General features: G+C 38.4%; 3 protein-coding genes, 1 long non-coding RNA gene and 1 pseudogene across 6 annotated transcripts; 4 read left to right on the forward strand and 1 right to left on the reverse strand.

Moving 5' to 3' along the window:
- The first annotated feature begins 54,879 nt into the window (after positions 1-54,879).
- On the forward strand, positions 54,880-90,569 carry LOC141571534 (uncharacterized). Its single transcript, XR_012496327.2, has 4 exons — positions 54,880-55,073; positions 85,455-88,302; positions 89,080-89,183; positions 90,481-90,569. It is a non-coding gene; the product is annotated as an uncharacterized LOC141571534 (long non-coding RNA).
- LOC141571530 (small nuclear ribonucleoprotein E pseudogene) lies at positions 76,468-78,200 on the forward strand (annotated as a pseudogene).
- A 10,647-nt stretch (positions 90,570-101,216) lies between the features above and the next one.
- Positions 101,217-138,605, forward strand: CCDC80 (coiled-coil domain containing 80). Its single transcript, XM_019734879.3, has 8 exons — positions 101,217-101,999; positions 102,412-104,315; positions 111,378-111,534; positions 120,420-120,556; positions 122,100-122,248; positions 128,055-128,158; positions 136,966-137,046; positions 138,094-138,605. The coding sequence occupies exons 2-8, from the start codon at positions 102,423-102,425 to the stop codon at positions 138,438-138,440; spliced, it is 2,868 nt and encodes a 955-aa protein (XP_019590438.3). The 5' UTR covers positions 101,217-101,999; positions 102,412-102,422; the 3' UTR covers positions 138,441-138,605.
- A 10,529-nt stretch (positions 138,606-149,134) lies between these two features.
- Positions 149,135-168,587, reverse strand: SLC35A5 (solute carrier family 35 member A5). 3 transcript variants are annotated; one of them, XM_074331941.2, is made up of 7 exons: positions 168,354-168,587; positions 167,441-167,589; positions 162,981-163,079; positions 161,511-161,641; positions 158,899-158,966; positions 152,018-152,798; positions 149,135-150,615 (listed from the first exon to the last, which is right to left on the reverse strand). In XM_074331941.2, exons 2-7 carry the CDS (start codon positions 167,568-167,570, stop codon positions 150,547-150,549), a joined length of 1,278 nt encoding a protein of 425 aa, XP_074188042.1. In that variant the 5' UTR covers positions 167,571-167,589; positions 168,354-168,587; the 3' UTR covers positions 149,135-150,546. The 3 variants fall into 3 exon arrangements, with proteins under 3 accessions (XP_074188042.1, XP_019590391.1, XP_074188044.1); XM_019734832.3 differs by having other exon boundaries at positions 161,511-161,644; XM_074331943.1 differs by lacking the exon at positions 168,354-168,587 and adding an exon at positions 168,141-168,305 and having other exon boundaries at positions 161,511-161,644.
- Positions 168,588-168,688: 101 nt separating this feature from the next.
- Positions 168,689-196,871, forward strand: ATG3 (autophagy related 3). The gene is made up of 12 exons (XM_019734833.3): positions 168,689-169,185; positions 171,849-171,890; positions 175,613-175,662; positions 178,370-178,440; positions 179,768-179,875; positions 183,980-184,029; positions 186,426-186,507; positions 189,941-189,975; positions 190,229-190,384; positions 191,815-191,942; positions 194,949-195,017; positions 196,637-196,871. The coding sequence occupies exons 1-12, from the start codon at positions 169,114-169,116 to the stop codon at positions 196,716-196,718; spliced, it is 945 nt and encodes a 314-aa protein (XP_019590392.1). The 5' UTR covers positions 168,689-169,113; the 3' UTR covers positions 196,719-196,871.
- The last annotated feature ends 34,141 nt before the right edge of the window (positions 196,872-231,012 follow it).

Genomic DNA, 231,012 nt, shown 5'->3' on the forward strand with positions numbered 1-231,012 from the left:
TTTTAATAATGTCTGGGCACTCTGAGGTAATGGTCTCATGACCTCAACTAGTGCTTTTAAAGAAAAAAGAAACATGAATAAGTAGAACATTTTTATTTCTTTTTTTCAAAGTTTAGAAATAACTAGAAAATGGACTATTCAAACAACAAATTAGAATGCATGTTGCCATTAACCTCAGGAAAGTGATTTGAATGAAAATATTTAGTTACAGGGCAAATTTGAAAATGGCAGCCATCTGGGAGAAAGTAAGAGCAAGAAAGGGAATCAGAATCCTAGACTGGTGATGTATATAAATCACGATGACATTATACATGAGTGTTTATTGCATGCCAGACACTTTGCATGCAGTAACTAATGCCATTCCACTAAAACTCCACTGAGGTAGGTTTGTCTTATTAGTTCCATTTTACAGATGAGAAAATGGAGGCTAGAAAGTGGCAAGGTTAGAACTCAAACCCAAATCTGTCTGTCTTGAAAGTCAGTGCTCCCGTCCCTCTGGCTCCCAGCATGGAATCCACTCCAGTGAATTTCTGACTGTTGTTGAAGAGGGGCGCAGAATGTAAATTTGGGACAGTGTGATGTTCTTCCAGAATGAGATGTTATGAGTTATCTTTATTGTTTCATCTGAGATGTAAGTGCTCAGGAGCTCAGGCACAGGATGGTCAAAAGAAGGCAATGTGTTCCAAAGATTATGAGCAGGTCTTTGCTTTGATCATTTGAAGGGGATTATTTAAAATCTGTGACCCCCAGTTGCTGTGTCTCAAAGCTGCCATTGTCCTGAGCTTTCCTTATAGATTAAATGAGATCATGCCTGTATGATACGTGTGCATACTAAGCATTCAATTAATGTTGGTTACCATTACATGGTCATAATGAAACACGCATCCATTTGAAAAAAGTGCTTTAAAATGCTATGACTTCTCAATGGAAACATACTTCCCCCCCGCCCCTCCCCACCCATTTTAGAGGCGCTTGTTGCACATTAAGAATTTTTCTGAAAAAAGGTACAGTTCTGTGAAAGGAACTGAAAATGACCTCCTCTTTCTCAGCTCCCCAAATGGAACTGTTGGTCTTGTTGGGAAACCCAGGTACACAAGAACAGAGTTTATTAGGCTGGGCCTTGAAGGCCAATAGAACCTGAAAATATAACATGTTCATATTGAGATGATAGAAAGGTAGCCCATGTTGCCCCTGGCAGAACATTTTGTTTGGCCACAATGTTTTTCAAAGCTACAGAACACTCTAGTTGTTCTGTTGTATACAATGTGCTTATTCTTTGGCTTTGCCCAGCTTTGTATCAAAGCTTATTTGTCTGCCTCATAGACACCTCTAACACACACACCCACTATACACACTAATGCTTAAATTAAGCTAACAGCTCACAAACAGAAAGCAACTCTTTGTAAAATAATCAAGAGACTTGTTTAGACTTCCCTTTTCAACCGTGATCTATTGGTGTCTGCCAGAGGCAGATAATTTGTTTCGAATGTCATAAATACCTGTCTGGTTTTCCTCACAGGATGTCAGCATCTCTTAATGTTAGGAAGTTTCAGTCATCTTCAAGCATCTCTCTTAAAATAACAAATAGACCTGAAGGTTTTGGTGAAATATATATTCCAAAGGCCGCAAACAGGTAAAGACAATCAGAAACCTTCATTTGCAATCCTGGAGTGTACAATTTACTAGCTGTGGGACTTGAATGAGTCACTTAATCCCTCTGAACCTCAGTTTACCTCTCGTGTAAAGTAAGGCTGCTAAACAGAAATAAGAAGCCAGACTTCTTATTTCTGACTTTTAAGTCTACCATTCTCAAAAGGATAACGGAGGTGGGGGGTTGGGGGGGGTGATTCGGCAGAACCCCTTTGAAGTCACAGGTCAGAATGCAAGTCTCACAGGCACCACGGCAGTGGAGCAAGCTATCTGCTTCTGAAGGTCAGCTCCCAGGTCACCGGGGCCTAGCGGGAGACAGCAGGAGCGCCTTGACCTCATTTTCCCTATTCCCTGCTGTCTGTAAACAAGTGGTGTGAAGGAAGTGTGAGGTCTGCTCAGTGCCAGGGGTCCTGCTGCTTCCTCCTGACACAGAAGCTCTTTTTTTGCTGTTTTCAAAGGCAGCTGCTTCTGGCAAGAGTCAGGTAGGGCAGGGCCTGCCTTTGGCTAACTAACCAGAATTATTGCTGACATTCTTCTGGAGGGCAGAGGCTGGGGCAGGAAAATATCTTTCTAAATGTTTACTTTGCAGAGATGATTCAGGACTGTGTCCTCACAGGCATGTCTCCTTTCCCAAGGGGTGACTCCAGCAACAACATCCCTAAACGCAGGATTTTCTCAAGTGCGCTGTGCTTCAGACTCTGGAGAGGGACCCCTGTCCAGACCTGAGCGGTGCTAGAAGATCCATTTTAAAAGTCCATTCCTTGAGGTGAAAATACGACTACTTCCGGAATATCATGTTAAACACATGTTTGACTATTGTGTTGAAACATAAATTTGTGGGCTGTTTTCGTGGTGTGTTTTCCTCTCCCTCTCCCAGGAAGGTAGCTTTGCCCTCTGAGCCTCTGCTTTGCCACCAGGTAGGTTTGTGTTGTGAGTGAAGGAAGCAAACATGACTATATAGACAGTGGCTCTTCCTGGCTTTAATAGCCCCAAGGACCGATTGATTTCCTTGAGAGGATTACACTAGGGAAATGGGAGAGAAGTGAGTGTCCTTTGAGAAGGGAGACTGGCCAACACTGGAGGGAATGGAACTCTGAGTGGAGAATCCGGCCCCATGAAAGAGACCCTGGTTGGAGGCAGGACTCAGGAAAGCGGCACCGAAGGAGGCTGGACACTAGCACAAGCCTCCTGCCTTCGCTACAATTTCTCACCTACACACAGTAGAGGAAAGAAACACTGGAATCACCAGCCTTTAGAGAGTAACACAACCTGCTACTCAGCAGGTCAGGATGGGCTGAAGGCCAGGGACCTTTCCTCTATTTCCAGGACCCACATCAGGCTCCTGGCTTATCATTGGCACCTAAAAAGGAGAAGATGTCTCCCCACCAATGCCAATAATGACAGAAGTTGAGTTTTTCTACAATTTCACGAAGGAAGAGGTTCAAACTTGGATTCAATTCAAAGGAAGGAAAGAAATGGTACACCTTTCTCGCACTCAAATTTGTGGGGTAAGGTTCATATAGGCTATGAATGCAAATGATCCAGGCAGCTAAAATATGTAAAATACATTCACTTATTAGCAGTTATTAACAATTGTGGGCAGATTTGTTCATCAGCAAAAAATCACATTCGAGCTTGTTCCCTAAAAGTGGGACAGATGAGAGAAACATTTTGAAAGGGTTGAAAGAGATTGCAAAGGACAATATTCGTTGCCAGCAGTTGCTAAAGCATTGGTCCATTTTTATGGGATGCTGATATATGAGCTTTTTTGTACATCCATAGCCCAAATTTCCTACAAGTTTCTTCTCTTTCAAAACTAAACTGCTGTTAGCATCTGGGAAAACAAACACTAATGGGTGCTTAGGGATTCCTCTGTGTGACTGTTTTTTCTCTCAAATTTTAGGGAACAGTATGTATAAAACTCTTTTTTTAAAATGAGCTATCCATGACTGAGTAATATCTTAGGGTAATTTTTTTTTCAGGTTTTTTTCACTTTTCAAAAAAATATTTTGTCTCTACTACATCTTTACCAACATGTGTGTGACCTATGAGGTGTGATCAAACAATATAGTGAATGTTTAAATTCAAAAAATGTATTACAGTAAAAGACACATAGCCATTAATCCCCCTCAAAATATGCCCCTTTGCTTCAAACACACTTATCCCATCATTCTTGCCACTTTCTGAAGCAGTTCTGGAAGTCCTCTTTCATGAGTGTCTTTAGTTGCGCTGTTGTGGCTGCCTCAGTGTCCTGAATCACTTTGACTTTGGGGAAGAGCCAGAAGTCGCTTGGTGCCAGACCCAGTGAAGAAGGTGGTTGAGGACACACTGTAATGTTTTTATTTGACAGAAATTGCCGAATACCAGAAGTGATGTGTGACAAAGAGTGTTGTCATGATGGAGGATGACTTACAGCACACTTTAAAACACACCTTCTTTCAACTGTAGCTCACACTTGACTGACTGTACTTTGAACAAGTTGAAACTTGTCACACACTGTTACTAAGGTTCCAATATGCCGCTTCCCATATTGAAGATCCCTGCCTTTCTATTGGATGGCACTCGGCAGCAGCATTCACTGTATTTTGTGATCACAATGGAAAGGCTCCGTGTCACACATCGCTTCTGGTACAGCAATTTCTGTCAAATAAAAACATTGTGGTGTGTCCTCATCCACCTTATTCACTGGACCTGGCACCGTGCGACTTCTGGCTCTTCCCCAAAGTCAAAATGACCATGAAAGGTATACGTTTTGCATTGATTCAGGACATGGAGGCAGCCACGACAGTGCAACTACAGACGCTCAGGAAAGAGGACTCCCAGAACTGCTGCAGAAAGTGGCAAGAAAGATGGGATAAGTGTGTTCGAAGTGAGGGGGACTGTTTTGAGGGGGAGTAATGGCAATGTGTCTTTTATTGTAATAATTTTTTTTTAAATTTAAACATTCACCATAGTTTTAGATCACACTTTGTAGATATCTGCTGGTCCTATATATAGTCTCTTTTTCATCCCCTTGCTAACCTCAATATCTCTATATTTCTCTAAACTGGTAGCAACACGAGAACTATTGAGCAATGTATTATTTACCAAAATTCTGGTAAGGAAGACAGGAGATACAGTTTTTCTTATACACTGAATAGCAAACTCTTATTTTTATTTTAAATTAAATTTATTGGGGTGACAATCGTTAGTAAAACTACATAGGTTTCAAGTGTACAATTCCATAATACATCATCTATATATCACACTGTGTGTTCACCACCCAGAGTCAGTTCTCCTTCCATCACCATATATTTGACCGTCTTTACCCTCTTCTACCACCCCCTGTCCCTCCTTACCCTCTGGTAACCACTAGACTGTTGTCTGTGTCTATGAGTTTTTATTTCTTTGTTCGTCTTGTTCCTTTGTTGCTTTCAATTTTGTATCCCACATATGAGTGAAGTCATATGGTTCTCGATTTTTTCTAACTTATTTTGCTTAGCATAATAATCTCAAGATCCATCCATGTTGTCACAAATGATACTATTTCATCTTTTCTTATGGCAGAGTAGTAGTCCACTGTGTATATATACATCTTCTTTATCCAATCATCTATCAAAGGACACTTTGGTTGTTTCCATGTCTTGGCCACTGTAAATAATGCTGCAATGAATATTGGAGTACATATATATTTACAGATAATTGTTTTCAGATTTTTTGGTAGATACCCAGGCGAGGGAATGCTAGGTCATATGGCAATTCTATTCTTAATTTTTTGAGGAACCCTTACACTGCCTTCCATAGCAGCTGCACCAGTCTGCATTCCCACCAACAGTGTATGAGGGTTTCTTTTCTCCACAGTTTCTCCAACACTTGTTATTATTTGTCTTGTTGATGACAGCCATTCTAACATGTTCAAGGTGATATCTCATTGTGGTTTTGATTTACATTTCCCTGATAGCTAGTGAAGTTGAACAGTTTTTCATATATCTGTTGGCCATTTGTATGTCTAGTTGGGAGAAGTTTCTGTTCATGTTCTCTGTCCATTTTGTAATTGGATTGTTTGTCTTTTTGTTGTTGAGTTGTATGGGTTCTTTATATATTTTGGATATTAGCCCCTTATCAGAGATGTTGTTTGCAAATATCTTCTCCCATTTGGTTGGTTACCTGTTTGTTTTGTTGATGGTTTCATTTGCTGTGCAGAAACTTTTTAGTTTAATATAGTCCCATTCATTCATTTTAGCTTTTACTTCCCTTGCCTTTGAGGTCAAATTCATAAAATCCTCTTTGAATCCAACCAAGGTCCATAAATTTAGTACCTATGCTTTCTTCTATGTGGTTTATTGTTTCAGATCTTATGTTTAGGTCTTTGATCCATTTTGAGTTAATTTTGGCATATGGTGACAGATAACAGTCTGGTTTCATTTTTTTGCACTTGGCTTTTCAATTTTCCCAGCACCATTTATTGAAGAGGCTTTCTGTCCTCCGTTGCATGTTTTTGACTCCTTTGTTAAAAATTATTTGTACATATTTATGTTGGTTTATTTCTGGGTTTTCAATTCTATTCCATTGGTCTGTGTGTCTGTTTTACTGCCAATACCATGCTGTTTTGATTATTGCTGCCCTGTAGTACAAGTTGAAGTCAGGGAGTGTGATACCTCCAGCCTTATTCTTTTTTCTTAAGATTGCTTTGGCTATTCGGGGTCTTTTGTGATTCCACACAAATCTGATGATTCTTTTTGTTCTACTTCTTTGAAAAATACCATTGGGATTTTGACGGGGATAATAGCAAACTCTTTCACAACATTGTTAAATATCTCTGTTCTCCAAAGTTTTCATTTTGGCTACCAGGCAAACAAGTTTTTCTTCTTTACACTTTTTCCAAACATGATCCAGTTTCTTCTATTTTCCTGAGCAACTCAATTCTTTTCCTAAACTTGCAATCCTTACTCAGTTAGGTGCTCAACAAATCAAAAGAGTCTACAGTGAATAGGATCCCTCCTTCTTAGATGGAAGTTTAGCAACTATTTATTGTTTGAACATGGACTTGAATGTCTCACTCTGCCCTACTCTCATCTCGTCCCCATTACGTAGCTGATCAAAGTGTATTTTCCCAAACATATAGAGCAATCTCTTAGAAAAGTTCTCATAAATATAATTTTCTCTGCTTGATTACATATTGTGACTGCTTGTCAGGGCCATTAACTGTTAGGAAATTCTAAGAACACCAGGGTGTTAGAAAGCTCCAAGTAAAGTGTCTGAGAAAAGATGCTCTTTTCCTGAAGGTATCTAGAAACTTCTGATTTTCTTAGATTCTAAAATAGGCTGATAATGAGAAGTAAAAATAATTCTGAAGTAAAGCATTCTGGCTACTACTGCGTAACAAATTACCTCCCACACAACTATTTTATCTTGTTCATTATTTTTCTGCGTCAGGAATTTGGAAAAAGCTTGGTGGGATGGCTCTGGCTTGGGGTCTCTCAAGCAGTTGGAATAAGCTATCAATGAGTCTGCTACCATCGGAAGGCTAGATCAGGTTGGATATTTAAGATGACTCACTCACAAAGCTGACAGTGGATAGTGACTGTTTACTGGGAGCGCCACTAGGGCTGTTGAATACAGAACCTGCTTGTGGCTTTTCCTCGTGATTTGGCTCCCTGATCATGATATCATGGTAGTTGGACTTCTTACATGGGAGTTCCAGGCCCCAAGTGTAAGTATTCTAGTGAAGGAGACAAAAGCTACATTATCTTTTATGACCCAGTCTTGGAAATCACGCAGCATCACTTCTGCCATACATGACTAGTAAAAGCAACCACAAGCCCTGCCCAGATTCAAACCAAGAAGAATTAGACTCTCCTTTTGATGGGAAGATTGCCAAGGTCACACAGCAAAAGAGCAGGAAGGATAGGGAATATTGTTGCAGCCATTTTGGAAACTGTAATCTCTCCAATTATGTGCAGGTCACAGCCGGAGTCTTAACCATGCTGATTTTATAGACACCTGTGATGAACACAAATGCAGTGTAGAATGAGATTATCAATGTCCTTTCAGAAGAGTCAATTCTACAACCCTCTTCCATTGCTACCGTCTTTTACTAAATTACTCATCATTGCACATCGGAAATTCACCTGAGGAGATATAGCTTGATTTCTTATGTCTGTCGGTAGACAGATAGAGTGTAGACATTTGAGAATATACAATAGATGTCCTCCTTGGTATTTAATTTTACAGAAATGGGAATAATTTTGTTTTGGTTAAAGTGGTTGGTTAGATATAGTTATGTCAGGATATGGGCCTTCTACTCCACTATTTTCACCTACTTAGGACCAAGGCACAATTATATCTTTAATCTATGGAAACCTGCATGGTACAGATGTGTTCTTCTATCTGTAGTATCATTCTCGTGCTACTCTGTTACCAAGCCTGCAAAATACCATATGCTCAGATTAGGCTGAACTAATTGTATATCAGAAGAATTGTTTAGACTTGATTCTACACAACTTTCTACCAGGTTTGTCCCTTGCTATGAACAAGTAGACACTGTCCTGAGTAGTTTGTCCACTGAAAGACTCTTCAGGCATTATTGATTACCAAGTGGACTCCATGTCAGGGATACAGACAATGGTAAAACTTGTGTGTGTGTGTGTGTGTGTGTGTGTGTGTGTGTGTGTGTATGCGTGCGCGCGTGCGCTTTGGATGTGTAGTGCCTTATTTTTCCACTGAAGAAATTTTAGAATTTCCTCTTTTATCATATCCAGATTTCTGAGTTATGGGGGTCAACACTACTTAGTATTTGAACATTATTTTTTCCTAAATGAAAATATAACTCCAAATCACAGTGAGAGGTCTGTTTATATTTCTGCATAACTGAAGAGTTCAACTTTATTTAATGGGATCTTTGAGCTCAGCATAGTGGGAAAAACAGGATACTGTATCTGGCAGAGCTATGTGGCAGTCTTGCAAAATAAACTCCCAATAAGGCTGTAATCCCTTTGTCGGCTTAACCATGATTAGATTTGAGACTCTGGAAAAGTCCACAAAGGACTTTCATGTAACATGGATAATACATTTATTACACATGTATTCATAAGGGCACCAGAGGGAGAGATGTTGGGCCCTTTGCTAAACACATGATTTCAGCAAACCTTTTAAGTCAAGTTGGCTGTATCTCTAATTCTGAGAAGTTTGATGTCCTTGTCATACTTCCTATTCCTCAAAGAGTCAGATGCATGTGGTTGGCATAGCAATAAGGGAATAGGTAGTTTATCTTGTAGGTCAACCTGAATTATGGGACAGAAGGTGTACTCTCATGATTGGTTACAAGTTTAAGTTCAGTTTGACTGAAATTGTGTCCAGAAAGCAAATAGCAGATCCTTGGCCCACTCATCCTACTCACTGGTTGGTTGGAAGATGGAGAGGCTTTGATACTTTTTGAAATTTTGATTCAAATCGGTGAGGTATTGTATTGCTGGAAAGTGCAGCACGCTAGGGTAGACTTCCATCCTCAAGCTCCAGTCATCATTTAAAGAAGTGATTTTCAGAATCCTAAAGGATCCCACGTGGCCAAGACTATATTCACTGGCGTGCTATCTAATCCTGCCCCATGAATCCTCTGGTCTGCAGGCAGCAGGTCTGGACTTCAGATGTGGCATGGTATGGCGGTGGAAAAGCATTCTACAGCACTCTCTCAGTCTCGTCTACAACTAGAAAAGCCTGGGAGGAGTTTTAAAATTCTGATTCTAGGCTTATCTAACTTAGTTAAATCAGAAACGATGGGGGCTGGAGCCCAGGCCTCAGTAGTTTTTAAAGTTCTCAAGGGATTCTAATACGCAAGTCAAGTCGAGAACCACTGTTCTCAAGTTCTACATTTAATGTTAGTGAACCATCGCTGTTGATCTCCTAACCTGTGGCATGTGGCACTTTGTGGGAGGTCTGAACAAGGTTTGGGGAAATGTATTATAGTAGGCGTTTGGGATTTTAGGATAGGGCTGATCTTCTTTGTAGAGTCAACACAGCTGGAATCAACTGAACTCACAAACTCCATCAATAGCAGTCAGTTCACATGCATTAAAAAATAACAGAAAAGCCAGCCCCCCACCCCTGAGTGTTGTCATTCTCTCTCTCTCTGTTTCTCAGTTGTGTTCGGCATGCTTCCTCTCACCACCTCAGCCCCAGACTACTGTCTGGCCATGCTCTTATTTTTAACTAAGAAAAATAAAATTTTGTGCCATCTATTCCCTGCTTCCTCTGATAAGGCAGTTAGCAGCTGTGTTCACAAAGATGTGGAAGATGGATTTGTTCCAATAATCAATCAAGGAAAATTATGCTTGGGTCATTGAGTAATGGTGATAAAGTCCATTGTATTTCCTTTTTGATACTGGATGAAAGGATGTGAAAAAGGGAGCAAAGATTCTTTAGAAAGTGACATACTCGTACATAGTTTTGTTGCTACTTGTCTCCTAACTTAAAGATAAAGAACTTGGACAACAAGGGCCTCTAGGACTGAAAGCTCTTTAGCATCCTCTCAGACTAATTCCTTGAGGCTGGCCTCCCGATAAGCTCACTAATGGGAACATTAGGTCCTGGAACACTTGTAGCTCCCTTTATCCATTATTTTCACATCTACTTCACTGGGGAAATCATCTGTCTCACTTACAGATGGAGAAATAAACAGCTTAAAATCCAAAAAACCATGAAGGTTTAAAATCCTTTGTGAAGCAGACGAGGCAGAAGTTTCAAGTGGAAGTAATTGCTCATATTCTTGCCTCTATTTGGAAGCCTGGAAAGGATATTCTGATTTTAAACTTCTCCCAGTGCTAATGCTAAAAGCATGAAAACTGTGATCCTGCTTTTGGAACACACACACACACACACACACACACACACACACACAACTGTTTTTCTACATGGTTGGGGCATAGGCTTCTCGGATTAAAGATAGAGTGTTATGTCTGTTTAGGATACAATTTCTTGAGTTATGCTTAGCTTTACAATTGTTTGCTCAAATTAATTTTTTTTGTTTGTTTATTTGTTGAGGAATACAGTTTCTTGAGCTAAATGATTCCAAGAAGTTGCTGGAAACGGATTGGTATATGAGTATATATTGCAAGTATGAATTTTACAAAAGAAAGCAATGTATGTTCATTAAAGAAAAAAAGAAGACACAAAGCATTTTTGTTTTAACTTTCTTTTTTTTACTAAATTTTTATTTAATTACAGTTGACATACAATATTATATTAGTTCCAGGTGTACAACATAGTATTAGACATGTATATAATTTATGAAATGATTTCTTAGAGGAGATATTAAAGAAGACAAGTTCAAGATTTTTTTATTCTTTTGTTACTGTAACATCCTCTAATCTATGTGATGCAGCATGGATAGTGAAATAAATAGCCAGCTACCAAGTCTGCAAGTTACAGTCTTTGCTTATCATTTACTGTCCAGGTGACTTTGAGCAGGTTACTCAGCTTTTTCAAGTTCCAATTGCCACACCTATAAATAGGGTTTAAAAATGGTATCTACCTCATAGGGTGGATGCAAAGATTAAACCCTATCATAAAAGTAAAGTTAGTATTGCTAGAATATTTCAAAGCTCTCACTTAAGTTTAATGCAGAAACTACTTATTACTTTTAGAAGAAAATTTTATCTCCATTATAGAGACTAGTTTCTGGTAGTGCTAACTGAACTCAGATCTTTATTGAGAAGTAAAGACATTAAAATTCACAACTGATTTTGAAAATTAGGACACATTTTTTTATTTCTTTATGAGAACTAAAAAAAAATCCGACATATCTTCCTTAATAAATGTTCAGCCTTATCAACTATAATATAACCCAATTAATAAATTTGGGTTTTTTCTGTTTTGCCTTAGATCTTAGAATCATGGAATGTTAGTGCTAAATAGAACCTTAAAAAGCATCTTTCCAGGTGAAGTTGCTAAGAGTCTGACATATTCAAGCCATCAAAAGGAGGGAGTCCCATGAAGACCTCTCTTGTTCCCCTCCACCACCACCCCCTTCTCTGTCTTTGTCTCCCTTTCCTCTGACAACCCCACTCTCCCAAGATAGGAGAGTCTGCCACTCTCATCACCACCACCCAGACTCTTCTTGCATCCCGCGTGCTCTAGGTGCCTCACTTATGGACGGGTGCTGTTGGAGACTCCTTGACTCAGGTGTTGCTGACTATAGAGGGGAAGGATTTGCATTCTAGTCAATGAGAGAAAGCAAAAGTGGTGGCTCAATTTCATTTTGGTCGACTTATCACCTAGAATTCTGGTTTATTTTCTTGCTGATTTGTCCAGGATGAGCATTCACTTTTTGGGGAGATAACACAATCTAATTGCATAGGATGAAAAGTTATCCCTTTTGATAACAAGACTTTGACCCTGCAGCTCATGAAAACACTACATTTAAAACCTTAATAACATACTCTTTTGGCCCTAAATGGCTCTTTTTGCCCTTTTGGAGAGTCAGATGCAGCTCCAGGAGGACAGAGAGCAAGGACTTTTTTGCTTTGTTAATTGCCATATCCCTTACACATAAGACAAGGGCTAAGCATAAAGTCTAACTCAATGTCTATTGGCTGAAATAATGAATTTATCTTCCAAAATTTGCATCTGCTCTCCAAACATAAGAAGGATATATATATATATATATATATATATATATATATATATATATACACATAAATATATATATGTATATATATATTTAACACAAATATATATATTTATATTTGTGCTAACTATTATATATTAATCAGCAGATTTCTTTGTATTTTTTGAGTGTAATTGTATAATTCCTATGTAACTTTCATTTAGTGCAAATTTGTTTTGAATTCAGACAGCTAAATTCCCTGATTATACTTTATGATACTACTCTGAGTACTTTTGGCATAGAACTGATAGAAAAAAAATAATATTTTGGTTCATAGAGTGTTTATTTTATCTTCATTATCTTGACTCTTCTGTGTTATTTTTATGATGGGGAATCTAGGCTGTGAATGAGTGAATATAAGATATGACAATGAATTAAACAATACTTTGAGAAATTTGGTTTGAATATTAAAAAATTAATAATAAGAAGGAACTTTTTAATTCATCCTGCAATACATATGTGCATGTGCGTGTGCATGGGGGCATGCACATGTGTGCACACGCACACACACACGCACACACGCACACGCACAGTTTGTATCTTTCTTTCTTTGCAGGGATAACAGTCCAGAGGTTCTTAGGCCCAGGCTGTTTTTGATTGTTGGAGACCTTTGGTTGGATGCAGAGCGGTGTATCATTTGTTTTATGGTCAAAGGTGAGCATATCCAAGGAAACAATGGGAAGTATGTTATCAATTTTAAGGGATTGGGCAGAGCGGGTGCATCAGGGTACAGAGTCATTGGAATGAAGCAAGTTGGAGATCAAATAAGAAAGAATGTTCTCAGTATAGTGTGGGAGAGTCAAATTTTGGAACAATCCTCAGACCCCAGGCAAGGAGCTGCAGTGGTTTTTATAGGGTAATTGTAGCCTTGGTATGAGCAAGGAGAGAGCAAAGATAACAACTCGGTGTGGCTATATATGTATATTAAAAAGGAGGGTGCACTTCACTAAAATATACCAGTCATAAGATAAAGAACCTTTTATTATTTTTTAAGATTTGAATCAATTCAGAAAGTGATTTGTGTCAAGTAATGGAAAACCCAACTACGATACTGTATCAGTCAAAATCCAGTCAGGAAAGCCCAGTCTATGCCAGGCAATCCAATATTTAATACAAGGAACAGTAATTTACAGAATACAGTAATTTAATACAGGGAACTAATTACAAAGGGGCTGGAAAAGGAGAAAAGCCAAATAAGGCATCTCAAAGAGTAGCAGCTCAAAGGTTAGTAATAGCAGAAAGCCACTACCACTCACAGGGCTACAGAGACAAAAGAAGGAAATGTATTTACTAGAGCTTAGGAGTCATTGCCACTTGGACCTGGATCTACAAGATGGCTGCCTGGTGGAAGATGGGACAATGGAAGAAGGACAGTCTGCAGGAGTTGAGATTATGAGGAGATATGGCCAGTGCTGGACACACTGCCTGAAGCAGAGGAAAAAAGAAGAAATGCCCTGGCTTCTCCTTTCGTCTCATTCTTCAATCACCTGCTACTGCATCCAATGGATTATAACTAGTAGGATGCCAGCTGGCAAAGGAGTTTGGAAATATCATTTTCAGAGAAGGATGTGAAATAAATCTTTGAACAAATAGGTAAATAACCAGTAAAATGGATTAAATAAAGAAGATGTATTTCCTATTCAATAAGGGATCCTGAGGTAGACACTTGTTAGTAGCATTGGTTCACTGTCTATGAAATCAAGGCTGGTGAATCTGAAACTCCCTTGACTTTTCTCTCAGGCACTTGAGTTGGCCTGTGAACCCCCAGTTCTCATGCCTTATGTTCAAGGCAGGAAGAAGAGGGAAGGATCATACCAATCATTTATGTCTCTACTTATAAGAAAAACTAATTTTTCCCTCCCAGGATATGACTGGTTGACTTTCACTTAGTTCTCACTGGTCTAGACTGAAAAACTCAGAAAAGAATGGTAATAATCGGCTTAGATCAATTATGGTTCCCTATCTGAAGTTGTTCATAATGTCATTATATACAAAATAGGTCTTCAGATGTCAATTAAGAGTGGGTAGGTAGCTAACTGTCTGACAGAGCCAACGGTCTTCTGGATTCCAACTCATTGCTGATTTGGTCCTGGCTTCAGAGCTTCAGAGCAGCTTGTAATCCCAGGTCTCACTGAATTTCAACCCTTGGTCCACCTCACATATATCACTACTTACTTGTATTCAGTTTGAATCACTTACTTACTTTTAACATGCTGACCTTTCCTACTTGGTGTGCGGTCTTCTGGTTCTATTTACATAGGACTCACTGAACACATTCAACATACATTTATTCAGCATCTACTATGTACCAGGCACTGTTCTAGGGAGTTGAGATATATCAGTGAACAAAACTGGCAAAAATCCTTAACCCTTGTAGAGCTTCCACTTTGGTGAAGAGAGACAGCCAATAAAAAAAATTAAACATAGTCTCTTAGAAGGAGGAAGTGCTATAAAAAAACAAACAAACAAACAAATAAGAACAAAGTGAAGGGGTTTGGAAGTTCCACGACTAGGGCATTTGTCATTTTATATTGGACGTCCAGGGGAGGGCTCTTTTATGCTGTAGCTTCATCTAACTTTTATTAACATGCTTCCATTTCTTCTAGAAAAAGTCAGGCTGGCTTTTCTCGTAGTTATGGACTCTCACATTTCCCCTGGATCTAGATAAAAGCCATAGAATTTTTTGATTTAGAGTTTCTCTATGTTTCAGTGAGTAGTAATTCTGTTCTTTGAAGCTACAATTTACATGTTATTTTGTTCCAGATGGCTGAAGAGAGCATATTATACAGCTAAATCATTCAGGATTTTAAAAAACACATCTGCTTTCACCAGCAGTTTTAGAGTTTGATTAGTTTCCATCAACATAGCCCTTATCTAAATATTGCTGAATCAGTTTTTAAAAATAGGTAAGTTACTGTGAAATAGAGATACACCTTAAGGATTTCCAACCATTGACTTTGTGCTAATTTTATGCTTCCCCACATAATTCCTCTGATTTAAAATTTTGATCTTCTGAGTACACTCTTTTCCCAAGAAGGTTGTACTACATAAAGATTACTTGGTTGCAAGGCTAAGTGTTGCAGCCATTTTGCATAGATATTCATCCCTTACCTGTTATATTCCACCTCCTTTCACCAACTCCAACTGGGCCACCCCTCATCTGGAATCCTATTTCTATGCTGCCCAGTAATCGAATAAGTCCAAAGGTAGATTCCTAGACCCACCCTACCTACTCTATCCAGATTAAGTAACCAGCTGCTCATACTGAATCCTCCTAAGCAGAGTAGACTAGACTTTTAGGTAATCCATTCTTCTCTGAGAAGGTCAAGAGCATTTCTCACACATGAGGTCAGACAATTAAGTTCACGAAGTTGTTGCAACGCTGTTGCTAAACATTTTTGATGTCAGAGGGATTATTCATTATGACTTTGTACCAACTGGACAAACAGTTAACCAAGTTTACTATTTGGAAGTTCTGAAAAGGCTGCCTGAAAAAGACGAAATGACCTGAACTTTTTGCCAACAATTCATGGCTCTTGCATCACGACAATGCACTAATTCACACGGCACTGTCTGTGAGGGAGTTTTAAGCCAGTAAACAAATAACTGCATTGGAACACCCTCCCTACTCACCTAACCTGGCCCCCAAAAACTTCTTTCTTTACCCAAAGATAAAGGAAATATTGAAAGGATGACATTCAGGACATCAAGGTCAATACAATGACAGCTCTGAGGGCCATTCCAGAAAAAGAGTTCCAAAGTAGCTTTGAAGGGTGAACTAGGCTCTGGCATTGGTGCATAGCTTCCCAAGGGGAGTACTTCAAAGGTGACCATAGTGATATTCAGCAATGAGGTATGTAGCACTTTTTCCAGGATGAGTTTGTGAACTTAATTATCAGATGTAAATCTAAAGCCATAGTGTTACCCTAATTCACTTTGTCCTTTATTTCCTGCATACCATCTCATTTCTAAAGACACTCTCTTTCTTAGGATTTCTTATTAGGAATATTCTTCCTTCTATAACCCTAGTAATAAGTCAGGACTACTTGTATTTTTTTTAAGTAATTTGGAATTCATGTTTAGAGATAAAAACCAAAGTAATTCAAGTTTTGCTCTATTTTTCTGGTGGTGGATAATTTTTTAAAAATTGGACTGCTCTTCAAGTCTTCAATCATCTGTGTGCTGATGATAGAAAAAAAACATTGCTATTTCAATAGGTCATAGAGAAGACAGTTGAGGAATTCATAGCCAAGCTTTGGGTGTTGTTTTTTTACAGTATTTGTGAAATGTAGGTGAGTCATTTCCAGATGATTGCTACAAGAGTGCAATACTCTCAAAGGATTTTTATATAAGATTTCAAATGAGGTTGAAAAAAGACATTTGAAGAGAGAAACATACATAAATCAATAGAATTTCCACATGTGAGGGGATCCTGATATAACATCAATCCCTCTTGGAATGTACCTAATTTATGGAATGGGGAACATTTTTGTTGGAGCCTGTATATTCATTCTTAACATACCACCATCACCTGGTTGAGACCAGAGTTTGCTCCAGTATTTACTATGGGACCATAACACTATCAATGCAACAATACATTATATGGAATTATTAGAAGAGGAAAGCTAATAGCCAGCCAATACAAAGGCTGAACCCTTGAACAAAGGTTTATTGACAAAATTACTGTGTCCCAAATACTTTCCCAGGCTCTGGGGATATAGACATGAGTAAGCACAGTCCTTACTTTCATGAAACTTACAGTCCAGGCAGAAATTGCCAATATATGGCATGTGTTCCGCTGTTTCATCTGGGACATACATGACACTTTTTCCTTCCAAGCCTAGATGCTCAACGGACACATTCTTCCACACAGCCTTCTAGAAAGGAAGCCATTACCAAACTATTGGTAATACTAATACTATGGAATACATTTTTTTTCTTTTTTTTTAATTTTATTAAATTTATTGGAATGACAATTGTTAGTAAAATTACACAGATTTCAGGTGTACAATTCTGTATTACATCATCTATAAATCCCATTGTGTGTTCATCACCCAGAGTCAGTTCTCCTTCCATCACCATATATTCGATCCCCCTTACCCTCATCTCCCACCCCCCACTCCCCACCCCCCTTACCCTCTGGAATACATTTTTTAAACTCTCATCTGCAGGGACACCGGGTGATATTGGCACTTACATGGGTATAAGTGGTTCACTGGTACCATTCAAGATTTTTTGTCCACTTAGTTCAATATCTTTTTATTAATTCTCAAAATCATTCCTTCTAATTGAATCCTGGAAACCTCAAGATAAGAACAGGACCATCAGAAAGGCTGATCAGATGTGTACTTAGGGCTCATTATAAACCGTACTCCTCACCACTGCCCAAGCACAAGGTTGGAGTGGTGCCTTGTGGACTGAGATTCAGAGGTTACCAGGGCCCAGGGGGAAGGAAGCAATGCTATTTTAACACAGATTGTCTTCTACTGTGTGGTATATCAGGGTGCCAAAGTTCTATGGAAATGAAAGTTCCCTTTAGCAAATATAGCACTTCCCAATTTCTAATGATTATCACATGGCAGTGATAATCAGCCATGTGTGGTGGTATCAAGGCAAAGACAACCTGAAGTAAAAGGAAATCTAGGCTATGATCTTGGTCTCTGCACCTAGAGGCCCGATTTTTCTGAGGGGACTTGTAGAGTCCCGGGGCTCAGGACAACATGGCATGGGGGTAGTCAGAGGAAGACCTGGGGTATCTGTTTCAATGCAATAGAATGTGAAGAGGATGTAAGGAGGATCTAGCCAATAGATGTGAGGAGGATCGGGTTATCCAGCACTATGCTCTTCACCTCTGAGACACTTGCTGTGTCACTTACTTTATGTCTCAGCTTTGGTTAATTGGCTTTGGACATGAATCTTGCTAAACAATCAAGAATAGATGCTCTGTGTACCTACCATAACCCCACCCAATGGAAACAGCTATAGTTGGGATCCATAGGAAAAACAAATGTGAGCTTCTCATCTGCAACTGTGGGTAACACGGTCAGAGTAAGCATGGTTGAGTCTCAAGAATACAAATGATTGCTATTGTACCTTTGAACCTAGAAAATGCAGTTAATCTTTTAAGTCTGTTTCCTTCTGTAGCAGTTGTTCATGGCTGTTGTTTAGATTCTTTACAATAAATAAATAAATAAATAAATAAATAAATAAATAATAAAATAAATAAATAATAAAATAAAATAAAGCTATGTTGAGCATTTACTGCAAATCAGACCCTGGGCCAGGTTTTCTATCACCTGTGTTCTTTCATATACTCCTAATAACTCTGTAAAGATGGTCTGTTTTCTTTATTTTACAAATGGGAGAACATGCCTCCTAGAAGTCAAATAGCTTGTCTAAGTTCATAGAGCTAATGAGAGCACAGCCTAGATGTGAGCTCTAGCCTTCTGATGCTAACTCAACGCATATTTAGGTGTTGGTAAAAATGAAAGAATTTTAGTATGGAAAATAGACTTGTTTCATTAGGAGATAACATAGATAAGTAGCTATTTGCAGATTCTAGATATCATCCCTTCTGGCATCTCCTGGTTAACTGCCCTGAGACAAGATTGATTGGGGAAGCAGAATATGAAATTATTTCCACCCACACGCATGGGGCATACATGGACAACAGTCCTGACCTCTGGGAATGAGGCCAATTTGTGTAGCAGAAGGAGGATAAAGAGGCTCTAACTACAGGACTGGGCGTATTAATGTGTTATCTTGGAATGAGGGCAATACACAGACCCAAATATACAGAAGGCTGGTTTCCTGGAAGCAGTTCAGCAAGAGCAAGTCAGGAAAGGTCTCTGTATAGGAGCAACTTCCATAACAGGCAGGACACTGGGGTGAGGCTCAATATAGAAAGACAGAGATCAGATTCAGTCAGAGCCAAATCCCTTTTAACTTTGTTTGCAAATAAGGTGATGGTCTCAATTGGTATGCCAGAACAGTGCCAATTTATAGCTTTTGAGTCCTCGATTTGGACAATAAGTGAATATGGTCACCCAACTTATAAGACCAGTCATGATGTGTCTCCTACTTACTACTTCAATCACATCTCTTGACCTTCCTCCAGATCATCTGTGGCATATGAGTTACATTCAGTTCCTTGAAACTGTCTTGCTTCCTTTAATCTTTGGGCCATTGAACTTGCTGTTCCTACCTTCAACATCTCTGCCTACCCACATCCACAAGCCCTCTTCTTTGTTGGGTTACTCCTATTTGTCCTTTGCTTCAGGGCGTAGCTATCACTTCCTCTAGGCAGTCATCTGTGTCCCACCTCCCTTCCCCAGTTTGGGTTAGCTGCCCTCCTACATACTTCCATTTCTCCTTCCCAGTATTTATCACAGTTTACTGCGACTTTCTCTTTACTGGACCCTATCTCTCATTAGTCTGTAGTCTCCATGAGGCGAGTCTGGTTCATAGCAGAGGTTCAGTAAATGTTTTAGAGTTAAGGCTTAGGGTCTGTTTTCAGAATTAGTGGTCAAAGTCAGGGACAGACTAGAGGCCACAGTCACTGGGGCGAGGATGCAGATGGCTGGGCATTAAATTTCTTAAATTTAATGGCTTAAATTTCTTCTCTGGGCCTGTCTCTGATGGAGCAAGGCAAACCTTTAGATGGGGACTGAGGGATCTCACTTGGAGGCTGGGATCCAGCAGGACCTGGTTTCAGAAGGCAGAGACAGGGACATTAACCAATATCAATTTCTCACCAAACTGAGGAGACAAAACTTCAGAAAATACATTCCCTCCCCTGGATACAATGAAGACTAGCTTTAGTCCTGCTCTCCATATGTGGGAGGGAGGCATGGGATGGGATGGAATATGCTGTAAAGAGAGAAAACACAGTTAAAAAAAACAAAACAGAACCTCCCTCTCTGGTCTCTAGACCCAGTTCTCAAGCCTCAACCTCTTATTCTCTGTTACTCTTTTCAACCCAACCTCTCCCATCCTTGCACACCTGATCTCTGCCCCTGCCCCCTGCCACCAAACTCTACTCTCTGTATCAGCTTTCAGCAGATGCTCCCTGTTTAATTCTTCCTTGCCTTTGCAACATCAGTCCTTGCCTTTTGAGGGTGCATTGTAAGCATCATTTTTCCTCAGGCTGATCCAGGGCCCACCGTCTAACAACGGACCTCACAGGAACTCGGCCTCTCTCTTGCTAGCCAGCCGATGACTTGGCCTCGGGCCCCTCAGATCCCCATCCTGTCACGCTTCATGCTACCTTGTTTCCCCGAAAATCAGACCTAGCTGGACAATGCGCTCTAATGCGTGTTTTGGAGCAGAAATTAATGTAAGACCCGGTATTATATTATATTATATTATATTATATTATATTATATTATATTATATTATATTATATTATGTTATATAAGACCCGGTCTTATATTATAGTAAATAAGGCCAGGTCTTATATTAATTTTTGCTCCAAAAGACGCATTAGAGCTGGTTGTCCAGGTAGGTCTTATTTTCGGGGAAACATGGTAGTTCTTCAGCTGGTGTTAGACCAGCCCCCAGCTGGGATTTTAATATCATACTCCAATATGTTTTTATTTTAACTAACATGTACCTTATAGTTTCAAGAGAATATGTGGGAAGGTGAGGGTGGTTTCAGCGTGAGTAAGATCTGGAGAACAGAGTGAGGAGCTCTGCCTGCCACTTACTGACTAGTCGCTTTTGCAACAAATATTTATTGAGAACCTACAAGGTGTCAGTTTATTAGTCCATGGAAAAAATTACTTAGAGTAAAAACTAGTAAGAAAGATATAAACAATATTTAAAACTTAATTACTTGTTACCATGCCAATTTAAATATTTTTCTACTATCTTCTCTAGCATCCAAATAATTGACTACCTTAGCAGACATTGCTGAGACCAATGTGAGGGCCTCAAGCCAAACAGTATCACCTAATCATTACTTTCCAAAGCGGAAAACTGTCCATCACCTGGTTCAGAGCTTCTTTCAATCCTACAGGCTATAAACGTGCACACGTCCAAGTATCAATTTCAGTCTCTAATGACTTCAGTGAAATTGGTAGCTGAGGTTTCTTTTCAGAAGGAGAAAGGAAACAGCTCACCAGCGGGTGAGGCAAGGGATGAATTACTTGGTTTCTGCTTTTGAAGTTTAATGAACTCTTGTGAGGGAGACACAGAGGGACAACATTTTACTGACTCGCCTCTCATAAATAGAGGTATTTTGGAGGCTATTGAATTCCAGACCTAGATCCGGGATTACTGGCAGTTAGTAAATGTACTGTTTGGCATCTTTGTGATGATGCAGTTGCCAGGCTGGATTTAAATGACACTCTTAAGCAGACCTCAGAATCTCCCCTGGAGCTATACTCACTACCCCTGGGGAGCCGGAGACACACATCCCCTAAATCTATCAAACATGTATCATATTTTGCCTACAAACATTTCTCAAACATTCAAGTCCCTCAGGGACCCATGCTTAGATGCTCAACACCCTCTGGTACCAGTAGATAGTGGGCCTAGAGCCCAGGGAACGTGTTGATAGTCATGGTCTTTCAGGGGAAACATGGGCTTAATTCAAAAGACTGTATTAAGCAGTGACATTTCTGCTATTATCCAGGCCATGGAGAGATCTTTGAAAACAGGAGAATTCTCTGGGCAAGAGGACTTTCAGCTCCATCAGGTTTCATCGGCAACCTCCAGCAACTCCAGGGCTCTGGGCCACTTTGAACCCCCTCCAGGGTGGTTCTGATGCCCCCTCCCCCCCCAGCCAGGTTGTGAGCCCACTCTTTGATAATCACTATAGGGATTGGGGCTCTGGAGTGCAGAACAGCACAGACTCTTAAATTGGCCACATGTCACAGAGCTGTTTTTCCACACAACTTAGACAGAAGTCTCCCAGACAGATGATGTCAGTGCAACTGGAGAGGAGACTTGTTAAAATCTGTGCTCTCACTGGCTGAGAAAACTTTTCCCAGAACCCCCAGGAATGTAGACTGGGGCAGTCATTCTAGAGAGCAATTAGGCAGTACTTGGTGAAATTAAATGTGCCTCTGCCCTAAGACTGATCCATCCTTCTCTGGAGTCTACACCCCAGAGAAACTCAGGCACAGGTCCATTAAGGGATGTATATGAGGGCATTCAATGGAGCACTGGATGTGGGATGATGATGATGAGGCGGAGGAGGAGGAGGAGGAAGAGGAGGATGTCTAACACTTGCTGGATGTTTATGTGTGCTCAGTACTTCACATGTTCTCATTACTCTACATTACTCTGTTTTAGAAATGAGAACACTGAGGTATGGGGAGGTTAAGAAAATGGGAGGTTAAGAAGCTGAGTGAATTTATCACACAGTTATGAATTGGATTGATGCTTTTCAGTCTGGTTCCTGAGTGTGTAGTCCTAACCATTATGCTTTATGTTCTACTTCTGTTTCAATCACTGGGGAATGAATAGGTGAATGTGGAATGTTGTTCATTGAGCACATGGAGAAATCTTAAAAGCATAAAGCTGAATGGAAAAAGGAGAAAAAGAATAAATTCCATAGTCCACTATTAGTGTGTGTGTGTGTGTGTGTGTGTGTGTGTGTGTGTATGTATAAATATATACAAGGACAATATAACATCAAGACTATAAAGACTATGAAGTGGAAAGGAAAAAAGAAAAAAGAAAAGAAAAGAAAAAAATAAAAATAAAATAAAAATGACATTTCACTGACTGCCTTTAAAAAAAATATTCAAATATACAGGCACATCCAAGTATGTATTAGTATCTGGGATGGAGGCAAGAAGGAGCAGTGAGTAAAGAGAAAATGTGAAAAACAAAATAAAACAAAACAAGAAAAAACCTTTCCTGGAATTGTGATGATTGGGTGCCATGAATTGAAGAGGAGGTTAACTCTGCTCTCTTCTTCTGAGGTTCATATTTCCTCCCCTATAATTCCCTTTGTGAAACAATGCAAACCTCCATCCCACCTTTAGAGACGACCAGAGAGGGCAAGTTCATTCTTATTCTCTTCCTCAGGGCTCCGTCTGGTTAGTAGCTGAGCCCTGCCATATGTATGTGTTCTACCTGGTGTTTTACTTCACCTTAAGATGTAAGTTTATTTCCTCCCATTTTGCAGATGAAAAGAGAAACAGTTCAGAGAGGTAATGACCTTGCAGGTTACCAGCGGAAGTGGCACTTGACCCAGGTTCCCAGTGTGCAGGTTTAGCCCTGTGGTCTATAGCATATCAACTATAACCACGAGTTTCCTCTGCAGAAGCAGCCATGGTTTCCAAGAAATCAGAGGGATTTCCCTGATACTGTTTGATAAAGATCTCCAAGTAAGAACTGTACATTTAGGGATGATAATAAAATTATTTTAATATTTTTTCCCTATGGTAACATAGGAATAGGGCATTAGTGCACGCCTCTTCAGAAAATTATTTACTTACATTTCATGTATCTCTAGCAGTGGCCAATCCTTGGACATGCCCACAATTTCATGAAATGCTTGTCTGTAAATGAGCATCTCCCCATCCATCCTTGCTGGAGCATCTAGAAATGTGAATTCCAGCACTTCTAAATGAGTTAAATATGGGCATAGCTCACATTACTGTATATCATTGTTTCCTATACAGATGGAGAATTAATTCATAGTTAACGTTGTAATCAGAGAGACCTCAGGGAATGATTCAACAAGATGTTATTTGGCAAATGCACAATGACTATAAAATGCAGTTACCTCATTTCTGCTCTTTTAGGAGTGAGGTTGGCATGGGAATTTGGCTTCTTTCAATCCTTGAAGGTTTTATCCTCACGACACCTATTTATAAGTTGCTCACTGTCTAACACTGACAGAGATACAGCTCTAATTGGGGGACAAATTGGCCCTGAAACTGACAGGACAAAGGTCTGGGTGAGGGGCACACATACAGAACTGTGCAGACCAAACTGTGATTGCCAGTTGTAGCAGGGTTCTTCATAAATTATGTACTTGCCCCCCTCCACTTAAATTTTATTTATTTGGGTTGACTATCTTTTTCTTATTGATATGTATGATTTCTTAAATTACTTTTCACCTAAGTTTTTTGTTGGACATATGTGTTGTAAATATCTTTTCCCAGTCTGTGGCTTGTCATTTCATGCGCCTAATGATGTGTTTTAACGAGCAGTTCTTAAATTTAATGAAGCCTAATCAACCTTTTCCTGTAAGAGTTGGTTATTTTTGTAATCTGTTTAAGAAATCTTTTCCTACCTGATACAGTTTAAAGTTAGTAAATTTCATCAACCCATACCTCAGTGCTGGAGACTAAAAACAAAAGAGAACTTACCATACTAACAATTATGGTAAACAATTTGATGAGCTAGACCATTTGTGTTATCCTTTTAAATGGCATAAGTTCTGTGAGTCACGTTCCCTCCCCTTCTACTCCCCCAAACATTACCCAGATGTAAATACTTGCTCTTTGGTCTTTCCGTGTTTGTCCTTCCTATCCTTCTGTCCTTCCGTCTCCACTCCTAGGCTACCTTTGTGTTCTATTTCAAATGTTTATGGGGTTCTTCTTTGTACAAGAATTACTAATATTTATTAAAGCTTACTATATGTCAGGCACAGTGATAAGTGCTTTCCACGCATGTTCTCATTTAATATCATGAAAAACTTGTCAGATACCTACTAGCATATTTTCATATGAAAAAACCAAAGTTTAAGGAGGTCAAGGTCTCTAGCTAGAAAGCTACAAGGCCAAGATTCAAACTGAGGTCTACCTGACCCAAAGTTGGTACCTTGTGTCTTCACATAATACTGCCCCTCCTAACATTTAGACTAGTTTTTTAGCTCTTGTGGGCCTATCTTGGACAGAAAGACCATCTAAAATTGCTTTTTACCTAGGAATAAATTTAACCAAAGAGGTGAAAGACCTGTACTCTGAAAAGTATAAGACATTGAAGAAAGAATTTGAAGGAGATATAAATAAATGGAAGGATATACCATGCTCATGGATTAGAAGGGTTAATATTGTTAAAATGTCCTTACTACCTAAAGCAATATACAGATTCAATGCAATCCCCATTAAAATACCATTGGGGATTAAAATCCCCATTAAAATATTTCTCAGAATTAGAATATCTAATCTTAAAATTTATATGCAACCACAAAAGACTCCAAATAGCCAGAGAAATCTTTAGAAAGAACAGGTGGGAGGTATCGTTCTCTACAATTTCAAACTATACAACAAAGCTATAATAATTAAAACAGCATAGTACTGGCATACATATAGATCAATGGAACAGACTAGAGAGCCCAGAAGAATTGCTTTTTGATTGACCAGTTAATTTCTGAGCAGGAATTTCAATAGCCTCTGGTCTAAAAGAACCCCTGCTTTTCACTTTAGCCCATGGTGGAGGTGACAAGATCCTTCTCTTTGCATGATCATCGTAACTTTAACAAATCTCATTTTCCTCCCTCGTGTCCACTGCCTTCTACCTGTTAGGTCCACTGAAGCTGCTTTCTGCATGGATATTGCTCTCTGCATACTATAGGGTGGGCTGTGAGCAAGTCCAGTGTGTGGCCCCAGGGAAAAGGCAGAAGAGGTCTTCATGAGTTGAACCTTGTGAAGAAATGCAAACACGGCCTCTGAGAGAGCATGGGGAAGGCTCTCTGAGGTGACTTGGAGAACCAGGCTGTGGAATGAGGGGACATTATTTTTAAATGATCCTTCATAACATAAAAGCATTTCTATTGCTGCTGCACTAGGAGAGGTGCAAAACTCCCATCCCTGGTTTCCTGCAATCCAATCCAGACTAAGACATGGATGTAAGTAGGAGGTTCCTGAGAAAACCAATCTCACGTTTGTCCTGCATTTCCCTCTTTTATATGCTTTTATGTCATGGCCTCATTTGATCCTTAGAAAGATCATTGTGAAGTCAAGAAAGCAGGTGCAGAGGGGCCATTTTATAGTTGTACAAGCTGATGTCTAGTTAGGCAAAGTAACTTGCCTAAATTAGTTCAGGTAAATGGCAGCAGGCCCAGGACCAGAATTCTAGTCTCCAGTGTTTTTCTATTGGACCTCAGGACCTATATAACAAGGGTCATGAACATTTAAATCAATGCCTCCTGATAACTCTTTAAGTGCCAAGAATTTTGTTATAAGTCAGGGAGGCATAAAGAGACTATGATTCTCAGTGAAAAGTCTAGTTGAGAAGATAAGACTATTTAAAGCCATTATTGAAATATAACATGTATACATAAAAGCACACAAATCACAAGTATTCAGCTCAATGAACTGTCACAAAGTGAACACACTCATGAAAGCACCACCCAGGTGAAGGAATAGAGCAATATTGGCACCCCAGTAGCCCCATTCATGTTAAGGGTACTATTAATTATATATGGCAAAGCAGACCAACATTAAGGTAAATAGTTGTAGAAATTAAACTTTCAGAGAGCAATGGAAGAAGGTCATTAAAAGAGGTTTTCCAGGTGAGGTGACCTGAACAGCAGCCTAGTGCTGGCAACTCTCACAGGAAAGTGTTGAAGGGTTGGGAGGGAGGGGAATGATGGCAGGAGAAGAGCTGAAAGAACATGCCTTTTCCCTGGGGCCACACAGGGAGGTTGCCTCTTAGCTTTATAGGAAGAGCCTCATAGGAGGCTGGGGAAGGGCTGGGCAGCCCCAGCAGCTGAGGAGACCCAGGGAGTTGCTGCAGCCTCTTACCCACACTTGTCCTGGGTGTGGTGGCAATGTCTCCATGGATGAGTACTTTTCAGTTCCCCTCTACCCCAACACTCTCAACCTCATTTCACACTCTCTCTGTGGGGCTTCCATGTTGACAGGAAAGGTAAGAAAATGTCAGCTGTACCCAAATGAGGGTAGTCGGAACAGATGCTTGTGGCTGTAGCTCAGCTGCTTAGACTACAGCCTTCTAAGGTACTGTCCGAGATTAAACACAGGGTGAAGAAAACTCACACACACACACACACACACACACACACACACATTTTAAAAAGTTTTTGAAATAATATCTACCTATCCCAACTATTTTATTCCTTGATATTTTCTATTTTATTCTATTCTTTCATCTAAAAAATGCTGAACTCCATCCCCCAAACTAATTTTTATAACCCATGGCTTTTCATGAAGTATTACTTTATCTCATCCCAGGAAAGTTATTGATAAGTAAGGTAAATTTTTATTTTGCTTTGCTTTGGTTTTGGATAAGCATAAGGTTTCACCACTGCTTGATCCTTTCACATTTTATCAATGAGCTCCTGAACGCTCTTTCAGCAGCCTGGGTAAAGGAGAGAGGTCCTATGTAGACCCTCAATTCCCTCTCACCTAGGAGGGTGGTCCCCAGGACTCTTGGGTGCTGTCCTGCAAACTGTGAGAGGGACTTTCAGGAGTGGTGGAAGCTTACAGAAGAGCATATAGAAGTCAGACAAGAGGATGCAATGCTTAGGAGATGCAGTAGCTTTTTCAACATTTGAATTCTGAATTACTTTATCGTGTTGACATAATACTTTTAAGTTCTTTGAAACACACCGTCAATATGAGTCATCATAGCTATTTTTATTTTAGTCTTTGTTCACTTCAAGAACAAAAAAGGGTTTGCAGGCTCAAGCTCATGGGTTGCCCACCTTCTTTCTAGATGGAGAGTGAGACATCATTGCTGTGGCTGAGGCTGGTAGACAGAGGTTAAAAGGACAGCTTAAAGGATTAAAGGAGGGCTTCTGGAGGAGGACAGCAAGAAAGGAAGTTATGGCAATAGCTAAAAAGAAGGCTGTAATGGGAGTGCCAAATGAGAAAGCCAGAAATGTGGAGTTCAGCTCATAACAATGAAAAATAAACAAGCCAAAACAAGAACATTAAAGGAAGTTAAACATTGATCCTAAATCAGTGCTGTATATAAAAAAGAAAGGGGGAGTATTCTTCTCTAGTGACTCTGATATGTAAAAATAATCAGGTTTCTTTTTTTGTTGTTGTTCAAATTTTATTTATTGAGCATCTGCTCAAATGAAAGAGGTTTTCCCAAGGTCATACAACTTAAAACTAAAATTAAATCCAGATCTTTCTGATCTCAAATGCCACATTCTTTTCACAAAATTCCCACTGACTCACAAAATGATTTCCAATCTAGTGAGGCTGTAGGTGGATAGTTTATGTGGGCCTTTTTCTTCCCTCATTTTCTATATTTTTTCAATTTTTTGTAGTGATCATGAATTGCTTTTATAATAAAAAGCAAACTCAATATACTCTACCAAAAAAACAAAACAAAACAAAACAAAAAAAACAATACCCACCAGGGAATTATTTCCAGTCTCAGAAGAAAACAACATTCCAACTATCTCAAATTATTTTGCCAGTGCTGGTTTATTCTTACCTCTAAACGTTTTTTAAGGTTTGGAATGCATTTTATATTTGCAAAGTTCCTTACTCTAATAACCACCTTCATTTGGTTGTATTGGAGGCTCAATTTTTAAGGCTCAATTCCATTTTTTCTTCTTCTTCCCATTAGGCAAAATACAGCTGAAGTTTCTGTCTTTTTTTGGATTGACAAAAATTTCCCAGTAGAAAAAAATGACTAGGGTAAAAGACTCTTACTACTGAGGGTAAACAGTGGTCAATACAGCAGTGATAGAAGAGTTCTGATATTTGAAAGCCTGTGTCCATAAGGCGACTTTCTCTTTGTAATAAAAGACACTGTAATAAAGTGAACCCAATACAGTGGGATATAATAAAGTTCAGGAAGAGTCTGAAAAAACAGAGAAGTTGGGCTTGACCTTAAAACTTATCATATATATATATTTAATGGACTCAGTTCTTGGTCATTCTTCTCATTGCTATTGTCTTCATATGTGAATTGAGCAATCATGACTTCATGATATTTGGGTTCAAAGGTCACCCAAGAAGACACTTGCCCAGACTCTCTAAAACTTGCATTCTGAGACAAACTCACTAATGTGAACACACAGGAGGGGGTAAAAAACAACAACAAATGTGCCTTAACCAAACTGGCAAAACTGGCATGTATGAGCACAATAATTTGGTCAAATAAAACTATAAAACTACTATCTTCTTTATTTCTCCAATGTTGTTAGGACTTTATAGCTGGCTTTTTTGTTTGTTTGTTTTATTCTGTCTGTGTTAGTTTGGCCCTCAAGATATAACAGGGAGAGAGGTATTGGCAGCCTATTTCAAACTGTGGCTGTATGATTTTGGGAATCATGACGGGATGGGTAAAGGAAAGCACCCCTTGTGGGTCAAGGCTTACTCATTTCCCCACAGACAAAAGAGACTGAAAGCAAAGATCCCAGATAGGTCTAAGGAACAGATATGTTGTTGACTGAATAATCAAATCTGAGGATGCAAGTCATCTGGAAGGTGTGCCAAGCAAACTAAGCATTTGGGAACATGTATTGCAAAATTTTAGTAAGTGAATATCAAAGCTGCAGCGCTACATGCATAGAAAATGCTTCTGTAGCTTCCAGTATAACGAGGGTGTCTGGAGTGTGCCCTTGAAGGGGAAAGTAGTCAGGGTCTGAGTAAGCCTCCCATATTCTTGTGACCTTGGGGATAAACAATCCTAAGTAAAGAAACCTCCAGGTGACAACTTGGAAGCCTTCTGCAATATGAGAAAAGGCCAAAGAAGAATTACAGGGGAGACTGGGAAGGGCATAAAGAGACTTACTTTGCGGGGAAGAAATGCATTGCTGCAGAAAGAGTAAAAACCACAAGGCAGTTTCCCATCTGGTATAATGCCAAGACTGGAGTTCCCCCAGAGAATCATTCTTAAAGGGTATAATCATCTAGTGAATTCATGGCCTCAGATCAAATACAACCAACCAATTAAGCACGGATGAGGACCAGAGGAATTCTAGTCATGATAAAAACAGGGGAAATCAACCAGGAGGACATTCTCCTCTTGTGTCTGGAAATGCAATTTTAAGTTGGAATTGAATCAAAATCTTTTTTCATGGGCACATCCATCCTGATTCCTTTCTCTGAAACACCTGGCCCTGGCTGGCTATTTTGGCACATTGGCCCTTGAATCAGGCCAGATATTTACCTAATTCAAAAGGTTCTCTTAACTAGGTGAGGATGTGTAGCTTTATGGGAACTGGTCCTTGTTTCTCGGTGTTCCTTAGTTAGCTTTACAGGAAAAAAGAAGTGCTAGTTTTTCTATGGGGCTCATTTATTGAGTCCTGTCTTTGGATTCGTCATTGCCTTTGGGAATTATTTAGGATGTTAATTGCTTGATACACTGAAAGATTTTTTTAAGCTCCACTTTCACTTTAAGAGTGTCTGGCCACAGAAATCAAAGAGAGATGAAATTGGCTAAAGTTCACATTTATATATACCACATGAAAAGATTTTAGTGTCAAGTTTGACATGTCTTAGCTCTGTAATGTTAAGTTCCTGTAATATCATCTCCTACACTTTGAGTCCACACCAAAGGCTAAGGAAATGATGGCATTTCCTTGAAATGTGAGTGGGATTTTAGGAGAGACTTTTGTTGTTGTTGTTAAAATTACTCACATATGCTAAATACGTCTCCAAGAGGATGATGGCATCATGTCTGCTGCTAGACCAATTACCAGTGTCCTGGATCAGTTACTAATGCACCTGTGAATAGATTACAGTTAGGTGGGCAGTGGGATGTCATTTGTTTTTGTGTCAACAGCTCCTAGCTGAATTCTTTTCACATAGCAGAAATTCCACAAGCGTTTTCTTACTTAAATTAATGATGGAATCTGGTATTATACTCAGCTCCAGCATGTAGCAACACCAAGATGACTCAAATCTATCCAAAGGAATAAGACTCAGGAGATCTGTAATGGGGTGAATGGTGCCCCCTCCAAAGATATGTCCATCCCTGGTACCTGTAAATGTGACTTTATTTGTAAAAACAGGTCTTTGCAAATCTAATTAAGTTGAAGATCTTGAGATATCATGGATTATCCAGGTTAGCACCGAGTCCAAGAGTCCAATAACAAGGGTCCTATAAGACACACACAGAGGGCACACATACACAGAGAAGAGGTGACGTGAAGATGGAGGCAGAGGTTAGAGAGATGTGTCTACAAGTCAGAGAACACCAATAATTGCTGACAGCCACCAGAAGCTGGAAGAGAGGCATGGAACTTACCCTTCCTCAGAGACTCCAGAAGGAACCAACACTACTGGCACTTTGATTTCAAACTTCTGGCCTCCAGAACTGTGAGACAATAAACTTGTTTCTTTAAGCCACCAAGTTTGTAGTAATTTTGAATGGCAGCTACAAGAAACTAATGCAGGAGCTACAGAAGGTCCAGAGAAAGCAGACTATTTTCCAAAGGTTGAACATCCTTGTTACTGACAGTTCCTGTTCCATAGTATAGATATAGGTAAAAAGGCCAAAGATGGGCAGGCCACAGTATCTCACCCCGGGCGCCATACTCTACTGAAAAGTTTACTCAACAAGGACTTCCAGCTTCTGAGGTGAACTTTGGCAAGTTACTCTTTCTCCCTGGACTTCAATTTCCTTGTTACAAAATGGAAGTGCCCTGATGCATCCCACACATTTCTCAGAAATGTTTGAGTCAGGGTGGAGGAGTGTGGTGTAGAAAGGGTGTATGTGAAAGAGAATAACTTGAGTGGCACAATTTGAAGCCTGACTAGTAAAGCATGAAAAAGCACAAGACATTTAGATTTAGTAGTAACCTCCTACAACTGGGTTTACGGCTCCTATGTAATTTTGGAGAGGGGGAACTTGCTCTTTTATTTTCCAGACAGTCTCAGACTGAAGCTTATACATCATTACATTTATATGAAGAATTAACCATCTTCAGCTGACAACACAGCTGTGTCAGCTAGAGTGCCGGCAGCTGAGTCAATATAAATTGTAACCAAGAATATTCTAAGCCAGAAAAAGAGCCTACCCTGAAAAACATCAGTCCCAAGAGAGGCCACCTGGGGCCCTAGGGTTTCCCATGGAAGGTTAGAGCTTCCTCCTGGGTCCCATAGACTGAATCATCCTTGCTCTTCCACAGCCACTTTGGGCCCAAGCAGTTGCTGTGTGAAGTGATAAAGATGCTGTGGAGCATCCTATTACTCATCCTAAAGTGTGGGGTCCGAGAGCACCCAGGACAAGTGGACGACCCACAACAGATGATTCGGGGCTCCTGTAAAAGCCCTGGCCCCTCCTTTATTCAGGTGCCAGGCAGTTGTTAGTGAGGATTGAGTAACACTTCCTTGATCACTCAGTGTATGCAGAGTCTGATAACAGAATTTAGTTTTCTGAAGGATCTACTACACAGATCACTGACGGCAAATATACGAAAGTCTGTGAAGCAGGCAAAGCACAGGATCTAGGGTCTGTCTTTACTCACTGTGGGACATTACTTTTCTAAGTCTCAGTTTCCTCATTTGTAAAATAACACTGTCTAACACATGTTGTTGCTGTAAATATGAAATCAGGAAATACAGATGAGTGGCTTAGAACTGGAAGTAAAGGCATGAGGCATAGTAAATACTCAAAAAATGTGAGCTTAAAAAAAGCCTGATTTTTGTGTTTCTGTGTCTTATTTTTTTCTTCCCCCTTTCTCGTGACTTCCTACCAGGGCTCACAGCCCTCACCCTTTCAGCACACACATTTCTGATATCCCCAGACTTATTTTCCCTACCTAACACCATTGCCTACCTCAGACAAAAAAAACAACAACAAACAAAAGACAAAAAAACAGAATACCCTTCCCTTTCTTTTCTTTACTTCCTCTGAAGGAGACATTGTCCAGGCCCTCCCTACATCTCTTTGGCACTCATTCTCCCTCTGCATGCTGACAGCTTCTTACTGCAAAACTATGCTCAATGTGGCCAGAGGGACAAATCAAGAATGTCAGGGAGTTAATGACCCTGAGAATAGCTCTGGGCCACTAAGTGGGAGATAGTGGTAACCTTAATGGTCTAAATGTTCCAGTTAAAAGGCAGAGATGGACAGAATAGATTTCAAAAAGAAAGACTGTATTATATGTTTCCCACAGAGATACACTTAAAAGATAAAGATACAGACAGGTGGAAAGTAAATAGTTAGAAAGAGATCAGCTATGCAGAAGTAAGCAAAAGGAGGCTAGAGTGGCTGTGTTAGTGACAAATAAAGTAGACTCCAAACCAAAGAGTATTACCAATAATGAAAAGGGACATTCCATAATAATCAAAACGTCAGTTCATCAGAAAGATTTAACAATTATAAATGTGCCTTCACCTAATAACAGAGACTTAAAATGCACAAACCAAACATTGAGAGAAAAATATGGAAAAATAGACAATTCAACACATGGCATGAAATTTCAACTCCCCTCCATTCAATTGCTGAAGACACTAAGGGGGAAAAAAAATAAAGACATGGAAGACCATAAGAGCATTATAAGTCTGCGTGACCTAATTGACATTTATGAAGCACTATATATAACTGCAGTATATACATTGTTTTCAAGAACGCATGGTACATTGCTAAGAGAAATGGAAGACCTAAATAAATGGAGAAGTATACTGTATTAATGTGTTAAAAGGTTTAATATCATTATAATTCCATATATCCTGAAATTTGTCAATGAAATACCAATAAAAATTCCAGAAAACTTTTGTGTAGAAAATGAAAAGTGAATTCAAAATTATATATGGAAATGAAAATACCTATATAACCAAAGCAATTTTTAACAAAAGAGGACAAAGTTGAAGGACTTATCTTACTTGATTTCAAAACTTCTCATAAAACTACAGTAATCAAAATAATTTGGTATTGACAAAAAGAACATATATATATATATATATATAAAACGAATGGAATAAAATAGTCTAGAAATAGACCTACACATACAGGATCAATTGATCTAGTACAAAGGTGCCAAGGTGATTTAATGAGAAAAAAGTCTTTAAAAAGTTGATGCTGGATATCAATATAAGAAAACTTAATAAATATCAACCCTTACGTCATTACATACACAAGAATAAACCTGAAATGGATCAAAGGTTCAAATGTAAAATCTAAATTTATAAAACATTAGGAAGAAAGACAGGAGAAAATCGTCATTATCTTGGGATAGGCAAAGATTTCTCAGATAGACTGCAAAGAGCACAAACCGTAAAAGAAAAACATTTATAAAATTGGACAATATCAAAATGCAAACATTTGTTCTTCAAAAGGAAGCTTTAAAAAGGCAAGCCACCAAATCAGAAAAAATGTCTGTAACACATACATTTAACAAAGGACTTGTTTCCAAAATATATAATCTGAGCTTTTTTTACTCACAGTACTCTGACACCAAATGTGTGGGATTTTCCAACTCTTTGTTCTCCAACTCTTTGAACACCAACCGTGTGTCTTACAAGCCAATTCTTATACTAATGACCCAGAGTTAATGTCAGATTCCACAGGTTTAAGGGCTCAGTCCCATAAGATTGTCCTAACTTCAGAAGCCAATTGCAAGTCCCAGATTGCCAACTGTACTTTTGACCAACAGGCTATAAATTGGGGTTTCCCATGACCCTCTCCTCAGGTTTAATAATTTGCTAGAATGGCTCACAGAAGTAAAGGGACAGCACTTTACTTCCTATTACTGATTTATTATTATAAAGGACACAACTCAGAACAGACAAATAGAAGAGATGTTTAGGGTCATCCTCCCAGCACCTCGATGTGTTTACCAACCTAGAAGTTCTCCCAGTCCCATTGCTTGGGGGATTTTATGGAGGTTTCATTACGTAGAAGTGCTTGACTAAATCATTGGCCACAGTGACTAACTCTGTATCCAGCCTCTCTACCTGCCCAGGAGGTTAGGAGGTGTGCTGAAAGTTCTAATCCTCTAATCATACCTTGGTCTTTTTGGTGACTAGCCCCCATTCTAAAGCTCTCTAGGGGTCCCCTACCACCATCTTATTAACATAAAAAAGACAATCTTATCACTCCAGAAATTCCAGGGGTTTTAGGAGCTAAGTGCCCAGGAACCTGGGACAAAGACCAAATATTTATTTTCTCATATATTACATATCAAACCCCTTAAAACTCAATAATAAGACAAGCTTTAGACAGACATTTCACATAAGAAGATATATGAATGGCAAACAAACAGAAAATATGTTCAATGCCATTAGCCATCAGGGAAATGTAAACTAAAACCACAATGAGATACCACTATACACATATTAGAATGGTTGAAATTAAAATAACTGACCAACCAAGTTTTGATGAGGATATGGAGCAACTGAAACTCTCTTAAACTCCTGGTGGGAATGTTAAATGGTACTACTACTTTGAAAAAAAGTTCGGCATTTTCTTAAAAAGCTAAAAATATACCTACCATATGACTCAAACATTCCACTCTTAGAGAATCGAGAATCCATGTCCCCACACAAACTAGTACACAAACGCTCATAGCTGCATTACATTTAGTAACCAAACTTGGAAACAGTCCAAATGTATATCAATAAGTGATAAACAAATTGTGATATATCTATACAGTGGGATACCTCAGCAGTAAGATGAATGAGTTATTGATACAAGAACATGAATAAATCTCAAAATAATTATGCTGAGTGAAAAGAAGCCAAGCAAAAAAGAGTCCATATTTTATGATTTCCTTAATATGAAAGTATAGAAAATGAAAACTAATCTATAGTGACAAAACAGATCAGTGGTTGCATGCGGACAGAGGTGGAGGGAGGGATGAATTACAAAAAGGCAGGAAGGAAACCTTAAAAGGTGATGGTAATGTTTGTTATCTTGATTTTCAGGATGACTTTACAGTCGTGTAATATGTCAAATCTTATCAAATTATACACTTTCAATATGTGAAGTACATTGTACTGCAAGTATATCTCAATAAAGTTGTAAAAGAACTGTAAAAACATAAAAGCAGAGCAAAAGGGAAAAATGAAGAAAGGAATAGAGATAAAGCATACGTTACAAAATTTTGACATGGATGACTGGTTCAGAGGGGTTCATTATATTATGCTATCTACTTTGTGTGTTATAAAATTTTCACAGTATAATTTAAAACGATACAATTAAGATGCCACTTTGGGAAGGGTACCCTGCAGAGTTGGGGTGGTATAAACTGAATCTATAGCCATTGTATGCTTCTGTGTCTCAAAAGTTATAATATGTGGGTCAGGAAACCAAGTGGTGGAAGTAAGAGTGGTTCCTCTCACTATCATGTCCAGTGATTCTCTTGGGATTTTTGTTCCTGTCATCCCAACACATTTAGGATTTGTGGGGGTGAAGGTCCTTGTTTACAGTATCTGGGAATAAGCACTGTAAAGTCCCACTAAACCTAAAGCAGACGTCTAAAACTTTTTAGTTTCAAGACCCTTTTATATTCTTTGAGGATCTCAATGAGTTTTATTTTTGTGGGTTTTCTCTACCACTAATTATCGTATTTGTAATTAAAGCTAAAGAATTTTAAGAGTATTCATTTATTAATTTATTTTAAAATAACAGTAGCACACCTATTGCATATTAAAGTAAATACTGTATTTAGAGAAAAGGAAATATTTCCAAAACAAAAATTTTAATGACAGAATGCCCTTGTTTTATATTTTTGCAAGTCTCTGGTTTAATAGAAGCAGGTGGATTCCCACATCAACTTCAGGGTTCAACCTATTGTGAAGGCTTCTTCTTCTTCTTTTTTTTTTTTTTCTGGTTGAACCATATGAAGAAAATTTCAGGTCCCTCACAGATACATAGTTGGAAATGGTGGCCCTCACAAGGCCCTGGAAATAGTCTTGGGAACTCCCTGTACTCTTCAGTCGTCTCTTTGAGATTCCCTAAACCTAAAGTTATGACTGCCACCTGGTCATTTTGCACTTCTCATGCTGATAAACTACCAGGAAAAGAAGTGTCACTATAGTGGGATGAAGATGGGAGATAGATTATTTATATATAGTGCTAGCAGAGAAGGAAATATCTGGAACCCAGAAAATTCACTGGGGCACTTTTGGTTGATTTCCTATATGGTGATAATCACGAACAGGCAATTCAAGCAGTCTCAGTTTGACGAAAGCTGCTAATCAAGGGCTCATAACCCTCAGGGATGAAGTTCTAGGTTGCCAAACCAGGGAAGCAACCTAAACCAGCCAAACTACTAAACAAGTGGTAAAGGATGGAGATGATAATTATCAGTGGTGACTCTGGGACTGACTGCACCAGGGGTGACTGTATCTCGTGCCATTAACTTTCCTGTTGTCTTTGTTCTTTTTCTCTTTTGAAGTTTCTAGCAAATTATCTCTGTAAAGAATCAGTGACTGAGTCAATGTAAAATAAGGCCCCAGGGGACTGGAGTGATGCAAAAGGTGGATTACTGCAGACACTGTTGGAACCCAATCCATGTCCCCTTAGCAGGCATCAGTCTCTTGCATGCTGATGGCTTTTTTCTTCAAGCCCAAGAGTCAGGTCACTCAGTTCCATACAAGTGGAATGATAAAAATGCCTGGAGGAAATAATGCCCTGGAGCATCTCTCAACCAATGATGAACATCAGTTGGTGAATAAATACCCCAGATCTTACGTCTTGGTTGAGAAAACTGAGATGTGCTATTCACAGTGTCCTAGAGGTTCCCCCTGGGATGCACCCCAATTGCCACAGTAGTAAATTGTTCATTATCACACACTATATTGCTTTTCTCTTTTCCCTATTTCACTTCCCTGTTCCCCTACTCATGATTTATTTGATCTGATGGCAAATAAATTACTATTACTTTATTCGTTGTCTTACCAGTTGATTCTGGGAGCACCCAATTCAAGACAACCTCTTACCCACTGAAACTTTGTCTGACCTGAGTGTCATTTTATCAGTTATTTTCTCTAAGTAATGGTTATATATGTTTTAGTAAGTGTTTACAATTGGTTTATATACTACTCCTTCCACACAAAGGTTTAAAATTACAGCAGTCCTAAACAAAAAAAAAGAAGTGTGATGTGGAAATGGAAGGCAGTGGGTGGCTAAATGGGTGGGGAAGATATTCTAGAACAGGAGGGACTTCCTTACTCTGTTATGAGTACAAGTGACCTTAGGATGTGGACCGGTCACTTCCGGAACTACTTCTCTTTTTCATTTTTAGTCATCTACGAGTTCTAATGTATTAGCACCCTGCTTCTGAATGTATGTTTAGTGATTTTTAGAATTTATTGAAAAAAAATTGTTTTCACTAAAAACCCATGTTTAGCCTCAGAGATCTCTTTCCACTTGTTTATTCTTATAACATTCTCTTTTTAAAATGAAATGTTTGTTTGGACTTTGATTATAATTGTTTGAAGGCAAGAGTAAAACAAACACTGTGTTGTATTGTACCTATTCTTCTGGGTAAAAGAAAAATGTATGCTTGGATTGGTTAAGAAAAAGGGAAAAAAATGAAGATATGGAAAATGGCTTGTAGAATTTTAGTTATAAACCATATTTGAAAGCCCAGAATAACCACTCTATACGCATTTGTAAAGAATTGTTTGTGTGACATTGTTTCATGATGTATAATTGATAGGTTACCTTTTTGCTAGAAAAAGTTAAAGATATTCCTAAAACAGTGGTTTCCATTTTTATCTGATCACATCACTTGGGAAATTGCTTTAAATACAGATTCCTGGGATCCACTCCAGACTTACTGAATCATAATCCCTTAGAGTGAGGCCCAGGAGTCTGCATTTTTAAGTAGTTTGTTCCTGGTGATTCTAACGTAAAGGATTCTTGGGTCAGACTGTGAGAAACACAACCATAGATGAATAGAACTCTTGTTCTGAAATTTATCAAAGCCCTAAGAGGTAAATCCAGAGGGGCAAAAATAGTTGTTGTATCCATTGTCAGTCAACTTAGTGAGATATTGGTATAAATGGAGAAAAACTACCACTGAATTTCCTGATACAGATTCTCACATATGTGAGGTCATAGCTGGAGACAAAAGATTCTCCTCATATTCAGACTGTTTTTCAAGTACTTACCCTATATTTCCATGTCAGTTCCCCTTTTACCCATCCCTTCCACCTTTTCTCAGACAATTCTCCTCATACAGTAAGTCCCATTTTTCTTGTCCACTGTCCCCCAGTTTTAGTACTTTCCGGAGCTCCAATCCTAGACCCTCTCCCCATTGAACCCAATGCCCTATACTATTTACTTTTCTTTCATGCAATAAGCGTCAATAGTTTTGAAATTCAGAGTCCAGATCATTAGCAACTTAACACTGGTTTCTCTTTCCAGTGTAGGAAAGCTTGGTCATTAGACACTTCCAGGGGGAAAGGAGAAATGTTTGTCTTCCTTCCTGGGGGTGGACAGCAATGGGAATGGAAGGAAGGCAGTGACTGGTACCCTTTCTTCTGAAATGAATTGAATCATTCCTTCCGATGCAGAAAAGCAAAGAAAAACAGACAACAGGTAGTGATGTTTCCATATTAAAACAGGTTAGAAATTCATATCCAGTATCTTTATATTTCCAATATATTATACCTTGCTTGTATCTCTGGAATAATTCCTTATAATTAAGGGAGAAAATGATGGTGCCCTGAGAGCTCTGTGGGTCTTGGCTTCCGTTTGCCCTCTGTTTGATGTCCTTTATGTGCGCTGTTGTAATTGAACTGTTTCGGTAATTCCATTATAAATTTCTTTTTTTTTTATTAAGTTGTATGGACCCTGGTCACCAAATCTCCTGTGCAGCCTCAGTTTAAGAGCAGAGCTAATGGTGAAACTTTTTCACCCTGACCAGCTTGGATTTCTTTATAGCGTGAAAATGCAAAATGAATAAGAAGAAGCAGTTGTGCCTTTATTAGAAAAAGCCATAGATTGTGCAAGTCAGGGGGTTGTGGGAATTACTCATAGAAAAAATATGGGTTGCCATCTTTCGAGATGACACCTGAATCTTTAAGGGGTAAAATCTTTACTTGGTTTGCATGGGGCAAAGATTTAGTTTCAGATTGACTTGTCTTTTATTTAGAGGAAAAAAGAACAAATTCTCTCCTTCCCACATTCAACCAGTTCATTTTAGACCACAGAGTTTATTAATATTCAGTAATATGTCTAGCTTGAATGGATAAAAATAGACAAGCCGTTTCATTCAGAAACAGATTTCTGTAAGCTTATTTTCCCCACCACCACAAGTATAACTATCTGTGGAATGAGAATTTTTTCCTAGTAATGATCAGCATGTGGGCCACCATCTTTACTAATTTACTTTGTTTCCTGAAAGGCTGCGTTCATTTGGGCTCTGCCTGTTAGCATCTGTCATGCAGGAGACCCTGCTCGCTGCGTCATTTGTCATGCAGGGTGACAGGCGGGGTCTCTTCTGGAGTCTCTAGTCCTGCTTCCCACATAGGAACATAGGATATGGTGAGGCCAAAAAGGAACACCCACGGAGCCATAGGTAGGGGTGTCATACCACTATATTCTCGCTGGCGGCTGGGTTGGAGACACAGGAAGTAGGAGTCACACAATCCGCTACTTGCTGTATGCTTCTCTGCAATCCGCAACCCGCACTCCGCCATGCTAACTGCAATCCGCTTTTGCTAGCTCAGCTACCATCTCCTTGCTAGCCCCCATTTGCTGCTAGCGTAGCCACAGCAGTTATATTAGTGGCCAATGGCTCACTGGTTACAGCTGACAGCCAACTAGCCACAGCTGATGGCCATGAAATCACAGTTGATGGCCATTTACTACCTAAGCCAGCACCTTTCCACATGAGGCCAAGAGCCTGGAAACTGCAATCCTGGCTCTGTCCCCACAGCATCTTTACCTGTCTGTTTCTCTTTCTACTGTACTTTTACCTCTACCCCACAAAATATTAAAACAGGTTAAATACCTGTTAAATATCTCTTCTATTTATTAAGAAAATATTCTTCTCCAGTAAAATATGTAAAATTCCCTGGTCATCCAGGGAATGTTGCTATGATCTGCGTACTATACAGCCTCATGTGGTTATTTAAATTTAAATTCACTAAAACAAAACAAAACAATTCATTTCCTTAGTTGCACTAGCCATATTTCAAGGGCTCAATGGTTTCCTGTGTCTAGTGACCACCATATTGTACAGAACAGAACATCTTTCCATCTTTTCAGAAAGTTCTATTGGACAACACTGCTATAGAGGCTTAGTTGAATAAAGATCGCTTATAGAAAGCCATTTCAAATTCCAGTTGGCTGTAACTATTATTTTTATGCCAGTTTGGGAATTCTAATTGAGTATAACTGAAAGGATTTTGTCATTGTTTTGTTTTGTTTTTGTTTTCCAAAGAGCTCTTTTTTTAATCTCTGAAAAAAATCTTACATAGACAACTAGAGAGTAATGATCTAAAAGTTAGATAGTCCTGGGTCTGATTCAGATGTCACACTACCAGCTATATGCCCTCCCTTGATCTCTGAGTGTAGATTCTTTCCTATAAAATGGAGACAATTATGTTGCTGCTCTGCTATTTCCCTCATCAATAGGCAGGGATCGTGTCATATTTATCTTTGTAGCCATGAAGCTTATAATAGTGACCAGTACACAACAGGTGCTCAATCAATGTGTGTTGAGTAAAACAGTGAGGTAATTTACATAGATTCCCTTTGCAACTTCAAATTGTTCTTTAATATATCAGAATATAACTAAATGAAGGATTTTATTCACCAAAATTTGAAGGAAGATGGCCCTAGTGATATAAAACCTGGAAAAGATGTCTAAAGAGGGTTTTGAGAAAGTTTTAAGGAAATTACAACAAAGATCTAGTAAATTCTTGAAAGCTTTCTGAGTCAGAGTGATGTGGTTTTGAATGTCTTGCTCCACCTGGTTTCAAAGCAAGAGTAACCAGGCCTCCTTTTATATGGGTTAGAATCATATGAGAGATTAAAAATAGATCATGTAAATTAAATTTTTTTAAGACCTTTAAATTATAATCTTCTTTTCCCCTTTGTTCCTTACAGCTCTCACTACCCTAAGCCTGCATTAAAGTCTGTATTGCAGCTGTAGCTTTGGGAGAGCTGAGAGAAAGTAAAATAACCTCCCACCTTAGACAAGCCGGTTTTCTTTATAGGTGTTATATACTTTTTTATGAGCACTCACAGAGCAAAGTGCTGCAGACCCTGACCAATATACATAACAAGAGTCAGAGTTTTGTTAAACAGCTTCTAAATTAACAAGGAATCAAACCAGCCAGACAGATGCGTGTGCAGTAGAATTCCAACTGCAGGAACACAGAAGTCAGGCTGTGTTGGCAGTTTGGAAGAAGGGTTGGGTTACTCTGGGAGGACTTTCTGGAAAGAAGGACTGAATGTTCAAACCAGATTAGCACCCTGACAGATGGGAATGGGTTTGAGGATCTTTGTGGCCAAAGACTATGGGGATTATATTGTTCCTTGCTTTTCTCTGTAAAGCATGAGTCCAGATGTGCCGAGCTCCAGGGGTGAGCTGGCCAGGCACATGGGCCTGTCTCAACTCTATTTTTACTTCACAGAAGAATGAAAATCTGATCTCTGCATTCCCTAAGCACAGAGGAACCTGGCTTGGTGCATTGCCATTCATTATATACTACTTTTACTCTCACATATATTCATCTTCATTAGGTTGTATATTGCGGGTCTATGTTCATTTGCATGTTTTACAAGAGTTCCATCTGTGACTCAACATCCTGCAGACTGTAATTGAAGTGATAAATGGCCTGGCTGTATCTTTTGCAAGTCTGGCTTCCATATCTTATCTTCTTTTTTTAATTTAATGAGAGTGATCTACATGTGGGGAGGTCTTCCTTTCTTGTCTGATGTTACTTTTATCAGTTATTGCTGATATTCTCAAATTACACTGTAAAGAAGGTGGAAAATATGCTCTCCAAATGTTGATTTGTTGCAGATCCAATTCTGTAAATTCAATTTAAATAACAAATTGTTATAATTCTTAATCCCTTTCCTGTCACTTTCTCTTTTTCTTTTGAGAATAGTGATTGCAGATCTCAGTTCTTTCAAGCTATCAGAAGCTCTTTCTCAGATAGCTGCTTGTATTTTGAGCCTCTTCATTTCTATGCTGGAATATTATATTTCCTTTGGTTCTTTAGGATACACGGAAATCTGAGTCCTTCTGGCCTAATGGTGGCCATGGTCACATAAGTGATTGGTCAATCTCAAAACCTAGGCATTGCCTCACTCTCCTTACCCAAAATACACACAAACACAGATCCACCTGGGAGACTAGATTGTCCAGGCGAAGAACGCTGGAGCAACAGGGAGCCCAGAGGCCTGGATTTGAGGTGCCAGCAACTAGCATGTGTGCCTAGCAAATAACTTCACCTCTGTTTTCCTCAACTGCAAAATGATGGAGCTGGATTAGATAATCACAAAGGTTCTGCTGGCTCTGACACTGCTTAAATCCACAAAGCCTAAAGAATACTAAGGCAAGTAACAGTAGGGAGGGCAGAACTCATAAAGCCATTGCACCTCCTTACTGCAAGTGTAAGAATATTCTAAGCAGCAGACTTTAGACTTCTTGTTTTTGTTTTAATTAAATTTATTGGGGTGACAATTGTTAGTAAAATTACATAGATTTCAGGTGTACAATTCTGTGAGATTTATAGATGATGTAATACAGAATTGTACACCAGACTTCTTAATTGATACTGCTCATCTAGTTTGGAAGGAAGCCAGAAAATAAAAGGTATCATAAGAAAACACTTGCTCACAAGGGCTTCTTTTAATAAATTCCTAAAAAAAAATGTTCTATTGTTTCTCCAGAAATAAGAGATTTAGTCTTTCCCACATTTCCCAATTCCAGGAAGTTTCTAGGTTCTCTATACTGCTGAATATTTGGTAAAGTATTTGACTTATTGTATGAAATTATGACTATTACACAGTTATTTTTAGATACTGTTAATATTGAAAATCTTTAGGCATTCTTAAATATGATTTTTAAATGTTAATCTAGATCTTGTGTGTGTGTGTGTGTGTGTGTGTGTGTGTGTGTGTCCATGTCTTGGATATATCAACAGGAAAATGAATCAATTTCCCAAAAAAGTGAAATTTCAGAAAGTTATGTATTGTGTACCTTAAGTCTACCAGTGTCTCTGTGTCACATTGCTCCTCATCTGGGCATGCCCTTTTTCATCCCTCTGCTCTGTCAATATATGCTCCAGAGTTTAGAGCAGCAGCTCCCAGCCCACTCTCAGGGCCTCTGGTCCTGACAGAATTCCTACAGAACCTTTGGTCTTTATACCATAATCTTTCATTCATTCAGTTAATCCAAAGAATATTTTATATGTCTGAAACTTTGCCAAGCAGTGAAGATGTGGTAGTAAGTAAGAGAGAAGTAGATATTAAACTAACAGGAGCTGATTATTTCGTTACAATTATAATAGTGCTATATAGAAGGAGACAGAGTTCCCTAGGAGGATAGAATGGAGAATCTAACTAGAGGGTGAATGTACAGGAGGAATGTCAAGGAAGGGCTCCCAGAGGAAATGCTATGTCCTTAGACTTTAAGGAGGATACAGAGTTGTTCAGGAGAGGACAAAGTGGGGTGGGCATGAGAGTGAGGAAGAAAGGGAAGCTCACAAAGTCTCATATAAACAGCCAAGTTAGCTTTAAGCCTTCAATTTCTAATCCCCTTTGGCCACACTGCTACAAAATACTCATACGAGTGCCTCAAGACACATTACACTTTTTCAGGCACAGAACTCTCTTAATTCACCTACAGGAAAGATTCCCAAGTTAATAATAATTACCCCAGGGGTTGCTATTATGGATATTAATTTTGTCTTTGTACCTTTGCATATTTTTCACATTTATAATGACCATATGTTACTTTTATAACTTTTTTTTTTTTTTAACAATTTTTTTCTGGAACTTTTTTTTTATGATTCAAATGTTGGTTTGTTTTTTTTTTAGATTTTATTGGGGAAGGGGAATAGGACTTTATTGGGGAACAGTGTGTACTTCCAGGCCTTTTTTCCAAGTCAAGTTGTTGTCCTTTCAATCTTAGTTGTGGAGGGTGCCGTTCAGCTTCAAGTTTTTGTCCTTTCAGTCTTAGTTGCAGGGGGCGCAGCCCACCATCCCCCGCGGGACTCCAGGAATTGAACTGGCAACCTTGTGGTTGAGAGCCCACTGGCCCACGTGGGAATCGAACCGGCAGCCTTCAGAGTTAGGAGCATGGAGCTCTAACCACCTGAGCCACAGGGCCGGCTCCTATAACTTTTAAAATAGTGAATTTTACTTTTAAAGGAAAAAGTCATTGAGACATTGATGTGTACATTGCGTGGCTGATTTAGAATGAAAGGAACTTTCACACAAAAACTAGTTGGCATAATGCCTGGAACAGCCTAGGCTCTTAAATGTTTGTTCCATTTTTTCTTATTTATCTCCTAATCCCCAGTACTGGGCATGGTGCCTAGAATATTGCTCAATAAATATTTGTTAAATGAATCCATAAGCAAAACCTCCAGCTAGAGTTATGGGTATTGACTATGAGACTGCTGATCTGTAAGAAGGAGGCAAAAACTATACATATTTTAGGGACATGAAGCTCTTATTCATCCTGGCTGTGACACGGAATTGAGAAAGGCCAGCTGACCTTCTGTGATCAAAATTTTGACCTCGCCCTTATTAATCTTGGACCTTAAACCACTGAAGTAACTGGACATACCCAGTTGTAATACTTGAACACTTTAACACAATTCAATGCGAAGGATATCATCTTTTATAAAAAGATTCCTGATCACTATGTTTGCATTACAAACTGAAATTCTAACAGAATCATCCCAAGTTAGTTAGTCTATATGGTATAGCTCTCATATTTTTCATAATGGTGGTAGAAAGTCATTAGAAAGTCACAATTTTGGGGTTTTATATCCATTACAATTCAAGGTGAGTTAGTTTTGGCAAAATGTATCATCTTGGCTTTAGAGACTGTGCTATAAAGAAGGGAGCACAAAGGTTGATTAAAGTTTCCTCAATTAAAAAGAAAAATGAGGAATCTATAGGGGAGGACAAATAGAATGACAATACCTTCGAGTAGCAGTTGCTAATTCAAACCATACTAAGGTTGGCAGAACATAAGGGACACACACACGAGAGAAATGGACCTGGAAGTTCAGAGCAAAAGGCTATGATTCTTCCAACCTTTTAACACTTTCATGAATGAATTACATGCCCCACCTTGTTCATGAACTCAACAAGACTAAAGCTAAACTCATTTTTACAGTTGACCCAAGGGGAATATGAGCCCACTTCGACTTGCTAATGGGCCCTTGGGAATCTGCCTTTTCAGGGTCTTCATTTGCCCAAGCTCCCCATATAGTACTAACCACTGTACTCAAGGCAAATTTCCTGGGGGCTCCAGTGTCTTGCCCAGTACCTGACCTGAAGTTGCAGCATGTTCTTTCAAGCATTTTTGCTGAAGAGGTCTCATTTACTTCCCCAGAAGTACACTTCTCTTGATTGATCAGGTCAGTGTTTCCAACTACCTGACCCTTGTAAGGACCAAAAGATTATCTAGAAGTTTGTAACTTCTTCATTGGTTTCTTGTGTTTTCCTATCTTTGAACTTGTGGAAAGCTGACTTTCGATGATCACAAAATCAACCAAATAACTAAAACTACAGTCCCCAACAGGAAATTCTGCACTTCTCTCAAAGCATGTAAAAAAGTATAATTGGGTGGAATGATGGAAAGTTATGGATAACTCACTATAGACTGAACTTTCAAAGGTAAATGTAATGATTTATTTTTGGCCATGACATCTTAAAAGATTTTTAGGAGAGGTAGCTAGGCTACTTAAAGTCTGTGCACTTGCTTTTATTTTTTTCTAACTTACTAAATTCTTGTCAGTTTTGGTCACGTTGGTTAAACCTGTTTCTACTGCCAAGTGTTCAACATTGTTCACTATTAGAAAGACGGTGCTTTTCAGACTGTGCACTATGGAGCCCCACGGGCCTGAGAAGGTATCTCAATGGCTATTGTGGGGTTTGGGGGGAAGGTGCATGAGTCAGGAACCAGACCACGTTGTTTCTGTCACATGGATACTTTTTGCTTTTTTTAGACAATGGAACAATTTATAAAACTTTGTTTGGAGATAAGAGTTCTTTAATTAAAGTGATTTTGAAGATATCTGAGCTGAATATATGTATAGTGGACACCTCCATGCAATCCTAAGTGATACAGTCATAGGAAACAGAATTATGAGGTTATGTTCCTCTTGGTTAAGTTCTGTGTACATTAGAAATAATTCAGTACAGAAGGAAAAACTCTTGCTCATTTAGTCATTCATCCTAATATTTACTGAAATTTTATTTTGTGCCAGACCTTGGAAAAACTATATTATTTTGTGAGATACCATTGTTTTACCTGTAGTCTAGCCTTTAACAAGGACAAATAACACTTATTAATAATTTTTAAATGCTTACCATATTTTTTCACTTATTCTTTTTATCAAGTCTTCAACTTGCAAGGCAAGTATTATCTGCTTGCTTCAGGAAAGGAAAGCATATCTTAGAGATGTTAAGAACATTCTTCATATTTACCAACTCAGTAAATAACCTTTCTACTCTCTCTTGGCCTTCTCTAGCTTCTCATCTCTGACAGGGTACAGTAGCTCTGAATTCAGCAGAATCACATATAAAATGTATAATACGTTATTATATTTTCTTTGCCATCTCATACGGTTGTAAAAATTGAAATGACATAATCTGTGATAGTACTTTTCAAGGTAAAAAAACAAACAAAAATTATACTGATATTAGGTGATGGATTATTTTTATTGACATTTTGCATCCTGAGCATTGCTGATCAGAAGGTCAGAATCAATCATTGCATAATTATGGATCAAGAGCAAGGCACTGGCAATTGGAAAGACCACTGATCAGGACAGTGCTTCTCAAACTATCTACGGTTAAAAACCAGTCAGTTATTTTAAATTCCCAGTCCTTTATGGATAAGTACACAAAATATAAACCTCTTTTTTATGATCAGCTCCAAGAGATTTAAAATTATTGTGACAAACTGCTGAAAAACTTTCTAAATGCTATTCTCAATTTCTGTATAACCTTGTTATGGACTGATAAGCAAAAGTCAATAGCAGTGTGTGAATATACTTTCAGTTGTGCTGGGTTAGGAGAACTGGAATTCGTGGGTGTTAGAATTTTTAAGTTTCTGTACAGAGCTATCCTTAAACCTATAAATATGAGTCAAAGATGAGCACCTGAGGGAAAGAGAGAATGGGAGAGGAAAAAAGGTTCTTCATACTCTATCGTTTCTAGTCTAGAGAAATATAAAGGGAAAATTTTGTTCAATAGTAGTCATCCAGTGCTTTATGTAGCAGAAATGTCCCAATCAAGGAGGCCATAAAACCAATTTTTTTATATAGTAGGTTTTATGTGTATTCATCAGAAATCTCCTCTAAATTTTAGCTGAAATTGAGATGAAGTTGAAAGATGTTTTCTCCTCTGCAGAGTGGGAGGTTATGTTAATGTTCTTTCTTATGTTAATATGTTGTGATTTTGACTTGCAAGCCCACTCTGTACCTAGATAATGTAATGAACCAGAGGAATACCTCTGGTGGAGGTCTGGGCTACATCTTTCTGGCCAGGGCCCTCTCTTCCAATGCTATTCCCTTGTTAAATTCTTCGCAAAAACCCCCATATCTTAGTTCTCTTCTTTTTCTTTTTTTTTTTTAACATATATTCTAATAGGTTTTTTTTAATTAGTTTCCAGTGTACAAAACAATGTAATAGTTAGACACTTACACCCTCATAAAGTGATAGCCCCCCCAATCTACTATCCCTCTGACATCGTATATAGTTGTTACAATTCCATTGATTCTATTCCCTGTTAGTTCTCTTCTTTATTCTGCTATTTAGAATGTCTAATAGAGTCACAAGTGGAGTGTCGTACTTTGTTAGGCAGTGCCCTTGACTAATGTATGCAGGAAATACCCCTGAGTTAGACACTTTAGGTCACATACAATGAGCAGCTGGTCGTTAGCGCTTCAGAAAGTTCAAAGCTATTTACACAAAATGTATATTTTTGGCTCCTGGTAGTCTTCATTGCTGAGCAGAAGGTTGCAGACAACAAGTTTTGAATATATATTTTTGGAAGTTTCTAGAATAATTTGAATGGTTCCAGCAGCAATTCGTTTGTGAGCTGAAGGTTGATGTAGTCTGTAAGGCCTGATTTTTAGAGGCCTTTAAATCATTGTATGATTTTTAGAGGCCTTTCAGATATCAGTTTTTACCAGAAAAGAGTCCCTTTCATACTACACATAACTAGGTAGCAAGAATAATTAACACTACTATTGTTTTTTTGTTTGTTTATTTCCTCCTTGTCACTGCAGCAAGTATTATAACGATTTTACTGCGATAGAAATGTTTTCTGACTGCCCTTCCTTCATATTACATGAAGACACATTTCACAAGTGGGCCAAATAAAGAGAAGAGACTAGAACAGAATCATAGGCTAGTTTTGTACACAGATGCACAGCAGACAGGCTGAGGCTCCGCCAGCACAGATCAGCATAGCCCTTTTGCTTGTTTGCAGCTGGTGTCTTTCTGATTGGCTGGTGCTGTTGCAGGGCTTTAACACCAATGCCAGGTGTACAGTGACCCACTGAAAGCTAAACGGGTGAAATATAGCACATAGATGGATGCAATGAGCTGTCTTCAGATATAACCCAACAGAAACCCATAAATGTGGGCCTGAGAAAGTATAAAAGCACCCAAATTCAAGGTGTAAACAAAAGAACTCAAGCCTGAAATGTGACTAAATCTAAGAAAGCCCACCTAAACAATGTGTCTAAATGGGAATGAGAGAGTGTTGTCCAGGGACCTAGATACAGTCTTACTACAGCCACCTCCCTCTGAAGTTCATGTGGGAAATAGGCATCAAGGACAAGATCAGAACATGTACACTTGCTTCTGAGAACTTTTATCCCAAATTCCAACTGGGTTGGCTGGTGAATGAGGCTGAGGATTTGGAGGCCTCCCTCTGATATGTTTAAGGAAGGCCTATTTTTTCCATTTTCTGCTGGGCTCAGACGAAAGCATCTGTCTTCTTGATTATGCCATGCTGATAGCAAGGAAAAGCAGTACAAAAACCTGCCAAGGAAAAGGGGGAAGGGAGTCAGCTTGCATCTCCTTAAGGGCTATGGGACACTGGTCTATCTAAACTTCCCACCACACACTCTCTCCTGGCAGGGTGAGCCACAGCCAGGAGCTGCTCCTGGTCATCTATTGTACCAGGTGTGTAGCGGCAAGACAGGCTCCCAAGAAAGAAAGCACTGGAAGAAAGAGACCACAGCCTTAGTATGGTGGTTCAATGTCCAGATGCGAGTGCATTCAAGAATGGGAAAGTGGCGGGAAGAAGGGGAATGAAACCGCAGGCCTGGAGCTTTCCCTAGAGGCTAATTGCACTCTACCCTGAGTGAAAAAGAAACTTGTATTAGAAAGCTGGGGAAACCTAAAATAAAAGGGTAAGAGTCATTAGTTTTCTGTCAGCACTATTCAGGAAAGAGAGAGATACTAAATTTGGTGACCAGAGCTGAGTACTTGAAAGGAAGTGCAGGTCCAGAATCCTTTATGAACAGTTCCCAAAAAACTCTGAAAATGGAAGTTGTTTTATGAGTCATTTGGTAACAAAATATGACCTGAGTTGATATGAGGCAAGTTATAGTCTATCTCAGTGTGAATTTAAAAAAAATTTTTTTTATTACAGATATAGTCATGTGTTTAATCGTGAGACGCTACCCCAATCCCCACTAGGGTTGTTGTAAGGTACATATATGAATTGTTTACTTCTCTAAAATCTTAAAGATTATGAAATCTGAAATACATCTGGCCCCAATCAGCTGAGGGACTGTGGACCTATGTATCATAATGCTTGATACTGTGTGGGCCTCAATGCCAGCTCAGCCACTCATATGCCATGTCATGTGACTTTGAAAAAGTGACTTACTGGCTCTACAGTTTTATTTCTTCATTAGTATGGTGAGGATATTACTAGCTAAGATATTAAATGAGGTTATGCACGGTGTTCAGCACAGGGCCTGGCAAATGGTAAACATCTAATAATGTTAGTATTTATTATCATACTTTCTCTGAAAGAGTGCATACTTGATTCATAATCACCAAGGTGTCATCTGCCTACCAGCTACCAGGCACTCTGATACCAGGAAGGTGAAACATTGCAGAATTAATTTTTGAGTTTTTGAGTCACTGATGATCCATTATAATTCAACAATTTGATACTCTAAATCCAAACTCAGTCTTGAATATTAAACAAAAATCAATTAAACAAAACTCAGAGATAGCCTCACTTGTGAGGTACACCTGTCTATATACCTACAACCCTCCTGTTTGCAAGTGGGTTTTAGTAAGACACCCAAGAGCATTTTGAAGTTGGGTAAATTGAGGCAAAGAAACTTAGAGAATAAAATTTTTTTATATGAACATTATAATTTATATGAACATTATAAATCTATTGAGACTTATTTTGTGGCCTAACGTGGTCTATTTTCGAAAATGTTTAATGTGCACTTGAAAAGAATGTATATTCTGCTGCTTTGAGTTGAAATGCTCTAAAAATATCAATTAAATCTATCTGGTCTAGTGTGTCATTTAAGGCCACTGTTTCCTTGTTGATTTTCTGTCTGGAAGATCTGTCCATTGGTGTTAATGGAGTGTTAAAGTCCTCTACTATGATTGTATTACTGTTGATCTCTCCCTTTATGTTGGTCAATTTTTATCTTATATATTTAGGTGCTCGTATGTTGGATGCATAGATGTTTACCAGGGTTATGTCCTCTTATTGGTTTATCCCTTTATCCTTATGTAATGTCCTTCTTTGTCTTTTATTATAGTCTTCATTTTAAAGTCTATTTTGTCTGATGTAAGTATTGCTACCCCAGCTTGTTTTGTTTTGTTTCCATTTGCATGAAATATATTTTCTATCCCTTTACTTTCAGTCTATGTGTGTCTTTCGATCTGAGGCCAGTCTCTCATAGACAGCGTATGTATGGGTCTTGTTTTCTTATCCATTCAGCTAACTTACATCGTTTGATTGGAACATTTAATCCATTTACATTTAAAGTGATTATTGATAGGTACATTGTTATTTGCATTATTATTATTTTGATCTTTTTTATTTGTTTTCCCCCTTCTTCATCTTAAAGAAGTCTCTTTAACATTTTTTTGTAACACTGGCTTGGTGGTAATGAATTCCTTTAGCTTTTTTGTGTCTGGTAGCTCTCTATCTCTCTTTCAATTTTAAATGATAGCCTTGCTGGGTAGAGTAATCTTGGTTGTAGGTCCTTGCTTTTCTCCACTTTGAATATTTTGTGCCAATCTCTTCTTGCTTGCAATGCTTCTGTTGAGAAATCAGCTGACAATCTTACGGGAGCTCCCTTGTAAGTAACTAATTGCCTTTCTCTTGTTGCTTTTAGGATTCTCTCTTAACTTTTGCCATTTTAATTATAATGTGTCTTGGTTTGGGCCTGTTTGGGTTCATATTGTTTTGGGCTCTTGCACTTCTTGGGCAATCTGTAGGTTCAATGCAATCCCTATCAAAATACCAATAACATTTTTCACAGAACTAGAAGAAATAATCTTAAAATTTATATAGAACCACAAATGACCTAGAATAATCATAGCAATCTTGAGAGAGAAGAACAAAATTGAAGGTATCATATTACCTGATATCAAACTATACTATAAGACTATAGCAAGCAAAACAGCATGGTACTGGCATAAAAACAGAAAGATCAACAGAACAGAATAGAGAACCCAGAAATAAACCCACACCTATATGGTCAGTTAATCTACGACAAAGGAGGCAAGCTTATACAGTTGGGGACAGACAGTCTATTCAATAAATTGTGCTGGGAAAACTGGACAAATACTGCAAAAAATGAAACTACGCCAACGTTTTATACTATATCCAAGAATAAACTCAAAATGGATTAAAGACTTAAATGTAAAGCCCAAAACCATAAAAATCCTAGAAGAAAACATAGGCAGTAAACTCTCTGACATTGCTCTTAGTAATATTATTTCTGATCTATCTCCTTCGGCAAGGGAAACAAAAGAAAAAATAAACAAATGGAGCTACATAAAACAAAAGTTTTCGCACAGCAAAGGAAACCATCAACAAAATGAAAAGACATCCTACTGAATGGGAGAAGGTATTCACCAATGACATACCTGATAAGGTGTTAATATCTAAAATTTATAAAGAACTCATACAACTCGACACAAAAAAAACCCCAAACAATCCGATTAAAGAATGGGCAGAGGACTTGAACAGACAGTGCTCCAAAGAGAACATACACGTGGCCAATAGACATATGAAAAGATACTTAATGTCACTAATAATCACAGAAATGCAAATTAAAAGCACAATGAGCTCTCATCTACACCTGTCAGAATGGCTATCATCAATAAATTAACAGAAAACAAGTGTTGGTGAGGATACCAAGAAAAGGGGGCCCTTGTGCACCTTTGTGGGGATTGAAAATGGGTGCCGCCACTATAGAAAATGATTTGGAGTTTCCTCAAAAAATTAAAAATAGAACTACCCTATGACCTAGCGATTCCATTTCTGGGTATTTATCTGAAGAAATCCAAAACACTAATTCGAAAGACAGATGCACGCCTACATTCATTGCAGCACTATTTACAATAGTCAAGATATGGAAGCAACCCAAGTGCCCTTCAGTACACAATTGGATAAAGAAGCTGTGGTACATACAAAATAGTCACGAGATGTAAAGTACAGCATAAAATATATAGTTAATAATGTTGCAACAAGTATATATCGTGCTGGGTGAGACTAATCGGGGGATCACGGCATAAATTACATAAATGTCTAACCACTATGCTGTACACTTGAAAGCAATATAAAATAATATTAAATGTCTACTGTAATTAACTAAATAAATAATTTAAAAACTTAAAAAAACCCATAAAATTATCACTCTCATACAGATATAAAATGAACATTTCAATGATTTTATTTAATTTAATGAAGGAATCAGCAAGATGTTAAAACTAATTCAAAGATGACTGAGGAACAGACATATATATATATATATATATATATATATATATATATATATACATATATATATATATATATATATATATATATATATATATATATAGGTAATCAGCAACACTGAAATAAATGACTAATTGTAGAAAGATACTATCTATAGAGCAAAAAATATACTTAGAAATAATATTTACTACAGGTCAGAAATAATTATATATCTATTAGACACAATTTATTTGTGTTTCTATAGAAAGTTATTTGCATTGCTCTCAGTTTCTCTAATTTATGGTGAGTTGTACAATAGTCTTGTCAAAGACAAGAACACCCATATAGAATCAGATAACCCCCAGAGTGTCCACTAGATAGGTAACAATGAGCATTCCATTGAAAAGATACTGTAGTAAGCAGAATAATGCCCTTCAAGCCCCCAAACTCAGATGTCTATGTCCTAATTCCCAGAATCTATGAATTTGTTATGTTAGGTGGAAAAGGGGAACTAAGGTTGCGGATAGAATTTTGTTTGCTAATCAGGTGACTTTAAGATAAGGAAATTGTCCTGGGTGGATTCAATGTAACTACAAATTCCTTTAAAGTGGAAAAGAGAGACAGAGGAGAGGTCAGAGTCAGAGATTTGAAGATACTACACTGCTGGCTTTGAAGATGGAGGAATAAGACACAAGCCAAGAAATGCAGGTGGCCTCCAGAAGCTGGCAAAGGCAGAGAAACAAGATTCTTTCCTGAGCCTCCAGAGCAATGTAACTCTGCTGCCACTTTGATTTTGACCCGGTAAGACCCATTTGAAACTCTGACATCCAGAAGCATAGATGATAAATTTGTGTCATTTTAATCTACTAGGTTTGTGGTAATTTGTTACAATAGTAAGAGAAAACCAACAGAGACACCTAGTAATCTCTGCCTATTTTAGTCTTTTACAAATTTTCCAAATAAGGGGAAGTAGCAGACTGTTATAGATGAACTTAAAAAACTCCATAAATGCTTCCTTCATTGCTTACACATTATTATGCATAATAGTACATGATAATATAAGCAAAAATATTTAAAATATATGAAAAGTCAGACAATTAAGTTCGCGAACTTTCCACTGTGTAAATGCATGGTGGAAAGTTTGCGAACTTAATTGTCTGACCTTTCATATATCAAGTAGGAAAATGAAAAAGTGCAATACAAGGAACAATAAAAAGTACAATAAAAAGAAACCATTCAAACTATTTGGAGTAGATTGTGAAAAATAAAGTACAATAAAAAGAAATAATTCAAACTATTTGGATTAGATTATGAAAAATCTGGAAGTTTCTTCAGACTTTTAACAGAGATGAAGTTTTATTGCTTTTGTTTAGGATCAATAAACATTGATCATACTATGAACTCCTGCTGAATAGCATTCTGTAGTAGGGGGCTAAGCCAGGCTCTTCGTTTTAGGCTTTGTGCCTAGACCAGGTACCCACACAGTCCTGCTCTGAATTCAATATCCTTTGCCTATTACCTGGTGGGGCTTTTGTTGTAGTGCACGTGTCAGGAGCATGTGTTTTTCACGAAATATTTAACTAGATGTGCACTCTTCAAGGGTTCACATTGCAAATAGATGAAAAGTTGTCCCATCCATTGCTTTCAGGTCTTTCTACCAGCTGGCTTTATAGAAGTTAGGCTTCTGCACTTGAGAATGTAGCAAGGTGATAGTAATGTAGTCGTGAAATGTGCTCCTACCAGTTCAGTTCTCTGCCCCTGGGAGGTTTATTTGGAAATGATTGTTGTGGCTACAAGCTACCCCAAAAATAATCACCCAGAATCCAAACGACTAAGTTAAGGGAAGTCCTTGTAGAACCTGCTTCACCCCCACCCCCTGCCCTGGGAGGAGATACTAACAAACTTCTGCAGAAGGCTGAATAAAGAGTGTTTTGAAACTCAAAATAGTGAGGGGAGATGGTGATAGTGGGGTGTGTGTGTGTTAGTGTGGGGGGGAGAGTTACTAAATAGCTCTTCCTGCAAAAAGCAGTAGATAAAACAATACCACACCTAGGGTGAATTTTGCTAAGCACACTGCTAGAATTGCAGATCTATGTGGAAACAGGGCAGCTCATCTCAAAGAGAGCAAACATTCCCCAACTTGTCACCCCAATTTCCCTCCAACATTGGCAAATTGTGGGACTTTGTAATTTCCTCATGGCTCCAGAAAGCCTTTGATGTTAGTTGGTAGTATACATTTTTTAACCAACTCTAAGAAGTCACCTGGCCAACCAAAGTGACAGAGAGACACCAGGGAATGCTCATTGGCTTCCACCTGGGATAAGAGGCAAAAGTGGCTATGGCTTTCTGAAATGAATTGAAGCCACAAATCTTAGGAAGAAAATGGTTCTCAGAGACCACCCAATTTATACCTGCTAGTCAATGTCAGGGGCTGACCTGGGACCAGACTATGTGAGACTTGAGAAACTGCAGAGAGGTAGTGCAGGACAGATATTGAGGTGGTGAGGAACTCCCCTTTGTTCTCTCCAGGCAGTTGATTCCAAACTGGCTTGGAGAAGAAGAGAAAGAAGATTTGTATACACTGGACTGTTGGTGAGATAATAATTTTGAATTTGACAGGATAAGAGTAACTGTCTGAAAGTGACGGGATTAATTTTCTGCTATCATCACAAATGGGGACTTGGAATCGCAAGATTCGTCTGAAATTATGAAACAAACTATGTTTTTAAACTTCTGAGTTAGGTGGACAATTGTAATGGGGAAACATTGTGTCAGTTTCTACAGGACAAAAAAAGTAATCCAAGACAAGAAGACAGAAGGAGAAATTATCCTAAGTGTTCAAATGAAATTGAGGCCATCATCAAAAAGTTAATATGTAGAGAAAGTGACTCAGAGGATGGGATGATTGCATCTTCTGAAAAAGTAGCAACAATTGACTTTCTCCTCAAACCCACCAACTATTGGCAGCTTTGCTAATATCTTTGGGAATTAATAATACAGGAGCCAAAGAAATCTGGAATGTATTGTTGGAGACTTTGAAGTCCAGACTATAAGATGAAACATTTAGAAGAGAAAAAGGCATTGGGGAAGTGAACCATTGGCCACAGAAATGGTTTTAAAGTGTTTTTTATATTTTTCCCCTTCTCAGTGACCTTGGGTTAGGAGCACGGCACTTCAACCACCTGAGCCATCCAGCCATCCCTGAAAATGTTTTAGACCATGGCTTTTCATGCTAGAACATCTGAGCTTTGGCAAGGGATGAAATACAGCCTATGAGAAAAGGAAAACTGTATTTGACAGAATTCCTAACCTATTTAAAAGGTATTTCACCTGATATATGAATGAGACTGAGGAAAAAAAACAAAAAAACCACAGATAAAGCTCTAAAAGTTTGGTGATTGACTGATAGGACATTGGAGGAACCATAACAAAGTGATTAGTTATTCTAACAAGAAAATATCAGAGAAGAGAATCAACAAGTAAATTTATGGCCCTGTCTCACTATGTATCCCAATGCATAGAGAATGGATGGGGATTCATTCTCATGTATCCATTCTCATACAAACTAATAGAAGAAGGTGGGTAATGCAATTTCATGAACATCATTGTGAAGACAGAGAGATGGGGCTTATGATTGTGATGTGTATTATGGAGTGTGATAACTGAGACTGCTCTAGCTGGAGCAGCCATGAGGGAAAACAAAATAGTACCTCTTAGTCAGATTTACTATATGTTTGTTTAGAACCCAGCAATTTGGATTTGGGGTATACATAGCAGAAAGACTCACACAGGTCCTTAAAGATTTATTGTAGCCGTTTTTGGTGGTGATAGGGAAATGGAGGCACTCAGGTGTTCATCACAGGAAAGTGGATAATCCAAATGATGTGACAGATGAATACCACGGAGCATCATGCAGCTCCGTGTGTGTGTATATCAACCTGTATGGAACTCAAAAATATGGTACTGTGTGAAAAGAAAAAAGAAATAGCATGAGTTACATAATACAATATTAATTATGTACTAAAAAATGCATGCACATGAGTGATGTCAGAAACATGGCGGCATAAGTGGCTCCCCTTGATCTGTCCCCTTGAAGTTGCAACAAGTTGAATAGCTATAAGTCAACAAAGGACTCCCTGTACAACACATAAACACGTCTGAGAGAGCCACTCATCAAAACATGAAGATGGGAGAATCAGGGTGAACAAGGGAGGAGGAAAGGAAGAAGTGCAGAGACAGGGGCCGTGGATACATCCTGGACCTCAATGGGAGAGGGGAGGACTGAGACTGCAGTGCACTCTCTGTAGCACTGAGCATTTATGCCTGAATGATCAGCATATAACACAGCTGAACCGAGCAATCAGGGCAGAAAGCTGGGAGCAAAGACCAAATACAGAAGTGCGATAATGACGGTCTAGCAGCCCTGACTGCCAGGCAGAAAACATGGCATAGAGCCGGCCTCTCTCCACCCTCCCAGAGCTCACCTCCTGTGCACCCTCCCAGGGTCAGCAGAGAGCCCCAGAAGAAACTGTAGCAGTGTCGGGTTAAAGAGCAGAATATCTACAATCCTGAGAACCAGAGGAGCACCTCCTGAGTGGCAGATGCACACTGCGGCTAGTTCCAGTGACAAGGGAGGAGATGTTGGGGTGAGGCAGCTGTGGTCTGGTAGTCACCATTACTCAAAGGAGAACAAAGCCACAAACACACCAGTGGCCTCTTCCTGCCCACCTTGCCACCACCTTGTGTGGCTGATTCCAGCAGGGGCACCGAGGGCTGCTGAGGCATACAGCTCTTTACCAGGCTGCAGGGGTAGCACTGGGATTTCAGGGGCTCAGAACCTCATTGCCCACGACATCCACCCACAAAGGTAGTGCCCTGAAACCACGGTGACCTGGTCACAGAGGAGACATCCATCTCCCCAGTGAATCTTCCACCGTAAAAAGCTGGAGCAGGGCAAGAGAAAATAAAAGGCTCCAGTGCTACCCACTGAAACATAAAAGAAAGACCTGTGCATATCAACCTGCTGTTGAATTCATTCCTGTAGATGCTTAGGAAGAGAAATAATCCAACAATTATCATGAATAACTAAGATAATAAGGCAGCTCAGAAGGAAAATGAAAAATCCCCAGAAAATAAATTTAAAGACATGGAAATAATGTGACTTAAATGACAGAGACTTCAAGATTGCAGTTCTGAAAAAAACCTCAATGAGATACAAGAAAATACAGATAGGCAGTTCAATGAAATCAGAAATAAAATCAATGAACCAAGTGAATATTTTACGAAAGAGATTGAAATTTTTAAAAAGAACCTAATAGAAATTTTAGAGATGAAGAACTCAATAAAAGAACACAAAATCGGGCACTACACACTTGAACAGAACATAAAGGTTAAAGGAGATAAAAACATAAAAAAAGAGAAGAAGGCAATTTGCTACCGCAATTCAGAAATAAACTCAGAATAAATAGGGATAATTTTCAACAACAAAGGGAGAGGGGAAAGTTTGGAGTTTATAAAGAGGAAGGGACATAAGATGAATGCTGAAGAAAAAGGACTACTGTATATATGAAACTCTCTTTTACATAAACTTAAAAAAAAAATCCAGAACTGAGACACATAACATAAAAAAAGAGGAAATAGAGGGAAAAAATCATAGAATACTACCAAACTGTAACAGAAAGAAACACAGGGCAAATAAACAATGGAAACACCAAGCTACTAGAAAATAAAAGATAAAATAGCTATAGAAAATCCCCATATATCAATAATCACTGTAAATGTAAATGACTTGAATCCACCAATAGAAAGGCACAGAGTAGGATTGGATCAAAAAACAATACCCAATCATTTGCTGCCTTCAAGAGACACATCTCAGCCGCAAGGACAAATATAGACTCAAAGTGAAAGGGTGGAAAATGATACTCTCAGCAAATGGCATTCAGAGAAAAGTGGGTGTGGTCATACTTATATCTGACGAAACAGATTTCAGAATAAAAAAGGTAACAAGAGATAAAGATGGACATTTCATGATAAAGGGGACAATACAACAAGAAGACATAACACTTATCAATATATATGCACCCAATCAGAGAGCACCAAAATATATAAAGCAAGTACTAACAGAACTAAAGGGAGAAACTGACAAAAACACAGTTATAGTAGGGGACCTATACCCAATTGACAGTCATGAATAGATCATCCAAACAGAAAATCAATAAGGAAATATCCGCCTTAAACGGCACATTAGACCAAATGAACCTAATTGACATTTACAGTCTTTCATCCTAGAACACCAAACTATACATTATTTTCTAGTGTACATGGAACATTCTCAAGAATAGACCATATGTTGGGAGATAAAACTAGCCTCAACAAATTTAAGGGGATTGAAATCATACCAAACATATTTTCAGACCACAAAGCTTTGAAATTGAAGATCAACTGAAAAAGAACAAAAACAAACAAACAAACAAACAAAAAAAACCCCACAAATATGGGGAAATTAAACAACATGCTGAGAACAACAACTAAAGTCAAGGAAGAAATAAAAAGAGAGATTCAAAGATACATAGAAACAAATGAGAATGAAAATACATCATATCAAAATTGTTAGGATGTAGCAAAAACAATATTAAGAGGGAAATTATATCATTACAGTTTTAGCTCAAGAAACAAGAAAAATCCAAAATAAACAACCTAACATTACATCTTGAAGAACTAGAAAAAGCAGAAACCCAAAGTCAGTAGAAGAAAGGAAATAATAAAAATTAGAGCTGAATTAAATGAAATAGCGAACAAAAAGACAGCAGAAAAAATTAATGCAACAAAGAGCTGGCTCTTTGAAAACATTAATAAAATTGAGAAACCTCTGGCTAGACTCACTAAGGAAAAAAGAGAAAAGACACGAATAAACAAAATCAGAAATGAAAGAGACGTTACAATGGATACCACAGAAATACAAAGGATCATCCAAGAATACTATGAAGGATCATATGCCACCAAATTTAATAACCTAGAAGAATTGAACAAGTTCTTAGAAATGTACAACCTTTCTAGACTAAATCATGAAGAACTGGAAAATCTAAATAGATGGATCAACCCTAAGGAAATTGAAACAATCATCCAGAACCTCCCCGAAAGAAAAGGTCCAGGACCAAATGGATTTATCAGTGAATTCTACGAAACACTGAAAGATGATTTTTTAAAAATTAACTTATTGAGGTGATAAGGGACTAATATCCAAAATATATAAAGAACACATACAACTCAACAACAACAACAAACAAATAATCCAATTTAAAAAACGGGCAAAGGACCTGAACAGACTCTTCTTCCAAGAAGATATATAATGGTCAACAGATATATAAAAAAAAAATTCTCAACTTCACTAGCTATTAGGGAAATGCTAATCAAAACCACAATTAGATACTACTTCACACCTGTTAGAATGGATATTATCAGCAAGACAAATAATAACAAGTGTTGGAAAAGTTGTGGAGAAAAAGAAACCTGTATACACTGCTGGTGGGAATATAAATTGGAACAGCCACTATGGAAAACATATGGAGATTCCTCAAAAAATTAAGAATGGAATTACCATATGACCCAGCAATCCCTCTTCTGGGTATCTACCTAAAAAATCTGAAAACATTTATCCATAAAGATATATGTACCCCTATGTTCATTGGAGCTTTATTCATGGCAGCCAAGACATGGAAACAACCAGAGTCCTTCGATCGATGATTGGATAAAGAAGATGTGGTACATATATATGATGGACTATTATTTTGCCATAAGAAAAGATGAAATACTGCCATTTGTGACAACATGGATGGATCTTGAGATTAATATGCTAAGCAAAATAAGTCAGACAGAAAAAGTAGAGAACCAAATGACTTCACTCATGTAGGATATACAACAGAAAGCAACAAATGAATAAGACAAACAAACTAACAAAAACTCATAGACACAGACATAAATTTAGTGGTTACCATACAGGAAGGGGGGAGGCAGGGTGGTAGAAGAGGGTAAAGGGGGTCAAATGTATGGTGACAGATGGAGAAATGACTCTGGATGGTGACCACACCATGCAATACACAGATGATGTATTATAGAATTGTACACTTGAAACATATAATTTTATTAACCAATGTCATCTGAGTAAATTTAGTAAAAATTTAAAAAATATATATTGTTAAAAAAACACATGCACAGGAAAAAAACCATACATATTTTGAAAGTACATTTACAAACATACACAGAAATCCATTAAACATGTGAGAACAATTGCCCATGTGGGGAGGTTGGGGTATGGTGATTAAAAAAACCCTTAGACTAATAAGATAATATGTAATGAACTATTGAGTTCAAATTATAGGGGAGGAAGAGAGAGTAAGGGAAAATGAGGGAGAGAGAGAGATATAATGGAAGGAGAGTAATAGTATGTGGAACAAAAAGGACTGCTGAATACTTACGGGGGAAATCCATATGTATGTCTTTGCCCATGACTAAGTCCTGTATGACATTTTATGAGTAACCTGAATAAATATGTAAGGGAAGAATGTTCATCAAATTTCTATGACACAAATCTGAAATGAGTTGTTACTCTGCTAGACATTGGAAATCAGGGATAGCATCTTGGGAGCAGCCAGAGAAATAGTGGCACCTAAGCTTAGTGCCATTATCTTCCTCTGATGGCGATGTATAAAATACTTTTGTTGGAGAGAAAGAATCTGGCAGCAGGATGTCAGACTTGTAGGAAAAACAGGACTGCCTCTCTGGGTGTATGGGCCATTATTGACTCAAAAATGTTTGCCTACTGTGATGGGAGATGCTCAGGAAGAGTCCTCCATGTGACCTGAGATGCTCCCACACTCGTAATTTCTTTTTCTTATGGGAAACCTAAGGACTTAACATGGCATCATCATTAGCTATTTTTCTAAAGCAATGTTATTAATAAGCAGAATTTATTGAACTAATTGTGCCCCTAGTATTATTATAAATTCTTTGCATCTATTATTTCTTTTATCTCATAATGACCCTATGAAGTAGATACAGCTGTTAACTCACTTTTAGGTAAGGAAGCTGAAGATAAGTTAAGAAATTTGTCCAAGGTCACACAGCAATAAGAGGTAGAACCCAAATTCATATTGAAACTATCTAACTCCCAAACACATTCTTTTAATAATTACACTGTAGGTGTTTGAGAGTTGGGCTGCATATTATATGAAGGAGAGACAATGTGTAATATTGGCAAATTCCTATTAAAAAGTTATTTGGGCTTATAAACTCTTCTTGCTTGCTTTTTGTATCTCTGAAAGAAGAAAGAGAAACCTGCTCATGGTATTCCAAATTAGATAGGAGAGTAGTGATTGGATGACACCGTGTTACACAAAGCACACCCTCTTTCACAGCCTGCCTCAGGTCAATGAGGAAGCAAGGCCAGGTCTTGGGGACCCAGAGCCTCGGAGAAATGAAGAACCCCACTTTCTGGCAGAGGGCAGGGAGTCATGAGAGTAATTGCTGGACATGGCTTGGCACTACATTTGATGGGTAGTAAAGGCAATGTACGAGTAAAACCTTATGGTTTGCCTCTTTTAGTACCCTGAAATTTCCATTTCATCATACTCCAAAGAATCATATATGATCTTGCTCAGAGAGGGAAAACAGTCTCGTTTTGCCTTAAAACACTGCTTCTTCAGATCTCTTATTTTTGAAAGCTATCCCACATTTCTTCACTTAGTTAAGAAATTTCGATCCTTCAGTATCTTTTTCTCCACCTGTTTTTCCCTCCCCTTCCCTCTTCTCCCCTTCTTTCCCCTCCCCTTTCTTTCCCTTCTCTTTTGAATTTTGTTTAATTGTATACTTGTCTGACATCCTCACTACGTTTCAAATGTATTGAGGAAAGGTTCTGTTTTTCTCACCTTTTTCATCTCTCACATGCCAATCTAGCAGAGTGAGTTAATGTATGTATGCATATATCTGTTTGGCTGTGCTTACTAATTTGTTTCTTACTAAAAACACCTTGGGGAAAGGACTTGCTTCTGGTTATCAGCTGGTATTATTTTATAGTTCTGTGTGACCTTATTGTTCCCTCTCTGGAAAACGTAACTGAAGTGGTCTGCTACGTAAGACTGGAAATGAGTTCTCTTACGGTGGCTTATCCACTGCTCAGAATACCTTACTTTCCCTTTTCCTTCTTTCTCCATTCTTTTTCTTTTTCTTCATTTAGTATACACTTCCAATAGATTTTTTTAGAGAAACAAAAATTTTTCATAAAATGAATAAAACATAATCATTAATTTTAGTAACAATGTAGGCTATCAATAACTTTAATAAGATATAGGCCTTTATATGAATTTATTGAATACATTCTTTTTCTTCAACCCAATGATTTATGCTGGATTTAATTGATTTTTATTGGCACAGGGATGTAATGTGGTCATCTTTAAGTAAGGGCAGAGGTTGGGTTGGGTGGATCTAAGTGTGGTTGGAGAGCCAGCCTTGGCTTCTGAGTTTGGTTTGGTGCCAGTTGGTGGAAACTTGAGAGTTTCTAGTTCTTTTCAATGTGATTACATAGTAAGGAGAAAATGTCCAGACTAGGCATCTGAGAAATAATTTCCCTTAGACCACATAATAAAAAACTCAAGAAGCATTTTGACTTTATTTGGCTGTCATAAAGCAGGGAACATTAAGGAATATTTAGAAGTTTTAATGCACCAATAAAAACCAACTTCAATTTAGATGAAAATGGTACATATTGTTTTCTGTTTAGAGTGGGTATGAACTAACCTGTGTTGCCACACATGAATGCTAGTGTTTCAAGTGGGATTCTAGACAATGTCATTTATTAATCAACTTTGCAACATGTCTTTACATTAAGCCAGAATATTCTTTGAAACTCATAATAGTAAATGAATGGCAATTCCCCCTACCACCTCTCTCTGTTTCTGAAGCTCCAATATTTGTGACATTTATCCAAAGATTCTCCACTTCTCCATCTTAAAAAAATGCATGTCTGTCTTTCTTGCACTCCCGGCCATACATCTTGCAGATGTGCATTTTTATGGAATATAATTAGGGCTGGATAGCCCCATGGAACATTCCCATTATCTCAGCCTCATTGCCGCCCTACCTGGGCTCAACTTTTTCATGGGTCACTACGAAATGTTGATTGCTTTTTGCTGTTATCTGACAAATATATCGGCCTAGGAAATATGACATCTAGTGCTTTATTGCATTAACGTTTTATTCTGGGTTCCCTATATAGGGTGACAAGATCAGCCATAAAAAAATGTGATAATGGTGTGTTTTTCTCCCAAGTATATTGTCTAGAATGCTCTGCAAATCTCTGCACATTTCTCTGAAATGTTCGGTGTGTTTTCTGGGGTCTATACTCCTCAAGCAGATTCCACGTTGCTCATCTGGGCTTATCAGACCTCCTCTTCTTCCTGGGTAAATCTCTGGATTACATTTTCCAGCCTTCTCCCAGTTAGGCGCAGCCATGTACTAAATTCTGGCCAATAGAGTTTGGGCTATATTCTTATAGCCACTTTCTAGCCTGGCCTGTAACACTTTGGAATCACCCTTTAAGCCAGTGTTCTCAAGTCAGGGGATGATTTTTGCCTTCCTATTCCACCCAGGAACATTTGATAATGTGTGGAGCCATTTTGATTGTCACAACTGGGAGAATGCTATTGGCATCTAATGGGGTGGAGGTTAGAGATACTGCTGAACATATTACAATGCACAAGACAGCATACAAAAATATGATCCAACCCAAAATGTCAATATTACTAAAGTTAGGAAACCCTGCCCTAAGCTCTTTCTTACTCTGTCTCCTGCCTAGATTCAGAATGTCCACAATAGGATTCAGAGAACCTAAAATTTGGCCACACCTCCAGATAAGGAGACTGGGGCTCTGAATCACTGTACAATGGCCTGCACTGAATCCGGTTGGCCTGTGACTTGAGAAAGGAATAAAGCTGTCACCATATTATGTCATTGAGATTTGAGGGTTATTTGGTAAAGCCATTAAAAAGAAAGAAAAGAAAAAAAACTTTGACTACTATAAGCTCAAATCTTGGGCAAATTACTTAATCTCTCTTTGTCTTAATTTCCCCGTCTGTTAAATGAAAACAATGGTAGCACCTTCCTCACTGGGCTTCTGTGTGGACTGAATGAGTTTGTATTTGAAAACACTTAGAATAATGCCTGCATAGTTGGTTAACTGTTATATCCATGAAAACCTATTTGTCCTGTGGCCTATTCCTACAAAAGACTACTCACAAGTCTGATAATAGCTGTAGAACTGCCTTTCTCAAAGAACCATTTGTGTAATGAGCTCATTCAGCATTTTAACCAAAGTGGGAGACCAAAGGTAGGGATTTCTCTAGGTTACAAGCCCTCTCTAGGTAGTGCTGCCCAACAGAACTTACTGCAATGGTAGAAATATTCTATGTGCTGTCCAGTGTGGCAGCCGCTAACCACATGCAGTTATTGAAAACTTAAAATATGGCTAATATGACTAAGAAACTGAAGTTTAGATTTGATTTAATTTTAATTAATTAAATTGTAAATGGCCCTTGTGCCAGTTGCTGCTGTGTTAGACGATGAAGCTCTAGAATACAAGTTCCATGACACCAAGGAGTGGTTCTGATTTGTTCATTATTGTATCCTCAGAGCTCAGAACTGTCCTGGGACATAGTAGCTGCTCCATTAATATTTAGTGAGTGACATTCATTCCATGGAGAAGATTATTTTCAGGGGATCCATGTAGCCACCTAATGTAATAAAAGCAAAATTAGTATGCATAGCTGGGTTAAACTGGTAATTTGTTGCTCTGCATTCTCATTGATGAGCTCCTTAATCTCAGATGTGTGCTACTTCACTGCTGTTCTGGATTCCTAGAGTCTCTCGCGGGAGTATCTGCATAGCTAAATAAGACTGTACTAACTTGACTTTATTGCTGCCTCATATGCAAGTTCCATGAACCAGTCCTGAGGTTGGTATCATTGACCTGCTTTCTTCCCCTGTTTTGCCTTGACATTTCTGAGAGAATGAAGGAGGCCTCTTTTAACATTAATGCAAGAAAAACAGGGAGCACATACTGACTGCTTCAGTATGAGCCTTCCTGATTTAGCTTGAGTGGGGTCTCTGAAGTTAGCTAGCCTCATCCAGCATAAATAGAAATTAAGACTGGTCATTTGTCTATAATTGCCTGTGGGTAAGACAGGAATAAAGCAGAGGAGGGAGGAGCTTCCCAGCCTAGAGCCACAGCGTGGTTATATAGAAACCTCAGAGACTTGGATTAATGTGAGAAAGAAATAAAGACCCTGAGAAGACCTTGACATAGCCAGTTCACACCTAGGCTGCCTGGCCAGTTCTGTACGGTAGGGCACCCATATTTTTGTTCTTCACTTGCTGACTTCTCAGCTTGCCATTGAAAATGCCATGGAATAAAGAAGAATGAAATCTTACCATTTGCAACAATATGGATGGACCTAGAGAACATTATGTTAAGTGGAATAAGTCAGACAGAAAAAGACAAATACCATATGCTCTCACTTATATGTGGAATCTAAAGAAAAGAATAAATGAATGAACTAATCAGAAACAGTCTCAGAGACATACAGGAAAAACTGAGGGTTGCTAGATGGGAGGGGGAAGTAGGAAGAAGGGGGAAGGTGAGGGGATTAGAAAGCACAATCGGTAACCACAAGATTGCCACGGGGATATGAAAGTCAGTTTGGGGAATGTAATCAATAATGTTGTAAAGACTTTGTAGGGTATCCGATGGACACTTGTCTCATTAGGGAAACCACCTCAGGGATGATGTAGATGCCTGATCACTGCACTGTACCCCTGAAGCTGAAGCTGAACAATAATGAATGTCAACTACTATATATATATATATATATATATATATATATATATATATATACACACACATATATATATACACATATATACATATATACATACATATATACATATGTGTGTATATATATATATATATACATATATATATATGTATATATACACACATATATATATACAAGAAGTGGAGTACAGCATTAGGAATAGAGACAGTGGAAGTGTAATGGCTCTGTGCGATGTCAGAGGGGTGGCAGATGGGAGGAGGGGGGTTATCACTGTGTGAGGGATATAAATGATAAATCCTAACTATTACATTGTTTTGTACACCTAAAACTAATAAAAAAGAAGAAAGAAAGAAAATGCTATGGAAGATTGTGGTTAGTTGTATTTAAGGACAACTTGCAATGTGTGCTAATTTCCAAATGAAGATGTAAGCTATAAATAGACTTCTTCAGACAGAAGTCCAACACTTCTCATCCAACCGGGGAAATCCAGGCTGTGTAGGCAGGACTCAGCTGCCTGGTTCCATAGAAAGTAGGTGCCTAGGGTAGAAGTGGACCCTCAGAAGAGAAGGTGAATGATAAAGCTGGATCTATGATAAAGCTCTATGTCGGGCTTTTGCCCCCGTATTTCTATTGTTCTTGTGCTTCTCCCTACCATCCTGAGCCTCAGCACCCATCCCATGAGCCCATGTGGGTGTGTCTGCTACACCCAACCATGGCATCATGGTTTCTTTCTCCCTTAAAGACTAAGTTCTTCATGGCAGCAGCTTTTATCTCAACCCCAACCTTCTCTTCCCTGGCAACTCTTCTCAAGGATTCTGAAGTCAATATCTGTGTTCACTTAAGGAAGTGTGGTGGGGGCAGAGAACATCATTTTTACCAAGGAAAACCATTACAAATCATGATACTGGGCCATTTAGACCCTTACTGTGTCTCTAAACACCTGGGGACTTAAAACAACTATAGGCCAGGCTCCAGCCCCACAGATTGGGGTCCACTGGTCTAATGTGCAGCAAGGTTGAGACTGTTGATGTAGACCGTCATTTATAAATATAGACAGACAACCTAGAATCACCCAGCATTTGGGGAAAAATAATTTATAAATATAAACAGAAAACTTAGAATCACCTAGCATTTGAGGGGAGGGGGAAAGCAACAACAGCATGGGGATTTAAAAAACAGGAGAACCAAACACCAAGAAAACAGATAATTTTAGGAAAAGATAAGAAATTTTAAAAATATATTCAGTACATTTGGGAATTTTGAGAGGCCATCACATCCATGAAATAAGCAAGGCTGCTATAAAGAAGAGAAATAATTTGTAGATAGCATCTAAGACTCTTAAATTTTTCCTTCCCTAGGGTAAACACTCTCAATCTTATCAGTGATATTTTTGGTCAGAAAATTCTGTGCATTGTAGGATGTTTAGAAGTATCCTGATTTCTACCCAGTAGATGCCAGTAGCATAGCCCTCTCCCAGTTGTGACAACTAAAAGTGTGTCTAGATATTGTCAACTACCCCTTAGAGGGCAAAATTGCCCCCTTGGTTGAGAACCACTGCTCTACTCTAAGAGAAGGAAAATGGTATTTAAGAGAGAGAATCCCAAAGAGATGAGCCAATTTGCCAGTTCACCAGGAAATCCTGCTTTGGATGAGCTTGCCAACCAAAATCTTAGAGAGGCTGGTTTAGGCTGTGCTCCTAGGTTATATAGTTTTAATATAGGCATAATGACTCTGTAACTGTGATAACAAGAATGAACATTTAATGGTTGTCAGGAACTGACCTAGTATTTTGCCTGGATTATCTCATTTAATACTTAAAACAACAAGCAGACAATAAATTGAATATGATTCCTGTCATTTTACGTAGAGGGAATCAGAGGCACAGAGCTATCAAGAAACTTGTCCAAGGTCAGGTAACTATTAGGTTGGTGCAAAAGAAATTGCAGTTTAAAAGGTTAAAAAGAATTGCAAAAACCACAATGACTTTTTGCATAGTAAGTAATAGAACTCCAATGAAAGACCAGGTGGTTTGACTGCAGACTCCATGCAGACTTCACTACATTCCCTTCTGGAAAGAGTGATTCTAATAGAAGGACTATCTGGCGATGGAACATGCTGGTGGAAGTAGAATTGAGGTTGTTGGTCCTCTTTTTGCCCCTCCAACCACATCAGTGCTCTATTGTCTCCCCAATTCATGATTTGGACAGCCTTTTATGTGAACGGGGAGAACTGTGTAGGGAAAACATGGAGCAGAGCCCATCTTCACACCACCATTGGACCATTTTCCCTTTAAGAAGGGTAGCCAGATGTAGGTCATCAAAAGCCTATCCAGTGGCAGTGGAACCCGTGCTAAGAGCATGGCCTGCAGTCACACAGACATGGATCCAAAGTATAGTGTGGCCAAGGAACTTCCATTTTTGACCTTCAGCTTCTTCATCTGCACATTAGAGACCATGGAGACTAAACCTTGCAGAGCTGTGCTGTGTATAAAGCATCAAGCAGAGTGTGTGGTACATGGTCGGTATTCAATGTAATGGTAGTTGTTCTAGTGGCTAAAAAGGCCTTCCTTGCTAAGTAACCTTGAAATCAGACCGGTGGTCCTCAGTGCGACTGCTTTGGACCTTGGCTTCAGTTTTGACTTCTTTTTGCTGTTTGCTGCTGGTTTCAGCATCTGGTGTATATTTTATGTGTGTAACTTAGTCACTTGCCTCTTTTGCTCAACCCACATTTGGGGCCTTTGTGTCCTGGGTCTTCCTGTTCCCTTGTGATGACAGGAAAGGTGCCTTGCTCTCTGGACTTGTGTCTGATAAGACTGCCTCTGAGCTGGATAAATTAGGATTCAAAGAAGCAGAAAGAGAAGGTGTAAGTCATGCTTGCTAAAGAGCTGAAGAAAGAATAGCTACAAAATTAGAAAGCCACAAAAAGCAGAAGCAGACAAACCACTAATGCACAGCAACAAAGGTTGAACAATGATGTGTGGAAAAAAGGCCAACGCTCTGGCTTCTATGTGATTGTCTGCTCTCAATGCTGATGTCTTAGGGACACCACCATGGGTCAGACACCTTGCACTGAATAAGGAATCTGCACGGAAGGAATGAAGGAACGCTTTGAAGCATGTTGACCTGCTTCTGTGAAAGAATAAACTGCTTGCCTACTGTGGGCAGGAGCCCACAAAGCCTCAGAGACCTGTGTTTGCAAAGCAAATGCTGGCTTTTTGTGGGTTTGAAAGCTGCCAGAAACAAATTCTTTCCTCCTTTTGTACTAGGCCTCTTGCCAATACCAACAAACAATTTTAGTTCTTAAAAACAAAACAAAACACCTATTTCAGGTTGTCCTTGCAATCTTCCACCACCATCTGCAGGACTGAAAACATACTTCCATTCGATACTTCCTCCTCCTCCTTAAAGCTGAAGGCTTTGAAACCCAAGGTCTCCTTTGATGGAACATCCCTGGTAAGAAGAGTTCAGGACACAGTGCATAAAAAAGGTTGACTAGAGTTAAAGGAAATTTTAGTCCCAGGACTAATAGATGATATGTTAGCAATCAACACACTGCCTGACCCCACATAGCTGGGTGCAGACCATTCATTTTATTTATGTAAAACACAAACCTAATCTGTTTAATTTGTGATAAATTTTCACAGAAATGAGAGTCACACATTTTGAGTTTTTCTAATGCTCATAAAGCAGATTACCCCTTCAAGTTCAACAATGTAAGGAAACAGAGCTCCCCAGCCCTCTCTGTTCCCATGATGCCTGTAAGGGCTGGAAACCTTGGAGGTAGAGGGAGAAGGGAATCTGAGAAATAGAGGGTGGAACACAATAAATATCCAATCATAAGTGTGTGCTTACTGACCGTGATCTTTTGCACCCTACCTGGAATGAGTCATAAGACAGTTCCTGGCAAAACTTGAGAGAAGCCTCTATGTTTTATCTTCAGTGGGTTCAACTTGCTAGAACTCCCAGCACAGTCAGCTTCGGAGAAGGAAGCACACATAACTCATATGCCCTGGACTTGGCCCTCACCTCCGTCTCACTCCCATCTTGGTTCCTAGCTGTGACCTTCCCAGAAGTCTGGTCTCTTGCTTGTCTCCTGTTTTCACCCGAGATTTGCTGTCAGCATTAGTTTGACCAGCCCTGCTACCACATCCAACTCCATCTATTCATTATACTCTTTCCCCCTGGTTCTAGAAGTTTCCTTGTGATGGAAAAGGCAGAGTTCGAGGATTAGGGACTAGTGAGTAGATGAAGCAGGAAAAACTTATGACTTTATTCATTCAACAAATATTTATTAAATAGCTACCATGTGCCGGGAGTTAGGACTTCAGTGGTCCATGAAATAGTCACCAGCTGAGCTTTAAGGAACTTACGCACTTGGGTTCCACTTAATACCACATTATAAGTCACACCTACTGAGCCCTTACTACACACCAGGCATTGTGCAAAGAGATTTATCCTACAAAATACCTACAGTAGCCATATAAGGAGTAAATTTATCAGTTCTATTTTGGAACTTGAAACTCAAAAGTTTGAGTAACTTTCCCAGGCTCACAGAGCTAGTAATGGGTAAAAGTAGGATTTTACTGAAACTCTTAACTTCTGCCCCAGTGCCCTTAATTTCTGTGCTGCATTCTGCTAATTTGGAATCACAGATCCTTCCTTGCACATTGCCACATTTAAATGTTTGTGGAATTGACCTGTTTGTTCAGGAAAGTGTTGCAGGTTTAGCCTCATGAGTGAGGAGAAGGTGGTGACATAGGTGATGATAATCTGATAGATTAGACATGGTCTGAAATTCTGCCTTTGAGATTAACTGTGCGAGGTGATTAATTACTCTATTTTTTTCAGTTCTCTTTCTAAGACTGCATAACTCTGGATTATGGATGGAGGTTCACCTTCAGGCCTGAACATCTAAATGAGAATTGGTTTTATCAGTCTTTTTTTTCCCTAGGAGATAATGAGCATTATAGGAAAAGAAGATTTTGGAGAGTGTTTAGAATGCTTTGAGAATCAGTGAGTCTCCTATTGCCATTTGAACCCTAAGCTGGGCCTAGGACCATTAAACAGGTGTTTTACTTGAAACTAACTACTCTTGTGGGACCTTACATTTGGCAAAGCATCTAGCTCAGATTATAGCATAGCCATTACTCAGCATTTCTGGGAAACCATCCATCTGAGTTTGCAATAATCTCCTTGTTTGGCTGAATTGCCAATCAAAACAATATCATCCTCCCTGGTCCAAAACGTTTTCATAGCACAGTGGAGTCAATCACCACTGATGTCACACAGGGGATTTGGAGAACTGCAAGTACAGTCAACCAAGCTTTACTAGAGACAGCAATAGGGAAACTGCTTTCTTTGTGTGTTGGGAATTCTCTACTGTCAAGGGAAAGGCAGGCACATCCCAGTAAAGCAAAGACCTGGGCAATTAGTTTCAAAGACACAGCCATTTGATTATGCAGGTCTGCAAAAGTAAGCATGTCTCTTCTGGGACACTGCCCTTGTAATTCAACTATTGTCTAAACGCCAAAGCCCTAGAAGTTTTATTTGGTTTGTGGCTCAGCAGTGACACAATTGCTGTCAATCTCCAGCCAGACACAGTTCTGGGTGGCAGCACAAAGCCGTCTTCACTGGGAAACATGGGATCGTTTCATTGTTTGAGTCAGTGAAGCTCCATAAGAGAAGGGATATGTTAATTTCAGACCTACAAGTTGATTTCTTTCCTGAGCAGACCCACGGTTGGAAAAGGAGAGGCACTTTATTGAAAGAAACCCCTTGTTTCGAGTCTGAGAACCATTTTCTTTCTTTTTTTCATCCATAAAGAAGCAGGTGGCACAAAGAATTAGATGAAGTCCAGGTGGTAAAAGGATTAAGAATTCTCCAAAGAAATAAATTCTAAGTCTGACAATCTTTCAAACAATCTATCCAAGACATTGTATGTCTTATTAATTGTCCCTTTTGAAGGTTAGCGTAATAAAAACTGGTATTTACATAGTGCTTACTCTGTGGCAGGCACTAGTCTAATGTTTGTTTGTTTTTTAATTGTACCTACATTAAGTCCTTACATTCTCACAACAACTTTTGTGAAGTAGGCTATTTTTATTCCCACTTTAAAAATGAGGCAACTAAGGCACAGAAAGAATCAGTAACTTGCCCAAGTTTTCATAGCAAGTAAAGTCAGAGTCAGAAATTGAATTCAGGCAGTCTAGCTCCAGAGGCTTAAGATACTCCAAACACTATCACTAGAAAAAGAAGAAGAAGGAAGAGGAGGAGGAGGAAAGAAGAAGAATTTAAAGGCAGATAAGGTAACATTAGTCATTTCTTTCCTTTGATCTAGGTGGCCATGCTTCATATTTGAGCGATAAGAATTAATCCACAATGTTCCCACCAGTACAAATATTCTGTGTCTCTGGAATCCAGTTCTTTACCTCTTTGTTCTTATCACTCCCTCCCTGCCTTGGCAGACTTCTCTATGGGCTGGCTGGTATCTGTGTACTGATTGTGTTTGAATGATGCTCGTGAATGTGGCCTGTGTACACTTATAAGAAAAGTTACCATGAAGCAGAGCGCTCCATCAGGGTTTCTGGGTGGGTTGGATCAAGTCACTTGTCTTTCAGATCTGTTATAAGAACCCATGCGTGGACTCCGGTTAGGCAATATTTCATTTTCCAGAACTCAGCATGTGATTGCCAAATTTCTATTCAAAGGTAACATTTTATGAAACACCAGATGTTTTTGAATGTCTGACTGAAGTTAAGTGTAAAAACAGCCATGTATTCATAAGAATACGACGATAATCTCCCCAAGAAAGTTTTCTATCTCTGAGATCACTGAATAATAACTGAGTTGACCGACTGGATGATAGCCTTGCAAGATAATCAGCTGTAATGGAAAGAGATGCTAGTTAGCTGAGCTCATCCAGGTTACAAAATAAATCTTTGTCATTAGTTTGTGTGTGTGTGTGTGTGTGTGTGTGTGTGTTTCACTTTATGACTCAGTTTTTCCTTCTAGTTCAATAGTTTCTGTTTTATATTCGTTATTTGATAATTCACATCATAGATTCATAGTGATTACTTTCAATTCTATAATAAGGTCTCTGAATCTAAGAATTAGAGAAACATTAGGACCATCTAGTCCAATCATTTTGTTTTGTGAATGAAAAGGCTGGGACCCAGTCAGGTTGAGGGGCTTCTCAAGGTTGTGTAGTGAGTAAGATGGAGGGAAATGATGCCTTACAGCTCTCTTGCTTGTTAGAGCTCAGCTTCCTCCAACTGAAATTGGTGATGGGACAGAAACAGCAGAAGGCAGGAGCTATTAACACTGCCTTTTACCCTTCTCAAATTGCTATGGTAGGTTACTCTGTTATGAACACCAGAAGTCACCCTGATGACTCTGGAAGCAAAGGTTGAGGAAGGGTGGCGTATGGGTCTGCTCAGGGTCTGCCCCCAGATGCTGTCTGCCTCTTTGTATCTTGCAGTCCTTAACTTCAGGTTATTTTTTACCTAATGCTTTCAGTCATTGAGATGCCACACTATGTCCTTGTCAAAAACAGGAGATAATTTTGGGCTTTGAATTATAACGCCTTCACAGTCTTGGTCACAGGCACAATAGATTTTTACTTTTTTTATAATAATTTTTGTTAAGAACAGCTTATTTTTACTAAAAGGCAGTTAAGGGGTCTAAATGGCCTCTAGAAGTAGTTATATTCTAAAATTATCTTGTCCTATGTAGGATACAGCCACAAGGTGTGTGTGTGTGTGTGTGTGTGTGTGTGTATCTTTAGTTGTGCTGTTGTGGCTGCCTCGATGTCCTGAATCAATTCAAAATGTTTACCTTTCATGGTCATTTTGACTTTGGGGAAGAGCCAGAAGTCGCGTGGTGCCAGATCTAGTGAATAAGGTGAATGAGGACACACTGTAATGTTTTTATTTGACAGAAATTGCCGTACCAGAAGCAATGTGTAATAGGGAACATTGCCATGATGGAGGATGAAGTAAAGACACTCACGAAGGAGGACTTCCAGAACTGCTTCAGAAAGTGGCAAGAATGATGGGATACGTGTGTCTGAAGCAAGGGGGAGTATTTTGAGGGGTGTTAATGGCAATGTGTCTTTTACTGTAAATATATTTTCTTAAATTTAAACATTCACTGTATTTTTTTATCACACCTCATACACGCACACAAATATATATGTTTATACATATATATTTCTGAATCTAGGGTATCAGTTTCTGAATCTAGGAAGGAAGTAGGGTGAGTTTTATTTTTGTCTCAGAGTTCGAACTAGAACTAGATTGCATTAATTGGTGACCGCAACAGTTGAATTTAGTGATAAACAATAGTCTATATGTAGATGTAGAGATTTGTGTTTCTCTGAAATCCTGTTCCACTTTATACAACTCTTTTGTATGCATAGCGTGTAACAAGATATTAATTCCCCTAACTTGATGTTTCACGTGAAGTTAAACTTTTAAGGAAATATTTCAGTTATGTTCTTGGTTCATTGAGTCAGGGAAATACTATGGGTCAAACACAATTATAATTAAGGCATCCCCCCTCACTTGGTGGCAGCAGCTAAAGGAATACAATAAAAGAAAAATGGGATCTTTTTATTTGTGGCAAATACTACAGGATCCTTAGAAGCTGGATTTAATCCTCCTGTTTCCAAGGAATGAAAACAGAACGTCTAAGAGTTTCTTTCACCTGACCATGGTCATGTGGCATACCAAAGGAGGAACCTGCAGACTATTCAGGGCACCAGTGTGTTCTATTTACCTAGTTTACTTTCCCCTGTATTTGTAGAACTCAGTTTGGTCTCAACTTCACTGGCTTCGATATTTCCTCAGATGAAAACCCCCAAAAGGCTCTGAATCATACTTGCCTCAGAATATTGGCGTGCCTATTCTATGAGTCTGTTCTTTTATCCAACCTCCACACCACTATCTAAGGTCTTCAGAAAATAAGGAAAAAAACACCCTGGAACAGCCTCATGAGTTAGCAGAGGTCAGGAAATCTAGCCCTGTTATGAGGGGAGATTTCATTGAGACATATGAGGGAAGAGAATGGTGTATTATTCTAATTTCAATACAGTCAGTGAGGGGGGTGTTGGCTGGATGCCAGATAAGGAAATGAAACATGTAATGAAAAAGCCCCACCATCAGAAATCCAACTACATTGATCCTAACACTCATTTGAATCTTGTAGAACAGCTCTTTCAAAGTAACCTGATAAGTTTGAACACTACATTCATATTCACCTAGTGCTCCTGTGTGCCTGGGGTCAGGATGCCCTTCAGCTCCACCAACCAGAGGAATAAGGACACTCCAAACTTTCCCCCAGCGAAATGATTTGTAGTCAGAGCCAGGAAGAAACCCAGAGACAAAAGCTGAGCCTGGCCCAGTTCACTGGCTACATTCTGCCTGCGGAGCAAACTTAGCCTCAAAAGAAACTCCAAACAGCTGAGAGTAAAACTTGACAGAAGCCAGAGGCTTATCTCAGCCACCTTAACTTAGACATGGCTTGAAAGATGTACCGAGATCAATAAATTTAAAACGATTGCATTCAGTTTCTTTTTCCGGAAGTAGCTTTCTGAGGTAGCGTGCGGGTTAGTGTGGTCTTTGTCAGCTTCCACCATGGCGTACCATGGCCAGGGCCAAAAAGTGCAGAAGGTGATGGTGCAGCCCATCAACCTCATCTTCAGATACTTGCAAAAATAGATCTTGGATTCAGGTGTGGCTATATGAGCAAGTGAATATGCAGATAGAGGGCTGTATCATTGGTTTTGATGAGTATATGAACCTCATATTAGATGATGCAGAAGAGATTCATTCTAAAACAAAGTCAAGAAAACAGTTGGGGCGGATCATGCTAAAAGGAGATAATATTACTCTGCTTCAAGGTGTCTCCAACTAGAAATGACTAATGAAGTGAGAAATTGTTGAGAAGGCAAAACAGTTTGTATTTTTTAGGTCTCCTTTGTTAGGAGCATAGTTCTTAAACGTTTATTCATATTGCTCCAATTACTCTTATGTTATTACCAGATGACCATAAATGCTGAGGAATTGTTTTTATTAAAAAATAAAATTAAAATTAAAATAAATAAAATGATTGCATTCATACAAAATTTGTTTTCTGACCACAATGGAATGAAATTAGAAATCAATAACAGTAAGAAATTTGAGAAATTCATAAATACATGGAAATTAACATAGTCCTACATAACCAATGGGTCAAAACTGATTCAAGAAGAAATAAAAAACCTGAACCTATCTATAACAAGTAAAGAGATTGAATCAGTAATTAAAAACCTCCCAAACAAAGATGGTTTCACTGGTGAATTCTACAAACTATTTAAAGAAAAATTAGTCTCCTCAAACTCTGTCAATAGAGAAGGAGGGAATACTTCTCAACTCATTCTATATTACCCTTATACCAAAATTTATACCAGTGTATTATATATTTTTTCAAAATTTATCAAATTGCATTTTTTAAATATGTGCAGTTGACTTTCTGTCAATTATACCTCAGAAACAAAATCTGAAAAAAATAGCGGAGAACTATCACTGTAAATTGAATAAAAACCCCTAAATTCAATGATAAGAAAATGAATGCTTTGGTGTTATGGTTCAACTTCCTTATTCCTCTTCATATTTAGTCACAAGAAATGGGTCCACTTGGTGCAATTTTACATGAACTAGGCATAATTTTAAGGACTTTGCATGTATTAGCTTATTTAATATTCACAACACCCCTGTGAGATACATAACCCTATTATAACATTTTATAGTCGAGGAAACTGAGGCACAGATAGACTTAACCAAGGACACTGATTAAATTAGCCAACCCAGAATTTAAATCCAGACTATCTGGCTCTAGCAGGTTCACTCTTGACAACTGCTCTATACACTACCTCTCAGACAAAGCTTTCAAATGGTTGTGAACTGTGCTTACTGGTTTCAAGTAGAAATACTAGGACTAGGAGGGAGACCTTCAGAACACCAGGGAAGAGGACTGAATGAGGTCCAGAAAAAGTCACCTGTGTAGTCCAGATCTGTCTGTACACATGTCCTGCAAAGGCCATGTGTCATAGACCTTAATTATTTTCTCCATTTGTGCAGGTTGACTCTTTCTGCACCAGGATAACCTTGGTGCTCAAGGCCCTTCACCAGCTTTCACAAGAAATTCAACCACACTAAACATACACGGAATTTTGTTTGTAGTTTTCATCAAGTTCTGGGATTAATGGGAAAGGGTCATACCTCCCTGGGCACAGCTTTACCCCATCCCTCCATCTCATCAACTCTTCTTTACGCCTCTCTTCCCTTCTGCAGCCTGTTTCCCATCACTCCTCATATTTTCCTTGAAAGGCTTGGTCCCAGTTGGCCTTTTATTTTCCTTCTCCACTTAACACCTAGACTTTGACTCTCCTTACAAGCCTATCAAAGCCATTTCTCCCTTAGGAAATTCTCACGTCAGCTGATAAGATGATGAGGTTGCCTCCATGTCCTCACAGAAGCCCTCTGCTAGCTTTCTCAAGGCTGACCTGACTGTGTGTTGCTTTGGTACCACATCTAAAAGAAATGCATGGAGAACCTTCCATGCAAGGTTCTTGCATGCAAGGGCCTTCCTCTCAGACAGAACCTTAGCCCTCGGGTATCAAAGCAAAGGCCAAAGCTCAGTTCATCCCTCAGATTCTTCCGAGATTTTCTCAGATTGATACCTGATGTCCCCTGTTGGCTAGTGGGCTCCCCTGCTTCAGTTTGTATGGCTCTGCTAGGGAAGAAATACAAAGGCTTGCACACTTCTCCCCTCCCACAAGCTTTGTACAGCTGCATCGTTTGGGCCTGCATATTTTTAAATGTAAAGGCAGCAGCAGGGACAGAGTGGGTATTTATGACTCAGGATCTCAGGTCTCTAAGGACTGGAAAAACAATTAGGATGACCTCAGCCACTAATCTGGATTGCCCGTGGGAGAGTAAGGGGTGGAAAGGGAGGAAGAATGGCCAATGAGGCCTCTCCCCAACAGTTGGTGCAGTACGAAGTGTGGGAGTAGAATAAACACTGTTAAAGGAAGTGAAATCCTCCGATGAGACAGTCTTTGCTACGCCTCTTCTTTGCTGTGTCGCCCCCTCACTCCAGCAATGACTAAGCTGATTCATTCGTGGCACATCCATTTTCAAATGGAGAGCAGCAGTTAGGACTTGAGAGAGGAGGAAGGTACAGGCCACAGTGACCCTCCTATAAGAGCAGAGACTGTGTGTGGAGGCAGAGGGATCTGTAGACATGTCTTTTGATTAGCAGTCACAATCTTTTACAAAGGCCTGAATTGGTTGTCAGCACATTTGTAAAAAGGGGATTATTTTATATTAAAAAAATCAAAATTCATGGATATACGCTGATCTGGCAACCTCATTTGTATTACTTTAAATAGCTGCTTAGCCGGTCTCCCTGCTTACAATCTGCTTTGAACTCAACAGCCAGAGGGATCCTTTTACATGTAAATCAAATCACTGATCAAAATCTTCCCATGATGTTTCATCTCACTCAGAGTAGAAATCAGATTTCCAGAAATGCTCTGCGAGACCCTACATGAGGAGCACCCTGTTACCTTTGATCTCTTCCTCCTCCTCTCCCCACAGATGACACAGATTCAAATCATGGTTCTATTTTCTATGTTCTGTTGTCACTTCCTCATCTGTAAAATGAAGCTAATACTTATAGCCTGCTCATAAGGTTGTTACAAAGACAAAACAAGTTAATATCATAAAAGCCCTTAAAACAGTGCCCGACACACAGTAAGAACAATCCTGATGACCTCCTTCTCCAGTCAGGGTGGCCTCTTTGATGTGCTTTAGATAAGCCAGGTTTGTATTTGCCTGAGGGTCTTTGCAAGTGCTGCTGTCTCTGCCCGGCTCTGGCTTCCACCATAACCAGGCGATTTGCCCCCTCACTTCCTTCAGGTCTTCCTTACCAGTATTTGGGATGAATCAAAAATTTAAAAATGAAGCGTGAAAGTGGAACAAAACAAAAGCCAGTCAGGAAGAAGTGAAATGAGTATTGATTAAATTCAGGAAGGAGATGGAAGAAAAAGACAAAACTATCTCAAAATGAAGCCTCGATTACAAGGTAGCTAATGGAGAAGAGTATCAAATAAAAATTTAACAAGGAGCATTGAAGAAAGACTGGAAAATAAGAGAATTAAGGCGTATGATAATTTTCTTTCTAGATAGATACGGATCAGCACTGTCTGGTTTAGGATTTACCAAATTATTGTTCTAGATATTTCTGTCTGAGCATCCAAGACCAGCTTGTCACCATCTCTGGCTAGCAGAAAACCTTTTTTGCCAATACTTCCATTCTGCTCCTTCCCCTCATCCGACTGAACTGTCTTCTCCAGCCTGTGACCACCCAGGAAGCAGAGCGCTGTAACTCCTTGTCCTTGCATCTAGGACAGGCTGAGATCACCCATCACCAGGCTCCTTAGACTTTCCAAGCGTCAAATGGTACCACATGCCCAACTCCCCCATGCCCTGTCCATCCTTCTTCTTCCCCTCCAATCTCCAGGTCTTTCTCTGACCTCTGAAAAGTTGTCAAAGTACTAAAAACCTCAGGGTGGGGAAGGGGAACAAAAATATAGAAAGAAAATATCTCGAAATATTTGTGCAGATTTTGTTTGATGTTGCTTGAATGGGAGCTGGAGGAAGAAGCAGGTGGATCGTCATTGGCTTTCCCTTAGCAGACCTTGTTTTAGAGGAGGGAGGAGGACTTATGGAACTCAGATGTCGACTACATTTTTTTCTATTTAGGAAGCTTGTCTGCTGGAGCCTTTCTCTAACCCCTCTCTGCCCCTTCAAATTAGATAATTGTTTTTCTAACAAGCTTTAGGGTGGAAGAGTTCTTTGAATTTGTTCCGGAACAGATAGTGTCAATTTAACTTAAGCTCACACTTTGATTGCAGATTTCCCTCAACCTGAAAAAAAACAAAAAAACACAAAAAAAAACACAACTTCCCCATTCTGTCACATCTCTCTTCTGTTTTCTCCTTTAGTTATAAGCAGGGTTCTGTGACCAGAGTAGGGAAGAGGTAAGCTAGCTCAATGCTCCCACACAAAAGGAACCCTAACAAGCATGGAATGGACCTGTTCAGGATGGTCATTGTCACTGCCCACTGTCTCCGGCTTGTGGTAGAAGGAAGAAGGAATAAGAAACATGGCTCCAAGGAGAAGGATAAATGAAGAAGGCCAAATATAAAGAACATCCATGAATATTTTTTAATTAAAATTGAAGTTTACATACATATGTCAATTCTATAAATACAAATTCTGGAGAAATTCTAAATTTGTACATTTTCATTTCTCAAGGCCATATTAGTATTCAGTTTTGTAGTTCTGCAATATACCACTTCCCCTACTTTTCTGTTCAACCTCTATCCTACTGCAGCCTATAGTTATTTAAGGTTCTTCTACTTGAGTTTTGACTTCTGAAATTAGATATATTTGTAAATGTAAAATACACTGCCTTTTAAAATCCAGAAGTAAATGACTTTCAGCCTGACATCCACATTGAGAATATCAGGGTTTCTGGGCTTTTCTTTGTATGTCCCCATTCCTCTTGGAATTCAGAAAAGAAAGGAAAAATTACACTGATGTATTTTATTATATCTTTTATTTAATAGGGTGACAGGGGCCAACCCAGAAGGTAATCCAGAAACTGCTTCAGTTTCTAGATAAATTGCTTCTTGTTTACCTTTTCTCTGGAAAATCATGCATTCAGGTTGCAGCGGTAAGGAATGCCAAACCTTCTGACGTATGGGCTGTCCTGATTACTGCCCCACTGACTTCCAACTTTCCCCAAAACCCAATGTCATGTTCCAGCAGAGTACTGGAGAGAAGAGAATAAAACATATCAGTTAGGATTAGATTCAGCTGAGAATAACATGAACCACTTCCCCTCTCACACACACAAAGTGCCTTGAAAAATAGAAGTGTCAAGGAATGATGTCAACCATAGAGTCATCAGGGAACCAGTCTTTCTACAAGGTTCTGTTCCAACATACTTGCCGGGGGTGGGGGGGGTGTTTGTCCTTATTCTTATGGTTCAAGATGGCTACTGGTGCCCAACCATCACTTCAACTGAATGGAGGGAAAGCAAAGGGCTTTTTCATCTTTCAAGAGAATTCCTAAAATGTCACACAATACTTCTACTTATGCCATATGAGCCAAAATTAATCACATGGTTAGCGGTAGCAAAAAGAGAGATTGTGCATATATACTTTTTGCTACACTCTAAGCTAAAATGTGGGTTTCTTATTACTAATAGAGGGGAGAATGAATATTGAAAGACAAATATCAGTCTCTGTCATACCTCATTCCTCCCTTTAACTACTTTATATTTTATAAAAATAGAAAAAGACCATCTCATTTATGTAAAGGTAACATTTTTGTACTATGGAATCTAATTACTTTTGTTCCATTTCCCAAAGAATTTTAAGTTATTGGCCTAGAAATCAAACTCTAGAAAGCTAGACTTCCATGACAGTGGGCTATAAATATGACTTGTATTTTTGCTCCAATCCACAGGCCAATGATTCCTTCGATCATTTTGTTTGATTCTACTCCCCCATCTTATTATTAGTAGTCATAGAAACAAGAGAATCTCAAACAGATTCACAACATGTACTCAGAATCCTCAGTGTTGCTACTCAAAGTATGAATTATCATTCTTTTAAAAAGGAATAAAATTATAGGGCCCACATCACCAAATATCTCAATATTTCCAAATCTCTAGATATAAAAGCATTGTGAGATCCCAGCTACTTGGTAATAGACCAATTATTTTTTTATATGGATGTTTTTACCTCATTTGAAAAATAATTTTTTTTCCGGTGAAATTCCAAATTTTGAAAAAAATCATCTTCTTGGTATTTCAGGTTCTTCGGTTAAGTTTTTGTGAGTTACTTAGAATGTCTGCCATCTCTCATTCGATACTTATTAAATTCACTTCTTTATTTCTGCTAACTTTCTAGTATTTTTAGCATTTTCTTAAAGTCATAGGCCTTCTCAAAAATTCTTAAAATTCCTAGAAAAATTCCTGATAATAGAGTCCACCTATGCATGAATAAACATATACCTCCTATTTCCATCCTCATAAAAAAATATCTTTGTGTCAGGATGAGATAGAGAAAGCATGGAGATTTCTAGGAAATCCCAATTCTAGGCTGTATTCAAGTTCTTTCCCTCACTTGTCATTTCTACAATAACATTTCTGATGTGGCCAACTGATCAAAGAAAGGTACAATGCTCTCTGCATGGTCTTTGCAAGATGTTTCCTAAAACGTACATTGTAGTTATTGAAATGGAGGAGTAAAATTAATTTACAATGTTTCCATAAGATTTATTGCTACCTTTCAACTGGTCCTCGTGGCTTTTCTGATATATTCTTTATAATTGAAGGTGTCATTGTTATTCCGTTGGTGTTGTTCTTGTGGTTTTGTCTCTTTTGTTTCATTTATTCTGATTCATACTCTCATATCAGAAGAAGAGCACAAGAAGTAAGAGAGCTGGAGGCACACAGAGAATGAGACAAAATGACAGAGGCTATGCGGAGTACAGACTGTTGTATGACTTTAGTTAGGCAACTAAATCCTTCAAAATAAGTATCTCCATTTACTATATTATGCGCTCACTGGGTATATCTTGCCACCACCTGAAGGGTGAATGTCCTCTGCATCAATCAGCTGGGGTTATTACTATTTAAAGCAGAAAGAAAGCATTAAATATATATTATGGTGGGAATAACATATAGTAGAAGAAGGGGACTAGAGATTTTACAGATGAGAAGTAATGACTGGAAGTGGGCCAGAGATCTACCATGACCAAAATCAGACAACTGAGGTGGAGTGATGTTAAACCTGATTGCAAAGAAATGACAGTTAACACCAAAGTGTGTGACAGTTGAACATCCGAGGGGTTAGGACTAAGGATTACTGTAAAGAAAGGAAATTGTGCTCATCACATGCAGGCAGAGGGGGCAAGTGAGATGGACAGAGCTTTAATGGCATTTATAAGGATCCGTTCTCTTGCCTTGTGGTTCTTAAAGGATGTGGATGTCTTTGGATCTGGGAACTCTACAGAATGCCCTAGAGCCCTGGAGTGTGTGTGGGTACACGGGCCCATCAAAGAAAAGACTACGTCCCTATCTTCAGAAAATAAATCATTACAATTATTTAGAAAACTCTATTTAGAAGATATATTTTAATTTTTGTAGAGTTGGCATTTCAGTGTCCCAAATTCTCCTTGCAGATGTCTCTTTCAAGGTGATTCTGGCTGTAAAAGTGCCTGGCAACAACAAATCTGAAGATTCATGAAGAGACCATGAAGACAGTAGTAGAAAACATGAGATGATATCCTTTAAATAGTCATTTTAAAAACATGGATTCACAGAAATATTTTGCGCTGCAGCAGTAGCCACGGGAACAGAAATTTCTACAAAAGATTCTGTGCGATGTCAGTTTTGGATCACATTTTGAGAGCACAATTGTTCCATCCAAGGATGATTAGATGTTGCTATTCTGCCATGTTTTTAAAAGCTTTCTTTGAATACATATCTCAATGATAGGAACATGCTGGGGCTACCAAGCAGGGCTCATGGGAATGATAACAGAGCAAACAGCTTTGGCCGTAAGGTCTTCTGTTTGGTCTAATACACTGTGGGAATGATTACTTGCCAGTAGTTTAGTAACTAAGGTCTGCACAAAAGCAAAGAAAGACACATTGTGACTAAAGGCACAGTAAATATTGAAGATGCAAGTTAGATAACGGGTAGTAAATGTAGGTTAATGAAGATTTGTAAAATATGAATAAACTGGAGTTCCTCTTAGAAATCATGTGAAACACACTGCCTTTCAAAGGAAGTGCTTTAAGACTTGGCTTCCCAAATGTATGTTGAGAAAGAGAAGTAAAGGAAATTTATTGATCTTGTGACAAAAGGAAAACAAACACATTAAATAATAATAATAATAATGATAATGATAATAATAATATTCAGACACTATTTAACTCTCATTTTTGCATGGTTTATTAACCAAATGCAAATTTTCAAGCCTAATGACTTGACCACAGTATGAAAACACTATGAAAGAAGACTCAAAAATCTACAAATTTCAGGTTTTCCCTTTGACTTTGGATTTAAAAAATATTGTTAAATAGGAAGAAAATCTTTTCCCAAATTTCAGATAAAGAGAAAGCAGAAGATTTATACAATTCAATGATAAATTGTTTGAATGTTAATAGATATCAAAATAAACCCTGCTTAGAAATAAAATCAATAATGTCTTCTCTTGTAAAATAGAGGTGCTAATAATACCTACCTCATCAGGTTAATTCACCTAAATAAAGTCCTGGCATGTGGAAATTGCTCAATATATTTGTTTCCTCTCTTCAAAGACAATGATCAAAATGTAACCGTCAATATTCCTCCTGATCACTTAGGACAAAATACATTGTGATGGGCATTTAATTATTTTTCACTCCTAGATCAAAAGCAGAGAACTGCAGTAAAAATAGAAAAGTCTTTAGAAAATGACTTCTTGCCTTCCATCTATTCAGTGTCATCTACACAATGCCACTATTGGACTTGGCAACAGTGACTAATACCTTAGCCACTATTTCATTGCTTTTATATCTGTAATTAACAGAGTTAAATATTTAAGTGTTAAGGTAACTCTTGAAAATTGCATTCTTTTTACAGAATTACAAAGCAATTAAAGGTAAAGACAACAATAGCAACAAAGGAAAGACAACTTAATGGCACTTCATTGAAAGTTAATAATGTGACATAAAATACATGATATCCTTAATTATGAAATACTAGTTTCAATTCCTGTTACACACATAAGTATTGTGTGCCTTAGAGACTACATTTCCTTGCCTGCAAAATGGACATGATACCTGCTGTGAGATTAAAATAGTGCATCTAGAACATTCAGCTCACTGCTTGTATTGCAGTATTCACTCATGTATTCATCCATTTAGCAAATATTTAGTGAGTTTTTATACTATGTCTGGCAATGTGTTAGGCACTGGAAACAACAATGAAAAAATAGACATTGTTCCTGATCTCCAGCTTAACAATGGCAGAAGAAACAGACATTAAAAATGAGACAAATAATAGTTTGATAAACAGGTAAAAGTTAATTCTGACTAAAAGTTCCCTTTCCCTTCTCCTCATTTGTAATAAAGAGAACACCCGTTCTTTTCACTCTCACTTATGAGAATTAAGTGAATTAGGAATGTGAGTCCACTTTGGAAATTCTAAAGCTCTCTACAAATACCTATTGCTGTATTAGTAACACAGATTTACCAAGCATGGGCTAATTACAAGGTCCTAGGGAAAATACAAAGGTTGACAGGACACAGGTTCTGCCTGCCCCTGCTTGGGGAAAGTAGGACAATTATAGCACTGTGAGCTATAATTCATGGCAGGTGTCTTGAAAGAGGGAGGGGAAGGTAATTGGATACTTGGAGGTGGCAGAGACAGGCTCAGTTGGGAGTGCTTAGAAGACCTCATAGAGCAGGTGAGTTAGAATTGGCTTTGATAGATAGGGGACTTGACAGCGTTTGGACTTGAGATCAGGAAACAATAAGCAAAGTACAGAAGTGGGAGAAAATGGGTAAGAGGAGAGAGGGGCGATAGATGAGAGTAAAAGGGATCAAATATATGGTGATGGAAGGAGAACTGACTCTGGGTGGTGAACACACAATGTGATATATACATGATGTATTACAGAATTGTACACCTGAAATCTATGTAACTTTACCAACAATTGTCACGCCAATAAACTTTAACTTAAAAAAAAAAGGAAAAACAGTCAACAAAGAAACAGTATGTGGTGCATTTTGGTTAAACTGAAAGAGGCATTAATGGCAGCATTTGGCAATAAGAGTTTGGACAAGTAGTTTAACATTGGCTCATAAAGGACTGTGAATGCCAAACTAAAAAGTGTGACCTGTATTTTCTGATAGCTGCAAGCCATTTAAGAAATTTGAGCAAGACAATAACAAAACTGGAGCTGTGAGCCAGGAAGAGCACTCATCCTTCAACAGTGTGTTGGATGGATCGTTATGACTATTGAAACAATTTTGATGAAGGGTATGGAGAGAGAGTTTTTGAAGTTTTATATTTTGGTCATCTTGAAATCCAGGGTCCTAAAGCTGTTAGAGTTGGAGTTGTCCTGGAAATCTGAAGTATTTTTGTATTTGGTGGTATTGAGACATGTAGAAAATAAACTTCTTTCTCTGAATGATATGAAACTCATAATATAGATCCAAAGAACATATATGTTTGGTGAAAATAAAGCACTCTTTGTAACCACATCTTTCATTTGCCTTAGCATGGGGTCACATTATCTATAATCTCTTGTCATAGAACTAGAGAAGAGAGAAATCAGGAGATAAAATCAATTGTTTGAAAAACTAGGCTGCTATGACTCACCATTTTCAACGGTACACACCAGGCCCCTTAGGGCTATAACTAGCATTAAGTAATAGCTGATCAGAGCAGCTTAATGAAATATCCCTGCTTCTGGAACTCCCACGGGCTGTGTGCACCGAACCAGCTGACCCTGACCCTCTCCTTCTACACCCATGAGCCTCTCAGAGCCAAAACAGCTGTGGGAGGTGAGTGGCAGCTGGTCAGCCAATCAACAAGGAGCTAAGAGATGACAGGCTCCATCTGTGACTTTACAGAGGTGGTGGAGGAAGCCAAGTTGCCCTGCCCAGTTGGGTTCAGAAACTCTCAACTGAAAGAATAACAGATGTTCATTAAAAAAAAATAAAAACCCCCAAACATAATTTTACTACATAAATACACGCCAGTGAATATTTGAAGAATAAGAACATTTTTTTTTTTTTTTTTTTTTTTTCCCAGCCCTCACAGGACGTCTGGAAGACAGACACAGAGAAGGGTCTACATACTTCTCATCTCTGTCACATTTCCGTGATGAACTCCAGAGAGTGTGAGACACTGTCTTGGTATGCTCTGCAGAGGAACTCTCAGGGCTTGTGCTGGGTTTGTTTAGAGCCAGAGGCAAATATGGGACTGAGCTCCCTATTCCCAAGGCAAGGAGAACAAATTATTTAGGAGCAAGATAGGTAGCTGAAGACTTTGTCCTATTACTTCATGTAAAAGTCGTCATATTAAATAAACACATTTGACATGAATTTACCATCATAGAGGAAAACGACGCTAAGCCATCCAGACAAGCTTTTAAGGAATTCAAAGGCCAGAATTTAAAATTCTCTTCATCCAAATAAGCAACCAGCAACCAGGGTTGGGCCTTCAGTCATGAATGGATTATGTAATGAAAGGAGGCAGCCAGAGGTTAAACCCTTTCTCCTAATGATGAACAAGTTAGTGAAAAACTCCCATAGAGGAGAATGCTACCTCAGGGCCTGTTCGTCAAAAGCTTCATCTTGCTGCCTTGGCCCAAAGGCCAGCATAATTATGGCCAAGGTGTGACCTGACCTCTGTAAATGGCAAGAAAGGTGCCAGAAAGGTCTTGAAAGACTATATGGGCTCGTCTTTGGGCTCTAGTCTGTACTTGTGGCTCTGTATCTGAAGCTGCCTCCAAAGTCTTCCTAGCTCAACTCTGAGAAAACCTAAACCTCCACCGCAGTACCAGGATTTCCCAACCCACCCAAATCTCTCCTGGGGCATTACTCTGTAATTAGGGAAGGAAAATATTGGCTTCCAGTAAACCTGCCATTGTGCCTGCCCAGGGCAGTCTTTCTTGGTAATTCACTATTAAGATGGAACCTTGAGGTAGAGATAAATTTATGCAGAGATAAATTTATTTTAGGAATCCTGGGTGATACCTATAGGGTTATGGGAGTAGAAATGGACTCCAGCAGGCACTCAGACAGATGTGCTGAACCCAAAAACACTGGAGGGTAGGTCAAGAGGCCAAACCAGTGTTCATAAAATAGAGGTCACAGGCAGAGCTGGGACAGACTTAGGTCAGGAATAAACACCTGAGTCTAGATATGTTGAAGCACCTACAACTATGATCACCTAAATCACCCATAATTACTTTCAGTGACTAACATCCCAGGGATGCTTGCCGCCTAGTATAACTGTTCCAGTATAATTAATTAATGTACTTAGCTTAGATTTCTAAAGATGATTCTTGACACAACAGGCTTAGACTTTTCCCTTTTAGTTGACATACATCTGCTATTTCTGCTGTAGATTTGTGTAGGGTAGGAAAGTTTAAATAATTTTTTAAGAACTGTTAATACAATGACTTTTATTTTACATGTCTGTTTTCAGATTGTTTTAAGGAGTTCCCTTTGAAAATACAAGAGGTCTATTACTCAATAAAAGGGAGAAGTCCACCAAAATTAATCCATTTCAACAGGTACTGAATGTCATGGCAAATAGTTTAAAGTTTGTTTGCAACCTTATCTGAGAGGAGAATGTGAAGTTTAGTATTTTAGATTTAACCGATTGAGTTGTAATTGCAAATATTCACTAAATTCTTAGGAGGATGAACAAGAGACTCAGCTGTTGACTTGGAGGCGAGTAAAATTTTCCCAACAAAATTGCATAACATGACCTAGTACCCATCACTTCGCAGTTGGACTTTTATAGCACAATCCCCAAAAGGATCACATTTTTAAGCTTATTCAATGGCTTAATTAATTTTCTGAAAGACTTATTTTAATCTGTTGATATCCAGATAATTTTCATTTGAAGTACTTTCCCCCCCGAAAATAAGACCTAACCGGAAAATAAGCCCTAGCATGATTTTTCAGGATGACATCCCCTGAACATAAGCCCTAATGCATCTTTTGGAGCAAAAATTAATATAAGACCCGGTGTTATTTTCGGGGAAACATGATACCAATCATTTTTTCATTCTTGTTGATTTTCTTTTCTGCCAATTTACTTTTTAATGTCTTTGCATGTAATTTCAGTAGTTCTTCACCATTTCTTGCTAAAGATGCTAATTGAGGGGCAAGGTTGTTGTACAGAGCAGAATGTCTGGAAACTAATTTTGTCAGTGGACAGTTTATTATTTTTGTGTTATGATGACACATGCTTCCTACCTTGTGTAGGAAGTTGTTATCAGGATAAAAACTCTGATAACAGGTATTTCATGTAAATTTTTCTTTTCTCAAAAGGAAGCCAGGGCAACTATTACATCGATTCATATGTAGTAACTAGAGAAACCATAGATTCCCAGAAACTGCAAGGCTAAACATTTACCTCGGTTAGCCACTCACCCAATGTTTAAATTCTCTGCGAAGGAACTCCTATTTTAACATCTTCTCCAACAGGGAACTTAACTGCCTCCCAGTCTCTCTCTTCATCTTTAAACAGCTCTGATATTTATAACATTTTCTTTACAATAAGCTGAAATGTTGTCTAGTATTTGGGCGTATGACAGTACAGCTATCGGGATGCTGGAAAAACACAGTGAGGAAAAGGGAGGGAAAAAATCAACTGGTTTGTACTTTTTCCCAATGAGGTAAATTGAGTTTGAATAGTTGGGCAAACATTTAATTAGCTCTATTACAATTAAAAACACAGGGAAAAAATTGGTGCTTTTAAATATGTCAGATTGTCTCACTCGGAATATCTGTAGAACAAAGAGTTTCAAATTTCTAAGGACTTGTGACATTTCAATAAACTGAGTGAATATTATTCATTTACACATGGTAAAATATTTGTTTTTCAAAAACCACTAAAAACAACCCCTAGATTTAAAATATTGTTTTATGCTATATTTCTATCTATAATCACTCACTCATATAGAAATCTTGGTAATTTAGGCATACTAGCTCACCATGAATAGGTAGGTGTGTGTGGGTCTTGTTTTAACATCCATCTATTTTGAGACAACATTAAATTAAAAATAAAATTAAAGGCACAATCTTTTAAAAATAAATTATTTCTAAAAACATAATTAAAACCACAATCTTCTTCCTGAATTTATTCTTTTTTTAAAAGTTTTAAGTATAGCCAAGTTAATTTAGGTCCAACATGGTGAAAAAAAATTCTTTCCATCTTATTCCAAGTTTATACTCAGGAAAACTTTTTTATAACCAAGTTGTTAAAAGCCTTAATTAATGGAATCACTGCTCCTCAATTTCTAAATCATGCAATTGTGCTGCTCTTTAATGGGAAGCAGAGGCTCTGGGGCTTTGCATTCCCTTCATATATGGGGATGCTGTCTATTTGATGTACCCTGTGAGATGTGTCTAGGGTGCTTCATTGTTCCAGTGTATCTTGTGCAGCTTGCACTCAAACCATCAAGTGGTTTTCTCCTGAAGACCATGGTCTTGAGACTATGCTTTCATCTTGCTCTTCTAGGGCATCTTCTACATTACACTCATCTCTGTTAGAGTTCAAAATCTTTACAGGAGGAAATCTCAGGGTGCCAAGCTCCACTCAGGTATTATATTGCAGGCATACATTCTCATTACTCCTTTCCCCTGGATCCAACTTCATACTATCACCAGGTTTCCATGGTTACCACTGGGATCGGTGCCTATTTCCCAGCTCACTTCTACGCCAGGGAAGCCTTGCGTTTTCTCTTGGAAGTTCTCTGCTCACTGTTGAGGAATTTGCAGCAGGAATGAAACATTGATGTTTTAGGAAAATTATAGTGACAGCCATTTGGGGAATAGGTTGGAGAGGATGAATCTGTTGGTGAGAAGACCAATTAGAAGATTTTTGCAGCCACAGAGGTGAGAACCAAGAGGAGACACAACGTATAAACACTGTTCTGGCTTTTGATTTCATGACAGATTGGCATGAAATACTTAATAGGTGAATCTCTTTTTAATGTTTAATCATTATCTTTGTGTTTGGCGTTTAGCACCTGTACCTCAGCCTTTAGCTCCTTCCTATGTTGTTTCATTAGCCTCAGGGAAAAAGTCTGAATTTATGACTGCTCTTGTGCAGACACCATTTCCCCTGCCATTAACTGAGTATTAGCTCTGTGGTAGGCACATTTCATACATTAAAAATAACCATTCACAATCCAATTTATAGAAACACAAAGTAGAATAGTAATTACCAGGAATGGAGGAAAGCGGGGAACAGGGAGTTATTGTTTCATAGGTATAGAGTTTCAATTTGGGAAGATGAAAAAATTCTGGAGCAGGACAGTGGTGATGGCTGCACAACAATGTGAATGCACTTATGGCCGCTGAACTATACACTTAAAAATTGTTAAAATGGTAAAGTTATGTTATGTACTTTACCACAATAAAGAAATAAACAAACAGAAGATTAAGAACTTCTAGACAAAATCAATCCAGACACTTGCCCCACTTTGGGATATTTTATTTGCGTGAGCTGACAAATTGCCTGTTGTTTACAGCAGGATTTTCTGTTATTTGAACCAGGAAGCATGCTAATAAAATCATTGTTAGAAAAAGAAATTAACCCTATTATTTATATAAAAAAAAAATTCATATTTTTGTAGATGAAGAAACTGAGGTTCAGGGAAGTTAACAGCTTGCCCAAGTCACACAACTAGTGAGCAACGAACGAACCTGGGATTCCAATCAAAGGTTTGTTTGACTGCAAATTTTGTGCTGTCTTCTTATAGGCAAAACAAATCTTATCCAATAAATGAATGAAATCTCCAAACATGGGACTGTTCTCTAACCAGGAATTCTTTTTTCCAATCTAAGTTGTTTATCTCATTTTGATGCAGTTACTTACTAACATTTATTTGTATGGCCTCTGAATTTTTCCAGTAGTTAATGCCAAGGCTTCTGTCAATTTCCACCATCACAAATTATTTGTAAAAGGTCCACATGCCTTTATTTTCCATGCTTAACTTTTAAATAAAAATAACATTTAAAACTTTGGAATGTTACCTGTTAACATATTCAGAACGAATTCTACTTTGAACTTTTTAACTCACTTTGAAGTCCACATTATATTTGATCTTTATTCTGGAATTTTTGCAACTGACTTCAGTTAAAAGCATTTAAGTTACAACAATATAGTTTTTAAACAGAGCTTTCTGAGATGTGATTACAAACTAATGTGACTGTTATTTTTTAAAAAAAACAGTGGGGTTCAAATTAATATCACTGACCTCAAAGCAGACATTTTGGGGAACTAGATAGCAATGTTTCAATTATTCAAATGCATAATAAATACTTATTCTATGCCAGACACTCAGAGAACTTTGAAGTTCCTTTTCCATATTTCCTCCAAAGCTAGTTAATGAACCATGCAGGAAATATTACTTTGTAGTCATGTATTATTTTGACCTCAGCCAGAATTATACAATTTGATCATCTACCTCACTCAATAGACTCAACTCCTAGAGACTTCAGACTATGATTAAAGCTGAACTCTAACTTCAAAGGTTGAAGAATTGACAAAATTTAAGATATGCCAAATGTTCCTTTACATGTATCACGTAACTACTTTGATAAGGCTAGCCCTTGGGAGTATCTGATCACCCCATCTTAAATAGTGTATTTCTTCCTTCATTTACTACTACTTTTCTTTGCATTGTTTTTCTTCAGTGTACTTATCTCTCCCCAATAGAATGTGAGTTCCATAAGAACACAAACTTCTAATCTATCGCTGTATCCCCAACACTGGAATAATGTCCAATACATACAATGTGCTTCGTAAACAGTTTTTTAATGAATTAATGAATAAAATGAAGATTTATAATTATTTACATAAAATGCTTTGCCTCAGTTTCATAATTCCATAATTCAATGCAATTAGAATGTTTAATTTTGATGATTTATAGTGCTAAGTCTTCTGGTGCTACTATTACCAGGTTTTCCTGAAAATAAGACCTAGCTGGACAATCAGCTCTAATGCGTCTTTTGGAGCAAAAATTAATATAAGACCTGGTCTTATTTTACTATAATATAAGACCCGGTCATATAATATAATATAATATAATATAATATAATATAATATAATATAATAATATAATATAATATAACGTAATACCTGGTCTTATATTAATTTTTGCTCCAAAAGATGCATTGGAGCTGATTGTCCAGCTAGGTCTTATTTTCAGGGAAACACAGTATTATTTAATAAATAGAGATTAAGTAACTCTCTGGTGCTAGTAACTTTAAAGTGATAAGTCAAAGTTAGGTTGCCTTCTGGGGTTTTGTAATCTCTCTTTTTTACTGTATTTGGTTGGTATGGATTTATAATTTTTGCATCTTAACTATATGCAGGGTATCAAGAAGTATTCAAAATAAATGTAAGTTTGTGTTCTCATGGAACTCACGTTCTATTGGTGAGAGATAACTACCCTAAAGAAAAACAATGCAGAGAAAAGTAGTAGTAAATGAAAGAAGAAATACGCTATTTAAGAGGGGGTGACCAGATACTACCAAAGGCTAGCCTTGTCAACGTAGTTGTATGCTACATGTTCTCAGTAGCTTAAAGATCTTGGAGTAACAAGACCCATATTTGAAATACAAAATAATCAGAAGAGTGATGCTCTACAGAATACCTTCCTAGAGAAAGGGGAATGGTTTTGGGAAAACCTTGTGGAAAGAGTACAGAGCCTGGACACTGAGCAATGAACTGAATGTAGACATGTATGGCACGGGCTTATAAAGAAAGGGTCAGAGGTGACATGTAGTTCAAGCTGTGGGTGAGTGAAAACCACCATGGGCTTCTGCCTTTCTTCTACCACAATAGCTGCTCCTCCTCCACATCCTTTATTGTTCTTTTTACCTTCTAAATATTGCATGCCAGGCCGGAGTTTGCTTCATCTTCACCTATACTCGTTCCTTCAGTGATTTCTTCCAGCCTCATGTTTTAAATATTGTTCGAAATTTATAACGCCAACCCCAGTCTTCCTTGAAGTCTAGACTCATGTACCAACTGCCTGCTCAGCCTCTGTATCAGAATGTCTAACAGGATTTTCAAACAAAACATTTGATTGTCTCTGCCCCAAACTACTCATATCAGCTTTATCTTCAAAATATATACCATAGAGGATGACTTTTCTGCACCTCCACTGCTACTGGCACGCAAATTCAAGGTATCACACCTTTCACTTTATTAGTACATTATTTTCCTAACTGATCTTCCCACTGCCTTTTTTGCCCCCATACACTATTCTCCATATGATACCCATAGTGAGCCCTTTAACTCATAGATCAGGTCTTTCTTGCCACATCCTTGTTTAAAATTCTTCAGCATCACTCTTCTGGGACACACTTATCAAGTAATCCCTGCTTCAATGCCTATGTACTTGCTGTTCCCTCTACTTAGAATGTTCTTCCCCTCCCCAATACTTGAGTTACTTGCCTCCTTAGCTTTACTTAGGACCATTATCTTTGACCCCTATCTAAAATGGCCGCCTTCTCTTCATTTTTTTCCCCTCACCTTTTTCTCCTCTCCCTTTTAAAAAATCCCTTCCAAGCACATGTCTAGATATAGTACATTTATTTGTTCATATTCTTATGGCTTGCTTTCTGCCACTGGACTATAAGTTCCATGGGGTTAGGAACTCATTCATTGCTATATCCCCAGTGACTCGAACAATGCCTGCACTGAATAAATATTTGTTGAATGAATAAATTGGTATCCTATTATGTAAGGTGATGTTCTGAGTGATGCAATCAAAACCTGGAGTGAAGGGTCAATACAGCAAAACAAGTGAAAGACATCGCAATCCCAGTAGGGCAAGCACAGAAGACAGAGTCAAAATAGGGACCAGGAAATGAGGATAAAAGGACTGTCAGGCAACCTAGCACATCCTGCCAGACACAATATTTAGAGTCTTATAGACTCTAAAGGACTCTAGAGCCAACAGAACACACCACAAGATTTTCCAGATACCAAACAGTGGCTGCAATGGGAAGCCTCTTTCTGCCTCCAACAAAGAGGCAATGTCTCTGACATGAATGGACTCTGTGCATATTGGCTGCTGCCATTGTCAGCACTGACTTTTTACATGAAGAGAAAGTTGCAGTGCTGCTGCAGAGAGTACAATTGACTAATATTTATTTCTCTTTTCCAATGGACTGTGAGCTTCTAAAGGGAAGAGACTGACTGCCTGGTTCTCTATCATTCCTGGTACAAAGTCTGTACTCTTGGAGAACATATGAGAGAAGGGAGAAATAAATTGGATCATGACTTTCTTCTTGGCTATGTCTAAGAGGATGGAGAGCAGCATAATCAAAATTTTCCCCTTCAAATTTGATTGATATATTTTGTATGCATTAAATGGCCAGTGGTTAAGACCTTGAACCCAGGGCTGTCCACCTCCTCCCAGTCTAGAACGAACTCCCCAAGCTGTAAATTGATATACCTAGAAGTTTACTCACATAGATTGGCAACCCAAAAAATCTGAACTTTAAATCACTATGTCAAAAATTTTAAATGAGCCCTTAGGTCATTTACATACCTTCTTAATACCTTCTGGTAAGAGTCTTCAATTTGCTCTAATTAGGATTTGACATTTTCTTAATTAAACAACTTTCCACCTGGAAAACAATACCTTCACGTTTCCTTCAATTAACTTTAAATAAAAATAAACGAATAAAAAAGAATATTAAAACCATTTTTCCCAATAGTTTTGACCACTATTCTTTCAGGTAATTTTTATTTTTATTTATTTCTTTTAAAATTATACAGATCCTTCAATTTTGGATTAAACATGTGACCTTGTTTACATTTCAGAGACAATTTCAGTGTGTTTGTTTTGGGGATTACCCTTTCTCAGAGCTTCTCCAGCTGCAGAAGCACCCTGAGTTAGCAGTCATTGTGGGCTTTCCCCTTGACCTCGCTGTTTATTTTTTTAGTTTGTCCTACTATGCAAATACTGAGAAACAGAATTTTTTTTTTATTCTGAAGGACATAAGTGTGGCTTAAGACTGAACATTGATTAAAGTTTGCAAGTGGAAAGGAAAAGCTTGTAGCATTTATCCTCAATGTGACTATTTGTGTCTCTGCCACAACAGTGTGAGAAAAGGGCTCTACTATTTTTCCTGTTGGGGGAACAGGTTATCACAGAGCATAAGAGGTGGTTTCCCTCGAAAACCACACTGAAGGGCTTACATTCCCCCCCCCCCATTTTCTTTTTTCCTCATTTCCTCATTATTATTATTATTATTATTATTTTAATTAAATTTACTGGGGTGACAATGGTTAGTAAAATCACATAGGTTTCAAGTGTGCATTTCTATAATACATTATCTATATATCATATTGTGTGCTCACCACCCAGAGCCAGGATATGATTTTTTTCAGCAATAGAACATTTTGAATCCAGTTCAGTAATACCCCCTGAGTGTTACTCTGTGCGAGGGAATCAAATGCATGTGACACAAACCATGGTTTCTCTAGGGTGCTTGGGACGACATAGTTCCCTGACTGTTAGTCCCAGGTTGCTGAATCCAGGTCAGTGGGGGTATGATCAGTTAACACACCCACTTCTGACGCCTCCTTACATATACACTGACTTCCATCAAACAACTACCACCTATTCCAGTGTCTCTAAAGCAATTCTGTTTTGCATATTCTGTTCTTTCTTCCCTCCAAATTACTATGCGACCGATGTCAGGCAGTTTCTTGTCAGTGAATTCCTAAATAGTATTTCTAAAAGCTACTTTTGAATTGTATTTCTTTTACCTTTCTTTGACTCAACATAAATCATTGTCTCTCATATCTCTGGCTCTTCTCTCCTAATTAGTTAATGCTTCTTTTTTAGATTACAAAAAAATTGGAAAGATCTAAGTGAGGGACTTTTTAATACAGGTCTCTTAAATCATGGACTAGATTTGTAATTGAGAATCATTACAAACTATATATCATCATGGGCTTCTCCAGGAAGGGGTGGATGCTAACTTGCTCATTGCTCTTATCAGGTATGTGTTCGCTGGACTGAAAAGACCCCGGGGGGAGGGGACAGGATTCTGAGGTCCCAGGGGAGGCTTTAGGCATTGAGGTTAAAAAATCCTGAGGATCAGGCACAAGAAGCACCACTTTGCCAGTGTGTCCTAGGGGGTGGGGAAGCATTGGGGAGACACGGAGGTGGCAGTATTAGGTCCTCTCCCACATATGTGTTTAGCGCGCCATCTAGTGGCTGGATCTCACAGAAGGGAATAAAGCTTGAGGTCCCCAGGAAGACGGGGTACAGCTCAGGCTAGGCTGGCTTCCCCTTTGGGTCAAATCCAAGTGGCTAAAGTGGCAATATTTCATCCTTACCAGTGCACAGGTGGGGAATGTTGTACACATCGTTGGGAGATTGGTGGAAACCATGTGATATTTTTAAAAAAGGATAAAAGACTCTAAAGATCTACTAAGAAAGGTAGAAAGTACCATTACACAATTACTCCAAAAAGTAGAATTCTGAAAGTATAAATGCTCTGATTAAGCAAACAAATGAGACTCTTTTATGAATATGGGAAACACAAAAAGGAACTAGGAACTAAAGGAAGAGGAAAAAGAGAAGGCATGGAAAGAAAATGAAAGTGGGAGACAGGAATACAATGTTTTGTAGACACTTCTAAACCTGGGTTCAAATGTCAGCACTACCACTTACCATTTGTGTGACAGTAGGCAATTTATTTAAACTATCTAAGCCTCAGTTTGTTCATCTATAAAATGGGAATAATCCTACCTGTCTCTTAGTAATGCTGTGAAGGTCAGCTAAAAGAATATATGGAAGTGCTAAGCCCAGAGCCTCACATGAAAATGTCCCATAAATGGTAGTTGTTATTAGTAAGGAAGAGACAAAAGAAACAGAAAAGAAGGGAGGGAAAGGCCTTGAAAGGGATAACATGGAACACGTTATGATTTGGGAAAGGAAATACCATCTAGGACTGCCCAACAGCATAGGTATTTGATCCACTTAAGGTGAAGCCTATGAAAGGAAAAGCCTTCTCTGAGTCTGGTGGACAGAGGGTCTCTGTCTAAAGCCCACCTTTTTTACTGTAGTTACAAGTATTTGTGAGGGCTCCACAGGAGGATCTTTCCTCTTGGCACTCCTTGGTCATCAAGCTGTGGGTTAAGCCTTACACTCAACACCCTTACAGGTCTTCAATTCAGTGCTGGGAACTTATGTGAAGGAACGGCAAATGACCCATTGGAAATGGGCTGATAAAGGAGTAGCAACTAGGGACCAGATTTTATCCAGTGAGGGTAGCCATGGGCATGGTCTAATTTGCAAGGAGCCTTTTGAGAACTCTGGCTCACCACTGTCTCTGCCAATTAAAACCAATTGAATTCTCTCGGAGAAGTTGGGAGAAATATCTGTATAACCTGAGGCACCTTTCCACCCCCGGAAAAGCTGAAACCCCATGACAGGTCCAGGAGGTAGACACACAGAGATGCCTTAGTCTCATCTTTGGAACTTGATATGGCTATTTCTGAGGATTGCCTAAAGCCCTCCAGATACCTGAAGCTTTTGGAGAGCAAAATACTGCATTACACTCCTCCCTCTACCCCCAAAGAAACTCCAAACACCTCCAAAGAAGGTCTTAGCCTACCATCTCCAGCCAGAGCCCGAACTGGAGATCATAATGCCCTTCCTCTGATGTAATGGCTGACTACAGTCTCAGGGGGACAGCAGCCACTGCCTGCATTTCTAACCTTTTACCAACTTCCTTGTATGCCAAGGAGAAAACTAGGAACAAGAACACAGTAATATGATCTCCAATTAGCATAAAATAAAAACAACCCCGTCATGTTTTCCATGGGCTTTTCCAACCTCAAGCTAAGTGCATGCAGCAGGCAGAAAGAGATAAAAATGTATACATGGAACTATAAATACATATATTGTCTGTATATGTATAGCCAAGCACCCTGACCCAAAGGAATATCTGTCTCTCGGAAAACCAAGCAGCAGATGCAGAAATCTGAGCGTTTTCCTTTTCCAGAGTGCAGTATGAGTATAGACAGGAAGGGAAAGTATCCTGATTACTCGGTATGGAAGGGGTTAAGTCCTCAGCCATCCTATTCTAAAGTGATTTATGATGATAGGTAGTGTTTCAAAACTTTCCCCCACCAAAAGAAAAGCCCTCTCCCTCCTCACCGAGTCCACTCTCAACGTGCTGAAATGGGAAGGAGGCGGTGTTTTGCTGATCTGTTAAATTCTTAGTGAAGTTTCCTTGATTTCCAGTGGCTGCTGTTGTGTGAGTTTGGTTTGGATCAAAACTGAGGTTGTCCTGGCATTCCTGGGACTGAATCCAGGCAAGAGGAAGAAGAAAAAGAAGGAAAAGAGGAGGAAAAAAAAGGTCGGGAGAAATAAAGGGAGGAGAGAGGCATAGAAAAAGAGAGAAAAAAAAAAAAAGCTCTTTTTCAACATCACATTCCTGTGTTTTCCCTCAGCCTGGAAAACATATTAATCCCAGTGCTTTAACACTGGGAAACAAAGGGAATAAGCCAGACTGTGAGGGAAAGGGTGATAAGAAGGTTCCTGGAACTCTAAAGAGAGAAAAGAGTGAGATTTTGAAATAGCTGGGGCTCCACTTTAAGGGGCGTCCTGTCTGTCGGCACAGGGGACTGGCACACACAGACACACCAGACGGAGAAAAACTACAGAAAAATGGAGATGCAAAGACTTAAGATGCAAAGGACAGCTCCTGTCACCTCATCCTACTTGTCAAGAAGGTAAAAAGACACAGCCAGAAAAATAAAAGAAGAAATCAGCTCAGCCCTCAGGTCAGGACAGGCGACTTTGGGAGCTGGAACTGCAGCACACCCCAGCCTCTCAAAGGAGAAAGAGGGTTGGGAGTTAAAGTATTTCATCTAGGAAACTGTCCTGGGACCACACTACAGATTGCTCTTTAAACCATCTGCATTCCATCTCCATGAGCCACAATGTAAGTGTGTAATCCTTTCTGTCTTTGGTGTTTGTTTCTTTGTTGCTTGTTTGAAGAAATGAAATGGGAATGTTGTCATAATTAATATGCTCAGTGTGCATTTTCTCTGGAGCATCAGAGCCAGTTGAAAGGGTGAAAGCATGCTGAATGGGGCACAGAGTTGGGTTCCCTGCTTAATGTAACTGTCTCTGCTAAGCGCTGACAAATTACAGGGGCTTAAAAATTACAAGATCTCATCCTATTTTCCATTCCCTGACCTCTGTCCTTCTTCTTCTCTAACCACCCCTTTCCCCCAAACTTTGGCCAAAATAGAGAAAGAGAAAATGCCCAGTTCTGTTTGCAATTAAACAATTTTCTTTCTGTTTCCCCCTTTCCCACCCCTTTCGTCTTTTGATTTTTCTGCCTCCCAAAGTGGATTGCACAATGACATGGAGAATGGGACCTAGTTTTACCATGCTGCTGGCAATGTGGTTGGTGTGTGGCTCAGAACCCCACCTCCATGCCATGAACAGAGGGAGCCATGGAGGGCGGAAAGCACCTCTGGTTTCTGAAGTCAACAGAAAGCCAGCTCGATTTCTGAGGCACACGGGAAGGTCTCAGGGAATTGAGAGAACCACTCTGGAAGAACCAAACCTTCAGCCTCCCCTAAGAAGGAGCAGTGTGCCGGTGCTGAGAATAGCCCACGAAAAGGCCCCGAGGGCCCCGCTGGGCATCAATGGGGCCCTGCTGAGATCTGAGCGGAGACCCACAGGCCGAAGCTCTCCCCGTGAGATGGTCCGAGATGAGGGGTCTTCAGCTCGTTCAAGAATGTTGCGCTTCCCCTCTGGGTCCAGTTCTCCCAACATCCTTGCCAGCTTTGCAGGGAAGAATCGTGTGTGGGTCATCTCGGCCCCTCATGCCTCGGAAGGCTACTACCGCCTCATGATGAGCCTCCTGAAGGACGATGTGTATTGTGAGCTGGCAGAACGGCACATCCAGCAGATAGTGCTGTTCCACCAGGCCGGCGAGGAAGGGGGCAAAGTGCGGAGGATCACCAGTGAGGGCCGGGTCCTGGAGCAGCCCCTGGACCCCACCCTCATCCCAAAGCTGATGAGCTTCTTAAAGCTGGAGAAGGGGAAGTTCGGCATGGTGCTGCTGAAGAAGACGCTGCAGGTAGAGGAGCGCTATCCTTACCCGGTCAGGCTGGAGGCCATGTACGAGATCATCGACCAGGGCCCCATCCGCAGGATAGAGAAGATCAGGCAGAAGGGTTTTGTCCAAAAATGTAAGGCCTCGGGGGTGGAGGGCCAGGTAGTGGATGAGGGGAACAATGGTGGAGGAGCAGGAAAGCCAAGCCTGAGCAGTGAGAAGAGGAAAGAAGACCTGAGAAGAGCACAAGTTCCACCCACGAGAGAGAGTCGGGTGAAGGTGCTGAGAAAACCTGCCACCACCAAGGCGGCTCCCGGGCCACCTCCTCCGACCCCAAGGGCCACCACCCTGCCTCCTGCTCCAGTCACAACAGTGACTCGGGCCACCTCTCGGGTGGTAACTGTAGCAGCAAGACCTACAACCACCATGGCCTTTCCAACCACCCAGAGGCCCTGGACCCCCCGGGTGCACCCCTCCTCAGATGCCCACAGGCCTCCAGCAACAGCTGAGGTGACCACTGCCAGGGGGTCCGTGGTCTCAGAGAATCTCTACCCTCCATCCAGGAAGGAGCAGCACAGGGAGAGGCCACAGACCACCAGAAGGCCCAGCAAGGCCACCAGCTTCGAGAGTTTCACGGCTGCCCCTCCCACTCCCACGTCGGAGCACAGCACCAGGGTTGTGGCAGGCCGTTTCCGGGACAACCGCACAGACAAGCGGGAGCATGGCCACCGGGACCCAAATGTGGTGCCAGGTCCTCACAAGCCAGCAAAGGGGAAACCTCCCAAAAAGAAGGCCCAGGACAAAATTCTTAGCAATGAGTATGAGGATAAGTATGACCCCAGCCGGCCTACTGCCTCTCAGCTGGAGGAGGAGTTGCACGTGGGGAATATACCGCCCCCCAAAGCAAAGGAGTCTAAAAAGCATGAAAAGCTTGAGAAAGCTGAGAAGGAGAAGAAAAAAAAGGTGAAGACTGAGAAAGCAGACAAGTTACTCAAGAATGAAAAGCAAGTGAAGAAGGACAAGGCTGAGAAAAAGAGCAGGCAGGAGAAAGAAAAGAACAAGAAGAAAAAAGCAGGTAAAACAGAGCAGGATGGTTACCTGAAACCCACCACAAAGCACTTCACTCAGAATCCCAAGAAGTTGGTGACTGACCTGCTGGGCTCCTTTGAAGGCAAACGAAGGCTCCTTGTAAGTAATCTTCTCCTTGGCATTGTTCTGTGGGCTGAGGTAGGGCGTGTTAATATTTGGTTGTTATTTTTCTAAAATCACATGGCTGGATGGCAGAGCGTGTCGGAATCTGTGCCATGTCAAGACGATCAGGAGGTGTGTCAAGAAAGGGCAGCCAGGCCAGTAGCTCCTTTGGATTCAGATGTCCTATGCACTTTTTTTCCACACAGGCTCAGAGTCAATTGTCAAGGGACCTTAGACATGTACCCAGGGAAGCATCTGTAGTCAGCTTCTTCCAAATCCATCAGTACCCATCCTTATTCTTACTTCTCTCTTCCAAGGGATAGTTCTTGATACAGCTCCCTTTTACTTATTCTTCCATTCAAAGAATAAAAGAAGAATGAAGGAGATCCTGAAATGGCATGCATTGACTCACTCTGGTCACAAGTTAAGAAAAGGGTTTTTCTCTTCATGAGCTTAGGAACTACAAGCATGTGTATAGGGGAAATAAGGTTTCTTATGCCCCCTTAATTTGGTCCATATCAACAATGGGAAACCTCACAGAGGAAAGTAAGGCAGCCTGGGTGGAGAGTGGGTACGACTGAGAGTGGAGAAGTTTCCTCCATGATGTGACCCTCACAAATGGTTTTAAAACCAGCTGGCTGAAATCTTCTCCTCTTAAAGGCTGCCTCTTCCATCACTGCCCAACTATCAGTAAAAGGCCAAAATGATGGAGTGTGGGGAACTGGGTTAATTGTTTCAATATCCAATACGCTAGACACATCTGAACTTGGAGTCCAAATATCAGTTTCCCTGAGACTCTATAAAATGAGCCTGAGTATGTGTGTGTATAAAAAAAGAGGCAAGTGCTTTCACTTTGCCTGTTTCTGAGTGCTACTAGTATTGAGCAAGTCACAGGTCCATTTCAGTAGCTCTCTCTTTTGGCCATTACTTGCCACCACCCAAAGAATGATACCAGTTATCTATTCAAACCCCAGGAAGGCTTTAAACAGGAATAAGTCCCATCCTAAATGTAAGGGCAGTTCTCATCAGCAATGTAAGAATGGCTTCTTCTCCTCTCCATGTCTCCTTGCCCATTCTTTTAGTGCCCTTCCAAGATTTTACCCCTAGCTTCTTCATGCTATCATTTTTACTTCAGGCTGTCAAGGAGGAAAAGAATATGATACAATAACTTCAGAGAAAAAGGTTAGTACATTAATGTTGGGGAATATGAGTCAGGAATGACTCTCTCAGATACCTGGGTGTGATGGAGCCATCTTGTGCCACTGAGGACAGCATCTATTCTACTGAAGGCACAAGATGACTCCACACTCTGCATCCCACCCCCACCCCCACCACCAAAGGAGACAAGCATTCTTCTCTCAAGGCATTTCTCAGAAGGTTTTTTAGTTTTTCCAATCTGGCCTAAATTTGGATTAATGATCTGAGCCAGAGCAACTCTGGTGTCCATTTATCTTTAGTGGTTTCGAAAGTTTAAATGTTCATTTGAAATGTTATTCAGAGCAGAGTCCCTTGTGGTATTTATCATGGATGGGGCATATCCCCAAATTCTCTTAGCTATTCCATCAATAGTGTATTTATGCATTAGAACAAAGCCTAAGTTTTGATTGATTCTACAGGTGTGTGTGTGTGTGTGTTATTTTTTTGTGATTCTGCAGGTGTGTGTGTGTGTGTGTGTGTGTGTGTTATTTTTTTGTATGTTGTTACTTGTTTTTAACCAGAACCTTAAAGTAACTATATAAACTTAGGTTAGCAAAGGATATGCTGTCTGTTAGAGTAGTTTAACAGCTACTTAGTTATCCCCAGAGTACATAAATTTAAATGGGAATGTTCCAGTCAGAACCAAAAGAATCACTGATTTCAGAGCAGAACTCTGCTTGGTACTTGAGTATTTGCTAGAGAACCCGTGAGGAAAAACTGCTCTCTTTGGGCTGTGGGACATCATTAGTGGTGTGCTCCATTGCTCTCTTCCTAAGTACCTGGGACTTTGTCCAGCTTGCTAAAGCACATCAGCCGACCCTGGCCATTTAGCCAACAAGCAGGCAAAGTGTTCCTCACAGTCATGTTTTAACCAGGGGAAAAATAATGATGGGTAAAATGTCAGGATTGTAATTGTGCACCTAACTGGTAACTACTTCCATTACCCTAGTGTGTGAGTGAAAAGAAAAGGGTTTTCATACTGTATCCCTGTTATTAGTCATGCCTTTTATTGCTCTCTTTGTCTCCACTCCCTTAGAGGGATTTGAAAGCCCAGCTGGGTCTTTTCTGCTTTTAACAGTATCTCTGATCATAAATTTCTAGCAAATGAAACTCAAATGACAGCTTCTGCTGATGTCATGTGAGGCAAAACAGAAACCAGCTGGGATTGCTCGTGCCAGTGTTGCTCTTGGGGGCTGGTGAGTGAACCAGGTTGGTTATTAAACAGAAAGTACCAACAAGAGGCGTTTCAGTCTTGCAATTCGACATGTGCCTAGCTGATGATCATATCAGATATGTGTTTTCTGAAAAGCTAATGATATCCAAAATAAGAATGGATTAGAAAAAAACAAGATGAAATAAACATGATAACAATATCAAAAGGTGGAGAGAAAAGACAGAAGACTTGTGTTTCTGGGTGAAAGATGTAGTTGGTGCCATTTATCATTTCCCCCTTAAACACGGCTCATGTTATTCAGGAAGTTCAGTGATTCAATTAATATTCATTAAGGCTTAGCACTCTTCAAGCTGTTCCAGTACAGCTGACAACATATACCTCCTACTGGCCTCAGCCTAACCCAGTGCGTTCAAACTGAAATGAGGTTTGCATTCCAAGAAATTGTGTAGGTCTTTTAGCTCTTCTTTCCCATTTTTCAGTAACCTGGTGCCCAACTACAATTCATCATAAGCCCTCTGTTACTTGCATTTATTCATATCATTCTTTAGATGTGAAAACATTACATAACCTCTACTTAACCAGTTACTTAAAGAAACACTGGCAGCAGTGGTATAGGTTGTGGTTGAGTGAACAGCATCTTAAAGCCCTTCAAAGGAGCTGCAGGAGGAGCCAGGTGTCCTGTTCTTAGGACAAAGGTCAATCCTTCAAACCCCCTGCCTCTCAGTCTGTCAGAAGAAAAGAACACATCCTGCCAGGGGCTTTTCCCAACATTGTGTGGTTTAATTTTCACAACAGTCCTATGGAGAAGGACCTACTAACTCCATTTTGTAGACAAGGAAACAGAAGCTTAGAGAGGCTGAGAAGTTTCTCAAGGTGTATAGCTAATACGTGGCAAAGCCAGAATTAGACCTCAGGTCTGTTTGATTTTAAAGCTCGTGCTCAAGCCACTCCCCCATTCTGCCTTCCTGTGGGTGTGAATATGGGGCACATGCCATAAAGCGAAGGAGAAACTGATAAATTATCCTGATAGATAATCAATAAAGACATTTAAAAATTCATTTTCAACCTTGAATTACTCAGATAAATGGTAAGCTACAGCAGTTGTCAATATTTTGTGCTGAGCACTGATGGAGAGATTCTGCTTTCAATACTCAGCTAGTTCCCAGCACCTCAACTCTCTGGCTTTCCCGGCAGTCAGTCAGAAGCAATATCCCAGTGACTGAATCCCAGTGAACCTAATCCCTCAGACTCATTGATGTCAGTCTGGGGTGACAATGGTGAGAATACAGCTAAGCTGTTTATCACTTATACATTGGACTCTCACTAAGCTGACAAGCCCTCATTTTGTGCCCCGAGAGCTAGTCCATACCTACTTGTCAAGAGGCCTCATAGCGCTGAATTGCAGAGATTCGACTTCCAGTTTAAACATTCTTTGGAGACTGAATCTCCTGTAATTCAAGTGGGTTAATACTTTCAACCTTACTTCAAAAATATGGGTATTGGGACAATAATCTACTTATTTTATGGAACTTTAGAAAAGGATATAAAGCTCTGTTTTACTGTGGCAGACTACTAGCTTGAATGTTATTTTTCAGAATCTGTAAAAATCACGCTGTATGTAGAATAATCTGAGACTTAAAATGCTTTCCCCCTAGCATTTCCCATTCCTGTTTGCTCCCTTTATTTATGCAAACTGGCTTCGTAATACTCTTTAGGTGCCTTGTGCCAACACACTGGGAACAGAAACATAAAAAAGAACCACAACACAATTCTAAATTCATGAGACATGCCCTGATTTATTGCTACCAAACTGGGAAGAGATCAAGTAGCAGACAATAATGTTTACTGAGGATTTCCAGGACGCTCTTTTTAGCAAGAGGGGATTGGAAATGGTTACCATTTTAAATACGGTTTGAAATACTGCCAAACTAGAAAATGAATGGGACAGAGATGTCAATCCACAGGGAAAGAGTTCCTGAAATATGTTCAGAGGATCAGCCTCCTCTACTTTCCCTGATGCAAACTTGAGGAGCAGATTAAACCAACAAGTTTGTGGTGGGGGACCATTGTGTTCCTGAGCCCCTCTCCTCTCCTCTGGCTGGAGTGATCCATGTAGCCTGAAGCATGTGGGTAGTGTTTGTTCCCTACCATGTGCACAGCAGTGGGAGGGGCTAGGGCTTCAGTGCTTTGAAGAACTTACACTCTAGTTGGGGAGGTGTGACATAAACATAAAATATAATAGTAAATCAAGGAAATACATAAATTCCAAGTGAGCAGTGCAAACTATAACAACAGTAATTAAAGGGAAGAAGTGATCATTGAGGGCTAGAAAAGACTTTAAGGAAGATGCTGCGTTTGAAGAATGACTCACATTCAGATGCATTGGAGGGGAGGGCAGGGCTTTTGGGGTGGGAGGGGTGACACGAGCGAGCCAAAGCAGAGGAAGGACTGTGGGTGAACTATTCAGAGGTGATAGGCATGTGTGGTACTCAGGGGCACACAGCCTTACACACATCTATTTAGTTATTTGTGCTCAATTCTCACTACTGTATGAGGTTGTCAGAGAAGTTGTTCCATTATAAAGATGAGAAAGCTAAGGTTCATAAGGTTACATGGCCTTGGTAAAGCTACGTGACTACCAGGGGTTGCACAAGGATTAAAATGCCAGGCCCTCTAACTTTGACTATAATCACCCTTTCTCTGTGCCACCATGCCAAGATTCCTTTCATTTCATAATTTAGAATAGTCTGGCTAGAGGGTGAAGAGGTCACATAAGGGAAAGTAGGAGTAAAGATTAGCAAGAAAGACCCTGGGGTCAGATCACTGAATGCCGGTAGCTAAGGAATCAGTCATGCAAAATGAATGTCACCTCATGGTGGGTTAAGGTATCCTTGGGCAAAGCTCTCAAGGTGAAAATAAACATCAGAGCTCTTTATATATTTAAGTGTGATTCCCACTGAGTATCCATAGCCTAAGACTGCCATATTCAGAGGTCTGTGGGAGAAGCTTCCAGGCAAGGGAGAATGAGGTTCTGTATGATTATATATTGTCTGAAATTCTCAATTATGTACAAGGGGAAGAAAAAGATCAGAGGGAGCTCTGAGGACTCTTGAAATCCTGTTATCATGGTCTGTTCATGGACTTTAAGGGTTCACGGCAAAATATGCAATGAAGGAACTAGAGTCTATGTATGGATTTGAAGTTGTAGAGGCAGGTAATTATCAGTCATTTAGCATCTGGGCAGCTGTGCCCTAGAGACACCTCTAAATACATTCTAAGTATGGGTTTATACTTCATTTAGAATAGGGAGTCCAAAATCATTACCAGTAAATCTTAACTGTTTTTGACTACTTTGTGTCCTTATTTAAACATTCATTTTATTTATTTCAAAGTAGTGTGTTTGTAAACAAAGAACAGCCAGAAAGATAAACATAAAACACATCAACTGAAAATAAAACTCCAAGATTTGGGCTACCATAAAAACTGAAAGAAATATTTTCAAATGTCAGACAGCTAATTAAAAACTCACAAACAAACCAAAAATACCATTACCATCTCTTTTTATAGCCACATTAATTTTTTTAAGGCTAAATATGAATCAATGAATAAATTTGAGGAAACTTGATTATTTTTCCTCTTGGGAAATTACATTTCTAAAACAAGCATTTCCTACCCACTTTGTCCATCTGAATAGGCATATAAACACAAATTCAACAATAAATGAAATCATGTCTACTTAAAATAAATAACGATCTGAGAAAAAAAATAACTTCATTCCAGAAAATCTTTGTTAATGTTCTACTCAAAAGCTATTGAACACATCTTGATTTCCATGAGGGATAGTATTTTGTCAAGCATAGAGAATTCTTAGAAGGGAAAGCCTGCAGGAAGCATAAACATATCTCTGACAGAGAAAAATAAACAGCAAGATCAAGTTGGGACCAGATTTATTAACCATTTTGAAAAAGAATTTGGAAGAGGTTACAATATGGTGCCTTCCCCTCCAAAAAAATCCAAGCTAATAGTGACAGGCTTCAGAATTATTTTATAAGATTAGATGGGTAAGTAAAAAGTGGCTGATAAATTTGAATGTAGTCAAATGCTGGCCTCAAACCAATGAGTCAGCAAAGCATGAATAGACAGTGTTCCTTGCAGACATCAGCCATCCAGAGTGCCCAAGGCCTGGCTATGAAACTCTCTCAACCCTGTGAGACATGAAATAATTGTAGTAACCACTCAGTTCATGGATATCTGAGCAGCAAATTAGCGTAATAAAGATCAAAATGAGGGAAAGAAGACAGCATTTATTGAACAGGTTTTACATGCCAAGTATTTATGCAATAACCTTACAAAATAAGTATTCTTGTGTGGAGTTCAGAAATGAGAAAACCACAACACATGACTAGTAAGAAAGGTAAATAATGGAAATGTGTAGAAAAGTATAAGTTGTCTGAAACCATTAAAAAAAAGCCCTATCTAAATGACCCCCTTGTGGCCCTGATTATGCTAACTGTCCAACGAAACTGTCTGGTGTAGTTCAGTTTAGCTTAGCTTAATTTAGTTTAATTTAGTTTAGGTGTCGGTCACTGCAAGCCACCTACCCCCCTTCAAAATCACCCCTTTGTATTTTACTTCAGTGTGAAACTATTACTGTTAATTAACATTTACCTGCCTTCACTCACCTCCAGCTGATCACCACTCCTAAGGTTGAGAACAACATGTATGTGCAACAGCGAGATGAATATCTGGAAAGTTTCTGCAAGATGGCCACCAGGAAAATCTCCGTGATCACCATCTTTGGTCCTGTCAACAACAGCTCCATGAAAATCGACCACTTCCAGCTAGGTTCTCTTAAATATTTTAATGTTATTATTGTTTTCCTCATAGCTAAGGTGGGACAAACTTTATGGGAGAAGTAGGTGGGGAATCAAAAAGAAAATTCAGATATCCAGAGGACTCTTTCCTCATGGTACCAAACATCAGTCTGCTTGCCTATTTACATAACCATTCCAGATGGTTCTGGCTTGTTTTTTGCACTTTAAAATGAAAAATATGCAAGCACTCTATGGTTTGAAAGTCAGTAAGGTAGAGAAAAAAGAGAAGTAATACACTCGGGGGAGAGCCAGAGAGGTATTCAGACACTTCTTTCTGGATTCTGAGTCTTCTTGCCAGTGAGCAACACCATGTGATCTTCCTGCAGCCTTTATGCTACAGGCGACTCACTGATATGTGGGAACCTGCCAGACCCTTGGAAATACTTGACTCTGGCAAGGCTGGGAAGGGAATTCACCAGGGCTGAAAGAAGCTGTTAAGACAAATGAAAAGTCACTGAAAATATGGACTGAACTGTGCCCAAGTCCTTTTGGAGAGCAGAAGAATTTGGCTGAATGCAGAGTTTTCACAATTTTTCATATTAATGATACATGTGAGACTCTTGAGGCATACAGCTCAGCATTGGGCAACTGAGATCTAACTCACTGCAGTTCTCCTGGGAACATTGCAAGACTTTCTGTGAGTAGTTAGGCCTCATAGTCAGAAGCCCCAAATTTGACCCACCCATTTCTTTTATAATTATTACATCTCTAGGGCTTTATATTAAAAACACACACACACACACACAAAACCTTTTTTTCTTACATGAATTCTCTACTTTTTTATTCTAATTTAAACTATAATGAAAATCCTTCATATTCCAACATTTGCATAGTCTGCATATTTTTCATAAATTATATTATATCTGCAAACATCTGAAGAATATAAAATATTTTCGCCATTAGTTAACATTTAACTTCAATACATGTGATACATTATCTCACAGATTTTTCTGTCCTGTGATCTTGGTATAATTGAACACATATGAGTTGTAGTTATGTCATGATAATGTCAATTTGATTTATAATATGGTCTAACTTTCTAAATCATATTTCTTACTGTGGTAAAAACACGAAATATGAGGTCTACCCTCTTAACTAATTTTTAAGCACACAATACAGTATTGTTAACTATAGGTACATATTGTATAGCAGGTCTCTAGAATTTACTCAGGTATGAAGTTTCAGTTATGCATTCTCTACTTTTATTAGCCTGCCTTCCCCTGACATAGCTCCAAAGGAAAATAAATAGCATCTTTTCCAATGTCCCATTATAAATCGTTGTGGAATGGTGATTGGTGTGTGGATATGCTGTGTGTATGTTTGGGAGGGGGGACAACAACAACAAAAGAGTGTCCTTACCTTAACCAAAATAATAATAATACAAACAAAAAACACAAAAGAAGTTCTAGAGAGTCAAATAAACCACTTCAAATCCACAGTCACAACTTATTTGTTGTGTGACCTTGGGCAAATTACTTCCTAAGTCTCAGCTTAGAACACAGTTACATGTATTTCACAGTCTACGGGGAGGATTTAATAAGGTAATGTGTGTAAATACCTGTCACATAATACGTACTATTATTGTGGTCACCATCACCACCATTTGTTCTGGCAAGCTTCTGGAGATCAGTGAGCTGTCACAGGGAGTACAACACCTATAACTGAAAACTACTTGCAATTGCTTTCTGCTAATTATGGAATGTTGACAGTGAACCCTCACAACTGCTCTTCACCATCAGGCTGCATTCCCACTCCTGGTGATAATACTACAAAGCCACATGTTCAGTGGTTAACTGGGATTCAACCATTTGCTTCCTGAATTTTCAAATAGTAGCATGAGCCGTTTCAGTGAGTTCAATTATAATCCAAATGTCTAGCGAGGAAGTAGGTATTGAATCCAGTGTAGAAACGGGTGCTGGCTGGTGATGAAAGCTCTCCTTCACCAGGTGTTCCTGGTGTCAAACGTGTTACCCACCAACTCTCACATAAAGAATTCTCATTCCTTATTTCAGGGAAGTTTGGAAAAATCATTATATCTCCCACCTCAACCTCTATATGGTTCCAACTGTTATAAGCATCTGGTGCTGCCTTGGCAAAATTTTAGCATTAATCCTGCTGTTTTCTAGACATCTGGATTGAATATGAACTGTAGAGGGACTGAGGTCTTTTTTTTCTCTACTAGAAATCAGGTATTGTGATTTGGATGTTTGCCTCTTACTGAATGGCAGCTTGGGCATGGTTTGGGGGGCCTTTTATCTTGTTTCTCATCTAATTCCTGGAAGGCCTTGCTGTCCTTGTGTCATGTCCCAGGTTACCCTTATGGGAAAGGCCGTAGTACTTGCAGCCAAGACTGAGAGTCAGCCATGGGAAAACAGGAATTGGCATTCTCCATGGTCTCAGTAAACCAAACTCCAGCCTTGACCGATTTTCAGCTGGAAATCTATCAGATGGCCTGAATTTCCTTAAAAATAAATCAAGCACTCTTGACTCTTTCAGATTTTACTGGGCCTTAAAAACAGAGGCCCACGTCCAGCTACAGTACGGGCTGTCCTCCCAGCTGGTCCATCTTGTTAAATGTATTTGAACTATAAATGATGAACCTACAAATACCAGGAAACTTACCCAGAGAGTTCAGGCATTGCCCAACAAAAGTTATTCATGCTTGTACAAATTCTAATGCAGAATAATAAGCCCATGTGGTTTTGGCAACCCAGAGTATATATACGGGAGAGTCGAATGACCTAACACATAAAGGCGTTTTTAATTGTTAGTCGTGTTTCAGATGTCAATCTAGGATAAGAATATTGGTGTATATGTCAAGAGGATGGATTACAGACAAAGTTTATCAGGTAGGAAGAAGTTGCTGGCTAAAAGCACTTTTGCAGAATGAAAATAGAAATGAGGAGGAAATGCCGCAAGTGTGGTTTTTTCTTAGCAAAGTAGAGGAGTTTGAGGGTACGTGATAAAAGGGGAGGTGGAAAAGTTGATGGAGGTGGAATGTGGCAAACAGGAGAGAAAGTATTAATGCCCTATTCATATGAGTAAGGAAATCAAAGGTAAATTTCTAAAAAAAATTTTTATAAGTGAATATGATAGAATATAATCAGCCTAAAATACTATCTCTGATCCCGTTGAAGAGAATTGTTTTTTATGGACAAAACCTCACAACTATCAGGATCCATAACAATGCAAAAATGCTGCTTTCCCTCAAAAACACCTGAAAAATTGACCCTTTGCCCCAATCCCTCCTTTCATCAGTGGTGACAATGTGTGGCAGCTGCTGTCTCTAGGCCCTGCATCTCTGTGCTGAGAGGAAGGTTGTGTGAGAGATCAGATTTCCTGACACGGGCTGCAGTGTCCCTGTCTGTTTATTTAGTCTTTGATTATCAATCATTCTATGCACTAGAGGCTAGAGAGCCTGTACCTTAACTTGTTCAGCCATCCCATTCCACTGCCCTCGCTGCCTCTAACAGCAAGCGTATCAGTGTCAAGATCAGCCCATGACAATCCAGGGGTGTAAAGTGCCTGATAGGTCAAATGTACAAAACAAGTATTTAAAGAATGTGTTGGAAGGATAAGCTCTTCCAGTTGCAGTCATCAGAGGAGGTATTGTAAATATCAGAGAATTTTGAAAAGTAAATTTAATGGCTGGAACTTGAAACTGAGTTGATTTTTCTGGTAGGTGATGACTCTATCAAGGTACCTTTTGCTTTTATTTAATTTTTTTTGGAAAAGAAATGATAAATTTTTTGGATTCCAAAGTCAGAGCTGCATGAAAAGGTCACACACAGACAAGTCTTACTCCCATTTCTGGGGCCTTTACCTCGTTACTCTCTGCTCCCATAGGTATTTTTATGATTTCTTGTTAGTGTATTTAGTGCTTCTTTATGAAAATACAAATAACTATAAATACCTATATTCCCCTTCTTTTTATACAAAATATAGTATATTATATATAGCGTGTTGTATATACTACTTGCTTTTTTCACTTAAATATGCTTCCTGGAGATCTTTCCTTATGAGTATATAGAGATCTTTCACATTTTTTATTAAGCCATTGTGAGCTTCTACCATAGTTTATTTAACCAGTCCCCTTGTTGATAAACATTTGGATTGCTGCTAGTATTTTGTTATAAACAATTTCACAGTTAATAACCTTGTACATTTGCCATTCTATGTATGTGGGTGTATCTGTACAGTAGTTTCTTAAAAGTAGGGTTGTTGGACCAAATGGAAAATGTATCTAGTTTTGGTAGCTATCATTAGCTTTCTCTCCATACAAGTTGTATCATTTTGCAGTCCCATCAGCAATGTATAAGTGTCTGTTTCCCCAAAACACTCCAACAGAGTGTGTGATCAAACTTGTGAATGGTTTTAGCCAACATGGTATGTGAAACATGGTAGTGTTGGGTTGCATTTCTCTTTTTATAAGTATGACTGAACACCTTTTCATATAATTAAGGAGCATTTGTATTTTGTTTGTAGTGTTCTTTGCCCATTTTTTTCATTGGGTTGTTCGTCTTTTTAATCTCAATTTATAGGTACTCTTTATAATACGAACAAAAATGCAGACTCCCAGGTCCTCTCCCCACTCCAAGAGACTGACTCAGTTTGGGGATGGAGTCCAGGATTCTCTTTTCAAAAATGTGCAAGTGATTTTGATCTGCAGCCAGATTTGGTCTAGAGCAGAGGGTTGGGTGTAGGCTACAAGGGAAGAGAGGGCTAGAAATGTAGTTTGCCACCACATTTGAAAGGATTTCAAATACCAGGACATAGAATTCAAGCTTTATTTGGTAAACCACGTAAAGTCAACTAGAGATATTGCAATATATTTTTCAAATGAATTTGAAATAATTTTGAAGGTTTGGTAGAGTTCATGGATAGGATAGAAAAGCCCCTGGAAGGACAGTCTTCCTAGATAGGACAAGTTGCTCTTTCTAGTGGGAGCAGCAGCTTTGTGACCAGGATTGTCCAGGTTAGTTCCTCCCTGTCACTGCCACCAGTCACCCATCCCACAATGGCATGGTAGGCAGGCAAACCACCCCCTCAGAGTCAAACAGGAGACAGCAGGTCACCTACAAAATCATTTACATTGATCAGTTTCCAATTAAAAAGAAGTAAATCCCATAGCTGGAGGCCAAGATGATCCTAACTGAAATAACCTACGACAGATTGCTCAGGAATTCAGGGAATATTCTTGAGATAAAAGCAATCAGCCTTCCGGGAGTCTTTGCCTCCAGATTATTCCAAGTACAAAAGAAATGTTTGGCTTGAACTGACTTCTTGAGTAGGATAGTTATATTTTAAATGTCTTATAAATATGTTTTATCTATATTTCATGTTATCCCAGGACAGCGTTTATTAAGTTATGGCGGTGAATGGTGAGCAGAGTGAATGACATTCAAGAGACCAGAATGTAAAAGGGAAATAGAATTTACTCGCAGGTCCCAGAGAGGAAACTGCAGCATGCTCCACAGGGACATAGGGGGCACTGCCACCAGGTTTGGGTCAGGAAGAAGCAAAAATGAGGAGAGAACCCGAGTCATTGTCTCTATTGGGGTTTCCAAGGGAAAGGCAAGGCAGGGCAGGGTGAACAGCTTCCTGTTGGCTAGTTTGAATAATTAAGCAGGCTTTGGGCGGTAGAGATGGTCCCTAGCTGCTTGGTACCTGGCCCTGGGATGATTAAAGCAGAGGAATATTGTCTCCTGGAGTCCATGGGCCAAGGGGCAGGGTTAGGGCTCTAAATTGCTTAGTTTGCATTGCAAAGACCTGCTTCTGGCTGGGCCCTTTGCTATCTCCAAGAATTGGCTAGCCCAGGGAGGAACAGTCTCTCTCCAGCCAGAAAGTTCTTTTTTTGTTTTTGTTTGGTTTTGGTTTTGTTTGTTTGTTTTTTTAAGATGTCAAAATATTATAATATACAGAAAATTAAAAAATATAGATGACTAATTCAATTATAATACCTCATACATGAAAACCCAGATTTTGAAAATAAACATATATGGTATGTTTTCTCAAATTACTCTTAGATTGGCTGTGTTTGGGTGTCACAAGGTAAAAGAAAATATAAGGGTTTGATGGTGAGTTTTCTATGCAGAACAGAATTACTCACCTTCTGTATTCTGTCCCTTATACCCTCTTTTTTTCATGTGCTGTTTCCCTAGGGCAGAGTTTTCATGATCACCATGTCTGTATCAAGTGCCTAGGTGTGTCGGCTACAGGATTTAGAAGCTGACCAACACTCAGTCCCTGTCGTTGAGTCGTTCCTATCTAGTGGGATGATAGATGTGTAAACATTGGTTGCAATGCAAGGTGATAAGCATTATTACAGAAGAATACAAACATTTTATGAGTGCACAGCTGAGATAAAGACAGGTTTCCCAGGTAATTAAGAGTTCCCGTGTGAACAAGGGAAGGGATAGCATGCCAGAAAGGGAAGGCATATTTCTAGAAACTGAAAATAGAGGACTGGAAACATAACGCATGGAAGCAGAGTTAAAAGACAAGCTAATTAGGACAGAGTCCAGGACACAAATGGCCTGTATGCTGTGCCAAGGATATGTATTTTATCTCTGTCCTTACAGAGTATAACAATCACTCAGGAAACTTGTGAAAATGCAGATTCCTGAGGAGCACCCTTTTGGTTGCTAAATGGGGTACTGCCTGATTCATGAATCACTTAATCCAATTAGATTAAGTTGCATTTTGAGTAAGCTAAGGTTTAGGGAAGCTGAATAAGTTTGCCAGGATCATAAAAAATAAACAAAAATAAATAAAATGCAGATTTCTTGGTTCTCACCACTAGTGATTCTGATCTAATTGGTTTGGATCCAAGGATTATAATTTTAATATGAACTCCAGGTGATTGTGATGAAGTTAGACAGTGGATCATACTTGGAAAAAGTGCTAGAGGAGATAGGAAACTACTGAAGCAATGGGAGAAAGTAAAGTGGTCCAGGGACATCGGTGTCATGGCCTGGACTTCGGAATGGAGGGTAGGAGGAGGAGAAACCATGGATATTACGGAGAAGAAACAGTCACAGATGAGAGATTCTGTTACCGGATGTGATGGTATTCCGAGGCTGCTGGTTTCTCAAGGGAAAGAATTCAGGCAAAAGACAGCATTTTGTGCAAATATAGGATTGTAAGAAGTTTATTAGTAAAGGTAGATACACTCCAAGATGAGGAGCGGACCAATCCCCAAAGGAGTAATGGCCTCTCCTTACATTCTATGAAGGCTTTTATTTCTATAGGTAGAATTGCCTCCGCCTTTCCTTTCTCCTTAGCTCTTTCTCTTCTGCTGAGGTGCTCAGTCCTGCCTTTTGGTTCTCAAGCTAGTTTCTGTCAGTTTTCTTTTTATGATTTGTTTGAGAAGCTCACTAAAATGGTCCTGATAAGTAGAATGTATACTCTACTAAGCAGGATGTCTTCCTTCCTTCTCTGGCTTCTAACAACACGTCCCTTTGATTTAGGGGCCTGTGTGAGCCTGGAATCCTGTGGGGCTAGGAAGGCACTGGTGCCCTAAGTGAGGGCAGCTGCAAGGGGTCGTGACCCAAGTAGGAGTTGCAGCAAGGGGCTTTCTAACCGGGTTAGGTCTCTCCTTCTCCTGCTCATTCTATCTATCTACCTCCCTATCACTTCAAACATAATGTATGGCACATGGTTGGAGTTTAACAAGATATAACTGAAGCAGAATTTTTCTGCAGTGTCCTTGCTCTTTATAGTCAGACATGGGAGAGCAAATACATGAAGAAATTTCCTATCCCTTGAATTTGATCACTGACTTTTGGAGTTGGAGTTCTTCTAGGACATGAAATTTGGCAACTGTCTCACATGTAGGGCCAGTCCTTACCCGCACACAGCAGAGTTTATCCTCCCTCCTCAATAATCTTAGGTCTGGGGCAGGCTGTGTGGAATGACCAAATCCCACCAAATGGGCTTGGGTCTGTGAATCATTTCAGCTGGATCAGGACCAGGTAGACAGTTTACAGGGTGCTTGCTGAAGAATGTTTGCTTCTAAGCCCTGCAACCTTTGATGAGGACTACAGAGCTTTGGCAAAACAAGAAGCTGCCAAATTTATGTTGCTTTTCCAGACAACCTTGTTGTGGGGACAGAGCCAGGAGTGCAGTTTCCAGGCTCTCGGCCTCACATGGAAAGGTGCTGGCTCAGGTAGTAAATGGCCATCAACTGTGATTGGATGGCCATCAGCTGTGGCTAGTTGGCCGTCAGCTGTAACCAGTGAGCCACTGGCCACTAATATAACTGCCGTGGCTATGCTAACAAAAAATGGGGGCTAGCAAGAAGATGGTGGCTGGCAAGCGCGGATTGCAGTTAGGATGGCGGGTTGCAGACAGTGTGGCTCCTGCTTCCTGTGTCTCCAACCCAGCCGCCAGCGAGAATATAGTGGTATGACTCCCCTACCTATGGCTCTGTGGGTGTTCCTTTTTGGCCTCACCATATCCTGCGTTCTTATGTGGGGAGCGGGAGCAGAGACCCCGCCTGACATCCTGCGTGACACTTGTGTTCACCCAGCTCTGATTTAGACAGAAGACAGAGCATGGCGGAGATCTGTGGCAAGAGCAGGCAGCTCCTTCCAATTCACTACAACAAGGGTGGGCAAAGATGGGGCTTGATCATCTTTAGAAGACTAACTTTCAAAATCAGTTCATTCATTTGCTTCTATATTTACATATCCACTTTGTTAACTTTTGTTCAAACAAAATGTTAGCCAAATATGTGCAAGTAATGGAAGCCATTCTACTTAACTCAGGATTAAGGCCCAGAGTGCCCAGCCCTTTGCTTCTCACTGATTTCTGTCTTGTCACCCCCATATTTATTCACATTTCATTTCCCTGAAGATAATGAGAAACCCATGCGAGTGGTAGAGGATGAGGACTTGGTCGACCAGCATCTCATCAGTGAGCTGAGGAAAGAGTATGGAATGGCCTATGATGAGTTCTTCATGGTGCTCACAGACGTGGACCTGAGAGTCAAGGTACGGAGTCCTGTTTTCCGTGATGCGTTACCACTCCTTAGCATAGCAGCTCTAAGGTTTTGTTAGTCAGTCAATTAAACGTACAAGTAAGCGCAGATTCTTTCATAAATGGGAAGGTTTTGTAATGGTCTAAATATCCCAAGCTGGCCTATGGAATTTGCATCCAGAAATGTGGTTTCCAGAAAAGACTGGGTGGCATGGCCTCCTATGGCCCAGCTACTTGATTCAGAATAAATTCTTCTGTAATATAAATGTCTTGCATTCATCGGATACTTGTTGAATAGCTATGAAGTGCCAGGACCTGGGGATAAAACGTGAAGACTATTTGGCCTCTGCCTTCAGGAAAACCAGATTTAACATAAGCCTACTTTGGAAAGGCCTGGAAATCTACCTCCTGATCAAACATGGACAAGACAGTAGGATTTTATACCTACTTTCTTCATATAGTTAGGGACAAAGGTTCTGAACTATGAAAAATAAATAATAACAAAAATAACTAACTTTACTGAGTGTTTTCCTTATGCCAGCCAGGCACTAACCTTAGCCCTTTACAATTCTTATCTCAAACCTCTAGGATAAATAATAAGTATTATCTTTGTTTCACAGAGGAACAAACAGAGGCCCAGAGTGGTTAAGTAACTTGCCCAAGTTCACCTTGTTAGCATTGGGCTTCGTACTGAGAATATGCCATGATTATGTGAAAATCATTAGGAAAAAGGCTGCCCGAGCTGTCAGAATAGCTGATCCAACTTGTAGCATTTATTTTTGAATCTGAAAAAGGTCTCTTCAGTAATTCATTCTGCACATGTGCTGCCCCATCTCTAATGGCAGAGCTTAGACTAGATGATCTCTAAGGTTATTGCCTGCTTTCGCATCCTATGGTTTACTGAATTCCCGCTTGGGGCATAGCTCCAAGTTTAAACTTTTTTCTAGTTTACGCTGGTTATGCTCAGTTCCCCAAATCCAGGTTGCTGCTGTAAGTCCAACAGGTATGGTCCAGGAAACTGAATTTCATTATCTTAAGTTGGATCCCAACTCTTTCTGAGAATACATAAGGAAGCGTGAGCTAATTCTAAGTGATGCTCGCTCAAAATAATCTCTGGGAATCAAAGAGTCTATGTAGATTCCTGATGACTACAGAACAGGCATCCTTCCGGTGGAAAATTACCCTTATTACTCAGGTCATATACTCTAACATGTTATTCTATTCCTTCTTACTTTCTCTCCAGTTGTGTAGTGAACAGGAGCCAGCTTAGTCCCATAGGTAGGGCAGTGAACCTAGGATGAGGGTGGTGAGGAAGGCATGGACCCTTTCCAATAAAAAGAATGCAGTTAAGAAGAAATCCTCATTAAAGGTAAGAGGTGTTTCTTTCATGGATCCAGGACCTTAAACATCCGCAAAGGCACTATTGCTGGACAGAGTTTATAAATCACTGAGCCCTCCAGGCTCTGATTTCTCCAGACTCCCCTGAATGTTCCCTGGCACTCTATCCTCCGAGCAGAGGGAAGAAACATGATGTACTTTCTATTCTTTCTTAAACAGCAATACTATGAGGTACCTATAACAATGAAATCTGTGTTCGATTTGATTGACACTTTCCAATCCCGAATCAAAGACATGGAAAAGCAGAAGAAGGAGGGCATTGTTTGCAAGGAAGACAAGAAGCAGTCATTGGAGAACTTCCTATCCAGGTACATCACCTTTGAGTCCCCGAGGAGGCAGGCGGGAATGTGTTCTGGGTGCGTTAATGAAAACGCCAAGGAAACACAGAGCAGACACGTGCAGTGAGGAACCTTCCCTGGTGGAAGGTCTGCCTGCCTCACAGCCCTGGCCACTGGGCATAGTCTTGTCCTGTTGGAAGTGGCTCTTGTCACAAGGCTGGCTGGGGTCATCTCCAAGCTTGAATGTTGATTTGGTAGCTTTGGATAAATCTTTTCTCTCTTTTCTGCTCCCTTTTTGGGCACAGAGTACAGAATTCTGACCTATGAGGGTTTATTTATTTGGTCAGTGAATTTGGAGGGCGTTGTACACAGCATTTTTATTTTACGTATTTATTTAATAGGCCCCTTCTAGTTTCAAACAGGATTTGGAATGCTGTGCTTGATTTTTCTGCTTCCTGCCAACTCTGCAGAGAACCAAAGCCCCACCAGGACCTCAAAGGGAGGAATCCTCTTGCCCCAGCTCCCTGCTTCCCCAGGGAGTATGGTTTACTGCAACTCATGGTAGGGAAACTCTGGTACACACACAGAAAAGAGAGTTTAAAAAACAAAAAAATCACTCCACTTCCTCCATTCTCCATCCAGTCTGTCATGTTGGATGAAAATTCTGCAGCGCCTTTGGGGCCCTAGGAGTTGCAAAGCGGCAATAATTCCACCCACAACAAATAAACTTACAGAGACCTCAGTGCAAACCACCCAAACGATATTGTGTGGCTGAGGGGCTCCTGGAATGGAACAAGATTTTGCTTGGAGGCTCAGTGTTAACTGTGTATCACTCTAGGCAAAACTTCCTTACTTGTCTGTATAAAGCACATTTTCCATAAATGAGCCAGAGAATAAAGGATTCTATGATGAGTAAGTGAATATCTCGAATTCCTCTAGATTCGGGAGAGTTGGGTCTCTTAGGAGATACCCTTACGATATGTAAAGAGCATAGGACTTATCATTCATCAAAGTTTTGGATCTGCAATTTACTAGCTATGTTGCCCCTATGCTTCTTAATTAACCTGCTTTAAAAATCTCTTCCCCACAAATGAGAATAAAGATAATAAGTAGCCCTACCTCCATCCCAGGGTTGCTGTGATCACTTTTTGTATGCTTATCTCTGTGCCAAGCATTTCCTCTTCTTTTCTGGGTTTAATCGTTACCACAATCCCATGATGTAAATACTGCAACTATTGTCATGTTGCAGATGAAACAACTGAAACTAATGGAGATTAACTAACTTTTTCTCATCACTGAGCTGGTGTCAGCTCTAGGACTCAGTAGCTCCAGGATAATCTGGCTCCCAGAGTCCACACTCTTAATTTTAATACTCCTTTTGAAAATATAATGTGAATTATTTTTAGTCTTGGACCAGAGGCCCAGAGTTTGACGTAAAAGAAGGTAATCCTAAAACCACAGGATTTCAGAACTGAAAGAAACCTGAGGTTCTTCCTTCATCCAAATTTTCAGTGCAGTGCAAGTCTCTGGAATGTAGATAGAAGGTGCATGCCTCCATAAGGACTTAAAACTCAACTCAGTCTTCAGGCCACTCTCTTGTCTGAGAAAGAGTTCTAGGACTCCACTGGGCAGACGGCTTCTTGTACAGTCCTGGGACTACTATTGAAGCATCAACTTCTGATCCAAGGTTACCCCTCTAGATGGCAATGACTTAGAAGATGAATGATAAGAGCTTATTGTTGCCCTTGAGGTGTTTTGTTTTTCGTTGTTTATTTTTCCCTTCCCTTCCCTTCCTTCTTTCCTTCCTTCCTTCCTTCCTTCCTTCCTTCCTTCCTTCCTTCCTTCCTTCCTTCCTTCTGGAAAAGATTCTTTAAAAGTTTACTTTTGATTTTAGTTCTTCTTAAACTTTTAAGTTAGACTTTTAAATCTTATTACTCTTTTTATAACAGCAAATTTTAGCTATCATTTTTAAGGAGCTTTGAATAACGTATGATGTTGCTTAAAATCTCAGTAATTAAACAACTTCATGATTTCAAACAACCATTTTACATTTAATATATTTCTTTCAATTGCTTGAAAATAAACAAAGAATCTCTGAGTACTTAAATGATCCATAAGTTTAATAAGTTAATCTTTTAAATACAGTGAATCTAAAGTTCTGTCATATGTTCCAATAACTGTATAAACTTAGTAAGCTTTCAACTTAAAACCATACATTTAAACCAATTACTCAATTGCACACTCTAATTTTGGGTTTCAAGGTAGTCATTTGATTAAGCCAAATTACCTTAAGTTTCACAAGAACATAAATTATAGAAAGAAAACCAGGATCCTTCTTAGAAATATATATTATCACTATGACATTGATTATCTGAAAACTTTTTCTTCTTAATTCTAAATCTTTCAGGACTGAAAGGTACATACCTACTGAACCATTCCAGTAAACTCAGGTTGCCCAACCTTTACAGACAGTTACCACCCAGTTCGCTGATGTTATTTATAACCAAGGATTTGGGCCAGCCATGACACTCAGCCACAAACAGACACCATGAGGAATTCTTCTTACCATCCCTAATCACTGTGTAATAGGGTTTAAACTTGAAAGGGAAAGCTGACATTATCTCAATTTTGTTCACTCACAAAGCTTGCAATGCTCATTCGCATCGATCACTGATTTGAATTTGTCCTATCTTTGATTATTAAGACTTGTAGACACATTTTGCATCTAAATGCTTTTGAATTGGATAGGGACCTATATTATGTAACTGTATTTTCCTTCTAATGTAAGAGCTTATGGGTTCTTACATTCATTACTATTTCAGGAACATACATCTCTTATGGATATTCAGGATGGTATATGATTATAATTTAGATATCCACAGCTATACATGACTTGTGGTCACAACTCATGAAATCACTGTGCTGATAATTATCGTTGATCTTAAACATTAAATTTCAGTAGTGTATTACTTAAAAGCAGTAGTAAGATAGCCCTGAGTTTAATTCCTGTTTTCTCTACATATTAGTTGTGTGATCTTGGGCTGATTACTTAACCTTTCTAGGCTTTAGTTTTCTCATTGGCAAAATGGGGATAATAAGTGTTATCTATTTTTAATATTGTTGTAAAAGGTAAATTCAATACTAAAGGTGGCCCACAATATGGCCCAGAACCTAGCATAAAGTAAGTAATTGATAAATTCTGGCTATTAGCAGTATTAGGGCCAGTTATTCAGTTCTTAGTTAGAGAGCTTTTTGATCAAAGGAGAGGTAAGAGGAGGAAATTTAGTAAACACCTTAGGATTGAAACCCAAGCATAGAGAACTGGAAAAAAAAAATTTTTTTAAATAAAAGTTATATAAATAAATCAGTATCCAAGTGGGAATTTTCCTTCAAATTTGCTGCGTTGTTGGTGGGTCTATACAGCCTGGTTTCAGCTGACCAGACTCTGAAGCCAGTCTAATCTTTAGTGACCCTCATCTGGTTCAAGCTATAATTACCTTTCTCTGACACAGAAGCCCCAAAGAGTGGGCAAATGCACACTAATTTTGGAATGCCAATCAAGAGAAGCAAACATATGCATAGCTCATAGAATTTTTATTTACTGAGAAGCTAAATTGACAAAAAACCAAAAAACTAAAACACCCAAAAACCAAGCTATCCAAAATAAGGATCTGGGTCCCATTCACATCCCTTGTTACATCCTATGGAAGTTACTTCTTTCAGTGTCACAAGTTGGGGGCTTCTATCTTCATGTGAAGGGCTGTCGGAGAAAAAAATTTTTCCTTAGGGGAAATGACCTTCACTTAGTTGTGTCTGCGACAGGGAGTCTCAGATCCCATCCCTTTCCAATCAGGACAGCATTCAGTGGTGCACACAGGTAAACAAGCCAAAATATACCTCACCCAAAATAGCTGCCTGCAGGATACCCTACAGCTCTGTGTGAGGCCAGGAAGGCTGGCCTGGTTTGCATGCTGGCTGAGGAGCTAGGGCTGGTCTGGCATGTCTCCTAAGGAAGCAGGGAAAGTACAGGAGACCATGTTTGTCATCCGACAGTAGTCACTGTTCCCTATCCCAGGAAACCTCAGACAATCTCAGATGCTCCTCTCCCCTCCTCAGTGCCAAACACATTCATCTTGCTATCCTCAGTGGAGATTTTAGTTTTTCTTTCCCTTTAAAGAAAAATAAGCAGAGGAAGCAAATGTAATGTCACAGCAAGCAATTCTTGGCGAGCCTTGCTACAGGCGTCCATTCAGAGATTGTATTTCATCAGACTATCATTTTCTCTCATTCACCCAAACCACTATTCCCCCAAGAGGGCATTTTCTTTGGGTTGAAAACTCTCATGTTCACTCTGAGGCTAGAAGGGGCACTGGGAAAGAGGCCGTGAGTAAAATCATCTGGCTTCCAGCTCAGTGAGTGCACTAATACCCCACCGTTGCCTACACTGAAGGCACAAAGCAAAACCCTGCTCCAGTGAAGGCGGAATTTGAGACTACTCAATACAGTTGCCCCTTGGCGGCATACCCTCGCTCCCTCACACCCTTTTAGGGACCCTGAGAGCACCAGCCAAGCATCAGGATCGCTGAGGGTGGGAGATTAGGGAAACCACTGGCCTGGGAGTCAGAGAAATCTGTGTTTTGCTACAACCTCTTAGATTTACTAATGAGGCAAATTATTTCACTCCTCTAAGCCTCATTTTGTCATCTGTAAAATGGAGACACTAAGCCGTTCCCTCACTGAACTCTAATGAGGAACATATACTGTGTCGATGAAAATAAGCTATAAAATGATACACAAACGTAAGGATTAAATCAGTTGTCATATAGCATCGTGGTAGACAATGTCCAAGGTCTGTTCATGAACAAAGTTCTACGTCGAGAAGCCTGCAGATGTAGACACAATCTATATTCATGCCATCACATGGAAAACTTACATGGATGAGCTTTGGTTTAATTCTTATAACACCACTTTGAAATGGATGCAATCTGTGATTCTAGAGATGATAAGGAAAAACAGAAACTTAGATGAACTGAGGGACATGCTCAAGGAACCCAAGAAGTAGCAGCGATGAAACATGGCCTCAGGTCTCCTGACTATAAGACAGCAGCTCTTTCTACTACCCTCCTGTGTTGGAGCTGTAAGAGCAGAAACAAGTTTACTATGTATTTTAAACTCCTATGGCTCTAGGTTTAGCCCCAGTCTACTTCATAGGGGTACTCTGTGTCGGTTCTTACTAGTGATATAGGGTATATGTTAGAACTTGTATTTGCCTTTGGAAGAATCACAGACACCTGAGGAAGGTAAATGAGTCTTTGTTTTTCTAGGAACTCTCCTGGATCCTTTGAGCCACTTTCCCATTTTCCTTCCTCCTGTCACCATTACCTACTTAAAATGTAGTTATTTTTTCCCTATTCTATTTCCTGTCTATATTCATTTCTTAACCCCTTCCAAACCTTAGGGAACGCTACTAGAACTTGAGTTTTCTTCAGTTCACTCCAATTCCCTATTTCTGTTGCTACACTATAACACAATTTTGGTCAGTCTTCCTTGCATCTGAGAGCTTTGTCTCTTCTTAAATGACTTCATCCGTCATAGTGGCTAGACTCATGCCTGACACATCATGCAAATGCCACACACAGTAAGCAGACTGTGAAATTACAACAGAACCAAGGGCAGGAAATGCAGTATAATGGCCTTGAGGAGCTAGGAGACATTTCTAAGGGTCAGTGTTTTTTATTCTGGGCACAGAAAAACACCGACAGCCTAAGTTCCTCTGCTTTCTTACACTAGCCTCTGTTGTTTGAAGCAGTAATTGTGGCTTCTGCTTCTTTCCCAGGTTCCGATGGAGGCGGCGGCTGCTGGTCATCTCTGCTCCTAGTGATGAAGACTGGGCCTATTCACAGCAGCTCTCGGCCCTCAGTGGTCAGGCCTGCAATTTTGGTGAGTAGGAAGCCTGGTCATCACGGCGTTAGCACAGTACTCTCGTCCTGGTCAGTTCTAAAATGGGACATAGCAGCTTAGATCATCGAAATAGTCCCCGGTCCAGACTGTAGATTCCCAGACACTTATTCAATTATATGGAGTACAAAGTTCCTTTCAGGCTGGAGCTACTTTTTTCAGACTGGGGTCTACTTTTTATTTTCTCAATATTCTCCCTGCTCATATTCTTCATTGAAGTGTTTGAAAAGACTCCTTTACTTTCAGGGATCTATATTATTGTGTGTCTTCTTGTTTTGATGTTTTTAAGTAGTTGTCTCAAATATAAAACTCAGGTATCATCATTTAGTTCAGTAATTCTTAGGTACCAACATTGGGTACTTCTCTACACATTAAATGTCTCTTGTAAAACAGGAATGGCTTTGCGAATTAATATGTTAGGTGAAGCACACTATAATATATTGCCATTCCATTAAAAAGGATTTTGATCTATAATGGGCAGACAGCAAGATCTGTTACAAAGAATCTTATTTTTAAGACAAACGGGTAAAGAGAAACTATTATTATTATTATTATTATTATTATTATTATTATGTTTGTAGTGACTTGCCCAGTGTTTTGAAAATTAACGTATACTTTCTTTTTTTTTTAAATTTATTGGGGTGACAATTGTTAGTAAAATTACATAGATTTCAGGTGTACAATTCTGTATTACATCATCTATAAATCCCATTGTGTGTTCACCACCCAGAGTCAGTTCTCCTTCCATCACCATATATTTGATCCCCCTTACCCTCATCTCCCACCCCCCAACCCCCTTACACTCTGGTAAACACTAAACTATTGTCTGTATCTATGAGTTTTTGTTTCTCATTTGTTTGTCTTGTTCTTTTGTTGTTTTAGGTTTATATACCACATATCAGTGAAATCATATGGTTCTCTGCTTTTTCTGTCTGATGTATTTCGCTTAGCATTATACTCTCAAGATCCATCCATGTTGTCACAAATGTTCGTATATCATCTTTTCTTCCCGCCGAATAGTATTCCATTGTGTATATATACCACAACTTCTTTATCCATTCATCTATCGAAGGACATTTTGGTTGTTTCCATGTCTTGGCCACCGTAAACAAAGCTGCATTGAACATTGGAGCACACATGTTTTTATGCATAAATGTTTTCAGATTTTTTGGGTAGATACCCAGAAGAGGGATTGCTGGGTCATATGGTAATTCTATTCGTAATTTTTTGAGGAATCTCCACACTGCCTTCCATAACGGCTGCACCAGTCTGCATTCCCACCAATAGTGTATGAGGGTTCCTTTTTCTCCACAGCCTCTCCAACACTTGTTACTATTTGTCTTGTTGATGATAGCCATTCTGACTGAGGTGAGGTGACATCTCATTGTGGTTTTTATTTGGATTTCTCTGATGATTAGTGATGTTGAGCATTTTTTCATATGTCTATTTGCCATTTTATGTCCTCTTTGGAGAAATGTCTCTTCAGGTCGTCTGCCCATTTTTCAATTGGGTTGTTTATGTTTTTGTTGTTGAGTTTCATGAGTTCCTTGTATATTTTAGATATTAGTCCCTTATCGGAGGCACTGTTTGCAAAAACTTCTTCCATTCAGTTGGTTGCCTCTTTATTTTGTCGATGGTTTCTTTTGCTGTGCAGAAGCTTTTAAGTTTCATATAGTCCCATTCGTTTATTTTAGCTTTTACTTCCCTTGTCTTTGGAGTCAAATTCATAAAATGCTCTTTGAACCCAAGGTCCATAAGTTTAGTACCTATGTTTTCTTCTATGCAGTTTATTGTGTCAGGTCTTATGCTTAAGTCTTTGATCCATTTTGAATTAACTTTGGTACATGGTGACAAATAGCAGTCCAGTTTCATTATTTTGCACGTGGCTATCCAATTCTCCTAGCACCATTTATTGAAGAGGCTGTCTTTTCTCCATTGTATGTTTTTTGCTTCTTTTTCAAAAATTATCTGTCCATATTTATGTGGTTTTATTTCTGGGTTCTCAATTCTATTCCATTGGTCTATGTGTCTGTTTTTCTGCCAATACCATGCTGTTTTGATTATTGTAGCCCTGTATTACAAGCTAAAGTCAGGGAGTGTGATACCTCCAGTATTGTTCTTTTTTCTTCAGATTGCTTTGGCTATTCAGGGTCTTTTGTGGTTCCAAAGAAATCTGATGACATTTTGTTCTATTTCTTTAAAAAATGCCTTTGGGATTTTGATGGGGAGTGCATTAAATCTGTATATTTCTTTGAGTAATATGGCCATTTTAACTATGTTGATTCTTCTAATCCATGAGCATGGGATGTCTTTCCATTTCTTTGTGTCTTCTTCAATTTCTTTTAAAAATGTCTCACAGTTTTCAGCATATAGGTCTTTCACATCCTTGGTTAAGTTTATTCCTAGGTATTTTATTCTTTTTGCTGCAATTGCAAAAGGAATTGTTTTTTGTATTTCTTTTTCTGAGATTTCATTGTTAGTATATGGAATGCAATGGACTTTTTATGTTGATTTTACTAATAGCTTTTTGGTGGAGTCTTTAGGGTTTTCTATATATAGCATCATGTCATCTGCCAAGAGTGACAATTTAACTTCTTCATTCCCAATTTGGATGCCTTTTATTTCTTTCTCTTGCCTGACTGTTCTGGTGAGGACTTCCAACACTATGTTGAAAAGCAGAGGTGATACGGGACAGCCCTGTCGTGTTCCTGAATGTAGAGCAAAGGGCTTCAGTTTTTCACCATTAATTATGAGATTAGCTGAGGGTTTGTCATATATGGCCTTTATTATGTTAAGGCATTTTCCTTCTATACCTATTTTATTAAGTGTTTTAATCATAAATGGATGTTGTATCTTGTCAAATGCTTTTTCTGCATCAATTGATATAATCATATGATTTTTGTCCTTTATTTTGTTTATGTGATGTATCACATTGATGGATTTGCGGATGTTGAACCATCCTTGTGCCCCGGGGATGAACCCCACTTGGTCGTGATGAATAATCTTTTTAATGCATTGTTGTATTTGATTTGCTAGAATTTTGTTTAGGATTTTTGCACCTCTATTCATCAGAGATATTGGTCTGTAGTTTTCTTTTTTTGTGTTGTCCTTACCAGGTTTTGGTATCAGGGTAATGTTGGCCTCATAAAATGAGTTAGGGAGTACTGTCTCTTCTTCAATTTTTTGGAAGAGTTTGAGCAGGATTGGTATTAGATCCTCTTTGAAGGTTTGGTAGAATTCACTAGTGAAGCCATCTGGTCCAGGACTTTTGCTTTTGGGAAGGTTTTGGATAACTGATTCAATTTTGTTACTGGTGATTGGTCTGTTTAGATTTTCCAATTCTTCATGGTTCAGCCTAGGGAGGCTATATGTTTCTCAGAACTTGTCCATTTCTTCTAGGTTATTGAATTTGGTGGCATATAGTCCTTCAAGTATACTTGGATGATCCTTGGTATTTCTGTGGTGTCCGTGATAATTTCACCTTTTTCATTTCTGATTTTGTTAATTAGTGTCTTTTCTCTTTTTATCTTAGTGAGTCTAGCCAAGGGTTTGTCAATTTTGTTAATCTTTTCAAAGAACCAGCTCTTTGTCACATTAATTTTTTCTATTGTCTTTTTGTTCTCTATTTCATTTAGTTCTGCTTTGATTTTTGTTATTTCCTTTCTTCTGCTGACCTTGGGTTTTATTTGTTCTTCTTTTTCTAGCTCTTTAAGGTGTAACATGAGGTTATTTATTTGGGATTTTTCTTGTTTCTTGAGATAGGCCTGTAATGATATAAATTTCCCTCTTAAAACTGCTTTCACTATATCTCAAATATTTCGTAGGATGTATTTTCATTGTCATTTGTTTCTATGTATCTTTTGATCTCTCCTCTAATTTCTTCTTTGACCTGGTCGTTCTTTGAAAGTATGTTGTTTAATCTCCATGTATTTGTGTTTTTCCCTGCTTTCTTTTTGCAGTTGATATCCAATTTCAAAGCCTTGTGATCAGAGAATATGCTTGGTATGATTTCAGTTTTCTTAAATTTGCTGAGGCTGATTTCATGTCCCAATATATGGTTTATCCTTGAGAATGTTCCATGTACACTAGAAAAAAATGTATGGTCTGATGTTTTAGGATGAAGTGCTCTATAAATGTCAATTATGTCCATTTCATCTAATGTGTCATTTAGGGCTGCTATTTCGTTATTTATTTTCTGTTTGGATGATCCATCCATAGCTGTCAATGATGTATTTAGGTCCCTTAGTATAATTGTGTTTTGGTCAATTTCTCCCTTTAGTTCTGTTAGTAGTTGCTTGGTATATTTCGGTGCTCCCTGATTGGGGGCATAAATATTCATGACTGTTATGTCTTCTTGTTGTATAGTCCCCTTTACCATTATGAAATGTCCATCTTTGTCTCTTGTTACCTTTTTCACCCTGAAGTCTGTTTCATCTGATATCAGTATGGCTACACCTGATTTTCTCTGGATACCATTTGCTTGGAGTGTCAATTTCCACCCTTTCACTTTGAATCTATGCTTGTCCTTGTAGCTGAGATGTGTCTCTTGGAGACAGCATATGTTTGGGTTTGGTTTTTTGATCCAATTTGCTGCTCTGTGCCTTTTTATTGGTAAGTTCAGTCCATTTACATTTAGGGTGATTATTGATATGTGAGGATTTCCTGTCATTCTATCTTTAGTTTTCTGGTAAGGCTGTGTCTCCATTGTTTCTTGGCCTTTTTGTTGTTGTCTATTATTTCTGTGTGGTGGTATTCTATGATTTTTCCCTCTGTTTCTTCTTTTATTACAGCATATATTTCAGTTCTGGATTTTTTTTTGACTGGTTACCCTTAAGTTTATGTAAAAGAAAGTTTGATATTTAGAGTATTCCATTTTCTTCAGCACGCTTATTTTCTCCATTCCCATATTCCAGTTCAGGCTTTTACTCTCCCCCTTTTTATGTTTTGTTTGCCACAAATTGCCCCTTGTTGATGATGGTCGAATAGCCTCCTTTAGTATTTCTTGTAGTGCAAGTCGTGTATTAGAAAATTCCCTCAGCTTCTGTATGTCTGGAAAGGTCTTTATTGCTCCTTTATATCTAAAGGATATCTTTGCTGGATATATTATTCTTGGCTCATGATTTCTCTCTTTCAATAGTTTGAATATTTGGTTCCACTCTCTCCTGGCTTGTAGAGTTTCTGCTGAAAAATCTGATGATAATCTAATGGGCTTTCCTTTGTAGGTTACTGTCTTCTTTTCACTGGCTGCCTTGAGGAGTCTTTCTTTATCGTTCATTTTAGACAGCTTCAATACAATGTGCCTTGGATAAGGCCTGTTAGGATTGAGGTAATTACGTGTTCTATTTGCTTCTGGGATTCAAGGATCCAGTTCTTTCCACAAGTTTGGGAAGTTTTCATCGACAATTTGTTTGAATATATTCTCTGTTCCCTTCTCTCTTTCTTCTCCTTCTGGTATGCCCATTATTCTTATATTGCTGTTTCTGATGGAGTCAGAAAGTTCTTGTAGAGTTCTTTTATTTCTTTTACGTCTCAAGTCTCTTTCTTCTTCCATCCGTGTAATTTCCAGGTTTCTATCTTCGATGTCACTGATTCTTTCCTCCATCTGGTCAACTCTACTACCTAAGCTGGCTATTTCATTCTTAATTTCTTCTATTGAGTTCTTAATCTCCAGAAATTCTATTTGGTTCTTTTTTAAAATTTCAATCTCTTTCGTAAAATGCTCATGTTGTTCTTTGATTGTGTTTCTGAGTTCATTAAACTGCCTTTCTGTGTTTTCTTGCATCTCATTGAGTTTTCTCAGAACTGCAATCTCGAATTCTCTGTCATTGAAGTCACATATTTCCATATCTTTAAGGTCCTTTTCTGGAGACTTTTCACTTTCTTTCTGACCTGTCTTGTTGCTTTGGTTATTCATGGCAATTACTGATTTATTGTTTCTCTTCCTAGACATCTAAAGGGGTGGCTTCTGTAACAGGTTGATAGGAAGAGGTCTTTTTTTTTGTTTTTCAGTACTTGTTAGTAGAATGTTTTATTTTCTCTCCGACTGCAGCCTTTTTTTCTCTCTCACATGGTAGTGCTTTGTTTTCTCTGCACTATTCCAGCTTCTCACACAATGGGGGGATTCCCTGGGAGACGGGCTCTCCTCTGTTAATAGTTCGACTGGATCACAGGGCGCAGTGTCTGTGTGGGTATTCAGAGAGCTTTTGAAGTTCCAAAGCTCTTCCTGCACCAGATTCAGAGCCCCTATGCTTCAGCAGTTCTGTTTACTCCTGCAGGGATCCGCCCAGATAGGTGGGGCCAGGGGCGGGGTGAGTTGTGAGAGGTGGCCCAGAGCAAAGGCAGCGGCCACCACCATGGCCGGTCTTGCTTCCACAGCTCCCTCGCCTTTGCCGGAACAAGTTGGGCTGCGAATCTGTGTCTGCGGTCCACAGTTCTCAGAACAGCAAATATTCTGTTCTTTTGATCCGACACTGCTACTGTTCCGCTTCTAGCACCGGGCAGGTGGGGGTGGGGTGATTTCTGGGAGAGTAAGGAGGGGGCGGCTAGTCTCAGTGCCTAGGGCTCCGTTCTCTGCTCAGCAGTGAGGGCTTAAACCACGGTTTTCAGCCTTCTTCCCTCAGTCTTTGCTCTGAGGTCTCTGCTGTGAGTGTTGGGTTCGGCCATGGTATATGCTGCCCCCTCAGCCTGGTGGGCCTTAAGCGGAGCCCTAGCAGTCTGAGTTCTTCCCTCTCCTGCCGCTGTAGTAGTTCCAGGATGCAGCAAGCTCGGAGCACTGAGCTAGGTCTGCATCCTGCGCCCACGCGGCTCTGTCTCCGCACTTCTCCCTTCCCTCCTTTCCCGCTCACACGAGTCGCCCACCTTTAGGTGAATTCAGTAGTGGGCCTCTTCGTCTTGCCTGTCTGCTGTGCAGGGAGTCCTTTGTGGAGTTATAGTTGTTCAATTAGTTGTAAATTCCAGGGGAGATTTACAGAGGCTCACCACACGCCGCCATTTTGATGACGTCTCACATATGCTTTCTTTACCAAACATTATTATCTTACCGGGCTGATAGAGCTAATATCTTTTTAAATATGGATATACAGAAAGTAAAATGTTATAGCACATACAGAAAGGAAAATGTATAGCACATAGAACAATGATGAACCACGGAGATAATGGCAATTTCAAGAGTGGAAATCACACCTGAAGTCTCATTGAAGATATACCTTTGCAGAGAAAGAATTTTTGAGAATCATGGGTGGTGGGGGGAAGTAGCAGGGACCACAGATTTTAAAAATCTATTATTGGAACATAGATGAATCAGCATTATTTTGATACTTGTATTAGGAAGAAGAATCATTTGTTAGTTATAAACCTGTGCTTGACTTATGTGTGTGTGGGGGGAGAGTTGTTAACAGAGCCTGGGTCCTTGCTAGGTACCTGTACCTGTAAATTATAAACACATTTCAGTTTTAAGATGTGAAATAATAACTCAAAGGAGGCAGAAAACAAGCTCATAACAGTAAGAAAAATTAGAAAACTTGGGAATTTTTATTTATACTCCTATTATCAAGGTTAATAATTTAAGACTTTATATTAACACTTATAAGATTTGATTGTGCCACTATTCTTAAGCCTATTTTAAGTTATTTATAGCCACCGATGGTGCTAGGTAAGACAGAACTTCCTAGAGCTATTAATGACCCTTCACAATAAAAGAATATAAATAAAATCAGGACTTGTTAATTTTCTAAAGATTTCTTTGCTGCAGCTATCAGATGGTGTTCTTAATCTCTGTCCACAGAGCCTAAGTCACATTAGTTGTAAGCAAACTCTTTTGTTTACAATAATCAGGAAATATGAACAAGTCATGTTTCCCAGGAATAATTAAATTCATGATCTTTCCATCTGAAAACATGACCCAACAGCATGTAGAACAGAATGCTTCACTTCTCTGGGAGAAGAGTAAAGAACACAAACATTTTTTGGGGGGAAATATTATTTTGCCTTAAGCTCCTCCTTAAAAAATGCCTCCCATGGTGGCTTTCAATTTTATCTCCTGGACAATAAACACCATCAATATTTATATTATTAGTTTCAAGTTATTATCCTGACTAGGCTGGGATTTTGTCTAAAACCTTGAAATCTTGATAGGGTGACCTGACAGCCCCTCGTCATTCTGAATCCCTTCATGTGCAATTCATCTTCAAAAGAATTCCAACGAGCTGCCAAGGAATGACCTCTGTCCTTTCCTGAAACTTGAGTTGAGGGTGGGAAGCAAACTGTGCTTGCCTAAGTGTGAATCCTCTAAATAAGTGATAAGAACCTGCCCTTTAAGCTGACAAACTTTTGTTCAAGGAAGTCAGAATTATCAATGATAATGAATGGGGTCTGCAGTCTTTTCTCCGAAAGTTATCCAGGTAAGCTTATGTGATGTTAGAAGACTGATCAGTTAGATCATCTCAGATATTTTAATGTTCTGATGACTTAATTTTTGTTTTGTCATTTAATAGAGTGTGAATCACAGTGTAAGAGTAAATTCTTTATTTCAACCTACAAAAAAACCCCACAAAAGAACAAACATCTGACCTTTTGTTAATCCCAAAATCTGTAATTGGTCTTCTTCAAGGTTTTAAAATTATTTAGGCATTTTCTTATGGAAAAAATTGAAAATGGTTTATTCTATTTGATCAGGTTATGTTCCATATTCTTTTTAAACTTACAGATTTTTAATTGTCAGACACTCTTTGGAGGTAAAAGATAACTTAGAGTCCTTTCCCCTAATTCTGTGGCTTTCTTTTTTCTTCCAGGTCTGCGCCACATAACCATTTTGAAGCTCTTAGGCGTCGGAGAGGAAGTTGGGGGAGTTTTAGAATTGTTCCCGATTAATGGTATAGCGTTTTTATTTGCTAATGATTTAAACTACTGTGCAGTTCAGTTAAATTATTAAATTATATGCAAGCAGTGGGTGTACCTCGAAGGTGAACAAAGTTCCGCGAGTCCTCCCCACCTCCTGTTCAGGAGTGTGTGTGTGTGCATATGTGTGCACAGTATGTGTGTAGAGGAAGGGGAAGTGGATTGCAAGCACTAACATTGTTTTAAATATGAAATCACTCATAAGTGACAGTAAAAATATCTACTTCCTTAACTAATGCTTTTCGTCTGCACAGAGCTTTATGGTTTACAAAGCATTTTCATGTACGTTATCTCATTTAATTCTCACAATGGTATTATGAGGCCCATAGATTATATCTTATTGATTCCCTTTCAACAGATAAGGACATATATTAACAGGCTCCAAGAAGCTGAAAGAAAATGACTAATGACTAAAAGTTTCAGAAGGCAAATCCAGTCCTTCCTTCCAAGATCAAGTTCTTTACATTAGATAATGTGTCTAAAATCCTGGCACAATACTGGATAGTGTCAGCTGCCTTCCCCCACCCCCTTTCTTCTTTTCACTAATCGTAGCAGTTCAAATACATTTATCCAGCTCTTATATAACTGGTATTTTCCACCTTTGATGATGAAATAAGCTTTTTGTTATAAAGACAAGAGCACCAAAGGGAAAACTATAATTACAAAGAACTAACTAAGCTAATTGGAAATAAATTTAAAAATATAAACAATATAGTCTTTGTTAGTGACAGATTTTAAACAAACTGATCTTGCCAGGATTAAATTAAGAGACTGGTTTTATATTTTGTAACATTTCTATAAGAGACATTATGTGCCCCAAAGTTTGACACTAATAATGTTGCAGAACCGCAGGGATATTTAATTTCTAGTTGAAAAAAACCAGCAAGATTCTTTGGATTTTGAGCTAAAGAGGCTCATAGGTCCTCTCTCGATTCTCACAGTGATTTTTTTTCTCACTTTGATGTTTTCCTGAGTACTGACTCTTTAATCCACTAACATATTTTTTTCTAATCCTGTTCTAGGGAGCTCTGTTGTTGAGCGAGAAGACGTGCCAGCCCATTTAGTGAAAGATATACGTAACTATTTTCAAGTGAGCCCAGAGTACTTCTCTATGCTTCTAGTTGGAAAAGATGGAAATGTAAAATCCTGGTATCCTTCCCCAATGTGGTCCATGGTAATAGTGTATGATTTAATTGATTCGATGCAACTTCGGAGACAGGAAATGGCCATTCAGCAGTCACTGGGGATGCGCTGCCCAGAAGATGAGTACGCAGGCTACGGTTACCATAGTTACCACCAAGGATACCAAGATGGTTACCAGGATGACTACCGTCATCACGAGAGTTACCACCATGGATACCCTTACTGAACAGAAATATGTAAACCTTAGCCTCAGCCAGTTTCCCCGAAGCTATTAAAGCCACATGTGGCCAGCTATGTAAAGGAGTTCTGCCTACCTTCCACACTGCCTACATTCCTTTCTTTTTCCTTTCAGTGTTCATCCAAGATTAAATAAATAGCAAACTTTTGCGTACTCATGAGTTGTTACTGAAGCCTGAAATCATAAAGATGTTTGAAAGAATTATTTGTTTCTCTAACTGGAGGAGATCGGTGCTGAATAATGGTACTGAAAATGAATTATTTTACTTTTTTCTTACATGATGGACATGATTTGGAATACAAAATTCTATAGGATAAGTATTTATATCTCTCTTTTACCTTTTTTAGCATTAATTGGTAAGTGAAAACTATGCTTGTTAAAGAAAATTAAAGATCACAGCACATGTTTTCAGGAAACATCTGAACAGATGGAACAGACAGAATATAGCTTCTTAACCCTTTTTGAAATGTCAGTCTGAAACTGATTAAGATGATGCCGCTTTATATTGTTAGTTTCTTTCATGAGTATGATACCACAGGAGTCCAGTGATGTTGGCTACCAGGGAAGAAAGAACCTCACCCAGCTTTTCTATCACAGTCACTTCCTGCCCTGCTTCTGTTCTTTAGTGTCTTTTCAGAGCTAGAGCAGGGAAAAGGAATCCCTACATCACCACTAGATTCTGGCCCTGCAGCTGGAGGTGATGCTTCCCAGGGTTCTAGGTACTGTGCACTCCCGGGCATGGAAAACCTTGTACTTACTTGCTAATGGGCCTATTACCATACCGGACCTTGTAAAATAAAATGACAAAAAAGGAGATTATATCCAGGAATTCTTTTGTGTTTTCAAAGGCAAATATTACTAAATCACAGTGGATAACATTGCAGCCGGAGTACAAAATACAATTCTTGTTTTTGAAAAAGAGCATTTATTTTTCACATATGGCATATAAACTACATATCCTCCTTTTCTCCCTCCCTCTTTCCCTTCCTACGTTTCTTTTTTCAGCAAACAACTACCAAGCAATATTACCAACTACTGCCGTGAGCTTTCCCTGAGTCCATCAGTCAGATTGCCAGGCTTTAGCAGACTGACAGTGCCAGCCTCCATCAATAATGGGGATGCTTATTTTTTTACCAGTTATTAATAACTAATTATTCAAATAATCTTTAGACTGGTTATTAACTATGATGAGCACAGATATTACTGCATTCAAGTCAAATGTGACTATTAGCTATTAACGTATCTGTGCCTATTTACACAAATTTGTCTTTACGTTATCTGGACTTTGTTATAAATATAGTAAAAGTGAAGTTTGTGACTCAATAAGCTTGAGAAATCCCTTATTCTCAATGAAGATCATTTATTCTTACCATTTTATAGGCAACTGAGGTCCAGAAAGTTCAAGTGACTTCAGAACATAGTTCTCTTATTTGTACACTATGTTACCACCCTACCCCACCCGTACTCCTGTGGTGGAGAGCTTTCCTCTTCTCTCCTTCTAGAACAGTCTGTACTAGCTGCTTGAGGAGTGCGGGGGGAGAGCCGGGTTGATGTGTATTGGCCTTAAATTTATGGCAAGCTGAAGTACAGCTTAAAATTGCCAATAAAATGGAGTTCTTTACTATTGCTTCTGAAATTATGTAGGGACAATTTCTTAATAAGGGGCCCAAATAGTGTCAGTTTCAGGAAATATATAATGAGGGAGTTTCATCTTCCAAGGAAACTACTTAAATAGAAATAGTAGAAAATTTACTAATAGAATAATATCAGTAAGGTTCTAGCTTCTGCAACCAAAAAAAGACAACACTTTTTCAAAACCTCATATTACTTTTTCAATCATTCTTCTGGTTTCATTGGCAATGAGATAATAATACATCTGAATTCTCCTTTTTCTAATAGAAGAAGTCATGGATCATCATTTGGAGCACTGTAGAATAAGCCATAGCTCAGCAAAAGAACCAAAATACCTTCAGAGGAAGACACTACTAGCGAATGCCCTCAAATCCTATCGTCTGGTAAAATACAAAGTATATTCCAGCAAATGGGAGAACTGGAGAATTAGGTGATCTGAATAGAGATTCAGGGGCCATAGATCATTTAAATAGTTTGTAATCTGGGTGTCATTTTTCTATAAAAGCATTTTCTTCAAAACAACAGCAACAAAAAATGGTAAGGAACAAAGACAATATAGTTTTTGAGAAAGACTGCAGAATTACGGTATTTAAAAAGAAAAGCACCCGCTTCAGTTAGGGAAATCTGGAAGACTCTGAAAAGGACAGGGCCTTGCCAAAGTTGCTGGTTATCACAATCCCCTTCCATGAATTTCCAAGGGTTGTTTTTCACCAGAGAAATCCCTGGGCACTGAGGTGAATATTAATTCAGCAGAGACCATTCCCTGCTACAGAGGCAGCCGGTGCTGAGGCAGGGGAGTAAGTAGGGCCCCGGTGACCTCATTTTCTGAGGATAGTTAATAATGAAGTTCACACCTTCTCAACTTCTTGAGCCTTGAGGATAAAAACAGCTCAAGACCAAGGTAAATGATGGCCTCGCAGGCCCTGATCGATCACCTGATCTCAGGACTCAGTAATGTATGGAGATTACGGGTGGAGAAGCTTCTTGAAAGAGCGTCTGTCCGTTTCTGTGCCACCACTATTTCCCCTTCCCTGCTGATTGCTCTCCTCTCCTCCTTTGTCCTCCTTGGCTCCTCTGTACTTTATGGTTCGTTGTGTGCAGACAGTGGGGTGTGGGTGGTGAGGACTCTTAACTTCATGACAAAGTGAAGCACAGTTAAAAGACTATCCACTTCGCTTCAGTTCTCTCGGAGTTGGTGCAAAGCCCCCAATGGCAAACTTTCTCTTAGCTTTGTACGTGTATTAAAAGCTCAAGAATCACGGTTATGGGGTGGTAGGTGGTGTTGCTGGTTGGTCTCAGCCTATACTAGTGATGCTATCAGCTAGGAATGGCTGAGGCCCTCATTTGGGCCCCTACTACTGTGGCAGGCCCCACAGACCTTTCCCTGACCAGAACCAATGTCGTGGCTGGATCAGCCCTTGTGGTTCTTATTATGATTGCAAGATGCATCTCAGCAACAACCGTCAGTGAACATGGAGAAACACCACGTTTATTATTCACAGGTCCTGGAGGGTACACACAGTGGGGTCATAGGTAGAGAGTGCGCAGACATGTCTTTATTGGGGTTGAAGGGTGTGATGCCTAGGGTTTCGTGGGTTCACTCTTTATTGTAGAATTTAAAACACAAACAGCAGGAATTAAAGTGCAGGAAGGAAAAACAGGGGTGGCTCAAGAGGAACTTCATGGGTGGGCAGTTGGCTCTTTACCTAGTCCTGTAGCTGGCAATATGTTTATTCAAAATGGGTGTCTTTGAAATGGATGACTTGGCAAGCAAAAGTTATTGTCAAGCAATTACATTACAATCAAGAAAGCTAATTGTCAGACACTTACAATATAGGTGGTGAGAGGCAAAGGGCCAGTTGTAAGAGAATTTAGTGGGTGTCCTAAAAAGGCCACTGGACTTGAGAAAACTGCTATTCCTTGCCCTGCCATGTACTTAGCTGTCTGACTCAAGATGAGTCACTTTGCCTCTGGGATTCAGAGTCTCATCTCCAAATGAGAGAGTAAGACTAGAGATATCTAACTTCCTGTCTAACCCAGAAACATTTAGGAATCTTTCTTGGCCTTTAGAGAGTAGAATGCTAAGCTCAGAGGTTTCCTGTGATTGAATTGGTGTTAAATTCTCAGAGAACCCAGACTTCGTAGTTCAGAATTCAGTTCCAGATTTTTATGGGGTGGTGAAAGGTATTAAATAACTTCATTAAATTCTTCCCAGCATAGTGCACTGCTACAGCTGAGACCAATGCGGTCCTCACCTCTAACACACAGAAACCTTCATCACCTCCTCACAGCCAGACTGGAGCTTCCAAGGACCTCCAGGTTGGCAAAGTCTGTGAGTATCCTGAACGTTTAAGGAACCTCTCCAACAAGGCATATGCTTGTTCTTCAACACAATTTCCTAATTTGGTGACCACATGCGTCACCTGATATCCTGACGCTTGGACAAACTGGGCAGTCCCTGGCCGACTACAGGGGCTGTAAATATTAGCACTTTCTTTCCAGCAAGCAAAAGAATGGTCCCCCACCCTCCAATTGCTGGGTTGATATCTGTGCCAAGGAGGCTGGATGAAGGGATGGGGTGATTTTAAATAGATAAAACTGACCCTGAGCAAAATTTTCTTTGGCTTTCCTCCTCCCCCATAAGCACCCTTTTCCTTTCTCCTGGCCTTTTCCCCTTTCCCAGGCCCCTCCCTCATGGTCCATTCTGGCTCACAGATGGCTACAACTGATTAGGTGTAACTGATAGGCTGAAGGTGCCACTCTTTCCAGGGATATCTACAATGCAAAGAGATCCTTGAAGGGGGGAGAGAACAGCTTGGCAAACCATTTCTGGAAGATCGCCAACCCCTGGAAGCAAGCCTCACTTTCCTTCCCAAACACGTTAGAGAAAAAGTAAATTCCTTCTGCACACTTCACCATCATTCCATGTATCTCCTTCAGTCCCCTTTTCCATCTTTGGCTTCCTTCTTGTCACGAACACTTATCAGACAGCAACATCAGAGCAGGGTAGGCAGAGGCAGGAACATGCCTAAATTTGGCAAGACCGAATCAGGAAGAGCTGAAAGCCTTGATATGTGCCAAGAACTATCTGGACATTTTATTTCTTAATCCAAGATACTAACTTGCAGGTTAGACACAAGTTATATGATGATTCAAATATTTATTGTATTTACACTATTTTTTTTCATGTATTCTGCTAGAAACCAGGAATAAAAACTGAAAAAGATGTTTCCCTATACAGACTAGTAAAGAACAGTCACTTACACGGTTAATTCTAAGATAGTTCACATAAATCATTAATGAGTATTTATTGGGGGTGGGGGTGGGAGGAAGGGACCAGGGAGAAATGAATGATGATAGCTCTTCAATCTTTTGGAGGCTAGAATTTTTACATTGCTCTTCCCGTCAGGCTCCATGTGACTTGAGCAAGTGCTCCATATTGACTCCATCGTAACCATGGTCTATGGCTTTTGGATACTCACAGTGCAGGCGCTACTTCTCCTGGGAACTTCTTACCTCCCCCAGATTTAAGATGTCTGGGTGTCCATGGGAAGATGGTGGCAGTAGTATTTATTCATTCATAAACACCACCCCCTCCCTGAAATAAACCAAAATGAATAATAAGTAATGAATTTATAGGAGAAAATTTTATCAAGATTGAAACAAGGGAATATCCTTAATTTTACAGTATAAGCTTTGAGTGATGTGGGCCTATTCACCACCCCAACTTGGGAAAACTGGTCATTAGGAAACTTATAATCTATTGCCCATTCAAGGATCAGCGGTGGTTGAGAGGCCAAAGAGAGATGACATGGCTATACCGTCTTTTTATCCCCCATTTTACCCCACCCAGCTTCCTAATTGAAGGAAGGAGGTTTAGAGATAAGGGTATATATAAAGAGGGGACAGAGTTATTTTACAACTAGACTGAAAAGCTGTCTTTATCTCTGGGGATATGGGGATGTCTAGTTTTAGACTCTTGGCCAAGATAAAGGCAGTGGGATTTATGCTGTGCCACTTAAAAGTCTGACACTATTCTGGGGATCTCCAGGGTCAGTTTTTTTTTTTGTTTTTTTTAATGATGGTTCCCAATTGGCCTAATAGATTAGGTAAGCCTGGTTGATTACATGACCATAGGGGCATAACTATTCTGGGGAATTCTTCTTTGAGCTTTCCCAAACTTAAGATTCTTCATAAAGAACTTGGCAGTTCAAGCTGTAGTGAGTGTAGACAGCGTAGTCTTTGTGTACAAATAAGGACCCTGGGAAGCTCAGGCACGGAATCCGTCTTGGGCCCCCAGTGTCTGCACTCTCCTTTTCTTGCTGCACTCTATCCTTCACCTTTAAATAAAAGTCTTAAAGTCTTATGTGAGTGTGCTCTATGGAATCTGGTGAATCTTTTAAAATATATGAACTTAGGAAATCTTTGCAGGGTGGTGTGTGCAAATGTTACATACAAAAATTTACAAAATATTTAACTATTTTACATATTAAGGATATATAAAATATAGCATATGTAATAGCATACAATATAAACATTCCGGTAGCCAATTTCACAGCTGTAGAAAAAGCTTGTGGGCTACTCTCAAGACACTTCACTGAACCAGACTTCTTACCAAAGCAGGGAACTCAGTGTAAAACAGAGGAACTAAAACTCAAGTGATACTCCCTCCTCAGAAACAGGAGACATATCATCCTATCTTTATGGAACTGGCCCTCAAAGCAGGAATTTCAACCAATATGGAGGAAAAGTACACATCTAGAAAATTCCCTCATTTCAATTTCCTATAGTCCCTGCTTCCCTTCTACCTCTTTGAAGCAGCTTCCAGCCTTTAGTAGAACTTCAATAGTGGCATTTAGGGTCCAAGTAAAAAGCAACTAGGTAAGGGATAGTCTACCTACAGCACTTCATGGCAAATATTGGGCCCAAATGGAATGTTAAACTTTGTTTAAATATGAGTACATAGAAATCTTAAAAGAAAGAACCCATGCAAAAAGCATTTATGCACCTAAGCTTAAAAAACAGCTTACACATACATACAGATACATACATACATATATAATATAGCAGGGAAACGTTTAACTGCTTGGCAACACTAAATGATAAAAAAGAGATTTCTGATGAGAAAAAGGGATGACTTGAGAATCAGTTTCCAGACGTGGTGTCATTTATATTAAATGGCTATAGAAAGTAATAAAAAATGTAGAACCTCTTTGAGCAATATGACTAGAAAAAAACTGACAGTTAGTAGTTATTAGATGCTAAAAACATATGCAAAACCTCGAAAGTGTATCAGCCAAAAACCCCTTCAGAAGAGAAAAATCTATTTTAAGACAGATCCCAGCTGAGAGATGAATTAGCATTAAAAAGTTACGAATGAGGAAGTTATGTCACAAGTTCATTTTAATTAGCTGTGAATATTGGGATGACAAATCAAAAGGCAAACTATTAATTCTTGAAAGAAAAGGTGCATTATAAACAAACCTTTAAAAATGAACTCCTAAATTTCCCCATTTTGTTTCACTACGAAAGCACTGTCAATTAAACATATCACTTTTTTTTATCAATTAGAATTTGTAGTTGTTTAAAGAGGTCTTAAAGACTTTTTATATATCAGGGAGCATTTCCTGATTACATAAAAAGGGAAACTATAAGTTAAATAAATTAATTAAGCTATTTCTAAAACATCCCCCCATTTCGACCCAGAATCTTTGGAATCACTTTTTGACGTAGGGTGCAATGCCTGAGGTTTCCCACACAGGACAGTTCTCTGTGCCATTGAGAGAACTGATGATGGTGCAGCATTTCTTAAGAGAGTTTCTCGGCTGTTGCCATGGGTTTCTTCCAAGCTACTGACAATCATTCTGTAAAATTTGATGCTGCCAGGTTCTTGATCTTACCAGGAGGTATCAACGAAAGATTTCTAGGCAGCAACCAGGACTCTTATCCTCTTCTCAAATGGTCCTGAAGTGGTTTGTTGACTGAAGTGTCGGGAAGCTGTAGTTACCCAGTCAAACCAAATGCCTGCATGTGCAAGCCAAGACAGCTTCATTATTACGGCCATGAGGCAGCGCAGCTATTATAACATGTCATTGCTTAAAACACCCCAGTCTCAGAGCCGGTAACATGAAAACATGTGAGTCTTAGAAGAGGTGAAATACAGTACAGCAGAACAGGATGAAATTCTCAGAGCTTATTAAGAACAACTGTGAGTTGGTAGGAAACACGACATCCTTAGTTCCTCATCTCTGAGTGAAAGAGTCAACGTCTATATTTTCATTTTTGAGGTTGATACATTTGTAAATAAAGTCCTAGGTTTGTTCTTAAAAATGTAAAAGTAACTACCAGTAATAAAACAAACTGGAAACTTAAGTGGAATAAATCTCAAATATTACAAGAAATGTTCAGATTGGTTCAAAACACCAAAGCAACATCAAATTTCTCAAAAAAGTTATTACATAAAGGATGAGCCAAATTACACCTAAGAATAAAAACATGTAAATAACAATAGCAGTACAGATTTCATTTTCTAACCAAGTGTATGAAAACTATAAATGAAGAAAACTATGAATAAAACCCTTGATCACACTACCCTTGACTCAAAACAGAATAGATTGATAATGATAATGCTATATCTTAATGTCATTTGGGATTAGCTTAAGGTGTACTTACTCCAAGGAATTTTTCTACTAATTGTAAACATAGTCATTAAAAGACAAGAAATAAATGCATTTGAAGTAGTTAAGATCAAAAAATGAACAAAACATACATCATTAGAATTTGCTCATTAACATATTTTTTAAAAATACAGAAACCATTCATACAAAAAATTTAAAATGAGGAAGAAATATAGAACTATATTAAAAGAAGATTAAAAGGATTACGAAAATGATTCATAAATTCCTGTACAAATAAATTTGAAAATCTGGATCGCTAATTTTTTAGCAAAATGACCCAGAGTGAACCGAGAGGATGAAGAGGAAATAGAGAATGTTGTGGGGGGGAAATAACAAGTACTCCTCAAAAAAGTGCCAAGCCTAGGCAATTTTATTGGTGAGTTCTTTCAAAACTTTAGTGAACAAATAAAGCTGACATTTTCAAAATCTTTCAGAGCACCAAGGCCAATGGGAGTGGGCAGCTTGAACCACACCACACCTGCATGAGATTGTTAGTGACACGGGTGGATAAACCCCAGCAGGGTAAGTGCATTACAAGCAATGTCAGCAGGTTTGTTATCTTGGCAAACACAGAATGCGGCTTGAAACAAGCGAGGACAGAAATTCTGCAGGTCAGTTCTGGGATTTATTGAGTCTGAGCAAAATATCTCCTCCTCACTAAATTCATATTTGAATGGAAAATTTATTGGTTTTATGGCTTTACTTGTATTTTATTTGTAAATTTGTGGTTCTCAGTTAAAAAAGATTAAATTTATACTTCATATTATGTTTGTATTTAAATAACTGTAAAGTAGAAAAAAGGTCAACATAGATCTGTGAGAATTTTTTCTTTTTCTTTTCAAGGAAGGCTATCTATTACTCAATTTCAGAAAGTCTGCTCTAGGCTTTAGAAAACAGCTCTTTAATCCTTTGAGTTTGACTTTCTGTGCCTCTTCTTCCCCACACTAGAATGGTTAAGTTTGTGGGGGAAAATCAGGTCATAAGTAAAAGTGAAAGATGCCAAGGAGGACGTAGGCTGTGAGTCATTGAGCCTATTGGGCTTGCACAGGAGTAAAGAGGGGCCCTGCAGCCTGCAGGGAACAGGGCCTTCGCAAGGGGTGTCAGAGGCGAAAAGCCTTAGTCATAAACAGAGTATGTAATTCCGCCCTGCGTGTCTCCTCTGCACATGGATCTTGAAAACCAATGGCAGCAGGATGCAGCTGACCAAGGATTTGGGATCCTGGGCCTGAGTCATCTCTCCCTGTCTAACCAACAGCCACATCCTGCTTTCCCTCAGGCTTAGGCACATTGCTGGACAGAATTTTGGTTCTGGGACCAGTGACAGAACTGGAACCATGTCACTGTAGGCCATACTTGTGGTCCAACCAAAGGCTATTCACAAACTATGGAGGGAACAGATTTAGTACGTTAGTTGTAGGTCATAACTACTTAGAAGAGAATCTAAAAATAGGAAAGGACTTTAGAAATCACTTAGTCCAACTTCTATACCAAGGAAGAAATATCTCTTCTAAAACATTGTGATGCTATCATCTCTGCCTCAAAAATTCAGTGATAGAGAACTTACTATTATATTACTCTCTATTACTCTTCAGGAAGGCCTTTTCTGCTGTTGAAATGTATCATTTGTTAGGAATTTTTCTTATAAGAAAAGAATAACCAGTACCCTTTAACTTTCACTGGAGTTTGGTTCTTTAGAATAGGAAAGATGTACTGCTTTTTCCACGTGACAGTCATTCTCTCCAGGTTGTACGCTTGACTGCAAGAGCGTCTCAGATGATAGAATACGGTTCCTAGACCTCTCCGCCTTCTAGTTACTCCCCTTTCAAAACAGTCGTGCCCACAAAGTACTCCAGTGCACACATATCAGAACTTACCATTTTAGCTCCAGAGTGCACTCACGTCCTCTCTCTCTCTCTCATATTAACTGATAAGTGAACACAAGCGAGCCTTACTGTGGGCAACAAATGCTTTCCAAAAAGGAGGATGAAAAAACGTAATTATAAATAGGAAAATCAAGCTCCATGAATTAGTGGAATCTGTTATTTAATGTATTCTGTAGGCAATAACTTTGCAAATAATATCATTTTATCTGTTCCATAAGATAAATATATTTTGTATGCTTTGTTTCCTAAAAGTGAGGTCTTCCCATACCTGATTTTCCTTACCTTTAAAATTGCCATGATAATGTAACCTTCCTGCTTCACAACTCTGATGGAGTGCCTGTGATAAGGTTAACAGTTTTGCTATTCTCCCAAGTCAAGATCTACTGAAAGAGAAAGTTTTTAAAAGTTGCTTGGGTTCTGCCTCCTGCATTTTTTGAAATTAAAAGTACTCCGCATCCCACCTCACAGGACAGAGCGGCGACACAAGATACAGGTTTAATCATTATTTTATTTATCAATTTCCACCAACTCTTGCCAGTCATATTATTCTGCACATCACAGATGGATTATATAACAATTATTATCTTATGTTCCTCTATAGAAAATTAGAGGAAAGAGATGACTCGACTACCCAAGAATCACACATTAAGGCTAACATTTAGTATACAACTCTGTGAACATACGGACCTATTAGCTAACACCAACACTTGCCCTGTCACTATCGAGCGACATGACTTTGGGCAAGTCACTTCTGTTTTCTCATTTTTAAATAATCTATCATTTGACTTCTCTACCTCAGAGGCAATTGGCTGCATGCAAACACTATGCACTTAAAAAGTATGAAATATTATCACTATAAAGTGCTTTATTTACTATTGGTCTTCCTCTTTTTAAAGTGCTACTATTCATATTTCAGTAAAAGTCATTTGTTTGCAAAGTGACCCTTTTAAAAGGAACTCTCAGGCATTACTCTTACTGACAACCTGGTAAGATTCTAAAGCCAGTGTCTCAACTTTTAGGAACAGGATTTAAGATATGTAATTATCGTTAAGTTCTGTTTAATAGCTAATAAAATGAAATGGCTTCTTCTTAGTTCTCCAAAATATAACAGTCCAAGAGTAATGAGGTCAATCTGAGGCAAGAAAAAACCCACCATGGCTTAAGTGATTTTAAATACAAGTGATAACTGTGGTGATCGGGAACCAACTTTTACCTAAACTGAAGCTTATTTGTGTAGAAAAACATTGAAACATAATCACTAAAAATCAAATCCCCTCATGAATTTCTAAAAATTAAAATTCTGAGATTTTGTTTCTGAAAAATTGCTTGTTCGGCAAAACATTTAGCAGAGATTACATTAACTTCAAATCAATGTTGTAGCCAGATAGGACGGTCCTTCAACCAAATTTTTTAGAAAAGTCATGTTGCTTTTTAATTGCAAAATATGTATCTTCAGGGCCTCAAAATTCAAGGGACAACCTAGGTGATATTTATAATGATAAAAAAGGGAAGACTTTGGCACGCAGAGTAGAACTACATAATTATGAATATCTGTCAAACTGATCTGTCTTTGTATATTAATGGAGTACAGCTAACATGATTACTACAAAGTTTTTGGAACCTTGGACGACAAGGAAAATAATCTGTAAATTTATCTTGTTGACTTATCCAGTACCAGGCCATTAATGCAGTCTCCATACTATTACTTCTGTGTGAGTTCCTTAGACCTTTTTAGCCTTTGGGTACACTAAGCCTTCGCTAGAACTGTTTAGGGAGTAGATATATGCAAAGAGTATTATGCTTTGGAAATGTTCTTGGTTTATCAAAGTGAAAAGAGAAATATTACACATGCTGAAAATGTGAAAATAAGGTTGTGAAGCCTTCCAACTATTTGGATACCAATTAGAAAGTATCTTCATCTGACTCAATGGCACTCTTGGGTTTGGTAAGTCTTTCTAGTTCTTCTCCATCCTAAAAGAAAACATGAAATTACTATTAATTAAAATAAAACTAGAAATGTATGCATAGCATTTTTAATGATTACCAAGGAGAAACCTTACTAACAAACCATGGACTTTATTTCATTAAACTATAGATAAAATCCTGTCAAATGAAATTAAATAAATACTTATATTCCTGGAAAGTTAATTTTAGACATTTAATGATGTGAAAAACCAAAATGCCCCTCAGCACTTAAAAATTTCAAAGTTAACAACATGAGCAAAGTAAGGAGCACCCTCTGCTGGTCTTGAAGGGAAATGACTAAAAAGTGGAGAAATACGAACTAGAAGGCCTTGTTACCTAAATTGGTATTCTTTTCCCTAAAAAGTAAGGCAACGGGTGTTATCACCACTGGAAAAGAATACAGGACTTTTGAATCTGTACTCTGGCTGAGATCAGGGCACTTGGGACCCAAGCTTCTAATTTTTTCATCTTAAAAATCTGTTGCGTCACCACTTCAGAAGCATTACCGAGGGAAGCTCCACCATGAACTCTAATAAGAAACAGGTTAATTTTCCCAAAGAATGAAATGTCCATTGCGTAGAATATTTCATATTTTGTGTGTCCATGAAAATTATAAATTTAAAACTAGATGGAGAAGTCTATTGCATCTTTTATTTATAACAAATATCTAACTCCTTATATGAATCTCCAAAAGATCATTATTAATTTGTTAATAACATGACTGACAGACCCTCCTGAAACAATAAACGACTGGCAGAATAATACTCATGCAGAATAACTGCATAAATATTGTTTCCATAAAATATTTTTCTTGTGAGATCCTTTTGAAAACCATCACCTTAGTGAGATAAACAATGCCTGCCCATCTGGCACACTGCGGTTTATGAATAACTATAGGGAAAATTTAAGAAGGAGGCTTTATACTTATATTTAATAAGGCTTACTAACGTTGAAGATCAACTTTTCTCATGAATGAGACTTAACTCCCCAACTATGATGGAGTAGAAAGAGTAATGAACTAGGAGTCAAACCTCATGGGTTTAGTACCAGTTCTTTCACTTACTATCTGGAGACCATCTAGCCTCTGTTTCTTCACTTGTAAAACTAGGGAGCCTGGACAAGAGCACCTGTGAGGCATCTTCCAGTTCTGTGACTCTGTAATGTTCAGATACAACAAGCACGTCACATCGTTGAAACTGTGATTTATACTTTTTCGGGAGCCCCGACAGCATTATCATGAATGCTTGCACACATAAGGAGTCCAATGAATGTTTGTTGAGTAATTTTTAAAAGTCACAGAGATCTGATACATCCTTTGAAAAATTAGCAGTAATCTATTTCTTTTCTTGTATAACCATTCTTTGAATTGGGGAAGAACAAGCAAAAATCAGTATCCCCGCACACTTACCCCACTGGAGCGCTCCCAGAGACGGCCACTTAGATCTCGGATCCTGTCTTGCCTGGGTGCATATTCCAAACCTTGCGGCTTGCTGGCATTATAAATAAATATGGAGAGAAGAACTGATGGGGCTTCTAAGAAAAACTCCCGGGAGGGCCTGAAGTCAAACACCAGGACAGACACCGCTGTGATGATGACCGTGGTGACCTGTGCCATTAAGACGTGGAACATGTTATCCAAGAACTTCAGAATAAAAGCCACCGAGAGGCCCTGCAATGCAGTTACAAAAATAAGGGCTACTGAAAACGCATTGTGGCCATAAAAAAATCCACAGTTCTTAATCTGATCACGGTTACTGCCCTGAAGGCCCAGAGTCAGCCCATTAAAAAGAACGCCAAAGAAATAGAGTTTGCTGTTCTGTATGAAAATGCTTTCAGTAAGCTGGTTCCCTTCCTTCAGTATCTTCTCATTATAGATATTGGCCATTGAAGAAGTAAAACACTGGACTATAATAAGTACATGGCCCAAGCCAAGACGGATGTGACTGAAAACCCTGGCTGTAGTGTTCCATTTAGCGTCAGAAAAAATCCACTCCTTTGCTGTGCAATTGTCTTTTCTGGGGCACTGACTTCTGAAAAGAAGGCAGGAATTAGATGGACTGAATAAGGCGTCGTGATGAAATCCATGTCCTGCCAGATTATACTGTGAAGGTTCGGTCCCAGCAGTGAGGGCCACAATTGACAAAAATAGAATCAGGAGGGAAGCCCACTGTATCCAGTTTAGATGCCTCCTGTTCAAAGATGAAAAACAAGATTTTACTACTGGGTTTTTTCCCCCCTCCCCTATCAACTGTTTCTACTGAAAACTCAGACCCTTGAGTACTTGATTGAATAAACCATGCCGTTTTTGCTAGGATTCCCCATAATTCAGGTTCAAAGGAAACCTGTTGGTGTCTTTGCTTCTTAAACTTGATACTTTTTTTCACTTTTATAACTGCCCCCCTTAAGGCCATTCGGTCATTTCTCCTCACTGTAAGTTTCCTTTTCGTCTATAGGTTTAACTAAGCCTCCTTTCCACCTTGATAGCTGATCTTTAGCCTGTGGAACAATAACTTTTTATCTCACTATAAAGCTATAGTAGAGTTTCTCAACCTGGTTTCCATGAGCCAGAATGTAATAAACCTCAAGTATTTGTGAATCCTTGCAGTGTATGCCAAATATTTACATAGGTGAATTCTCAGACTTCCCTCCATCCCAAGGAAGACTCCTCAAAGCTCTGTCAAATTTCAAACATGATCCAAAAACTATTTAAAGAGGAAACTAGCTCCCAGATCCATGACCTAATCATAAAGCATTTTATATCAAACTACTGTTTGATAAGGCAAGGGAAAAATATTTTAATGTTTCATTTTACACAGTCCTAACAATGCCTCATTTAATTATTTTGCCTAAAAACAAACTTGTGAGATATAGAAGACAAGCATTATTATCATTCCATTTTGTGGAATCATTCAATTCAACAGACATTTAATAAGCAGCTACTGTGCCAAACACCCTGGGAAGATAAAGACTTGATCTCCATCCTCATGGTATTTACACATTAATAGAGAGCCATGAAACTAAACGATGACAACATAATGTGTGACAAGTGATACATGGAATAATTGGGATACCCTGCGGAACACTTGAATCTATAAACAGAGTCAGATACTGCTTCAAAGAAGAAATGACATAAACTGAAAGATGAAAAATAAACTGAAGTTTGCCATGTGAAAAGTGAGTTGGTGCTACATCCTGGCAGAGACAAGAGTCTATGCGAAGGCAGGAAGAATGTACAGTGTTGACTAAGGAAAGAGGAGTAGCTGACTCAGGCTGGGGGAGACAGGAAGGCCTCTGGGGTGGAAACACCTTCAAGTTCGAAGATTAGTCAGATGGATAGAGGGACATCAGAGGGGGAGGACAGATTAATATAAGTGAAGGCACAATTGTAAAGAAACAGGTAAGAACTCAAAGTTACAAGAATTTTGGAGCATTTATTGAGCACCTACTATGGGTCAAGCAATTTCTGTTCTAGGGGAGGAAACAGTGTTTTGAGAGGCTAACTGACTTCCCCAAGGTCACATATTTATGAAAGAGCAAGAAAAGCATCTGAGCCATGGTTTGGTATGTCTTCCTTCAGGACAATGCACCTCTTAAGTATAATAACTTGGAGTTCCCAAGGTGTGTGTGTGTGTGTGTGTGTGTGTGTGTGTGTGTATGATGTGTCTGATTTCACCAATGCTTCCACAGAGCTTCTTGCTATAAAACTGCTAAATACACAGACCAGCCTACATAGCAGGACATCTGTGTACACTATCATGTCTTCTCATGTATATACTCTCAAATAACCAGATCTAGCACTTAGTGACAGGGCTAGCATAGCACAGCCCTATGCCATGAGTCCGGAAACTGTGAATTAGTCACACACATTTCTGAAGGTGCAGCTGGTATAGGTGGAAAGCATATTGAACGGAAACAGAAAACAGATGACAAACGGGTGTCCACTTTATAAAAATCATTATATAACCAGTTATTGTATATCAAGACAAGAGAGGCAATGATCTATAGTTCCTTCAAAAGTTTTGAATTCTGACAGCCATAGATTTTCCACTAATACTGACATGGAAAAGAATCTAAGGAAACAAAGCCTTAAACTAGCTACTGCAAATATTAAACAGTAACTACTGCAAATATTACTCATTCAAGGTAAGGTTCTTGGAAAGGTAAATATGATTAAGGATTAGGCTGGAAACAGATTTTCAGCAAAGAAAATAAAGCTTAATAAATTACCCTGTAAAGTCAGCTGAGGATCTGTGCTTTTACAAATGATGACTGACTGTGCGTGGAAGGATTTGAACTCAGTTTAGTGGATGCCACGGTAGAAAGTCACTTAACTGGTATCATTAAATCATTCAGATTGATGCTCAGAATTGAACACTTGCAGCTAGAAGGCTACTGTACCCGAGGACGTCTGCTCCCAAGTGTATGCTCAGTATGCTCAGTCTCTGTTCCTAAATGTGTTTTTGACAGGTGACCTCATTATTATAATATATTTTAACAATTATGTAAATGTAAATTAGGAGTGAAAGAAAAGGACTGCTGTCTTTATGAAAATTGACTGCTTTAGGAAAATTAGTTAAAGGCAAATCACTCACAAGATAAAAAACTGCCTTCTAATTAGGTATATAGGTGAACTTATTTTACAATTAGGGAATGAATAATAAAAATCTAGAAGAATCTACTTTAAAAGTATTTTTAAGGACTTGTTCTATTTTAAAGAAACTGAAAACCATAAATCACAAATGAAGTGTAACAAATGTAGGTTCAAGCAAGCAAGACGCCAAAGAACTCCAATCAGCAAACCCTACACATACTCAAAGGAAAGGCCTTAGCTTTTCATCAAAAGAATGGATATTTACATATCTTAAGTTAAATGTATCTTACGTATTTTTTTTTTTCATGATTTCCCACTTTGAGTTTTCCCAGTAACTCAACAATTAGGTCCAAATTGTGTCAGATAAGAGCATGTCTACCATATTTGGAGGTAGTAAACCAAGGCAAAGCATGAAAATAATTAAGTGGAAAGACTTACATAACTTTTCAAGAAATGGTACAAAACACATTTCTTAGTAGCACATAGAGCATGATTGGAGCAGATTAATAATGAGAAATTATAAAAAGATTTATCAAATGAATGAATGATTTTGGAGAAATGCTTGTACTACTTAGTGGCACTTCTCATTTTTCTGCTGATTTAGAAAGTTTACCATAATTTCCAAGACACCCATCATGTTTCAAATGTGTTTTTTAATTTTTGTCCCCCAGTTTCGCTTTGAAGAAATCAGAGAATCATATACATTCTTTAGAGGAAAATAAGTGCTGGTCTTACTTATCTTTTACCCCCAAACCTCAATGTTCAGGTTAATATTTTTTCCTAAAACTGAAGCAAACAAGATCACACAACTTTGCAAAGCTTTAAGAGCAAACCAACAGACTTTGAGGCATAACACCTGCCACCAGTTTCCACTTGGAACCAGTGTCAATACTTCAAAGGAACCAGTGTCAATACTTCAAAGGACAAATCTATATATTCACATGGGATTTGTCTGGAAAAGACAATAAGACATTTGGACGGTGATATTTTTCCTTTTCCCACTTTCAAATTCCTCCTAGTAATTCTTGCATTAGTCTCTGCACTTATTTTTTCCTACCTGTGTACCTTTATATTCTTTACCTGTATGGGAAGGATATTTGATGGCTCTGCTAGAGTCAAGTATAAGACAAGAGCTATAATATTGCAAATGAAAAATGAGTTATTTATGGCACATAAATTAAGAATATGTGATAAAACTCAAGCTGCTACTCTTAGGTCAAAATTTTATTGCCGAGTGTGAAAGACTCATAAAAAGTGGATTAAATAGGGAAAAACAGACAACATACACCACCACCAACAAAAAGATAAACAGAACATAGTTGATTTGAAAATGTATTAATAGATAATACTTAAAAGGCATTCTTATAAAAGACAGCATTAGATTTATCATATTTTAGCTCTACTATTTAGACTAGCTTCAGTGCTGATTTGTGAATCAGTGGAATTAAGCTCCACTCTGGGAGATACGTCAGTGCTTGTGGAAATAATAAAAATGGAGTAGTTTTACTGTTCCTTTAATATAAATAACTTCCAAGGAGTCAAAAAGGAGATATTAACCACAAAACAAACATATGTCTAAGAATCAACATTATTGCTCTGAATATTAAGAGGTAAACGTGAAAATTATTTTGAACTTTAGTTCATAACAATGTTAATTATTAAAACCAGTAATAATACAATATTATAATTAATAGTATTAAAAGCAAATGTTTACAATATAGTTTTAGATTTGGTTACACAAAGAATTAACTTTCTTAATACAAATTGTTAAATGCTTAAAAATTTAACAGGGTCACCTTTGCCCCAGGTGGTGGGGCGCTCTGCTGGAAAAGGGGCCGATCATGTCAAGTCAGTCCCTCTGCCCCCAGCTTTGTCCACTGCAGACACTCGTCCTATGTAGCCAAAAGGAGCCACCCAACTGCTGCAAAATGCTCAGTGGTACTGGGCTCCAAGCAGAAGACTCAGCACGGGGCAAATCTATTGACGAATGGGACAATAACTGCATGTGCCTCACGGGTCAATGTGGGATTAAGTCAAAACAAGGCAGAAAGGCCATCAGTGCAACTCTTGGCCCTTAGTGTTTTCTTGTCATTGCCTGGCCGAGAATCTCTCTTTCCTACAGAACAGCTGAATGAGCCCCAGGTAGGGAGGACTCTTCCAAATGCCCCTCCATCTAGGCCTGTGAGCCACGGCTCATGCTCTTGAGTCAAATTACTGGCCAATTTCCAGTCGGGCAATACATACTTTATATCTTCACTCGGGTAAATTCCGTTTGTAAATTGATGTAATTTTGACATAATAATGACATAATATATAATAGATAATGCATTATGTAATAACAAGTATAATACCATGTGTACTCACACATTGCCATTTCTCAGAAAAAAAATTTTCACTTACAAAAAACATGTTTTTGAGACCTTTGCTCCCTTATCAAAATGGTGACCCTTTTATTATGTGTCAGTGCCAACCTTTTTCCTTTATGGTAGTGCATTTCCAACTTTACCATAGGAATCAATATAAAAATATTATTGCTTATATATATTTTCTAAGAAGCCAACTTTTCATACTGCCAAGTAAGTGACTTTCATGTTGATTTTAGACTTCAAGATGTTTTTGGAATAGCATTCTTTAACTTGCTAGCTGAATTATTTTCACAATTCATAAATAAAATGAAAAACATGATTCAAAAGCAAATTTCAGTGTACTGTAACATTTAAACTGATATAACATTTTTTCCCATCTCTTACATCAACCATTAAATTGAATGTTTCCTCAGTGTAAAAGAAAATCTTTCAAGAACTCCATTTAATTTATGTACTGAAGGCATCATGGATTCAACAAATAGTTACTGAGTACCAAGTCATTCATCGTCCTGTACACATAAATTATTAAAGAACACGGTATGACACAGCACATTGAGAAACAAGAAATTAAAAAGAGAACATGAATGTAAAGTTAAAAAATAATAAGAAATATAACAGGAAGTTCATTTTATTCGAATCACCACCATCATCATCAATCATTAAGTAACAAACTGTACTGGAGTTAAGAGCCCAGATCATGTATCGCCTTAGGATATTCTGGCCTTTGCAGAGCAGCACAGCCTATTTACTTACAAATGTTTATTTTATTTACAGGCCTTCCTGGAGATAAGAACGACTGGTGATAGCATTTTAAAAAGTTTAAAAATCTATCATTTTTTTATCAATTGTAATTTTGATCTGCTCCTCACGCAAATCCTCTGCCAGTTAGAGCTTAAATCGTACTCATCCCAAGTAGTTTAATAAAGAATTTGCCACTCTTTATCATCTCCAAACTCCAAATAACAAATGTGTATTCATTTTAGGAACTTCTTGGTTCCCTCTTGGTGTATAGAAATTCTGTGAGAAAAAAACCAGCTCATGAATTCTTTGTTGAAAATCTGGCCCTAAAAATTAAAATACTTATAACCCAGTCAATTATCTTTTTTTCAGATGATAAGAAAAAACATTTGAAGCATGGAATCACAGAGGATTTAGATAGGCTAGCAGTGGAGCTGCTTTCCTGATGGGGTAAGCAACTTGCAATACACAAAGCCAATTAGGAATAAAATCCCGGCCTTGGGATTTGGAGGGTTCAGTGCTCTGGGTATATCATCTGAAACAAGGCTGTGCCGTTTTAAAGTACGATATATGCTTTCACAACAAGTTACTTACTTCAGCACCATCCTGAATAGAAGAGCTGTTGTTATAATGCTAAAATTTGAGAAGATAACAGCCATGGCCTAGAAAGAAAGAGAAGATACAGTTACAATCCAAATAAAGTACTGACCTCAGAAATCTCTCAGCTTGGTGGTTCACCTGACAGAAAAAGCTTTTTGGTCAAAAACCAGAGGTGTTATTAGGGCAGCTATTTCACTAGCATATTAAATTCCATTTTTATTGCTTGTTAAATTTATGCAGATATGATCAAATTATTGTACAGCTTTCAAAATCTGTTGAAATTCAGCAATGCCTGTGTAAATAATCTGTATGTGCAGATTTGGAAAATACTCTTATAAACTCTAAAAGTTTAGGTCTGAAATAACAGTTACCATGCTTACAAAGCATACTTTTTTAAGCTCTCAAAGTACTTCATAGGCTTCTAATACTGTTTCCATGAGTAGAGAGAAGGCAGGTTCTGTTAGGCCCATTTATACATTAAGAGAATTGAGATACAGGTTTTTAAGCATCCTTGCTGTTGTTGGAATTGAAACAATTTTCCTGGTTGAACTGTAGGGACTCAACACCAGTAATTCACTACCAAGGTCATAATTGACAGTCCTTTAGATTTATTATTCACATTGTTCTAAACACTTAGAAATGTTAGCCAGATTTTATAGACATTTGTTTTTGTGAATTCAGTCATATTTCACATATCAAAAGTATTAATCTGAACATTTATACATTTTGGCCTAGAAAGCATGAAATTTCATTATTGCTCTCCATGATTGAATCTGACAATTTTAATAAGTTTTAAAAACAAATTCTATTGATTCAGTTCACCCTGCGTTCCTCCTTGCTGTCACTTCAAGATGATTAAACCCCAGAGTATCAACAGTCTTATATAACCAGCACACATGGCTAATACGTGGCAGAATTAAAGAAATAAGAGTAAGTTCAATAGTAGTTAGCAAAAATTCCAAGAATATGATGTTGTTTTTGTATTGAATTTTATGGGAACCACTGGTTTAAGGTTTTCTCAGTATCTTTCTCTGTAGATGAATGCTTGTGAACCACTAGTTAGGAAAAGAGTAAGAGGACAAGAGGAAAGTAAGTGGCTGGTAAGAGTGGTAATAATGGCAGTGCAATTGCATTTAACCAAGCAGCCTGGCTGGCCTGATGACTTCTGAAAACTCTTTCCATGCACTGGTACAGAATAAACAAAACACCAGAGCTCTTTGCCCCCAAACTTCCATGCATATCTATTTAATTTTTTCCCACTGGACTCAGGCACAGCACATAGAATATGCCATGTGATTTATTTTGTAATATCTGTGGTTGTACACAATCAGGAAGGAAAAGCAAAGCAATAAGTTAGAAGAAAAACGGGAAGTTGCAATCTTGCTTTGGCACTGGGGATGTAGGAAAGGGATATAAATTTAGAGCTACTCCTTTCGATACAAATAAAACACAACAAATATGTACGTATCGAAGGTGCATAATTATGTCACTGGGTATAGGAACTGTCAGATCTAAAAAGCAAAGTGGAAGCAAGAATTTAGAAGGGGACACATTTTAGATGGAACAAACACTTACTAATAACATGAATCACAGAGCTGAAAAGAACTTCGGGTGATCCCCTGGTCCAGGATCCTGCCTTTGAGCTGGTATGCTAACATCATTCTATTTCACAGATGGGCAACTGACTCTTAGAGCAGTTGGGGCTTGTAGTTACATAGCATCTAAATCGTGCAAAAGAATCAAACTCCTGTGTCCTACTGCAGTGCTCTACTGATCCCTCCTTTTTGTCTCACTTGCAAACTGATTTGGCTATAGTTAAGAAAACTAGGGGAAATAAAAATCCTATTTATAATCAAAATGCCTGAATTCTTTAAAAAAAAACCTTAAAATGCATTTTGGCAACAATGGCAATAGAAATTTTCATTTTATAAATTATTAGAGGAAAATATACACGTGACCCAAAGTAAGTAATAGGTAAGAGCGGAAGATGAAATTTTAATTCTGATTGCTAATGGCTCTCTAACACTGGCATGGAGGGTGCCAGGAGAGATGAGATATATTCCTAGTATTATCAGCTATAGGTAGCATTTAGAGGTGGAAGGATACAATCTCTACTCTTAAAAGTGCTTGTTAGTTAAAATGATCGAACTAACAGATAAAGAAAATCATACAAATAGAATCCATATAAACTACATTAAAGCAGGTGTAAGAAAGAGTGGTACACTGAGTGTATAACTTTCTGAGTTAAGTCTGCTTGGTGGTCCTGGATGTTGAGATTAATATTAGAGGCTGGTGACTTTAAGATGGCTCAGAAAACAGGCAGATTAAGGTTATACAAACAGAGATGGCTCCAGATTCGCTGGCCAGGAAGCAACTCCCACAGAACAGTCAGCATAGTTTAATTCACACAGCAATCTTTAACAGTGAGAGAATCTGGCAAGCACATTGGTAAGTCAGTACTGAGATGAATCTGGTTAAACCTCAGGAAGGCCAGTGAAGGCAAGGAGAAATGAACAGTGCCAAGGAAAATGATTTAAAATAAAATGAGCTCTGAAATTCATTTCTTTGAGTTTCCCAATGCTATTTTCTTTGTCATAATTACTTACAGGCTGAAGATAGGAAAGGACGTAGAAGACAATCAAATTATCCAGGAAATAAAGAAAGGCTGGAATGGACCACTTCATGAAATTAGAGAATTCCCTCCAGGAAGCACATTTCAAGTTTCTACTTTGATGGTCTTCTAAAGAAAGAAATACAGCAATGAATAAATGAGCTTGATGAGAATGCCCACATTTTTAGAGACAGCAAATTGTATTTTATTTCTGACATAATTCTTTAAAAGAGGCTTTACGAACTTTCTTTCATAAGTGACCATTAGCCTTAAGAAATCAATGAAGATACAGGATTTCATTATTGTCTTTCTTCGGCCCACCACTGTGCCTAATCACTGACAACCAGCAACACTTTAGGATTACTGATTCTCCTACTTCCTGTTAACTTGAGATAGAAGTATCACTTAAGGCAACTCAGGATACACTTATGGTTTCCCTTAGTATTCTGACAGCATAAAGCCAAGAGAAAGATCAACAAATTAAAATAAGTAGGAAAAAAATCAAGTGTTCATATGGGGATATTTTTCCCTGGGAGAAGGAGGGATCAGGAAAGGGAAATGCCAGGTAAAAATTTATATATAGGGGAGTAGATAAAATTAACTTTAATCCTAGTATGAGTTACTGTTTCATTTCCAGAGTTCCAAAAACTTAAGAAGGTACTATAAAGGAGAGAACATAAAATAAAATGAAAAGAGAGAAAACAATTTAAGCTTAAGCCCTGTGAACAACACATGAATGTCATGAGATTAAGAAATGTAGTCCACTAACTGGCAACTTTGCACACATTGAAACCCTACAGTATGAAAAGACATCTTCTTGGGAAAGGGCTTTAATACTCTAAATTCTATGTTTATCTCATGTGGGAAGGCAGATCAAAGTAGCAGAGAGAGCTAAGGCTCAATAATTAGGAAACTAACATGGAGAATTAATACATATTAAGGGCCACAAAAGGCCAGACACTTTAGATCTGAGGAATGATTAGTATCCTCATTTGATAGCTGATGAAACTGGAGCTCAGGAAAGCTAAAAAAAATCTGCCCCAGAATACAGTCTCTCTGACTCCAACACACTGTGCGGCCTCCCCTGAAGGAAACGGGGACTGCTTTGCAACAGCTACAGAGTAAATTAGGCAGGAGTAATTTTTTAAATCCTGTATTTGAATTAAAACTAACTCGCTGGGTGACCCATCACAGGAGCAAGCCACGAAGTAAGGCAATGGATAGGAAACTAGGAAACGTGGCTTGGAGTCCTCGCTCTGCCCCCTCCCACCCGGCATTGCATAACTTTCTCTTTGAGCTGTTTCTCCACCTGCAAAACATGGATAGTCATACTTATGTTTGTATTTGGCATCCTCAGATACAAAATAAGTGGGCTAGACTAAATGATATAAAACGTTCCTGCCAGTTCTCAAATTTTTTGATTCTGTAATTTTTAACAAGTATATAATTTTATTTCAAGACTCACCTTTCTTTATAACCCAGAATGACACAAGCATACAGAAAACTAGCTTCACCAGTTCTGAGCACACGTTCACAGTAGTAGGAAGATAATCATATTTATTCTCTGAAAAGTAACAGAAATGTTTCCTAATTATCAAGTTTGTTCCACATAATGCTTATATACAGTTTATAAGTTAGAGTTGTTTTTAGACTTAAAAGCTGGATTTTAATACTGGCTGTATTAAACTTCATCCAGTGGGTTTGCTCTTTGGATTTTTTAATCATTTCACCTAATGTATTATCTATCCATACCTCATTTAGCATTTTATTATTCTTGAACTTAATAAATATGCCTCTCACGTTTTCATCTAAGTTGCTAATAAATATGTTAGGCTGGCTAGGGCTATGGGCAATGAAAGCTTTGTGGTATGACATTAGAGACTGCCTTCTAAATTGACCATTAATTAAGACTCAGGGCCTGACCCGTCAAACAGCTATAATTTACCTAGCTGAATTATTGCCCAGCTCAGATCCTCCAGCGTGACTTGTTAGCCTCACTAAAATCAAGGTACACTCTGTGATATTCCTTTAACTCAAGAGTTTTCCTAATATCTGTTTCATATCATGGCACACAGAGACAACAATATTTGTTTGGCACTCTGGTACAAATGGTACATTGGGCTAAAAGAAGGAAGCTATTTGAGGCAAGAGGCAACTGGTCCAGGGCTCTGGCTACCTCTAGGGCTAAGAGAAAATTCTCTGACACATCCAAAAACCCACTGATGAGTTGGGAAGCTATGTCCTAACTTAAAAGTCAATCTAATTAGGAAATGAGGTTTGGTTAGTATGCCTTGGTTTTAGCTGTTACCGTTGACTTTTGAAACATACTTACAAACCATTTGCTCTATTAATTTTGCCAAGCACAAACATAAACTTTATTAGGTCCTATTTTGAGGAACGCATTTCCCCTTTTGAAAACATCTGTTTATTCCCCTTAGTCATGATATTAGAAATCCAAACTGGTCAAGTACAGAGGAAAAACACCTTCTTTCTCCCCAAAGCACCCTTTCTTCCTCTTTTCTGTGGTTTCCCCTTACCTTCTCAACGGAAGTATAGTTCTTTATTCACCTCTGATCCCGTAGCACCACCTATAAACTTCTATAACAGAATTTGCCACATTGTATTATAGTTATTTTGTATGTGTGTCTTACCATTAGAATGTAAACTCCTTATGAGAAAGGGACCACGTTAGTCATCTTTGTGTATCTGGCAGTTAACCATGTTCTGCTCTCAGTAGGTCTTCAACAAATGTTAACCTGCATTTGGTTGTCTATTAAACTTTTCCATCATTCAAAGACCAGTTAAAAGATCTCCTCCACTCTTTCTGAGCTCAAAGCTAGACTGAAATCCACTCTACTCTCCAACAATACTTTGCATTGATCTCTATCTATCATGATACACAAGAATGAACAGGCGCGCACAAGAATGGGGTGGGGATGGAAGCTTGAATCATAATTCTCAAACTCTTGTCACTGCTCTTGCTTTTATTTTGTCTTGTATTTTTCTCATGGTTAATCGCAAACTGGGTCTCAGCATCATGTGGAACCTCATTCCACTCACCTTCTGTCCATACTCACGTACCTTATCTATATTACATCCATCCTTATTGGTTTCCCTTTAGTCCCAAAGAGGCCATGACCCCACTATTCACCCATTCTCCCCTTTAAAATCTTCCCTTTTCTTCAGGGACTTTGCTCTAATAAGTAATTCCTCTGGCTTCAGTAGATCCTTTATCTTTCTATTAACTGGCTTCCTCCCCTTGGCCTATACATATGCTCAAAACTCTACCATCCGTAAAACAAAATACCATATAAGACCCTAACCCTCCAATGACAATACTTGCTCTTTCTCTGCCTAAAACAGTGTCAACATCCATTATTTCCATGTTGCCCACTTTCCATTCAGGTCTTGTCCCCAAACAATCTTGTTTCTGATCCCAGCACTGTACTCAAACTACCTCCTCTCTGAGATTACCTTTTGTCTTCTAATTACTAATCCCAAAGGGCATGTTTTAATCCTTAATATGATATTGCTCTTCCCTCTCAGTCTTCAAACTGTTCTTTCCCTTCTGTGAGTCATGTGCATTTAGTTATCGCTAACAATTCCTTCTTAACATCCTTCTGAGTGTCATCATGCCTGTTAAATGTTGGCGTTTCTCGGAGTTCTGTCCTTAACTATTGCCTCATTCTGCTTACCCTGAATGAGCCCTCTTCTCCTAGGGCTTTAAATGTCAATTTGTTACTAATGTCTCCAGATCTGTACTCTGGAACATTTAATACTCACTAAATACACGCACGTAAGTAACTACCTCCTATTTATTTATTTAATTGGCATTTCCTTCACATGTATGATGTGCTAGACACTGTAGAATATTGCAGTGAACACGTACACAGCTTCTGGCCTCATGGAAGGTGCAGAGCTAAAACTCTGTAATCGCTCTGAACTCTGTCCAACCTGTTCTTCCTCCTAATACTCTCCATCTCGGCTGAGAAGATCATTGATCCATCCACTCAGTACTCCAAACCAGAAAACTTTGAGCTATCCAGTAGTTCATCTCCTTTAACCTCCATATTCAATATATTCTCCAAGTCCTCTCTTTTCTAAGTTTAGAATATTTCTTGAATTTATCTTCTTTTCTGTTCCTACTGTATTTTGCCATATGTAATGTGCTCCCATGTACAACGTGCATCCACATTTTTGGCCCAAACTTTAAAGGAAAAAAATCTTGTTCTGATTTTTTAATTCAAATTTTTGTTTGTTTACATTTAGGTACTTGTTTTTTTGTACTATAAAGGAATTTTAGCATTTACTTTTTAACATATGGTACAAGAAATTTTATGGAACAATTACAAAACACAAGAACAGATACACGTACAAGAAATTTTACGTACCAGTAACAAATTTACGACATTTACGCATCATAGAAGGCCAAGAACTCTTCATCATTGCAAGTTTGCCACCAGTTCAACAAACTGATTATCGTTTTCCAGGGTATTATTTTGCATACGGATATTGTTATTGATTTCTAGTTACACTTTTCACTCATAAGCACAAATAAAAGAATGAAAAACATTTACATAGATACAGAATTAGTACTACTCGTGTATAATGAGCATCCTTATTTTTCCCTCACAAATTTGGACCAAAAAGTGCACATTATACACGGCAAAATACAGTACTTCCAAAGCCGTGGTTTGTCTTCCTCATCTGAGGCTTGAATTTGCAATAACCCCCTAACTGGCTACCCTGCTTCCAGTCTTGTCCCCTTTAGTCCATCCTCCATCCATCTACCATTAATAGTCTTTCTCATTTTACCCTCCTGTTTATAATCCTTCAAGTATTCCTAATCCTCCCTCCAGACTCTGCGGCCTACAGAATAAAGTCCCAGATTCTTAGCAAGTCATATGTAGTCCTTAACTGCTTGACCATTATTTCTCTCTCTGGCCAAGCATTCCTTCCCCCTCGCCTCTCAGTCCTTATGTGCTCAGTAATTCTGAACTACATGTTCTCACAAGCCATCCTGCTTTTTTATGAATCTCTTCATTTTTACAGGCCATTACACTGTTTTGAATACCCCTGACCACCTATATTCTTGTGGATCACCTGTCATCTTACCGGGGAAGTGTTACCTTATCTCTTTAGGTAACACATCATCCTCTCCCAGAGAGAATATACCACTTTCTATTCTAAACTATCTCTGCAACTTTGGTATAGAACTCCATTTGTTATATTGCATTTATATGTATGTCTCTTCCAATAAACTGAGTTCTTGAGAACAAGGTCTATGTCTTATGCACTTTTTATCCTGCTAATGCTTAGCATAGTGACTGGCAGATAAATGTTAACTGAAATAGAGACTTATATACACATCTGACTTCCCAAGCAGATCATTAATGGTCATGATGTCATAATTTTACGTGTCTTTAATAACTAGGGAAAGGTTCTCAATACAGTTTTGTGGAATTTATTTATATACAAATTCTTACATTAAAAATAGTAGATTTCTTGAGCACATATTTATCAAATCTAATAATCTGTACTGTCCCATTGATACAGTAATTAAGATACTACTTCATCACAAATGCCAAATATATCCTCCTGCATGTTTCAAAATAAGTTATAATTATACATATTGCTACAGGCCCAGAAATACCTGTTGATTAAAGCAATAGTTAGATGTTTTGACCTGTTCTGTAAAGAGTTGAGTCCTATACTTGACTGACCCAAATTTCACGTGGCATCAAAAATGTTTCTTGCTAAGGAATGAAAAGTTAAAGAATCAAATTTAAACATTCTTTATCATTCACATGAAACAGAATACTTGAAAGGGTATTATCCTATATCATACACAAGGAAACCAAAGACAGGAGAGATAATGTGTGATTAAACGGAAGTGTTCCATACATACTTCAAGTCTTAACTTACCTTCATTGGTTGAGTACTTTACCAATAGGATGCGACTTGAGCTTAAGGCAATGAATATGGCCCCTAGCAAGAATGCATACATTGTTGACAAGGAGCATAACCTGGGATGACCACAGCACTTGCTTTCCATTCCACTGTTTTCTAATTGCCTTAAAGAGAAGAATAAGCTCATGAGCAACCCTGCTGGCAGATTAAGCCTAATGCAACTACCACTGATTAGTGAAGAACAGTATTTTTTTAGATGCCTGGTTTTGGCTATTACCAAAACCAAGAAAGTTGAGGAGTACAAGAGAAACTACCGAGAAAGGAAATCAAAGAGTCAAAATTTGATAGGAGGGGGAACTGTAGAGACAGAAAAGGCAAGGGCCAGATTGGAAGTGCCGCCAGAGGTAGCAAGTGACACTTTGGGACAGAATTCTTCAGAAAAGCAATTCTTTAATTTTCATTCCTATTAGCAACTTTGCTCTAGAAGAAGAGAATTTCAGGTTTTTCTCTCCTCAGTCCAAGCTCTTCCCTATAAGGAGGGGAAAAACGCTTGCTTGGAAAGATTTCATTACACTATTAATTTATACTGAACTAGTGTTAGAAGAGAACTTACAAATCAATGACTCTAAGACCTTCTTTTGATACTGAGGAGGACACTAAACTCTAGGCCGGGTAAGTAACTTGCCCAAAACTTCCCAGTATAGGGAGAACGCACAGGGCTTCGGGGATTGGCGAGAGGCTTGAAACGCTAACACCGACAACGATATTGGGCGCAATGTAGAGAGACTAAACAGACACCTCTCCACTAGGAGTGCAGGTTCCCCTTTTATCGCCAGGGAAAGCCTTTTTGTCACACATGCGCAATACGGCTCTCAGGCGCGCCCACCCCTCATACGCACGCGCAATTTAGCCCGTGGGGCGCGGTTACCTTAGTCCCTCCGAAGGGCTTCTAGTGGAAGAGCGTACATCCTAGAGCTAAATCAGGAACTGTCTAGTTCCGCAGCAGCAGCAGCAGCTTTTAGGGTTCATAGGCGGGGAAGCTATGGGAGGAAAAGATGGGCGAAACAGCCTTTGCCCGCGAGCCTCCTATTCCGAAACAAAAAGCACAATAAGGACCCGACTGAGAAACAGCGGACCTGGCACCCATTGCGCATGCGCACTCAGTGTTACGCTTCCGGAGGGCGGGGAGAAGCGGCCTGATCCCACCCTAGCGCCCCCATTCTCGCGTCACGTGTTGGGAGAGTCCTGTGTCACGTGAAGCCCAGGTGGCGACGGAGCTACGGCGAGAGAGGGAGAGAAGGAAGGGGAAACCGGAAGGGGTGCGAGTGAAGCAAGCGGGAGAAGACAGCTCGCGAGGGCGAGGGGTGCGCGTGCGCCTGCTCTTACCCTTAACATATCCCGCGGCCCTGCCGCCCTCCCTCACGGCCAGGTGACAGCTGGGCCTGATCCGCCGCGCGCCGCCTGGGGCGCGAGGAGCGCGCTCCCTGCTCTCACGCGCGGCGCCGGCCGCCCCTCCCCCTCGTCCCGTCCGTCCCGTCCCGTCCTGTCCCGTCGCGTCGCGTCCCGTTGGGTGCCGCTGGCGGGTTCCGATGCGAGTTGGCGGCAGCGGGGACACTTTCTGACTCCTGGTCACTGTATCGGCTGCCCTTCCCTTCCCGTCGTGGGGCCGGCCGCTACCCGGCCCCAGGATGCAGAATGTGATTAACACAGTGAAGGGAAAGGCACTGGAAGTGGCCGAGTACCTGACCCCGGTCCTCAAGGTAAGCCGGGCAGGGCTTGCCAGGGGCTGTCAGTCACAGGCTCAACTCTGCAGGGACATAGGACCGGGCGCCGGGGGAGCCACCATGTTCTCCCGCGGGGAAGGGTGAGGGAAGGTAGTAAAGGTGGACCCAGGAAAAGGTGCAGCCCCCACCTGTGGGCTTACCCATCTGTTCTCTAGGGCTTTCCGGCTCTTGGGTAAACTCCGTGTGACGCTCTGTGCGGACTCCTGTCGTCCCTCCAACCCGTGAGAGCGCAGCGTGTGTGGGTACGTCGGGTTGGAAGGTGGTCCGCAGCTAAGTAGATCTGAGAAAGTTAAATCCCAATTTCGGTAGTCTTTTGAACTTTTAAAACAGATGTTGCTTATCTTTAAAAAATGAAATCAGTTTGGTACGAAAATGACATGTCACTTTTTTCTTTCAAATTTCGTAGTAAATCTCTTCTAATTAGGAGTTTGAAATAGTTAAGTTGTGACTGAAATAGGTTGTAACAATCCAACTTGCTAGCTTGCAGAGGAACTGAGGTGAAATTTGCAGCATGATTAGTACCTTTGAACCCAACTAACAGGCAAAACCTCCCTTTCCCATTTTTTTTTAAATAGCTGAAACTAGTTGTTAATCTTGGACTTAGGTGATATATTAAAAAAAAAAAATGGCAATAATGCAGCATTTTTTTTAAGTAGAAATTGTGACACGTTAGTATAGCAGTGACTGATGAGCTTATTTTCAAAGAAATTTCTAAAAGTGCATTAAAGTTTTTATTTTACAGTTTTTTTAGAGTAAGTTTTTTGTTATTGTAACTTTTTCCTTTCTGAAAAGCAAGCAATGATATAGTAAATGAAAAGCAAGTTCTTGTTTACTGGGTGTTTTGTTTTTTAACTTTCAATTAAAATTTTACAAATCTTAGTGCAGGGATGAAATATCCTTAGAAATGTCGGTCCTCTTTATTCAAGAAGTTATTCTGGTATGGTATAAAGAATAGTGGACAGTTTTACTTTGCTCCCTTTCCATGACAAAGAGAAATGTTAGTTCCGTACATTTTATATTTATTTCTAAGACTGATTTTAAAATGAAATCTTGTTGGTCCAACTTTTAAACAAGTCATGAAAGTTTATAAATGAGAATTTCAACTCTTGCTATGCTTCTATTTGTTTACTGTGAAAACCATCTTAAGATTATTCAGTCAACTTTGAAAATAATTTTGACATTTGAATCAAATGATTCTTTTGCATATTATGTTTTCAGAAAACTGTCTGCCTAGGTATATAGCATTTTAATAATACATGGTTGTTACAACTTTTTAATTTCAGGGAAAGAGCAAGAGAAAAAGACCTCCCAAATTAAATATAAAACTGCTATTTTATTGGCCAATTGTATTTTATTGAATTTATAACATAGAATTTTGTCTTGAGAAATCATTTTACTTGTTCACTAAACTGACAAGGAAGCGTTAGCTTGTCAGTATGTATTTTTAGTAATAAGGAAAACAGAATTGATGACCCTGTCTTTACCCCTCCCTATGCAAACTGTTGTTCATAGAGAGAATCCTTATAGTTTCCTACCAGACAAGGGAAGGCAAGGAGGAAAAAACCAAATCCCTGGGAAAGAAATAATGACTTCTCCCAGCAAATAAAAATTAAGAAAAATCATGATTTGGAAGACATAGGTCCAGTAAAAGCCAAAGTCTTTATAATAATATTTAAGTCTTTACTTGATTGGTAGCGGTCCCTATCTCATCTACTGCTCTATCCCTTGCTCACTTTTGCTTAAGCTAGTCTGACCTATTTGTTATTCCATCAGGCACTCTCTTGTTTCAGGTTTTTGCATTTGCCCTTCCCTCTGCATGAAATGCTCTTCCCCCAGACAGCCTGTGGTCGGATCCTACCTTAAGGTCTCTGCTCAATAGTCACCTATCAGTGGAGTCTTTGTTCTCTTACCATCCTATTTTAAATAGCCATCTCCCTCCACCCCTGACCAGTTTTCTCTCTGCTTCATTTTTCTTCATGGTATTCATTACTATTTGGCTTTTCTCCCTCCACTAGGGTTTAAAGTTCTTATGAGGACAAAGATGAGTTTGCTCTATTTTATTCACTCCTACGTCCACATTAACTCAAATAGTGCCTGGCACATAGTAGTTATTCAGTAAATATTTGTTGAATGAATAATGTTGATAAATGAATCTTTGCATTTTTTTCAGACTCTACCACAATCTTAGATACAACTTAAAAATTCAGAAAAATTTGGTAAATGTCATCTTTGCTTTAGAGAAGGGAATATTTTATTAGTATCATGGTGGAGATGAGAATAATAGGAAAGGATCAAATGATTTATGACTTCCAGATTTGTTTTCTAATATTACTCAATTTAAATGAGGTGGCTGAATTGTTAGATGTCTAAACAAGTTTAAGACATTTTTACTGTTCTGTAAAATAAAGATATTTGTTATTTCACAAAATCATTGTATTATAGTTACTTTCATGTCAGTTTCCTCCATTAGACTTATATATTCCTTGAGGTCAGGTACCATAATGTATTATTTATTTATTTATTTATTTTTTAATGTGGTCTATTGCCTAGAAGGGTGCCAGGCAAATAGTTTCCCACAAACATTTTAAAATTGAAAGTGAAACATAGTATAATATTGTTATTCTTTTTGCTCTCTTTAGGAATCAAAGTTTAAGGAAACAGGTGTTATCACCCCAGAAGAGGTAAGTGTTGAAGATATTCTGAAGCTATTATGTTTTACAATTGTATTAAACTAGGTGGCTTTTTTGCTTTGTAAGAAAAAAACCTTTAGTCTTGATTTGAGTAAAAGTAGATTCTGTTGACCATATTAGCAATTTTATAGGGATTTCTACGTACTTCCCATAGAGGCGAAATTGTAACTTCCCTCTCAGTTTGACACTTCTCATATTTCTCTATAGTTCCTCTTTATTAGAATAAAGTGAGGGTATTAGGGGAAATGGAAAAGGTTCCTATGGTCGCTTATCCTTCACTCATATTTGTGTTTTATGTATATATACATATATATATATATATATATATATATATATATATAGAGAGAGAGAGAGAGAGAGAGAGAGAGAGAGAGAGAGAGAGCTGTGCGGTAGGCTCTGGTGTTTGTTGTGTCTTGCCTTTGTCTCACCAAACCTGAGTTTTCATGGCTTTCTATTTGGAAACTTTAGCTCACTGCTTGGATATTAAGTCTTCTCTCAGTCTTTAGGTTAATTATTTTATTTATACATACTGAACACTGATATTTTTTCCTCACCATTCTTTCACTTTTTATACCAACCAAGTAATGTTGAATCTGCTTAATGCAGAAATTAATGGCTATTTTATAGGCCAGTTGAGTTTTATTGAACTTGTAATGTAGAATTATGTTTTAAGGAATAATTTTCCTCACCAAATCTTGCTTACCAAATCTATATAATTAAAGTGTTCTCTTTCCTTTAGGTAGTTTATTTTATTCTTCATGGAGAAATAAATACTGGTCTAAAAATCCTTTTAGATTCCAGTTTTGTGAATAGTTATGGTTGCATCAGATTTACTATTTTGTAGTCTTAATAAATTACAACAAATTTATTAAGCTTCAAATTTATTTTTAACTGTCATTAAAAGTACCACTCATTGGCTATAGAGAATCTTACTCATTGTTTTGAGAGAAACATTTTGAAGTGAATCTTGTTTTATGATCTGATTATTGCTGTAAATTCCAAGACCTCAGTGCAGAGAATGAACTGATCTTTTTCAGTTTTCCATCGTCATGGAATCTCTTCAGTCCCAAGTCATTGTGAGTTCTAAGAATGGTGTGCTGAAGTGGTCTTTTGTCTTAAATTGTCTTTATTTTTAGTGAAGACACATGGTGGTATGCAAAGAACCTAGGAGACCTTCCTTCTAGACCTATTTCTCTAATTTCTTCTATTCGGACTTGGGCAAATCAGCTTTCTTAAACTTTCTAAGCACAGGCCTCATTTTTTCTCATTTATAAAATGAGGGGTTTTGGCTAGATATTCTCTAAAGGACCCATTCTACCTTAGGCATCATGAGTTTAATACCTTGAATGCCAACTAAAACTAAGTTTTGATCTTAAAGGTCTTAATGTTTTATGTCAAACAAAGGTGTAATACAGGCTCTAAAGGTAAGTATCTGAAATCAAGAGCAGGGATGAAAGTATGCTGCTCCTTTTGGGCTCTTTGGCTTTATCTCCTCTACATGAACATGAATAATTAGTAAGTAGATGGAGTTAGAGATCCATATCTGTGGTCATTAGATAGAATTTAGAAGTGAACTGTTTTAAAACGGCTACTAATCCTAGAATGAATAAATGTTACACTTAATTGTATCATGAAGTAGTTAATGAATTTTCCTCTTTTTAAAAAAGATACAAGGCATAACTAGCCCAGCTGGGTCCCAACCACATAATGCTGGATTGGGATAGAGCACAATTACAGGATTGAGTTAGAGTAGAATGAGTCTAGAGGAGGAAAATGAGAAGACATAACTTGCTTTCAAGAAACACTATACTGAGTTTTTTTTGTTTTCTCTTGCTGTTTCTAGGCTTCTGGCTGTCAGCCTCCAGCTATCCTTTTGTTTTCAATGAGAGGTGTGGAAGTACTGTGTTTAAACTGAGGGGCAGGCCTTATCTAATATAGTCTTGTCTGACTAAAAATATTTCAATGTACAACATGTGTATGACTTGATCCAATACTAGTAATAGAGGGTAGCTTGAGGAATAAAGTTGCTCACCAAAATATTAATACCGATTGTATCTTGTTGGAGCTATTCAGTATTATATAGTATTTAACCAATAAGAAAAGCGACTGCAAAAAATATTGAGAACTTAGAAATTTGAGTCTTTGTCTTACATTTTATTTCACTTGAACATATGAACCATGTAATAATTGCGATTGCCAGTGAGGGCAAATGTACACATGTATTAATTATCAGTGCAATTCTGTGTTCTTTTATAGTTTTCCTTCTAGTGTTTTTGTGTTGTTTTTTTTTTTTTAATAGATGCCACCAGAGGGAGTTACCTTACAATAAAATATTAGAGCCTTGTGACCTCAAGCAATAACATTAAAGAATTTTTAAATTTTTCTTTGTTTTGCTTGCATTTTGTTAAATTAGTACTCATTTGATGGTGATGAATTAGTTCCTGATAACCACAGAGATAAAGGTAGCATTTGGTTGCAGTGACCCAAAATGCTTAAAACCTGGGGCAGAGAGTATTTCATTTGGGTTTTTGTCTTAGTCTAACCAGTTTAAATAATACAAAGATTCTTTGAAATAAAAGAACAGAAACATTTGTAAAGATGAAATAAATTAATAGAAACATTTGTTGTTGGGAATACACTGATAAAACTTATTTCGTTAATGGATTCTTTTAAAAGTTACTCAGAATTCTTATTTTATAGTCTTAACTCTCTCAAATGAAAATAGAGTATTATATATTAGATGTACTTTTCTCAGAAAGACTTTAGAAAATTAAAGACATAATTTTTGCTGTGTAATAAACTCGTGAGCAATACATGATATTAATTTAGAGCTGTAGTGAGATAGATGTAATTGGGAAAGTATGTGCGCATATTGCTTGAGTTGGGACACTGCAGTTATGCTTAACAGACTTTCATTTTCTGCTCTTAAAAATAAGCAGGATTTTTGTCTTGTAGTAAAATCAGTTCATGTTCATGTATAATGGGAATTCTCAAAAGATTAAACTTTTTCTTTCTGAGTCTCTTTTTTGACTTCTCAAAAACAAAAACTTGTGCAATGTTTAATTTGCCCAGAAAGTCCAAGGTTTGCTAGAGGATTCAATGTCTTAATTCTCTTGATGTTTTCTGATTCGGTCCAAAAGCTTCTAACTTTTTTTCCCATTGTTTGGCACTACATTTCTCATTCTTGTTAATATTCCTTGAGAGTATGAAAATGTTTTCAAAATTAGCTGTTACCTAAATTAAAAAAAAAAAAGGAAGAAATGTGATGTAATTCCTACATCATAGACATGAATCTATTTAGTAATTTTTTCAAAGATCTTCACTGAGTTTTCAGCTACTAGCAAGAATCTCTAGATTTTATCTGTCCATAAAATGATTTTTGAAGTTTTAAGTCCTGTGGTGTCAACTTTATTGAGTCTTGTAGTGTATGCCTTTGGCATTATTTAATCCAATGATAAAAGTTGAATTAAAAAGTAGCACTCAATGTTTTTTTCTTCCAAAATTAATTGGAATTTTTCTGATGCTAAAAATTTTGCAGTTTTAATAATAATCAAAAATCTTCAAGCTGTTAGAGCAGATTTGGTTCTATTTAAATTGATTATTGGATATCATGGAAACATGGGATGATCACTTTGATATTTTGCCACCTTACATTCTGATGTTCAATTTTTCTTTTTCCCTTTTTTTTCATGCTCTTTCTAAATCCTGAGTAGTTTGTGGCAGCTGGAGATCACTTAGTCCACCACTGTCCAACATGGCAATGGTAAGTAATCTTGAGGGAAGAGGAGAAAATTAGTAAAAGACATGACTTCATCATTATGGCAGCTTGCAAAATATGTTAGGGCATGAAAATCAGAATAACCAGTCTACCCCTCTTCCAGTAGATTTTTTATTAAACAGTTCCCCTGGTGATATTCAAAGTAAAGGAAAAAAAATTAAGTGTATAGCTATTTTATTTTGCTCTTAGCACAAAAGATGGACATTTTTGAGATAAATGCCTTTGCTTCCTTTACTAGTATTCCCTTTACAGTTCTTAGGTCTGATCTTGTTGTGGATCTTAAAAAAGAATGTTCAAGAGTTTATAAATTTGATCAGCTCATTTTTTTAAATTAAAAAGTATTGAATATTTTTCGTGACATTAATAAATGTAGCGATTTGGCTCAGTCTTATGTTCTTTAACCATTAGACCTATTAAAGTTCAGAAGTATACTCCCTTTTTAGGAATTAACTCTAAAGTTTAAAAGGTTATGATATTGATTAAGGTCTTCATTGGAAATTGCTGGTAATAAACTTTAATAATGTTTTATTTTCTTTATTAACTTTTAATTATAAAGGTAATTTAAGCAGGTTAGCTGATCTCATAACATATTTTAAATATTTCAAATAACAACAGAATGTTTTAAAAGCAAATGCAGTTTCATTATTTTCAACTACTTATTGTAAACCCATCTGACAGTTGCTGAAAAAGTGATCCTAATACTGGCAGAATTCTTTAAATTAGGCTAGCATTGTTGTTTAGATAAGTTGTTCAACTTGTTAATGTCCTTTCTTCCTTCTCCTCTCAGTGACACTTTTTACATTATAATTGAAAGCCACAGTTTTGATTTGGGAGAAGGGGTTCTAGAATTAACAAGGTTCTAATTCATAATATTTTCTTTAATATCTAAAGAGCTCAAGTAACTAAACTGTTTTAAACTAGACTTGGAGCTGTCTTTCATCAGTGGCCTATTCTCTTCCCCTTAATTTTTATGTTTAACACATATCTAAAATGGTTGTTACTGCTTATTATCAATTGTTGCTTATCTTTTAGAACATTGTTTCTTACGTACCAAGGCCAAAATGTCAGGTTTATTTATTTTTATGTCCTTGTCTTTACTATATGCATTCTGTTCCATATTTAAAATTGAGTTAATATGATAGAAACTCTCTAATTTAGTAAGAGTGGTTGATTCCCCCCTCAATCCTAAATTGTAAGTTAAAACTATATTTAACTGGGTTTTGATCTATATTTTAAGTCAAATAGGTATGCAAAATTTAAAATAATCTTCATCTTGGAAGCATAACTAATTTAGGATTTTCTTCAATATGATACACATTTTCTTTATTCAGATTTCTTTGTCATAGTCCTAAATTGTCTAGTTTGAACATGTGGTATATGTTATTGTTATAGGGATTTTATATATGGACAGGATCTTTTAGCAGGTGGTAGTTTATTGTTCGACTTTATGAATTGTGGTTGAAATAATTTCATTGTAATTTAGAACTCAGTTATACCCCACTCCAATGTCCACACTTCTGGCTGAACTCCTCGGGCCAAAGGAACAATTCATTTTAAATCAGTGCTTGAAACATGATTTCCATGCTATACTTTCATGTCTACAGGAGCCATGACCTTTACTGTATCTTCTACTCTCAAAACTTCAGGCATTGCCATGACATTGTTGAATTGGACACTTAGGAAAGGTCCAAGGAAGCCTAGAAGGCTACCAAATGATATTCAGGCATTTCTTGGCTTTATTCTGTGTTCAAATAGATTGTTTGAATTTTAGACTAAAGATTTAGAAGGCAGCAGAACTCCAAATTTATGCTCATGTGTTTGTGACAGGCATCATATGCCCCCCAGCTCTGGCCAGTTCCAGTAGGTGACCCACAGAAGAATCTCTGAGCAAATTCGTAATAAGGTATTCCAGAGTAACTCGGAAAACTCAGAACTGTTGTAGGTGACTGTGACCCACAGAGGGAGTGGTGTTTAAGAGCAGGAGCCCTGGAGTTACTTAGCTTGATCCTGGCTCTTCCACCTGCTGGTTTTGTGACCATGGACAATCTTTAAGCTCTTGTTTACTTACCTATAAAATGGGGATATTAATGTTACCCACCTCTTGGGGTTCTGACGATTAAATAACAACAATGCACGTTAGAGTTCTAAGTCCTATACTTATTATGCACTCAATAAAAGTTCTTTTTGTTTGTTTTCAGTTATTCTCAATGTTACCATCTTGTGATTCAAAGCATCTTTTATCTCTTAGTTCCAATTTTAGTAGAGTGGTAGGAACAGAGATCTTGCCAACCACCTACTTTGTTATGTCATGCAGCTATTTTTCTGCCTCTTCTTGGTCTCAAGATGAGCAGTACTTTAAGATTAAAAATCTGAATAAGATTATACTCACTAAGGAACAGCATTTTCTTGTTGTTTAGAGATAAATATAATAGTTGCTCTGTATTCTATATTTTTTGTCTAATACTTAATTCAAATTTATTTGTCTGCATCTTAGTACATTTCACATATAATATTGCTATGTTCTTTGATGCCCTGACATGTATCACTTAATGACATCCTTCCCAAACTAATTTTAAAACCTTTTCCTCAGGATGTGGATTGTGTAGTTTTTGAGATTTACATGTGGTATCTTTGTTCTGTCTTTGCCTTTTAAAATATTTTTTATGTTTTGGTGCTTTCATTCTTTTTAAAGGGCAACAGGGGAAGAATTGAAAGTGAAGGCATACCTGCCAACAGGCAAACAATTTTTGGTCACCAAAAATGGTAAGAATTACGTTACATATACTAGTAAGTTTTGTACAGTGATACGTATGTTTTTTTTAAAAAAAAAAACCTTAGCACTTACTGATGTTAATTTGTGCTTAAAGCTGTACTTAGAGCTGCTCTCAGACAGAAATTTAGAAATTTAATGAAGCTCTGGGTTTTCTATTGCTAAGGTATTTATTTTTCCTTATTTGATTTTTATCTCTTTTTTTTTTTCTGTTCACCAAAAAAGTCTAGTTTTAAGATAGGGAGGAAAAAGGTCCTAAGCAGAGTTGGCCTACTTCTATTTGTACTTTTTTAAAATTGACTTCATAATCATAATCCTTTTAACTATTTGATTCTGATCTTCTTTAGATTTAAAGTTTTCATGGAAAATGAAATTGATGCTACCTTTGACATCTAAAAGCTCAAAGTTCAAGATGTTATTATCCATAATGTCATTGAAAGATTGCCTATAGGTACAAAAAATGTTTTGAAACAGCATCTTATTTATGAAGTTATTTTGAAAACAACATCAAAATATACATTGATTTCTGTTCTAATTTATCCATTATAAGAAAGGGAAAATATGTAGAAAATATCAGTTTCTTCTCTCCTATGGCATGTTTTTTTAATTAGGATTGATCATTTATATCCTGTTTGTTTTAAAAACATCAGGAGATTCATAGTAATTTTTTGACCCTACATCATAATGTTTTTACCTTATAATCTGTTCAATTTTAGGATTGTATGAATAATAATACCTGTTAACTAACGCATTTACTATATGAAAAGCTTGAAACCAATATTGTATGCCAGTAAAATTTAATAGGTTAGTGAATTTTACACTGATTTTTCCATTATGAATAGCTGGAACTTAAATATAAATTATGAAATTTATATTGAAAGTTAACTTTAGCATTGCAAACTGGAGGTCACCTTTACCACCTCTGAGAGTGACAGGTGGTGCCTCCACGTTCTGAGAGTAAAGCCATTAAATAAGATATTATTCATTACCCTCAAGTTAAACAATGTCATCTCTGACTTCAGCTCGCTGTTTTCACAGACAGACCATCAAGGTAAAGAATTCATAGAACACTCCCAGTAGAGCCTTTCTACTTGTGTTCTGACAAAGCTATTTAGAGAAAGATAAATGTGTTCAAATAATTGTGTGTCTCTGGGCTGAATGTTACCCTTTAATCGTTTTTCATTAGAAGAGAACTATAATATTCACTTAATATTTTGGTGGTAGAAATATTATATTTTATGGTATAAGCTTTCTCTTTTTTCTAATGGATTTATAGGAAGCAGATTATGTCTACTCACTGTATTTGCCATTTTTATATAGTGCCATGCTATAAGCGGTGCAAGCAGATGGAATATTCAGATGAATTGGAAGCTATCATTGAAGAAGATGATGGTGATGGAGGATGGGTAGATACTTACCATAACACTGGTAAGAGGAGAATAGAATGACATATATTTGGTTTAAATTGTTTTAAACTCCTTTACAATATTTTATTAACAGCCTTGATTTAAAAAACAAAACACAACAAAACAAAAAAGAATATACATAAGGCACAGTAGAGTTTTACCAGAAAAGAAAGAAGATAAATTAGAAAAAATGCTCTTTGGAGTATATCGGATTGCTGTACTACTGCTATAGCAATCTGATATAGCAGATTGCTACTATAACAATCTTTAGTAGCAATTTGAAAATATCTATATTATTTTCTTTATTTCCACAGAAAGAAAGCCAATTAGAAATACTGAGTATGCAGACTACTTTGCTTTGAATCCCTTATTGACATATCATTCCATTGCTGGATGATTATCTTTAGGACAGGAACCATACTCTACTCATATTCATTTTACTCAGAGACCTGATTGAAAGGTATTAAATAATAATTTTTTAAATCACTATTAAGACAGTGTTAAGGACTCTCAGGTATGTGAAGGTAGAGGTTCATTGTTGAAACCCCCAATATCTATCATAGTATCTGACTTAGCAGTTGTTCAACAAATTTTTGTTAGAGGATTTGGCTACATTTAAGCCTTTCATAAGTATATGTTTGCATTAGTTGTTTAGAACTCTGAGTATGATTTTTTTTTTATTCCATGTCCTAAAAACCTAAGGCCACTATATTTATATTAATTATGTAAATGCATATTATTATATACTGCTCTAGCCAACTACCATTTATGATTTAGTTTTAATCAAGAAAATATGTTCTGAGTTTAAATCTAGGATATTGAAAATAAATTTTCTCCCTCTAAGCCTTAGAGAGTAGGTGGTATATCAAAAGTAGTAATAGAGCAGGGTTTCTCAACTTCAGCACCATTAACGTTTTGGCCTGGGTAATTCTTTGTCATAGCATTTCCTGCACAATGCAGAATGTTTAGCAATATCCCTGGGCCCTGCCCACTAGATGCCAGTAGCATTCTTCCAGTTGTGACAACCAGAAATGCTTACAGGCATTGCCATATATTCCATGAAGGGCAAAACTATTGCCCTTTTTGAAACCCACTGCAATAGACAAAGGCGCTAAGTAATCTACCCAGGAAAATGTACCTTGTTATATCAGTTTCTCTTCTACACTGAAGAAAGGACACTGCCATCTGTTTCTTTATGGTGATAATAGGCACAGATTCAGAACTTGAGCTCCTTGATATGAAACTCACTTGTTTCTTAATGAGTTGAGTGTTGTTATGTCAAGGCCTAAAGAAAATAGCAGATTGATCAACTTTTTAAGCTAATTTCAAAAATCATCGTCTTTTCTTCCACCAAGTAGTGCTGTTAGACTTCTTTATTTTTGATCATTTCCAGAATCATTCAGCTATTCTGCTTTAGTTTTCCTATGACTGGAAGTATGGGCAGCACATCTGTAGGAAATAGTCTGTTCACTGACTAGAGTCATGTTTATAGCACTATGTTTCTGATGTCAAGTTAATGAGTTACTCTGTCGCTGAGTTGTATTTTCTCTCATAATCACTATCCCCAAATCCAGGTGCATGTTTACAAAGTCATTCATTACAGAGATAAGTAGGTATCAGTAGGACTGGATGGACAAAAATCTATTAAAGAAATTCAACAACTAAAAAGAATGGTTGGGGGCCCGCCCAGTGGCTCCGTGCTCCTGACTCCGAGGGCTGCTGGTTCGATTCCCGCGTGGGCCGGTGGGCTCTCGACCACAAGGTTGCCAGTTCGGTTCCTCGAGTCCCGCAAGGGATGGTGGGCAGCACCCCCTACAACTAAGATTGAACACGGCACCTTGAGCTGAGCTGCCGCTGAGCTCCCGGATGGCTCAGTTGGTTGGAGCGCATCCTCTCAACCACAAGGTTGCCAGTTTGATTCCTGACTCCAGCAAGGGATGGTGGGCTGTGCCCTCTGCAACTAGAAAAATGGCAACTTGACCTGGAGCTAGGCTGCGCCCTCCACAACTGAGACTGAAGGGACGGCGGCTTGGAGCTGAACAGCACCCTCCACGGCTGGGATTGAACGGATAACAACTTGGAAAGAGAGGGCCTGAAAGTGCACACTGTTCCCCAGTAAGGTCCTGTTCCCCTTCCCCAATAAAATCTTTAAAAAAAAAAAAAGAATGGTTGCCCTGCTGATAGGGAACAAGTAACATTTTCATATATGCAGTTAATTTGATACACATAATAAATTCTAGCTGATGTTTATGAGAGATACCCTTAGAACTTAGCTTTAAACTATATCCTGATTTGATTAAAGCAGTGCTTCCACTGACTCACAAAGTCAGGTGCCTGGTTCCTTGTTAACTCAGTTCCTTTTGCTTCATCTCTCCTTCACTCTTTTCAGGTTTCTTTGATTTCTCTTAGCCCTTGTATTAGTCATGGTTCTTCAGAGAAACAGAATCAACAAAATGTGAATGTAAATAGTGGTAATAGACTAGATATAGATACAGGTACAAATAGATAAATATAGATGTAGATATAGATATATGTATACATAAATTGAGGAATTGGCTTATGTAATTGTGGGAGCTTTCAACTCTGAAATTTATAGGACAGACTGGCCAGGAGGCTGAAAACCCAGGTAAGGGTTCATTGCTTCAGCTATAGTGTAAAGGCAGTCTAGAGGCAGAATTTCTTCTTCCTGAGGATCTCAAGTCTTTTTCTCTTAAGGCCTCCAAGTATTGGATGAGGCCTACCCACATTGAGGAGGGTAATCTGTTTTACTCAAAGTCTATTGATTGAAATGTTAAAACATCTAAAAAGATAACCTGCACAGCTATATCTAGATTGTGTTTGACCAAATAGCTGGATACAATAGCCTAGCCAAGTTGATGTAAACTTAGCCATCATACTTCAAAGTATTACCCTTGTTACAATCATTTGAGCTTACCCCCCCCCCCCCCCCAGTATGCCCTATTTTTAGGAGAGTTTGGTTTAATGGTATACTTCTACGTTATATTTAGACAAATTGAAGAGGTTTGTTTTCTTTGTTTCTGTGTACTAGATTCAGTGTTTCGTTTTGTACTGCCAATTCATTATGTTAAGATTTGGGTTTTACTGTTATGAAATAATCATGCCTATTATGGAGTAATTTCTAGAAATACTATGAAGTAAAAGCTTTATGCTAGAGCTGTTAATTGTGGCATTTTCCATTTGTGAAAGTGAGTCATTCTTTGGTTTTGATTATTGAACATGTATATCAAGGTTTTAGAAGATTAGCAAAGGAGCAAAGCATATTTTGTATGTAGGATTTTTTTCTTTAGTATTTCTATCCTTGTTGAACTTTCTAATTGAGAACACTGACATATATTTTGAAATAGAAATATTATTTAGCTGACTTGTGGTGCTGCTATATGCATAATGCCCCCTTCCTTGAGACAAGTAGGTTCCAAGGTAGTTGCTTAAACAGGTGTAGTGGACAGAGCATTGAACCAAAAGTCAGAACATGTGGTTTTGAATCCCAGTTTCTCATGTAACTAACTGGCTGTGAGACTCAAGCAAGTTATTTTACTTCTCTGGAGACTTTATTTCTTCATAGGGAGAAATTACTACCCTAACTACTTCACTGGATAGTGTTTGTAAGGATTATATAAAGATGTGGAAACAGTAAAATAGAAACTCGTGTATATGTGATAGGACACCTCTGGGTGTCCTAGATTTCTGAAGCAAATGGCATATTAATATAACTAATACCTTGTTGAGAAAAATTCAATGTACGTTTAAATAAAATGTAAATATGAATCCTGTAGTCTCTTAATCTGTTCATTTCTGAGAATGAATATGTATTTTGACAGAGACTCACACAAGGAAAGTAAATAAAGGAAAGTAAATGAGGAATGATAGAGTAGGATAATTCGTGGTAAAATATTGTTATGCTTTTTGATTATTTTTTTTAATTTGAGATGTCTTTTGGATTATTTATTCCTATTAGAGTTCATTTGTAAAAATGCTGCTAACACTGCCTCTTCATTTCAGAGCAGTTTTGAGAATTCAGGTAATTTTAAGTGTTTTTATATTGCTTGAATAAGAAGGATGTTTACAGTTTAATTTAAGCTATTCTTTTCTGCACAATTTTAAACAGGCATTGGAGGAATAACCGAAGCAGTTAAGGAGATTACATTGGAAAGCAAGGTACTGGTTAATTAGATATATTTCTAAATTCAATCACCTAGTTATTTGCATATATATATATATAAATATTGCTCATCTCATTCTTGTTCAAACTCTGGTTATTTATTATCAAGCTCCTTTAAATTCTAGCTTTTATTTCCCTCTCATTTTTCTATATCAACATACCAACACTCTACCAGTGCTTCTCTTCTTTTCCTTAATCTGCTGTATGGTTAAGAAAAAACGTTTTTTTGAGATTTTAACTGGTAAAAACTACTAATTTTTACTAATTGGGAAGGCTTCTAGGCTAGTTTAAAAGAAATGGCTTTTTATTTTTAAGTATAAGTACCAAATGTTCTGTAAGTGGAGTTTTTTAAAGTGGTTTATCTACTTGCTGATTAGTAGATGGTAACGATAGTTTAAATGTTGTAGTTTAAACATTCTCTTAAGCAAGTTACTCGTTACCGCTGTAGTTTTTTTAATTTACTGCTAATGTGAGGGGCATTTTTTGTTTGTTTTTGAAAATTTAAAGGTAAACTTTAGCATCATGATATTTTGAATCATGAGTGGAAGCTAAATCACTTAGGTTTTATTATTGTACAATTTATTTGTGGGGGAAGGTAAAATACATAAATGGGTGGAATTTTTCTGCTTGAAAGTTTTCAGTTAATGCATACTTCTAATATTAGCTTTTGATTTCTAAAAAAAGAATGATTACAATTGTCTTCAGAATTGTATATAATTGTTTGACATGATATGAAAAAATAATACAAAATGGATTTACCCTTACCTTTTCTTAATTATTAGGTTGGTGCAAAAGTAATTGCAGTTTAAAAGGTTAAAAAAAATTGGAAAAAACGCAGTTACTTTTGCACCAACCTAATATTTTGTTAACAGTCAAGTCTCTTAAAGAATAGAGTATTTAGATAGAATAATTGTATTCCTTTTGTCCTTGTAAAACATTTAACCACAACTTAACTAGTTTAAGATATCCTTTATGTGTTTTTGTCATTTGGATCTTTTGGGATTTGTAACTGAGACTTAACAGAAAGTGTTAGAAACTAAAGCAAATTTTATTTTTTTTTCAGTGTACAATTTTATGCTTGCTAGAAATTCACTTTAATGCTTGATAGGGCGCAGTTCATTGGCCTGAGAATTTATCCTTTTGAAATTTTTTTTGGAGAGTTTGAATGACTAAGGAGAAATTGTGCAAATGGCTTTGTTACTTCAGAAGATATTGTTTACTCCAGCCATTAGTGTATATGCTTCAGATTTGGGGAATAATAAATGGCAGAGTAGTTTGGATAGCATTGTTCTGATAGGTTTATGGGAATTATTTCAAGAATTTTCAATAAATGCAATAGTGGTTAATATGGTGCTTAGTATCCCACTTAACGTCCTTATGTCCTAATAAAGGATGAATACTTAGAATAACTTGTAACTAGAATATATCTTTCCTGTCATTTCCTATTTAAAATAGAATTTACATTATTTTTTATAATTTACTGCTTAGAATGCTTGCCATCTAGACCCAAGTATTAATCTTTGTTGTTGATTTCTACTGTATTCTATATCAAGTATGAACATCCAACATGATTAAAATTTTGCTTAATGATCAGTTTTTCAGATATTGGCTTATCTAACAATTACCCAGATACTGATGATCTTTCCTCTGTGGTTACATATTTTTGGTGTAATAATGACACATATGATCTCAAGTTTCTAGTGGTAAATAAAATCATCCCTAATTAAAATTATTGATTAGGTGAAACTCAGTGTGCAATTTTTTGACTCTCACTACATTGACTTCAGATTATTAGAATATTTTGTGAAAATAATAAATGTTTATTAGGCTTGTCTTTGGTTAGCATTATTCTTTTATTCTAGTGCTAATATAATTAAGAAATTGAACTGAAATCTTATGTGTTACAATAATTGTAATGGCTTAATTCAGCTAGGATATTGTTAACAAATTAGAATATAATAGTGTTTGACTTATAACAATAAATTTAACATGTGAGTATATTGTGATTTATAAATGTATACATTTTTTTGTCCTTTAAATTATATGTGCAAGTTAACATAACTTTGAACTGATTTTCTAATACTAATGAATTGATTAGCTAAAAATGTTGTTTTATTGGAAGTACAACTGGCAACTATTTCTAAATGGTTAGTTTAGATGACTCTTGGTGCTTCTATGATGCCTTTTATATTTTTCAGTCACAGCACTGAGCACATCACTTTTAATGATTGTTTTATGAGTTTGTCATTTCACTGGACTACGAGTTTCTTAAAAATAACTGTCTTGTCACTTATTTTCACGGTGGTTAGTTAGCACTGTGCTGGTATGTGGGTGCTCAGTATTTGAACTAATGAACATATTTAAGTGACTTTAAATATAATTCATTTCAAAGGACAGTATAAAACTCCAAGATTGTTCAGCATTATGTGAGGAGGAGGAAGAAGAAGATGAAGGAGAAGCTGCAGATATGGAAGGTATTTGTGTTCCAGATTTGCTTTAATCGCACTCAAATATTTGACTTTGGAATATTTGTAATTCATGTGGATTAAGAATTCTCTCCCATTCAGTTCTAAATTTTAACATGTAACAGCCTAGAGAGGATTTTGTTGAGTGTAAATTTAATCAGTGCAGAACTTATTTTGATCTTGGACTCTTCTACTTTACTTAGAGCGTAGCCTTGACATCATTATTTTTACTGGGATAAATATTAGTCATAAATCTTGAATACTGGGTACAGCTGTAAGATACAGATTCTTAAGCTAACTCTTAAACTGCTTCAGAGCCATGCAATGTTTGCTCATGCATTATGTATTTTTTCTTTTTGATAACATCTTACTACAAAAACCTTCTGATAGTGATTTTTAATGGGGCCTTTTGAACTACACAGAATCCCCTCATTGTTACCTAAGGTTCTGAAATGCCTTCCTAGTCTTGCTAGCTGAGAATCACTGCATTCATGGATCATTGTCATAGGAGATTGAAAATCACTGCACTAATAGAACAGAGTAATGTAGGTCTAAAAGTATATGGCTATTCAAAGCTTCATATTCCATTAGTGTGATAATCTGTAATGCACGTGAAACCTCAGATATTTAAAAATAGAGGAAAAAATTGCTACACCAGGGCAACCTCTCTGTTAATTTCTATCTGTCTTTATTATACTTTCTTCCTTGCATTATTTGATTGTATTCCCCATTCTCTCCCTTGGTTTTTGACAGTGGGTTTTCCTCCTCCTTCTTTGACTGTTTTTCTAAGTCTTCTGGGGTTCTTTTACTTCTGCCCAGCTGTTAAATGCTACTATTTCTTGGGGTTTTATTTGTTTACTTTTTCCTGCTCACTCCTTACATTCCCAGATAGATTTTTATGTACTCTGTGGCTTCTGTAATGGTAAACCATGGTCTGACATGGAAATTTGTGCAACAGGAAAAATGGTGTATAAATTACATTAGATTCTCTATGAGAGTTTAATATTGATATATATGTGTGTATATAGGGAGAGCAGTTGGAAAAAGGAAGAGAATATGAAAAAAAAATACAGAGGGTAGACATTTTGGAGGCTGTAAGTTATCCCCCGAATTTTATGTATCCCCAAAATACTTAGAATTTATAGTGAGATAGAATGTCTTAAAGCATGCGAAAGTGCTCACTTCGGCAGCACATATACTAAAAAGCATGCGAAAGTAGAAGATGGTGCCAAGTAAAGCTGAAGCACAATAATGGCAAGTGGTGTTTGTTGATGAGATGACAGCATAACCTAATCAACAGAGTAACTTGTCTTAAAAGTACCTTTTAGTTTTGTTTTCTGAGTCCCCATGATACCTAGCTGTATATCTCTTTCTGAATTCTGGGCAGAGTCTTGTCCTTATTCCCATGGTTAACTCTCATTCATTGAGGAAATGTAAGTGAGTTATTGTAACCAAAATTGCTCACAGTAATCTCACATACCATCTCTGTGGGCAAGAGTTCCGTATCTAAACCAACCATCCAGATCTCCTGAATTTCAGATCTACTTGTTTAATTTCATTTCCACCTGAATGTCTCATAATTGTCAGAAACACCATCTTGCACAAATACTCTTTCTGGATTCCATCTGTTTCTGAATGGTATACAATTGTCAAAACTGGGGTTGGGGGGCAGGAAGAACCCTATAAGTAAAGCACTGTTTTCAGAGTACAAGCTGTGGGACTGCCTTAAATATCTGACAGCCTTTTAGTATGTTTGTTACATTTCCCATGGATAGAGTTAAAGAAAGAATTGCTATATATGGAATTTCACTTAAAAAACAGTGTTGATGGTATCTAATATAACAGTTTTCATTATTCAACAAATATTTATTGAGCAGTACAGTATCTGTAGTAGATACTGTTTTTGGTGCTGGAGATAAAGCAATAAACAAACAAAAAAGCAATAGATAAGCAAAACATGTACTGTATTAGTTGTGTTAGGGAGAAAAAAAGGGGGGTAGGGAGTCTTGGGGTGGGATGAGTATTAACAGCTTTTAAATAGGTTGATCAAGAAAAACCTCATTGAGAATATACCTTTTGAATAAAGCCTGGCAGGAAGTGAGTGAACAAGCTATTTGGATATCTGAGGTGGAGTACAAAGGCTCTGAGGTGGGAGCCTGTTGGCTTATTATGAAATACTGTGAGGAGGCTCCTATGTTCAGAGAGAAGTGAGGGGAGAGTAGTAAGGTATTGATTGAGTCAGAGAGATAAACCTGGGCAGATCATGTAGGGCCCTGGCTTTATCTCAAAAGTGAGATGAGAAGCCATTGCAGGGCTTTTCTAAGTAGAGGAGCAACTTAGAATGAGATTTAACATTTTAACGGAATCACTGTGAGTGCAGTGTTGAGAATAGACTGATGGTGAATAGGGCAACAGTAAGGAGGCTGTTTTGATAATCCAGGCAACACACGACAGTGGCTTGGGCTCGAGTGGTAACATTGGAAGTGACGAGAAACAGAATTCTGGATATATTTGAGGGTAGGGTCAAAAGGATTTGCTGGTGGAATGGAACAGAATAGTCACGTGTGACTCCAATGTTTTTGACCTGTGTCTGGAAAGATATTAACTGAGATGGGGAAAATTATAGGACTGAATAGTTTTGGAGGGGGCGTTGGGAGCTCAGTTTTGGACATGTGATATTTGTGATGCCCCTTAGTCATCATTGGAGCCGTAAGTAGACAATTAGGTATCCAGGTCTGCAGTCAGGGAATAAATTTGGGAATCAGCAGCATTTAAAGCCATTGAGACTAGTGAAATCATCAAAGGAGTGAGTATGGATAGAGAAGAGCACAAGTTCCAAAAACTGAGCAGAGTTGTTTTTGTTTTGTTTTGTTTGTTTTTTTGTTTTTTTAATGGTCGAGATGATAAAGATGAATCAGCGTAGGAAATAGTGAAGGCAAAGCTCGTGAGGTGGGCAGGAAGCCCAGAAAATGTAGTATATTAAAATCCAAGGACAGAAAGTGTTCCAAAGAGAAGGGTATAAATCATTCCAGATGCTCCTGAGAGGTCAATTCAAATGAAAACTGGGCGGTTACCACCGGATTCGGCAAAGTGGAAGTCACGGATGACTTTAATGAGCACATTTTATGCAGTTATATAAGTAGCCTTGTGTATGCTATGGAGTCACTGGGGACTCTACGGTATTATTATGCCAATTGGTATTATTAATAGACTATAGCAGAGACCAAGCCTTAATCATGCTGACTTTCTCTGGCTCTCTGACAGATAAAGTATGTGCTGCTTTAGAAATAGGTGTGTAATTAGCTCACTCATATTTATGCAATATCTTCAGTTAGAAACAAAAGCAAAAACCCAGTTTTTCAATGATTCTCTGAAATAATATATAGTTTGGTTTAGGAAATTTTTTTGAAGTTGATTAATCTTTTGTTGCTTTTTATAACAGAATATGAAGAGAGTGGATTGTTGGAAACAGATGAGGTTTGTAAATTGAGTTTTCTTGAGTTAATTTTTGATGAATAAACTTGGGGATTAGTATTTTAATTAATATCTTGATCTTTCAAATAAGTTTTATTTATGTCTACATCTGTTATGCCATATAATATTTTACTTTGAGTTTTAAGTTATATCTGCTTCTGAAAAAGATACATAGAGTGTGGAAAAAATAGATTTTTCTAAAATGTCACATTCATACTGATTTTAATGGTTGTAAATTTTTCTCCATTATTGCCAGGCTACCCTAGACACAAGAAAAATAGTAGAAGCTTGTAAAGCTAAAACTGATGCCGGAGGTGAAGATGCTATTTTGCAAACCAGAACTTATGACCTTTACATCACTTATGATAAATATTACCAGACACCACGACTATGGTTGTTTGGCTATGATGAGGTAAAAATAAAGAAAAACTTATTTTAATGTAAATATTTAATTAATTAATTAATTTATTTACTTATTAAATTTATTGGGGTGACATTGGTTAGTAAAATTATATAGGTTTCAAGTGTGTATTTCTATAATAAATCATCTATATATTACATTGCATGCTCAGTACCCAGAGTCAGTTCTTCCATCACCATATATTTGACCCCCTTCTTGCTCTTCTGTCACCCCCTCTCCCCACTTACCCTCTGGTAACCACCAAACTGTTATCTGTGTCTATGAGTTTTTGTTTGTTTGTCTTGTTCCTTTGTTGCTTTCAGTTTTATATCCCACATATGAGTAAAATACGGTTCCTAACTTTTTCTGACTTACTTCGCTTAGCATGATAATCTCCAGATCCATCCATGTTATTGCAAGTGGTAGTATTTCATCTTATGATAGAATAGTATTCCATTGTGTATATATACCACATTTTCTTTATCCAATCATCTATCAAAGGACACTTTGGTTGTTTCCATGCCTTGAATAATGCTGCAATGAATAATGCAGCAATGAACATCAGGGATCATATATCTTTATGGATAAATGTTTTCAGATTTTTTGGGTAGATACCCAAAAGAGAGATTGCTGGGTCATATGGTAATTCTGTTCTTAATTTTTTGAGGGAATGCTTATACTGTTTTCCATAGTGGCTATATCAATTTTACTGTAAATATTTTAAATTGTTGGGTTTAATTCTTTCATCACTAGGTTTTTAAACTTTAGAAATCATTTGTTTTATAATTTTATGATTAAATTGCACTTGATTCTTATTTTGAAGAAACTGAATTACTCAGTGTGACAGTAACACTACTAAGAATTAAACATTAATAATCTGTTATATATTTATTGCTTGGTCTCTGAGCATAGTCCTTCAAAATGTGAGGGAAATTGAACATGGTTTGTTGTATTAAATTTTGTTTGGGATCACACCTGTTGATATTTAGGCATTTACAGAATAATCACATCACATGTGGTGTTTTTTTTTCCTGAAGATAGAAAACTTTTTTTAACTCGTCCACTTAATTGAATTAAAGGATAGCTAAAATAAAATTAATTTTTATAACCTCTCATTCCAGTGACAATGAGAAACAAGAAAATAAAACAAAATAGACCTAAAGTATGAGTTACAAAGTTATAAAATGTTTAGATGGCCATGCACCTGCCTTTTTATGGTATCTTTAGTGCATTAGATGGTGATGGTTGTCACATACCCTGATGGACAGACTCCCTCCTCCATCCCTTCTTGGTATAAACTTTCCACCAAATAATCTGGTAATTCTAAATAGTCTAGCACTCTGAATTGCAAGCAATGTGGGAGATGGGGATAAATGTAAACATTGAAGTTTAGGCCTAAAAATTTTTAAACAATAATTTCAAAGCATTTTTTATGGTTTCAGCAACGGCAGCCTTTAACAGTTGAGCACATGTATGAAGACATCAGTCAAGATCATGTGAAGAAAACAGTGACCATTGAAAATCACCCTCATCTCCCACCACCTCCTATGTGTTCAGTTCACCCTTGCAGGTCTGTGTTTGGGGGTTGGGGGGAGAGGTACTTCATGAATTTATTACTTAGAGAATCTGTAAATGAGTGCCCCAACAGAAAAAATTTACTTATTAAGCAAGTAAAATTTGTCTTCCTTAGAAATGTTCTTGTGCTTAAGTGCATAAGAAAAAGGAAAAGAAATATTTTACAAAGTTATGTTTAATTAACACGTTGCGTACGGATCACGAGAATCTTCACGAGGGATTTAAACCCTGCCGTACGCAACGTGTTAAGAATTTTTTGTTGTTGTTTGTATGTATTGTGTTACAGTGTAGATCTTTGTGATTTTTACTCCTGTTTTTAGCTCCAAAAATAGTTTGGAAGATCCTTTTTTGATTAAAAAACATTCGTTTAGACATGGTTTACTCTATTGTGATGTATCTTTCTGTGAATGTGGAGTATAAAGTTAACCTTGTGCTTTTTCTAGGTGACTTATTTATTTCCTTTTGCTTAGTGAAGGGAGATATATGTGGAGTTTCTATTCCCCTTTACTCTTCCTTAAAAAAGAAAAAGGTGTTGTTACATGATAATTTCTTTCAGTTAGTTATTTCTAGTGGTTAACTTTCAGAAAATCATTGAGAAATTCTGGTAACAATATTTTTTCAGATGAAAACTCTGATATTTCATTGACTAATTAGATGCAACATTCTAATTTTCAAAACTTTTTTTCCCCCCTTCTTCCGCCTTCCCCCACACTCCAGTTCAAGCCGTTGTTTCTCAGTCTAGTTGTGTAGGACACAGCTCCCTGGCCCATGCTGGTATTATGAGCCTTGCGCTTTGCCCCAGCTGAGGTAGTCGTAGCAGCTCACGGCAGCTCTCACTGGCTGCCAGCCACTCATGCTGACCAACAGACACTCCTGGTAGCCCACGGCAGCTCACAGCAGCTCACGCCAACCTCCAGCTGCTCACTGCAGCCCAGCTCTGGGGAGAGCTGTTGTTCACAATCTTAGCTGTAGAGGGCGCAGTTCACTGGCCCATGTGGGAATCAAACCGGCGACCTCATCGTTAGGAGCACGGCACTCCCAACCACCTGAGCCACCGGACCAGCCCTCAAAAATTCGTTAATATTTTTTTCTCATTTTTTACAACATCTTTATTCTCAAACATTATCCCATAGAAAGTCTAGTTCATTTTTCCAGTTTGTGTCAACTGTTAATGTTGAAAAGTAATTCAAGAGTCATTGGTTTTAGTTTTGAATTATTGTAGCGGGCCAGCCGCCACGAGTCGAACGGTTCCTGACAAGGGGAGTGGGAATGAAAAAAGACACTCACACATATGATGATGGCGATCGCGGACTTCAGTGATCCTGAAGACGCTGAGTTTATTCTGTCCCCAGAATTTATACCTTCTGTGGACGTGCAGTTTAACAAATACAAAAATGCATTACCTAGTTAACAGTGAATCTTTAACTTTAACACAGGAGACACAAAATTTACTGAAACTCCCAAATGTAATTATCTTATCAATTGCCCTGATAGGCATCAGCCTTCTGTTCTGGGAACTGGCCACTCCCACCACATTCCTGAGCAGCATGCAAGCACTCTCCAGATGCAGGCAGAGACAATTGCTTCAGGGGGAGGAAATAGGTTAAGCATAAACCGAGCCATTAAGGCTTTAAAGTTAACTGCAACCATGGCTCCCCACAAATTATCTAATCTAAAAGGTTTTCATTTTTGAGAGTTACATAGTTGATTTAATTTTATGGTTTGAGGTTTTAGGATGGTGCTTATCAAACCAAGCTATGTCTCTTTCCGAGGTGTAAATTTCACTCAGTTGGGAAAAGAGATAAGTAATTTAACCGGAAGTTAATATTAAACATTTTGAATAAATTACTGTATTATAGAATACATAATATATAAATATAGAAAAAAGCAAACAAGCGAAAAATCTAGGGGCCTGTAAAATGAGACTTCAAGGATATTTTAGGCCTTGCCTAAATGGCCTCAGATTATGCCTTCTTATCCTCAGAATTAATACATTTACTTTCTAATCTTCTAAGTTGACTGCCTCTGTCATGAAGGTTATATCCATAAAAATTAAAGCAGCATTTTTAAAGCTAGGGTATATAGAAAATACTATTCATTACTTTGGTACGCTGCCCTTTTCTCAATTTACATGCCCAGGCAATTACTTTGATATCACTCTTTTCTTAGCATAGCAGTGACAGCAGTTGGCTGTAAAAACATTTGTGGATAGGACAAAAACTTCAGATAAATATTTTTCTTTATATAAAGCCAAAATATTTCATAATAGAATCAGATAAATTTTACCAGTATGAATGAAGACAAATAAAAATATACATAAACTTGACTGACCAATTAGCTTTTCTTTAATTCAGCGTTGGCTTATTCTCAGCTAAATATTTAAACAGAAAAAATCACAACATTGTATTAGGTTGGTGCAAAAGTAATTGCGGTTTTGCAATTATTTTTAACTTTCTAAACCGCAATTACATTTGTACCAAGCTAATCTCTCCCTCCCTCCCTCCCTCCCTCCCTCCCTCCCTCCCTCCCTCCCTCCCTCCCTCCCTCCCTCCCTCCCTCTCTCTCTCTCTCTCTCTCTCTCTCTCTCTCTCTCTCTCTCTCTCTCGACCAACTGTTGCCATGTAGCTTTTGAATTTGGCTGGTCTGATTATTTTTTGTTTCTCAGCAGACAGCCCTTGCTCTGCAATTGTGCCTTGGCATGCATGATTTCCCTTTCTCTGTTTTTCTACCCCCATCCCCATTATAGGAAAGCTAAGTACTAGTGCCATTGTATTCATTTTTGACTACCAGAGCTTTTTAAACTTACGCCCTCCTCCAATAAAACTGTCGTCATGACTTAATATGACTTGCTGGGGGTAGGGAGGAGAATATTTTATAATGTTAACTATTAATATATTAAAATTCACTGGTAATAAGGTAGACTTCTTTACAAACAAAAACTTGTTTCTCCTATTTTGATCTAAGTGATCTAAGTTTATAAGATTTGTTCTTTTGCTTTTAGGCATGCAGAGGTGATGAAGAAAATCATTGAGACTGTTGCTGAAGGAGGGGGAGAACTTGGTGTTCATATGTATCCTTACCTGTGTTTGTGATTAGTGGCAAAGTGGCTCCTAGGATTTTTTATTTTCCTTTTTGGGAAATTTAGTGTAACCTTAATGACACAGTACCTATACTTGTTTTAGCCCCTCATATCTGGAAATCTTAGTGAAGTCTTTAATTTATTTACAAAATGTTATATTCTGATTATTCTGCCTTCTTGAGTTGATTAGCAAATGTTCCTGTGTGCACCTGTTAGCTCTGCCTTGTTACAGAGCCTGAAACAAGCTTACTAGATGCTTTTGTTTGCTGAAGAGGCAATGGCTAAGAGTATGTGAATATAAAACCATTGCTGTTGGTGGAAAAGAAACTCAATGGGTTTAATTTATTAATGAAAGATGAGTAACCTACTAATTTAGAAGACAACACCTGAGTATCTTTTCCCTAAGTATATTTCCAGTTTAACAAGTTACAAAAATGTGCTTTCCCCTCAGGTAAAAGCAGAGTTGAGTTGTGGTAGTCTGAGGTATCTCTGAAACAAAAAATTCAACTTAAATAGGTTGATTAAAAAGTAAAGCACATAAAATATGTTACAGGTATTCTTAAAATACAGTATTTTCATTTTTTTCCCGAACCATTTTTCTACAAGAAGAGCACCCTTCTTCTATTTTACTCAGTTCTTTGGGGTTAACAAGATGAATAAATTAAGTAAACCACTGAATCCTGAAATACATGTACCCAAAGCATGGATTCATCAAAAGTAGCTGAAGTCAATGATTTAGATTCCAAATAACTTGAATTAGTTTGGTGCTAGACTGAGTCTAGACTTGGTTCATGCCACTCAGTGTTAGATGTAGATCGAGCAGTCATCACTGTCTTGAAACTACAGAAAACCTAAGCACTGCAAATAAAGTGTGTCCCTCAGAGGCACGTAGGGCTGATTTGATATTGAAACAAACCAAGAACGTTTGGTCCAAAGAAGTTTTCCTCCTGAAATCCTATTATGCATAATCTGAGCATAATCTCTGCATTGGAGGCTGGGTAGCAACTGGGAAGACTCCATAGGTAATTCATAATGGAGTCATCAGTTCCCCCCAATACAAATTAAGCTCTTACTGTTTCCAAGTACAATGGAACATAGAAAAGAAATTAGTAATTTATTAAAGTCTAATATAGTAGATTCTATGGCAAGTACATATATACTAACCTAGAATCAGTCATTATGGAGGGTTTCCACTTAATTGTTTTTTTATCTTTTGCTTCAGTGCTTTTATATTCTTTACCCTGTCTCATTTTCTAACCTACTCAGGCAAATTTATAGGCAGTAAAAGGGCCATTTTCCAGTCATTTAAACATGGACAACCTTGTCTTTATTTTTATATCAAAATAATCGGACTTACATGAACTCATACTCATTAGAAAGGTTCACATTCAAATATTAAATGTGAATGGTTAGGTAGTCTTAAAGTTATAGAGAACCTCATGTGGAAGAGACACAAACTTGTATGAGTGCATTTTTAAAATATACTTGTAAGATTTTGTCTTATGCATTTTTTTCTGAGAAATTATTGCTTAATAAAATGGATAATTATAATGTTAGTTTAAATTATAGAGTTATTGATCAATCTATTTTCCTTAGCTAAAGACCTTTAGGTATCTTCTAATTTTCTTGAAATTTGTACAAGCTGTCATTCCAACAATAGAATATGACTACACAAGACACTTCACAATGTAACGAAGAGAGCATAGAATCTATCCTAATTATTGGTTCTGATTTTTAAAGAATTAACCCATAGATGTGACCATTGACCATATTTACCAATATGTACAATTTCTCTAATAAAGAGACTTATATGTTTATGCATTAAATAAAAAAAGTTCCACTACAGCCTTATTTGTTTAATAAAAGTGAGTGTAAAGAGACCATTTTTCTTGCATCTTATCAAAAGGTGATAATATTATTTTCCTTAAATAACAACTCTTTAAGTGAAGAAGTCTCATACAGAATGATGATAAAAGTATTTTTGGTTCACATTTATGAGGAAGATACTTAAATGTGTGAGTGTGAGGACGTGTGTGTGAGAACTGGGACTAGAAAATACTGCATGGTAGACTTACCTTCCCTTTTTTCTCTTCCACTTTGTTCCTCTTCTCTTACCCTCGCTCCAAGACTCCTGTCTGCTAATAGTTAATGTTTATGAAGCACTTACCATGTATCAGGAAATATGCTAAATGCTATTACTTATCTTGTTTCCTGATTGTTTTATTAAGTTGATGTACCAAAATTACTTTTTGTTAAGGATTCAGGAATGTTTCTCCTATCGTGATTGCCTGGTAGAATATTAGAATTTAAAGGGATCACTTTGTTGTATCACATCAGTTTATAGATCTGGATATAGGAGTTTGGACAGGGTAAGTGTGTTTCTCTGGGATACACATTGAGAGCCAAAGAGCAGAACCCAGACCCTTTGATGATTCCTATTACATTCCCTTTATACTCCTACATTGTCTCTTGTCCCTGTTCTTTTCATTCTGCACATAATGTAGTGGCTAACCCTGCCTCTAAGGAACTTTAGTGGGTTTTTGTTGTTTTTTCTCAGCGTTTAAGAATACTCACCTTACCTTTAATATCCCTTTATTTTTCTCCCTTTTCCAGTTGTCCAATTTCTTATATTGCAAGGATATCACCATAATGAAGACAATGACTTGGTAGAGTTATGGGTTATGGTGGTATTCGATATAGTATATATACTATGGAGATATGAAAATGGGCATCATCTTTCGGTACACTTCAATTATCCTACTTGCTCATGTAGCCAGAAAACTACTCTTCTATCTAAATGAATTTTCCAAACTGATTTTACTGAAAACTTCTACTTTTGAATACCTTTAAATGATATTCAGTTGTAGATATTGTCACAGTGTCAACATTTTTCTCCCAGTTAAACTAATTTATCAAAAGTACAGATTCCTTCAAATCTTTTTAAAAAATTTAAACAGTTTTTTTCAATTACGGTTGACATTCAATATTATATTAGTTTCAGGTGTGTGGTGTAGTGGTTAGACACTTATATACCTTATGAAGTGATCCCCCCACTGATAAGTCTTGCACCCACCTGACACCATACATAGTTATTATAATGTTATTGACAATATTCCCTATGCTTTACATCCCCGTGACTATTTTGTAACTTCCAATTTGTACATCTTAATCCCTTCACTTTTTTTATCCAGCCTCCCAACTCTTGCTTCCATCTGGCAACCATCAGTTCTATGTATCCTTGAGTTTGTTTCTGTTTTGTTTGTTATTTATTTTGTTTTTCAGTTTCCACATGTAAGTGAAATCATACGGTATTTGTCTGTCTCTATCTGACTTACTTCAATTAGTGTAATACCCTCTAGGTCCATCCATGTTGTCACAAATTGTAGATCTCATTCTTTCTTAATGACCAAGTAATATTCCATTGTATATATGAGTAGGTACCACATGTCCTTATCCGTTCCTCTTTTGATTGGAGCATTTAATCCATTTACATTTAAAGTGCTTGATAGGTATGTAGTTATTGCCATTTTATTGTTTTGAAATTGTTTTCGTAGTTCCTTTCTGTTCCTTATTCTTTTGCTCTCTTATATGTGGATGACTTTCTGTAGTATGTTTGAATTCCTTTCCCTTTATTTCTTGTACTTTTCTTGTAGATTTTTGGTTTGTGCTTACCATGTATTTCACACATACCAAGATATGTTTATAGCAGTCTATTTTAAGTTGATGATCGCTTAAGTTTGAACACATTCTAAAATTGTTAACCATTTTTACCCCCTCTACATTTATGTTTTTGCCATCATTTTTTACTTCTTTTGTATGTGTGTGTGTTTGTGTGTAACTCTTAATTTTCTATTGTAATTACTCACACAAGGGACACCCTTGGAGTACCCGGCGTAGGTGACCAGGAAGACTGCACCAGTGGGCCCCACAGGATACCTACTGTATAAGGCCACTATGCCAAGACTGGGAGAAGTAGCAGATCTATCTAATACAGAGAAACAAACACAGGGAAGCAGCTAAAATGAGACAAACAGGTCCCAAATGAAAGAATAGGAGAAGACTCCAGAAAAAGAACTAAAGATAGAGACAAGCAACCTACCAGATGGAGAGTTCAAAACAATGGTTATAAGGATGCTCAAGGAACTTAGCGAGAACTTCAACAAAGTGATAGCAAGCATAAAAAAGGACATAGAAACCATAAAAATGAACCAGTCAGAAATGAAGAATACAATAAGTGAAATGAAGACTAGAAGGAATCACCAGCAGACTAGATGAAGCAGTGGACCGAATCAGCAATTTGGAAGACAAGGTAGCAGAAAACACCCAATTGGAACAGCAAAAAGAAAGAATCCAAAAAAATGAGGATAGTTTTATGAGACTTCTGGGACAACATCAAGCATAACATTCACGTTATAAGGATACCAGAAGGGAGAGAAAGCAAGAGATTGAAAACCTATTTGAAGAAATAGTGACTAAAACTTCCCTAACTTGGTGAAGAAAATAGACATACAAGTCCAGGAAGTGCACAGAGTCCCAAACAAGATGATCCCAAAGAGGTCTATATCAAAACACATAATTAGAATTCCAAAGATTAGAGTCAGAGAGAGAGACTTAAAAGCAGCAAGAGAAAAACGGTTACCTACAAGGGAGTTCCCATAAGACTGTCAGCTGATTTCTCAACAGAATTGGCTCAAAATATTCAAAGTTAATGAAAAGCGAGGACCTACGACCAAGATTATTACTCCATCCAACAAGGCTATCATTGAGAATAAAAGGAGAGACAAAGTGCTTCCCAGACAAGAAAAAGCTAAAGGAGTTCATCCCCACCAAACCAGTATTATAAGAAATGTACAGGGACATCTTTAAGAAGAAGAAATAAATATCAAAATTATGAATAAAAAAATTAACAAAATAATCTCACAAAGGCAAACATAGTAAAAGCAATGGATCAACCAACACTAAAGCTAGTACAAAGTTAGAAGGCAAAAGTAGGAAGTTCATGTGTAATTTTTTTGTCACCAGTCATATTTATCCCAGTGACCACTAGGTGGCATACATTTGTTAGTTAAACGTTTTTAGTTTCAGAAGATATTTTTTCCAATTGAAATCTTTATATGGATCCCTAATATCTAAAACAAAAGTGGATATGTTAATGGTACAAATGTGTTTTTATGAGTTCAGATTTATAGTACTTGAGAACAATGAGTTGTTTGATGAGCAATCAAGTTTTGATGAACTTGAAATTCAGATTATGTATGAGAATCTTGCAAGCTTTTACACTCAGTTTTTCATATTAGCTTCATAGTATTTTTCAATGTCTGGTTTGCATAAGTATTGGCAAATGGTAATTTTATTCACATTCCCCCAGTGTTTCAACTTAATGTCTTTTTTTCTGTTCCAGAGTCCAATCCAGGTTACTACACTGCATTTAGTTATCATGTCTTAGTTTCTTTAAATCTGTGGTAGTCTGTCTTTTTTTTCCATTACCTTGATACTTTTGAAGAGTAGTGGTCAGGAATTTTGTACAATGTCCCTAATTTGGGTGTATCTGGTTTTTTTTTTTGTTTGTTTAGGATTTTTATTAAAACAACTAACATAAAATATTATATTAGTTTCAGGTGTACACCATAGTTATCCAATATTTATATACCTAAAGAAGTGATCACCATAAGTTCAGCAACCATCTGATACCTTTCCATGCAATTGCAATATTATTGACCATATTTTCTATGCTTTATTCTATAGCCCCATGACTATTTTGTAACTACCAATTTGTACTCAATTCCATCACCTTTTTGCCCTGTCCCTGAATCCCCCTCCCATCTGTCACCTTGGTAAATCTAGTACCCATCTGACACCATATTTATTACAATATTATTGGCGATACTCCTTATGCTATAACCTGCATCCCCATGACTACTGTGTAACACCCAATTTATACTTCTTAATTCCTTCCCCCTTTTCACCCAACCCCTCTCCCATCTGGCAACCATCAAAATGTTTTCTGTATCGTGAGTTTGTTTCTGTTGGTTTATTTTGTTCTTTAGATTCCACAAATAAGCAAAATCACATTGCATCTGTCTTTCTCTAATGTACTCCACTCAGCATAATGCACTCCAGGTCCATCCATGCTGCCTCAGAAGACGAGAACCCATTCCCTTCCATGGCCGAGCAATATTCCATTTTATATGTGTACCACCTACTCTTTATCCATTCATCCATTGACGGACAACCAGGCTCACTCCATATCTTGGCCATTGTAAACAATGCTGCCGTGATCCTATGGATGCACATGTCCCCTCAAAGGAGCATTTTGGGCTTCTTTGGATAAATACCCAGGGGTGGGATTAATGGGTCCTTCTTTGTCTCTCACTATAACATTGTTTTAAAGTCTGTTTTGTCTGGTATAAGTATTGCTACTCCAACATTCTTTTTTTTTTTCACTTCCATGTTCATGAAATATCTTTTACTTTCAGTCTGTGTCTTTCGATCTGAAGTGAGTTTCTTGGTAGCGTATGTAAGGGTCTTATTTTCTTATCTATATGGCCACTCTATCTTTTGATTGGAGCATTCAATCCATTTACATTGAAAGTAAATGTAGTTGCTAGATATGTAGTTATTGCTATTACTATTATTATTATTTGTCTTAAAGAAGTCCCTCTAAGATTCCTTGTGATACTGGTTTGGTGGTGATGAACTCCTATAGCTTTTTCTTGTCTGGGAAGCTCTTAATCTGTCCTTTGATTCTAAATGATAGCTTTCCTGGATAGAGTAATCTTGGTTGTAAGTCCTTGCTTTTCATCACTTTGCATATTTTGTGCCAATTCCTTCTGGCCTGCAAAGTTTCTGTTGAGAAATCTGTTGAGAAAGCTGATAGTTTTATGGGCGCTCCCTTGTAGATAACTAACTGCTTTTCTCTGGCTGCTTTGAAGAGTCTCTCTGTCTTTAATCTTTGACATTTTAATTATGATGTGTCTTAAGGGTGTGGGACTCTCTGGATTCATCTTCTTTGGGACTCTGTGCTTTCTGGGCGTGTATGTTTATTTCCTTTGCCAGGTTAGGGAAGTTTTCAGTCATTATTTCTTCAAGTAGGTTTTCAATTCCTTGATCTCTCTCTTCTTCTGGTACTCCTCTGATGCAAGTGTGAAAGTACCTAAGTACTTTTTGGGGGTGCTGTTATAAATTTTTTTTCTTAATTTCGAATTCCATTAGTTTTGCTAGTAATAAGAGTACAGTTGACTTTCATATGCTGACCTTGTATTCCACAACCTTGCTAAATTCATTTTTAACTCTAGTAGCTTATTGTAGATTCTTTGGATTTTCTATAGACAGCCATATCATCTGCAAATACAGACAGTTTTACTTCTTTCTCTCCAATCTGTATGTTTTATATTTTTCTACCTCAGTGAACTGGATAGGACTTCCAGTAGTACAGTGTTGAATAGGAATAATGAGAATGAACATCCTTGGCTGTTCTGATCTTTGGGAGAAAGCACTGAGTTTCTCACCATTAAGTAGGTTGTTAGCTGTGGCTTTTTGTAATTCCCTTCATTAGGTTAAGGAAGCTCTTTTCTAGTCCTAGTTTGCTGAGTTTTTACTGCAAATACTGGATTTTCTCAAATTTATTTTCTGTATCTATTGAAATAATTGTATAATTTTTTTTAAGTTCTGTCTGTTAGTATGGATTACATTGATTATTGAGACACCCTTGCATTCTTCAGATGAACACCATACTATTTTTATGTATTGCTGGATTAAATTTGTTAAATTTTATTTAATAATTTTGCGTCTATATTTATGAGGGATATTGGCAGTGGTTTTCTCAGATGTCTTTGATTTTGGTTTTATGGTAATGTTAGCCTCATAGTATGTGATGGAAAGTGTTTCCTTCTATTTTCTTGAAGATATTGTATATAATTAGAATTTGCTGGTGAAACCTTCCGGGCCTTGAAATTTTTTGGAAACTTTTAAATACAGATTCAATTTCTTTGTTATGTATAGGACTATTTCTTCCTGAGTTTGGTAGTTTCTGTTCATCTTGAAGGAATTTTATTCTATAGTGGAGACGGGGTAAAAATTCTGGTTAAGTTTCTGCCCCTCATGCATGGCTCCTATTCTCCTCCCCCAGGTCTGCACCACAATAGACACTCTTAAGGCTCTTTCTGTTCTTTTCTGTTCTTTTATGCTTTATGCTTATAATTTTCACTTGTCCTACTTCCAAAGATTTAAAGGAACATGTTCTTGTAGTGAAAAATTATTGAGGTAAATCTGTCCTGATTAGAGTATAGAAGTAAGCCAAAATCTCCTGTGAAGTGTAAAATTATAAACTTTCTGGAAGTAAATGTAGGAAAATATCTTGTGATGTAGAATGTAGAAGGGCTTCTTAAATACAATCTTCACCACCCATCATGGACCATAATGCAGGAAAAAAGATTATTTGATTTTTAATATACCAAAATTATGAATTTATTTTCAGAAAAACCCTACAGACAAATTTAATAGACAAATGGTTGTTTGGAAGAAGACATTTATAAAGTCTAAAACTGACAGGGGACTTCTTTTTTGACTTTACAGTGGGGTCCTACAAATCAACAACAGAGGACATCAGGGTATTAATTAATCTGTTGCTGTATAACAAAGTACCTCAAAATGTAGAGGCTTAAAACAACAATGAGCACTTCTTATCTCTCAGTTTCTATAGGTCAGGAATATGGGAGTGGCTTAGCTGTATGTTTCTGGGTCAGGGTCTCATGATGCTGCAGTCAGCATGTCAGCCGTGGTGACATGCTTGAAGGAGCTGTAGGATCCAATTCTAAGATGAGTTACTTGCCAGATGACTGGCAGGTTGGTGCTGGCTGTTTCTCACTTTGTGGATCTCTCCATAAGACTCCTTGAGTATCCTTAGGACATGACATTAGACTTGGCCAAGAGCAAGTCGTCTGAAAGAGCCAAGATAGCTTATGACTTCATCTCAGAATTCACACACTGTGATGTTCTCAATATCGTATTGGTTACACAGTTCAGCCCTGTCCAGTGCGGGAGGGAACTATACAAAGGTGTGAGTGCCATGAGGCAAGGATCACTGTGGGCCATCTTGTAGGCTCACTACCACAGCCAGAAATCCTTAAAAAAAAAAAAAAAAAAAAAAAGATGAAATATGAATAAGCAATTTATAGAAGAAGTCCAAAAGGCTTACACGTGTGTTAAGAAAAATTTATCAGAGATGTTAGTTAAAACACTGAGGTGCTTCTTTATACCTGTTCAGTTGGCAAACATTTGGGTGGTTAATGGTGAACATTCAGAGATGTGAAGCTAGAGGAGCCCTCGGGCACTGCTGATGGAGTGCAGACTGGTACAGCCGTTCTAGAGAGAAGTCAGATTGTACCTTGTCACATTAAGTGTGTCTCACTCCTGAGTATATGCTCCGAAATAGTGGATGCAGAGAACCTTAAAGGAATGCGTTGGAAAAACTCAGTTTGCCATCTGTGTTCCTCTACTACCCACACAGAATGCTTCACTTTTGGGTAGTAAATGTGTGGAGGTTTTCCCCACACCCAGCAATTCTCTGTGACACCAGCTGGGTGTCATATAACTTAATTCTAACACTACCTGGAGATACTGTCAGATCCCAGAGGTTAAGGCCTCAGGCCCACAAGACTGCTCCCACCCCGCTTCAGATGCCAATCACCAGTAGTAAGTAGGACCCCAAGTTACCCACAACTGCTTTCCAATTTGGCTACAGATCAGAGGTTCCCACAACCCCCTACTCAGATTTGATTAATTTGCTAGAGCAGCTCACAGAACCTAGGGAAACACTTCTGTGTACCAGTGTATTAAGCATAAGATGAAGGATACAAATGAACAGCCAGATGACGAGATACATGAGGTCTGGGAGGGTCCAGAGCACATGAGCTTCTGTCCCCGTGAAGTTGGGGTACATCACCTTCCTGTGTGGATGTGTTCACCCACCTGGAAGCTCTCTGAACCCCTTATTATTGGGGTTTTATAGAGCCTTCCATAGATAGGTATCATCAATTAACTTTGTTCCTAGACCCTCTCCCCTCTCCAGAGGCTCTAATCATCGCTTGGTCTTCCTGGTGACCTGGCCCCATCCAAGAGTCCACCCAGATGTGCTTCCATAGAACAGGAGATGCTCCTAGTGTTCATAACACCTAGGAGTTTACAAAGGTGTCAGGGGCCCTGGGTCAGGAGCCAGAGGTAGAAACCAGTATATATATATACATATTATAATTTCACAGGGGACATATTGGAGGATGCTTACTGCTATAACTTGTGGGGACAGGACTTGGAAGCAATCTGGGCATTATTCATTGGTAAGGTTACAAGGTACTGTGCAGCAATTAGAAGCAATAGATTTCTGTGAAACAACATGGATAGATCTTAAACACACGACTAGTTCCAAATCAAAACGTCTCAGTTATCTCCTTTGGAGTTTCCGCCATTTTCCATTTTTATTTGGTTATCTATTTGGCATCACAAACTTATCTAAACCAAAACTCCCAATTTTATATCTACTGCCAGCTAACAACTACCACAACTGAACTACTAACAATAAAACACATTTTCTTCCAGTCCCATCTCTTTTGATGTCACTACTACCCACCCAATTCTAGGAGCCACCTTTGATTTCTTTTTCTCTCCACCCTTACCCTACTAGCTCGTATCACATCTCTCAGCAACAAGTCCTGTCCTCCACGAATACATCCTGGTACCTGGGAATTCTGTGTGCGGAACCAGTAACTCACAGAATTCTAATGCAGGAGATTCACAGTCACACTTTGAGAAACCCTAAGAAACACTCTCTCCTGCTCTTAGTTGAGGAGTGAACTTTTCCTTTGTGATAAATTTGGGCACTTCTTAAGGGAAAAATTAGAGGAAGATGTTTACTTGGGGCTTTTTAGAATAAAAGTCATTTGTGTGATTCCATCGTTAATCAGTTAATCCACACATCTCAGATGGTAATAGCTTTCCAGATTTATGTCCAATACAGCTGACAGCATGAAGTTTATATTTTAGTGAACAGGAAGTAGCTAAGAGCTGGCTCTAGAGCCAATATCTGATTCCCAGATCCCTTAAGTTGTGTGACCTTGGTTGGTTATTTGCCTCTGATCCTTCAGGTTCCTCACCTACCAAGTGAGGATGGTATTTTCTAGACATAGAGTTGTTAGGAGGATTGAATGAGATAATGCACGTAAAGCACTTAGCACAGTGCTTGATCTTTATTTTGCTGCTAGGATGATGATGGCAATGATTACTATTGCTACCCCTCTAGAACTAGCTTTGAGGTCACAATTATCACATACATCCAGCAGAGGGCAGTAGAATAGCACAAGATTAAAGTAATTTAAGCAAGCCGGAGACCGCAAGTTATCAAAAATTCCTTTTCCCACTTTCTCCAGATATTTTTTTTATTGCAGTGGAAGAAGGAGACAGATGATATTAGTAAACATACTTTATGTGTGAGATTCTCACCCCTTCATTTATTAAAGAACAATGATGCATCCAGTTTACCCAGTGTTCGCTTGTAAATATTAGGTTGGTGCAAAAGCAATTATGGTTTTTGCAATTGTTTAACCTTTTAAACTGCAATTACTTTTGCACCAACCTAATATTTGCAGTTTCAGTCTTCTAACATCTTTCCTGCCCTTCATAACTTCTAAAATGAGGGCATGAACTAAATTTGTTTCATTGAGGTATAACTGATCAAATTATAATGTATTTAAAGCATGTAATGTGATGATTTGATACACGAATACAGATGAGTTAACACATCCATCACCTCACATATTTACAGCCCCCGCCCCTTTTTTGATAAGCACGTTTAAGATTTATTTTCTTACCTAAGCTTTTATTATTGCTTTTTCTGGATCTTGTAGGTTTTGATGTGTTGTGTTTTCATTTTTGTTTCTCTCAATGTCATTTTTAAATTTTCTTCTTAATTCCTCTTTGACCCAAAAATTGTTCAAGAATGTGTTGTTTAATTTCATTTTATTTGTGAATTTTCCAGTTTTCTGGCTGTTGATCTAGTGTCTTTCCATGTGGTTGTAAAAGATACTTGCAATGGTTTCAATCTTCTTAAATTTTAAGACTTGCTTTGTGCCTAACATGTGATCTCAACTGGGGAATGTGTTCCATCTGCGTTTGAGAAGAATGCGTATTTTTCTGTTGTGTGGAAAGTTCCACCCCTAAATATTTCCCCAAAATATATAACAACAGTATATCATTAGACTGGTAGACTAAGGAGGACCCAATGTATGTCTCCCCCACAAAAAAGAAAGAAAAACAAATAACTACATCTTGATGAAAATAACTCTGCGAGAGTTCCAGAGTATAATAAATTTGCTGCAGAAATCCTGGAGAGTAGAAAAACCACGGATGGTTGCATAGAGAAGTGTAGGAAGCATACCTGTGTCAATTCATCGCCTAGTTTGGCACAGCTTATTGCCAGTATGGATGAGTGTGACTGCCCCCTATGGGGGAAAAGGAGAACAGAAAGACCTCAACAGCCCTCATCCCTGCCATGGACACTTGCAGCTGTTGCCATCAAGGACCCCCCCCACCCCCCCTCACCCTCCACCCCCACCACACTCACACACACACACACACACACACACACACACACACACACACACAGTTTACATGTATACTGATACCAGATGATGAAGCTGCCTGGAGTTCACACCACTGTGCCTCCCACAGAGAAGGAGCCACTGTTGTCCCCTCCCACCCCCCCAATCCCGCCTCCCACCATGCCCCCAGCTGGGCCCCAATCAGCAGCTGCACCCTCACCCCAAGGGCCAGAGCTATCCAGAACGACTTATATAGACTGTTGGATTCCCCGTCCCCAGTGCCAGAGCTGACACCCCTCTTCTGCAACCATGCACACACCCCAGACCCTATGTCTGCAAGTGCTCCACTTGAACCTGCACCTTGCACACTGGTACCACTCCTGCAGCAAGTGCACATGCACACGGGACCACACCGAGAGGTCTCTTCTGCGTTATGACTTGCTCAAATGAAGTGAAGACACAGTAAACAACAATATAAAAGCATACAAAAGCATAAACCCCACTGGTAAAGGTAAACATATAGATATTAACAGATTAACACAGTAAAGGCGGTGCATAAATTATTTTTATCCCTAATATGAAATTTAATAGATAAAAATTTGTTCATGGATATGCAATATAAAAGGAAACCAACTGTCCACAAGAACACAAAGTGTTATGGTGGGGGAGTTAAAGGACAGTGTTTTGTATGAAATTGAAATTAAATTGCTGTCAAATGAAAATAGGTTATAACTACAAGATATTTTATGCAAGCCTCAGCTAACCAAAAAGAAAACCTGTAACAGATACAGAAAAGATGAAGAGAAAAGAAACAAAGCAAATAACTATAAAAACTCATCAAATAACAAAGGAATAGAGTAAGAGGGACAAAACAACTGAAAAACAAACAGTAAACAGCAAAATGGCAAAGTAAGTCATCACTTATTAATTAGCTTAAAATGTAAATGAATTAAGCTCACCAAAAGACACAGTGGCTGATTTAAAGATACACGTAGGCTGAAAGTGAAGGAATAAAAAAGATATTTCATGTAAGTGGTAACCAAAATAAAGCAGGGGTAGCTGTACTCATCAGACAAAATACACTTTAAAACTGTCTTTAGAGACAAAGAAGGTCATTATGTAATAATAAAGGGGTCAATTCAACTGGAAGATAAAACAATTATAAATACATAAGACAACATCAGAGCACCTAAATATATAAAGCAAATATTGACAGATCTGAAGGCAGAAATTATCATATAATAATAGTAGTGAACTTCAATATTCTGCTTAGAAGACTGGATAGATTATCCACCCAGAAAATCAATACACAGCCGACTTGAACACTATAGATCAAACGTATCTGACATATACAGAACTTTTGTTAAATGCTCTATTTTTCGTCTGTTGAAATTATCATATACTTTTTCTCCTTTATTTTAATTTTTTATGAATTACTTTGATTTTTTTTTACATTCACTTTGAATGCCAAACTAACTTTAGTACACCCTATTTGGTTATAATGTATTATCCATTTTTTATATTGCTGGATTTGATTTGCTAAAAGATACTTTTCATCTATGTTCATGAGGTGCATTGGTCTATAATTTTTCCCTCTCCCTCCTCCCCGTCCTCCTCCTTCTCTCTCTCTCTCTCTCTCTCTCTCTCTCTCTCTCTCTCTCTCTCTCTCTCTCTCTCTCCTCTCTTCTCTCTCTCTTTTCTCTATATTGTGTAATATTTTTGTCAGGTTTTGATATTCTGGGCACACTGACCTCATAAAACTAGTCGGGAAAACATCCTTTCTCTTCTTCTGGGTCTGTAGTCTTCTTTCTGGGAAGATTTTGGTAACAGATATAATTTCTTTAACATATATAGGACTATACAAATTTTCTGTTTCATTTTGTATCTGTTTTAGTTGTACTTTTTCAAAGAATTCATCCAAGATGTCAAATTGGTTTGTATAAAGTTATTCATTATATTTTCTTTATTATCTTTCTAATGTATGTGGGATCTGTGGGGATAACTTTCTTTTCATTTCTTATATTGGAAATTTATGTTCTTTCTAGTTAGAACTTTATCAATTTCATTATCTTTTTAAAGAACTAATGTTTGGCTTTGATAACTTCCCCTGTTGTTTGCTTGCTTTATTTCCTGCATTTCTGCTCTTTATTATTTTCTTTCTTCTACTGCTTTGGGTTTACTTTGCTCTTCTTTTGTTAGTTTTTTGAGCTCTAAACTTCACCCATTAATTTTGACCTCTCTTCTCTAAAATAAGCATTTAAAACTATAAATTTCCCTCTAAGCACTGCTTTAGCTACATCCACAAATTTTGATATGTTATATTTTATCATTTTGTTTAAAATATTTCTGATTTTTCTTATGATTTATTCTTTGACCCATAGTCTATTGAGAAGTCTGTTATTTAATTTCCAAATTGGGGGGGGGGGTATATTTTATTGATTTCTAATTCAATTCAATTACAGTCAAAGTACATACACCATGATTTCAGATATTTTAAATTGATTGAGTCTTGTTGTTTTCCAGCATTTAGTCTGCGTACACTGTGTGCACTTGAAATAAATACATATTCTGCAGTTGCAATATACACTGTTCTATAAAAATCAATTGGTTCACCATGGTTGGTAGTGTTGTTCAGATCTGTCTTTATTAACTGTTGCAAGTAAATAACAACTATGTCACTCACTTCAGAATATGTAATATGTGTGAAAATGAGGGAAAAGAGGGATAAAACACCTTTTGTTGGTGAGTTTGATATTTTAGAACTCTGACTTTATTATAATTTTACATTAAACCTTTCTCTGTATAGTTACTAATTATTAGAGCTAGTGGTTGAGATTATGGTTAATTATCCATGCCTGCTAATAGAAACAATAAAAGGTCCATCTTAAAAATTGCATAAAGGTGAGGGGGTTTTGATGACCTAGTGTGACGGGCCAGCCGCCACGAGTCGATGGGTTCCCGAATGGGGGAGTGGGAATGAATAAAAGACACTCACATATGATGGCGATCGCGGACTTCAGTGATCCTGAAGACACTAAGTTTATTTTACTGCACCCATATAAGCAGTTTGAGCACGTGCAAGTATGTATTAACATAACAAATGTAAATTCTTTAACTTTCACATAGAGGATACAACATTCACCGAAACTCTCACAAGTAATTATCTTATCAATTGCCCTGAGGCATCAGCCTTCTGTGTCCGGAAACTCGGAAACTCGCTCCCACCAAATTCCTCAGCAGCTTACAAGCTCAAGATCCCCTCAGGTGCAGGCAGAGACAATTGCCTCAGGGGGAGGAAACAGGTAGCATAAACCGAGCCATTCTGCAAAGCTCAGAGTTTCCTGCAACCATGGTTCCCCACACCTAGTCAGAGGAAAAACAGTTAAAAGTGGGAGGAATTAGATCAGATTTACTGGAGTTTGAAACATGGTCTGACCTGCTGTTCAGTAACTCTGTTGTGTTTTGGCAAATTTGCTGGACAATCCCTTTTCTAGGGAAGACAAAGAATCAACCATGACTGAGCCTCCGTTATGTGCAAAGTATTGTGTAATGAACTTTACACAGGTAAGTTCATTTTCATTCTTTAAGAAACCCTTCTAGGTGGTTGTAATTATCTCCATTTTTCAAACGAGGAAACTAAAAATGGTTAATTAAATTGCCAGTTTCATGATGTTAGAGAGCATGGCAGAGATGATGCTTTGTATTCGTCAACATTTAGTTTGATGTTTTATCTCCCATGACTTGAAAATTTTATTCCTATCTCCCTTAAATTAAGTGGAGCCATGTGATAGTTCTTATCAATGAGATATGAGATAATACAGTATGAAGGCCCTGCACAAGTCTTCAGTCTCCCCCTCATGCTGAAATGATAAAGCTATGACTCAGAACAGCCTGAATTGTTGTGTCACTTTTGAAGGGGTGTTGCCCTGGATTTCAGGCAGAGTTGAAAAGTAAGGCATAAACGTTGGTTTTGTTAAACCACTTAGATATAGGAGTTATTTCTTATTATATAACAGCCTAATCTATTCTGATTACAATAGAAGGAGCTGGAATTTGAACCCAGATCTGTTAAACTCTGAGAGCCATGGATTTTGTACTACCTCTTCTGTTTCCCGAAAGGCACAGGAGTCTGCGTGGATGTGAGAGTGCATAGACATCTTTCATTAGCCAGAGTGACTGGGATATCTATATATCTACATGTCTATATCTATGTCATCTATACATCGTTCATTATATACCAGGGGTGCCAAAAAATGTATATATATTTTAAGAGATGTTAACACTTTGGTCAGTGTTGCTCAAGCAGTAGTTCGCCGTAATCAGAAGTGTCTGGGCGCTGATGGTAACCACTTTGAGCACCTCTTGTAATTGCAGAAGTCACATATGACATCTTTTGTTATCAGTATGTATTAATACAGTTTTTTCCTTTCTTAAAACGTGTATACATTTTTTTTAGCACCTACTGTATATTTGGGTATATATAGATCTATCTATCTATCTATCTATCTATCTATCTATCTATCTATCTATCTATCATCTATCTATCTGGAACCCAATGAGCATTAGCTATTTTTGAGACTACACAAAATTGGGCTCTTTATCTGCTCTGTATACTTCTAATTACAAACCACACATCAACTTTACACTAAAAAAATAAAAATAATAAAAATCCATTCTTGCATAGGTCTTTGTTTTTAATACAGGTCACCTGACCTGACTGAAAAAAGAAAAACAGAGAAGTGTCAGCCTGGGGTATAGAAGGCTTTGAAGAAAATAATGTAATTGTTGTCCCCCCTATGCTGGTTTGCACAATTTTGAGTGTAAGGGCATTGCACCTTTTTAGGAGCCTAGAAACTATAGCGTTATGGTGTATAATATAGTAGCCACAGGTGACTATTTAAATTTAAATGAATTAAAATTAAACAAATTAAAACTCCAGTTCCTCAGTTGTACTAGCTACATTTCAAGGGTTTAATAGTCCACTTCTGGCTAGTAGCTATGATATTGGATAATGCATATTGTGGGCAATTTCCATCATCTCAGAAAGTTCAGTTGGATAGTGCTGCTATAGAGCTTTAATCAATTTTCAAAGAGTCTGTGACTACAAAAAAGTTTTAAAAAAACACACATTGAATTAGTATGGGTGGTATGTAAAAATAGCTTTATCCCTAAGAGGCAGGCTTTGCCTGTGTTAATGATGATTGCGCTGGGCCTGGGGTATTAAATATAAAGACCCAAAGCATAAGGCTTTCTTCTTGGGGACCCTCAGTCACTTTTTTCTGAAGTGTGCATGAGAGAGATCAGGGAAGGGCATTGTATTAGTGTGCTTGGGCTGCCATAACAAAAAACCACAGACAGGGTGGCTTAAACAACAGAAATTTAGTTTCTCCTAGTCCATGATCAAGATACTGGCAAATTCTGTTTCTGGTAATGACTCTCTCCTTGGCTTGCAGATGGCTGCCTTCTCATTGTCTCCTCACATGGTCTTTCCTCTGTGGTGTACAAGGAGAGCAGAAGAGAGAGAAATCTCTTCCTCTTTCTATAAGGATGCAGCCTTATCAGATTAAAGTCTTGTCCTTTTGACTTCACTTAACATTTATTGCGTTCTTATAGGTTCTATCTCCAAATACAATTACACTGGGGTTAGTACTTCCACCTCTGAATTGGTGGGAGTGGGGCGCAATTCAGTCCAAATAGGCATTTTCGAGAGATGTAAATCACTACTTCTACAGCAAATGAGAGGAAACAGGATAAGTGCTAGGAGGACACTGACTAACGAAAAGCTTAGTGTCAGGCTGAGGTGTGCAAGGCTTTGAAGGAAATAAGTCATTCTCATTTATTTATTTATTTATTTATTTATTTATTTATTTATTTATTTATTTATTTGAGAAAGGGTTATTGGGCACCTACTGTAAGTTTAGCATTATGTTTGTCACTAGGAGTGTGGAAGATGAACAGGATATGATAAATGCCATTGATCCTCTAAAGTTGGCTGAGAGGTGTGGAAATAAGTGTGCAGACACTCACATCCATGCAAGGTGCCTGCTGGTAGACTGGAATCCTGAGCTAGTGAGTCATGAATCCTGTTATGTAAGCTGGGGTCTGCGGTTCACAGTTAATGTTTTTGTTTTAGATTTCCTGTGGTTTTTAGGTGTTGTGATTAGAGATCATTAGAGATTAGCTCAGGATAGTTTTGCAGAAAATCTGACTCCTTGAAGGCCTGCTTTTCCCTGACTAGGCTCAAAACACAGCCGTACACCTCAAAGTATTAGAGTGGAGGGGAAAAGTCTATTAGGAGAAGGAACCAGTTCTCACTTAGGCAAGGAAGTGAGTATGGGCCGAATGTTAATTTAGACAGGCCCTTTTCAGTGTCGGCTAATATGTAAGCACCACAAAGTCTAGACTTCTAAGGCAAAGTTAATTCCCTTACTTTACAAACCCAGAGAAGTTAAAAGCCCAGAGAAGTTGTAAGCCCAGAGAAGTTAAAAGGCTTGCACAGCACAGGGTTACACAGAATACAGAGCCAGGAATAGCATCCTGTTTTGGTGTCAGTTCCTCTTAGCACTACTCAAGTGTGTTGGTGTTTATTTCGGTTTACGAACGTAAATACAGAAACTGAGAGTAAGCTTGCAGGAAGTTTTACAGAAATTTGACATTGCCACAACACCCAAACCCTTAATCATTTTTCTAGTAATTCACTTTTACGGATTTTACAAAAGTATTGATGCCAACAAATTGGAAAGGAAAAAAATCTAGTGTTTCCCCACAATTAGGTTGTGAAGCACTGCTGCGCAGCGTGTGCTCTTTTAAATAGTACCTGGCAGAATGGTTTTGTTGACTTAATCTACACGTGTGGGGCCGCCTAAGCCCTGGGAGACTATGACATATGCAGGAGAACAGCGCTTGTTCTTGGCCCTACTCTCCATCACTTCCTCCTGCCAGGCCAAATTGACAGGTTCTCCCAAGGACCTGTCTTTGATTCCCTTCTTTGCTTTCTCAGGCTCCCTTGACTTCTCATGTTCTTGAACAGGGTTGGGTTTGTAGATCTGTCTCACAGAATTCTACTTCCTGCCCTGGCCCCTCTCCGATCCCAGTCTCTTATTTCCATTGTCCTGCTGTGCCCAGTCACCATTACTTCAAGTTTTTTAAAGCACACATTAGCTCCTCCCCAGTTATCACTCCTGCCCACCACTCAGGCTCAGACCCTCAGTTCTCCTTACCGCCTTCCAGTTTCTCAACTCCCTGCCCAATCATTCACCATCATCATGCGTCAAAACTCCATTTTGACTTGTCCTTAAAAGTATTTCTGGCACCTCTCTCTTCCTCATCATCCTCGCTGCCGCCTTGGCAGTTCAATTCTTTAATGACTGCAAACCCTCCCTGATCTCTCTGCTTCCACCTGCTCTCCCTTTTAACATATTCTTCATGTGTCCTAAAATGCTCTTTTAGTTGGTAGGACTTTCTCCCATTTAAATACCTTCCGTGATAAGATAAATTCCAAACCTTTTGGATAAATTCCAAACCTTTACTCTGATGATAAAGGCCCTGTCTGATTTACTGGTCCCGATCCATCTTTCCATCATCTCTTACTCCTCCCTCACATACCTTCTGCTCCAGACCGTTAGAATTTCCTATTGCATTTCTGCAAGGTGTTCCCCAAACTTTCCCATGTTGCATTACTGTTCAAGCTATTCAAGCCAGTATGTTCTCCCTCTCACCTCTGCCCAGTATACTTTAAAGTCCAGCTCAGATCTTATTCTTCTCTCTCACCATTGTCAGAAGTAATATTTCTGCTTCCTGAACTATACAATTTTGATTATGCCTCCATTGTAGCACTTATTTCATACTATTCTGCATTATAGTTATTTGTACACATGCAAAATCTTTCCTAGGTTATCTGCTCCATGGGGATAGAGTCCATCATATTTTATGCATATAACTGGTATGCTGAATAAACATGATACATGAATTATAATCAAAATATAACTTTACTTATGTCCTCCTATGTAAACTAAGTCAACAAAACCATTCTGCCAGGTACTATTCCTTCAACTTCGTTCAATAGCAGTAATATTCCCTGACTGTGGGTAAAGGTTCCGGCAGGCCCATGGCTGTCCTAATCTATCTCGAGTAATAGATTGTCCTAGAATCATTTTTGCAAACACTGGCATAATTCAGTAATCACTATCCAGTGTAGAAGACAAAATCTTAGAACTGACATTGGTTTCTCTCTTGGCCTTGTTGGGAAGGGTACCTGCTTTCTATTCTCTCCCTGCTCGCTTCTTTCCTCACATTTGGTGGGTTTTTAATAAATTGAGATTTTCTATTTAAATGCTTACTTGTCCCATCTTTGGCCAATAAGAACCTCTTCAGGTTGGCTCTGAATGAATCATTTTGTTAGTGAAACCAGGAGACCCAAAAATTTGAGAAGCAAATTTGCTTGCTGCAGGAGACCCAAAAACTTGAGAGGCAAGAGGAGGTAAGGAGAAAAGGTGTTTTCTTTATTCTGGATGCCAGCAGCCAAGGAAGATGGTGGACTGCTGTCCTGAGAAATGCTATCTTCCCAGAGCTGAGGATAATCGAGGAGTTTTATAGGCATACAGGCTGAGGGAAGAACAAAGAGAAATGGGGGATTTGGTCAGGCATGTCTGAGAGCTTATATCGCTTCCCAGGGTCTGGTCTGTTTCAAGATAATATTCTCTCCAGATTTGGCCACTGTGACCAGGGGCTTTATGCATCACCAGTAAAAACCGCAAGGGAGTTGCAAAATGGATTCCGGGGCCTGGATGCCCAAGGACTAAGCAATTACTTTTTTCAGTTAGTGCTCTGCTTATTAACTGGATTAGTGAAGTATGTGTAACCTTGAGAAAAGAAACAAAGCAGAGTCATTAAATCAAGCAATGACGGGGAGAAACAAAGAGAAAACAGCTGTGTGGGGACAGAGCCCCCAAAGTGCAGTTTCCAGGCTCTCTGCCTCACGTAGAAAGGTTCTGGCTCAGGTAGTATATGGCCATCAGCTGTGGCTAGTTGGCTGTCAGCTGTAACCAACGAGCCATTGGCCACTAATATAACTGCTGTGGCTACGCTAGCAGAAAATGGGGGCTAGCAAGAAGATGGTGGCTGAGCTAGCAAGCGCAGATTGCGAGAGGCGGATGCCGCCAGGGAGAATATAGTGGTATGACTCCCCTACCTATGGCTCCGTGGGTGTTTTTGGCCTCACCATATCCTGCGTTCTTATGTGGGGAGCGGGACCAGAGACCCCGCCTGACACCCTGCACGACAAGCTGAATAGTAATCTATGAGGTGAATCAAACTGTAAGCTGACTAAGTTATTGATTTCTTCAGTTTCATCCTTACACTTTTGATGTAACCCTAGTAACTCTTCATAGCTTCCTCGCTCTCTTTCTAACAAGATATTTCAGGTGTATTTTGTACATTTCCCACCTCAGGGCCTGAATGAACTTTTTCTTCAAGAGACCCTGGTTTTTGGTTGTTGTTTTTGTTTATTTTGTTTTTAAGTGGGAAATGGTTATGTCAAGACCACAATTTGGATACTAGAGATGCTCATCACTACTGGGTTGGTCGTTGTTTCTGGGCCTCTTCAGTAAAAGGTATCCCTCTCTGTCTTCCCTTTATCCTTCCTTCGCTCCTTTCTGTTTTTCTACTCATCTGTCTCCTAGCTCTGTGCTCACATACAGCAAACCCTCATTTAACTTCATTGATAAGTTCTGCTACTTTAGGCAAAACGACTTATAATGAAACCAATTTTACCATAAGCTAATTGATATAAACAAGAGTTAAGTTCCCATGATATGTCATGAATATTATAACAAAATGACATTAAATGAAAAGATGTTATTTGAGGACCTGCTGTGTATACATATTTTAGGATAAAATGCTAATACTGCCAATTAAAATTTGGGAATGCTGCAGAGTTTTTTTAACCTCTATATTACATCTGTATCTCTCTCTCTCTCTCTCTCTCTCTCTCTCTCTCTCTCTCTCTCTCTCTCTCTCTCTTTTCACAGAGACTCATAGTTCTCAGAGACATGGGGATTGGTAGAATCAGATTACCCTATAATTACTTATTTGATCCCACATTACACATATAATAGTCTTAGAATAACAATACTTTTTGTGTCAGGAAAAATTTTTAATTATGTTATTTAGTATTTTTCCTTTTGCTTTGATTTTCTTCACCAGAGATTTATATTAACTTTTATAGGGTAGATGCTGAGGAAAATTTGCCTTCATTGGTTGATGTGAGCTATTGTCTATTAGCTTTATCTATTCTTGCATGTGAGGTGATTTCTGTGATGTGATCAGAGATTGAGTAAATTTCCCCTTTGGTCTCATTCTCCTGAGCAGGGGAGATATGAGATGTTGTTTTTTGGGTCTCACTCTCCCGAGCAGGGGAGCTATAAGATGATGTTTGCTGTCTGCGCCTCATTCTCCCGAGCAGAGGAGACATGAGCCTGAGGTCGCTTTTCTGCCTTTTCTGTTTGTGCTGTGATCAGGGGCTGAGTAATTTCCCCCTTTGGTCTCACCCTCCCAAGCAGGGGAGATATGAGATGATATTTGCTGTTCTGGCTTTACCGTGAGGGGGTGGTTAAAGAAATTCTTGATTAGGGGTTGAGAGAATTCCCTCTTTGCTCTGTCTGTTTCACCCACATCAATGGATAAAGTGAAGAAATAGCTAAGTTATATCAGGACGACATGACAGGCACGTTGCCAGGCTTTGGAAGACCTTGCGCTGATGGTCCCAAGCAAAAACAGTAGATATTTCTTGTCTGGATGCACTAGCCCTTCAGCCAGATAAGTAATATATTTTCTTTTTTTTTTTTTTATCACTGACTGCTTGACCCTCCCAGAACTGGCCATTCTCAGACAGGGAGGCAAGAACAAGAAACTTGGCTCTAAGGTACATCTGAGAAAATATATAAGACAGACCTCAGTTGGCAGTGTAATTATTATTATTATTTCATCATTTGGTCATTTGTCACTGGTGATTTCTCATCATTCTAACATTTTGAAGACTTTCAGCAACATGCAGCTTACAACACCAGGTAATGTCCTAACTTTCAGCCGCGAACTCGGCCAGGGCCAGCTGGTTCCTGACCTCTCCAGTGTTGTTCCCCACAGTGAGCCTTCTTGAGAACTTGTTAGCATCTAGAAAACTTGTATGCAGCTTGCAGCTTACAACATCAGAAGACACCCTAACATCTAACAATAACAACAACAACAAAGACAACAACAATAACATTCTTGGGAACTAACAAGCAGCGGTGTGGGAGATGCCTGAGTTTCTCTCAGCTACAGACCTGGCAAGCTTTTGATTTATGGCTTTTCCAGTGCTGTTCTCCCCCAGTTTGGTAGCTTTTGACATCTACTGTAATAGCTACTATCCTATAGAGCTTTTGGATACTCTTTACTGATATTATTTGTGTATTTAGCCAAGTGATTTTTGATCAATAGTAAACATGTTGGGATCTCTTAAACTTATATATATGTGTACTCCTTTGACATGACATTGTTATCAATGTATATAGTTTAGTCTTAACCACATTTATTTTCTGTCATTAGCATATTCTATTAATTGCCTTTGTCTTTTGCTATTGTACATTGCTAAATAAATTGATTAGATATTAAATAAATAAATTAATTAGCCCCATTCTAGTGTGTGCTGCCCCCCACTTTCTCTTTTCCCCGGCTCATCATTACAACCGTATATTGGATGTTCTTTGCCTCCTTTCAGTATTGTTCCTTTCTCTCAAATCTTTTTTAGCTACTCATTTCTTTTGAATTTAAAAACTTGTCTCATTTTCGTCTATTTTATTAAGGCATTATCTGTTGTGCTAATTCACGCTTGTATTTCTTCTTGTTTAGTCTTTGTTTCTAAAATAAATTTATTTTATTTCTGATTCTTTTCTGAATTGTCACCTCATTTTGAGTTTCTCTGATCTGAATTATGTTGTTCTTTCATGTCTTGTATTATTTAACTTTTAGCTCTTTTTAAGTTTGTTCTGTGAATGTCTTTCTGGCATGCTCTCATTGTTTGTAGTAAAATTATTCTGTTCTTTATTCTGTTATAATCACTTTGTATGGAATTTGACTTAATACTTTTCTGTCTCTTAATTGGTGTTTCCAATTTTTTAGAAGGAGTAGTGATTCAAGGCAGCTTTTCTAACTTCAGAAAGCTCTATTTTCTGTTTTTTCTTTTGATAGAGTTCGAAACTATTTGTCATGCGGGAGACCTGCGGGGTCTCTGCTCCCGCTCCCCATACAAGGACGCAGGATATGGTGAGGCCAAAAAGGAACACCCACGGAGCCATAGGTAGGGGAGTCATACCACTATATTCTCTCTGGTGGCACTATACTCTCACTGGAGGCTGGATCCACATTGTCCGCAAACCGCCATCCACACTTGCCAGCCCAGCCACCATCTTCTTGCTAGCCCCCATTCTTTCTCCTCTCTCTCTGCTAGCGTAGCCACAGCAGTTATATTAGTGGCCAATGGCTCACTGGTTACAGCTGACGGCAAACTAGCCACAGCTGATGGCCATGCAATCACAGTTGATGGCCATTTACTACCTGAGCCAGGCACCTGTCTATGTGAGTCTGAGAGCCTGGAAACTACTTTCTGGGGCTCTGCCCCCACACTATTGTGGCTTGCTTTTTGAGCTGTTTCCCTCCCCCACCTTTATATAAATCTTTTCTTTTCTTCATCTTTTTCATCCCAGTCCTCTTCTCCTCTGATGCTACTTCTAGTAGTTACTACTCAGTGTAGGTCCCTGTCCTAGAAGGGAGCCATGTGGCTCAGTTTTGAAAGTTAAAGTGGACTAGGCTTCTCCAGCCCTCTTACAGCAGGCCCCTGTGATTACCTGCTAATGGAGTCAGCATTCGCAGGTAATCACAGCAGTTTCAGCTGCTATTTGCAATCTGGCCTGCTGTGTGCTCCAGTGAGTTCCCTCAGCTACCCTGTTTCCCTGAAAATAAGACCCAGCCGGGCAATCAGCTCTATTGTGTCTTTTGGAGCAAAAATTGGTGTAAGACCCGGTATTATATTATATTTAGACCAGGTCTTTGTCGTGCGGGAGACCCTGCTCGCTGCGCCATTTGTCATGCGGGGCGGCCTGCGGGGTCTATGCTCCCGCTCCCCATACAAGAACGCAGGACATGGTGAGGCCAAAAAGGAACACCCACGTAGCCATAGATGGGGGAGTCATACCACTATATTCTCTCTGGCGGCGGCACTATACTCTCACTGGAGGCTGGATCCACACTGTCTGCAAACCGCCATCCACACTTGCCAGCCCAGCCGCCATCTTCTTGCTAGCCCCCATTCTCTCTCTCTTCTTTCTCTGCTAGCCTAGCCACAGCAGTTATATTAGCGGCTAATTGGCTAACTGGCTACAGCTGACGGCCATCTACTACCCGAGCCAGCACTCCTCCACGTGAGGCCGAGAGCCTGGAAACTACTTTCTGGGGCTCTGCCCCCACATCTTATAGTAAAATAAGACCGGGTCTTATATTAATTTTTGCTCCAAAAGACGCATTAGAGCTGATTGTCTGGCTAGGTCTTATTTTCAGGGAAACACAGTATTTGGGTGTTCTCCTATTCTCAGGTCTGTCAGATGCCCTATTGCATCCCTCTGCTTCCTCCTGCACAGAGCTGACATCATGCCGATTTATGCCTGTTGTAGTTTGTCCTCATCTGTGGTCTGTGGGGCAGTTTATTACCAGGGTTTCTTTTTATTTGTTTTTCATTTTTTAATAATTATTTATGAGTTTTTGGTTTTACTACCATGTTTCCCTGAAACTAAGACCTATCTGGAAAATAAGCCCTAGCATGGTTTTTCAGGATGACATCCCCTGAACATAAGCCCTAATGCGATTTTTGGAGCAAAAATTAATGTAAGATCCGGTCTTATTTTCGGAGAAACACAGTATATAGTTGCTCTGTTTGGTTTGATGTGGTGTCGTGCGGGGCAGCCTGCGGGGTCTCAGCTCCTGCTCCCCACATAAGAACACAGGATATGGAGAGGCCAAAAAGGAACACCCACGGAGCCATAGGTAGGGGAGTCATACCACTATAGTCTCACTGGAGGCTGGAGTCACACGACGTGCGACCTGCTGTCCGCTTTTCTGCCTGCCAACCGACCGACTCCACTCTCCAGAGCAGCCACGATAGTTATATCAGTGGCCAATTGGCTAACTGGCTACAGCTGATGGTCAACTAGCCACAGCTGACAGCCATCTACTACCCGAGCCAGCACCTTTCCACGTGAGGCCGAGAGCCTGGAAACTGCTCTCTGGGGCTCTGTCCCCACATGTGGGGATTTGGAAAGATTAAAAAACCATGCCACTGTTACCCCCATTTTCCCTAAAAAAACACTGAACTCTTCAATCATGTTAAAAACATAACGTTTTCTAAAATTTATTCTATTTCTCTTAATAAATATCTTTCAAAGGGAAGAGCTTCATTTGATTTATGGAGTTGTCTTAGTCCTTTTTTAACTAGTGTTCAAAAATATGGTGGCTTGATTTTTGAAATCTATGTCCCTCCTCTACCTTCATATGAACCTTTTCTTACATATAAACAATATCTTTGCATAGAGGTCATTTTTATCCTCTCTCCCTTTCTTCTTTCCTCTCTTAAACTAAAACAAAAATGAATAAAAGCGTTGTTGGTGCTTTCAATTATTGACTTACATCCAAGAGAAATTGCAGCAGATGGTGATCAAGCCCCAACTGTATCCCTCACCCTCACCCATAGCCTCCCCCACTGTGGTGCACGCTACCCAACTTCCGATCGTGGGCACTTCCGCTTCTTTGCTTACAGGCCTTCCCTGGCCACCAGAGCCTGCTTGGTTTACCTGAGCAGCAGGCTAGAAGAGCTAATGCCACTCAGGGGAGCAGTCCTCAACTAACGACTGAGGAGAGTAGCTCTATTTGGAAGGAAAAAAAAAAGCCCACTCAAAGATGTCGGCATCCTAATCCCCCAAATCTGTGAATATGTTACCTTCTGTGGCAAAAGTAATTCTGCAGATATGACTAACCATATTTTGCTGTATGTAATGCACAATTTTTTGCCCAAATTTGTGAGGGAAAAATGAGGATGCACGTTAAACATGGGTAGAATTAATTCTGTATCTATATAAATGTTTCTAATTCTTTTACTTATGCTTATGAGTTAAAAGAGTAACTCTAGAAATCAACATGATATCCGTATGCAAAATAATACCCTGGAATATGGTAATCGGTTTCATTGCACTTTCGATGAACATGCAACGACGAAGAGTTCTTGGCCTCCTATGATGTGTAAATATCGTAAATCTTCTACCGGTACATAAAATTTCTTGTACCTTGTATCTGTTCTTGTGTTTTGTAATTACTTGTTACATAAAATTTCTTGTACCATAATATGCAAAAAAATAAGTGCTAAAATTCCTTTATGATACAAAAAACAAGTACCTAAATGTAAACAAATTAAAATTTGAATTAAAAAATTAAAATGAAAGATTTTTTATTCCTGAAAGTTTGGGCCAAAAACATAGGTACGCATTACACATGGGGAAATACTGTAATGATCTTGAAATGGAAGATTATCTTGGGTTATCCAGGTGGGCCAAATTTTATCCCAGGAGTCCTTAAAAATGGAAGAAGGAGGTCATAGTCAGAGAGAAATTTGAAGGTGCTATGCTGCTGGCTTTGAAGATAGAGGAAGATGCAGATGGTTTCCAGAAGCTGAAAAACCTGGAAACAAATTATCTCCTAGAACCTCCAGGTGCAACTCTGCTGCCACCTTGATTTTAGCCCAATGTGTTACATCTTGTACTTCCGATCTCCAGAACTATAAGATAATAAAGTTGAGTTATTTTAAGCTACATATTTGTGGCAATTTTTTAACAGGAACAATAGGAAACTAGTATAATGGCTAAATGCCCCAGTTTCCTCAGGCCTTGAATGGGATAACTTTGAGGCATCTGTTCAATATTGGCTCTCAGAGTTCACAGAAGTGGAGATTCAGTGCCCTATCTACAGTGGTAACTTGCTAGAAAACAAACCACTTATTAGTTTCTTTCCCTTTCCAGTATAACTTTTTCACTCCCCTGCTGTGTTGGGAATATCTTCAAATAAAATGCTTGCCCTGAGTCCTTTACCTGGGATTGGCTTCAGTGGGAACCCCATCTAAAAGAGAACTTGAGCTAGCTTTGGTAAAAGACTGATATAAGTACTTACTCAAATTCATCAAGTTTGGATTGAAGGAAAAGAGAGTTTTATATTTATTATAATTTGTTTTTTTCAGTTCCAACATACAGTGATGCCAGGGCCTTGGAAAGTGAGGTGGAAGATTGAAACTCAAGTGGTCACAAAACATAGTCCCTACCATTGTTACAGAGCACCCCCCCACCCCCCTTTTTGTTTTTTAACACGTTTATTGCGTGATTCTTCAGTTCTTAGAGTAAGGCTCTGCATGTGAGTTTCTGGAAATAACTCACAAGGCCTCCACTGCTACCGTTGACTATGAATGTAGCAAGAAGTTTGAGCAGATATTGCAGATTGGCTGACACTACAACAGATTTCTCAGCCATGGCACCGTTAACGTTTTGGGCTGGATAATTCTTTGTTGAGCGGTCTGTTCTGTGCTTTGTAAGATATTTAGCAGCATCCTGGGAACTCTACCCACTAGAAGCTATCATCACCCCTACCCCACTTGTGACAACTAAAAATGTCTCCAGACATTGTCAAATATCTGACAGCATACCCCTTGGTGACAGCCACTCCTCTATAACTACAACTCTTTGGTATCCTGCCTCCGGTATTCGGAAGGCTGGCAAACTAGAGACCACATTACCCAGACTCCCGTGCGTTAGGATTCTGCATGTGAGACTTGGACCGTGGACGTAAACATCATGAAGCAACAGCCATATAACTTTTCTGACAAGCACTGTCATGGAGGTATTGTTTTGTTTTGTTTCTAGAACAGTAGTGGTGAAATTTAGTCTCTGTCTTCATAGGGATTGAGTGCAGTGGCAGCCATGTGATTTTGTTATAACAGCCCTACTGGGTAACTGGATATTTTCTTTGCTGTATTTTTTTCACTATGTAGCAACTAAGTTGGTTTCCTGATGCTTTGAAAATTTGAAATGTATCATTTTCTGGTTAACCTAGCTATAGGTGATTCTGTTGTCTGAAATATAGTCATTTTTAGCAGGAATGCATACAGAAAGCATCACAACCTAAATTATGGCTTTGGCTTCATGAAGGAAGTAGGGAGAAAGATACAAGGATTTAAATTTTGTAGACTGGAAAGCTTGTGAACTTAGTTATATGACATCAAACAATCATTGGATGGCAGAACACATGCTTGGCTAAGCATGTAACAGTAACCAAAATCTTAGGAAAATTCAACGTTAGTGTGCATATGTGCTGATTCTTGCTGCTTTCAAAAAAGTCCTGCAAGAAATAGATCAATTCCAAAAAGTGGTGGAAGGAAATAGCACTTGCATAAGAGACGCCATGGGTCTGTGACCCGTCATCTGAATAGACGCAGCCTCCAGTAATTTGGAATCTTGCAGAGTTAGAAAATTCAACGGTGGTATTTCCTCAAATGAGTTTAAAACTTCTGCCCACACAAAAGTCTGACCATAGATGGACATATACAGCAGTTTTATGCACAATTGCCAAAAATTGGAGGTAGCCAAGCTGTCCTTCAATAAGGGAATGGATAAATAAACTGGGGTACATCCAGACAATGGAATCATTCAGTATTAAAAATAAATTAACTATCAAGCCATGGAAAAACATGGAGGAATCTTAAATTCATATTATATTATATAATACTAAGTGAAAGAAGGAAAACAATCTGAAAAGGCTACATACTATATGACATTCTGGAAAAAGCAAAACTATGGCCACAGTGGTTGCCAGGTGCTAGAGGGAAGGGAGGGAAGGATGAAAAGGCAGAGCACAGTAATATTTAGGGCAGTGAAACTACTTTGTATGATACTGTAACGGTGGATAAATGTCATTATACATTTGCCAAAACCCATAGAAGGTACAACACCAAGAGTGAACCCTAATGTAAACTATGGATTTTGTGTGATAATGATGTGTCAGTGTTGCTTCACGTGCTACTCTGATGCAGAATCTCGATTTGTGGGAGAAGCTATGCTTGTGTGGGGGAAGGGAGTTTATAGGAACTCTATTTTCTGCTTAGTTTTGCTGTAAACCACAAAATTACTCTAAAAACTAAAGTCCATTTTTAAAAAAATCATCTGCTTCCCTACCCCAACAGTGGTGACTCTGAAACTATAGCCTTAGAAGAAGATAGATTCTGATCTCATGTTTTTCTTCAAACAAGTCCCTTAAGAGTTCCTTGCCTGATAATGGGAGTTAGCTTATTGATAAAGATCAGATTAAGAATTACTATCCCATAGAATTACCATATGACCCAGCAATCCCTCTTCTGGGTATCTACCCAAAATATCAGAAAACATTTATCCGTAAAGATATGTGTACCCCTATGTTCATTGAAGCATTATTCATGGTGGCCAAGACATTGAAAAAACCAAAGTGTTCTTCGATAGATGATTGGATAAAGAAGATATGGTATATATACACAATGGAATACTACTCTGCCATAAGAAAAAGTGAAATACTGCTATTTGCGCCAACATGAATGTCTTGAGATTATCATGCTAAATAAAGTCAGATAGAAAAAGCCGAGAGCTATATGACTTCACTCATATGTGGGGTATAAAACTGAAAGCAACAAATGAACGAGACAAACAAACAACCAAACAATCATAGACACATATAAATCAGAAATTATTATTAAAATGTTAATAGGCAAAAACAATTTCCTAAAAATATAATAGGCAAGGTGAGAAGGGTTTGATATATTCAATATATACCTTATTCAATTTAAAAAATAGTAAATAAACCACAGACTCCAATATCTTGCTAAGCAGTTAATTGTGCATGAATTACAATTCACAAATGATAAAATACCCTAAAATCTGTTCATCTTCATTAAACATAAAAATCCAGAATAAACTGAATGTTTTACTTTTAAAATTATGATGATCATAACAAGATATTGCTAATGGTAAGGGGACAGTTAACCAGATGTGGACACTCTCACAACTTTCCTCTAGGAATATACGTTGGTCTTTCTTGGAAGTTATGTAGCACTAGGTATCAAGAATGCTAAAAATGTTCATATCTTCAATCCAGTAATTCTACTTTTGGGAAATCATCCAAAATGCAGCAGAGCAAAAATGTTCATCTTTTTGTGAAAAATTGGAAAAACCTAAATGTCCTACATAGAAAAATGGCTAAAGAAATAGTGCTATAATTATAAGCTAGAATATATTATCCAGCTTTAAAAATATGTGTCACTGGAGAGTATTCTTTCTAAATCACTGGGGAAAATGCCTATGATAAGGGTAGGGAGAGCAATCCTACAAGGCAGCTGGGCAGACAGCTGAAAATCTGCTCAAAGGTCGTGAGAATGTGCCTACCCCAGACCTGGGATTTCTGAATTTCCTTTCAAACCATTATGTTGGACAATTTAGATGTATAATTATTTGGGTTAGCAACACTGACTCCAATCACCATTAAGGCATAAACAGGACCACAATTTAGTCAGTAACCATTGGCATGGCTCTCCCAGATGTTAAAATCTGAACAACTAAATTTCTGAACTGGTTGGTGAATGGCAACTACTTGCTGCCGTGAGCCCTTCCTTGGGACCACTCATTTCGTATCTCCTCTTATTAAGCAACTAAAATGACTGGCACAGTTGGGGCCTCCAGGAAGTTTCTCCAGCTCTTTGGACAATGTGTCATCTGACAGGTCCTATACAGGAGACTATATATGTGATATATGTATATATAGTATAGAAAATTTCCATTTCAGGACAAACTTCTCCCAAATTCTTTCTTGAACCTTTCTCCAAAATGAAACTAACTCAATTTAGTTTTGCTTCAAATTACTATTTGCTTCATTTTCATATTCTTTTTTTATCATAACACCATATAAATAAGGAGAGGATTCTACTACTAATACAAATGTGACTGGAGCATGTACAGTGCAGCTCTGAAAAAGCCTTTAACTTTATTTGGTCCAATTCCCTCTATGCTCTTAGCTACTTTCACTTTTATATAGTTAAAAGAATTTGAATTCTTCGTATTCCTGTTTTCTAATGCTTGTTTTTCCCCCCCACTATTTTCCTCATTGGTTTGGCTGATCTTCACAATTCCTCCCAAACTGACTACTTTAATCCTGCTATTTCTACCAACTAGCTTTCATGCCTTCCTACCTTTTAAGAATAAATTCCCTGTACGAGAAAATATTGCCCATCGAACAAGGGCAAAGGGGAAGCAAAATACAATCTGTATGTTCCATATTGTCAGAATTACAAGAAGCAGACTCTAAAACAGGATGAAATGTGCAAGCATTAGATTATGCGACAGGGCCTGTGAGAAAAAATGAGGAGGTAGGAGCTGGGAAAACTACCAGACCATAAAACAAGCTTGGTGTTGAGTGAGGAGAGCAGGAAGTAGGTTCAATGGAAACATCCTAAACTGCTGTTGAACTGCAAGGAAGGCTTGGCCAGGCTGCAGGGGAGGCCTGAGGCCAAAGTTGGTCTTTGGAGGAGTCCTGTGTCCCCCAGAAATGGTCCTGCTTTGGTGTTTCTGTTGCTCTCAGTCACTGGCTAGGAAGCAGGGACTCATGGGGCAAGTGGGATGATGAACTTCAGAGTGCAGAACCTAGGGATCCTGTCCAATTACACCCCTTGTAGTTTGAAATCTACAACATATGCCACCCTTTTTTTAATGTACACCCACCACCACCACCTAGTCCCCCTTGGAAGAACAAGTTCATGGCTTCAGATCCTAACGTCTTGCAAAGCATGCACATGTTCACAAAAGTAAAAGATAAAACAATTTGCAAAGCAGTGATGCATGCATAAGTTGGTACATGAGAAAAGCAGAGATAAACATACACAATGGCATAAAAAATATAAACACATAAAAAATAGTACACACAGGTGCATAAGATTTGGAGAAGCCAATTCTCTTTTTGCATATGCTTCAGATACAAATAGACAAGACATAGAAAGTCTATACTTTTCTGTCTGAGTGGGAAGAAAGAAAGGAGAATGAATTTATCAGGATACTGGTTTTGTGCCAGGCACTGGGGTAGGTGGTTTCCTGTATGTTAACTTAGAATATACAGTGCTATTCATGTCCCTTATTGAATACTCATAACCTTCCAGGTAAGTGTGATCATTCCTGCTTTACCATTGAAGTAATGGGATTCAAAGAGGTAATAAATTCAAGGTTAAGTAACGTGTCTAAGGTCACACATCTAGTAAATGATAGAATCAGAATACATTTCAAGTCTGCCAGTAGGGAAGTATGGAGAGAAGGGCATTCATGGGTGTTCTCTGTATATACATTTTTATTTTTTTTATTGCAAGAAAATATTTTCCCCAAAGTATCTTCAGTCTTCTGACTTTTGCAGCTGAGGGTATTTTATACCGTCTTTTTGGATCAACCCTATCCACCTCACAGTATGGAATCAATCCTCTCACCGAAAGGGCACTTTAGGAGCCAAGGGGAGGAGCTCAATATCAAGTCAGCATCCTCGCCGATCTCAGGTGTGGTGCCAGTGACTATGATTCTTTTCTGTATCCAGCTTCAGTAAGTGGTCCCTGCCTTGGTTACCGCTCATCCCTCCAGTCTTGTTACTGCATGGCTGCTTTAACCCCTTCCAGTCTTTTGGAGGGTTAGAGTTCTTTCCTTGAGGGAGAGTCCCAATGGCTGGGCCCTTTTTTTAGAGTTCTTGTCCTCAAGCCTCTCATTCTTTCTGCCCTTTACTTCTGAGGCCTCCCTGAATGACTGATTCATCCTGTGAATCTTTCTGGAATTCAGACTATCTTTAATCTGCTATATTTCTCTGCTACTCAAAGCCTTGTTATGACAGCATCACACAGGGTGTCAGGCAGGGCCTCAGCTCCTCCCCACACAAGAACACAGGATATGGTGAGGCCAAAAAGGAACACCCTCGGAGCCAAAGATAGGGGAGTCATACCACTATATTCTTACTGGCAACGTCAGCCTCTCTGCAATCCACTCTTGCTAGCTCAGCCACAATCTTCTTGGTAGCCCCCCATTTTTTTTTTTGCTGCTAGCGTAGCCACAGCAGTTATATTAGTCCAATGGCTCACTGGTTACAGCTGACGGCCAACTAGCCACAGCTGATGGCCATGCAATCACAATTGATGGCCATTTACTACCCGTGTGAACACCTTTCCACGTGAGGCCCAGAGCCTGGAAACGGCACTCCTGGCTCTGTCCCCACAACAGTTACATCAGAGTCTTTATCTCTATGCAACAATGACTCCCATTAGCAAATAAACATTTCAACTTGTTCCACCATCGTTATTTTTTTGGCTTACTAATACAGAGTTTCCTGGTATCCATCTTGTCTATATGACTTTTGGTTCATGAATAATTATAGATGCAATTTACTGATCACTTTGCATACACTACCTCAGATAACCAACGTAACAGATAGACATTATTACAGCACAGGAAACTGAGAAGTGGAGTAGATTTGGTGCTCTGGAAATAGACAGAGAGATGTATTAGGGATCAACACCTGTGAAAGGAAGGGGGCAGAAGCAAGACTGGATAGAAGAAGAAGTCAAGCGGTGATATAGGCCTGACATAACCTTATAACCAACTGGGAGCTCTAGGTCAAGTATTATCCATTAGCATACTATGTAAGGCGGAAATGACCAGCTCTTTATACACTTTCTTTGCCCCATCACTGAATGGATGCAGGCTGTCATGGGAAAGCATGACCTTGGACAAGGTGAGTCCTAATTGAGCAGAATATGAAGGAGTTTACACCTGAAAGCTGTCTGTTTACTGCATTTGCCACAACTAAGAGCAAATCTGTCGGAATTGAAAGGAGATCTGAGTGGTGTATCTTGTGTCTACTGAGACGCTAAGAATCTAGGAAATCTATGAAAGATTCTACAGCTAGTAAATAATAAAGATTTGATATCAAATCTTTTGTGACTCAACAGTCCATGCCCATCACCAATTCATAATTGGTTTCCAAATATCCATTCAAAGCAACTGTATCAGAATCACCTTAGGGGATTTCTATATTATTATTATTTTTTTTCAATTAGTTGACATTCAATATTATTTTATATTAGTTTCAGGTGTACAGCAGTCTTTAGACATTTATATAATTTATATAATTCCCTGATTAGTCTAGTACCTACCTGGTACCACACAGAGTTGTTGAAACATTATTGACTATATTCTCTATGCTGTTCTTTACATCCCCTTGACTATTTTGTAACT

Source organism: Rhinolophus sinicus, chromosome 17, assembly GCF_057876585.1.
Source record: "Rhinolophus sinicus isolate RSI-liver-muscle chromosome 17, RSI-T2T, whole genome shotgun sequence".
Taxonomy (NCBI): Eukaryota; Metazoa; Chordata; class Mammalia; order Chiroptera; family Rhinolophidae; genus Rhinolophus; species Rhinolophus sinicus.

What these genes read in the sequence shown, in the direction of transcription:
- CCDC80 (XM_019734879.3), top strand. Translation starts at nt 102,423, where the DNA reads ATGACATGGAGAATGGGACCTAGTTTTACCATGCTGCTGGCAATGTGG. An exon ending in AATCGACCACTTCCAGCTAG is followed by an intron (nt 111,535 to 120,419) that starts GTTCTCTTAAAT and finishes ATTTCCCTGAAG; the next exon opens with ATAATGAGAAACCCATGCGA. An exon ending in ACGTGGACCTGAGAGTCAAG is followed by an intron (nt 120,557 to 122,099) that starts GTACGGAGTCCT and finishes TTTCTTAAACAG; the next exon opens with CAATACTATGAGGTACCTAT.
- SLC35A5 (XM_019734832.3), bottom strand. Translation starts at nt 167,570, where the DNA reads ATGGAAAGCAAGTGCTGTGGTCATCCCAGGTTATGCTCCTTGTCAACA. An exon ending in ATTCTGGGTTATAAAGAAAG is followed by an intron (nt 161,645 to 162,980) that starts GTGAGTCTTGAA and finishes TTCTTTCTTTAG; the next exon opens with AAGACCATCAAAGTAGAAAC. An exon ending in CTATTCAGGATGGTGCTGAA is followed by an intron (nt 152,799 to 158,898) that starts GTAAGTAACTTG and finishes ATCTTTGAACAG; the next exon opens with GAGGCATCTAAACTGGATAC.
- ATG3 (XM_019734833.3), top strand. Translation starts at nt 169,114, where the DNA reads ATGCAGAATGTGATTAACACAGTGAAGGGAAAGGCACTGGAAGTGGCC. An exon ending in GGTTGTTTGGCTATGATGAG is followed by an intron (nt 190,385 to 191,814) that starts GTAAAAATAAAG and finishes TTATGGTTTCAG; the next exon opens with CAACGGCAGCCTTTAACAGT. An exon ending in GGAGAACTTGGTGTTCATAT is followed by an intron (nt 195,018 to 196,636) that starts GTATCCTTACCT and finishes AAAGACCTTTAG; the next exon opens with GTATCTTCTAATTTTCTTGA.